The 288358-nt window shown below is 36.3% G+C and overlaps 1 protein-coding gene across 2 annotated transcripts; it reads right to left on the minus strand.

Annotated features, from left to right (window-relative positions):
- Positions 1-35809: 35809 nt before the first annotated feature.
- Positions 35810-154973, minus strand: GABRA2 (gamma-aminobutyric acid type A receptor subunit alpha2). Of its 2 annotated transcripts, XM_019928040.2 has the most exons (10): positions 154903-154973; positions 152254-152369; positions 106660-106727; positions 86343-86563; positions 84449-84531; positions 79591-79734; positions 78410-78562; positions 46195-46397; positions 40506-40685; positions 35810-36305 (listed from the first exon to the last, which is right to left on the minus strand). In XM_019928040.2, the coding sequence occupies exons 1-10, from the start codon at positions 154971-154973 to the stop codon at positions 36009-36011; spliced, it is 1536 nt and encodes a 511-aa protein (XP_019783599.1). In that variant the 3' UTR covers positions 35810-36008. The 2 variants fall into 2 exon arrangements, with proteins under 2 accessions (XP_019783599.1, XP_019783600.2); XM_019928041.2 differs by lacking the exon at positions 40506-40685.
- Between the last annotated feature and the right edge of the window lie 133385 nt (positions 154974-288358).

Raw genomic sequence — 288358 nt, forward strand, 5'->3', positions numbered from 1 at the left:
CCCATGAGGATAGATATCATTATTAACCCTATTTTGTAGAGGAGGAATCTGAGGAACAGAGAGGTTAATGAATTTGTTCAACATTAGACGACTTTAGCAGTAAGCGTAGATTCAAACCAAGAACTGTCTGAATAAAAGATCTAAATTACTATGGTAGATTGACAATTCCAAATTAGGGAAGTTTATAAAGGAAAAAAATACAATTTTAAAGAATGTCCCTCTTTTCTGTCTTTACTTTGACACACTTACTTGGGAATCCACAGCTTAGTTAAATCCAACCCTCCACCTGCTCTATTCCTTAGCTTGTGCAGCTGAACACATTCCTATCAACATATAAAATGATGAAATTTCTCCCATCATTTCCGATTAGTTGATGCCTCATTTATTGGTACTTTTTTTGAAACCAAACTCTGAAGATACTCTTTGTATCCAATTTCTTCTTTAATGTTTCTCTCTTAAATTTATTTATCCAGCTCTGACTTTTCCACTCTTCAGAAACTACTCTTATTCAGGTTGACCATGACCTTTACTTGGCTAAATTCAGTGGTAAAGTTCCAGTCGTCGCCATATTAGACCAATCTGTAGCATTTAAAAGAGAAAGGTACTCCTTTTCTACATGAATTTTCTATACAGACTTGGCTTTCAGGATACATCACACTCTTGATTTTTCTACTGCCCCCAACATTATTTCTTCTAATTCTCTTTTATTGTTTGTTCTCCTTCTTATCACTCACTTAATGGTTGAATGCCCCAGGGCTTAGTTTGGGAGCATTGTCTTTTCTATCTAAATTCAGTCCCTTGGATATCCCATCTAGCCTCATCATTTATATGCTGACAACACCCAACTTAATATTTCCAGTCTAGACCTCTCCCCTGGATGCCAGATCATATAAAACTTCATTATCTTTACTGAGATATCTCATGGCTTTTCAAACTCAACATACCTACAACTCAAAAACAGTGATACCTTCCTTAATTTCCATATCAGGTTAGAGGAATTATATCCTTCAGTTGCTCAGATAAAAAAATCTCAGGGTCGGGCTTCCCTGATGGTGCAGTGGTTGAGAGTCCGCCTGCTGATGCAGGGGACACAGGTTCGTGCCCTGGTCCGGGAAGATCCCACATGCCGTGGAGAGGCTGGGCCTGTGAGCCATGGCCACTGAGCCTGCGTGTCCGGAGCCTGTGCTCCGCAACAGGAGAGGCCACAGCAGTGAGAGGCCCGTGTACCGCAAAAAAAAAAAAAAAAAAAAAAAAATCTCAGGGTCAGATTAATTCCATTCTTTAAAAATTTCTTTGGTATTTGTTTTATTATGTTAAGAACACAACATAAGATTTACTCTGAGTGTATTTTATCAGTGTATTTATTGTTAACTATACTTACAATGTTGTGCAGCAAATGTCTGGAGCTCATTATGCTTAACTGAAACTTTATGCCTATTTATTAGTAATTTCCAATTTCCCTCTTCTCTCAGCCCCTAGAAACCTTCATTCTACTCTTTGATTCTATAAATTTAACTATTTTTGATACTTCATCTAACTGGAATAATGCCAGTATTTATTTCCTGTGACTAGCTTATTTCAATTAGCAAAACATCCTCAAAATTCATCCGGATTGTCAGTAATTGCAGAATCTCCTTTTTAAGGATGAATGTATACATTCCATTGTATGTAAATATCACATTTTCTTCATTCAGCTGTCGATGGACATTTAGGTTTTTTCCACATCTTGGATATTGTGAATAGTGCTGCAATGGCCATGGAAAAGTTAATATTTCTTTGAAATCTTGATTTTGATTCTTTTGTATAAAAACCCAGAAAGAAGTGGAATTGCTGGATCATATGGTCCTTAACTCCATTTCTCTCAAATCCCACAACCAACCTATCAGGAAATCTACTTTAGCTGTACCTTCAAAATATATCCTGAGATTTGGGACCTGTGAATTTACAATTTTCATCAAATTTGGAAAGTTTTCAGTCATTGTGTCTTCAGTTTTTTTTTCAGACCCTCTCTGTTTGAAGTTATCCCACAGCTCTTCTCTTTTAATTTTTAAATTCTTTTTTCTCTGTATGTTTTATTTTGCATAGTTTCTACTGCTATGTCTTTAATTTTGCTAAGCTTTTCTTCTGCCATGCCTAATTAATCCCTGTTATCCATTAATGCCCTTAATCCCATTCAGTGTATCTTTCATCTCAGTCATTGGAGTTTTTATATCTAGAAGTTTGATTTGGATTTTATTTATACCTTCTGTGTCCCTGTTTAACAATTTGACAGTATGTAACATAGTTATAATGTCCCTTTCTGCTGATCTAAAATTCATTTCAGTTTTTATTGGTTGATTATTCTCCTCATTGTAGGCTGTGTTTTATTGCCTTGAGTAATATTTGATTGAATGCCAGACTTTATGAAGTTGTTAATCAAAATTTCAGAATCAAAGACCTGATCAAAATAAAGAAGCATTTATTTGGGGTTTGTAAGGACTACAGCCTGGGAGACACGGATTCAAGAAACACTTGAATTATGTTCTGCTGGACTACAAAATGGAGAAAACTTATAAAGGCAAAAACCCTAAGGTCACACTTAGTTACTTGAGTTGTTTATAAAGAATTGTAATTGGAACTAGCAAGAAGTAAGAGTGCTTGTTAAGCAAGGATTGGTTGGGGCTTAAATGGTTGCATAGTTATAAGAAGCAACAACCTTGAGGCCACAAGGTCGAAGCTAGCAGATGTTCTTTTAAAAACGGTTGGTAGTGTCCTTGAGTTTGGTACAGTTCACAGAAAGTTGGAGTTCTCAGTGGTGCAGGGACATGTCTGAGACCAGATGCTCAACGGCCATCCAACTCCATTTTGTATGCCCGAACTATGATTACTCCATTATGATTTCAATCTGTCTAAATTTTACCTTGTAGAGTGCCGGATTTTTTTATATTCCTATAAATCTTAAGCTTTGTTCTGGGTTGTAGTTAATTTATTTGGAAACAGTTTAATCATTTCAGGTTTCGCTTCTATGATTTGTTAGGTAGGTCCTGAGCAGAGATCAGCCTATGGCTAATTATCCCCAAGTACTGAGCCAAGACCTTCCTGAGTTCTCTATTCAATGTTCTTTGAATTATGAGTTTCTCTAGTCCAGCTCCTGAGAATAGACATTGAGATCATCCCTGTGTGAAAGCTGGGAAGTGTTCCCTCTGTCTATTTGAATGGTTCTGTCCCTAGACTTGAGTAGATTCCTCATACATTTACTCTGATGAGTAATTCTCAGAATACACCAGACTACCCTCTGCAGATTTCCAGAATCCTCTCCCTCTGTGCAGCTCTCTCATTTCTGGTAGTCTATCCGATGAACTATAGTTAGCTTAGTTTCTCTGGAAGCTCAGCTCTTTCTCCTCAATTCACAGAATCCTCCAGGCTCAGCTTTAGTGGTGCCTCCTGTACTATGGCCTGTAAACTCTCTCAAAGCTATAGAGGTCACCTCATTTGCTTCCCGTTTCTCAGGGATTACCATCCTCCATTGCCTAATGTCTAATGTGTTTAAAAAAATGTTGCTTTATGTATTTTTGTCTGATTTTTTTTGGACCTTTCAGATATGGGAGCAAATCACATCCCTGCTACTCCAGTTTCAACAGAAGCAGAAGTTACCTTGTGACTTTTGTAAAAATAGAAAATAAAAAGAGGGATATAATATTTTCAAATATAGCCAAATAGCACATATATGTGTTTCTTCATACAATACTGACTTCTTATACATTTTTAAACTATTTCATATAGCTTCATTTTCAAATTTATTCTTGCAATGTTTATATTATTTAAATTTTGCTGAACTATATCAAAAAATTTACATTCTTTGAATAAGTTTAGTTAGAAATAAAAACAATTACATTTTCTTACCTTTATTGGATAGACCAATTACATTTGCTCCTTAAGGATAGAAAGGAAATATGATATCACTTGCAATCTGAGATATTTAGATAGAAATAGTTTTTGAGATAATTAAAATTAACCTTCATCAAGAAATGACTCTTGTCATCTAATCTAGCTATCTAAGATTGCATGGCATTTGGGCAATTTACCAAAATCATGCCCAATTTAAATTATTTCATCAAATCCCAGTTGATACTGATATGGACAAATATGAAAAAGGATTATTAATTTTAAATCAGCAACAATACTCCAATGTCTTCCTTCATTTGGCATGTTATTGACTCAGAAAAAAATTAAAAATGACTTCAGATAATTTCCTCATTCTTATGTAAGACTGTCTGAAAAATTATAAAAGAACTAAACAATACAGGCATTACAAACAATACAAGAAAATGAAAGTTAATTACCTACTTTGATTGGTGTTGTTCAAACAAATTAATATTTTATGAACTAAAAATGAAGTGCTTTCTGGAGATTCAGTGGGAAGTCCACTTAACTTGGAAGAGAAATATAAATTTGGGCACAGCATGTGTTTGAGCTTTGGCAGATTACTTAAATATTCTGAACATAAGTATCCTTATCTATAAAATCACATTAACTGTTTATACAAATTTGCTGTGAAGATTAAATGAGGTAATACATTTTGCAGAGCTTTACACATGCACATTGATATAATCATTTGTATTATTAAATATTTCAATATTTATATTATAAAACATTAATTAATCATACTATGAGTCATAGCAGCCTGAAAGTTTATCTTCTCAGTGAAAGATTCACTTTAAATTCAATTTCCCTAGTTAAAAACAATTCTTTATGATATGAAGATTCAAATGTCATTCTCACTGTCAATGAGTATTAAAGTACACGTTGTTCCAGTATTAAACTGTCATTCATAATTTAATAAGTAAGCAACCAATGTTCAATATTCTGCACTGTACACAGGAAGTTATTTATGTATATATACGATTTATACCACTATAGACTGTAATATATTTTAAGTTATTGTTGAATGTTTCTATATGCTAAGACTACAAACTTTGCTCAAATAGGAATAAGGACTTTAAAAAAGAAATCATTCACAAAAGACAACTAATTCAATATGGGACAAAGTTGCCTGGGAATATGATAGGCTAGGAAATCTGAAGGGAATCTTAATATAACTAGATCTTACATAAAATATTTTTTTAATGTGTGCCTGGGCTCCCAAGAGGGAAGAAAATCCCTATGTGACATCTTCCCTACTTGAAAAGCAAACACAAATAAACAAAAACCAGTAAGCTAAAAGGTGAGGTAGCCTAGAAGAAATACAAACTCAGAGATTCAACTTGAAGCTTAGTTAAAGTGATGACATTGAACCTATGTATCCTCTATTTAGCCTCTTTAATAGGACCAAGGTTATCGCAAGAAAGTAGTACACTTGGAGGCCTGCAGGACCAAATACAAATTTTCTCTGGAAAAAAGGATACCCAACATGGGTTCTCTGGATTTCCACAGATTAAAATGAAAATTGTTGAACTCATAAACAAGATCACCAAACATATAAGAGAACATGGAACTATCAGGGTCAGAGAAACAAATTGAAGGAATATGCCTAATTAATTTACATCTTCTATAACGCTTCAGATAACAGAATATAAAATAGGTAATAAAAATAATTATATAGAAAATATTTTAAAAATAAAAGATAAAAATCACACAAAAAGTAGGAAACTAGTAAGTATAAAAAATTCCCAGAGATATAAAAATGAAATGAGAATTTGAAAAACATAACCCATAAATATTGATATAAAAATATTAATAGGTGAGTTAAACTGATACAGTTGAAGAAGGATTTAGTGAACTGAAAGATCTGAGGAAATTACCCAGAATGCAATGCACAGAGGTTAAGAGAGGAAATTATGAAGGGAAAATAAAAGAATCAATATAAAGAATAGAGTGTTGTATTCTAATGTATATCTAATCAGCCTATTAGAAAGGAGAGTAGAGAAAATGGGAGAAATCTGATATTTAAAGAGAACATAACTGAGTAAACTCTACTGATGGTGAAGGATAAGAATCCACAGACATAGTGCAAGATATTCTAAACAGGGTGAAAAAAAAAACATAAAAAACCTGTATAAACTATAGAACATTAAGTACAAAGAGTTGATCCTGGAGAAATAAGTAATACTGAAGTCAGACTTCTTACCAGAAAGAGTGTAAGCCAGAGAACATAGGAAAGATTATAAAGGGTTTGAGAAACTTCTTTTAAGGAAAAAAAATATACTATTAGAGTAAAGGTGATATATGTATACTTTTGGGAAAGTTATACCAACAGAAATATATGAAAAGACATTCTACAAAATGTAGAAAAAGAGGAAATAAATTTGGAGGAGAAGATGGGAGATACATAGATAGAAAGGATAGATATCCACTAAAAGAATAAAAATAGAATGTGTAAGAAAATAAAAGGTATAACCTCTAAACATATAAAAAAGAAAAAATATATGAAAAAAGAAAACTTCAGGTATTGCCCCCAAAAAAGAAAAGGGCAGAAAAGAGAAAAGAAAGCATAAAAAGGGAAGGACAAATAGGAATCAAAAGAATTCACATAGAAATAACTCCAAATATATTTTTAAAACTCTCAATAAACAAAAATGAATTAAGTTTAATATTTAAGAACGAATTGACAAAACAGATTTAAAATATCCAGATACCTGCTGTTTAAAAGCAACTTATTTAAAACATAAGGATAGTTTAAAGTATAAAGTAAAAAGAAGAAAAAAGTTAAATCAGGAAAACTATTTACACAAAATTATATTAAATTCAGGTAACATATTTAAAAATAACCTTTATTAGGAATAAATAGGATCATTACAAAGCTATGTTTATTTTACCAAGAAGATACAATAATTCTAAATCCATGTGCCTCTAATAAAATAATCTCAATTACAGAGAGAAAAAATGATAAAACTAAAGGGAAAAATTGTAAATGCACAGTGATAATTTTCTCACTTATTCTTAGATCAGGCAGAGAAAATTTTTATAAATATTTATAAATTTTGAATAATACAAGTAACAGTTTTGTTTGAAAAGGTTGAACTCCCCACCCAGTATTTAAATAACAAACATTCTGCTTACACACTAAGTCATAAAGCAAGTATCAACAAATTTAAAAGAAATCTGTATTAAACATAATATATCTTTCCTTAACTTGTTAGAAACCATTCCCCATTATTTTGTAAATTTTTAAAAAGTATCCTTCTTAGTAATTATGAGTAAAGAAAGAAATCATCCTAAAGGAAATTTAAAATTAATTATAATGGAATAATAAAATTATTATACAGAAAATTTGTGGACTTCAGTAAAAGCGATATTTTTAAGGTAATATATGACCATCAATGTTTATATTAAAAGAGTGGAAAACCTTAAAATTAAAAAGTCCAGTGTTTAAATGAAGAAAGTAGCAAAAGAACAAAAGAATAAAACCTGAGAATCACTGGAAAAAATAATGAAGTTAATACAGAAATTAACAACAAAAAAAGAAATATTGTAGACCCTCCAGTTTCAGCAGATGTGGAACCCCAGATATGGAGGGACAACTGTAGGTATATGCATATAAAGAGATATCTTCTCCAAAACCAAAAGCTATTTGTTCTTATAAAATATTAATAAAATTAGAAAACTCCCAGTTAGATTTCTATCGTATTAGAATCCTCATTACTGGCTCGGGACTTGGTTGCCTAGAATAACTGCTACATTTTTCAACGTCTCTGGCAGCTAGTTTTGCCCATGTGATTAAGTTCTGAGCAATTAGACGAAAGCGGAATCTTCCTTATAAGGCACGAGCCACATCCTTTTTCTTTCTCCTTTTTGCCTTCCTTGGGCTGGATGGAAACTTGATGGCTGGGGATGAAGACTTCTTAGTCCGTGAAGTGCTTTTGGGAGTGGAGACAGAGGAGTGAATAATGAGCTAGAAGGGGATAATGCCTATAGACCTGGGGAGCAAAGCCCTTATATCTGTGCTGATCTACCTGCCTTCAGACCTAAACAGAAATAAATTAATATATTTCTATCTCACTTGAGCCACCTTTATTTCTAGTCATTGCTAATTTGCTGAAAAAGATAGAATTTTGCAGGAGGAAAAGACTCTCACATGAGATACCTTCTATTTCTTTTTCAATTAAAATAAGGTGAATCATTAATTGATAATTAATTGGGTTGGGAGGATGAAGTTGAAGTTGTGATCAGAGAGGATAAATAATCATTTCAGAAAGTAAACATATCAGGAAACAAGTTAGTATTGCCACCCTGATAGTGGTGACAGTGATTTAGAATTGTACCAATTTGCCAAGTAGTATAACTTTTCTCCAAGATGTTTCAAATGTTTGGGTTGAAGTACAGAGAAGGGTGATAGTTGGAAAGAACCAGTATGAGTGTTGCCAGGAAAGTATTAAGGCAAAAGGTTGAAGGTGTTTGACAGATATTTATTATAATAAATGGGGCACAGGACCTAGATTAGTCAAAAGGAAAAATAAGTGAAAAGTGAGGAAATGATGGATCTTAATGCATTTTAAGAATTTTGTAGATAACTCAGGAAGAGATATGGAAGTTTTGAAGCTCATTGTCTGAGAGTGAAATTATTTCACTCAAAATGTTCTAACTTCTCTCCAAATGTTCAGTTCAAAGACCTTTTTTCTCCACTGTAACTGGTAAAAACAGGACTGGATGAAAGTTGGGAAAAATTGCCTTATGCAGTTACAGGTAAAGGCAATGTTGTTTAATGAGAAAATTTTAAACATTAAAAAAAAAAAAAAAGAAAATGGTCTTCAGAGAACCCCATTTCCAATGGCTATATATAAGTTCTTCATGAGGTATAGAACCACTCGTGCCCTAAGAATTATCCTAGAAATTAGTATGAACATACAAAATGCTAATAAAAATATAGGCATTCTCATTATCCGAACTCTCATTAGGTGAACTAGATTTCAATGTACTTTTTCAGATTTTTGTGGAGAAAACCATATCCCTTACCATCTAAATTCTTACTACTTGAACTCTCCTTGATATTTGAAATGGGAAGCCAAATATATCCTCGTAGTAAGGGAATCCACTTAGGTATATATGTTACATTTGTCTTTCAATCTTAATCTTCAATCTAAAGTTTTTATTCCAAATATTTTGTACTGTATTATTAATAAACTTTATAAAAGATTTTAACATTGTTCTCCACAGTTTTTTGTCACCACTCCATTTCTTATACCTGATTAATTCAGTGATATCCTGCTGGCTTCAGTCTTAAAATTTTTCTACCTCCTCAAAAATTTTTAAGCCATTTCACTTATATCCTTCATTAGGGTTTTTTTAAAAAGGCAATCTTGAAAAAAAAACATTAAAAATACATAGAAAATCAGTTTCTGAAATTTTTTCATGCAAAACAGCTCATCAGATTTCAAATACCCACATATGTCAGAAGTCATATTCAAAGAGTGGTGTTCAACGTGCAGAGGTGGTCAGGCTTGGCTGAGTTGCTACTATTAACGGGTTTCTTTTGTATTTCCCAGGTGGGGTCCACTAGCATTACCAGTGATTTAAATTGGAAAGGTTATAATGAGCATAATTTCAGAGGGTTGAAAGTTGGCAAAGGAAGATCATAAATTGTAATATATGACTGTGGGAGTTAATTTCATTCCAAGTGGAATCAAGATTCTTGAAACAGACATAAGCTTTAACCTTGTGTTATTTCCATTAAAAAGAGAAGTTTAAAAAAAAGCCATATCAGTATAATGTATAGATCATGAAGAATTATGGATTTTAAGAATTTATTAAAGGCATGATTTAAAATGAGCTACAGAAATCACAGGCATCCATAGGCTCTTAGCCTCAGACACATTAGACAGAGCCTAAAATATAAACCACAGGCCATTATCACTGATGAACATAGATGCAAAAATCCTCAACAAAATACTAGCAAACAGAATCCAACAGCACATTAAAAGGATCATAACGCCATGATCAAGTGGAGTTTATCCCAGGAATGCAAAAGGATTCTTCAATATATGCAAATCAATCACTGTGGTATACCATATTAACAAACTGAAGGAGAAAAACCATATGATCATTTCAATAGATGCAGAAAAAGCTTTTGACAAAATTCAACACCCATTTATGATAAAAACCCTCCAGAAAGTAGGCATAGAGGGAACTTACCTCAACATAATAAAGGCCATATATAACAAACCCACAGCCAACATTGTTCTCCATGGTGAAAAACTGAAACAATTTCCATTAAGATCAGGAACAAGACAAGGTTGCCCACTCTCACCACCATTATTCAACATAGTTTTGGAAGTTTTAGCCACAGCAGTCAGAGAAGAAAAAGAAATAAAAGGAATCCAAATCAGGAAAGAAGAAGTAAAGCTGTCACTGTTTGCAGATGACATGATACTATACATAGAGAATCCTAAAGACTCTACCAGAAAACTACTAGAGCTAATCAATGAATTTGGTAAAGTAGCAGGATACAAAATGAATGCACAGAAATCTCTTGCATTCCTATACAGTAATGATGAAAAATCTGAAAGAGAAATTAAGGAAACACTCCCATTTACCACTGCAACAAAAAGAATAAAATACCTAGGAATAAACCTACCCTAGGAGACAAAAGACCTGTATGCAGAAAACTATAAGACACTGATGAAAGAAAATAAAGATGATACAAGCAGACGGAGAGATATACCATGTTCTTGGATTGGAAGATTCAACATTGTGAAAATGACTATACTACCCAAAGAAATCTACAGATTCAATGCAACTCCTATCAAACTACCAATGGCATTTTTCACAGAACTAGACCAAAACATTTCACAATTTGTATGGAAACACAAAAGACCCTGAATAGCCAAGGCAATCTTGAGAAAGAAAAGTGGAGCTGGAGGAATCAGCCTCCCTGTCTTCAGACTATACTGCAAAGCTAAAGTAATCAAGACAGTATGGTACTGGCACAAAAACAGAAATATAAATCAGTGGAACAGGATAGAAAGCCCAGAGATAAATCCATGCACATATGGTCACCTTATTTTTGATAAAGGAGACAAGAATACACAATGCAGAAAGACAGCCTCTTAAATAAGTAGTGCTGGGAAAACTGGACAGCTACATGTAAAAGAATGAAATTAGAACACACCGTAATACCATACACAAAAATAAACTCAAAATGGATTAAAGACCTAAATGTAAGGCCAGACACTATAAAACTTAGAGGAAAACATACACAGAACACTCTATGACATAAATCACAGCAAGATCCTTTTCGACCCACCCCCTAGAGAAATGGAAATAAAAACAAAAATAAACAAATGGGACCTAATGAAACTTAAAAGCTTTTGCACAGCAAAGGAAACCACAAACAAGACGAGAAGACAACCCTCAGAATGGGAGAAAATATTTGCAAATGAAGCAACTGACAAAGGATTAATCTCCAAAATCTACAAGCAGTTCATGCAGCTCAATACCAAAAAAAGAAACAACCCAATCCAAAAATGGGCAGAAGACTTAAATAGACATTTCTCCAAAGAAGATATATTGATAGCCAACAAACACATGAAGGAATGCCCAACATCACTAATCATTAGAGAAATGCAAATCAAAACTACAATGAGGTATCACCTCACAGTGATCAATAAGAATGGCCATCATCAAAACATCTACAAACAATAAATGCTGGAGAGGGTGTGGAGAAAAGGGAACCCTCTTGCACTGTTGGTGGGAATGTAAATTGATACAGCCACTATGGAGAACAGTTTGGAGATTCCTTAAAAAACTAAAAATAGAACTACCATATGACCCAGCAATCCCATTACTGGGCATATACCCTGAGAAAACCAGAATTCAAAAAGAGTCATGTACCACAATGTTCATTGCAGCTCTATTTACAATAGCCAGGACATGGAAGCAACCTAAGTGTCCACCAACAGATGAATGGATAAAGAAGATATGGCACATATATACAACGGAATATTACTTAGCCATAAAAGGAAACGAAATTGAGTTATTTGTAGTTAGGTGGATGGACTTACAGTCTGTCATACAGAGTGAAGTAAGTCAGAAACAGGAAAACAAATACCATATGCTATCACATATATGTGGAATCTAAAAAAACAAAAACAAATGGTTCTGGAGAACCTAGGGGCAGGACTTGAATAAAGATGCAGACATAGAGAATGGACTTGAGGATATGGGGAGGAGGCAGGGTAAGCTGTGACAAAGTGGGAGAGTGGCATGGACATATATACGTTACCAAACGTAAAATAGATAGCTAGTGGGCAGCAGCCACATAGCACAGGGAGATCAGCTCAGCGCTTTGTGACCACCTAGAGTGGTGGGATAGGGAGGGTGAAAGGGAGACGCAAGAGGGAGGCTATATGGGGATATATGTATATGTATAGCTGATTCACTTTGTTATAAAGAAGAAACTAACATACCATTGTAAAGCAATTTTACTCCAATAAAGATGTTTAAAAAAAAAAGGTAAACTGTATTCAGACACAAAATGAATATACTTCACATCAGTAGGCATAGTTCTATGCTTTTTAAACATAATGACATTTAATTTAAAGTTCTAATGAGACTCAAAGACAAAAGTAACTCTGGGAAAATGTAAAAATAATTCACAGAAGAGGCTACAGGCAAAACTGTGTCTTGAAGTCTGAAAAGGGTTTCAATAGGCATAGATGGATGGAAGATAGGGTGCGTGGCAGGGGAAAAGGAATCACATACAAAGTCGCAAAGAAGGAGTACATACAACCCATTTGGGGGTCAGGAAATACTCCACTACAGACAGAGGATAAAGTGCTTAAAGGAAAGAGCAAAGAAAAATAGTAAAAAAAAATAGGGTCTGTAATTTAGGATATGGTCATATTATGAAGGACCTTCTATGCTTTGAATTTTTCCTTGAAATGGTTAGCTACTGAACAGTACGCTGATGTCATTAGATTTGGATTTTGGAAAGAAACCTCTGCTGAGGAGATGGAGTGTGAATAGGAATGGAGAGAGACAAGGCATGAAATTTGTTCAAGAGACAAAGGAAGGCGAGGCCTAAGGGAAGGCAGCAGCATTAAGGGTGAAGAAAGGGGAAGGTCCAAGGGGCACTTCAGCAAAGAAGCAACAATTTCTTTCAACTGGACCCAGGGTATTTTTTGTTGACAAGAACTGATGAAGGTTTGAACATGAGGGTGGGGAAATAAAACAGAAACAACAGTGACTATAAGCATTCCCTTTTGACCAGTAGTGTGGGTGCGGCCTCCCAGACTGTCAGTAGATCAGTACCTCAGATACCTTTCTGAGTGGATGGGTGGTACCACACAGGTATTTGTATGGTGGTGAGTATAAGAATTTTCCTGGACGTGAAGGTGTTAATGCATATGTTTCCACAGAGGCTTTCAGATGCCATTCTCTTTGAAATGGCTTCTTAACAGATAACAAAATGAGACAAAACAGAACAATAAAACTAATTGGGGAGAAATAGAGTGAATACAAAAATCACTTTACGTTCACTGGCAAACCCTGGCAGTCAATCATATGTTGTTCAGGCAAATCTATTTTGTTAAATGGAGACATTGGCTATAAATATAGAGAACTTTAATATATATGATTTTCCCTCTAAACTCTACCACTATTACTTTATTAACAAAATTATTTCTAAAACACTCACCTGGATATAAAATATTGGGGATTGATCACATAAGTTATACAGACTACATCGTCCAGAGACTACTAAGGTGCATATACTTATGAAAGAACCAACAGCCTTCTGAAATGTTTCTCCTCAGTGAGTTTGGCACTATTCACCTGGCATTTATTAGTGACCATGCTGGAGGTGGACATTTTTGGGTTGATTTGTAAATAAGGTACCTCATGTAATCCATATCAAAGTTCACTAATCCAAAATCAAGATGTCAGATCAATTATTGCCACCATCTTCACAAAACCACAAATCAGCTCATTATTTTATGATCTTCACGCATTACGTGAACTCTGGAAATTACCAAAATGATAGTGCTACAGAGTAATGCAGATATCCCTTGAGAAGAAGATGTCTAATGGGTGAATCATACACCTCAAGGGAACCACAAATACCCTTAGCTTATTAGTCATTGCTTTATAAGCAATTGTGTCTCTGTAACTTAAAAATGATTTTTATTGTGTACTGGAAATTTTTCTCTCTTTATACTGTAAGATGATATTCATGAATATAAAACACAAAATTAGATCATCATATTTGCATTTGTTCCCAGGTTTCCTTAACCTCCATAAATGTGTGCAAATAAATCTTGAGAGTCTACTAAAATGCTTTTTCTAAGAGGAAAAGCATTTTAATAACATCACTACATTTTTTTTTTTTTTTTTTGCGGTACATGGGCCTCTCACTGTTGTGGCCTCTCCCGTTGCGGAGCACAGGCTCCAGATCACTACATTTTTAAAACAACTTCCAGTGTACAGCTAAATGAGTTAGTCCCATCAAACAGGAGCACTTTGTTAAATATTTATTAAAAAGGAAGACACAACAAAGATTATACATTGATCAGGAACTGAGGCAAATCAGTAAAAATCAGAATATTTTATATATTAAAATTATTCAATAAAGAATTTAGTACAATATGTGGTTGTAAGAATCTAGTATATTAAGTTGTGATTGAGTTTTAACTTGAAGTATTTATCCTGGTGTTTTCTGTACATCCTTCCTCTCAGGCATTTTCCCTTGTACCCTTTATATATTAGTAGAGTTTATGTATTCACTTCATATGCAGTCACAAAGATTGAAATCCATGTGTACAGAAATCTGTGTACAGAAAATAATCAGTCAGTGCTGCACGATGGTAGAGCTGGTGCTGAGGTCCCTTTACCTCTTCCTGGTCGTGTGACACTGGGAAGCTATTTAACTTCACTGTGCCTCAGGCTTCCTACTGGTAAAGTGGGCATAATATTACTACTTGCCTCATATTTTCTGTGATAATCAAATGAGTACATTCATGGAAAATTCTTTGTGTAAGTGACTGCCAGAGTGAATCTAGCTCAATAAATGTTAGCTACTGTTGATAAGTATTGAACTACAGAGAAAGGAAGAGAAAATGAGATAGCCTAAAAAGCAAATAATGGAATGGATAACTTCCTATTAGACCAGGAAGACCTCTCCATCAATACTACCTGAGAGCAGAAGAGGAAGTCTACTCAGGGCCAGTTGCTTGAGGAACTCATTACCAAACCAGAGCCTGGAAATCAGATCCTGTGGATAGCCAACCATGTGATGATGGAAGATACCCCCAAACACTTCTGATCAGTGCATGATCCTGGTAGAGGATCATGGTACATTGGATCAACTTCATCCTGTGATCGAAGTAGGACTAGAGATGAGCAGATAGAGATTTCCCTATGAGCATGAGCCAGGTCAGCAGTAGACGCCTCACTTCTGTTACACATGGTTGTGATTTGCATGGTCTGACACAGTTCTTCACTTTTCAATTTGGATATCAACACATTTACACACAGTACAAAATAAATAAATAAGTAAATTTTATCACAATACAAAAGAGTCTAACAATTAACCTGTTGCTATTCTTTAAAAGGCATTTTTGCTAATTGCAAGGATGATAGAACTTTATTTTAAAATAGAACATGGACCATTTATACAAGTCTGCCTGCCACCTGAAAGCAAGACCATTTTTTCCTCTACCACTGATATCTCCTCTGACTTAGAGATAGAAAGTCTATACTAATATTATCTGTCTGTAGAGGAACTCCCCAGAAAGTTGGTTGGAAACTGGGAAATGGAAATGACACTTGTACATTGCACCTTGAAAAACTTAATTCCCAAAACTTAACTGTTGTGGATGAAGAGAAAAAGACCTGTTGTAACTGTCCCTTCTGGTGATTGGATTTAAAATAATAACAATAACCATAACAATGCCAGTGATTTCTAACATTTATTGAGCAGTCAATATGTACTGGGCACTGTATGTTACCTAATTGAGGGAGTATATGGTAATGAATATAAACTGGATTAAATGTACTGAGGAAGTACAAGGAAGAAGTAATGGTATTGTGGTTAATCTCAACCTGGGAGAAAATAAATGTGTGACTGTTCTCTTCCTGATACAGTGATATAGAGGTGGGAGAAGTCCAGTGGGCTTTCCTCCAGAAAGGACTCAGAATTTCCACATACAAACTTTGTAATTTACCTATATCCAATGTCTGATTCAGAAATAAGACATTTCAGCAAATCATTGAAAGTTCTTCTCTTGGTGACAGACTCATAGTAATCTAAATGTGAAAGTGATTTATAAAATCAGAACAGCCATGATGCTAATCTGTAACAACAGAAACTATTTATAGAGACAAGAACATTCCTAGTCTATACACCCAGCACATTGTCTCACTGTAGGCAGACCTAAATGAGAAGCCAAATACTGATGAAGAGTTAGCTCAGTGTGTAAGTGTGATATTGTGATGTATAAGAAAAATATATGTTTGGTCTTCAGATGACCAAAATATATTTCTCACATATATTTGGTCTTTTCCTATGGTTCCTGACTCACAACCCAGAACCCTTAGAATTTCCTTAGTGCTGTGCGCGACAAATGTGTCTTTTGTTATGTTAATGAGGTGACCTAAGGATGGGGGCTGATTGCCAGGGGAGCCAACCCTGTGATTAGAGGGTTGGAACTTTCAGTCTTATCTCCCTGAGCTCCTGGAGGGGAAAGTGGGCCAGAGAGTGAATTGATTGCCAATGGCCAAAGCTGTAATCAGTAATGCCTGTATAATGAAGCCTCCAAAAAAACCCCAAAGGAGAAGGTTCAGAGAGCTTCAGGCTTGGTGAACACATGGAGATTTGGGGAGAGTGATGCCCTAGGAGAGCGCATGGAAGGTCCCTGCCCTTTCCTCATAACTTGCCTTGTGCATCTCTTATATCTGGATGTTCCTGAGTTATATTCCTTTATAATAAAACTGATAATCTAGTAAGTAAAATGTTTCTTTGAGTTCTTTGAGCTGTTCTAGCAAATTAATGGACTATGTGGAGGAGGTCATGGGAACCTCTGGTTTATAGTCAGTTGATCAGAAGTGCAGATAAAAAATGGACTTAGAACTGGCCTCTGAAGTCCAAGGAGGGGGTCATTGGAAACTCCAATCTATAGCTGGTCTGCCAGAAGTACAAGAGATAACCAGAGCTTGTGATTGGCATCTGAAATATGGGGACTGGGTGAGGGGGTAGTCTTGTAGGACTGAGCACTTAATCTGGGGAATCTGAAACTATCTCTGGGTAAATAGTGTCAGAATTGAGTTGAATTATAGGACACCGGCTGGTGTACCAAGTATTGCTTGAGGGTGTGTGGTGAAACCATGCCACCGCTAACATACAATTTGGAACTGGTACCAAAACACCCAATTTAGTAAATAATCAGAACAAAGGGATATGATAAATTGAATATTAACCTAAATTAGGCTTACTTTGCCTGATGCAACGATCTGACAGTAGGGATGATTTTGTCCATACTCAAGGACCAGGGTATTCTGATGCATTTGCTAAGTCTCTCTGTTCTGGGGCAGAACTAGGATGGACACTGTAGGTGCTTGCTTTAAGGATCTACTTTTGTTAGTCTTCTGTGGCCAGCCAACAGCACTCTGATTGACATTTGTTATTTTGAAATGTTAAAACTTGTAATCAAGTTATAATCTTGTCCATATGATCTGGAAGATATTTTGTCTGCTAAATATGAACTTGAAACTTCCTTTTTGACTTCAGGGTTTAACTCTCAGAGAGAAAATTTAATTCTCTGATTTCTAGTATCTAAGAAGTTGGCATACATACCTAATTGAGTTTTTAAATTTTTGATGCAAAAAAATCTGGACCTAAAATAGAATATTAAGTCACTCATCTAACTAGTAATATGCCTTTCAACTGAGAAGTTTATTGTGCCATATGTGAGTTTACTATGCAATTCTTAGAATAGCCTAAGAATAATAATTGCAATCACATAAAAAGTGAAAACACATGCAGCTGTGATCTGCTTCCTTAGAAGCTTAGCAAGACAAATCCCATTTATCTTGACTTTCAGTCTACAATTGTTATACCATAAATAACTTCTCTTTCTTTGTACATTAGCTTTAAATATGCATATCCATTCATCCCATTATTCTTAACCTGCATATGAACAGCTGGATTCATTACAAGAACAGAACTTTCTCTTTCTTCCACCCAGAATGAGATGAGAGAATAATTTTAAACATTTACAACAAGATTTGAATGAAATGGCAAATAGGCAGGATGCGGATGCCTTTCCGGGCTTTCTGTTCCAGTAGCTTCTTGTTTTCCAGTCGGCAGAGTGCTGTGCTCTTCTTAATGAAACCCAAGTGTTCTGTATTGCTTGCCCTATAATTTTCTGGACTGAGTGAGCTGTTGTCTGTGCCAAGAGAGAACTACACACTTCATTATCTTTTCAATAGACCTGAAAATTATTTGTTTAAAAATATTTCCCACTGTCATTTTTAGAGGTGTTTGCAAGAGTGATTGTTATAGAGGTCCCAATAATTATAATTTAAGAGTTGCTTCATATTTATTCTCTCCTATATTTCAATAAGAAACAACGTGAGATTTAAAAATCACCTGTCTTCCATGGCTTTGTTTCTTTTCCCAAGAGTTGTCCATTCTTTATTCATCAATATTTTGATTCACAACCTACTCCCTTCTCATGAATTCATTATTCCCTTTTCATTCTCATGAGAGCACTTCACAGTGCATCTTCTAAGGGACAGATTGTACCATGCCCTTGATTTCTCTCTTCACTACCCACAAAATCATCACGTAACAGTGCTGGAAATTTATCTTGTATGTACAGCATTTCATTGCTGATGTTTTTTGAGCTTTTTTCCCCACATTTTCCCAGTGTACTTTTCTAAAGTACTTCATAACTCAATTCTACAAACATGTCTACAATTTCAAGAGTTTTATAGAAATTCAACCATGGTCTGTGTATAGACAATTTATATTTTTTAAGAAAACTAGCCCAGAGCTCCCAATTCCCTCTTTATTCTAGATCTACATAACTGCTAATGACAAAGCCAATTTGAAATACTATTGATTCCTGACATTGTCATATTTTAATATCCAGTAAATTACTTTTTTTTCACCAGATAGATTCCACTTCCTGCTATTATCCTTTCTTTCCTAGTCTTTCCACACAGTGGCAGATAAAAGTTCTTGTCCCTGCCTTAAAGAATTAGCATACATCATCTCAAATCACTTTCTTTTTTATACCAGTTTACATTAAAGAGCTCAAAAGGCAATACCAAATTCACCCATCTGCATTAGGAGTAGCAGGAAGGCACCAGGAAATGAGTAGAGATGTAAGTGAAATCCTTTTTCTGCTGCTTAACAGCTTTTAATTAAAAAAAAGACCTATTTGCATGTAATTGTGATTTTTTTTGGTCTGTTTTGCGGTACGCGGGCCTCTCACTGTTGTGGCCTCTCCCGTTGTGGAGCACAGGCTCTGGACACGCAGGCTCAGCGGCCATGGCTCACGGGCCCAGCCACTCCGCGGCATGTGGGATCCTCCCGGACCGGGGCACGAACCCACATCCCCTGCATCGGCAGGCAGACTCTCAACCACTGCGCCACCAGGGAAGCCGCTGTGATTTTTTTAATGTCGTGTTTTATTTGGAGCAGACTTTATACTATATTAAAAATTAATGCTTTATCAAGAATTCGGTGTAATGGTTCTCAACAGCTACTCTACTATCTTCTGAGCATCTTCAATTTCAGACTCACCTGCAGCTAGAGTTGTAGATTTGATTTAGATTCAGACAAACAGATAAACTCACACAAGAATTGAAAAGTGAAAAACAAAAGAATGAAAGGCATCTTCTGGCTGTGAAGCACAGTCTAGGAGATGTGGAGTTTTCTACAGTAATATTAGCAGTAGTCCCACTCTTCCATCTCCACAGGACTTGAAAGCAGGGCACAGGTATTTTCCTGATAATGATAATGATAGTGATAATTAATGATAATGGCAGTTACTTGGTTATGATGGTTGATTGTGGCAGTGGTGTTAGTTCTGGCACCGGTAACTCTCTGATTATACAAGAGGTAACAACTCCCTTGACAGCTGTTCTGCAACACATCTTTGAGAGAATTTCCTAACCTAGAGCTTCTTTCTGCAGTCTTCCAATGAGTCTCTATACAATTCATATGCTATAAGAAATCCATTCTTGTTTTCTTTGGTCTGCATCTTAATGACGATTTTTAAAATAACTGATGGCAAGATTATTTGAAAGTAATGGATTCTTAAGAGAATGAAAAATTGGAGTTGATTAGGTGACCTGGTTTAGTTTTAAGTTGGCAATGTTTCTACTAACATGAGATGGGCTATGGGTAGTCTATGACATGCAATGTTAAATGGGTTACTTGAATTATGAGAGATAGTATATGAGATTGGTTGAGGTCATAGACTTTAGAGATTTATGGCTTACGATTGAATTCAGGTTCTACCATACAATTAGCCGTGTGGTCTTTCGCAAGTTATTTAATTTATCTGCATCAATTTTCTCATCTGTATGATAGTACTAACTTAAAACTTTGTATGAAGATTATATATATATATCTAAAGTGCCTAGAAAGATGTCTGAAAGGGAGTGCTTTTTTGTTATTTGTAAGTATTATCATTACTATCATTTTTGGTAGTTGTTATTTGTCAAGAACTGTGAAGTCTAAGATTATACCCTACATGTAAGCTAACAAGTTAGCCAGCCAGGTTTTCTGAATACTGGCAGGAGACATGAGATTCCTGGGTCAGAGACAGCTTTTTTACTCAAAGCCATAGCAATAGCCAGCATATCAGGATGTTTGCATATATTTCTTGAGCCCCAATTCCTACAGAACAACAAAAAGAGTTTCAAAGAACACCTGCTTGATGGGTTACATTATAAGAGAGGAACTTCAAGCTTAGAGAACCTGAATTTTTTATAATGGGCAATAAAACTCCCTGACTTATGCCTCAGTGAAAGACATTATCATTATCATACTGGATTGTAAACAACTAGACTTTGCTACTGTCTTTATCTTCCAAGGCTGTTTGTTATACAAATGTATTTGAAAAGAGTCTGGGACAAAGGCAGCCAGTGCCTCTGCTGATGAGATGTACAGAAATTTGAGCAACTCATGGAGAATTGTTTCAAAAAGATCTACCTCTTATTTCTACACCATCTTGGCTTCTGGTGAATTTTTCCATGAGTATATGCCACTTTATTGATTCTTCTAATAAATCTGACTGATCGAGGCTTGGATTATATCTGTTCAGCTTGTCTCGTACATCATTTAACTAGGGCTATCATCAATTCCTACTCCAAGACGGAGGATGAAACAAACTGCACTATTGACCATAACCATGGTCTCCGAGGTCCTCACGCATATCCAGCTGAACAAATCCCATAAAACACCAAGGCCTAACTTAAGAAGCCAGGAATTTTTCTCTGTAAATCTTTGTACTAACGTTTCCCCTTGTCCTGAGCCATTAATCTATGTAAAACAGAGTGTATTAACAATCACAGACAATGGCCTAGCCCTCAAGGAGGAAATCTAGGATGGTTCTATCATTCCTAACATCTCTGGCCAGTGAGTTAAAGATTATCTGAATGTCTTCATGGGTCAAGGCAGTGTCATTTACCATTTCAGATAAAGTCAGGAAAAAAATTTCCTACCACCCTTTCTAATTGGACTCCCATTATAGGGATAAACTGTCCTCAGGATATCTATAAATAATGAGTCAGTTATCCCTCCAGGAAGTCCCCCTGAATAATCAAGGATAACCTTATTTTGGAAAGAGCTCTATAATCTGAGGGCTAAATGATCTACTGGCAATGGTTCCTTAAATACTTGAAAGTCTCTAAAGTGCAATTCACCATGTTTCAAGCAGGAAAGGAAGTTAGTGTCTGGTTTCCATGCAAGAATTATAGTCCTGAAGCACATTTGTTCCCTTTGAAAAGAAAGTGTTATTTGCAATTATCAGGGCCCTCCAACTGGGACCTACATAAATTGAGGGGCACAGGTTGCAATGCTTCCACTGTGGCTGAGAAGAGGAAAAACATGAAATTGTTAGAGGAGGAGAAAAGATATAATTATGAAACATAGCTTCATCATCAGTTGGAAAACAAAGGACAGAAGTATTTACTCATAATTTCTCCCTTGCCCTATTATATATGGACTTTTTTGCTTTTTTTCTCTTCCTTTTGTCCATACTTCACATAGCCTATGGTTGTAGGCATAGGCTTTATGTCATCATAGAATGTCAACACAGAATTGTGATTATACTAATGAATATTGAGACTGAACACCTCCCAGAGAAAGATTCTATGACTGCTAGAATTTATTTTTGGTTTTTTTTTCCTTTTGGAGAGTTGCTGAAAATATTTTTACTGTTCAGTGATGGTTTAATTATGTTTAATATTAGCTTATTGTTATTTCTGTTGTGGGATTTTTTTTTTTTTTTGTAAATTTAAGTATGGAAAGAAGGGTGCTTGTGGAAATAGAGTAGTCAAATGGGTAAACTGACAGTAGGGTGACTTCCTATATTTTGGAAGTTTCAATTTCTGGCTGATTTATGTTTGACCAATCAGATGCTATTCTGTGAGATTTGAAGACTGATGCAATCTGAAGACTGTGCTTCTGTTGCTTCAGCAGTTTCTGCTGGTAAGGGTGGTAATGGCAATTGATTTTACTTTGGCAGCATTAGCAGATATTCCAGTCACTAACCTCATAGATATTAAGAAGAAGGACACAGCATGAATCTTCCATTAAAGACTGTATGTGGCACAATGTGGTTCGGGACCGAGGAACATCAAACTAGCTTCCTGATTGGGGGTCTTCTTTTTTTTTTTTTTAACATCTTTATTGGAGTATAATTGCTTTAAAATGGTGTGTTAGTTTCTTCTTTATAACAAAGTGAATCAACTATACATATATCCTCATATCTCCTCCCTCTTGCGTCTCCCTCCCACCCTCCCTATCCCACCCCTCTAGGTGGTCACAAAGCACTGGGCTGATCTCCATGTGGTTGTGGTGTTACAGATCTTGGACCAGTCATTCCTTAATTATAGAAGAGAACAGCCTTGCTGGCCTGGTCCACAGTGAAGATATTTTCCTGTAAATTCATCCCATATTCTATTTTATTAACCTTCCTAACAATTCTGTAGGCTCTTTTTAAAACTCTGTAATAAATTATTTCCTGCTTAACATGGGTATAGTGGGCTGTTTTCTGCAACTGAAATCTGATTGATATAGTACCATAGGTTTACTCTATAAAAATAATTATTTTTAATGAAGTAGACAGTTTTAATGCCCTATAAATTGTGAGCACAACTCATATAAGATAAATTCCTTCAAGTTCCTGTATATTTTCTTTTAAAGTAATCTGTAGTCATTCTAATTCCTTCAGACCTAAAATCAAAATCAATCCATTTACATTTGACTGCTTTGAGTTACTGTATTATTCAGGCACTGGATTTTTTTTTTAATAGTTTCTTATTTCAGAAGTGTGCACAATGTTTACAGAGACACTTGCAGTTTTTCCATAAGTAGTTAATTACAAATAATTTTTTTAATAGCAAATACTAATACGATGGCCACAGCTGCATCTTGATGTATGCAATCTTAAGATGTTTTCTAGGCACTTATCTCTTTAATAAGGTGATTCTGTTTTATTATTCAGTTGAATAATAGAAGATACAATTATCACGGACAATGATGGAAGATTGAATATTGTCACCACATTATCAAGATGAAGTCATTCCCCTTTGAGCTTTCAAGTAAAATTTGGCTGAAGTCAATTGCCAGATTTTCTTTTTAGAAACTCATTCAGTCAGGAAATCTGTTATACATGTATTGAACATTTAGTGTATACAGAGAACTGAAGTCTTCAATAGAGCACAGGAAAAGCAATTACCAGAACATTATTTTGAAATGGTGACACTCACTTGCCCATGCTGTTTTATATGACTGAGACCACATGCAGAAAATTAATCAAACAAAACCTCAGGGGTAGGATCTGAAGGCATCTACTCGACTTAGATTCCTGGGGTTCCTTCCCTACTGCTCTGCCACAGAGCATGGAGTTTCATCCTGGAACTTCCCAGTGGATTAACACGTGATTTTTGTAAAGTTTTACTAAATATCTAAGTAACTTATACTCATATTAATTCCTTTCAAGGCAAGATAATTATAGAATTTAATGAAAAGACTATGGAATTTGAAATTCAAAATATTATAAATACGGTTTTAGGAAAGTTATTTAGCCTTAGCCCAAAAGAAATTATCCAGAATGCAGCACAGAGAGTTAAAGGCATGGAAAACATAAAAGGGAGGCTAAAGAACATGGAGGATAAAGTGGGAAACTCTAACATATGTCTAATGGACGCTCCAGACCAAGAGGGGAAAGAGAATAGAAGAGAAAGAATGTTATTTAAAGAGAGAATGATTGAAAAGTTTTCAGCACTGATAAAAGAAACAATCCACAGATTTGACAAATCTCACTGAATTTCAGTCAAAGCTGTGACGGGCATAATCCCCATAAGTAAGAATATTATAGACTAAAGGGGAAAACAAATATTGAGTAATCCTGGGTCACATAGGAGCCCAGTGATGAGCACAGCACATGCAATCAGGTACAGGTTTTCCACAAAGGTGACTCGGATTTTCATTCAGAGTCTAGGTCGGTGGGAAGGATGTGGAAATAGTACTAGCTTCACCAGATAAAGAGTTGGGTATGAAACAGGACTTCTCTCCTCCAGTGCAATGCCTATTAGTGGGATAGCTGAGAAAGGCAAACAAGAAACGATGTGGAGCCTAATTTTGCTCAATATATGTTTACAAAGTGTTATCAAAGTTTGTCTATGCTTTGCTCAAATCAAATAATAAATTATTATCTAGTGTTCAGTTCTATTGTTATTACAAAATTAGCTATAACTCCATCAAATTTAAAGTACTGAAGTTCAATATTATAGAAATTATAATAATGTATGTTCAATAACAAGTCATTAATAGTGACATCCTGTATAAATAGAACTTCATTCTTCTGTGCAGAAAGTGAAATTATAAAATCATTCTTTCAGAAATTAGTACTGTACTACCTTGAAATATGCTAATCAGATAAATTAAGCTTATATTAAACATGTAGGATGTGATCACTATTCCTGTATCAAAATTTCTTATATGGTATAAAAAGCACCCTAATTATAATCTTTGAATAAAGAAGCAGTAATATACCAAATACACATTTAGCTGTAAAATTTATATTAAGGGTAAATGGCAAGTCCTAGTTTGTGGAAACAGGGAAGACCAAGTCTTCAAATCTTGATTGCTACTTATCTTTTCTCAAATTCCAACTTTATTTCATTTTTGTCTATTATACCTATCACTACTGTTACCCAGCATGCATTATGAGCATAATGGGTAATGAAGATAGGAAGATATTCTAGTTCCATTCTTGGTCATCAACAGGGACTTGATTTCCATCATTTATAACACATGTTCCAATTCCACATCAGTTCTGCTCATCTCTTCACCCTTTTGTTTTGATCTTGTTCCTACAATTTTGAATCTGTTGATTGTTTGTAATTGTCCTGGAATATTATTTGCCAGAATGATTTCTGTTTGACATTAATCCTCAGTCTCCTTCCAGTCCTGGATCATTTAAGATAGGAAACAGAGAAAGTAAAGCTTCTAACTCCATAGAACATCCTTTGAAACCTCAGTTCCTCCATTTCTGAATCTGTTAGAGCAAAGGTGATGTAAAAATTGTCTTATATTTGGAATCTAAAAAAAATAAAATAAAAATTTAAAAGCTGAACTTATGGTAATAGAGAATAGAATAGGGGTTACCAGAGGCTGGGACATGGTGGAAAAGGGGAGGTAAGACAAATAAGAGTGATGGTTGCCAGGGGTGAGGGGCAAGGGGTCATGGGGAGTTATTGTTTAATGGATCCAGAGTTTCAGTTTTGCAAGATGAAAGGAGTTCTGGAGATGGATGGTGGTGACGACTGCACAACAGTGTGAATATACTTAATACCACTCAACTGTACACTTAAAAGTGGTTAAGATAGTAAATTTTATGTTATGTATATTTTACGACAAAAAACGAGGAAAAAACGGACACTTATGGAATATTCCTCTCCTACATCTTGTGATAAAGACATACTTTGTTTTCACTTTTCTAATAAGAAGCACTTTTTCTATCAGAATATAAATTCTAATAAATTCCTTTGGTGATAAAAAAAACATTTTGTCCTCTAGGAGGACCCAACTTGTCAGTCATGACGCATTTACCTGAGCCACCAATCAAATTACCTCCATACTTATTGAGACACTGTGCTGATGAGGCAATTGCGAATGTAGTAAAGAAGATGGCCTGTCAGCTCAGTGTAAACTAGACATGAGTAACTTTGATGATAAAGATGTATATAGCAAAATATATGAAATACATGTGCTCTTTGGGCTTCTACATGTTAGTTTGTATTTTTATGTAATATACACTATGCAGACCTATAAATACTAACAGTTCAATTATAAATTATATCATCCTTTAGTAGTTGAATTCTATCAAGTGGAAAATACAGTCACTTACATGAGTATTGAGTGTGATAGTCTTTTTTCCCCTCTTTTTTATATATTTTTAAATTTTATTTTCATTTTTGGAGATTTTCAAAGTAAAAAAAAACAATTGCTTAAATGTAATAGCCAATGTTTTGAGGTATATGCTGAAGCTTTGCCTCTCTTCAATGGGCACAGCCTCTCTTCCTGCAGAGAGGTGGGCCCAGCAAATGTGCTTATTATCTTTTTTACTCTAGATCATATAACTGATTGAATGAAACTGATCCTATCAAATTATTTTACTCAAGAATTTGAATTAAACTACATAGGCAGTGAGTCTTGTTACTCCAGCACATTGGTAAAATCCAAAAGCCAGTCCTAACTTCCCTGAGTTCAGGGGCTTTATTGCTCACTATGGGACATCTTATATCCTTTCCCTGAGTTCCTTTTGTGCTCAGACTAGTTGGAAGTTGCTCGTGTTCTTAGTCAAAGAAATGGTGGCTAAGATACTGACTGTCAGTAAGCAAGATACGATTTTCAGTAAAATACTCTATCTGAACTTTGAAACTACCTAAACTTACCTAAAAAAAGTTCAATATAATTACGGGATAGGATACCAGAAAATGAAAAAGAGGAATGCAATGATCAGTATGAGGTAAAGTTTTTAAAAATTAGAGAATTATAAACATTTTTCTCCTCTGGTACAAATTCAGTTGTCTGGAATGGATTGGACTTTGAGAGAAGCCTTAGGGTGACCCTATACACACTCATTGTGAAATCTTCCTGTAAGCTGGTTTAGGGGACAAGCATAATGACTTTAAAATATTGATAAACTCTTTCATTTTTCTATTTATCTGGCATTCCATGTGTATTTTAGTTAGAAAGTAAAACTAGCTTTCAAACAGTAAGTTCAAGAGCTATTCAAAACTGATATGCTTCAATTATTAGTTTACATTTTTTCATTATTCTACATCTTAAGACATGATTTAGAAATTCTCCATAAGATTATTTTTATTGATTCATGGAAGAAATGTTATAACATTTCAAGCCACTTATGGAATAAGCTGTTCCACAGGAGTGAATTTTCCAGGTAAATGAACCCTAAGTAATTAAGCTCCAATTTTTAATTAAATTTTAAAAATACCCATTTCCCTGATTTCTTAAACCAGAACACTGGATATAATTCAACATTTTCTGAAGAGGCAATTGAGGGATTTAGTGCTATTTTTACTACTTGCATCTGGCTTCCCATTTTTCTAGTTTTCTATCTGTATCTGAGAACTTCCAAGAGTTAATATTGGCCCAAGAATATAAAACCTTTTCCATTTGGCAGTGCAACAGTCTTCAAGAATTACCATTTTTGAGTCTTGCTGCTTTCTCAGCAGTTTCTTTGGTTTTACAATTTAAAGATGAGGCAAAACTTCTAATGCCGTAGAAAACCATTTGAAACCTCCATTCCTCCCTTTCTGAATTCTTCAGAGCAAAGATGACATAAATGCTTCCATTTATAGAATGCTTTTATTTACATGAATTTGACAATGCCTGGAGTATAAATTGATATTGGGGAAACTAGCTGAATGATGTTGAAGAATGTGGCTTTGTGGCTATAATTTAACTGAGATGTGAATTTGAAGTGATAAATATTCACCTCATTATTTAAGTGGAATATACTTCCCTCCAGGCAAATAGTTTAAAAAATGTTAGAATACATAATTTTTTAAATATTTGATTAAAAAGTGTAGGCTGAAAATGACAATTAGAGTGTACATTTTTAATACATATACTCACATTGTTCATAATTAACTGCAGGTCTATGGGGTAAAAATTAAGAGTAAGAGTAACTTTAATTAATTGATTAAATAGTAAAATTTCAAGAATGCATACTTTATTACATAAATTTGATAGCTTCACTTAAATTCACTATATTTTGTAAAAAACTAAGTTGTTACATTCATTTAACTTTATGTTTGTTTCTTTTTTTCTTTACTAAGACTAAACTATAGACTAAACTAAGAGCTATAGGAAAAGCAAGCAGAAGTCTCCAAGAAAGAAACAGATTAGAGTCCATGATAGGTTTATAAAATGAAAACATGTTGGCACATGGCTGTAGAGTAGAATTATTGGGGGAGTTTAAAAAATTTCTCATAACCCCTCCTCTCTCAAGATTCTGACTGGGGTAGGACGAATGTTTTTTTTCTTTTTTTTTTGGACGAATGTTTTTGAAAAGTCCTTAGGTAATTATAAACTGTGGCTAGGGTTGAAAAATACTGTATGAGAACTTACCATGTTGATAAAAAATTGCCTTGTTATTATACCTTTTTGACATCCAAAAGCATTTAATTTCAGTGATATTAGCAATAATAGCAAAGGAACTCATGTCAACTATATTGCGTTAAATTAAGAGAATAGATCCAACAAGAAAACTGCAAGATTTCTGCTTAATAAATAGAATGATGAACTTGAGTCTATCTAAAAAAAAGAAAATCTTATTTATTTTATTTAGAAGTTTCATGTAAATGTGACCCTTTTTATGATAGAAGGGAGCTAATTTTCTGGGTGAACTTTAATATTTTCCATAGCACCACTCTCTTAAAGTGTTAAAGAGATCAACATTAACAATTTGTGATACCCCCCCTAAAATTTCAGGGTAGGTTTGGACTTTTCCTCTCACCCTATAACCTTTTTATTTTAAAAAGAAATTTAAGAAACCAATAAAATTTAAAATCACTATTATAAAATATTAGTGTTATATCCCAATATAAAAAAAGTCACATTTACAATAAATTCAATTCTTGTAAGCAAACACGTAATGAATGATTAGAGTATAAAAAACACAATTTTCAGATCAAATATATTTAAATTAATTTTAATAAGTACAAAAAGATAATGTTTAGCATTAATCTGCATGTGATTAATTAAGAATGTTTAAACAGCAAGCATACTGACACATTCAATAAGGGTCAAGTTATCTTACATACATAAAAAATGACTTTTCCCAATTACAGCAAGGTCACAAATTACAAATATAATTAGCTTCAGAATGATTTTTTCAAACAAGAAAACTTACCATACAAGCGTACTGTCACCCTGAAAATTTAAAATTAATGAATACTCAAAGTTTAGTTTTGGAGCTTTATCATGCATTATCTATGCATGTGATTGTATTATTAATGTGTAGCAAGAGGAAAACATTCCTTTCCTTTTTGTTTTTTACTTTTCTAATTTAGCAACAAGTATGAAGCTTTCTTAAGTTCCCATGCATGTGACCTCTAAAGGGAATATTTCATGAAAGGTCACATTCCTCTATTTGGAGCACCCTAAAACCTGAATTTGTATCTGCTCAAGAGAATCTTGAAAAAAATGAGATACCAATAAATCTGAAATCCATTATGGAGCAGGCACCCAAGATCAACAATCAAGGACTTATCCATGGATGGTAATGTTTAATTCATGAAAACTGTAACTCAAAGTTCAGTTTCATTTAGGCCTTTCCAATCATACATTAAACTTGTTCACATATTATGCTGGGTTTAAAACACAGCCAACTGCTTCAACTACTGTGTTGAATATTTAAAAATAAGTAATTGGGAACAAATCTTTAAGCCATTATCCCTAATGTAATTCTGTCTAACACTTTTGTTTTGCTTTCCTAATACCATTTGTTTTCATAAATCAATTTTGTTGGAGTTACACTTATCTATCCAATAATACAGGCTTGCATTTGGCAACTTGTTGTGGTAAAATAAGTCTTCTAAAACAAAGCATGAGAAACAAATTTTTATACCAACTAAGCTAATTTTTATACCAACTAAGCTAATTTAACACTTACAGTGCCAATACTGGTATTTATATGGTGTCAGATTAGACTTCTTTCTATAAACAGTAATTTGCAACAAACTAATGAAATCAATACATAATCCTTGAAGTTCATGTTTTAAAAGTTATAAAACCAACAATATGGCAAATAAAAACAAAATCTCTCCAACCCCTAACACAAAACTGTCAAAAATTTTTTTTAAAAAAGAAGAAAAATAAAATAAAGAGGGAAGTGCTTATTATTTTGTGTGCTTAATCAACTGTAATCATTTTTTATACATTATTATACCTATGGACCAAAGAAGAAAAATGTAATATATTCCCAGAAACTAAATTGTAAACAATATTAGTGAATAGCTAGTTTTACAAAAAGGGATTCTTTGTTGCTGTACAATTCAAAAAGATATAAAATTAACCAGAGACAAATACAGTAGATGACTTGGTATTTACAAGTGATCAACAGGATATTAAATTTAATGGAGGCTTTAACAAACCTCCATTGAGAAACTTGGAATTCAAAGATTTTTCTATCTTACCTTATCAGCACAATTGTGATATCATTTTGAATTTAATGGCTCAAAAGAGCCAACCAGAAATACATCAGAAAAATGTTGACACCCTTGTAGGAAGGATATTTTTTAAGAATATATAGGGCTCAAGACTAAATTCCAATGAATAAATTGGTTGGATCTATTGAAAAAAAACTATTCTATCGACTAAATTAATCACTAGTTTAATAAGAGCTATGTTTGGAATTAGATCCATTATAAAATAAATTGTTTAGATTTCATAAATTTCTCAAAATATTCTTTTATACCTGGAAAATACACACAGATACACACACACACACACACACACACACACCCCTACTTCTAATCAAAGCTAAGACCTTATTAAAGGTTCTTTGAAAGTATTACTTTAAACTGACACACAAACCTGTTCTTTGTTCTTCCCTACTGGCAATATTAACTGATATTATGTATTAACTTCAACGTAAAGTGGTTTGAAATGGGGTATATAATTACATGTATTAAAAAAAGTTCATCATAAAAACAGGCAAAAATACAATATTTTACCTAAATAAGGTTGAAAACTGTGGTCTAAATATGTTGGATAATTAAGAATTTTTGAGAAAAACGATATAAAATTCTTATAAGAAATAGATTTTCATTACCTTTCCCAAATGCCTTTCACATGAACTTAATCTATCTTAGTATTTTAATCATGATGCTTACCTTGATAGAATCATGACTGTTAAATATCTCTGTATATACTTATGTATGTATAATTTCTCACCTTTCTTAGAAATTAAAAAGGGGAAATGCCTCATTAGGTTTAACTAGCAACAGACATTTTTCAAGTGGGTTTTTCTCTTTGATTTTTTCCCCCGTTTTTGAAGTCTTGAATTTGTTTTTGAGTTTGATGAAAATATGAGTGCATAAATATTAATGGAAAAGATTAGTATCTTTCATATAAATGTTGATAACACAAGATTATGGATATTAAGAATTTTATTAAATGCTGAATTTCATTTCTTAAAGCATGAATTCAATAGAGAAAAATATCATAATTTGTCTTGTCCACACTGTTATGATTTTGATTCAGTGTCTCTGGTTCCTAAGCATGCAAGTGTTAAAAATAACCACACCCCACCCCAGTTTTAATTTTATGCTTCTGGATACTTTGGATTAAGAAAAGGTAAGCCCAAGGTTCCCATAAGACCTCAATTAAAAAGAAAATAAGTGCACTACAGGGTAGCAATCAGTCAACTCATAATTCTCTTGAAATTCTGAATCTTTTTATAGGAAAAAAATCTGAGAATTACTTCAAACATATGCAGATGGATATAGGAATGCCAGAAGACGAATAACAAGAACACCAGTATAATAAAGCTATTAATATGGTCCCAAATTTCAAAATAAGTCATAAAAATGTTGATGTTTCACAGGCATTGTCTGAGGGTAACAAATATGAAGCATTTGAAAAAAAATTCTTAATAGATAATGAAGAGCCATGACTTTGCAGAAGGTGGACCTGAGCTACTTCCCTTATCCTCCCATTGGGATGATGACAGGCTGTGTCAAAGTACAACATCCATAGGCTCCATAGAGCTTCTCTGCCCTTTTAGAACCTATGATATTATGGCAGAGTTGAGTTCCTTCAACCAGCAATATGAAAAGAGCCACATCATAAAAACTTTATATATATATATATATATATATATATATATATATATATATACACACACACATATATATGTATATATATATATATATACACACATATATATATGTATATATACCAAAAACTGTGAGTGAAGTAATAGCTTTTGTGCTCTTTTTAAACAAACTATGAACTATTCAAAAAAACTGGAAATGTGGCTCAGGGGGATCATTTATCCAAACCTGAGATAAATTCGAAATAGAGAGATCCCTGAAAAGACTGCTAAACATGAAGATTGGCACTTTAAAAATCACTGAAGTTTAAAAAAAATTATTAGATGGTTCTATATTAGTTCCATTTTATATTCAAACAAATAGAAACATAAATAGAAGAAAAGAGCAAAACAGTCACCATCTTACCACACTCGTGATCTCATAGCTCAATAAACAACTCTCAGTGCTAAATTAAGTTATATATTACATTTGGTCTTTTATTTAAAGTCTTTATAAGAATGAGATGCACTTTGATTTTCAACTGAATTCTGTGGATGTGATGTGAGTGGTAGTGACACCATCCAGATGGCATGGCTAATAGTAGGAGGTAAAAAATTTTTGTTGAACAAACATTACCTTAATCAGAGCAGTAACTATACAATAATGAGATTATATCTCTATATATGTACATGTATTTATCTACATTTTGTACATACCATAACTCTTTATCTCAATATACAGCTGCATAAAATAGTCATAATATTATGAGCCAAAGAGACAATTGTTAGTTTATTAAAAATGTTTCCCAAAAAATTAATCTTATTTTAATAAATCCATGTAACTTTTTTGTGTTTTTAAAATGATTTATGGAAGGGAGAATAATTGTAAAGACTCTGCTTCTATAATTTAAAATCCTTTTCCATGGAGCATCCTCCCTCTCTCCAGCAAGACTAAAAGCTCCTTTCAATTTATATAAACTTTAAAAGATTAAGAAGTGTGTAAGAAAAAATTCCACGAAAGTAAGAGAAATAATAGAAAATCCTGATCCACATTATTGGAATATCTCAACCGTCAGGATATCATTAGGCTCAAATTAGATTTTAACAGTTGGAAGTAAAAATAAAAATAACAATAATGATAACTTTTCTGGTCAATCTACCATAAATTTTAATAAAACAGGTACCATCAATGCAGGTGCAGCCTTTTGCCAAAGGTACAGATGAGTCTTTTCTGTTGTCCTACAGAAACTGCTATTCACAAATACTTTTACATATGTACATATTTATAAATTTATAATGTATAGTCACACATTAAGGGGGAAATGCAGAACTTATAAGAACAATATTTAAAGTGTCAAACAATACATACCATACAAAGCATTTTTTATTGCTTGTCTTCAGGCATTGTGTACTGTCTTAGACTACCATACCCTTCCCCAAACAGCCCAGAAGAGCTATGATATATTTAAATGTGTAAGAAAATAGGTTATCTTCCATTCCAGTGTATGAATAAAGTGCACTTTTAAAAACAATTTAGATGACAAAGAAGATGCTTTTGGAAGGGAATTAAAGAAATACATTAATTGGCTCATGTAACAAATTTATTTTATTAAGGATTATGGATTACTTTTCGTGAGGGAATTTTTAATGTCAAGGCTGTCTTCACCGCAAATTCTGTTAATAAGATGCATTTGTGACCTTGGTATTAATACAATCATGCAAAGCACATAACAGAATCACACTGAAACAAAAGAAAATGAAAAAAAATAAAATTTAAACGAGGCAAAGAAATAGCAGTTTTTGTTGTGATTTTGCTTATTTCCATAAGATACTCCTTTTATTGATTTTATGAACATACCTATTTATGCACTATACTGAAATACTGTACAAAACTGCAAGAAATGCCACTATTTGACTACTTACGTTTCTACAAAAACACCATCATATAGGTGTATCTATTAGTAAAAGTCAACTAATAACTGCTAATGTATATGTGAGTCAAAAGGATTTTAAGTTTGCCCAAAATGTTGAATCTAGGCATGAGACACAACTATTAATTTCTATTAACATATCTCAGGGACATAAAGAGTATTTTTTAAATACTGAAAGGAAAATGAATTTTACTCATTAATAATTAGTAATTATATAAAATTGAAAATTGTGGTTTCTAATTTAGCTACATGTTTGTGTGTGTATCCTAATTGAGCTAATTGTGTGTGTGCGTGTGTGTGTGTGTGTGTGTGTGTGTGTGTGTGTGTGATGTCTGTGCATGTGAACTAATCCGCAATCTGTTGGTGATGCTTTAAAGTTTCAGTTTAAAAATGTTCAACTCTTACCAAAACCTCTTCAGGTATACAAAGCTGCAAATTTGAGTCAGAGAAATTTAAAGTTGCAATTTACAAAAGCAGATTTACATTAATTCTTATCTGAAAGAGCTGCTTTCAAGACAGAAAAATGTGCCAATTAACTGCCCTTTCCTTTGTAATTAGTGGCTTCTGAGTCCTGATGAAAAGAAGCCTTAAGGCAGAATTTGCAGTAAACAGGAAAGGAGAGAATCATAGAAGTGCTTATATATATTCTGTGACTCCTATGAATTCTCATTGATGGGAGTTTTTGGCACAATTTTCTAATCCAGTATGAATGTTGTTCCACAGCAGCCAAACTGGATGTTTTTTCCAGTTTCCAGCACCAAGAAAATTTAGCTGATCAATTTCAATACAACACATACTGGAAAGAGTAAGACCTATTTATTGTCTTTTTCTTTTTAATTTAAGGTAGTTTCCAATGATTAAAATAATCTGTAGGATTTCAATTATTACTTTCAAATAAACTCTAATGCTAAAAATGTCATATCCACGACATTCCAATAGTTATTAAATTCTAGGCATAATGAACATCTTGTCAGGGTGACTCATAATTATTTGAATTTGTCATGCTGTAATATGTACATGGCTATGGACACTCTACAGGGTAATTAAAAGCTGATTTCAAATCTCTAGTTTCTCTTCTGATGTGTACTAAGCTTCCAATTATACTAGCAGGGATTCTGAGCACTTGGGAAGGGAACTGATGTTGCAGATATGAGGTTCTGTTATTTAGAGGAATTCATCTTGGAACGACAATGTTACCTTACGTTATAGTTAGGCAACAGTAGAAAATACTCCTATGTAAGACCTAAATCAAAAGGGTCCATAAAATGTGGTGTAGGATCTCCATTTTCATCGCTGTTAGGAAAAGAGAAAATAAATCAGGTCATCTGAAATCCACTTTAAACCAGTTCCTAGGGTAAATCTTTTCAAAAGGCAATGGCTTTTTGGGCATGGGGTGCTTTCTGCCTGCAGTACCACAAGTTAGCAAATGCGTGTCTCTATTAGAGGTCTATAAGCTATGTTGCTATATACATACTGTACATGTTGGTTCACAAATTAGCAGTTATTAGTCAGACTGTACATGGCAAAACAAACCAGGTTTAATGTTGCTATACATCCCAAAGACAACCTGTGTCTAGATTCAAGGACTGACCCCTAATACAGGTTCTCTGTTTAAGTATGTAGCCCAGTAAACTAAATTAAATGTACCAAACAAAACTGGGAAAACTATTCTAGACATTCTGTCAATTTTGCTAACACTGTTGAAGGTTTTCTTGGCTTCAGCTGGCTTGTTTTCCGGCTTCTTGTTGGGCTCTGGCGTGGTTGCACTCTTGGAGATGGTGGAGAGAACTGGGTCTTTTGAAAGATTCGGGGCATAATTGGCAACTGCCACTGCATAAGCATTGTTCTGTATCATGACAGAGGCTTTTTCTTTTTTCTATTGAAAAATACAAGAATTAACAGAAGGTGGGTTGAGACTGCTTCTTAATATTTTCCAAACTCCAGTTCAAATTCTGAAGAAAAGTATCTTGATAAGCATCATTATCCATTAGAAAGAAGGAATTTAGGGAAATAAATGTAGTTTATTAAGTCCTAAAACCATGAGGGAGAGGAAACCCCCAGAGTAAATCAATGATATCATTTTCCTGGAGAACCATTTTCTTGTTGTTTACATGGATCACTGACAATCAAAAATACAACTTTAACAAATGACACATTTTTGACTCTTACAAGTCACTCAAATATTTGTTGAATGAATGTGTGAATGAATAAATGAAATGTAGACATAATTTAACGTGAGAAATGATCATCTACAGTGAATGAGCTCAAATTTTGAATTAATAATTTAATTTCTTTAACTTGATAACAGGATTTCTCCCCTTCATGTCAAAATCATACAGTAATGTTTTACTCAGATGGTAGGAAATTGTATCCATATACAGATGTTAGTGTAATAAATACTAAGAACATAGAAGGAAGATGAAATACAAACTTTTGGATTTCTGCCTAGCTCATCCACATGTTTCTCCTCATACTTCCCAGTTCAGTTCTCACCCACTTTAGTCTGGGTCACAGTTTTCTCCTGCCTGGACCAAGCAGCATTCCTTTGTACTCTTCCACTTGGCTTGACCTCATCCAATCATTAGTCAAACTACAACCCCCATGGGGACTTTTTAAAGACATAAATTGGATGAGGTCACCTGTCTGCTTAAATCTCTTAAATACCATCTCATGAAACTTAGAATAAAATCAACACTTCCTGCCATGGTGTCTTTTTTTGTTCATTATATACCAGTCTCACTGAAATAACTTGCATTTGGAGGACTTCTTTGTTTGATGCCTTTGGCTATGCTATGTCCGATAGGGCCAGAGTAAAGGGACAAAGTAGGTAATTAAATAGTTAATCCCACTAGGGGACTGTAAGTAAAGAAAAAATTATGGGAGACTCCTGTAAGTTAATGGACACTCTAGAAAGTAGGTTTGCTTAGCCACAAAACCAAGCAGGCTTGCTTAGCAACAAAACCATGAAACAGAAGCACGAGACATGCCCCAAAACAATAAAACGATGGTGGCATGAGACCCACATCCTACCCAGTGAGCTCAGTAAATTAATGTTTCCTAGGACACGTTCCTATATGCACACTAAAAACAAAAATATACGGAAAGGTGACATACTAAAACCTGAGATGATTTCACATTTTTAGCACAAGTTACTGCCTTTTTGCTCATTTCCATTGAGGCATGACAGTCCCAGCTTGACCATGTAGGGACAAGAAAACTCCCCTGCCTGACATGGAGGAGGAATTGATGATAGAAGCATGACATCTACTCAAGAATGAGGAAGAAGGGGTTTTTTCCCCCTCCCACTGTTCCTTTGATTATAAAAATGTAGCCTGCTAAGTTCTTGGGGCACAGCACCCTCTGGCCTGCCTGCTTGTAATCCTCACAAGCATCCTATTCTAATACATCACGTCTTATCTATCTCTTTGTCTCTCACTTAATTCTTTCTGCATTGAGACATAAAGAACCGGAGCACGGAGTCCCCTGAAATGCCACCTAGTGTTTTCACTTCCTCATCCTGGAAAGGCTTCCCTGCATCCCATTTTCCACATGATCAATACCCTCTCATATTGTGGTCTTGGTTGAAGTGTCATTTCCTCAGAAAGTACTTCCTAACCACTCTATCTAATGTCATCCTGGCTCCCCATCTATACTCTTTTAGAGCACCCAGTTTACTTCCATCATGTCATTTTTCAAAATGAGTAAATTCTTTCTTTAGTTGTGTGATTATTTGACTGACATCTTCCTTTCCTATTAGAATCTAAGTTCAATGAAGGCTAGTGCTATTTCTGTCTTGTTCACCATTATAACCTTAGCATGATTCCTTCCATGAAGTAGGCAGGTAATATGTAACCAAATTAATGAAACCTGAAAATATTTACTCAACATTAAATAATAATATTTAATGAAACCTGGAAAACTATTTAACTGCACTTCTGTATTAATACAAACTCATTGCTAGTTATCTAAATGCAAACAAATTTGAGCAAGCAATGAATTATCCAAAATAGTGAATAGTGTAAATCAACAGATTTATAGGACCAACTGACCTAGAACAGAATTTCAAGTATCAGTATCTCACAATGTCCAAGTAAAATAAGATAACAAAGGGCCTCTGAAAGCCCAGGAGGATCTGTAAACAGGCCCACGTTTCCTGTCCTTCACTGACACTGGGTTTCTCCCTCACCTCTTTCCCTTGCTGATAAGGCATTCTTCCAGAACTGGCTGGAGGAAAAAAGGAAAAGGGGTAAGGGATTACCATTTGTAGCTTTATGAAAGCTATAAAACATCTTTTCTCATGTTACACATGGAGGGTAATCCTCAAGCATCTAACTGGTAGCGATGATAACTAACACCCTGTGAGCCCTAGGATGCGTCAGGTTGAGTGTTAAGCCTAAGGGTGTCATTGCTGACAAAATTCACTACTGGATAAGAAGTAAGTTCTATGTTGTAACCCCAAGTTACAAAATCAGAAACAGAAGCTAAAGAGCTTTTGTGACATGACCAGGTCTCCTGTCTACTAAGTGGCTAAAAAAGCACACAAACTCAAATGTGTGTGGCTTCCAAACCTCTGCTTGGAGCATGCCTCGTGACTACCTCTGAGGAAGCTTGTGAGTATCTTTTTCTCAAGATTTTCCAATTGAAGTTTATATTACTAGGTCAACCTTCTAAAAGGACTTTTTAACCCATAAAGTTCTGACATATAGTGTTTATATTGTTATTATTTCAATTATACCTAAACATCACTTAAACTGATATCGAATTGCAGAGATTGGTCAATGCAGAATTCCTAGCAAAGTTCCTGGCACAGGGCAGGCTCAAAAAATGTTTGCTTCATGATAAATGAATGACATCGACTAGAATGATTACTGTGATTTTATATATATATATATATATATATATATATATATATATATATATATATATAATGTATATAAGCATATAATGTATTTTATAGAATACAATAACCATTTATTAGATTAATAGAAATAGATTCTAATAGTGTGTTCTGCAATTCTATTATGTAATTATCCCAAAAGTCCTCAATTTCAGCATCTATAGATGTAGGAGACTGAGAAATAATAAAATAAGCTCAACTGAAAAACAATGCTGCGGAATTTCCACGTTTGTGGAAACTGTTTCACTTGTGATTGAGACATATAAGAAGGAAGTGGGAAAATATGACTATACACTAAAACAACAAATGATTTATTTTTATACATTATCTGGGGAAAAAAAGTAAATTATGCTGCTTTAGAATCAGTGGATGCTGTTACTTAAGTGGAATGAAAAGGGAAGATAACCCATACTAATGAAACTTGCTTTTTTTTTTTTTTTGCGGTACGTGGGCCTCTCACTGTTGTGGCCTCTCCTGTTGCGGAGCACAGGCTCCGGACGCGCAGGTTCAGCGGCCATGGCTCATGGGCCCAGCCACTCCGCGGCATGTGGGTTCCTCCCGGACTGGGGCACGAACCCGTGTCCCCTGCATTGCCAGGCGGACTCTCAACCACTGCGCCACCAGGGAAGCCCTAAACTTTCTATTTTTTAAATGACGTTTTATAAGAATCAGAATATTCTGAGGTTATTACTTTATTAGAGTGTCCAAATATATAATTAAAATGTTAAGTCTGGAAAATTCCTGATTACAGAAATCAAAACATCTTACATCATCGTGGCAAACCAGTTTTGGCTTTCTTGGAGTATTAGATAAAATGAAGTGTTAGTAAATTGAGCAAATGCTCTAGCTAAAATATAGACACCTAGTAGTGAAGTGACCTAGGATATAAATGAAAATAACAATCACATAGTTTCAGAGCTGGAAAGAATCTCAGAGACTGAATAAGGAAATGGAGCTTAGAATAAGGAAGTGGAGCTCTCATAAATACAACAGTCTTTGGAGAAAACCCCAGGTTTACAAAGTGGCAAATTTATGCTTTCTACATACCATGTTGCTTTTTTACAGTCATTGTGGCTACTAGAAAGCCCATTACTTGTAAAACAGCAACATGCTCTCTTGTCAGATAATGCTATTGTTAACTGTCTGCTAACCATCCTGACTGAGAAAAGTGATACTTACAGAAGATTGTTTGAAGGTTATACAGTCCATCCACTTCTCTAAGTACTCTAAAGTCTTTCCTTGGATTAAACTGGGCCATGAGAAAGCTATATACTTGGACCATATTAGCTTAGCTCCTTGAAGAATTGCCTTCACTGAGTTGTATATTAATGTAATGCCTTCAGCTTTTATTGAAGGGGACTACAAGAAACATCAATATAAAATTCATTACTGCTTTTACTGGGAAAATGTTGACATTACTTGCAATAGCATCCAACTTTCCCTAATATAAAACCCATATGATATTGTTTAAAAAAGAGATTTTTAGTATAGGACAATCGTTCTTTCTGAGGAAATTTATACATCCATTTTTTGGTTTAAGAAAGATAAGTTTCCCCCATGGTTTACTCTCATAGCCAAGAAGCTCAAGATTTGAATCTCAGCATAATCTAGCTATGAACTACAGTTAATGTTCTGGCCCAAATGGTGGACATATTTGCAGTCTATTTTCCTTCATCCTGATTTTCTACTTCTATTTATATCTTATTATAATAATTTAAGTAATGTATTCTTTTGGTAAACTGCCTGAAATGCTTTTGGAACAAGGCATGATGTTTAAAAATGCGTATAAATGAATAAAAACACCTGAAATACAATGTTTTCTATGAATTGCATGGAGTGAATCACAAAACAATGGCACATTTCATGTTAGTTTGGATATTATGGTACTATGCCTATATTTCAAGTAATTTAATATATAGTGTATTTCCAGAGAATATGCTTTTCTTGGCCAGTGTAGAACAACTGACTCAGATTTAGAAATAAAAACAATCTCGAGACAAAAGGTATTTTTAAAAATTTAATTCAAATAAACTATGTGCTAAATGCTATGTCAGGTATTGGCAGAGAAATAATGAATAAGACAAAACTATTATCCTCTTAGATCAGGTAACGTACTGTTAGAAACAGATTTGTTTATAATAAAAGTGTAATTTAATGAGGTTACATAAAAGAAATTCATGCCAGGTACTGTAGAAGGATAATGGGAGGATGGCAATTAGATACAATTGGATAGATTTGAAGGAATAAGTAGTTCATCAGTTAGAAAAGAAAGGAGAGGGCATTTTAGCAAGAGGGCTGAACATATCTAATGCCATGGAGATGTGTAGGGGCATGGAATTGGGAGATGTTTTTAATGGCTAGAGGAAGCATATGAGCATGGACTTTAGATTTGTGTTCAATCTTGGATTCACCACTTATTAGATGTGTGATCCTGAGCAAGTAACTTTACTTGACCAATCTTATATTTCCTCATTTCTAACATGGAGATATTCCCAGGCACATAGTAGTAGGTGCACAATAAATACCACACACACAAAATTTCTTATTATTCATCATGTAAACAAATATATGAGAAGGCTATATATTTAGACCATATTAGCTGAGCTGCTTGAAGAATTGCTTTCAAAAATTCATTAAAGAGCTGAAAAATTAAATGAACAGATTTCTGTTTTAGAAAGATAACTCTGGCACTACTATAGAGGATGGATTAAAGGGAGACATGATTTAGAGATAATGAGGAATAAAGAGTCTCAAAATAATGAGAGATGGCAAGGGCATGGTCTATGACATATAGGTAGGAGAATGGACACCATTCAATGACTGATTAGGTCTTAAGGGTAACTTCCAAGTTGTTGGTTTCTGAGATTAGGTTTTGCCATGAACTAAGGTATATATGAAAAAAAAATGTAGGCATTTAGGAGATTTTTTGTTTGTTGTTTCTTTCACCTTTTAAAAGAGATATGTAAAGACTGAAATGTCATATTCATGTAGAAATGCCTAAGGAACAGGCTGGATATATGAGCTTGGAAGTTAAAAGAAAGGTATGGAGTATAGCTGTAGATAATAACTGTGGAAGGTAAGATAAAGGTGTTGGCTGTAGTTGTGATTTGGTTATACTTCATTAATTCATACCATATTTATTGAGCAACTAATATATACTAGGCCCTGTGCGAAGGGACAAGGATAAATGATTTATTAAAATAAACATGGTCATTGTTATCATGATCAGTGAAGGAGGTGGTATATAAGCGTGCAGTTACAAACTGTGGTAAAGAATTAAATGCAAAAGAGCAGGATACTAAACACACTTATAAAGTGATCCAATTATTCAGGGGTGTGGGGAGCAACTGTTCAGAAATTTCCTGAGCATTGGTATATGTGCTGAAGATGAGTGGGTTTTACCTGTTTGGATATAATAAATAATGAACAGTGTTGCTGACATTCCTACAAGTATTGTCAGTAAAATCCTTAAAGTGAGAATCACGTATGAATAGTAAAAACAAAAACATAAAATAAATGTAAATGACTATCTTTGGGGATAAACAACAGCAGATGCTAAGGAGATTGGATCTACTCTGAACTCAGGCAAAGAATCTCAAAGAACAGAATGAATAGTGGTAGCTGCCAAGATTTGAGGAAGGAAGTTGATATTCTAAGGCCTGTTTTAAAGGCCTAACAGAAGAGAAAAAGTTGCTGACTTGGGCCTGAAATGGAATCTTGGACTATAACAGTATTCAATGGATTCAATGGGGATCCCTTAAGAATGGAAAATTATCTTATCTGAAAATGTAGAGGTCGTTGCTGTCCTTCAGTTATAGGACAATGAATGGAAAGAATTACAGTGAGCTGAGAATTAAACTAGAAGTGAGAACATACACATTATAAGCAATGTTTTCAAAAAGCTTGAATGGAGAAAAAGAGGGTGGAATCTGATAATGGGGGAATGGGTGACATACAATCTGGAGAGAGTTTTGGTTTTGCCTTTATGGTAAATTAAACATATTAAGCATCTTCAGAAACTTAAAGCAAGGAGACAGTTGAAAAGGAGAAGATAGCTTTGAAGAAGTGAGAGAAGAAAATAATAACTGATGCTTCAAGATTGAAAAAGGGACAAGAAGAAAAGAATCAAGAGATGGGGTGGAAGTCTTGAGGAAGTGGAAGAACACTGGGTGTAAGAGAAGGTTCCAGAAGAACTTGGGAGGTTGCATAAGTAGATATTTTCTTATATGGAAGGGCATAAATATTTGCCCTTCCATATAAGTTGGATTATTTGATCCACCACTACATTTTTAGAATGATAAAATTTTGTTGACTAATTTCACACCTGAGGCTAAAAGTATAGTGTACACACTTGTGCAAGATCACAGAGCAAGGTAGGCTTTGTCTTCTAACAGAGGGCTCAAATGTGTCTTGAATAGGAAGTGAGTGGATTTATTTGCAAAAACTAACTTTAAAGATCAACAGAGCACAACCTACATGAAAACTGTATGTTAAATACATATCTCTTTCTTTCAAACATATAATATTAATATGAATCTCTGAGTGATTATTCTTATGAGACAAATTAATACTTGCCAGTTAACAAACCTTTAATAACTTTTTATATACTCTTTGGATTGACAGATAATTTAAGTGCATTTACTCATGTTTACTGACTTCAAAAAAGAGGACTTCCTCCAGTCTGGTTAAACTGAAAGGATGCCAATTTGGCTGATGGATAAAAACTTTGTATTTCAGGAAAATTATTGTTCTCCACTTAATTAAATCTAAGGATAACTAAAGCAGAGGTAAATTGCACTGAAATATTTTTTTTAGGCATACGTGCTAGTTTGGGGCACTATACTAGATTTCCTTTTAGTTCTAAGGACCTGGTTACTTCCAAGGTAGGTTTAGGAAATACCTCCCCAGATTCATTTCAATCATGAAAATGGATTGAGTACCCACTGATAAATTCACCACTGTAAAGTTTTAAAAGTCCTCCCATGAAAGCAAAGAAGTCTTCTCATTGGTATTACATTGCCAGATTTAACATCAGAAACTTATTTATTCTTTTATTCAACGAAACTTTCTGAAGTGCCTACTAAGTGACAGGCACTGTGCTTGGCACTCTAGCTGTGGAAAAGTGATTAAGAACAAGCAAGGTGACTGATTCCCTTTAACTTATCCACTGAACTTGAACCACTTATTACTGAAATAATACAAATTTTTTAGTTGTTTTCCTGCAAATTAGGTTGGATCATTAATGATTTCAACCTAGATTTAGCTTCACTATGTGTGATCTGCTATGTGGGTGGAGTTAAATCCAGTATTCATCAGTAGTAGGATATTGCTTTTAGAATGCTTATCAAGAATGTGTTTTTCGCATTTATAGGTACTTCTCTTTTCCAAGTTCAGGGGGTGAGAAGGCATATTATTTGATATGCCAAATCACAATATCAATTTGATTGACACCCTCATCGCATTAAAAATAATATATCAGTATATTTCTACACAGGGCATTTACACTACAAACCACTATTTATCTTTTGTGACATATTTACAAAGCATTTTATCTTCAAAAAAAGTTAGTATGAAAGTGCATGTGTAACTAATATAAAAAGAAGTAATTGCATAGGTAGCAATGGAAAAGCAGTATATTTTATGGGGAATGAAAACATCAATCAACAGTAAAATGCAATGGAAATGGTAAAATAACCTAGAAGTTAAGCGTGGAAAATTAATCAGATTCCCTTTAATATTTACTCATTGGCTATTAGTATACAAAACATAGCTTATAAAATGAAATAAACCAGCAGTCTTATGAGAACTTTTACAGTTTACAAAATTAGGGAAAAAGAGCAAGACTTTTAAACTATAACGTCAACTGTTTGTATGCTTTAACTGCAATATTGTCATAGAAATTTGAAAAGAAAAATTTGTATTCAAAGAACTGAAAAGGAAAATCAGCAAGTATGTTATTCCAAATTTAATGGAAGGGTATTCAGGTAGATATTTTATTAAAAAGGAGCCCTCCAAGTAGAACTTTTTACTATTATTAAGACTACATTATATCTCATTGTGACATATACAAAACCTCCTCTTAAGACAGATGAATAATAATCTATAGACTAAGAAAGGAAATGGCTATTTATCAATGCACAAAACTCCCACTTCCTTCAGTACTTGAAACCTAAAAATAGACACCTGAAATAATTACCAAAGAAGTTAATCTTCAAAACAAATACTTTTTCTCTTATAGACTTCAGGAGCAACTTAAAATGTCTAGGCATTTCTACCTAGTTACTTATTCCATACAACATGGGAGAGATTACGATGCTGCCAGTCTTTTACATCCAAGCAACAGAGATGGGGGTAGGTGAAGAGTAACTCAGCCCACCTGATAGGGCCTAAAATTCTATAACTGGGAAAGTTAATGCCCACTTTTGTTTTCCAAATCTTTTTCCTATAAACCAGCGTGGTTAAGAGCATGAATTTAATGGTCAGGCAGATCTGGGTTTAAGTATACTTATTAACTTGTGTGAGCTTGAGCACGTAAATAACCTCACTAAGCCATCCATAGCTTCTTCATCAGAAAAAAATGAGAATTAAAAAGAAACCCTAGTTATAAAGTTGTAAAGATTACATGAGAGAACATATCTAAAAAACTTAGCACAGTGCCTGACACACAGAGCTCAAAAGATGCTAGGAAGTGGTTTTAACAGAAGTAATACTACCAGCACTCCTAAAGGATTTCAGGCAAGAGCGTACTTTGAAAGAAATCTTTTATGTTTGAATGTTCTTAATGTCAGTTTTGAGGAACAGTATCTGTTGCAAGCTAAATCTGTTGGAGGATTCTCTTAATCACGGTGAGAAGGAAGTTCTCACTTACCTTGTCATTTACTACACTCTTTCCATCCCAAGCCCATCCTCTTTTGGTGAAGTAATTAACAGTTGCAAATTCAATTAGAGCAGAGAACACAAATGCATAACAAACAGCAATAAACCAGTCCATGGCAGTTGCATAAGCCACTTTGGGGAGAGAATTCCGAGCACTGATGCTTAGAGTTGTCATTGTTAGAACAGTTGTTACTCCTGCAGAAAGATAGGAAGCAAAAACATCAACAAATACCAGCAGGACAGCATTGGAAATACTTTTTTTTTTCTTTCCCAAAGGTACTTTCAGTGCCACCTCTAGCCATTAAAAAAGCAAACAAAAATCTTCAGAAAGAAAACAGTGCAAAGTTAATTATTGTAAATGGTTATTATACTTTTTGAAGTGATGACTCTGAAATGCTTTCATTTTCCATTTTTGTTTGTATGAATCTCCTTTTTCTCTTAAATACCGTTGAGGTTAGAAAGATTGGTGAAACTGAAATAGAATTTCCTACGAGGAAAGAAGGACTTGAAATTGACCAATTGTCCATTAACATTAATTAAAAAAAAATCTTTCACAAAGCCTCACATTAATTTGTTCATCATTTATTTGAATCATTCTAAGCAGACGACCAATCATCCACACTAGTAGTCACAATAGAACTATGATTAAGAAGTTCTTCATTCTAAGTATAGCTACCTAAGGATGAAATTAATTCTGGATTGCCTAGCATTGTGAGGACATAATTTCTTTCATAATGCAGCTTAGAATCTTCAGAAAATAAAACAAGCAACTAAATCCCAAACCTTATAAAATTTAAATCACTAAAAAGGTATATTATATACTTTTGTTGGTTTAATAAGTAATTTCGTTCCTTGCATTATAAAGCTTTTCTGCCTATAGTCTGGGAAGTCACAGTGGTTAAGTAAAAAGAAAGCAATAACTCAGAAGCCAGTCACAGTATCAGCAGGTCAAAATGTCTACAATTACCTGGTTTATCAGAGATTCAAGAGAGGATTAATTATGTACATAGGGGATACATTAAATTAAAAGACAACTGAAATGTTAAAGAAATGTTCATTCATATACTGAAATTTTTTATATTTAATTTTTACTTTCCCTTAGGATAAATAAAACAGCCTTTTTTCTCACTTACCATAGAGTTAGAAGTTCAAAATAGCAATAATTCTATTTAATCATGAGTGAATGCATCTGGGAATATGATGGTAGTAGTAGGGATAAAAAGTAGAAAAATAAATTTATCTCACCTGCTGCTGAGTCAATATTAAAAAACACATTTACAGAAATACATTGTGTTTGCATGCATCAAACTGTGAAATGTTTTAGAAGGTGTCTTCTTTTGAGAATTTGGTAGAGGAGAATAATTAAATAGAACACATGCCAGATACACCTACACATACCCACAAACACAACCATATCCACCTGTACACACACACACACACACACACACACACACACACACACACACACACACACACATATATGGCAATGAAAATGATGAATCAATATATGAAACTATATTTAACTTCACCAGCAGTCAGGGAAAAAAAAAGCAATAATGAGATACCTTTTCAAAACAATATTATCAGCAAAATGTTAGCAAAACTTTAAAAGATTGATACTATCCTGGCATTGAAGAGGATGTGGGGCAATTGACATTCTCTTTAACAGGGGTTACAAATATCTGAGACTGTTGCCTAATCTGAGGTCATAAAGATTTAGGCCTATATTTCCTTTTGAGTTTTATAGTTTTAGTTCTTACATTTAGGTCTTTGGTCCTTTTTGAGGTGATTTTTGTGTATGGTAGATGTCCAAATTCATTCTTTCTCATGTGGATAGCCAGTGGACCCAGCAACATTTGCTGAAAAGACTTTTCTTTCCCCATTAAATGATCTTAGCACTGTTGATGAAATCAATTGATCATAGATATATGGGTTTACTCTGGACTTTCAATTCTATTTCATTAACCTACATGTCTGTCCTTATACAAACTTCACAGTTTTGATAACTTACAGCTTTAGAGTAAGTGCTGAAATTGGGAAGCAGGAGTTCTCCAAATTTCTTATTCTTTTTAAAGATTGTTTTAGCTTTTCAGGGTCCCTTACACTTTCCTATGATTTTATGGTCAGTTGCTCATTTTTTCAAAAATGATCACTGGAGTTTTGGTAGGTATTGCATTGAATCCCTTGTTTGGGGAAGTATTACCATCTTAACTACATTAAGTCTTCCAAGTCCCAAACATGGGATACATATCTATCCATTTTAATCACATATACATATAACATCTCCATTTATTTAGAACTTTAATTTCTTTCGGCAACAATTTTTTTTTTTTTTTTTTTTTTTTTTTTTTTTTTTTTGCGGTACACGGGCCTCTCACTGCGTGGCCTCTCCCGTTGCAGAGCACAGGCTCCGGACGCGCAGGCTCAGCGGCCATGGCTCACGGGCCCAGCCGCTCCGCGGCATGTGGGATCTTCCCGGACCGGGGCACAAACCCGTGTCCCCTGTATCGGCAGGCGGACTCTAAACCACTGCGCCACCAGGGAAGCCCTCGCAACATTTTATAGTTCTCAGTATACAAGTTTTTCATCTTTAAACTTAAATTTATTTATAGGCATTTTATTCATTTGGCTGTTACATAACTAAAAATAGCTTCTTCTTAATTTCCTTTTCAGATTGTTCATTGCTACTATATACAAACAAAACTGATTTTTTTAATGTTGAGCTTGTACCCCGAAACTTTGCTGAATGTATTAGCTCTAATAGTTTTTATGTGGCTTAATAAAAGTTTTCTATGTATAAGAACATGTGATCATGTGATCTGCAAATACAGTTTTACTTCTTCCTTTCCAAATTGGATGCCTTTTATTTGTTTTTCTTGCCTAACTGCCCTAACTAAAGCCTGAAGTATGATGTTGAATAGAATTAGTGAAAGCAGACATCCTTGTCTTGTTCCTGATGTTAGAGCAAAAACTTTTAATCTTTCACCTCTAAGTGTGATGTTAGCTTTTCTTTGATCCTCTTTGTTGGATTAAAAAGTCCTTTTCTAGTGCCAGTTTGTTGACTGTTTTTATCATGAAATGTGTTTCATTTTGTTTTTCAGAATCTACTGAGATGATTTTGTGTTTTTTCATATTTCATAAATATGTTTGGTATTACATTGATTGCTTTTTGTATGTTGAACCAACCTTACATTCCTGAGGTAAACTCTACTTGGTCACAGTGCACAATCCTCTGTATATGTGGCTGGTTTCAGTTTGTTAGTTTCTTGTTGAGGACATTAACATCTATATTCATAAGGGATGTTGATCTGCAGGGTTTTTTATTTCCCTTGTGATTTCTTTGTCTGGTTTTGGTATCTTGGCAAAATGACTCTATAGAATGAGTCAAGAAGTTCCCTCATCTATTTTTTCAAAGAGTTTGAGAAAGAATGGTGTTAGTTCTTTCAATATTTGGTAGAATTAACCAGGAAAGCCATCGACCTTAGGCTTTTATAGATTTTTTTGATTACCCACTTCATGGCTTTACTTGTTATAGATTTATTCAGACTCTTCAGTCAACTTTGGTAACTTTCTGATTTGAGGAATTCGTCCAGGTTATATAATTTTTTGGCATACAGTTGTTCACAGGTTCCCTTATAATTCTTTTTATTTCTACAAGGTCAGTTGTAATATGCCTTCTTATTTTCTGATTTTAAAATTTTGAGTCTTCTCTCTTTTTTATCTTGATCAGTCTAGCTAAAGTAAAGACAATTTTGTTGACATTTTCAAAAACCAACTTATGGTTCTATGTTGATATTCTCTATTATTTCCTTTCTCTATTCCATTTATCTCTGTTCTAATTTTTATTAATTCCCTCCTTCTTACTTTGGGTTGCATATGCACTTTTTTTTTTTTTTTAGTTTTTAAGGTGGAAAGTCAGAATATTAATTTGAGATCTAAAAAAAAATAATGTAGATGTTTACAACCATAAAATTCTCTTTGAGAAATGCCTTTGTTGTATCCCACAAGTTACAGTATGTTGTATTTTTATTTCCATCCATTCTAAAGTATTTTCTACCATCTCTTGTGATTTCTTCTTTGACCCAATGGTTATTTAGACGTTTCTTATTTAATTTCTACATATTTGTAAATTTTCAAATTTTTATCTATTATTGATTTCTAATTTCATTCCATTGTGGTCAGAGAACATGCATTGTATGATTTCAATCTTTAAATTTATTGAGAATTGTTTGTGGACTAATGCATTGTCTTCCTGAAGAATGTTCTATGTACACTTAAGAAGAATGTACATTCTGCTTTTTTTGGGTGGAGTATTCTATAGATGTCTGCTAGATATGGCTAGCTTATACTGACATTCAAGTCTTCTATCTTCTAGTTCTAGCCACTATTGAAAGTGGGGCATTGAACTCTTCAACTATCATTTTTGGACTGTTAATTTCTCCCTTCAATTTTGTCGTTATAGTCATGTATTTTTAGGCTTTTTTGTTGGGTCCATATACATTTATAATTGTTATAACTTCTTGATTGACTCTTTTATCATTATTTTATATTCTTATTTGCCTCTGGGAAAGTTTATTGTTTCAAAATCCATTTTGTCTGTTATCAGTGTGGACAGTCAAGCTCTTTTTTTGGTTATATACTATTTCCATCCTTTTATTTTACCCTTATTTGTATCTTTGAATTTATAGTTAGTCTCTTGTAGACAGCATATAGTAGGATCATGTTTTATTTTTTGTTTTCTATCCATTCAGCCAATTTCTGCATTTTAACTGATGGATTTAATCTATTCACATATAGCATAATTTCTGGTAAGAGAAAAGTTACTTCTGCCATTTTCTATTTATTTTCTATAGGTATTTTATATTTTTATTTCTTAGTTCCTTCATTACTTCCTTATCTTGTGTTAGATATTTTTTAATGTACCATTTTAATTCCCTTGCTATTTCTTTTACTATATGTGTTTGAGTTACTCTCTTAGTGTTTGCCCTTGGGGATTAAAATGTCTAATTTGAATTAATACCAGCTAAATATCAAGAGTATACTAAAAATTGCTCCTTTATAGCCCCATGCCCCTCTTTATGCTGTTATTATCACAAATTACATTTTTACATTGTGTGCCCATCAATATAGACGTACAATTCTTGCTTTGTGCAGTTGTCTTTCAAATCAGAAATAAGGACTTACAAACAAAAAAATACATATTTATACTGTCTTTTATATTCACCTGTTATTATCTATTTCTTTCTGTGGATTTGAGTTACTATCCTTTCATTTCAGCCTTAATGGTTTTCTTTAGCATTTCTTGTGTGACAGTTCTGCCATTGACAAAACTCACTCATTTTCTGTTTATCTGGGAATATCTTAATTTTTGAAGTGTAGTTTTGATGGATATAGAGTTCTTGTTTGAGAAACTTTTTCTTTTGACACTTTGAATATGATATCTTACTGTCTCCCAGCCTCCATGCTTTCTGATGATTCGTTAGCTGTTAATCATATTAAGAGTTCTCTTTACATGAGGCATCACTTTTCTCTAAGTGGTTTCAAGATTCTCTTTTTTTCCAGTTTGATTCTGATGTATCTATTCATGGGTCTCTTTAAATTTATTCTATTGCTGATTTACTGAGCTTCTTGAATGTGTTGATTTGTGTTTTTCATTAAATTTGAAAGTTTTTAGTCACTATTTCTTCAAATATTTTTAAAACCTTTATCTCTCTCCTTTCCTTCTGTGACTACCATTATACATATACTGACATGCTTGATAATATGCCTGAGGTGTCTTGGGCACTGATTATTTTTCCTCCTTTTTTTCCTTTCTGTTCCTCATACTTAAGAATCTTAATTGACCTATCTCTGAATTCAGTGATTCCTTCTTCTGACTGCTTAAATCTAATGTTAAGTTCTTCTAGTAAATTTTTCTTTTCAGTTATGGTACTTCTGAATTACAGAATTTCTACCTGTTTACTTTTTATAATTTCTATCTATTGATTTGATATTCTCTGGTGAGACATCATTATTATACTCTTCTTTCATTCTTTAGACATGGTTTCCTTTAGCTCTTCTATTTTAACTAATGTAGCTTATTTAAAGTCTTTGTCTACTTAGCCCAACACCTGGGCTTCCTTAGGTACAGTTTCTAATGAATCTTTTTTTTTGGTAAATGGGCTATACTTTTTTTTTTTAATTTGCAGAACTTATATTTTTGTTGTAAACTGGATTTCTTTTGTTTTTGTTTTTGTTTCCAGTACGTGGGCCTCTCACTGTTGTGGCCTCTCCCGTTGCGGAGCACAGGCTCCGGACGCGTAGAATCAGCGGCCATGGCTCACGGGCCCAGCCATTCCGCGGCATGTGGGATCTTCCCGGACCGGGGCACGAACCCGTGTCCCCTGCATCGGCAGGCGGACCCTCAACCACTGAGCCATCAGGGAAGCCCATAAACTGGACTTTGAATACTGTAATGTGGCAATTCTGGAAATCATATTCTTGCCCTCTCCAGGGTCTTTTGTCAATTGCTACTTGTTGTATTTATTGTCTCTGTTTGTTTAGTGACTTTTCTTAACTAATTCTGTAAAGTCTGTATTCTTTTCATTTGGGATCACTTAAGTCTCTGTTTTCTTAGCTTAGTAGTCATCTAATGATTGCATAGATTTTTGCTGAAACACTTGAAACCAAAAAAACTCTCAGTCTTTGTCAGGTGATTCTGTGTGCAGGTTGGGATATGTCTTCATCATTCAACCAGGCAGTTTACAACTCTGCCTTCGCATCCACTTCCTGCTTGTATAGAGGCTCAAGGTCAACAAGAGGGGAGAGCTTTGGGCTTCCTCAGTCTTTTTTTGTGTATTCACATAGCTCTATGTATGCATGTGGCCTTCTAGATTCCAGGAAATATGTCAGTGCTTTTCAAATCACTTATGTACAATTCATTCACCAGCTTTTCCTCTCAAACCTTTTGGTCAGCCCATTGTTTGCCCCAGATGTTATCCAATGCCTCAGGCAGAAGCAGCTAAAATATTTGCCTGGAAATGCTTTCAGTATGCATCCTTCAGGTGGTAGCTTTGGCACTGGGGGAATTCTGAGTCAAATGAAATAAAAACAAGCTTTTTGAGAAGATCTTCCAGGGAGGCATAATACAGATGAAGTAATGACAATTCTTTTTGGATGAGCTCCATTTTCCTCCTTCTGGTACCAGGAATTCAGGCTTTATTTTCAAGACTACCATTTAGGTAGGGAGTGGGTATGGGACTAGTGTAAGTTGCAACACCATAAAGATTACTATTCTTTACCAAGATTCTACCATTTTTCTTGAATACATGTACTCAGGGTTGCAAGCTGTTGGCTAGTTTCCAAAGTTCTGAAAAAGCTGATTTTAACAGTTTTACCAGTTTCTTATTGCTTTTATGAAGATGTGGGATTTTAGTATTTCTTATTCCACAGTTTTCGGTGATGTCACTTCTAACATTTTGAGGGTCTACCCTGAGACCTAGGAGTTATCTTTCTAGATAAGCCAGGGCAGTATAAAATACTGGATAACAGTATAGATATTTCCTCAGAAGGCCTTATCATCAGATGGCTTGGGTTTGAATTATGGCTCCATTACTTGCTGCCTGTGTGATTTTGAGCAAGTTTCTCAACTATTCTCATTATGTTCATCTTCAAAATAGAATTTTAGACTATATCTACTTCAGAAGAACGTTGTGAAGGTCAAGTATGCATTTACCACAAAGCCTGGAACATTGTATTAAATGTTACTTATTTTACTTCTCTTTTTCGTTGTTATTACTATTACGTCTATCAGAAATCTACTTTACTTAAATGATAGCAGAAAAATATTTAAAGGTAAATGATACACAAGGCCCTTTACATGAATACTGCTTATAAAAGTAAGAAAGTGGCAAAAGTGGCATAGTCAGTGTTTGGTAAATAGTTTAATAAATTGTTGAATACCTACATTAGTAATACCAATACAATATTGAAAAGAATAAAGTTGGGCTATACATTGATGGCAAAAAATCTACAATACATTTTGCTTAAAAATGTTTCATGATTCAAGATTCATGAAAATATACACAAATAGATTTGTGCATCAATATAGATATACTGCATGAACTTAGTAAAAAAAAAATCAGAAAAGACACTCATCTTAAGTTACCACTTTGGTAACTTTAGGAGAGAAGATAGCACATGGTTTGGAATGATGAAACAGAACTGGACTTGTGACTGATTTTTCATTCTTTTACTTTTTTTGGTATTTTATCAGGTAAATATAAAAGGACAAAATCTCTAAGGATACAATCTAAGACAATAATATTAGTTACTTTGGGGAATTAACATTGAAGGAAAGTCATTCTTAAAAATTTTTCCTGGAGTGAAACTGCTTTGCTTCTGTGATAAGAAAAAATACAAAATTTTTGATTTAAACAAGAGATACTTAATGACTTTTAATCTTTTCTAATTCAAGTGTGAATTTCTGGGAACGACTGATATATACATTAGTGTTGACTAACTTAAAGAAAATCTACAAAAAATGCATGTTCAAATTATGGCCAACTATAAATTTAACTATGATTCTAAGTCTATACTGCTAGCTTAAAATTAGATTTGAGTCTAGTCATTCAAGCCAATAAAATGTTATAGCAATTTCAATATGAATCTACTATGAGGCTCTTTTTCACCATATTCAAATCTTCCCTATATCTAAATTTTATTTTCTTTCGTCTGATTGTGGAAACTTGACATTAAAATTGTTAACATGGACTATAAGCTCCTTCCTCCTTCCCTCCCTTCCTTCCCTTTTTTCCTTTTACTGGAGGGGTAAGATTCTCATATGTCAGCTTTTCTGGCTGCTAGTTGAGTCTAGCCTGGTCCCATTACACTGTAGATAGAAGAGCTAAGAATTAAAGAGCTGCACTTAGCTAGAAAGAAACCTCACAAACCTTCCACAAGCCCATCTCCCAACAATGGGCATTCTTCTATACCTAGTAGGGCCTCTACAAATGAATGTTCCCACAACATTACTTTAACAGATTTGTGTCTTCCCTTATCACCTCTGTGTGACCACCAAATCCCAATGCTTCTTTGGGAAGCCTAAGTTGCTTTTTCAGTAAAATAAAAGGTAGGTATTTTAAAGTGCTTTCAGCCCTAAAATTCTATGCATATATGTGAAAACTATGCGACCATTTCCCATACACAGACAATATCTAATGTATAGCTATTTTATATTCTGATTTTATTCTGTGTAATATTTATTTCAAGGTGTAGGTGCCAAAAACCTCAACTCATAGTAGCTGAGAAAATGGTGTCAAAGTAAAGAAATGCTAAGTATTGAGTGAAAATATACATTGAAAGGAGAAAATCAAATCAGGGGAAATGATTTCAGCACAGAGACTGAGACTGTGGGCTCCAAGGCCAGATGCCTGAATTCTAATTTTGTGACCTTAGGGAAATTTCCTAGCCTCTTCGTTCCACAATTTCCTCATTTGTAAAGTGGGGATTAGGTATAGTGTTTTCCCATCCTGTTGTTATAGCAACCAAATGAGTTACTGCATGTAAAGCAATGCCTCTGTTATAAAAAAGACACCTCGGTGTGTGTGAGAAAAAAAACATCACTCTGAAAGCAAAGTCAGGACATATTTAAATCAGAAAATAAAATAAAATACTCCTTGAGACCTTTATCCCCATCAAATGCTTGTTTGTGGTTAGGGTGTGGGAAGTTAGGAAGTTAAGAAGAAGTGTCAGAAACCAAACAGGCACAAAAACTGCAATAGAACAGAAATGTCAGATTGTTTGATACCACCTGCTGGCTACTGCTAGAAATGGCAGAAACAACAGACATCCTGGAAACAAAATGGTGGATTCCCCACCCCACCCCTGCCTGCCCCTTCAGCCCAATGGACAAAGCAATAATCACCCCTTCCCCCGAAAAATGATAATAATAACATTTACAAATACAGTATAAGTGCAGTATGAAAGGTTGTAATTTTAGTTTATTTCTCAGGTTGAAATTTTAACGCATAACTGTACTACATCTGAATAACAGAAAAGTTGAAACTTCTATGTGTTAGAGACAGAAATTAGAACTTGGATACCATATCATTGCCCTAAAACCTAATTATCTCAAATTCCACTAATTTAAAATTTGTGAACTATTGATTATAATCTAGAAGAACATGATCGAAAGGTTAATTATAATGTAGACAACACTGTGAGGGATTACAAAGTTTTCTTTATGATTACCTGAATACATCATGGATTTAATAAATCAAAGCTCATATCTCTTTCCCCAAACCCTTTGTATCTTGATGTCCCTTTCTCAATGAAAGGCCTCTGCGATCAGAATGAACTCATTTTCATATTCTGTCAGTTTGGGCAACACATGGTTTCCTCTCCCTAGAATCTTTTCCTTGTCACACATCCTTCTTTTTTACCTAGTTAAATCCTATTTCTTCTCTTAAATTATTGAGTACCTACTTACTGCAGTACTTTTTGTAGGCACTGGGAACATACCAATGAACAAAATAGAAGAGATTCCTGCACCTAAAGAATGCACATTGGACTAATGCTGCAGTACACACAGCTCAACTTGTTCTTTCTGCAGGATTTCATCCATAAAGGAAAAAAAATAGGCACCTATGACCTGGTCCTATGCATACCTCCATAGGTCGTGTCCTTTTAAAATTTTCTGTTGGCTTACATGACTGTATATCCCCAATAAACTATATGGATTACAGTTTGTTTGTCTTCTTCTCCCCGAAATGTAAAAGTGTGCACAACAGAGGGTAGGAGAGCATTAAGTAGTTTTTAAATTAAATAGTTTTTAAATAAATAGTGCATAGCAGAGTGCAGGAGGTCGTTAAATAGTTTTTAAATGGAAACTACTCCCCCAATGATCTGTAATTGATAAGCCTTTATTTATTAAGATAATGGCAAGAAATCTCTTCCTTCTTTTATAAAGCAAGTAGGCATTGAGTTCCCGTTCTGTGCTGGGCTCTGTGGCGCTGTGAATGGAATGCGAGCCAAACCAAATCAGCTCTCTACGAGACATTTTCTCAAAAGAGCACAAAGTAACATAACATCACAAGTGGGCAGGGTCTATGATGAACTGTAACGGGGTGACCGACCTAGACGGGAATTTGGGTTAGACTTCCCCAAGGAAATGAAGGGATAAATTAAAATGGCCACCAGACAATGGAAGATAATACTAGACTGAGGAAAGAATATGCACAGGACCCAACCCAGAGACATGGGGAAACACGGCATTGCGAGGCATGGAGAGAATCCTGCAAGGTGGGAAGGCAGAAGAGAAGGGTTTCGTGAAGAAGAGAGAAGGGGAGGCAAGAGCCAGACTATCCAGGGCCTGTTTGATGGTGTTCAGGTGATATAAATTCTTTTCAAGAGCAATGGGAAAGCTTTACAGAGTCCATTTTGAACTGGTTAGTGACATGGTCAGTATTTCTTGTTTAAAATATTACTCTGGCTATTGTTCCTCTATAGTTAAGGTGGTTGCTATTTTCTTTATTTTTCTCCAGCATTTTCTGTTTGCCTTTTGTTTAATATAGTTTGAATACGATATGACTAGGTATGTTTATTGTTTGTTTTGATTTGTTTTGTATTTATCCTTCTTGGTGTTCTCTGAGCTTTTGGACCTATGGTTTGGTCATTAATATTTGGCAAGTTTCAGCCTGTTAATGTCAAATATTTCTTTTGTTCTTACTGTCTTCTTCTTCTGATATTCCAATTATGACTATGTTATACCTGTTAAAATGGTAGCACAGTTCCTGAATGCTTTGTTGTTTTGTTTTTGTTGTTGTTTATTCAATTTTCTTTTCCTGTTTGAATTTCAGTCTGTGAGGTTTCTAATGATCTACAGACAAGCTCAGCCTTATTGAGTTGATTGATGAGCCCAGTAAAGGCATTTCTGTTATTGTTTTTTTTTTTAAATTTCTATCATTCCTTTTGATTCTTAGAGTTTCCATCTCTCTAATTATATAACTGATTTCTTCTTGGATGTTGTTTCCTTTTTCCATTAGAGACAGTAACATATCAATCACAGTTATTTTAAATTCCTTGCCTAATAATTCCAACATCCCTGGCATGTCTGAGTCTGGCTCTGTTGTTTGCTTTTTCTTTTCCGACTGTGTTTTGTTTTTTATTTTTCCTTTTGGCATGCCTTCACAATTTTTCCCCAAGTTTTATTAAGATATAATTGGCATGCATCACTGATAAATTTTTGTTGATAACTGATCATGTTGATTTGGGTAATAGGAACGGAGATAAATAGACCTTAAGGGTAGGATTTATGTTAACTTGGCTAGAGGTTGGCTGTGTTTAATGTTTGCTGTCATTATAGGTGCTGCAGGATTCAAGGGTTTTTTTGTGTTCTTGCTTTGGCTTCCCCTTTTGACTTTGGACTTCCCTAGCTACTCCTCCTCCCAGGGAGTCTTTGTCTTCAGCTCTTTCTGCTGTAAGCTGCTGCTCTTCTACGGGCGTCACCTTGGCGTGGCGGTAAGGTGTACGGGAGGGAGACTGGTCTACAATCTTCTGATTAGATCTCAGGCTTTTAGGCAGCCCGTGTCTCAGACTGTAGCTTCGCAAGTGTTCCTCCACTTGTACAGCTTTCTTCCCCATTCTGCTTACTCCTTGCAGTGGCTGTAGCATGCCCAATCTATTTCCTTGATGCTCTGATCTCTGTTGATAGTATTTCATTTCCTCAAACCTCCTTAGGTGAGAGAGTAAGACTGGCCTTCTGTCAGCTGGGATGAGGCTCTGGCCAAGTCCCCTCCCCTGGACACAGGCTTTGGCTATGGAGAAGGCTCTGGGTATATTTCAAAAAGCTTCTTCTCCCTTACCCTTTCCTCTGCCATTGTCAAGAATGGCTATTTCTCAGATCTTTCCCTTGAGAATCTAGTGGGGTTCCGGGGAGGTAAAACCCATGAATATGTGGGAATCCCCCATAAGATTGTGGCCTTAGGAGTTTCTTACTTTCACATGAGTACACGCTCAGTTTCTAACAATTCATGACAATGACCATTCAAGTGCCTCTACCAGATGCTTAAGCAGCATCTCTTTCAGGTAAAAAGAAAATCTTAGCTGTGTCTCTCAGTGTGTCTGCCTCTTCACAATTTGGGATGGCAGTTTGCCTGTCACCTTGATTCTTGTACGAATGCAGTAAAAGCCCTTAATTTTCATTTGTTTAGCTTTTTCATATTGTAAGGATGGGAGGGACAGCTTGCAAGCTCTTCACATGTCAGTGCTGAAACCTGAAGCTCAGCGCCTTGATTTTAATACATGATTTTTTATAACTTCCCATGTTATTAGTCATACGTATATTTTTTCTCTTCTGGGTTTCTGGTTGTGTCTGGGTGGTTGAGTTTGACAGTTAATCAGAAAAGCTAGGTAATATTTAGCAAGGTAATGAATCAATATAATATAGACAACCTTCTGGAAGTAAAGAATGAACTGATATCAGCAGATGACTGGTAGTCAACAAGGCAAATTCCTGAATCTCTGCATTTGGCCAGCACAATTAAATTTGAAACAGATGCTCTAACAGTTCCCTGTGTTCCTGCTAACTGCATCTTAAAAGAAGAAATTTGAAGACATATAAAAATGAATTAAAACGAATTATAAGGTCAGAGTATTTTTATATCACTATATTGAGATCATTTAAAAATAACTTGTTAAAAACAGGAAAATTCAAGAAATCAACCAAATTTTTAATCATATGTACCTGATTTATTCAATCAGCTTGCCTAATATTTGTTCCCCCACTAACTGGCTTGATTATATTTTTGGCAAAAATATTACTTGTAAAATCTGGCCAAATTATTTAATGCTTCACTACAAACATAAGCAAAATCATATTTTAAGATTGAAAGGAAGAAGAAAATTCAAACAATAATGTTACTGACCCTAATTTAACATCTATGCACACTAGTTGTTAAATTAATAAGATATTTAGAAACTTCATGGGTACAGACTGCAATTTATTTGCAATCAGTGTATGTGAAAGTACATATACATACATGCATATGAATATTCAGGAACTCTGGGGCATCAGTGGTGGAGCCTCAAGCTATGAGGATCAATTAATATACCAAGTCTGTGTTGAGTGCCCCTTCCAGGTTATCAGAGAGCACCCTGAATATTCCCAGAACATAACATATCATAATATAAACCATTGTTTACCTTCCCTTCTCCTCAAACAGACTGTAACCTCTTTGAGTGTAGGAATAACATCTTTTTTGTTTACCTTGTGTTGCTAAGGTCTAGCAAAGTGTCTGGCACATATTTTCTAACTGAATGGATTAATAAATATAGTTTTGAAGCAAATACACCTATTTGTGTGGATATAGACATATATTATAAATGAGTGGGTATGTTTGTGTGTGTTTGGGGTTAAATACATAAATACACAGAAACAGTCTGATACTAGCTATTTTTTTCCCAGAATTCAATGACTAGGGAAGTGGATGCCTTGGAAGATTTGGGATTAAAAGATGTCCAATCATTTAAACAGTTTTAAGTAAATATTTTACGTGCTCCATAAGTCTAATCAAAATATTATATATGTAACATTATATATATATATATATATATATATACACACACACACACACACACACACAAAATAGTGTGTACATAGTATATGGTGTACTATATACTAATATATAATGTATATATATATATGACATATATAGTTATACATGTAATATATACATATGTAAAATTACATAAATATACTAATGTTATGGTTAGTTCTTAGAAAAGTTATTAAGCTAAGCACCAACTAAAGACTGTTCTCTGGAGTGAGCAAGTAGGAAAGCAGACAAGATAAAATGAAAGTACCACCTCATCCTCTCTCTCATTTAACAATTGTGGTGGAAGACATCCAAGGGTATGATTGTTGTGGTATCAGAGACCTAGGCTTCCTCTTTCTTGTTTCTCTGACATTTTTAAGGTAGTGCCCATGTCCTTGAGCTTGAAGAGGGCTTGCCAGCACTTGGCCTGCATTCCAGCAAACAAGAGGGGAGGGAGAAGGAGGGGCACATAAAATATTTAGGTTCTTAATATCTTATTAATTTAACAACTAGTGTGCATAGATGTTAAATTAGGGTCAGTAACATTATTGTATGAATTTTCTTCTTACTGTCAATCTTAAAATATGATTTTGCTTATACTTGTAGTGAAGCATTAAATAATTTGGCCAGATTTTACAAGTAATATTTTTGCCAAAAAATATAATCAAGCCAGTTAGTGGGGGAACAAATATTAGTCAAGCTGATTGAATAAATCAGGTACACATGTCTTTGAGAACTTAGTCGTATGGCCACATCTACCAGTAAAGGAGGCAGGGAAATGAGTGGGTGTGTACATCAAGTCAGTGTAGTGTTCACTTGATGTACACAGCTAGAATTGAGACTTCTAATGTTCTGTAAGTTATTAGGGAATAACTAATCACCTCTGACAGATGGAGGCCTGTGATGCTTTAGGCACAGACTATATAAATTATCTGAAAAATTGGGAAAGGAAGAAAGGAGTGTTTTATATTAACCCTCTAACGTATCAAATTACCTACTAAAGCAAAACTCTACATACCTATGTACACTGGCCTCCTGCAAGTTATTCCAATGGGCTTGCTTTGCAAATGCAGCTTTGAGACAGTCCCAAGGCCCACTTCCCAATAGTTTGGTCCTATCGAAATAGAGATTCTAGACCTACTATTTCCATGCACATTCTGTCTTTTGACCACTCTTCTTTAGTTCTCTCTGTAGGCCGTTCGTTACCACTCGTAGCTCGATTGTTCAGATTCCACAAGGTAACATAATTGCTCTTCTACTCCTCTAACTTTACTGTTCTCTCTGGGCAATATAATTTACTCTCATTTCCTAACCTGTTCCTACATGACAAATATCTTTAAGGATGTATCTTATGAACTCCAGTGCCAAATATCTCACTCTGGCCATCTTCTGGATATCTCTAATGGGCTCAATAAAAGTTTATTGAGCTTCCTATGTGACATTTTTTTTTTTTTTAGATTTTAAAAAATTAATTAATTAATTTATTTTTATCTTTGGCTGCGATGGGTCTTCATTGCTGTGCGTGGGCTTTCTCTAGTGCGGCAAGCAGGGGCTACTCTTTGCTGCGGTACGCAGGCTTCTCATTGCGGTGGCTTCTCTTGTTGCAGATCATGGGCTCTAAGCACACGGGCTTCAGTAGTTGTGGCATGCAGGCTCAATAGTTGTGGCTCACGGGCTCTAGAGTGCAGGCTCAGTAGTTGTGGCGCATGGGCTTAGTTGCTCCACGGCATGTGGGATCTTCCTGGACCAGGGCTCCAACCTGTGTCCCCTGCATTAGCAGGCGGATTCTTAATCACTGCACCACCAGGGAAGCCCGATATTAGTTTGTTTTTTTTTGCGGTACGCAGGCCTCTCACTGTTGTGGTGTCTCCCGTTGCGGAGCACAGGCTCCAGACGCACGGGCCCAGCCACTCCATGGTATGCAGGATCTTCCCAGACCGGGGTATGAACCTGTGTCCCCTGCGTTGGCAGGCGGACTCTCAACCACTACGCCACCAGGGAAACCCTAGTTTTTTAATTAAAAATCTATCCAATCTACTACATGTCTGCACTTTGTTATACATGAGTATACAAAAATATGAATTATATGCTCAGGGAGAATATAATCTACTGGAAGATGCAGATAATCAATAGGCAAATTTTGCAGATGGTGTAATAAATAACAGAGAAAATATGGGGTGCTCTGAAACTGCCTAAAAAGTACCTGTCCAAGATTTTGGGATCAGAGAAGGCTTCCTACAGGAAGTGATATATAAAAGGAAATTTGAAGAGTCTGAGGAATATGTTCAATGAAGAAAAAACATGTTCCTGGGTCTAATGTAAGTCAGTGTAGCAAAAGGTACCCTCACAACAGGTTAGGTTGGGGAGGCCCATGAAGGCCACATAAACATGGTAAGTGTTTCAGTCAATGGCTGTAATGTACAGTCATGGAAAAGTTTCATGCAGGAGAGGGTTATGTGACTAGATTTGAGTTTTAGAAAGATCACTCTTGCCACACTGTGTAGAATGGAATGAAGAATAGTAAGACTAAGGACAGAGAGATCAGAGAAACCTTTTATAATAATCCCACACTGTTAAGTCCCATAGAAATCTCAAGTTTTAAACCTTCACAACTGAATCTATAGTCTAAGCCAAAACCTACCACATCTCCCATAATTCTCTATTGTAGGGAATGACGTTACGTTTATCTAGTCACTCAAGTAGAAATCTAGGAGTATTCTGCAATGCCTAATTTCTCTCCCCTTCAGATTCACCATGTCCTGCATATTCTTCCTCCCTAGCTTCTCTCAGATCTATAACTCTTTCTCCACCAATATTCATTGTCCTATTCAGGCCTTCATTATTTCTCACCCAGATAATATCAATTGTCTCTTAACTAGTCACCCTCCATCACTAATACCATTTCAATCTATGTATACAATATTCCCCATAATAGTCTTCCCCTACACTCAAATGCCTCCAGTTTACTCCCTCAGTAAAATACCCTTCAAGCAGTTTCCATGGCTTTAGCGTGGAATGTACTGTACACGAACTGGCCTCTGTCTAACCATCCTTACAAACAAATGAATCCCATGCCTGAGATACACCGAGCAGTAATCTGCTGTTCTTCATATGCTCCATGTTGCTTTTGATAATTGCGCACCCTCTGCTTAGAATATGGCCTTTTCCATTATGCTAATTTGCAAGGCTTGAGTCGATTCTTCTTCCCTTGGGGTTTCTCTGACTTCCTCAGATTTAACTGCTTCCTTCTTTTTGCTCTTACCTTATTTTGGAATATTTCTCTCCCAGCCCCTATGATCCTCTATACCACTTATTTATTTACATGTCTCTCTCACTCCTCCATACTCTGAGCAGCCTATAGGCACGTGGAAATGCTACCACCTCATTCAGATTCTGGCAAGAGTAAATCCTTATTGTTTGTTGATTCATCAAATGAAATAATTAATTTAAAAATCTGTGAACAGTAACACTGGGAGACCATATTCACAAATTCTATAAGAAGGAACATACAGGTTAAGAAGCTAATAAGCTTTAGAATGAAACAGAGGTTTAATCACAACACTGTAATATAAATGGAATATAAAGATAGTGTAAATTGATGCCTTTTCCACTTAAATCGCATATTCTTACGTTACTCCAGATAGAATTAAAAAGTATCATTTAGGAGCACCTACTATATGCCACATCTTATTATAAGAACTTTTCATGTATTAATTTGTTTACTTCTCATAACAACCCTGTGAGTTCGGTATTATTATCATCCTCATTTACAGTTGAGGAAACTGAGGCTAAGTGAGGCTGACTACCTTACTAAAGATCGCACTGTTAGCAAGTAGTAGAGGTGGAATGCAAACCCAGGCAGTCTGCCTCAGAAGTCCACACTCTTCACTAAATTGTACTGCCTAGGGCTTCCCTGGTGGCGCAGTGGTTGAGAGTCTGCCTGCCGATGCAGGGGACATGGGTTCGTGCCCCGGTCCGGGAAGATCCCACGTGCCGCGGAGCAGCTGGGCCCGTGAGCCATGGCCGCTGAGCCTGTGCGTCCGGAGCCTGTGCTCCACAACGGGAGAGGCCACAGCAGTGAGAAGCCCGCGTACCACAAAAAAAAAAAAAAAAAAAAAAAAAAATTGTACTGCCTAGTCTATAAATGGTCTTCTCTTTCAAAGCCAATTATATGTCCATATAGTGTCTTTTTCAAAATCATGATTCTAACACTTCAGCCCCTAAGCTCTTTATACATTTTAAAGTTATATCGTGTATTAAAATGTTTCGATTGCTTGAGAAATGGCTTATACATAGAGACAATGTGCAGTAAAATCAGGCACAGATTTGGATTCTGCTTCTGCCACAGCAGCTCTGTGACCTTGCTAAGCTTCATTTCCATCTGTAAAATGTAAATGATTTTTTTTTGGTGGGAGGGGGACTGTTGAGAGGATAGAGTATGAGCATGTATGCCTGGTACGTAGAATTGTCCAACAAATGTTAAATTATCCTCCTTTCTCTCTCCCTCTCCCTGCCACCTTCTCTCTCTCAGCCTCAGTGACTTTATCTCTAAAATGGGAATTATGATATATTATAATATAGTATTTTATATACTTGAACATTAAATGAGACATGCAAATGTCCCATTTGGAACCTGTCAAATAAAAAGTGCTATAGCTTCCCTGTTATTTCTGAGTTGTTTAAGCCCCCAATATGTAGATAAAGCAGCTAAGAATCCAAACCAAGGATGCAAGAGCCCCATCTAGTGGTGGTTTAAGAAAAAAATCAAGACACCTAAGGATTATACTGCTTAAATGGTCGCCTAGGAAGCCTTGGGCTATTTTGTTTTATTCATTTCCCACCTTGAGAAATAATCTAATGTGGCTCACAGGGAAAGAGAAAGGAAAGCCTTGAACTGGATTCTCCTTTGTTCTTCCATTGTTCCAAGAATGTCCAAAATCTTTTCAGAATGGATCCACAGATTTCCGGTCTTGTTAAACTCATTATCTTCATTGCTGAACTACTCTATTCCTAGATTTCTAAAAGGATGTGATTCAGCTCCTCAGTTAGGCATGATTTGATAGCCTAATGCTATCTTATGGATTCAGCAGTGTCGTTATGACTTAAGACCAATCTCTCGCAAGAACACCCATCAGTCAAAATCTATTACATTTGAGAGGTGACTTCCAAGAAGTCTAGCATATGGTTTACATCTAATCTCAAATGATATCAGGAATGAGGTGGAAGTTCTGGTTAAGGTAAGGCTAGATCTAAAAGTGGTTGAAAACAGCCTTTCTGGGATCCCTGCACCTCTGCTCCATTACCCAGGGAAGTTCAATCCAGCATAACTGCTAAATACCACAGTGATTGTTATGAACTAACTGCATGTTTGTGTTCCCCCCAGATTCATATGTTGAAATCTAATCCTTGATGTGATGGAGGTGGCGACTTTGATAGGTCATGTGGTCATGAAGTTGGGGCCCTCATTAATGAGATTAAGGCCCTTATAAGAAGAGGCCAGAGAGTTAGCTCACTCTCTTTCTGCCACGTGAGGACACAAAGTCAGCAACCTATAATGAAGGAGAGGCCTCTCACCAGAACCCCACCATGCAGGTGTCCTGATATCCAACTTTCAGCCTCCAAAACTGTGAGAAAGAAATTTCTGTTGTCTATTAACCACTGAATCTATGATACTGTGTTAAAGTAGCTTAAACTAAAACAGTAATATTCTGATTTCATAAGTTTAAAAGAAAATAATATATTCAGTATGATGACAATAAGGCAATAAAAGAACAGACCACAGAAAACACTATCTTGTATGAACTCCCCACTGTTATCAAATCTTTTTATTATTTCAATCTTGTAATTGTATTGTCATAAAATACAAGGTGACTGTTCAAATATTAATAGTTTTGGTGGTATGGTGGTATCTTATAGCTCCCTGAGGTGATCTAACTAGGGAGATATTATGTTGTTTGTGATAAATAATGCATTATTAAATAATTTTTATCAGAAAAAAGTCACCCAAGTAGAAATCATTTCCTTGAAAGACTAGTAGGTATTTGAAAATAAACAATAGTTTTAATTTTTTTGAGAGTTTAAAAACTAAGAATAAGGCTTCCCTGGTGGCACAGTGGTTGAGAGTCCGCCTGCCGATGCAGGGGACGCGAGTTTGTGCCCCGGTCCGGGAAGATCCCACATGCCGCGAAGCGACTGGGCCCGTGAGACATGGCTGCTGAGCCTGTGCGTCCAGAGCCTGTGCTCCGCAACGGGAGAGGCCGCAGCAGTGAGAGGCCCGCGTACCGCAAAAACAAAAAACAAAAAACAAACAAAAAAAACACTAAGAATAAATATGCACTCAAAATTTTGCTATAGTGAAAATAAATATTTAATGATCTAAACCCGTTTAAATAGTAAAATAATCAGAGTAGAAAAATCTATTATTTTCCACTTTGTTATTTCAAGGCGTACGTGAAGAAAAAAGAAAACAACTAAAAAAAAAACTAAAAAAAAAAATCAAAATGAAACAACGACAGTAACAAAAAATCCTCCTCTTGAAACACCTAAAATCTCCCTTATATATTCTACAAGGTTATCAAGCTTTCACAGATGAGTTCCAAGACAAAGTACATTATAAGAAATGGTTTTACAGAATGCAGTCAAAAGCAGTCATAGAATTCTCCACCTCAGATTAAAATTAAACAGAAGTTTCTAATGACTAAGGTGAACCTATTATAAGTACCTATACTTTTAAAGACCTGGATTAACTAGGTTAATTTTGCTTAAAAATGCAGAATATGACACCAGGACAGAAGAGAACTTTGAAAAGTCATTTAATGCATTAGTTACTATACCATGATGTGACCGTATCAACTTCTGGGCAGGAAATAGGGCAAGCAATCTGAAATACTTCAATAAGCAGCTGCTAATGCCAAAAGTTAACTATTGTTCAAGTCTGAACATTCACCTCTAGTTCTGATCTATGTTTAGTAAGCCTGACTCTCAAACAGAAATTACCTATGTTTGAAGCAATCACCCAGGAGATTTCTGATTTCAAGCTCTAAAAGAAAAGAAAACAAAACCAAAAAGAAAGGGAAAAAGTAGTTTGATGGCATAATGGTGCCGTAGAAAAAGTGAAAAGATTAGAGTCAGAGAGTGTGAGGTCAAATTCTTTCTTTGTTACTGACCTGCTGTCTGATAATGGAGTAGTCTCTTGATACTTTTGGACTTCAAAATTCTTGTCTGAAAAGGGGAAATAATTACTTTCCTAACTGGGGATATATTTTTTTCAGAATTAAATAGTGATTAAATTTGAAGTTTCTAACACAGTATATAACCCATAGAGGTGCTCCGAAACACGCTTTAAATTTTTTTTCTCATCACTATGACCACATAGATTTCAGTGTAGGAAATGGGATTGGATAATCTGCCCTCATAACTTGAATGGTTATAACTGTATTGAAGTGACATTGGCATGTCCTGAAAAGAATCTAAAAAAAAAAAAAATCCACTGACAAAATAACAGCATACACTTTTAATTCTCTTCCTGGGCCCTTACTAATAATCCATTCTCCTCAGTCAAGCTTAAGCACCTATATTCCTGAAACAACTTCTAAACCTGCCCCTAGACTTGGACCAGCAAAGCTTTCTAATCTTCCTTGCCATGGCTTATTAACGTATCTTGCTTCAGTCACTTTCCTAATTGGCAGTGGCTGACTGGGATGAGTCTACCAGCAGGGAGGAGTGTGGCTGGTGGGCTGGCAGCTTGCTGATTAGCGTGTGCTGCCTTGTGCCAAAGTCAATTCTGGGATGCCAGGTGTGCAGCCTGTTAGCGCTCTGCAGCCCATGCCTTGTGGAAGACAGGGATTTGGAACGAGGTTTGCAGAGACTTTTTTTTGCCCTGCACAGGCTTTCTGTTCATTGCTTTCATATCCTGCTACCACCCAGACATTCTACTCCTGCTGGCACTTTCTCCATACTTTCCAATTAAAACCGTCCATGTCTCCTTCTAAGGCTGCCCCGATTCTTTCGCCTAGATAGGCTGAAGCTGTATCCAGGTGATTTTCTGATTTTCTCTCTCTTTTTAAAGTTCTTTTCAGCTTGATTGTGGTATAATTGGCAAATAAAATTGTAATATATTTAAAGTGTACAGTGTGATGAATTGATATACATTATGAAAGGATCCCCACCATAGAGTTACTTAACCTCATCTCACATATTTACCTTTTTTCTTTCTTTTTGGTGAAGACACAAGTTCTATTCCCTTAGCAAATTTCAATTACACAGTACAGCATTATCAACTATAGTTACCATGTTATACATTAGATCCTCAGACCTTATCCATCTTATAACTGAAAATTTGAACCCTTTTATCAGCCTCTCCCTAATGCCTCACACCCAGCCCCTGGCAACCGAGATTCTATTCTCTGTTTCTATGAGTTCAACTTTCTCTTTGCTTGGAGTTTTTGCTCAGTTCTTATGCAGTGCTCTTTCCTATCTCTTCATGCCTTCAGTCATAGACCACTTGGATTCACAGAACATTCTACAGTATCCTTGGTTCTCAGAAAATACTCAGGCTTGCTATTTGTTGAATATATAAGACAGTAAAAATGTATGTTTACTTTAAGATTTAATAAAACCTGTACACATATTGTTTCAGGGATCCTCTTAGCATCCCAATGAGGTAGACAGCATAAGTTTTACATCTATTCATAGTGGAGAAAATCTAGACTTTACAGAGGTTACATGCTTGCTTAATCTAGAGGTGGAATCAGAACCTAACAGAAGCTCTCTTCATTTTTGGTGCAATATTCTTTCAAACATGTAGTTAAGTGCTCAACATTATTTGCTGTTTTATTTAATAATTTTATTTATTATTATTAGTTGTTTTATTATTATTATATTTGTTACTTCAGATCTTGATTATCTCTTTATTAAACTACAATAACCTCATTATTAAGGGACTTTCTGCCCAGTAGGTGACTGGTTTCTCAAAAGTTGAAGTGGAATGTTCTTCTTATCTGCCATTTTTATGATCACCTATAGTATGTGTTTCATGTAACGGGTACACAGAGCCCACTTATTATATAGCTTTCCTGAACTAAATGAAGAAGCATGTTTTTCACTCACCAATTCCACTGTAAAAAAGATATTTCTAATATTAAATAACTTGTCGGACATGCTGGTGGAGGGGAGAAATGCTCCAGAGTAGGACTAATGTTGAGACCTATAGGGAACTAGACAATGATGAGGGCAACAGGATAAAGGGAAGGTAAGCATGAGGGAAGGGAGGAAGACTAGTGGCAATATTGAGAAAGGTATGAAGAAAGCGGATATATTGGTAACTCAAAATGATAGTCTAATAATTAGATATTTAATATTTGGTTTTATAATGTATACAGTTTACATAATATAGAATTTTAACCACACCCAAAGAGAGGTCAAGCCTTTGCTCTCAGCTTCTGGGATGTGATTTCTAGACCTGGAATGTCACACTTGATAAGAGTGGCTTTGCCTGGGGGCTTCGGTGCAGCTCAATAGTGACAGTTGAATTTAGGGTGGGAGTTTGGGAACATGCCATATCAGCTCTACCTCCTGAGCAGCTGGAAACTGAGATCAGCCACAAGACCAATCAACCATGCCCATGTGACAGAGCCCCAGTAAAGCCTCTGGACACCAAGATGCAGGTTAGTTTCCTGCTTGGCAATATGTGCTGTCACATATCAGTGCCAGGAAAGTACTGCTGTCCCTGACTCCATGGGGAGAGGCCAATGAAAGCTCTGCATTTGGTACTTTGCCTGGACTCGACTCTATGTGCTTCTTCCCGTGGCTGGCTTTAATCTGTATCTTTTCCCTGTAATAAACCATACCTGTGAGTGTAACAGCTTTCACTGTGTTCTGTGAGTTCTTTTAGTGAATTAACAACTCTGAAAGTGGTTTCGTGAACTCCCTGAACTTACAGTTAGTGTCAGAGTGACTGCAGCCCTCTGCCCTGTGTTCCTTCTAAACTTCACAGTTGGCTAACCTATTGCAATGAATAAGTTTTATTTGCTTATTGTTTTTCCCTGTATCCATACAACCTTCTTTTGGAAACAGCACTCTGATTCCCTAATTTTAAAAATTAGGAAAGTACCCCACTTGACACTTTTAGTCTCTATAATTTTGCTAACCTAACTCTCGTTGAACTCACAAATGTGCTTATCTATACTATCTATCTATCTATCTATCTATCATCTATCTAAAATCATTTTCCATTTACTTATTGCCTCAGTTTAACCTACTTAATTGGCCATCAGCTTAAAAAGAGGTAAAAATAACTGCCCTCTTGAAATTTAAATTCTTGTCGGGGAGGCAGATTAAACAAAAGTATATATTTTTTCTATAAAATATTGGAAGATGATATGTGCAATGGAAAAAAAAACATAGAATAGGGCCAGCGGGAGCAGAAGATTCAGGATTGGGAAGCAGTTCACGATTTTAAGTTAGGTTGTCAGGTAGGTCTCTTCAAGAAGATGACATTTTAGAAAAGCCTGAAGGAAATGAAGGAGTTAGCCACACAGATATCTGGGAAAAGAGAAACCCAAGCAAAGGGAAGAGACAAACCTTAGAGGTGAATGGCTAGTATATTCATGAAATAAGAAAGAGACCTGAGTGGATGCTAGGGGAAGGGAGGTCATAGGAGGGGTGTGAACCTGTCCATGATGATTGTATCAGGGATAAGAATGTGACCCATGTCTAACCAATAAGACTCAATTAGGGGACTTTGAGATGGGATGCACATCTAAGATGTTGTTTCTTATGGATATCTATACAAGCTCATGATTAATTAAGAATAAAATTAACAAAGAGGCTTAAGTCCGCTGGACTTGAGCTTCATTTGACATAACAAAGGAGACTCGATTAAAAACTGAACACACACTGGCGTATTTCACTTAAATACAGGAATATCAAAAATTCTGAAATTCCCTTCAAACAATTGAACACTGATGATATGAATATCAAAGAAGTTGGATAACTGCCCAGGTACGTCTTACCTAGAGGTGTATAGAGTTCATAACTCCCAAAATATGCCATCTTGGGATATCCAACCTAAACTAAAACAAGATCTGACCACTCTTTACCTATTTATTGATAAGAAGGAGAGAATTAAGTATTAGATAATAAATAGTAATAATAATAGCAAACGATTACATAGAATTTACTATGTGCCAGAATTGTTCTAAGTGTTCCATGTGTCTATGAATGTATGTGTGTGTGTTGATTCCCTAAAATACCTAATGAGGTAGATATTATAATCCCAGTTTTATTGAGGGATGAAACTAAGGTACAAAGAGGTTTAAAAAGACTTTCCATAGCTTACCTAATTTGATCATAGAAGAGCCAGATTTTGAACCAAGATACAAACATACCTTGGACATATTACAGGTTTGGCTCCAGACCAGCACAATAAAGTGAATATCACAATAAAGCAAGTCACATGGAATTTTTGGTTTCCCAGTGCATATAAAAGTTATGTTTACACTATACTATAGTGTATTAAGTGAGAAATAGTATTGTCTTAATTAAAAAATACTTTAGTGCTTAAAAAATGCTAAGCATCATCTGAGCCCTCAGTAAATTGTAATCCTTTTATAATAGTAACATCAAAGGTCACTAGTCACAGATCACCAAAACAAATATAATAATAATAAAAAAGTTTGAAATATGGTGAGAATTACCAAAATGTGACACAGAGACATGAAGTGAGCAAATGCTGTTGGAAAAATGTCACCAATAGACTTGCTTGATGCAAGGTTGCCACAAACCTTCAATTTGTAAAAAATGCAACATCTGCAAAGTGCAATAAAGTACAGTAAAACGAGGTATGTCTGTGCTCTGATTCCAGAATATGTGTTCCTAATCATTTCATGACCTTCATAGCAAACTGCTATTTTTTCTTTTTTTTTTTCTTATTGTAGTAGAAACCACTAGCTCCCAATCCAATATTTAGTCAATCATAATATTGGAACACTGAATTTATTCAGGGTGGCAATTTCTCAGACTCTCCGGTTATGAGACCAAGTTAGGCTAATAATATATAAATAGAGATTGCTTGAAGGGACTTCTGGGAAAGTTCATTAATGGCAAACACAGAGCTGGAACAGGTCTTTTGCCCTTTTGCTTACTCCTTCCTGTTCCTGGATATGAATGTGATGCCTGGAGCACCAACAGCCATTTTGGACAATGAAGCAAAACTCCATGCTAGGGATATAAAAGAAGAAAGATGAAAAGAGACAGACTGCCTGATGCCCATGATATTATCATATTAGTCTTGGAGGATTTACTTGAGGATTTTTTTCACATGAGAAAAAAGAAACACCTCATATAATCAAGCCACTATCTTTTGGATTCCCTAACATAAGCAGTCAAACTGAATCATGGAAATCTGTGATCTAAGTAGAAAAATGAGCAATCCAAAAATATCCCTTATGGAGTTTTAGTTACTCCAAAAATATAAGACAAGCAGGTAAGTCACTTGCAAATGCAATGTACTTTGTATGTACAAACTTTGCAGTATAAGGCATTTGAACTCCCTGTACTCTTTTACCAGACAAACATACACCCTAACAGACGTTTGTTACTTGGTTTTAGTTCTTAATAGAAAAAAACTCTCTATTCCATAATGAATATAATATTAAGACAGAAATACCAGTACATATTTCTTATATATAAACTTTATTCATATACTCATATGTTCATATATTAATGTGTAGTAATATATTCATAGATAAACTTACTCCTAAATTTGAAAAATGATTTGGCTTCAAATATACAAACAATAATTGGCAAACTCGTTATCACTATTCTTATTTATAGGAAGTTCTGAAGGATGTTAAGCAACTAAAAAAACCATAAGCCACAATTTCACAAAATAAGCTATATGTTTATACAAACACAAAATGAGGTTTGTACATTGCAAATACATTGTTTAGTCACAGGAGGCTTGAAAGCATAAAACCTGAAGTTTAAGGTTAGAAGTTTCCCAAGTGCTTTCTTGTACCGTTGGCAACAGAGAGCAACTACCTCATCGTAAGGGTGTTTGGTTTTATTCAAGGACATACCCCAAGTATCTAGAACCATGTGATAAGTAGGTGCTCAGTAAGTATTTGTTGGTGTTGAATGAACTGGATGTGAGCACTCAGAGAAAGTCAAAGGAGGTTTTCCTCATCTATCATTGCAAGATACGTAGGCAGCCCCTTTGAAGATATATCTTTGAAATATCAAGCTGCCCCTACAACCACAAAATAAATGCAATATAAAAAAAACTGAATAGATAAAACCTAACACAATGGAACAAAGTTTCTAATATCAAAAGGGTGCACATTCTAATTTCAACTCCTCTGCCTGCTGTCTTATTTGCTCTGTTTTCTTATTCTATTGACAGCATAAAGTCAGACCTCAAACGCTGAGAAATTTGGCATCTGTGTCCCAGGGCATATTAATTTCTTAACTGTAATAGTTGTTGTTGTTGTTGTTTTAACTTGGGGGGTTACCCACCACAGAAAGCCTCTGAGGCAGGAGGAGGGCAGATGATTTAATGATATATTGTAGACCTGATTTAATGGTAAACAGCTTGTAGACCTGACTGTGGATTCAGGGAGAGAAGTTTGGAGAGGGTAGACACTTTGCTTAGGTAACTGCTGTGCATCGGTCAGAGAATGATGTTGAGGAGGCAGAAAACAGTGAAAGATAGAATGGGGGTGGAGAATAAAGAGGCTGGGCAGGTTTCAAATCTCATTCCACACGGGATGTAGGATTTTTAGCTTTTACTTTCACACACATATACACATACACTCACATGGAATTATATTTATTACAAACGTTACACAGAATAACTTGTAGAGATAATACTAAGAATGGCTTTACCACCTAACTGTTTATATTTACATGACAATATGACTTTTGGGTCCTTAAACCTGTACTGAGAATCATTCATACACAAATGAATTTACACATCCACATATAGCCTGGATTTTTAACTTTGTATGTGTTATTTTTATAATCAGTCTTTAGAAACTTTTGTACATTTGTTATAGTTGAACCTAGCAGCCTAGATACTAACACATTCTGTTGATTCACTGTTAAATATTTATCCATCTATTTATCTCTCCTTATACTTAGGTAGTCTTCTATTGGTTTTTTTTGAAAATATATTCCTCTCTATGATTTATGCTATAAAATCTGTCTTTATTTACCTCAATGCAATATTTTGTTTTCCTTACAACCTTTATTAAGCAAATACTTCATCATTTAATTTTATCTGATATGCTATATATTTATATATAAATTTAGATCTTTCTGGAATATCAACTCTGTCCCAATCATTTCCTTTCTGTTATTAATTATTATGTACTTTTCCCTGAAACTTTATTTTCTGTATTATTTGTGCTCTGAAAATCATGTAACCTTATTTTTCAAGTCATTTGAGTGGAAGTTTTGTCATATTTTTAGCCATGTCCGTTTTTTTTGTCTTTGATTCAATAACTTGAAAATTTTGAAATAGATATCTAAGAAGATTCCTAAATCCTGGGAAATCCTTGGTGTGCTCATCAATTTTTTTTTTAAACTCGTGACTTAAAAATTATTTTACGGAGATGAAATTCACATAATATGCAATGAATTATTTTAAAGTGTACAATTCAGTGGCATTTATGCATTCACAGTGTTCTGCAACCATCATCTCTCTCTAGTTTCAAAACATTTTTATCACCCTAAAACACCCTGTTCTTACTACAAAATCACTTCCCATTTTCCCCCGCATCCATCTACTGGCAACCACTAAACTGCTGCCTGTCTCTCTGGATTTGCCTATTCTGGATAATTCATATGAAAGGAATCATACAATATGTGACCATTTTCATCTGCCTTCTTTTACTTAGAATGACGTTTTCAAGATTCATACATGTTGTAGCATGTTATCAGTATTTAATCCTTTCTATAGATGAATAATATTCTACTGTAAGTATATACTACATTTTGGTTATCCATTCATCCACAGAAGGATATTTGGGTTGTTTCCATCTTTTGACTATTAGAAATAGTCAAAATTGTTTCCATGTAAACATGTGTTTTCATTAATCTTAGGTAATACCTAGAAATGGAATTGTTGGATGATATGGTAATTCTATGTTTAACCTTTTGAGGAACTGCTGAACTGGTGTCCACAGAAGCTGTACCATTTTATATTCCCCCAGCAATATGAATGTTTCTATTTCTCCACATTCTCACCAATATTTATGTCCTTTTGTTTTGTTAATTATTTTGGCCATCCTAGTATGCATAAAATGTACTTTATTGTGGTTTTGATTTGTGTTTCCTTAATGTACAATGATATACATCATTTCTTGTGCTTGTTGCTATTTGTATATTTTCTTTAGAAAAAAGTCCATTCAAGTTCTTTGCCCATTTTTTAAAATCAGGTTTTTGGTCTTTTTGTCTTTGAGTTTTAAGAGTTCTTTATTTATTCAGGATATTAAACCCTTATCAGATATATAATTTGCAAATATATTCTCCCATGCGTAAGTTGTCTTTTGACATTATTGATAATGTTATTTGAGATACAAAAGTTTTCATTTTAGTGAAATCCAATTTATCTATTTTTTCCTTGTTACTCATGCTTTTGATGTCAAACCTAAGAATACATGGCTAGATCCAAAATCATAAAGATTTATCCTATATTTTCTTCTAATAGTTTTATACTTCTAGATTTTACATTAATGCTTTGTATCCATTTGAGTTAATTGTGGTATCTGGAGTGAGGTAGGGGTCCAGCTTCATTCCTTTGCACATGGTGGTCATAGAGTTGTCCCAGCACCATTTGGTGAAGAGACTACTATTTCCCCACAGAATGGTCTTGGCACCCTTGTTGAAAATCCATTAGCCATAGTTGTTTGTTTGTTTGTGGACTCTCAACTTTATTCCATTGGTCTATATGTCCATTCTTATGCCACTACCACACTGTTTTGAATAATGTAGCTTTGTACTAGGTTTTGAAGCTGGAAAGTATGAGTCCAGCGAATTTTTTTTTTCTTTTTCAATATTGTTTTGGCTATTTGGAGCCCCTTGCAATTTCATATGAATTTGAGGATTGGAATTTCTGCAAAAAAAATAAAAAGCCACTGGATTTTTTACAGGTATTGAATTCAATCTATAGATTGCTTTGGGGATAATTCTATCTTAACAGTATTGTCTTCCTCTCAAAAAACATGAGATATCTTTCCATTTAATTAGGTCTTCTTTAATTTCTTTCAACAAAGTTTTATAGATTTTAGTGGACAAGTCTTTCACCTATGTGGTCAAATTTGTTTCTAGGTATTTTATTATCTTGGATACCATTATAAATGAAATTATTTTTTAAATTTCTTTTCGAATCATTCTTTGCTAGTATTGAGAATAAAATTGAGTTTTTTCCATTGATAATAAGAATAACCAACAGTTATATAGCACATATTAAATGCCAGGCATTGTTCTAAGAGCTTACACATGTCTATGGTCTCAAAACACTATAGTCTATAAGATAAAGGTACACTATCTTAGCATGGCCTACAAGGACTTCCCATTAGGCCTCAAGCTATACTTCTATCTGTATGTATATCAACTGACACTGAAACAGCTCACTGTCACTGAATACACTATGTTCTTTCATCCTTCAATGTCACTGCACACTTTATCCTTTTTTGGCTAGGATTCTTGTCCCATATCATCTGTCTGGGAAACTCCTACTTATCCTTCAAGAATTAGCTCGAATGTTGACTCAGCTACTTAATCAGTCCTTTTAGGGAGGATCCATGCTCCTGTCTTTTTTAATGGTTTATATGTGCCTCTTTTATAATGATTTCATCTTGTGTTGCCATTATCTTTCCTGCTTATTATGATGCCCTCCACTGTACAGAGATAGTTGAATGCACCTTTTAGTTGCACCTTTAGGGCCTGATGCCATATCCAACTTAGTAGATTCTCAATAAAGCTTTCCTAGATGAATGAGTGGACCAAATACGCAAAGGTGATCTACTTTGTCACAAAATGTACTCATCCTAGTTCATATATCCAAAAAGCAGTAACCAAATTCCCCTGCATGGTTTAAATCAAGAAAATTAACTTTGTTATTAAACACACTACTGGTAGCGAATGAGGGAGTCTTTTTCTCCCTCTCTTTCCCTTCCTCCCTTATTCTCTCTCACTTAAAGTATTAAGGTCATTTTTGTTCATCTAAAAACCAAACAAAAAAATGAAATGAAATGAAATGAAATGAAATAAAATAAAATAAAATAAACATAGCTTAGAAATATGGTAATGTTATACTTTACATTAAAACCTCTAAGAATATTCTCCTTATACTAACATGAAAGAAACGTTGATAAGCAAAATGATTTAACAGAAAGAAGACAATGTAATTCAGAAGATTTGAGAACTTCTTATATTCCTTTTTAAGAGTGTGATACTGACTCTGTATTGTACCTCTCTGAGCCTCAGTTTCCTCATCTATAAGGCAAAACGAATACTCCCTGCTCTGCATACCAGAAACTACTGGGGTGAAGATCAAGAGAGATAATGCTTTTGAAAGAAAGCCATGAAACAAAATGCGCTGCACAGCAAAGTATGTAGTTATTCACTCACCAAACACAGTTCTTGCAGGCACAGATTCTCTATTAAGCCAGAATGACACTTGGGAGAGAATGACAGTCATGATGCAAGGCAGATATGTCTGAATCACAAAATACCCAATTTTTCTTTTCAAGTGGAAATGAGCTGTCATTACGGTATATTCACCTAGAAGAAAAATTTAAGAAGCTTAAGAAACTGTAATAGTCAATAGTTTGAACATTTTGGAAATGGAAGGGATTAGGCAAAGAACAGTCCCTGATTTAAAAAAGGAAAGAATTTGCCCCATATATGACATGGAAAGTATATAACATTAAAATGCCCACTTAGCATAGCAAGAGTATTTAAAAGAAAATTTTCATATGACCAAAAAATTTGAATGGCATGTGTATCGTGTGGAATTTGTTTTTCTCTCTAGGTCATGCTTACTGACCAAGGGATAGAGGATTCATAAATGCTCTGACCATGGATTATCTTACTTGCTCAGGTTCTCATCCCCTTTGGTCCCAACCTCAAGCCTCTGTTTTGACTGTTTCCAGTCCAGTCCTCTCCGGCTCTTTAAAGTATTGATCTCTGGCCACATCTCCAAGACGATCTCCTGGCCCAGATTTTCTACTTTTAATCTTGTCACCAATTCTGAATTTATGTGTTAATGTCTGCTCTAATATAGTGGAGTCAGTTCTATCTGATACTCATAGCTACCTTCCTTTCTGCTCTCTGGGTTTTTATCTGCCAGATGTGAGATCATTCGTTCATACAGCTCCTTTTTCTTCGAAAGGGCTTTAGCTTTCCCACACAGACCAATAGTAATTATCCATAATCAAGAGTTGAATAGTCATAGCTTATCCAGAATAGGGGGAAAAGAATTAGAAAGTGAGGGGAATTGTAACACTGTGTGAAGGTAAAATTGGCTTCTCTCAAAAGACACACATGTTTTGAATTGGGAGCATAAGTTAGACTACTGTTTTTTAAATTTTAACGCACACCTTGGTATCTCCTTGAAATCTTGTTAAAATGCAGATTCTGACTTAGTAAGGAGTCAGGCCTGAGATTCTGAATTTCTAAAAAGCTCCCAAGCACAGTCTGCTGCTCCTTCTTAGGGCACAAAAGGTTTTAAGCAAACTGACACATTTCCAATGACATTCACCCATTAATCTTCTCAGGAACTAGCTTTTCTTTAGACTCATTTTACTAACCTGTACTGGATTTAATTGTCTCCTTCCCAATTGATTGGCCCAGCAGATCATACTGATTTAACCTAGAGCCATCAGGAGCAACTTGTACAGAATCAGATGCATTGTATGTCCAAATGTAAGTGACCTCCGAGGTTGTATACGCATCTGTAGGAAATCAGGAAAAAAATCTTTTTAAGCATTTTAGTAAGAACTATCAATAACATCCAGCATCAAAGGTCACATATTTCATAGAATTATTGTTTACTATAAAAATTGATATTTTTTAGGGCAAAAAAGTGCCTTTGAAATTTACAACTTCAGTATGAAGGGTGTGAAGCAGACCAAGAGAGACAACCATGACCACAAGAGTATTTTCACTGTAACCACTTTGAGAGATGAAGAGCAAATTTCTCTTTAGAGCCTGCGAAAATCACTGGGCCCTGAGATGGTTAAAACATCCTCCATATTCGCAAGGTAGTAGATGACGGCATTGCAGTAAACAGGTTATGAATGCCCAAGGCCCATTTAACCAGTTAATTTAGAAATAATAATCACTCACGAAAAACTTATGTCCATGTGAGAATAATGATGACGTGTTTATTTTAGGTATTATTTTTGTAGTTTTGTAGGTTTTTCTTCAAAACATTCACCTAGTTAAGAATTAAGTGACTTGGGCTTCCCTGGTGGCGCAGTGGTTGAGAGTCCGCCTGCCGATGCAGGGGACACGGGTTCGTGCCCCGGTCCGGGAAGATCCCACATGCCGCGGAGCGGCTGGGCCCGTGAGCCATGGCCGCTGAGCCTGCGCGTCTGGAGCCTGTGCTCCGCAAAGGGAGAGGCCACAGCAGTGAGAGGCCCGCGTACCACAACAACAACAAAAAGAATTAAGTGACTTAACTATCATAGTACAATGCATTTCATTAGAAGAATGAGAATTTTGCAGAATATGCAAAATAATTCAGAATGCTATAGTTTCGCAAGTTGAAAACACTTTTTAAAACCTGTTCATTTTAAAATTAATTAATGCACACAGATCTCACTGAACTATACTTGCATAGCATCCTAATTAAGCTATGGATTGGCAGGAGGAGACAAATCACATACAGACCAAGTATAATTTTCTGATTTATTTGTCCAAGGATACAGAACTAAGCAGAAGTGAGATGACTCTAACGCTGGAAGGCAGGCAGCCTATCTTGTCTCAGTACTTCTCTGGCCCTGGCATTTCCCTTGTGCCTGTAGGGGGAACAGCTGACCTCTCCATGCGGGCAGAGTCTTTCCACAGTTGAATAACCAGACAATTCCAGCTGTACTACTGACCTTTCAAAGAACTTCTTCGCACTTTTGCTCAAGGGAATGTTTAGAAATATTAGTTACTCCTGGTCCTTGAGCAAAACTCAGTATCACAGTCACATTTTCAGTTGAGGGAGAGAAAGAACCAGCAATATCTCTGCCTCTAGCTCTCCAGGACACTGGAAAAGCTCATTTACCTGCCATCTAATAGGTTTTTCTAGGTTAATACCATTGTTCCGGGGTGGTTCTGGTACTTACCTTGATCTAAAGTCTGTGATCACAAATCCATTCCCACTTAAGCATTAGTTACAATAAAGTGAATGCTGTGTCTTATTCACTGTGTGATCTTTTAATGACATACTACAGCGTTGTCTGGTTTTCAGAATGTTACTAGTAAATGTTAATATCAGTGAAATACATGTATACACCTACATCCACAAATAATTATATTATGTGAAACAATTTTTGAAATAGCATTCTAAAAAAGGATGTATGTATGTATATCATTATACATACTTTATATCATTATATGTATATATATATATGTATTTGTTTTAATAGCAGATCTATTCCTACAGCTTGCATATGAATGAATTCAGTTACCCTAAGGTCTAAATTTTTATTAATTAATTTCAATTAGTTAATCATTGATGATTCTGCTGTTACGTATAAATAAGTAACATTAGTAATGTGTATAACTAGCAATGCATTTGCAGATCATCAAGTGGCCTTCTCTTCAATAAAATTTCAAATGACACGGAATTTAATAAACCAAAAAGACATCACACGCTCCAGTTCATATTAGAAGGCCTCAGAGTACTCAGTAGTTGTGGATCTTAATAAATTATGAGGTTTTATTTTAAGCAATTATAATAATTCTACTTTTGAATTTTGACTTTTACCTATAAACATAAATAAGAGAAGATGAAACTCTACAAACATAGGTGACATTTTAAAGAAACTAGTAAGAGACTAATGGGAGGGACTCTATCTTACTCATATCTATACGTCTTGCACCTGGCACAATGCCTGTCACGAGGAAAATGTTCTCACTTCATTCTTGCTAGATTAATCAATAAACTCATAATATTTTAATTCTGTTATTTACTGTTATGAAAGATGGAAATCTGGATAGAAGCCTAAGAATATGTTAAAGAAAATGACTGATCCTGCCCATGTCTTTTATAAAAAAGCAATTATTTATTTTCATTTTTTAGGCAGGAATGATTTTTAGATTGGGGGTCTGATGAGAGAAGAGAGAGCAGAAAGTTATGTAATGCAGATTAGAGGCATTTCCTGGCCTACCAACACACATATAAACTTGGAGACCATTGTGATTTTTCAGTGAAGTATAAAAGGAGAGACAGACAAATTTCTTTATAAATTCCATATCTAGATTAGGTTTCCATTAAATAATTTTATTTAATTTTATGCAGTAATCCATTTTGAGTCCTAATCTGCATTAAACATCAAATGCATACTGACCGATTCTTAATATTTGATAACCAAAACGATCCCCAAATCATTTTTATCCAAAAAGAAAATTTATAATTTCTTTTGGGGTAATGTCCAGAATACTCTTAGATTTCCATTCAGGAAGTTTTAAATCAAATTAAATAGCAAGGAATTATATAAAGATGTGAGGCAACGGGAATAACGCAAAACGAAACTGAATTCAAAATTTAAATTAGTAGAAAAGATGCTTCTTTTATTTGAGAACAATGATAAAAAGTTCCAGAAATTCTATCATTTGTGGGGACACAAGGGAGTTTTTTAAATAAGTGAGGAGAAAATGACTAGAAGAAAAAGTCATGTCTGCTTCCGCTAAAATTTGTTATGCCAGCATTTTAAGTTTTAGATTGGCTTGTTAGTCTATACACCATGCTCGTGTCCATACTATTAACACTATGTCTCAAGTACCTACTATTGGCAAGGATAAATAAAAGAATATACAACTTTTTTACTCAATGTGTCAGAAAATAAATATGGAGAAAACTAAAAATAATTACTTCAATAGAAAATGTCTAACAGTAAGCTCTGTGTGTTGCCTGCAACACTTCTAGATACAGAAAACCATATTCTCAAATGTACAATATTACACTACTCTGAAGATGCACTCTAAGGGATTTTAAAATTTCATTTAAAATATTTTCAGGTGTATTTATTTCAAATTCAGAATTGAGACATCATACGTCATTTATATTTGGTATCTTAATGGCACTAACTTGTCCACTGAAAAATGCCTTTCCTTCTTAGACCATAACTGCATCTTGAATAAATCCTTTCTTTGGTGTGAAGTCTTCTCAGTTTTCTATTTAATGCCATTTATGCAATGCAAATGAGTTTTTATGTGCTGCATCTGCTGCAGTTTTTCCAGCATCATGTTTACTTTGTATAACAAGATTGACTATCTTAAATAATCTTCGAAAAAGTGCCAGTATTGAAGTGATGGTTTCCGTGAAAAGAAAAAAGGGTTTATTGTTAAACAAAGGGGAGATTCTCAAAGAAAATAGAGAGCTGACACCTTTCGTAAGATTGAACAGAGCAAACAAGATTGAACTCATTCCACAAAACTATGGCCATCAATAAAATTAGAGGGTTTTGCATTCATATTAGCCACCATTCTTCTCTTTTCTTTCACTTGATACAGTCTGTGGGGAGAAGGCATATTATTCAGTCATACATATTTGTATCAGGTGAGAGAACTGCATTTCTATGCAAGAGACTGAAAAGTCAAAACTGCCCAGAATGGACAAAGATGGAGGTGCCAGAAAGAGCAAAGGTTTCTGAAAAGGTCAGGCTATGGAACACACTCACAAAAGAGAGAAGCTGCTTAGCTGTGTCCATGAATTTATCCTGAACCTGCCCTGAATGCCTTGTGGGCCTAGGGAGATGATTTGACCTTCCCTCTTTTCAATTATTCTGGGAGAGCTAATGCTTCTGCTTGACATATAAGATACAACCTCAGTGACCTAAAGAACAGCCAAACGCACAGAGCCTTTTCTGAAATATTTTATGTACACAGAAAGTGCCCACATGTAGCAATCGAGTTACATCATCTCCTTCAAATTTATTTTAGAAAGAAACTTTCCTTCCATTATTAGAGAGTAGAAAGGTAATTAGAGATCCAGCTTTTTTTTTTTACCTATTCTCTGTTGCCATTTGCAACAGGTTGATCACTACTTTAACAAATAGAATCTATCCTTAACATTTCATTCTTAGTTGAAAAAAAAGCCATTTATTTAGCATTTTTAATGGGTTAGCACTTGAAAAAGAAGGTAAATGACATAGTCCTGACCTTCAAGGAGCTCCCAGTCTACTTTTTCACATTGATAAAAACACAGGGTGTTCTTTATTAGCAGTAAAGCAAATGACAATTAAACACAATGATTAAGATATGATATTTGAGAGTACAATAGGGCTAGCCAATTGATTACTTGAGGGAAATCAGTATGTTTTTTATTTCTGCATCTTATTGGGCAAGTATTAAGCATCCCATCATATGAGAAGAAAGTATATAATTAAGTTGTGCTGCTGCCTATCCCTGATTTTATTGACCCAAAACATGTACCTTCATCCCCATACTTACAGCTGCCAAATTTCAGAGGACATGAGTGGGCATCCATTGGAAAATCCTCCAAGTGCATTGGACACTCAGCTTGAACTGTAAGCCTAAAAGTCAAAATTCCACTCTTTGTTTACGTAAATTTGCAAGTCAAGATAAATCACTGCTTATTGTGGTCAACAGAATTAATGATGAGGTAGGACCCTCATTAGGGCATCTGATTAGGCTAATTCACATTTAAATATGCTTTTGTTCTTTCCCATTTAGGCGATCCTTCAGAAGACATTTGCACCTACACAATCTGAGCTCAAGTAACAATATTTATTTAAAAATATACTTTAAGCATTTTGTACTATATGGTTAGTTAAGAAGAAGTTATGTACACATTTTTGAAGGTTATTTTCCCATTAACTTCAGCATTAACATTTGAAATCTTGAAGAAAAAAATGAAAAACAAACCTCTGTCATAAAAAGAATGCTATTTTCTCCCAACATTCCATCAATAACCATATAGCAAAATTGATATAGGAATTCAATAATGCCTCAGAGTAGCACCCTTCAAAATTATGTAAATTGTAAATGAATATCATATACTGTATATAGACACATATATATAAATATAGACATAGTTACATATGTAGATATATCTCCTATAAATATCTTGTTGAGACTAGACTATTGAAATTACAGACACAGGTTATGAATGTTAAAGAAATATTTTTTTGTATATACGTGATCACATTAAAGAGTAATCATAGCAAATTTGTTTTAAAGAAAATTATCTACTATTCCATTTCAGACAAAGGTAAATTATATAAAATAGGGAGTAAAGTGAACTTACAGAAGAATCTCTGACAATGAGCAAAACAAATGTAACCAACAATTTAATTATAGCTTATATACTTCCAAGAGAGTATTTAAGTAGAACCCTACACAATATTTTTCCAAACCCCAAATTTCCAATCATTGTCTTAATTCACAGGACTAATTAGCGTGTAAAATCAAGGGGGATACGGCATCAATATTGCAAGATTCAGAGAGAGAAGCAGAAAGAATAGCTAACTTCCATTTTAGGCAATGGTCATTTAGCAATGAGAACTTAAGAGTTTTCTTCTTTAAAGATCAAGACTGTATTATTGTCCCTTCTTAAATAACTTTCACAACTGAAATCCAACACTTAACATTTCATATGAAATAATACATCAAATGCTTCGAATACACATCTGTCTATATACAATGCTGATGAAAGTTATCTATGTTTTAAAGTCTTTATCAAACATTTACCTTTTAGATTATACACCATTTTATTAGATTTGTGATTGTTTTCTTTGTTACATAATATAAGTAACTTATTTTAAAAAGAGTAATTCATGAAAAGAGTTCAAATGGAACAGTGATTAGAGTCAACAACTGTATATTTCTTTTGATAATTTTTTAAGATTGAATCATCTGAACTTGATGTCACATGATATCACTGAGGTTATAAAAGTATTTTTCTCCCTTCATAAGAAGGATTAAAATATTAAATTAAGTGAAACTTGCTTAAAAATCACTTAAAAATTTGATGGGATATTTCATGAGATATTAAAAATAAAATTATGTGCTTGTATAAAGAAAAATTTAAATCATACTATTAAAGTTGTATGTAACTAAAATATAGTATGAAAAGTAAACTGCCAAAAAAAAATCAATTCTTAACAGCTAAGGCAATTTTTAAGCCTTAACACTCTAAGATGAGTGTCAAACTCATAACCTTTATTTTTTAAATATCAAAGCATTTATAAAGTATATTCTGGTTACCTCAATAATCTGTTATGAAAATGTTCAACTTGCTAATACTTGACAGCTAAGTTGGCTGGTTGGTTAATACACAGATTCCTCAGTATTTAATGGCAACATATCAAACCTGAACACATACCTCATTGTGTATAGCAGAGTCCCATCATCCTGGATTCGAAGAAGCTTGTTTGGCATTGTCATATTATGTGCTACTGATTTTTTCCCGTTGTGGAAGAAGGTATCTGGTGTCCAGATTTTGCTGGCCATTAAATTGTTAAGTCGAAGGATGTTCATAGGACCTTTAAATTTTAACCGTTCATCTTTCCATTTTTGTCGAAAGAAAACATCTATTGTATATTCCTGAAATACAAAATAGAATTATTTTGAAAATAATAAATGTTTTAAATACAAAGACACTATAAAATTTCAACAAAAGTAATAATATAAATAGTTTAAAAAGAGAGAAAGCTATTTTGAGAAGTGAATTTTGAAAGATCATTCCTTTATCTTATCAATAAATGTTGCCACTTACAATGGGATAAAGCATGTGTATTTGCACAATTAGCTACATATTATTATGAAAAGAAAATAATAAATTTACTTTCTCTGGTGTCTTTCAGTTGAACAAGGTCTTAGGCAAACTGCTTTACTACATTGTATAGTTTAGAACCACTCGGAAAGGGGGCATGCTTTGGCCGGGTCTGGGTGGATTGTCCCAAATCATTCATCTCAAGAATGAGTAAGGAGGCAAGCAGGCAGCCTGATTCTCAGTAGAAAAAAAAGAAGAAAGGAAAAGAAACAACTATTAAATACACACACTGTGGGATCTATATGACATCTCCTGTTGCCAAAGAAACTATAAAAAAAAATCTTATTGCTTTCTTAATCCTAAAAAAATGGTGAGATGTCATACTGTTAACAAGAATGTATTGGGGAAGATGATTTCAATAAAGTTTATTTAATGAAATTGTAATAAAATACTTTGAAAAGGTATTAGAATACTTAAAATATGAATATTTTGCAAACAAACACCCTCAGGTTAAAATGTACTTTTAAATATTCATACAGACCAGCTAGTGATCAATTCCCCTATTATCATCCTCCAATACGTTAAAAGTTGGTTTATTCAATCTCTCTGTCTCTCACCCTCTCTCTCTCTCTTTTCTCGTTCCCCACCTCCCCTCTTTTTTCATTTTCTCTCTGTCTTAGGATAAGAGGATGTATACATTTTAGATGAGATATCCAATTCACAATTATGATCGATACTGACAATTTTTCAGTATTAAAAATTTTGGTCAGTGTATGTTTGTGCAGACATTTCCATGATAAATAACTAAAATGTTCATTTATGCACCTGAGATTGGAAATTCAGAAACTGTCCTTTGTGCATAAAGCCATAACCATCACATGTTTGAAAATAAACAACTTAGCAACTGGCAATTTCACTCAACTAAAATTATGTGTTTAAAAAAGGACATTAAAAAGGCCACATACTTATGACAATAACAAATCATTTATACAAACCTTACTCAAGTAAATGAAAGTAAAAGATTCCCAGGGATCGCTCAAAAGTTGAATGGATGAAGATAACAAGAAATGGCCACAGGTAATGACATATGGACAGGAAGTAAAGAGTGGCTCTGGGCTCCTAACCCTTAGAAGAAAATATCATCGTCTAATCCACCCTCACTCTCTGTGGTTTAGTCATTGTTTTTAAGTTCAATTCTATATAAGTGTAACTCAATTTTTAAAAAGAAGCTGGATTAAGAGATGAGTTTTTGCTATCTGACAAATTTTTATGCAAATGTTTCTTCCAACTGTGGTTCTCCCAAATCCAAGCCTGATGTGAACACATTGGACATTTGCTTGTTCAGGCACACTGAATATATTTTACAACTTTCTGTAAAACTTCAAATTCAATTTTTCCATTTCTATAAAATTATGAGATGTTTTATCTGTTTTCAAAAGCTCTTGCTATAGGAGCAAATATTTCAAAAGCTCTTGCTATAGGAGCAAATATTTCATTGTGCATTATTTTACTTAGTCTTCAGAGACATAAGAGAGTGTAAAGAATACTACAAACACTTTGTAACCATCACCAGCAAGAATCACAAATATTATTGAAGCATTCTCTCTCCTGTGTATCCCTCCTCAATCACATTCCCCTACTCTATGAGGAAGTAATCATCTTGAATTTGGTGTTTATCATTCCCATACATGGGCTTATGTATTTACTATATAAATGTATGTGTTCTGTGTCACATTTTTAACATTTCTATAAATGAGATCATACTGTGTATACTTTTCTGACAGATTTTTTTTAGTTACATTGTTGAGATTTATTCATAGCAATATGTGTAGTACTTTGGTTCATTTTCATTGCTACCTAGCATTACCTTGTAAGAACGTTTTACAGTATTCCTCCTTTTTCCATGTTCTTTAATATTTTTTCTATTTCCTTTGTCACTATTGTAAGCAATACTGTTATGAACATTATCAAACAATGCTTTCAGGTGTAAGAGTTACTTTAGACCAGAGGTCGGCAAACTTTTTCCATCAGGGGCCAGTTAGTAAGTGTTCTAGGCTTTGCTGGCCATATGGTCAGTATCACAACTACTCAACTCTTCTATTGTAGTCTGACACAGATAACATTTCAATGAGTCAGAGTGGCTATACTGCAATAAATCTGTGTTTACAAGGAAAGGCGGTCAACAGGATTTTGCCCGTGGATCATGGTATATCCATCACTGCTCTAGAGTAAATGGACAAGTGGGGATACAAAATTTATTATATGTGCAATCAATAACAAGATATTGTCAAAATGAAATTGTAAGAGGTGTATACATTGCAATAAATAACAAGATACTGTCAAATCTTCAAAAATAACAAGATATTGTCAAGTTGAAATCCTAAGGGATGTATACATTTATATCCCCACTAGGTTCTCTACAACTTGGTATAGACAGAATATTTCATTTTAACCATTATGGTTGGCGTGAAATGGTTCACAGTGCTGCGATTTGGCTTTTTCTATTAACTAGTAAAATTTAACACATTTTCATATGTTTATTAAATGCTCTACTTTTTTATGGATTGTTTGCTCATGTCATTTTCTCAGTTTCCTTTTGGGTTGTCCTTTTCTTATTGAGTTATAGAAATTCTTCATATTTTCTATATACAAATATTTTAGAAAAATACAGAACTCACTAAGAATTATAATAAAGATCATAAAGGTATACAAAAGATCATAAATATACCCCTGTATGTTTCTCTTAAACATGTCAAAGTTCTGCTTTTAACATTTAGGTCCTGGAATTACTGTGTATCATATGAGGCACAGATCCAAATTTTTTTTTCAAATGGAAAACAACTTTCTGGTACCATTTATTGACTGGCTTATCTTTCCCCACAGCTCAGCAATGGCATTTCTTTCATGTATCTAGTGCTTATATAGGCAGGGATCTGTTTCTGTTTATATTTCAGTCGAAGACATTTTATACTTCCTATTACGGCTTTTTTTTTCTTTATGTGGGAGATATTGTGAAGTATGTTTTTATGATTCCAAATATATCGGTTTCTTTTACTTGTATTTTTGTCACTGATGTTTAATTTTACTGCTTTATGATAAGAGATTATGCTCTGAAGATAGCAATAATTTTCAATGTACTTAAAATAGCTTAAGAAAAATTTTTGTTGAACCTGACCATTTCCATCTTTTAATGGTAAGGCAATTCAGTCCATTTGCATTTAATGTGATTACTAATATATTGGATATGTCCCCAGGCTATATTGTTTTTAGCAGTGACAAAATGATGAGGATAGATGGGATAACTTATTTAGATGTTTCATGATTAACTGATTAAAATAAATAAGAACTCTAGAAAATTATGGAAGAGGAATCATAAAAGAACACAGATACATGCACACATACACAATGAGTAGAGGGAGAGAAAAGTATCAAACTAAGAGAAAAGAAATTTTAAAAAGTATATAGAGATTAACAGTGTCAAATAGTGGTGAAAGATCTTGAACGCTTAGTGGAAAAAAAGAGTTCAGAAACCAAAATGCAATGGGTTGAGGAGTGAACAGAGCATACAAGTGGGAAAAAGTAAAGTATAAGGTACTCTTTGCCACTCCTGATTTTGTAAAAGCCATTAAGGGAAATCAGAGTTTAACCAGTAAAATCTAGAGACTAACTTATACCATTTAGCTATTGCCGTGTTAAAAGACACCTAAAATGCAGTAGTTTAAAATAGCAACCATTTATTATTAGCTCATAAGACTGAAGGTCAGCTGATCTCACCTGGGCTCAGTTGATCTCAGCTGTTCTTGTTCATGCATCTGTGGGTTAGGCGGCCATTGGCTGACCTGAGCTGTTATTGTGTAGAGACACTGGGGCAACTCAGCTCTGCTCCAAGTGTCTCTCATCCTACTCCAGGGACCACTGGTCTACCCTGCGCTTACATTTCTCATGATGATGGCAGAAGTACAAAAGAACAACCCCCAATGCACAAGCCCATTTCAAGCCATTGCTTGTGTGATGTCTGTTAACAACCCATTGGCCGGAGAAAGTCACATAACTGAGTTGAGTGACAAATACTTTAGCAGGTCACCTCACTCTCAGTGGGAGGGCATTACGAAGTTAATGAAAAAACATGTTGATATTGAAAGGGGTGAAGAATGGGTGCCAGCACTGCAGCCTATCACACTAGCCCTCTGTGAGAGAAAAATAAAAGATTTTTGTGAATGAAATGAGATGTTTGAGAACATCTGAAACTTCATCATGTGACGCCAATGAAAGTTACATGGGTCTAATATCGGGGGGCAGGTTGGTTATAAGTTAGTAAGTATAACTGTAATCAACTGTACTGTACCTCAATTAAGTGTGGGCCCGTGAGCAGAAGCAAGATTATCAGCTTAGAGCAGTAGCTTACAAAGTGGGGTATGTACATCCATTTGGGTGTAGGAAGAAAATATTAGAATCTTTATGTTTATATAGAATTCTTATCTAAATATAAGAAGTAAATTAAGCTTTACTAATAATATATGGAATGATATGGGCACTCTCACTATGTCCATAAGTAGTAGATGATGGTCATGCATGAAAGGCATGCTATGGGAAGAGAAGAAGCCACAACAGGGAATGGTCAAGTGATGCTGAATTCATTTGCATTCAGTGTACTGTGATTTGTACTCAGGTGAATTTTCAAGTTATAATAACTAGTTTTGATTAAACTAACTAGTGAAAATAGCCAATTGGCTTAAAAATTATTGCTAAATGACACCATGGATCGAAGAAAACACTAATAATTACACAAGCACAAGTGAAAAATAAGAAAAGGGGATATCACTTCTATGCCTAATATGAGTTCTTCATTAGCCACATAAAGAATGATGAACTAATAAACTCTACAAAGAAATATGCAAAAGCAAATTCATAATTTTCAATAAGGCTACTTAAAATATGGGTTTATACCCACTACATTTAATGATGAGCTTCATCTGAAGCACGTGTTGTGCCATGAAATACTGGTTAATGATAGCATAAGGACTATAAATAGTAAGTTGTTTTGAAAGTAAGTTGTAAATAGTAAGTTGTTTTGAAAACCAAATATCCAGAACATGAAGATGAACAGCTAAACTTGGTAGATGGGTTTTTTAAAAATTGGCATGATGGTTCAGTAATCCGTAGCCAATGATGCACTTCTTAAATTTACATATCTTTTTCATCCATGGCAATTATTAAGACAAGTATTAAAATAATATAAATTTAGAACAGACTTTTTTTTTTTTTTTTTTTGCGGTACGCGGGCCTCTCACTGTTGTGGCCTCTCCCGTTGCAGAGCACAGGCTCCGGACATGCAGGCTCAGCGGCCATGGCTCATGGGCCCAGCCGCTCCACGGTAGAATCAGACTTTTGATTGCTATATTATAAAATATTAAAGAAACATATTTAGAAATAATAAAGCACAATTTAAACATATTAAATGCTAAAATATTCTCAGGAATAGAAATCTTAAGTATGAGTAAAACTAAATCTATTTTAATAATGACACAATAATTATTCCTGAAAATAATATGTATTTTAACTTTATCTCATTCCAATTTCTGCTTTTGTGCTTCTCAGAATACCTCAATATATTAGTACAAAAGCATATAGATACAGATATATAGATACATAAACAAATAAATAAACAAATAAATAAACAAACAAATAAATACAGCTGATTCACTAGTTTTTATGGTTTTGCTTTCAAGATTAAAATAACAGGGAAAGGAGACATTTCAATCAAATAATATTCATGTTATATCCGCTAAGTTACTACAGGATTTCCAGACAGATTATTTGCATGTGATTCTTTTAAATGCATATATAACACACATTCTCAGTACTTGAAAAGAATATTTTTGAAAGGTTTCTTAAAATAAAACTCAAGTCTGTCATGAGTATATACTAATATAGTAATTATTTGATTTGTGTATTACAAGAAAATTGCCAGAAAGTACAAAACAATGCAACTTCTTCATACAAATAAGACCTAGTCCCTTGAACCAAGGTTCTAAAAGAAATAATACCAAGATCAACTACAAAATCGCTCAGAGAATACACAAACAACTAAGGAGCACAATTAGAAAGAAACAAAAAAAATTCATAAGGACCTATCAGCATGCAGCTATCCTCTGGCCTGTGTATAGGACGCATGAGGCTGTTAACTGAGACTGAAAAGTTGAAGAATCCGTACACTTCAAGATTTGAAAAACTCTTTATGGGAAATTTAATCCAACTTCTTCTTATAGATGGGATTATAGATAAATGTAGTGACTGCCCTGTTTCCAAGCTTGTAAGGGGCAGAACCCAGACAAGGATGTGATTTCCAGCCTAATGTCTTTACTACCACTAAGTGTTATTTCCATGAAATGTATTGCTAACAGGGAAATCACTCTCTATTGCACAGTTTATTGAATAAACATGATTTCAAGGACACATTAATTTAGTGAAGACAGCATATTTTTTAGTGCCTGGCTACATTAATTATAAGTCAGTGCTTGTAGCCAATTTCTGAAGAATTAGATCTACTCACTAAAACATAACCAAATTGCAGGACGGCTCTTGGAGTGATTTCTCATTTACTTTGATTTACTGAGTGTATTTTTTTTAATTTTTAATTTAATTTAATTTAATTTTGACTGTGCCATGCGGCCTGTGGGATCTTAGTTCCCCGACCAGGGATTGAACCAGAGCCCTCAGCAGTGAAAGCACAGAGCCCTCACCACTGGACTGCCAGGGAATTCCCTCCTGAGTGTATTTTAAAGTACCAGAATTTATTTCATTATACCCTTTTGCTATTAAAGGTTAGTCTCCTCTGAGTAAGTTCCTATCAGTGTGTTTCTTCAATAACGAAGAAAAATGTGGTTTATGAAGCATGTATGTAGCAACTGAAGAAATAACACCCTGAGACTATACAAGAATGGGTAAGATCTAACACTTTCAGTTGGTACTCAAAGGGGTGTGAACCAGGAATTTAGCCCAGTATTAGCATTGCAAAAATTGCAAAAACTGAAAAGCTTAAGAACAGATCAGCAAAAAAAAAAAAAAAAAAAAAAAAACAACAAAAAACAGATCAGCAGTGTCAGTAAACCCAATTAGTGCAGTTCATAAAATTTTATTATGCAAAGACACTCACACAAACAGACTGCAGACCACCACATCAACTGCATGTTCCTGACTATTGTGCAGGCGAGATGCCTGGGCTTTCTCTTTGGAACTAGATGCCTGGCAGGTTTACAAACAAATTAGAAACTGATACTAAAGGTTCAGATTCTAACAGTAAATTATTAAAATATATCTAATCAAAATACTTAAGATGATTAATAGAATATGTTAATTGCAATTCACTTTGATACAATTTATTATTTAAAATTCATAATAACCTTATTAAATATAGAGAACTATTCCCATTTCACATATTCATTTAAAAAAAGAGGGCTTCCCTGGTGGCGCAGTGGTTGAGGGTCCGCCTGCCGATGCAGGGGATACGGGTTCGTGCCCCGGTCCGGGAAGATCCCACATGCCGCGAAGCAGCTGGGCCCGTGAGCCATGGCCGCTGAGCCTGTGCGTCTGGAGCCTGTGCTCCACAGCGGGAGAGGCCGCAGCAGTGAGAGGCCCGCGTACCGCAAAAAAAAATAAGAGAGAAAGCCAAAATTTGAACTCAAACCTTATGTTTCCCAACATCATGTTCTTTCACTGTACCATATGTAAAAACAATCCTTGGAGGTGGGACATTAAAGGGAAATTTCCTTCTTTATAGACTAAAAAATAGACACTAGTCATGTATTATGGAAAGTTGCAGGCTGAGACTGAAGTTTTGGAATCTCTGTCAAAGTCTTCTTTCCACATTTAAAACTGACTCAAACACAAGATTGAAGGATAACAGCAATAATAATAAGTTGAGTAATGTGAAATAGATGTTAAGTGCATTCAATCTTAAGTCAGATAGAATAGGGTACTGGACCTTTAGCAGGTCACTTAATCTCTCTTTATTTCAGCTGACATATCTGTAAAATGGTGATAATTATACAACTTACTTCCTTAAGGATGAAGTGGTATAATACATGTAAAGTTCTTAGAAACAATTTGGACATCAAAGAAGGTAGCCTGGTATGAATCATCCTCAAAGTGTCCTTCTCCCCCCATTTCCCATACTCAAGAAGGTGGCCTGGCAAGAGAGGGACACCCAGAAGCAAAAGGGCACAAAGTAAAGTGCCAGGGGCAGGAGCTAAGTAGGATGCCACAAGAGGTCCATGAAAGAATAAGCCAGCTGTGCGTCTGGTGTTTTGGATAATAAAGAGGTCTTTGAGAAGAAATCACAAGTGTGCCCCATGAGAGGTCCTGTATTTATCTACCGGCCATTCAAATGTCATTGATTGCCAGGAGAGAACCACCAACAGAATAAGCTAAGTAAAAAGGAATTTCCCCCCCTTTTTATAATCTCCCTTTTTCTTGCTTCAACTCTGGAAGACCCAGAAAGAGGAGAAGAAGCGTAGATCATGGCCTCTCACCAACTGTGCACCCCTTACCTGTGACCACGGCTAAGAAAAGGAGAGAAGCTCTAAATGGCATACGAGATTGAAGTTAAAGTTGGACTGTACTGGGCTCTTTGATGTGTGAAAGTGAACAGAAAGCTACAAGATGCACCCCAGATATTGCCATGATATGGCAAAAGAAGATCCAAAGAGTGAAGTGCTGCTGAGTTTGATCAGTTGAGTTTCTAAAGCCTTGGAATGAAGCCCAAATGCTTTCTCACAGCCTCCAAAGCCCTGCAATGACCCCTCCCTCCCTTACTTCTCTAGTCTCATGCTTAGCAATTCTCCATGTATGTTGCCTATAGCAATAGTGATACTGCAGGGCCTCTGACGTGTCATGCTTCACCTTACTACCCAAACTCATTGATCTCCCTTGCAGTCTCTCTTCCCTGTCAACCCCTACATTTGGCAACTTTTACTCCACATTGAGAACAAGTACAAAGACCACCTTCTTCAATGTATCAACAGTATCTATCTGCCCAGAACATAGGAAAGAAGCAATAATTAGTCCATGAATAAACAAATGAGAGGAGCCACTGGAAATTAAATAGAGTAACAAGGATTCTGGGCCATAACAGCTCAAATGGTGCACAAGGAGAAAGGCATCAGCAGAGGCAGATGGTAGAAAAGCTCTCAGATATCTTATCTCAGTCCCCTGCATGCAATACCCTAATCCTTAAATTCACAAGTGTGAAGTGTGTATGTTTATGTGTGTGTGCGTCTGTGTAACTATATTAAACTAATCACAGTAGGGTTTTCTTTTATATGATATTTACTTTTTAAAATATATTGACACATATAAAAAAGTCAGGCTATAATAAGATCTATGGTAACAGAAATCTATGTTTTAAGTTTTATTTGGAGATGCTTTTATGGTGTTTTGGGGCATTTGGCTACAATGATCTGATCTGATTCATGATCTGATTCTAAGTTATTTTCTAGCTTCATCTGATTCATGATCTGATTCTAAGTTATTTTCTAGCTTCATCTCCCCCAAAACCTCTAAGAGTATTCTGGGCTGCAGTCACACTGAACTTTTACATTTTACTAAATTCAACAAGCTCTTTCACTTTGTGCTAAAACACTTTTCCCATTACATAGCCAGCCAGTCCTTGTTTGTCCTCCACTATCTTCTTTTCCTAGAAACCTTCTCAGATATAGATATCCTCTACCCACATCTCCTCTGCCACCATATTAATTCATAAATACTTCAATAAAAACATGACCACACTGTTTTAAAGTGGATTTTTTTTTTTATCTTAGCTGTTCCCCACTACACTGTGAACAACATGAGGGCAGCAACTGGGTTATACTTAAGTATTTCAGCTCCTAACACTGTGACAGACAGAGTATGTACTTAGCAAATCTGGTTGAAAAGAACAAACACAACGCATGCCTTCTAGTAGCTCAGACGGCAGTAAAGAAGAAAAACACGTTCAGATTTTTATAATCTAGCGTGCAAAGTCATAAAAACATGTGGTGGAGCACAGGTACAAGAAGGACTGACTCTACTTGGAGTAGCCTAGAAAAACATCAGGGAAGATGAAATGGAGCTTGGCTTTGAATAAATGAAAGCTCTCCAGTTGGCCAAGGAGGAGGGTAGGCATAACAAGAACAGGCAAAAACATCTGCAAGGCCAGAGAGTTGTTAAAGATGATGGCAGGTTCCCAGAACAGTGAGAAGTTCAACGCAATCTTTAAAAATAAAAGCCTGTCTGATAGTTATAATGCCTTGCAGCTACTGCCCCCCGCCTTGCCTTCTCTCCCCGACCACGCTGCTTAAAAATGTTGCCTCCACTCTTTCTCCATTTCCTCACCTCCCACATGCCTCAGCCCACTGCAATCTGGTTGCTTTTACCACGATCAACAAATATCTCCTTGTTCTAATCTAATGACACATTTAAATCCTTTTCTTGGCTTTACCATAATATATGACACCGTTGTTTTCTCCCTACTTTTGTAATGCTCTCCTGCATTGGCACTAAAACCACAGTCTCCTGGTGTTGTAGTTAACTCTCAGGAAAATGCTCATCATGGGACCTGAGACCTCCTGTGTCTGACAATAATCTACACGTAATGGTATCTCCTGGAGAATGTATGGGAGTAACACCGGTGGTTGGTTTCTATTATTCCTCCTCAAGACATACAAGTTCTGCATAGTTTTCCCCAAAAGACGGTCCCACCCTTGTAACCTGGGGAAAGAACTTGCAACTTCTGCAATTTTTATTTTAAAAAATCACTTCATGTTCAGAAATCCTAGCTGTTTTTTATTTAGTTTTTACAAAAGAATGGAGGAGTGGTAAGGAATGCCCTCCCCTGAGGCAGCCAAGTGAGCTATGACTAGATATATGTAATTCCTACAAGCCTCCCTCCTGCAGAAAGGTAATGGATCGAGTCAAACTAGTTCAACTACCTTTATCTGCACTCTTTTATGGAACTATTACCCCACTCCCTGGGTGAGATTTCACTGTGGGCAAAACCTATGGGTTCATCCCATTACTAAATGAATCATACTTCCTTCAGGATACAGAATCCTTCCTGGACAGAGGGCCATAAATTATACAGACACCTGACTACTGAACATTGTTGCATCTGATAAGGAGGGAAAGGCAGTGATCTCTGATGTTTGTTCTTAAGGATCAGAGCACAGTCTAGTCAGAGAAGGGAATGCACCTCCATTTGGACAGACATCCATGGTTGCTCCTTCTCAGATTCCTCTGCAATCTTTTTTATCCTCTTCTAGTCTAGAGCTTCTGTCAGGGTATGATTACCATCTCATCCTAATCTCTTTCCTTGCACAAGTTCATGTATGCCTTCAACTACCATCAGATGGCTCCCAAGCCATCTGCACTCTAAGTTCTCTTGAGCTCCAGGTCTATTCCTGCTACCTAGACATCTCCAATTAAATCTCTCACAAAGACCCCCAACTCAATACATCCAAAATGTAAATACTCATCCCCTAGACACCAAAACAAAAGCAAACAAAACTTTTCTTCCTGTGTTCCATATCCCAGTGAATGGTACCACCATCCACCCAATGCCCCCAAGCCTTCATCCTATACATCTCCTTCAACCTCTACTTCCAACAGATCACAAAGGCTTATCATTTCTGTCACATCTCTTAAATCTTTTCAGTTCTTTCTTTCAGGGTAGTAGTCCCTCTACCCTGACCCAGTCTACAATCATTTCTTAGCTGGCATATATCAGCTTTCAAACAATTTTTTCCTTTCCTTGTCCTCTAATACAAATTATTGGATTGCAGAAAATCTGACTCTTCACATTCCTTCTGTATTACCCCAGTCCTCCACCTATCCTATGATGGTTTTTGGCTGCCCTCAGCATAAAGTCAAATACCTCAACCCTGTTAAAAGGCAGACTGTCATGCCCCACAACAAGCAATTATGATTCCACAGATCGTAGAAGGAACCTAGAAAACCACTTTTTAAATAAATACTCCAACTGATCCCAACACAAGTGTCTATGATTCTCATTTTGAGGAACATTATTAAAAATTCTAGGAGGGTGCTGAAAAATATTTGTTGAATATTAGCTAAGTCTAATTCCTATCCTTCCAAAATATCAATAACTGTCCAGTAATCAACTTCTACATTCTGACTTGAAAGTGAGGAAACATTAACAGATGGCAAGTTCTGATAAGTGTTGACAGCTTAAACCCAGTGTTAATTTTCGGCCAAATATCAAGATCTAATAATTCTCTAAAGCTCTCTATGATGTTAACTACTGAACTACATAATATCCCAATAGCTTCTGGGGTTTCTAAGAGTTAATGCACTCTGTGTTTTCATAAGATAGACAAGTACTAACTAAGGGGATTGATATGATCAATAAACCAAGGTCACCACTTACCTGGCTGCCTGTTTCTTAATAGCCTAATGGTAAACTCTAGATCAGAAATCTTGAGATGACTTCAAAGTGTTCATCATTCAAGATCTAACCCTAACACTTAGCAGTGCAAGAGGTAACCATTTGGGCTGAGTTCTTAGTCTAGGTTTCAGTGCGATAGTTGGTGGCTATACCACTTATATCTGAAGAATATGCTCACACAGTGAAAATGCTTACCAGAATGGGAAAAGACCCCCTATATAGACCAAATAAAAAAGTAAAAACTACACACAGAAGAGCTATAAATTGCTTAAATGTGCAGTCAGCTACTACCAACTTTGTCAATTAGCTGCTAGTACATCCCCAAGTTTACCTTCTTACTCATGAATTTTTTTAAATCTTGAAATTAAAAAAAAAACTGTACTTAATTGCTTAAAAAATTTTTTTAAAAAACTGTACTTAATTTGGCTGTAATTACAATCTTTAATTATAATTTAGATCTGCAACTTTCTTTGGACAATTTCACTAGATAATGATTCTGAGACAGCAGTGTGTGTGTGTGTGTGTGTGTGTGTGTGTGTGTGTGTGTGTGTGTGTCTGTGTGTGTGTTTGCTCTTTTGCTTCTTAATTCTTTTTGCTAGGCTGCTTTTTCCTCTCAGGCTAATGTCATAGCAAATCTACATCACTGACCTGCACAGGAGGACTTAGGAGTTTAAGTCTTGCTACTGAGTATGCACACTGCATAGAAATAAGGGTATTAGCTAAGCTACCAAAAGTGAAATTAAATTTATTCTTTACTGTTTTCCCATTAACGAATTTCTTCTGTAAGACATGAATTAGATATCTTCATATCCACTTTTATGTATAGGTAATAATAATGTGGGTATCTTGTACCTCTGCGTCATACTAAATTTCTTTCTCTTTCGAGTCGCACATATAAGTTTCATTTCTTGACCTGGCCATCCATACTAACATATATCAAACTTGTCCTCATTATTTGTTTTGCTTTCCAACAAAAGTAATATCAAGATTGGAAATCACTCCATGTGAGCACCGTGAGGTCCAAGTCATTTCTCTTCACAAAATGTATACATGTTTTTAAATTGAGCTCTGTCTTCCCTGATATATTTATAATATGAGTAAGTGTGTGTGTTTGTGTGTGTCTGTGTTACATGTGTAAATGAATTACTCAGCTTTCATTTTCTCCTCTAGATTTGGACACGTATCAAACAGCAGCTGTTGCATGGTCAAACTACCTCTTGACTCTCCCTCAAAATCCTCCTCATATCACACATTATTATGTACACCTATTATTAGTGAATTGCCTCTCAGCTCCAAGTCCACCCTCCTTTCCCCTTCTTTGTGACACAGGAGAAGGGCTCTGTAAACAGTGCTCCTTCACCAGTTCACACAATATTAGGCTTTGCCATCAGAAGGTGCCGGAGGGATACTGCCATGTCATAGCAAGGGAAGAGGGCTTTTCCTTCTGGTTCTCTTCCTGGTTCAGGCGCACTGTCATTCTCTGACACAGCTTCAAAGGACTGCCGAGCTGTGAGCTGTCAGCCAGCAGGCAGGCTATTCCTCTGACCAGATTCAGCATGTACCCTCATATGTTTCTTCACCAGCAGGAGGTGCATACTCCTCTAACCACAAAGTCCTCTCCAGTGAGCTCTAAGTCTTGGCCTTAGGGGAAGGACTCCTTTACAAGTCCTGAGTTCCTTCCTTGTTCATGATGCTTCACCCCAGAAGCAGATGCTGCCCTCTGCATCTGCTAAATCTATATTGCTTAGAGTCTTCTTTTACATTTTTATTTAACCATCTTGTACTAATCTATAATTCATTCTATGAGATTTTCCCTGTTCTGATTACCGTTATGGATCCTTTCCTCTAACTGGGCTCTGATGATAGAGTAAGTAACCCAGTTAGTGGTCTTGAAACTAATTAGACTCCCCCCAACCCAACTATTGGTAAGACTGAGTAAACAAGGTGCATAAAGATGGAAACAAAGTAGAAAATTTGACATGACCAAAGACAATTATATAGGACTATGTTAGGCTAGGTGATTCAAAGAAAATGTGTATTAGGAAAAAACGTCTAGGGCCTTCAAGCGTCTCAAGAGCCTAAGAGATGTTAAATATGTATTTCATTTTAGGGAATTTCTCAGTATACAAGTGCATGTGCTCACATACATACACACACATAATCCAAAATACATAAAGAAAACTAAAAAAATAGAAATAAGTGATTTTTTAATATTTAAATGTTGTCAAACACAATTCTACTCAAGTTAATTCAACCTATATGGCTTGGAATATGAGTGCATTTTCATATTTAATATAATGTCTGGTAGTGTCCCCCAAAATAAGAAAGCCTAACTTGAGCTTGTTAAAATTTCTTTAAATTCTTGGGCTAAAGTCACTGAAGACACCAACATTCTGAATTCAGTTCACAGATGAGTTTAAATTTGCTCTATTGCCAACGACTATACGCCTAACATGAGCTCCCACCTTTTTATTTTTATATATTTATTTTTGCATATAGCTTATTAATATTTATTTCAAATTTATTTCAAAATGACAGCAGCAGACAGGACACACAACTGCTAGACACATTATTACCTGATCATGACTGCTTCACTCAGACACGGTCCTGTCCCAGTTCTGGGACTTGTTGTCCTTAACCTTGAGTGTTCAGCTTCACACATCAGCATTCCCTGCTCTGGGCTGCAACTTGACATCCGTGGATTCCTTATGCTAAGCTTTAATTCTTGCAGGAGAATTATAATGCTTTTTCCCATTTTCTTATTTGATTTTTCCCAGAATTTAGGATTTGTAAAAATATATAAATTTCCCATCAAATGCCTGGAAGAAATTCCTACATGGAAACACTAACTAAACGATCACAGTTTCTTTTTATTTTCCTTTTTTTTAAAAAAAATTCAGCTTTATTGAAGTATAATTGACGAAAAAATTTAAGGTATTTGAAACAATCATAGTGGTGATTTGATATACATAGTGAAAGGATTCCCTCTGTCTAGTTAATTAACATATCGCCTCATATCTATTTATTTATTATTTTGTTTGTTTTTAGCAAGAACATTTAAGTTCTACTCTCTTAGTGAATTTCAATTATACAATACAGGGTTATCAACTATAGTCACCATGCCTTACATTAGATCCTCAGACCTTATTCATCTTGTAGCTGAAAGTTTATACCCTTTCACCGACCTTTCCCTATTTTCCCCACCCTTCAGCAGCTGGCAACCACTTATCTAACATCTCTTTATGACTTTTTTATTCCACATGTCAGTGATACAATGCAATATTTGTCTGGTTTATTCACTTAACATAATACCCTTGAGGTCCATCCATGTTGTCAAAAATGCCGGGATTTCACTCTTTCTCATGTGATATATATATATCACATCATATTTCCATATCTTGGCATTGTGGAAAATGGTGAATAAAAAAAGGAGTGCAGGGAATTCCCTGGCGGTCCAGTGGTTAGGACTCGGTGCTTTCACTTCATGGGTCCAGGTTCAGTCTCTTGTGTGGGGGAACTAAAGATCCCACAAGCTATGCAGCACAGCCAAAAACAACAAAAAAAAACAGTAGTGCAGATTTCTCTTGGGGATCCTATTTTCATTTTGAATATATATACCAGAAGTGGATTACTGAATAATATGATAGTTCTATTTTTAATTTTTTGAGAAACCTCCATACTGTTTTCTATACTGATTACACCAATTTACATGGCTGCTAACTGCACAAAGGTCCCCTTTTCTCCACATCATTGACAACATTTATCTCTTGCCTTTTTTTAAAACTATTTTTATTGAGGTGTAGTTGATGTACAATATTATATATTTCAGGTACACAACATACTGATTCACAGTTTTAAAGGTATACTCCATTTATAGTTATTATAAAATATTGGCTATAATCCCTGTGATGTGCTCTACGATATATCCTTGTAGTTTATTTATTTTACACATAGTAGTTTGTACTTCTTAATCTTGTACCACTATCTTGCCCCTCCTCCCTTCCCTCTCCCCACCAGTAACAACTAGTTTGTTCGCTCTGTCTCTGAGTCTGTTTCTTTTTTGTTATATTCACTAGTTTATTTTATTTTCTAGATTTCACATATAAGTGGATAAGTGATATCATATAGAATATCTTGTCTTTTTGTTGATAGCCATTCTAACAGGTGTGAGGAGAGATCTCATTGTGATTTTGATTTACTTTTCTGTTATGATTTTTGATGTTGAGTATATTTTCATGTACCTCTTGGTCATTTGTATGTTTTCTTTCAAGAAATGTCTATTCAGTTTTTATTCCTTATTTAAATTGGATTGTGGTTTTTGTTTTTTTTTTAATATTGAGTTGTACCAGTTCTTTATATATTTTGGTTGCTATCCCCTTATCAGATACATAATTTGCAAATATTTTTTTCCCATTCTGTAGATTGCCTTTTCATTTTATTGATGGTTTTTTGCTGTGCAGAAGCTTTCAGTTTGATATAGTCAGTCCTACTGGTTTATTTTTGCTTTTGGTGTCAAATTTTAAAAAATCATCGCCAAGACCAATGTCAAAGAGCTTACTCCCTATATTTTCTTCTATGAGTTTTATGGTTTCAAGTGTTACATTCAAGTCTTTAATCCATTTTGAGTTGAAGCTACCAGCTTTCTAAATTTTTCAGTGATCCCAAAGAATGGTTAGAACAAAGAAGAGGAGGATTAGTTTAATCCATTATCACCAGTGGAAAAAAGTCTCTTCATATATTTTGTAAAAAATATAACTGTTTGTCTAAAACCCTCAAATAACAAACAATTGCATGTCTAGAAAAAGCATATATGAAGATTTGTTTACTTCTGATTTTTTCAGGTAAAAGAACTCACTCTGCAAAATGAACAAACAAAAAAACTTTAGTATAGTAACTGTTAGTATTAATATTCACTACACAAAATCTAAAACATTGAAAACTTTGATATTTTGGGGTCCTATATCATTTGCCTTTCTGTTTTGGCTGGTGATAAAACACCATAGCTTACCATATAAGAACCATAATTTATATAATATTCTGCTAATTTTTCAATGTAGTGCTAGACAAAATTCTGACTCTCTGCACTTGACTCCACATAGAGGTTAGGTGCTCATTCTCATGGTCTCTAAGATAGAGAGCATTTATTAAGACAAGCTTCACAGAAATATTATCTTTACTGCCAACCAATAATGTTTGGGATACACACTCTTACTAAAAATATGTATCTGTGATCTTTTCAAGTTTGTGTACACTGAAATTAACCTATGGAAAGAGGAGGATTAATATTTCACGTCATGATATAGGATACTGCAAGGGAGGAGGAGAGTTATGTTGAAAAGTGGGATTTTTCCTGTTGTTGCAGAATTGTAGCTAATGCCTGAAGTTGGGGAACAAAAGCACTTAAATCTTCACATTCTAATTTGAAAGAACTTCAAAGATCAGCAGTGTTTGGTATCAACCACCTCCCCAACATTGGGGGTCATCACCCCTCTTCCACTTTACATCTTCAGCCATCCAAGTTAATGTAAAAAAGAACTATGAGGCCAGAGAAATGGCTCTGGGTGGAAGAAAAACTGATTTTTTAGTGATAAAAGCAGCATATCTGCTCCCTAAAGGAAAGGTAGGGAGGTCCCAATAAAATGGATAATTATGGGAATGTAAATTGGTACAGCCACTAATGAAAACAACATGGAGGTGCTTCAAAAAACTAAAAATAGAGTTGCCATATGATACAGCCATCCCATTCCTGGGTGTATAACTGGAAAAAACAAAAACTCTAATTTTAAAAGACACATGCACTCCAGTGTTCATAGTAGCATTATTTAGAATAGCCAAGACATGGAAACAACTCAAGTGCCTGTCAATAGAAAATTGTCTTAAGAAGATGTGGTATATAAGTATATGATGGAATATTACTCAGCTGTGAAAAAGAATAAAATATTGCCATTTACAGCAACATGGATGGACCTAGAGAATTTTATACTTAGTGAAGTAACTGAAACAGAGAAAAACAAATAATGTATGATATTACTTACATATGGAATCTAAAAAATAGTACAAATGAATCTATATACAAAACAGATATAGACTCACAGACATAGAAAACAAACTTAAGGTCACCAAAGGCGGGGGGGGGCGGGCAGGGGAGGAGAGGTAAATTAGGAATATGGGATTAACAGATACAAACTACTATACATAAAATAGATAAGCTATAAAGATTTACTGTATAGTACAGGGAACAGTATTCAATATCTTGTAATAACCTATAATGGAAAATAATCTGAAAACAAAATAACTGAATCACTATGCTGTACACTTGAAACTAATACAATATTATAAATCAACTATACTTCAATAAAAAATAATTGGCTAATATTGTTAATGAGCCTCTGCAAAAAAGGAAAACCTTTAGTTTTGTGTGTTTATCCAGGTGGAAAACCTGCACACTTATCCTTCCCCTTGGGGTATCAGATAAAGGGAAGAAATTGGGAAGAGATGACATGATGGAGAAAGGCCAGGCAAAGCAGGGACAAGGGCATCTCCTCTAATTCTCATTCCCTGACCATAAGGAAGGTGGATGAAAAATAATTTTTACAAAAAAACTTCTATAATAGAGCACTGTAGATAGCAGTAGAAGTGGAAGATGGATTACTAAAATTCTTATGCTTAACCAAGGATTTATCGATGATGTATCTAGTCCACTGATTTCTAACCCAACAGACTAATTTCCGTCTTCTACTGATCTCATTTTAAAGAAAAATAAAGACCAGTTCCATAGAATTCAAGAATGTTAAGATTCTAGTTTTCTTTAGATTAATTTATATGTATGAATGTATGTAGTGTATTTATGTAACTAGGATGACAAGAAATCCACCTTACTCAATGTTAATAGAAGGTTTCCATTTGTAACACCGACTGTAACCACAACCTGTAAGAAGCAGTTATCTATGAAACTGCCCCAGACGTATGGAAGTCAAGTAGGGGCCTTAATTGTACAAAGTGGTTTGGGCTTCCCTGGTGGCGCAGTGATTGAGAGTCCGCCTGGCAATGCAGGGGACACGGGTTCGTGCCCCGGTCCAGGAGGAACCCACATGCCACGGAGCGGCTGGGCCCATGAGCCATGGCCACTGAACCTGCGCGTCCGGAGCCTGTGCTCCGCAACAGGAGAGGCCACAACGGTGAGAGGCCCACGTACCGGGTTCTCAGTAATATCATTATTTTTATTTAAACAATTGTTTGCCACACTGCAGCTGGGTAGAAAATTTTGAAGATAATATAAAATATGAAGGGTTAATCTGAACACTCAAGTTAGAATGGTGCACACAGATATAAGCAGATTAACAGCCTTAACTCTCCATGTATTTGGGCAGACTAAATAGGCATGAGACAGATCCAGAATCTATAACACTAAAAATACGTGTTTATTCTAAAGTACCCCCCAAACTTCCCATTATATGAAGTAAAAATACTGTTTAATGAAAAACTCACCATATCTGTATCTGAGACGGGGCCAAAACTGGTCACATAGATGTTAGTGAAGACTTCAGTAATACTGTCTGGTGTAAGAAAAAGAGATTGAATATAGACATTATATAATGAGAACCACAGGAGAGAGAAGGGGTCAAGTACATGGCATGGTTAGAAAGTTCTGTGATATTTGGGAATATTTCGGTTTTGCTTTCTTTTCAACGTTCACAACCAACAAAAATAGCTGTATTACTTAATTACTTCATAGGGTGTAACAATCCTAAATGCTTAGAAGGATTATGACATTCTTATTTGGAAACTATACCTGACTAGAGCATTTTGTTTTCAGCACACTGCTCAGAATGAATAGTTTCTCAGAAACTATCTTAAATGTACCACCAGTATGGAAAATAAAGTAGAGTTGGTATGGTTACTGTTTGATACAGTCCTGTAATTGACCATTAAACCAAATATTTCAAATGGTATTTCATTCTGGTAGAGATTTAGTTTGTAAATTAGTGTATCTTCTCAATAAAGCACAAACACATTGTTAATCATTATAAATAAACATAATTCATATTTTATAAAAAGCTTTATCATTCAGTAACATAAAAATAAAGCAAATAACATTCATTAATCACAAGGATTACTTCCAAACAAACTTGCCTTTACATGTATCTAAGAATGCCTAAACCGCAAAGATTAAATCGAATTAGATTTGAAATTTATGTAACTTATAAAGTGTAGCACAATTAACTGGATTGCTTTATTAACCAGGTGATTTAGATCTTTGATTTTAAATAAGCCAAATGGCAATGGGGGGAAAGCTCAAAGGAAAAATTTAAAACTAAAACCCTTTCAGTGTTCTTATAAGAAAAAAGTACATCATTAATTTCTACCATCATGAACTTAATGCCTTAACTGCTAAGTGTCAAATGTGTAATTCTACACAAACAATATCATGAAATATTTTAATATTATACTGAACATTAATTCACAACCATGAAAGAGACAGTAAACTGAGTCTGGAATATTGTATCCACTAAAGCAAAAATAAAAAGTAAAAGGATTTTGAAATAACAGAGTCGACTGAATGCTTACTCTTAAAAGGACTTGAAATGTAATAATCTACATGAGAAATCTATGAGATAGATTCTCTCTTATCATCCCAATATATCTGTACACTGATGTACGGGAAGTTAAGGAAGTGTGCCCCATGACCCACACTCTGTTGGGTGGACAGAGCCAGGTTTTAGGAACTAAGCACTCTGGCTCCTGAGCCCTCAGGGTAAACAAAGCCCTGTACCACAGTCAAGAATAAATTTAAAACTAAAAGTATTTTCTTATCAACTACATATTTCTATTTACCACAATACTCTGTGCCAAAAGCACACTTACGGTGTTCCAAATAAATATATTCCTTCAACATTGTTATTTTATATACTATTTTATTCCAAAAAAATGGTATTTGTGAAATTTTGTTGTAAAACTCATTTGAAACTCATTTCTAAAGTTAATTCTCAGCTGCCACCTGCCCCCAAACACTTGCACAGGGTCTACTTCATAGCTATACAATTTGTGCAGTCACATAGGTCCCTGTGCTCAGAAAAGTCCCATGCCTGGTCTAATGTTCTGTTTTTGCTTCCTTGAAATTCTTCATTATGTTTTGCATAAAGGGCCGTGCATTTTCATCCTGGACTGGGCCTCACAAATTATGTAGCTGGTCCTGGCACATTTATTCAATAAACAATTGAATAAAACGTTAGTCACTATAGATATTGGTTTAAAATGTTCCAAGAGAGAGAAATTAAAATGTTCTGGTAGTCTTCACCCAAATAGAGGCAAATGGAATTTATTCTCCTTAATCTGGAGTTGTAAAGTTAGAAAAGAGAGTTGATACAAATACATGAATATATTCATGCTAAGGACATGAAGAATATCCACTTACACACCAAATGGCAAGTAAAGAGTAAAGGAGAATGTGATCATCCTAGTGGCTGCCATGAGGTGCCAACTAAGAATCTAAAGGGAGAAAAATAAAATTACCCTCAAAGCTCTAAACAGTAAGAGCAACACCTCAAGACAGAACAGAGATAGGCAAAGTTACCTTAAAGAAAATAATTTCAAAGTTTAAGGACATCATAAACACAGTTAAAGAATGTATGCATTTCAAGGAATACTCTCCTGCTATGCATGTTCAGAAAAAGTAGAGGAAAATAAAGTGTCCCTAAAGCTAGAGATTATAGTGTTACAAAGGCAGCTTACACCACTGCGAAGAAGTGAGTTGCGTACGGTCACTGCTGCTGAGAGATCCAGTAATCTGAAGTCTGGAACATTTACTGAATTTAGAGACCTGGGAGCCACTAGTAAAGTAATGTGTGCAGAGGCCAGCTTGAAGTGAGGGAAGTGAGAGAAGAGGAAGAGCCTAGAGTGATTTTAAACAACCTTTGAGAAGTTCGACTGTGAAGGGAAACAGGACTCCAGCAACAAGGGAAGGTGGGGGAAAAGAGACAGTTTTTGTTTGCTTGTTTAAGGTGGAAGATAGTTAAGGATCTGGCAATGCAGATGGAAGGGACTAAGGGAGCCGCTGAATATTCAGGAGACAAGATCAGTGAAAGAGGAATATTCCTGAGTAAGCAGGTAGTGCATTCATTAAAAGAGATTGACATTATATACATGGAGGGAAGAAGGAGGAGGGAATATCCTTAATTATATCAGGGTGAGAAGACAGAATGTTGAAATAAATGGAAGTAGGTTTTTAGGTCTAGTGGCAGGAAAGTTCCTGGAGAGGAGAGAAATTCTGAGTTACGTGCAAAATATCTGTGGATTATTTTTATTATAATAGATGATGATTCCAAGTAAAAAATTTGATAGTATAATTATATTAATAACATTTACAATAGTATACATCCATAGAAGACCAATGTAGCATCTGCTGCCAGTTCTTTGTCCATAGCCCCTTGACAATCATGATTCCTCTACATCAGGGGTCCCCAACCCCCGGGCTGTGGACTGGTACCGGTCTGCAGCCTGTTAGGAACCGGGCCGCACAGCAGGAGTTGAACGGCGGGTGAGCGAGCAAAGCTTCATCTGCCGCTCCCCATTGCTCCCCATTGCTCGCATTACCTCCTGAACCAACCCCTCACCAGTCCATGGAAAAACTGTCTTCCATGAAACCAGTCCCTGGTGCCAAAAAGGTTGGGGACCGCTGCTCTACATGCTGGGATGTTCTGCTGCAAGCTCCTGTGATTCTCTGCCTGAGGGCTTTTCCTGGCTGTGCAGGGCAGAGTGTAATTGCAGAAAAGTTTGTGTTCCTGGGAACAGCCATCAACCAACGATGGATGAGAGTTGGAGGAACTCAGCTTTCTCTCCCTCTCAGTGGAGACAACTCTAAGGCATGCTCTACACCATTTCCCAGATGACTTCAGGGAGGAAACTACAACTGTCCTCAGCAGTAACCTGCTCACCATGGTACCCTGCTTTGGCTGTCCTCCCTTCCCTGTATCACTTTGACCTCCCTCAGCTAGTGCCGCCTGATATCCCTTCCCAGATGATTGTGTATCTTAGAGTCTGCTTCTGTGAGAAGCCAAAGCCAACTACAAACATCATTCACATACTCTAAGAAGAAAAAAAAGATAATAATTAAGGAGTCAGGAAAGATATTAATTGTATTAAAAGACATTAATTAATTGCAGCTAACCATCCAAGCAATAAGCTATATCCTCTTCACCCCTGTAATTTAGATATAACACTAATACTAATAAGGACACACACTCATAAGATGGAGAGTAAAATCAAACTGTAAATGACATCCCTTCAAGAAGATGAGGATGCTAATAATTTTGCTCACCATGTATCATAAATAGGATGTCGTGCACATATTTTAAGACAAGTTAGCCATTGCTGTTTTGCTTTACTCTCTCAGCAGCAACAAAGACATTTTGCTTCCTGGGATGATTTCTGTTAACAGCTACATGTGCCATTTGTCATCAGTCCAGTTCAGTAAAGTCAACAAATACTTAACCGACTTTTGTGTATATGGCGCTTAGTGTTCCCTATTAAAAGTTGAAAACTTGGAATCTGATCATATAATTTGTCACCATTCCACCACAAAAGATTGCTGCTGCTTATCCAATATCTTCCTCCCAGTAGACACTTAACACATGTTTGATAAATATAGTGCCCATAAAATCAGGAAGAGTTAAGACCAATAATAAAACCAATATGAATTGTGTTTTCTTACAATCATTTTTCATGATAGTTCTAAGTTTTGGACTTTGATTCTTTACAATGATTTGGAAACATGAAATATAAACGTATATTGAATACATGAAATTTCCTCTCAGTGTGGCTCCTGGTGCTTTTAAATTTTTGAATCTTTGTATATTGTTTGTTCTTGTAGTTTTGTTTATTTATTTTGATTTTTTTCCTACTAATGAAAATGCATTGATTTAAAAAGTATAGCACATTTGGGGATCCGAAACAAGAATCACGATGGCTGTATGTTTATGGACAGGACACAAAGTCCTCAAAGGATAAACTAAACATACCCCATCATGACAGTCACTGATTATGGGTTACAAATGAATGTGACTTTGAAATCACTGGAGGGTCTATCTATCCCCCAATAAGGTTTGGGACTGTTCTGGCCCTTAGAACCATCACCAGGTAGAAGATTTGTAGTGCCTTCTCTTTCTTTGAAATGTCTTTCTTCAGTACCTAATGATTCAGCGTGCTCTGGTGAGGAAGCTGAAGACACACCTCTCTCCCCAAAGCACTAGTAAAGGAAATCAACTAGGAAAGGGAAGAGGAGACTGAATGCACATTGATTCCCATGGATTTAGTGGGACCGTTTGGTTCAATTAACAAATAGCTGCTAAGAGTTTATTAAGTATTGTCCAGAGACGTCCCCTGCCTGACCGACAAGGGAGAGAATGTTTTCAAAGGGAAGCTGTTAGTGGTGCCAGAAGCAATTGATGTTCCTCAAGGTAATGTTTCATCAAGACTTTGCTACATGCTCAGTGTGGGACTCTGACAGGGGAAAGAATGAAGATGTTCTCAAAGATCTCACTTTTACTATCACAGGTTAGATTCTCTTTTGAGGAGATTCTAGTGACCCCATCCCATTTCAAGTTGTTAAAGATGGAATCCAGAGCACATGGGATACCCTAGAACACTAAGAGTTCAAAGTTTAGTCTGAGCACAGGCTATTACATATCTAGTATCCCTGGGTTAGTTAGAAACTTGGAGCTTATTAATCACCAACCTGAAATCCTATGCTGTTGTCTAAGTACTGATAGAAACCAGCTTAACAACTAAGTTATGAGAATTTAAAAATAAAAACTATGCTGATATAAATTTACATTTTGCTCCCCAAATACATATTAATAAAAAATGATTCTTATGTCCAATATATATAATGATAAGCTTTTACCTTTTTAAGATAGTGAATTATTTTATAAATCAACATAAATTGAGCATTCTTAATGCGCTAAGAACTACAATTCACATATATATGTGTGTGTGTGCATATATATTACTAATACAAAGGATTGAAAAAATTCCACTGTATTAATTTTCTTTCTTATAAAAAAGGTGCATAAGTTAAAGCTTGCTAATTGACTCTTTCTTTTATGACCTTTTCACCATCCTCACAAAATACTGCTGTGGACAGCAATATTTCCGTTTACTTTGCAAAATAATTTTTCAATTCTTTCTTTTCTATTTTGTAAAAGGAAAGCATTTAAATGTAATAGAAGCATAGACATTGAAAACACTAAATTTCAAAAGCTCATATAGGCCATGGGTTCAAATATTCAAATTTCTGCCTCCTCTATTTCTAGTCTTGGTAAAAGCCACCATCATTTTGTCAGTTGTCAAACTTTTAGTCTCAGGCTGAACTTCTTACTCATATCCAGCATTTTAATTGTTGACTGGGTTCTGTTGATTATATTTCCTACATCGTTCTTGACTTTCCCTTCTCTCTCAATCCTCACTGGCAATGACCTCTGGAATGGCCTCTTTTAGTTTTCCTGTTTCTAGTCTCACCAACTCCTATATACCCTCCATGACACTGCTAATAATAAATCATGTGATGTCTCTTCTCTGATCAAATTTTTCTCAATGACTCTCCTTTGCCTAAAGATCAAGTTCAAAGATCACAGCATAGCACATCAGACCCTTCATGATCTTTGTCTGCTTTCCATCCTGATCCAGCACTGTCCCACACTGTATACCTTAGCCATACCCAACTCCATGTTATTCTCCTTCATTCTTTTTCAGGTGGGGGGGGGGCGGTGCTTTCTCTTTCCTCTACATAAAATGCCCTCTCATTTAATCCTTGTTCTTAAAAAATAAGTTCAAATAACACTTCCTCTTTGAAGTTGTCCTTGCCATCCCTGAGTATTTAATTAGTCTTTCTGTTGGTTCCAGAAATGTTTACTTCTTCAAATGAAATAATCAAATCATATTGTAACTTCTAATGCATGAGGAGTTGTTAAATGGTTGTGTGTTTCCCCACTCTACTCACCACTCAACAGTGCCCAGGACTTTGTCCTATGTGCATAATATGGAACGACATAGATTATCACAGAAGATTATGGTCAAGGATAAGGCCCTACCAATCCTGTCACACTCAAATATGAGATAAAGTATTATCTTTACACCTATGGATAACCTGCAATAAATTACATGTAGAAAAAGTATTATGATGGTAAATTGCTGAATTACATTAAACATATAGGGAAAAAATTTAAGGCATGGTTTTAGATTCAGATGCTAAAAGCATAAGATCATTTGCCTTTATTTCTAATAGAGTTCAGTTCTCATATTCAACAATCCAACATTTTTCATCTACAGCATCCTAAAGGTAAATGCATGAAGAGCCTTGTTGGCAATATTACAAACCTTTGCTATCTTTCCCTGAATCTCTTGGATCAGCTTCAAAAAGAAATTCTGTACTTACAAAATGGAGCTAACTGATATTCTAATTTGATAATAGTATCAATTTCTTCTTAAAAATAAATTTGGCCCAAATTAGTATAAAAGGAAAAAAGAAATCTCCTAAAGTAATTAACTTTATCACCCACCACTGGATGCTGTTTCCTGACAGTGTGTATATTGGAAAATGTTATGATTATTTTACACCTAACATGTAATTAGGAACTTTTAGAAACTTTATGTAGCAACCCTTAAATACTTGTCTTATCTGTTGAATTCCCATTGTGTGATAGTAAAAGGAACTTATTACCTATTAAGCATTTACTATATGCATGGACTGGGTTAAATTTTTATATATAATTTCATGATCACCCTGTGAACTGTGCATAATTATATTCATTTTATCTCATCCAAATTCAACAGCTACTTAGAGAGCTGTACTGAAACATTTTTTGTTACTTAAAAATCCCATGCTAATAACTATTTCAATAATAAAATGTCATTCAAAAACACAACCATTGGAAGAATTTTTCATTTAGTTTAAGATTATTTGGTATCTTTAGTGCCAGTATAGTCACATCATATATATATTTATTACACACTTGCCATGCACCAGTCTAAAGTTATATATTTGAGGAGATAAAATAATGTAGAAATAATAATAAAGAAATCTACAGTCCAGTTAAATAGTTGGTGCTGGTTTTATAAAACATGATGCCATTTCAACTTTTCATTCCATCATATACCTGATGTAATATGTATATGTTACATATTAGTATGTATTAGATATACCTAAATATATATATATGTATGTGTGTATATGGTTTGTTTATATATGTATTATATATTGTTGTGTGTGTATACATATATATAATAATATGTGAATTATATGTATATATTTGTGTGTATGTGTATACACATACCAATATATAAATTTTGGTGTTGAACTGTCCCATATTTAAATCAAAAGCCTTGGGCTTCCCTGGTGGTGCAGTGGTTGAGAGTCCGCCTGTCGATGCAGGGGACACGGGTTCGTGCCCCGGTCCGGGAGGATCCCACGTGCTGCGGAGCGGCTGGGCCCATGAGTCATGGCTGCTGAGCCTGCGCGTCCGGAGCCTGTGCTCCGCAACGGGAGAGGCCACAACAGTGAGAGGCCCACGTACCGCAAAAAACAAAACAAAAAAAAATCAAAAGCCTTATATCAGTCTATCTTAAATCTGGAACTTCTGAAGAGGGCTACATGTAGAAAGATACTGATAAATGGATAAATAAATTTTCTTTCTTTCCTCCTTTCTTTCCTCTTGTTTTTCTTCCTTCAAAAAAATGATAATTGAGGGACTGTTACACTACATCATACACTTAGATAAAAGACAAATAAAGAACATAGTATGTAGCCATCATGGTCTTTGAGGGGAAAGAAACAAGTAAATAGATGACTGTCTACAAAGCATGTGTAAATGGTAAAAATAATCAATCATGCTAAGCGGTGATGCCAGGAGGTAGGAGGTGGCTGATGGTAAGAAGAGGAGTGACTCTGAACCAAAACTGGGGTGTCAGAGAAGGCTTCTCAAGCCATCCTTTAATGCATGCTTCTTTTTAAATATTTTAAAATTTTAAAAGTTGTCTTAGTTTGCTCTCAGAACCTTTCCCTTCTATCAATTCGACTCATTTGATTACATGGTCTCATAGTTGAAAGAAAGAAGGAAAGAAAGAGAGAGAGGGAGGGAGGGAGGGAGGAAGGGAGAAGGAGCTAGCTAGCCATTAACAGTAATGATTATTAATTCTTATGATAGGCTCCCCCCCTTTTTTTTTTATTTTTTTTTGCGGTACGCGGGCCCCTCACTGTTGCGGCCTCTCCCGCTGCGGAGCACAGGCTCGGGACGCACAGGCTCAGCAGCCATGGCTCACGGGCCCAGCCGCTCCGCGGCACGTGGGATCCCCCTGGACCGGGGCACGAACCCGTGTCCCCTGCATCGGCAGGCGGACTCTCAACCACTGCGCCACCAGGGACGCCCCTGATAGGCCCCTTTGATGCAATTTTAGGAGACCTAGACTTCTAATTAGGGAGAAATCTTAAGAAAGTCGATTACAGCATAGGGTTTGGACCTCAAAGTGAGGGCAGAAACACAGCAGAAGGAACTTAGAAAAGATGCACTAGATGCAGGAGATAAATGAAAGGTTGAAAAAAAAAAAGATAACTGTGAAATTAAAGTGATAGTAGAATTCTTTGGTGGTCTTTTAAAATTGTTTTGGATGCTACACCTAGATCTGGTCAGAAAACTCAGTTTAATGCAAGTTCCCAAACTCAGTCTCCTTTGTGATTCATAACATTATTTTACTTTGTTCTAGATCTGTCCCTGAATCCTAATTATGTCTATATATTTTTCAGAACATTAAAATATTTTTATTTTAGACATTTACTACTATATAAGAAGTAGAGATATGAGGAAAAAACGTTTACAGTCAAAATTTTTAGTCAGAATATTTGAAAAGATATATATATATATATATATATATATATATATATATATGTAATAACATTAAAGACTCATGCATGAAAAAACTGTCCTTTCAAGGATAGTGATTACAGACCGTATTTGAAATAAAAAATTAAATTTACTCTTTTTTAACACCTTTATTATAGCATAATTGCTTTATAATGGTGTTAAATTTACTCTTTATTAATCTATAGTATACTTTTAATTTCTCAGCTCTGATTGTATATCTTCCATAAAATATATCAATGCAAATAATCACGTTGCTTCATTCCTTTTTTGATTTGCATTTAAATTTTATCCTTTTTCCTTCTCTGCTCTAATACAGTGTTATGAGCATTTGATTTTTCCCCACTGTCCTAAATTCAGTTTCCAGCACCACGTCCTATAACAGTATTCGTTATATAAACTTGTAGGTTGATACATTTGGGGTTTTACCAGAAAATGATTCCCACTTTGTCCACCCTTACTTGTTCCTGCCATTCCTGGTAGTCTCTTAAACTGCTGTTTCAGCTCTCCAGGCAGTTTTAAAAGGCAGCTGTTGTACAACCCCAGCTAATAGATCAAAGAGATTCACCCCATGTTTGCCTTCACTGAGCTCAGAACGTAGAACTCTCAGCCTTTTGCTATAAGGGCAGAGAAACGTTGATAAATGAGCCTTTATACCTCATGCAAGAAAAACACATCCAGTTTATAGTCACAGGGACAGTTATAGCTAAATCAAGGTATTTCACTTGTGCCCAATACGTCTCACCCCCAGCTCTCCTGTTTGTAGGGAGCTGACACTATGTGTCTGAACTGTTGGGTCTCGGTAGTTTGCTTTTATTTGTGACTCACCGATTATGATGAAAAAACAGAAATAGTAAGTAAGCTACGTAATTGATTTTTCCTTTAGTCCTCCCAGAAATAATAATGTTTGCTTCTTTTCTCAGTGTGGATGTCTTTATGAATCCCATCTGTAAATGTTCACAAGAATGTAAACCTAATACAGAAATGAAATACATCATTTCCAGAAAATATTGTGGCCGCTCTCTTTAGTTCCTTAAGAATATATCACCACAGAAAGAGAAGAACTGAGACTGCCTTTTGCCCATGTAAGAAAAATTCTAGACAGACTTTTTAGACTTATTTAGTCAGGTAATTTCATCCATTGTCCATTTCCATTGACCGTACAGTACTTGTCTCTGTGTGGCCAGAGAACAATGAAGCCAGATCACTACTAAGGCTCCCTAACAAGGGAGACAATTTTCTGCAATCAAGAAGGCTGTGGGCATCCATACTGATTTTGGAGAATGTCTGGAGCAGAGTGCCTGGATCAGACAATTGAATGGGGAATGCATAGGCAGAGCCAGACCTAGATCAAGCTGTAAAGTAAAAGAAGTTTCTCTCTGAAAGGTCATATTATCTTTTCATGCCTTACTATTTTCTTTGACCAGTAGAGTTGTCCCCATAGCCCTCAAAGGTTCAACAATCACTTATTCAGCACCAGCTGGGTGCATATCATTTTCACAGTGCTGTGGAGGTTACAAGGAAGTATAAGGGAGTTCACTGTTCTTTTTTAAGTGCATAAAACAAAAAGCCACAAATTGTAAAATAATAATACTCATTACATTTATTACAATGCTTGCTGGTGCTCAGGCTAAAACCTTGTAATTATCTTTGTCTTTTCTCTTTCACACCCACATCCAATCCATACGGAAAACTGTTGGTTCTATAATATATCCAAAATCCTGCTACCTGTCAAGATCTTTGCTGCTGCCACCTTGGTCTAAGCCACCACCATCTCTCACCTGGATAACAATGGTCTCCCAGCTTCCACCTCTGCCCTCATACAGTCTGTTTTCATTATATCACTGAGAGTGGGTCTTATAAAACATGAGAAAACGGAATCATGCCATACCACCACTTGGAATTCTGAAAAAACTCCCCATTTCACTCAGAGTAAAACTAAAGCTCCTATAATGGCCAACAACGCCTTAAGTGATGTAAGCCATCCTCTCTATTATATATCTCACTTCATCTCTCTCTATCAACTTGGCCTCCTTTTTCTAGACATACTCCCACCTTAAAGCCGTTGAACTAACTGCATCCCTCCCCATCCTAGAATGCTATTTTCCCAGCCATCCATATATGTGACTCCTTCTTTAAATCCTCATAGAAATGTCAACATCTCATCTTGCCTTCAGTTTTCCCAATACTCACTTCCCTGCTCTACTTTTATTTATTTATTTTTATTTTCTCCATAGCATTCATCACTTACCGTCATACTACATAATGTATTTCACTATGTGTATTTATTTTTGCTCTGTTCACAAAGATGTAAACTTAGGGGCAAGAATCTGTTTTGTACACTTATAATATTCCAACGGATTAGAACTATTGTTGACACATACTTGGCATTCAATGAATGCTTATTAAAAAATAAATACATTTAGGAAAGAATGAATAAAAACAGCTTTTACCACGTGTATACTACATGCCAGGACTTTGCTATGTGTTTTGCATATATTATCTTATCTTCTCTCATAAAACACTGTGAGCTAGGTATTACGCCAAATGCAGAAGCTGACATTTGGAAAAAAATGTGTTACTTGTCCAAGGTTAAAAAACAGTTAAGTGACAGAGCCCGGATAGAAACTCATGTCCAGCTAAAACTTGGAATATTAACCACCATGACATGTTGCAAGTAAACTCTTGTTTCACTACACAGTTCTGCATAATCCTAAATTCTGTTGTGTGTAGGAAAGGATTTAAGCTTCCTAGATTGGCAAGCAGAAAGTAATTGTCAAGAGCTTTGTTATTCCAGAGTCTAATCCTAATTAAGAAAAATTTTCAAAGATACTGGTTCATAATTTCTATAGAAAAAGGAAAGAAAAACAGAGAGAACGTGTGAATTTTAATGTGTTCTTTTATTTCATCTCATCATATCCTGATTCTCAATTCTTCCTGGGAATTACTCCTAAGTTTCTCTAATGCTTGAACTCTCTTCTGGACCTTCGATTAACACAATACCCAAACCATTTGGTAAATTCAGCATTTTCAAATAAACTAGATGACTTTTTAAAAATCATTCCAACTGCTTGTTTGGAATAATGCAAAGCAACCAACCGGTGGAACCGCAGCTGCTCTCAGTGGTTTCTCTTGAATTCAGTTATGGCCTCAAGAATGAAGACACTTGGTCCCACCTTGGTGAAGCACGGTAATCCTTTAACTTCCCTCACTCATGGCACCAGTGTATACTCTTGTGCACATTATCTTATTTCAGATATGAATCTGTCATCTAGTCTTGCCCCATGTATGTCAGACTTGGCACCACCTGTACCTCAGATTCCAAAATTCTTTGGGATGAGGCCTGGATATAATTATACACACTAACTCATTTTATACACACCGTACAGGCAGCCACGAACTGACTAGACTCCTAATATGCACATTCTGATAAAAATATCCTAGTCTACTCCCTTCCGAGGCACCCTCCACCCACACCGACACTTCACTTTCTCATTTGCCTGGTGAGTCATATCAGTGCTGGGAATTTATATTAAATGCTTCAATCCCAATTTCTTATTTTGTTTTTTGCCAGGATTCTCTTAACCTGAATAGTCCTTATAAATGCAATTGTTCGCTTCTTACAGTATAAACATGGGGGAATGTGTAGTAATCAATAGAGTCTTAGCATTTCGATGTGCTGAACAATATTTTTTAGAATTAAACATCCATCATGCTTTAAAAATACTCCAACAGATTGTTTTTCTAAATGGTGCCTTAAACAGCAGTTGTCCCTCTCTCCGCAAGCTCAGTGAAGATAATATATCCTTTGGGGTCAGGTGATGCTCCATTTTTCCCCCCAGTAGACCTTTTAACTGCAAATAACTTTTCTTAAATGGATTCTCAAATTTCTTATTATTAAATCAAAGAAAACAAGAGAAGAATTTTTATATGCACAAAGCATTCACTTTAGCACTTCCTGCAGGATAGCTCATTTAAACGTGTAGGATTCCTGATACTCTCATTGCCCAAGATTCCCCCCAGGGCACAAGAACCTTCAAATAATCAGGACTGTGTTAGGCACAGCACTACCAGAGCATGATTGGAAGAAAATACATTACAGTCTAATATGCTACACGTTTTCTGTCTTGTTTTTATTTATTTATATTTTTCTGCATTACTTTCAAATACGACTAGGTCAGTTAGAATGGAAGTTCAGTTGTAAGACTCTTTCAAGCTCTTTCTAAATCTACACTTCATCAGCTTATTAGACCACTGGAGCTAAATGTGGTTAAAATAGTTTTGTTTACATTCCTCGTCTGTTATTCTCATAATGGTGATGTATTATTACCTGTTCCAAGAGTCAAGAGCCCTCATCTCTGTATTCATTGAATCTGCTGAAATGTGACATCTCTTGCTTCACATCAGGGACCAAGATCATATCCCTGTTAATTGTTAGCTGGATCAGGGCACTCAATGCTCCCGCCCACATCATGCCTCGTGAAAGAACACCATTTCCCTCAAATTCATCCTTTAAACTCCAAAAATCGCTTCTTCAACCACTGCTCTACTGTGTGCCTCAGAAAACCTTAATAATTCTGGAGTTCTCAGAAAATCAAAATCAGCTTTCTACTGATCCGCTTGTAATCTCTTCTCCCAAGACTTCTAATTTTATTCTCCTGTCCAGTCCCTCTCTATGGATTCGCCAAAGTCAATCTACTTGTTGATTTTTTGACTTTCTGGAAATCTCCCGTTCAAGAACCCACTTGCCACCACCTCTTCACACTCTGGCCCAGGCACGAATCAGAGTGGCAATTACTTAGGAGGTGAGGCGAACTCACTGAGCAGAAAGTGGCCACTGCTTTCCAGCTTCCCAAATTTATGGCATCTAACAGCTCCTCTCCTTGAAGTTTATCAAGCAGTTACAGGATTCATGGCAGCCACAAGTAAGTAAGTCTTTGAGGAGTCTAGAGTCTGCATATCAAAATCACTTCTGAGACTCACATAAGCCCTGGGTCTGCAGAGATTGTCACAGGACAATGAGGAACAAATTTAATGGTTTCAGAGTTAGCGTATTCTATTTTCCTAGGGAGGCAAAAGGAACTGCCGCCCTGTGGAGGTTTGATCTAGTGTTAGGGGGAACCCTTATTCCCCAGTCCTCACATTTTCCTGAGAACAGTATTGAAATAACACTTCCAGCCCCATTCCCCACTCATTCATGCCTCCCCTGAAAGAGAACTGTGGCAAGTGAGATTCGGAGAAGGAACTGAACACTTTGTTGGGTTAAGATCTACCTGCCCCAGGAGTGCTGTGTCCTGTGTTCTTGCTTCCTGTGATAAGCATGCAATATCAAAGCTTTTCATCCAGAGACAGAGCTGAAAGTGTCCCTTTCTGGCTACACTACTGGGGTTCCATACATATGAAACAGTGACTACGAGTTTGTGTGTCTATCTACAGGCCCCAATATTCCTGGGGTGAAGTATTAGGAAGCCTGACCATGATCACACGTGTAAGCCACGTTCTCCAATCCAGCTTGGTCAGAAATAAAACTGATATTCTAATCACCGTAGGTCTGCTTCCTGTGTCTATGTTTTCTGTGAGTTTAGGAGAGAAATAAAGGAGTCTTATTACTGGCCTCATAGACCTTCAACAGCTAAAGAGAAGGAATTACACGTCTTTCACCCAAAATGTTGAGTTTCAGTTGATTAGGACTGTGTGAAGTTTAAAGCCCTAAATTTGAATCTGAATTCTGTCATTTACTATCTTTATAATATGAGGCAAGTTATTTAATCTCTCAGTGCCTCAGTTTCCTCGGTTGTGGATTCAACTAAGATTTTTTTTTTTTTTTTTTTTTTGCGGTACACGGGCCTCTCATTCCTGTGGCCTCTCCCTTTGCGGAGCACAGGCTCCGGACGCGCAGGCTCAGCGGCCATGGCTCACGGGCTCAGCCGCTGTACGGCATGTGGGATCTTCCCGGACTGGGGCACGAACCCGCGTTCCCTGCATCGGCAGGCGGACTCTCAACCACTGCGCCACCAGGGAAGCCCTCAACTAAGATTAAATGAACACATGGTCTGTGCCAGATACTATTCTAGGATCTGAGGACACACAATGTGCTCACACACAAACAGAATAAAATGCATTCATGGAGCTTTCATTCTGTAAAATTGAAAGAGTTCTACAACATGAGGTCAGTATAAGGATTAAACGAGTTGGTATATAAAATGTACTTACAGTGGTACCCAGAGCATAGTAAGCACTCATCAATTAGCAAGCACTCAATAAGTGATGGTGATGATATTGATGGTGATGATCTTTGCTGCATTTAGGGAAGCAAAGCCAACTCTAAATCTTGCTATTAATGCAGTTCTTTCTCTGTGATTGTCTCTGAGCTTCATTCAAGATACCCCATGATGCACTGATGATTCTCACCAAAAAAATTGTCACAAATTCTGATTTCTAAACTCCACTCTCAAACCCTACACTTAGCTCCTTAGAGGATACTGTTATTTAATATGCTATGCTATGTCAGGAGGAACTGAATTTTTCTGACTTTGAAAGTACAGGGGTTTCATTTTTGTCTGTGTTTTGTTTCACAACGTTCAACTAAAACATGCTTTGCATATCATACTTTCAACTTGATTGTGGTAGACAACACTGAAAACATTGTCTTATGGCCTTCAATGTGGCAGTAGGACACTGCTAAATAAATACATCTGTGAGGTCGACGAGAATGTGGACAAAACAGAACTGCCATTGCTTTAAGAATATTCTAACCATTTCTCGGTTTCACACACTGGCTAATTAGGAATTCCAGGTGTGCATGCTTGCCGGCTTGGTTCTAGTATAGATGTGGCTACAGTAGCACGCTCCTGCCCCTACGTCCATGCGTAACCACCTTCTGCAACGCAACTGATCTAGATTCAACTCAGAGGGAACTCTCTACACACTCTTCTAACAGAACCCTTTCATCTGCATGCCATGCCAGTTACGAGGATCTTATGCACTAGCTTGGTTACTTGTTAGAATTGTCCATTTTAATTCCTACCTAAAAATACGTGACAGATCCATTTATCTTAGCCACATTAATGTTCTCTACATAAGGACTGATGATGAATTGTTTTCACAGGTAATGGATAACTCTCAAACACAGCTCCTTGTCTTAATACATTCATTCAACTATCAAAAAACATGTCTCTTATTTACAAATGCTGTGATCTGCAATTCTGTCTTCATTTTGAAACAGGAAATGAAAGTCTGGAGAATTTAAATATAGTGTACATGGGGTCATAAAGATAATAATGAGTAAAGGCATTAACTAAAATATTTTCCTCCTGACAAAGTCTATCAAACTATAGACACTGGTTTGCAAAAGTTGACCAAAATTTGCCCATTTTTGTTGTAAAGTCTAATAAAAGTCACTCACTGCAAATTTAAGGAGATATTCTGAAACAAAATCCTTATGGGATTTGACATTCTCAGGCATATTCTCTCTACTACTGTTGTAAAATCTAATGCAAACCACTCACTCCAAATTTAAAGAGATAATCTTAAAATAAATCTTAATTGGACTTAACATTCTCTAACAATTTAGGGCTCACCTTCAATTGTGGACGCTCATGATATCCATGACAATCACTGTAGAAATGGCACTGTCAGCCCCATCAATTATCAGATGATTGAAAGGTGTCATACCTTTCTTTCCTCAGTAATGTGTTGCTAAAACAACACATCTACAATTGCCTGTTTCTAATATATTTTTAATGTACCAAGTAATATTTTAAAAAATTTTGGTAAGTTCTCTAATTGTTTAGAACTCTATTTTTTTAAAAAAATAATTACTTTCAACAAGGAATGACCCCTCATATAGTGATTTTTATTTTTGTATTACAATACAATGATAAATGAGAGCATGAAAGATCTATAAGAGCAGTGGGAGCTTCCCTCACATCCCTGAAAAGAGAGGGGCAGAAAGAAGAACATCAATGTTCTGATGAAAAGAAGATTCCCTTCTCCTGTCCTACTAGCTCTGGGAGCAGTGAAACCAGATAAAATGCCTTATGGTTCCTTGGGAATCTGATTTTTTCAGGAACTCCAAAAATAATAAAGACAACACTCCTTAAAGCTTGAAAAAAGAAACTTCATTAAAAAAAAAAACACTGCTTTGCATGGTACAGGTTAACTTACATTCCATCCAACAAGAAAAGCACAGTTTGGAAACAGAACTAGAATTTTTTTAAAATGTAGATGAAATCATTATAATAAACCATAAAACTCTACTAAGTAAAAGATTTAGAATTGTCTCTAAAATTTTAATGATTGGTTGTAAGCATCTGCCATATAGTTGCTGGTCATTATTAAGAGGAGAGAATATAAGCCTTAGCAGACTTACATGCAGTAAAGCAATGGTTTGCAAAAGGACAAAAGATGATAAAGTTAAACTGGTTTATTTGATTATTAAACATTTACTGAGTGGCACTCTATGCAGGACGCTGTGTTAAGTGCTGTGCAGATTAAACAATCAAGATGACTTAGTTCCTATATTCAAGAAATTCATAATCTACTCAGGAAGCTAAGGCATGTACAGAAGTCACGGTAATTCAGATCATCCCTATTTAAGTAAAATGAAGCAGTTTTTACCCATTTGCCTAAGTCAAAAACCTTTGAGATATCCCTGATTTTTCGTCTTCTCTCACCTCATCTGGTCTAACAAGTTTTATTTCCACTACCTGCAAGACATATCAAAAAACAGATGTTTTTTAAAAATGAATAAAGCTGCAATAGATAAGGCAGATGATAAGGGATGGATAATAAATGTAGGGAATGAAAAGTAAAGTATTTCAACAAGACAGAGAGGAGATAAGTGGCAGGGGGAGTATTAAGAAGTAGTGGATACACACTATTATATATAAAATAGATAAACAACAAGGACCTACTGTATAGCACAGGGAACTATACTCAATATCTTACAATAACCTATAATTGAAAAGAATCTGAAAAAGAATATATATATATACTTATGTATAACTTTGTTGTACACTTGAAACTAATACAACATTGTAAATTAACTATATTTCACTTAAAAAAGAAGAATTAGTGGAGATAACTAATCAGTAAGCATTAATGGACAGAGCTAGGAGATGTTTACACCTGCAGAGGTAGAGCGGGCATGAGGTCTCTAATCTAAGAAAAGACTTTAGAAAAATGCACACAAGGGCAGCTGAACTCCTGGGGAAAGATGAGACTGCCATCAGGAATGAAAATGTAAGCAAGAAATATTTCCGTGTATTAAAGGAGAAAGAAAAGAGGTCATCAGAGGGAAAAGAGGTAGAAACACACTAATACTAACTAAAAAATATGACAAGATAATGGCCTATTTGAGAATATATAATGACATAAAACTAATTTAAAGAACAATTTAGCAATGGAAGGTTAAAGAAAAAATTAACTTTATTATATAGAATTTCTAATGTGTAATAGTTTAGCCTTTCAGCTATAAAGTTAGTATTCTGAGAATACTTCATAAGACATTTAATAAAGATATCAAGAACATTAACAACCCTAAAATGGTTTTAAAAGACATCTATTCAATATAGGCAAGGGTGATAAAAATAAAATTAAATGTTATGAAAGTATTAATAATGCACTTTAAAAGTCAGTCATTTTAGAATGTATAATTTTATTTATATTAATGGCAATTTTGAGCCATAACTGACATCTAAAATGCATTGTTGGATATAATTCAACTTTTCCAAGACAACTGTAAGGGAAAAAAATGCGTTCACATACAATGGTTTAAAACTACAACACCCACAGCTGGTAATCTTGTCACATAAAAACTAAAATGAAATTTCTTTATCCCTTGCTAAGGGTTCATAAGATATTCTGTAGCTCAAGCGTCACATCAATGTCATATCATCCTGTAGATGGCTTGTCATCACCTCCGTGAAATGTTCATTCCTACCCAATTAAGGGGCATGTAAGATGCCAAAACTTGGAATTAGAGAAATCTAAATTCAAATCTGAGTTATATACCAATAATCTTGTAGCCCTGTGCACACATCTTAAATTGTGCTGCAGTTTTCTTACGGATGGGGCTCAGAATGCTCATCTGACGACGTTCTTGTAAAATGAAATGAAATGATGTCTGTAAAGTGCACTGTGCTTGGCACAGGCTAAATAGTAAAAAAAAAAAAAATGGGTATATTTTAAGTTGGTAATAGAAATTATATTAGTTTTATATTGTTTAACAAATTATTACAAACTTAACAGCTTGAAACAGCATCCATTTAAGAAGTCCAGTTTGTCATATGTGGGTTCTCTGCTCAGGGTCTGAGGCAGAAATCACGGTGTCAGCTGGGCTGTGTTCCCTTCTGGAGACTCTGGGGAAGGATCAGCTTCCAAGCGTGTTCAAACTGTTGACCTTGCAGCTGTAAAACTAAGGTCCCCATTTCCTGCTGGCTGCCCTGTCTCATCTCCTTGAGGCTGTCAACATTCCTTGCTACATGGCCCTCTCCAGCAGTGGAGAATCTCCAGGTCAAATCCCTTTCCTGTTTCAAATCTCCCTGAATTCTCTATTTCTGACCATCTCCGACCTCCAGAACCAGATTTAAAGGGCTCATATAATTATGTCAGTCTCTCCTGGATAACTTCCTTTCCTTAAGGCAAAGTGCCATATAACAAAAACCTAATCGTGGGATTGATGCATTCACAGTCCCAGGGATTACACAGCAGGAATCATGGGAGATATCTTAGAATTCTATCTACCACAGCATGTGGCAACAGTCTTAATAATTGTCTACTGTATAACACTTTCAATCATTTTAAAAACTTATCTTTTTTAAAGTTTGAAGAAATCATAAGTAATTATGATTAGAAACCTCATATAATCCCTAAAGTTGTTATATCATTAATGTTTAACTATATTTACACACAGGAGATACAACATATTTATGGGAGTTTGAATTGCTAAAGAAAATCTAGAAGAAAGTAGATTATCATTTACTTGCCTACTCATGCTTTCTCAGAGACACCTTATTCCCCTGTTTTGTTCTGTACTTCAATAAATGTAACGTTGAAAACCAGAAATTCCCTTTCATTTAATTCCAATGTGTGACAAAAAAACACCATGCAATTCACAGATTCTGACAAACTTCTGAAGTTTGATTCTGCAACAAGCTTCTACTGGAAAGGCACCCACGAAAGGAAAAGTTTAATCATAGTTAACCCTAGGGTAAGTAGTTAAAGATCATCCAATTCCATGAATTCTCTTAGAAAAAAATAACTATTCATGTCCTGTTTTTAAAGGAACTCTCATTTAAACTCATTATTTCCTAAACTGTGAACAAATCTCCACATTATGACATATTGGCAAGAATCAAAGGGCAATTGGGAAGCTGGCTACTAATAAACATCTACCATATGCCAGGTACTTTTATGGTTACATTACACACATAATTTCAGTTAATCTTTTTAATGTTCTTAAGAATGTTGGTTATTTTATACCTATTTTACCTATGAAGAACCTGAGGCTCAGGGAAGGTAACTAATACGTGCAAAAGCCATATAACTAGAACGTGTTAACGCCAGAATACAAACCTAGGTGTAACAGACTCCAAAGCCTAATCTCTTTCCTGGGTACACTATACTACCTGGTAAGATTAACATGGGTCAAATGGGCACAAAGGAAAATGCACCTAGGAGACAGGGTTCTTGCATTTAATATTCCTTCATTTCTTTGGTTATTATTGACTTATCCTTCTTTCATGTACCATGTTCTTCAAATGTGATTTACAACAAGCCAACCAAAGCTGAAATTTATAAGACTGATTGCATCATTGCATTATTAATTCCACAAATAATCTAAGTACTAATAAAGTAATGCTGAAATGATCTACCTAAATGACATGGTCTTCTTGTGTCTTTCTCATTAGCTATTCTTGAGCATAATAACAGCAAAAGCTGTGATTCACATCAAGTAAGGAGTAAAACCAGCAGACTGAGAGGCAAAGATTCTGGCTTTAATTCAGCAATACCCTAAGAGATTGTACTACTAATCAATGTCCTTTCTGTCCCTTCATATCTGAACCCAGATCCAAGTCCAGGGTATATGTCAAAGTCAAGGCTGACCAAGAAATGTGATAAGGAGACCCCCTAATCAGATAAATGAGCGGGATTGCAAACAATCCTTCACCTTCCAGAGGTACTTACCCAGAGGCCCCTAGAGCAGGGATATAATCATTGCTATCCACTATCTCTGTTGCATTTGGGGGTTCTTAATTCCTGATTTATCAAACAAAAGCTCTGGAGAAACATGCATGGGTCAGAATGCACATTTTATCACAACATAATTATGTGATAAAGGGCAAATAAGTGGTCTCTTGCTCTCATATTCTTAAAGAGAGAAGAAAGTGGAGATCATCAAATTACTACCTTGTGGGACTGATAATGAGTATTAAATCATAGGTAAACTGCTTAGCATATTACCTGACACTCAAAACATGTTGGATATTATTATTATTAATTTATTATGATCAGCATCATTTTATAATGTAGCCTCTGCAGGATGACTGCAAGGCCTCTGTAGATTTATAAGAGAGCCTCTGCAAGACAACTGAAAATTTTCAATCATCCATATGAAACTAATAATTGTTCTGCATAATTTCAACATGGAAAAACATTTAGACTTATGCTACTCGGTTTTTTGAAATATATTTTTGTAGTTTTGTTTTTGTTTCTATCACATGAAACTAGTGGCTCTTCCAGTGCTTCTGTTTTGGAGTTAGAATGCGGTGCTGAGTGCCCTGCAGACAACAGAACCCATGGGGCCTTTGGTTCTCAATCATCACTCATATGGTTCGCCCAATGCAGCAACAGTGAAGGCCACAGAATTAGTTCTTCTACTATATTAAATCCAAGCTCATCCTAATAGTTCTAATTCTACGTGCTATTGAATTTAAGGTCCAGCACAGCAACTGAACCTATATGTCAATCAACAGTGTTTCTAAGAAGAGTGACCCATTGGAAGAAATGCTGGAGGTCAAAATCACTAATATTTAAAGATAAAACTCGAGATAGCCTTATCCACCAGAGGGTAGACAGCAGAAGCAAGAAGAACTACAATCCTTCAGCCTGTGGAACAAAAACCACATTAACAGAAAGATAGACAAGATGAAAAGGCAGAGGGCTATGTACCAGATGAAGGAACAAGATAAAACCACAGAAAAACAACTAAATGAAGTGGAGATAGGCAAGCTTCCAGAAAAAGAATTCAGAATAATGATAGTGAAGATGATCCAGGACCTCGGAAAAAGAATGGAGGCAGAGATCGAGAAGATGCAAGAAATGTTTAACAAAGACCTAGAAGAATTAAAGAACAAACAAACAGAGATAAACAATACAATAACTGAAATGAAAACTACACTAGAAGGAATCAATAGCAGATAACTGAGGCAGAAGAACGGATAAGTGACCTGGAAGACAGAATGGTGGAATTCACTGCTGTGGAACAGAATAAAGAAAAAAGAATGAAAAGAAACAAAGACAGCCTAAGAGACCTCTGGGACAACATTAAACATAACAACATTCACATTATAGAGGTCCCAAAAGGAGAAGAGAGAGACAAAGGACCAGAGAAAATGTCTGAAGAGATTGGAGTCGAAAACTTCCCTAACATGGAAAGGAAATAGCCACCCAAGTCCAGGAAGTGCAGTGAGTCCCATACAGGATAAACCCAAGGAGAAACATGTCAAGACGTGTAATCAAATTGGCAAAAATCAAAGACAAAGAAAAATTATTGAAAGCAGCAAGGGAAAAACGACAAATAACATACAAGGGAACTCCCATAAGGTTAACAGCTGATTTCTCAGCAGAAACTCTACAAGGCAGAAAGGAGTGGCATGATATACTTAAAGTGATGAAAGGGAAGAACCTACAATGAAGACTACTCTACCCAGCAAGGATCTCATTCAGATTCAACAGAGAAATCAAAAGTATTACAGACAAGCAAAAGCTAAGAGAAATCAGCACCACCAAACCAGCTCTACAACAAACGCTAAAGGAGCTTCTCTAAGTGGGAAACACAGAGAAGAAAAGGACCTACAAAAACAAACCCATTACAGTTAAGAAAATGGTAATAAGAACAAACATATTGATAATTACCTTAAACATGAATGGATTAAACATTCCAACCAAAAGACACAGGCTTGCTGAATGGATACAAAAACAAGACCCATATATATTCTGTCTACAAGAGACCCACTGCAAACCTAGGGCCACATACAGACTGAAAGTGAGGGGATGGAAAAACATATTCCATGCAAATGGAAATCAAAAGAAAGCTGGAGTAGCAATACTCATATCAGATAAAATCGACTTTAAAATAAAGAATGTTACAAGAGACAAGGAAGGACACTATATAATAATCAAGGGATCAAACCAAGAGAAGATATAACAATTATAAATATATATGCACCCAACATAGGAGCACCCCAATACATAAGGCAACTGGTAACAGCTATAAAAGAGGAAATAGACAGTAATACAATAATAGTGGGGGACTTTACACCTCACTTACACCAATGGACAGATCATCCAAAATGAAAATAAATAAGGAAACAGAAGCTTTAAATGACACAATAGACCAGATAGATTTAATTGATATTTATAGGATATTCCATCCAAAAACAGCAGATTACACTTTCTTCTCAAGTGCACACGGAACATTCTCCAGGATAGATCACATCTTGGGTCACAAATCAAGCCTCAGTAAATTTTAGAAAATTGAAATCATATCAAGCATCTTTTCTGACCACAATGCTACGAGATTAGAAATGAATTACAGAGAAAAAAATGTAAAAAACACAAACACATGGAGGCTAAACAGTACGTTACTAAATAACCAGATATTTATTTGAATAAATCAAAGAGGATATCAAAAATTACCTAAAGACAAATGACAATGAAAATACGACAATCCAAAACCTATGGGATGCAGCAAAAGCAGTTCTAAGAGGGAAGTTTATAGCTATAAAAACCTACCTCAAGAATAAGAAAAATCTCAAATAAACAATCTAACCTTACACCTAAAGGAATAGGAGAAAGAAGAACAAAAAACCCCCCAAAGTTAGCAGAAGGAAAGAAATCATGAAGATCAGAGCAGAAATAAATGAAATAGAAACAAAGAAAACAATAGCAAAGATCAATAAAACTAAAAGCTGGTTATTTGAGAAGATAAACAAAATTGATAAACCATTAGCCAGACATATCAAGAAAAAGAGGGAGAGGACTCAAATCAATAAAATTAGAAATGAAAAAGGAGAAGTCACAACAGACACCGCAGAAATACAAAGCATCCTAAGAGACTACTACAAGCAACTCTATGCCAATAAAATGGACAACCTGGAAGAAATGGACAAATTCTTAGAAAGGTATAACCTTCCAAGACTGAACCAGGAAGAAATAGAAAATATGAACAGACCAATCACAAGGAATGAAATTGAAACTGTGATTAAAAATCTTCCAACAAACAAAAGTCCAGGACCAGATGGCTTCATAGGTGAATTCTATCAAACATTTGGAGACGAGCTAACACCCATCCTTCTCAAACTCTTCCAAAAAATTGCGGAGGAAGGAACATTCCCAAACTCATTCTATGAGGCCACCATCACCCTGATACCAAAACCAGACAAAGATACTAGAAAAAAAGAAAATTACAGACCAATATCACTGTTGAATATAGATGCAAAAATCCTCAACAAAACACTAGCAAACAGAATCCAACAGCACATTAAAAGGATCATACACCATGATCAAGTGGGATTTATCCCAGGGATGCAAGGATTCTTCAGTATACGCAAATCAATCAATGTGATACACCATATTAACAAATTGAAGAATAAAAACCATATGACATCTCAATAGATGCAGAAAAAACTTTTGACAAAATTCAACACCCATTTATGATAAAAACTCTCCAGAAAGTGGGAATAGAGGGAACCTACCTCAACCTAATAAAGGCCATATATGACAAACCCACAGCAAACATCATTCTCAATGGTGAAAAATTGAAAGCCTTTCCTCTAAGACCAGGAACAAGACAAGGACGTCCACTCTCACCACTATTACTCAACACAGTTTTGGAAGTCCTAGCCATGGCAATCAGAGAAGAAAAAGAAATAAAAGGAATACAAACTGCAAAAGAAGAAGTAAAACTGTCACTGTTTGCAGATGACATTATACTATACATAGAGAACCCTAAAGATGCCACCAGAAAACTACTAGAGCTAATCAATGAATTTGGTAAAGTTGCAGGATACAAAATTAATGCACAGAAATCTCTTGCATTCCTGTACACTAATGATGAAAAATCTGAAAAAGAAATTAAGGAAACACTCCCATTTACCACTGCAACAAAAAGAATAAAATACCTAGGAATAAACCTACCTAAGGAGACAAAAGACCTGTATGCAGAAAACCATAAGATACTGATGAAAGGAATTAAAGATGATACCAACAGATGGAGAGATATACCATGTTCTTGGATTGGAAGAATCAATATTGTGAAAATGACTCTACTACCCAAAGGAATCTACAGATTCAGTGTAATCCCTATCAAATTACCAATGGCATTTTTACAGAACTAGAACAAAAAATCTTAAAATTTGTACGGAGACACAAAAGACCCCGAAAAGCCAAAGCAGCCTTGAGGGGGAAAAAACGGAGCTGGAGGAATAAGACTCCCTGACTTCAGACTATACTACAAAGCTACAGTAATCAAGACAATATGGTACTGGCACAAAAACAGAAATATAGATCAATGGAACAAGATAGAAAGCCCAGAGGTAAACCCACGCACCTATGGTCAAGTAATCTATGACAAAGGAGGCAAGAATATACAATGGAGAAAAGACAGTCTCTTTCAATAAGTGGTGCTGGGAAAACTGGACAGGTACATGTAAAAGACTGAAATTGGAACACTCGCTAACACCATACACAAAAATAAACTCAAAATGGATTAGAGACCTAAATGTAAGACTGGACACTATGAAACTCTTAGAGGATAACATAGGAAGAACACTCTTTGACATAAATCACAGCAAGATCTTATTTGATCCACTTCCTAGAGTAATGGAAATAAAAACAAAAATAAACAAATGGGACCTAATGAAACTTAAAAGCTTTTGCACAGCAAAGGAAACCATAAACAAGATGAAAAGACAACCCTCAGAATGGGAGAAATATTTGCAAATGAATCAACAGACAAAGGATTAATCTCCAAAATATATAAACAGCTCATGCAGCTCAATATTAAAAAAACAAACAACCGAATCCAAAAATCGGCAGAAGACCTAAATAGACATTTCTCCAAAGAAGACATACAGATGGCCAAGAAGCACATGAAAAGCTGCTCAACATCACTAATCATTAGAGAAATGCAAATCAAAACTACAATGAGGTATCACCTCACACCAGTTAGCATGGGAACCATCATAAAATCTACAAACAGTAAATGCTGGAGAGGGTGTGGAGAAAAGGGAACCCTCTTGCACTGTTGCTGGGAATGTAAATTGATACAGCCACTGTGGAGAACAGCATGGAGGTTCCTTAAAAGCTAAAAATAGATTTACCATATGACCCAGCAATCCCTACTGGGCATATACCCAGAGAGATAACCACAATTCAAAAAGCCACATGCACCCCAGTGTTCATTGCAGCACTATTTACAATAGCTAGGTCATGGAAGCAACCTGAATGCCCATCGACAGATGAATGGATAAAGAAGATGTAGTACATCTATACAATGGAATATTACTCAGCCATAAAAAGGAATGAAATTGGGTAATTTGTTGAGATGTGGATGGATCTAGAGACTGTCATACAGAGTGAAGTAAGTCAGAAACAGAAGAATAAATATCGTATATTAACACATATATATGGAACCTAGAAAAATGGTACAGATGAACCAGTTTGCAGGGCAGCAATTGAGACACAAGTAGAGAACAAACATATGGACCACAAGGGTGGAAAGCGGCAGGGGGTGGAGATGATGGTGTGATGAATTGAGAGATTGGGATTGACATGTATACACTGATGTATATAAAATTGATGACTAATAAGAACCTGCTGTATAAAAAAATAAATAAAATAAAATTCAAAAATTAAAAAAAAAACTACCTCCAATCACACTATTTAATATTAAGGCTAATTATCAATTATTTGAAATCTTTAAATCATTGATAAAAAAATAAAGGTAAAACTCATTGTTAAATGCCTCAAATGTATATGAGAAGCCCAAATAAGGAGCTACCCAAAGTACCAACAAGTCTATGTATTTTTATGTATATGGGCATTGGATTCACATACATAGTCAATTGACAGATAATGAATTCTATTTATTCTGCCAGGCACTGAGGACACAGTAGCAAACTAGAAAGACATGGCCTCTGCTCCTCATGCATTTAATTCCACTGTCCCTGGCAATTACTGTCACAGAGGTTTGAGATTGCAGGCTAGCACTTCAGACTATCTCCTCTTAAATCCCTGCAATTTGAGCTCTGGCTTCCCAGCCCAAACGGCAAAGCTCTTTATGCCTCGGAGCTGGGGAAGAAGGTTTTGATGGTGTATCATATCAATTTGTCAAAAAAGCATAACAATGAACTTGTAAACACACTAAGCATGTTACCCACAAAACATAGTTCCTGAATTATATCTTGAAATAAGATATGACTGTATCACCAAGCAGTGCATATTATTTGTCACTACTGAAGATGAGTTACACCCTGAGAAATGGGTACTTCCTGCTAGGAATGGTAGTCATTACGCTGCCAAATATCTCCAATTCTTCTACTCCTGAGTTAATGGTAGAGTTGTACTTCTCTGCCCCCTTGAAGTTAAGCATGTCTATATGCCTTCCTTTGAGCAAAGAATCTGAGCAGTGACATTGTGTCACATGTGGGCAGAACTTTAAGTGACAATTGCTCCTGATCACATGTCTTTTCCCTGACCCGGTGACCAGCGATACTTTAGATGGTGGAGGTCCATCAGCCTGAGACCCTAAGGGATGATGAGGGGTAGGCGAGCCCAACCCTTACATACCCGTCGCACCTCAGTGGACAGTGTTGTGTCATGAACAAGATAAATAAGGGAGAAATAAAACATATTTTAAACTGAGAGTTGTTACTGCAGCATAAGCTAGTTAATTCAGACTAATACCTTAGTAAGGAAACGTAGGTCTCTGACCCTATAAAATTGACAGCCATCTCAGAACAGTGGTGCACAAAAGCTCCTCTTTGAAGTTATTGAGGCAAATGCTAGCCAGACTCATCTGGTGACAGACTGATCTTACTATACACATTTAATTTTCCTTTTTAATTAAAAGGTTACAAATAAAGTCCTATGAGAGAAAAGAGGAAAACACCATCATTTTTAACCAGAAACTTATAAATAATTCAGTCCAGCACTGGGACCTCCTGCATCAGAATCAAGAACATTTGATGAAATGCAGATTTCTGGGCTCAAACCAAAACTGACTGAATTTTTGAGACTGTGTTAAATTTGCATTTAACAAATTCTCCAACTGACTCCTTCACACCCTTCATGAGAAATCTTGGTTTAGGACTAGGGCCTGCAAACTAATAATACTCAGGTGTGTGTTGTTTGCGTTACACAAGATTTTGTTTTGATTAGCATTAGAATTGGTTGGTCTTTAAAATTAAGAAACTTCCCATGAAAACTGATATTTCCAACAACTTGTGAAAAATAATTGGAGTATCTAGCAACTCTAATCTCAAACACTTATACAGCAATAATCAGATAAAACTTAACCCTCTTTAAACAAGGAATGTACCTGCTCCAGTTCTTCAGTTGTCATAATGTCAACCCATTTTTTACCTGACCTGCCCAAGAAAAGCATTAGGGTTTGGGTCCCCTTATTCTGGTTTCTGGAAGCTATGTTATACAGACTGGAGGTTATGCTCTGGAAAGTGGGGAAAAAAGAAAGCCATTGGAGAGCATTGAGCAAAAGAATTACACAACCAAATCTAGTTAAAAAGTAAAAATCAATATAGAGAACAGGGTAGGGCTAGATTTATATACACAAGTGTTTTGGGGGACAGCACATTATTTACTTGCAAGGTAGGTAACTTAACTGAGTGACATGAGCTGAATGAGATCTCTGGCTAAAGGTGGAGGACACACCTCCTGTAACAGGGAAAGCCATTACTTAGTTTCAATTGCTGTCATCAACTCAATTTCAATTTCTGGCATCAAGAATTTTGGCCTAGGATCACCAAATATGCCATTTTTGAAAGAGAAAGAAATCCACGCTTTTATTGGAAATTTCCTAATTTTTAAATATTTTAAGCTAATTATTTATTTAAAAACAAAAATAAGTTAAACAATCAGGTTAATATCTGTATATTTGAGGATCGCAGAATTGGAGTCAGGAGACTAGAAAAGAGTAAAGAGAATTTGAAAACTCATTCTCAGATGGATTTTTAGCTCTTGTAGCTTGACAAATGTAGATTACCATTAGCCATGAAAGAGAACCACAGGAAGAAAAGAAGTTTCGGGTAGAAAATTATGAATTCAGTTTCTAGAAGTTTGAGAAATGTATATATGAAAAGGCATAGTTCATCAGTAGTCTATTCAACAATATTAATATTATTAATTCATCTATTACAACAAATATTATGATTACTATCTACCTTCTAGAAGCATTACACATAGAACAGGGGCTAGAACAACAGACAAGGAGTCATAAATCTCTGACTTTAGGAGACCTCAGATGCCAATAGGTAAAATGGGAGTTACAAGAAAGTATGTTAATTTTATTCCAAGTATAGTAATGGGTGATTTGTTCAACAGAGATGTGTGTGTGAGGGGATGATAGTCATGTAAGGTTACTAGAAAGTATGACGTCTAAGCTGGAACCTAAAGAAAGGCGAATGTGTTCCCAGTAGACTCAACAGCCTGTATAAAGGCCCTCAGGCTAGAGAAAGCCAAATGCCTTAAAAACTGAAACAAGGTCAGTGAATCTAAGCCACTTCATGCAAGATAGCGATAAATAGTGAGCAATGAGGCCAGAAAAGTGAACAGAGGCCAGAGACTGTAAAGTCTGCTACGTTAAATGCTCTGGACTTGATCCTAAAAGTAGTGCGTGGTCATAAAGAGAGTTCATCTGGGCAATAACGAGCAAATTTACATCAGAAAACAGCGGCAGGATGAGAGAGAATCTACATATAGGTTAACATTTGAGGCTATGGAATTGAATGAAATTCTTCTGGGAAAATCATGAAAGTGAAAAGCAATAAGAGTTAAAAGGACAGGATCTTGGAGAGCACCCATATTCAAGAAGAGAGAAAATAAAGAGGGACCAAGGACTGAAACAGATGAAGAAATGTGGAGAGACCAAGAGTCAGGAAAGAGGTGGTAGATCTATGTTACCAAACAGAGCAGAGAAGCTAAAGAGGGTGAGCTTCGAAGAGATGTAGCCATTTACATCACAGAGAGAGAGAGAGAGAGAGAGAGAGAGTGTCCAGCAATGTCTAGAACACGGGCAATTATAATTTGGCACATTTATCACTACCTCACTGGTACCAACCACTTCCTAATCAACCTTGCTCGGTTTTAAGAGAAGCTCTTAATTGGCATTTTTGTGCACTAGGAGTATCTACTTTTGTACAAACTCCTAATTGCTAGGAGTTGGAAGACCAAACAGCCTTTATTCTCTTAGCTGGCCATACTTTATAGAGGCCTAGCAGCCTTATTCTGCTAGCTTGTATTCAGGCCCATACTCTATTTTTCTACAATGAAGAAAAAATTGGCTTCAGATTTCTGTTCCAAGAACCTTATTTTCTACTCTATTTGCCTTGAAACAAGTCACAAAAGGATGGGAGAAATTTTAGATGGAAAGGGCATTGCAAGTCATTGCTACAGTCTCCTTACCTTCATGTTTTGGAAACTGAGGCACAGAGATAATAATTGGCCTTTTATAAAAAGAAAGGGCTTTTTCATAGATAAACTAGTGTTTTTTTTAATGCTCTCATACACTGCTTTGCCCTCACAGCCTCTTCTGATCAAAGCAAAGGCCCTTTCCCCTCTTCGTGTCTTTAAAATAAAAATTTAATCAGTTATTTAAGAACTTGGATCCTCCGGGTTTATAATCTGGTCTCTGTCAGGCACTCTCATACAAACCATGTATAATATTTTTAAAAGGAAATTACAATTTTCATCTGTCCAAAAAGAAAATTTTGGAGCAACTTAAATAGAGCATAAAATAATTTAAAGAGAGAGCTCCATTATTTTTCTGCCCTCAAGATTACATATGTGGTAAAATTTTATTTACCACAATACAATATTCAGAATTAAATCAGTTTTATAATCAATTATTTTATAATTTTATAATCAATTAATCAAATTGTATAATCAATTATCTATACTGGATGAATTCACAAGCTCCATGTCAATATTTTCTTTCCCACAACTAGCTAACTGTAATATCCAACAAATCTTTTGAAGCAGAGTTCAAATATCATCATGGTGTTATCACAACATAGCTCTAATTTTTTAAATATATATAGAGATAGGGATATGTTCTTATTTATATAGAATGTGACAGAATTAGAGTGTACTGATAGCTGGATAGAGAAATTGTATTTAACATACACCATAGACTTTCACGGTCAATCTAGTATTTACTGGCAATTTTGTGAAAGTGTATCATAAGGAATAAATTTATCTATGATTATACTCTGATAAAAATAAGATTTATCACTGCAACCTTTAGAAACATAAATTATGAATTCCTAATTATCAGAGTAAACCAGAGGCAGTAATGATAATAATAATAAGTGAACACTTAGCCCTTCTTGTCATTGCATTATATTCTGTATGAATGCTCCCTGAGGTTGTACAGCATGGCAGCCCTAGCTGAGTACTTTCTTGCTACTGAAAATGTGACCCAAAGACCAGCAGCACTGGCATCACTTGAGGGCCTGTTAGAAACCCAACATCTTGAGATCCACAGAGATATATTGAATCAAAATCTGCATTTTAACAGTCACCATCCAGGTTATTCATATGCAAATTAAAGTTTTAAGTACTTTAGGTATATTGACCCATCATTGGAATTAATATTTTCTATTTTACAGAATAGAAAATTGAGGCACAAAACGATTAAGTAACTTTTATTAGCATTAGTAAATGTGGCAGGCATTGCCAGTAGCCTACTGAATAGCCAACACATCTTCCTTCTTTCTAATAAATCCTCAGTTTTATAAGGGCAGAAATGTGCCCAACCCCAGGTAGGGCACTCATTTTCCCAGATACTCTCCTAGCTTGAAATAACTATGAGATAAATATAGAAATCGGCTGCAAGTGCTAGAAAGGATTATTTTTCTGATAAAGGGAACTAATGGAACTGGCACCATCCCTTCATTTCATTCCAGCCTTAACCATGGATATGATAGCTGGAGCTGCAGCAGCCATCTTGGGATCAGAAGGTAACAACATAAAGGACTGAAGTCACACTAAGGAACAGGAAGTGGATAAATAAAAAAAGTCTCAGTTCTTGATGTTCTTGATGCCATCACTTAAGAACTCAGTACTAGGAGCCACCTACCTCTAGACTTCTTGTGAGAAAAACTGATTCCCCACTGAAGTCACTGCAGATGGATTTTTCTGTTGCTTTCAGACAAACGCATCCTTAACTGATAAAAGCTACCATGAGGGGGCTTCCCTGGTGGCTCAGTGGTTGAGAATCTGCCTGCCTAATGCAGGGGACACGGGTTCGAGCCCTGGTCTGGAAAGATCCCACATGCCGCGGAGCAACTGGGCCCATGAGCCACAATTACTGAGCCTGCGCGTCTGGAGCCTGTGCTCCGCAACAAGAGAGGCCGCGATAGTGAGAGGCCGGCGCACCGCGATGCAGAGTGGGCCCCGCTTGCCACAATTAGAGAAAGCCCTCGCACAGAAACGAAGACCCAACACAGCCATAAATAAATTAATTAATTAATTTAAAAAAATTTTTTTTAAAAAGCTACCATGATATTCTTCTTTCATCTATGTTTTATTATTTTATTCCAATGTTATGTTGTTCCAACTGGCATTAAATTTGCACTATAAAAAGCCACTGGGGATTATGATATCCTCTGCTAATGTCTTCTTCAGACAGAAGTATGTAAAGTGTCACATCACCCTCTCTGAGCGGGTGGGGGAAATTACAGAAATGACAGGCTGCAAAACAGTTCCCTAAAGGGAAAGGATTTGATGAAGAGTCACTTTCCGCCCCACTAACCTTCGTATCCACTCACTTAAACATGAACCTGAGTACTTTTCCTTATCTGCTGATAGATTTTGCTTAACCTCCCAGCTGTTCCAAAGCGGCGGCAACAGTGGCAAAGATTGCAGCTGCCCCTACAAATGGTCGCAGTCAGATACCTGAGAGTGAAATGCTTGTATTAGAAGCTGTCACCAGAAATGACAAAGACTAAATTGGGTGTGGCAGCAGCTAAAGGAGAGTGACAAAGGCAGGCAACATCCGTGTAACAAGCAGACCTCCATCTACACATAAATAGCTCCATCCTGAATCAGCAACTGGGCCCCACGTGACTTCTCATCAGCCCCGTATTTCACAGATAATAATGGAAATGCTCAACGACCCTCCCTGCTAATGCTATGAGTCAGATCATCAGTTTGGTGGCAGCCAAAAACACCTCCAGGAGTTCTGCAGATTATCTGGGGATCTTGAAAGAATGAGAGTGGAAAGGAATTCTGCTACAGAGATATTCTCCTCACTACTTCATCTGCCTGGTGTTCTCCTTTAAGAATTCAGACACTATTATTCAGATTTATATGTTTTAACAAGTCAATTTTTTTTTTTTTTTTTTTTTGCGGTACGGGGGCCTCTCAGTGTTGTGGCCTCTCCCGTTGTGGAGCACAGGCTCTGGATGCGCAGGCTCAGCGGCCATGGCTCACGGGCCCAGCCGCTCCACGGCATATGGGATCTTCCCGGACCGGGGCATGAACCCGTGTCCCCTGCATCGGCAGGCGGACTTTCAAAAACTGCGCCACCAGGGAAGCCCTTAACAAGTCAATTTTTGATATTTAATCTATTTTAAATGGCTACATACTGTAATATAAGCACTACTGATCATAGAGCTCAGTGTATAGCTTTCCTGTTAGTTCTCTTTGATCCTGTAATTTTGTAATCATTGCTAAAGCAAAAGCTACTCAGAATGATAAACGGATACTCAGTTTTAGTTTTTAGTTATCAAGGGACTTTGTTCTCTTAGTAATGCTCTAATGGCAACTCCCTTTAAAATCGCTGGACACTCACCCCCATTCCATTATAACATTTTCACCACCTAAACCCACCCATTCACTCTCTTAAGACTCTAGAGTTTCTCTTCCTCTAATAGCTGTTGGATGATTCCTTTGCTATTCTCCAAAGCACAGTCATCAGCTTCACATTTTTTGCTTCGATGATTATCCTCTCACATGCCCTAGATAACTAATTAAATCTACCCTCCCATATTCCCCTCTACCTGACCTGAACACCAGCCACACAATTCCATTTTCTTTTAATTAAGACTTCCTCTCTCTTGGTATCCAAAACTTTAATCTTCCTTGTAAACCTGGCTAGCATTTTAGCTCACTATTTCCTTTCTTGAGAAATTGCAGAGTTTATGCAATCATGCAGCAAAAATGAATTTGTTCCATTTACCCTAATTCTCTGCCTATGGCTGATTTGCTTATTTCTCTCGTAAAGGCTTCAAAAAATTCATATAATTGAAAAACTGTGGACCCTCCAGCCTATATATATGAGTAGTAACTCATCATTTTTAAAGCTTCAAAATCTAAAATCTTCTCACCAGTAAATAGGAGTAAAACGGAAGCCTCTCATCTTTTTCTAAAACATTCCATGACGTTTGTCTTCCTCCTCCAAACCACTCCTCCAGTTTAAGTCTGGAGCTCTCTTCGTCCAGGGAAGTTTTTAACACACACACACACACACACACACACACACGCACGCACACACGCACACACACACACGCACGCATGCACGCACGCACACACACACACACATACAGCATTCTAAAAGCAGCTGATCCTTTTACGTTCTTAATGGAAGTCAAATGCCTTCCCAGTACTTACTAAAATATTTATGTACCACTACAAAACATAACCTAAACAATGGGTTTGGGAATGCTCTTAGGAGGCATTTATAATTTTTATCCTCTCTTCAACCTTCCTTAACTTTGTGGCATAACTCTATTCCTCTGCTCAATAGACAAGATCCAATTGTACTACTCAATATATGATATTCCTCAAATATTCACAGAATTTATGAATTATTAACCATCTCCACAAAATAGCTGAAGATAGCAGTATCTTCTTTTTGACATATTTTTCCTCTGGATACTATATCAGAAGAAGAAAATCTTACCTTTTCTTTTATTATGTTTTAAATCAACTTAGTAATATTGCGACTGAACATGTCCTCTTAAGAATCCTGCAATACTTTAATACAGAAAGAATAATGCCACACATACTACTGGGACAATCTTTGTGCTACATTTTGCATTTATTCCCCTAAAAAGGAGCTACCATCCTGAATCTTAACAAAGATATTTATAAAAAGAATGCTCTTATAACAGAGTACTGTATTTTTGAATTTTGTGCAAAACCATTTTTTATGTTCTCAATGTGCATGTTTTAAATATTAAAACAAACAAAAATTAAAAAAATAAAAATTGACATAACTTAATTCATATTAAATTAAGATGGAGATGGAGTCATACTTTTCCATATGCTAGTTTTTTCATTTGTTAAAAGGTATAATAATAACATACAGAGACATCAAATCTACCTTAATGTAAGTTACTTAAAATGCAAAAACCCAATGGAGAATTTGAAGGGATTATATGTACCTTATAAGTTGATATCCTTAATTTGATGAGTTTCTATATGAAATCCCTTTAGATTTAAACATTAATTTTATTCTTATGGTAACTTACTCCTAAATGAGAAGATCTAAACCTTGAGGAATGAGGGTATTTCAAATTAGAAACAAGTTTTCAGAATTCTGTGTTGGGTCAGAAACATTAAAAGTCAAAGGAAATACACTAAATCCTCATGATATTACAACTCATATCATTAATTTTTTTATTCCACAGTTCATGTCTAGTTATTATCTAACTCATCTGTAGCTCAAAACAAATTAAGATGAGGCAGAAAATAAGTTTTCCTTAGAAAGAGAACTGAGGAGTATCCAGAAGTTTCGACTGGAATAAACACTTCCCTTTCTACCTCTAGGAATGCCACTCTTACCATAAATACTTTCAACACCCCTGCTACAGACACAGAAAGACATGCCCTCTGGATGTTATACTCTTCTGTAGATATCACAGTTCTCAGCCTGACAGTAAGTATATCAGAAATCTCTCTTCTTTTTATGAGAAAAGACTTACACTTCAATAAAGAAAAACATACAATAATTATAGTTGAAAGGCAGAAAGAGCCAAAATATGATATGATATGAATCTCTGCAAAGACTCAGTCCTGTTCGGCATAGTATTTGCAGCATTTACAGCAGGACCCAGCAAATCCTTGGCCCTTAGAAAGAAACAATGGAATGAATGAACTAGGCTTATAGAGACAGAAATTGGCTAACTCCAGTTGTATGATGCAAGTAAAAGTGATTTCTTTTCTTTATTTCAATAGCATGTTCTTATAATGGAACACGTGTTGTACTGTTTCGAGTCATTTTGAGAATCACAGTGTACCTACCTTATCTGCCCTCCAAGGGGCCTCATCCCCTGGAGACCAACACTACACCTTGTACATCTTTATATCCTGCAGAGTGTCTGGCATGTCATAAGTCTTCAATACACATGTGTTAGGGAACAAACTACTAGAATAACTTCATTTGACTCTTTTCAGGTTAACACATCAAAAAGTAATGAATTGCTGGCTGGCCAAGCTGTTCACTTGGCCATCTCCACTACCAATATAGATTTCTACAATATGATTGGAGATGTATCAATCAAAAAATAACACTAACACAAATGGATCCGTCATGCCTATGGTCCAATTTATCCACTGTGTATTAAGGAGTGAAAAAAAGAAAAATGTTCATTGCACCTGAGCTTAAAAGCTGGCAGGAAAACAACAGAGTGAGTGGGGTGTGCTTGTGCCCGAAAAGAGCAAAAATAACAATCCCTCAAAAGTATGACTAAGGGCAATACCTCTCTAGCAGCAATGGTTGAGAGAAGAAGCCGCTATTTATCAAAACTGTTTTAAGGTGAGAAAAAAAAAAGCCTTAGCGTTAGTTCATTGAAACATGGGTAGTATTCTCTGGGTCACTCACTTCAGTGATGCTCCCTTGAATTTTGCAGGAGATGCTGTTTGGGAAGAAAATGCCACCATCCAGTCTAACGCAACCCATTGCTGCCGTGTACGCACTCGGTCTGCCTTTCCTATAAAATAATCACAAGCTATATATATAGTTAAAACATCAAACTGAGAAAGAGTTCTGCAAAACCTCACTCTAACCATTTCTGAAGAAGCCGGTCTTAGCACCATTCCCTAAGAGGGTAGGCAAGCAACACACAGCTTTAGAGTGAGGGTGTACAGAAACGCTAAGATGTTTCTTAGTCGGCTTGTAATACTAAAAAGAATCCAAAAGTCTGCACATAACATGACTGTGTTTCTCGTTTTAGCTAGCATGCACTGTGAGGAAGCCCGTACTATGAAGGAAGCCCATGTCCAGAGTTTCCAGCTTCCCAAACAGCAACCCACTTCAGGCACCTAGTACCTTTCCGTGTTCTGTTTCATGCCTCCCACAAAATAATTTTCAATAAAGAGGAAATGAAAAAACCTTGATATCCATTATTTACATATTTACCCAAAGCTAATTACACACTTCTGTGAAGTCATCCCAATTTATTTTTATTTTCTCGCTCATGAAATAATCAAACTCGGTGTTTCCTGTGACCTTTTCGCAAATGCAAGTGGGTGGAGAAGATCTGGTGGCAGAGAGTGAAAAAGGCTCTGAAATCTTCTTATGCCTAAGAAGGTTATCCCACTCCAGGCACACTGGGGGACCTCAGAAGACCTAGTCAGGAGGGAAGGGAGAGTAGATTCTCTGCTGCCTCCTGCCTCTTCAGGAGCATCAGCCCCAATCACAGCTGCTGAATGAGGAGAATGCCGAACATCAGAGCTGTTAAGCGGAGGACCAGTACCTGAAGTTTACCCCGCCTCCACCTGAGACAAGAACTTCTTAAGGGCTCAGCCGCTTCCTTTCTGCTCAGCTCGCAACCCACTTGTCCCCTGCCCCTTTCAGTTCCGTATAGAGATTTCAGATCATTCTCAGTGTGTTATCTCCTTCCTGATGCCTATACCACCCCTCACCTCATAAGATGTTGTCAAGCATCAGGCACACACCCGGTAGCTGCAAGACCCAGAGCTCGTGCCATTCAAGTTCCTGGCACATCCCAGGCTAGGATGGTGGACACGCTCAGTTTCATGTCCCTAAAATCATCATCTGCATCTCATAGTGAGGTTTTCATTCTGTAAATATGATTTTGTTCTTATAGGCAAATTCAGTATCATGAACTGATGATGCCCAATTGTTATATGTTACAATAATCTGACATATTTCTTTTGTGATTGGCTTTGTTTCCAGAGATTCTGTACATATACAAAAGTGTACTACAAAATGAAACTAATAGCATGAGAAACATACAAATATATCTTTTCTCTGTGCCACACATTTATCCTTTTCTAGAAGTCACAGCTTTTACAAATTAAAGAAAACATTGAGTGATGGACTCTATTGCATTCATAGTAGAAGTAGTAGTAGAATCGACAATAACAGCAATAATGTCTACAAGTATTGAGTTCCTACTCTGTTTGCCGGACGCTCCAAAAATTTTTTTTTAAATTAAATACTTAACAAACCAATAAGTCACATACTTCTAGCCCCCCGTTTTACAAATAAAGAAACCAAAGCAAGGAGAGGTTGAGTGAAAAGTTTGTACTTCATATAGTATGGCAACAGAATTCAAATTCAAAGATGCTGGTATTCAGAGGCACTGATCTTAACCACTTCTTTATAAAATAATACGATGCTATTTTGAGGTCAGACTCCCTCTTAGGTTCTGGGAGAGACCAGATTTTTTGTACTAATTTTTGCCCACCGAATATCCTATATTTTATTTTTATAAAATTGAGAGTAGTAAAATTCATAGAAACATGTTATCATCCATCTCTCTACAGCCTGAGGAGAAATATCCAAGAGTGAAGTTGGAAAATGACCCTCAGACCCTAAGTCTATAACCTGACATCATGTTTTTCATGGTTTTAAGCATACAGCTGCTTCAAGTTTTAGAGGACAAAACAAGAGCACTATGTACCAATTCTATCTAGACAAGCTCCTTGAAACAGCTTTTCAAAACGCAGTTAAGCACAGTACTCTATCTAGATTTTCCAGACTGAATCTATAATTTAGATACCAAGCCTTGTCATGTCTAATAGTTGTCATTGTTGAGCACTGTGAATGTTAGCTGTTATAAATATACGAGGCCTGTCTACACTTTCCTTTTCTTCAACGACTTTCTAAACACAGTCCGCAATGCAAATGTGGCTCCTTTTATTCAGTTAACAATTTGAAAGCCTCTTATGGAACACCAAAATCCATAGGTGGTACCTGAGTTGTTAGCTCCAATGACTGAAAGGAAGACTAAAGGAAAAATTGATTCAGTTATAAGTTCTAGCTAAGCTGAACATATGGTCTTGGTAGATACATTTCCAGACTTACAAGGGACTAAGCCAACCAAATGCACAAGACCTACCAGTATTTTCTTGGCATGTTTTCAAGGATACTACCTTATGATGTTCTCCTTGAAGTAGTCTCCTCTGCTATTCCTAATGGTCCTAATACCTATCAATGCATGCCACATTATGCTTTCTTATTTGAACCATACCATATTATTGTGAGACAGACAGGGTAAGTAGAACCTCCCCTCCAATTTCACAGGTAAGTAAATGACATCACAGATGGGATAAATGAATCGCCCCAAATCCCCCAAATCACACAGTTAGTTCAAGGCAGAATCACATCTAACATAAGCCAGGAGTTGGAATAATCGTAGTGATTGTTTCCATTCACCAAGAAGTCAGCCTAATACGCTGGTGCTAACAGTGAAAGGCCAGTACAGTAATTAAATGATAATTGCTCTGATGATTTTAAGGATAAGGTAAGTTCTATAGCCGATTCTTTTCATGGGAGCATACTAAGTAACATAAAATAAAATAAACGAATAAAATAAAATTCATTCAAGAAATATTTAATTCCATGCTTACTATGTGCCAGGCACTGTTCTAGATGCTTGAGAACCAGACAACAAAACAGACAAAAATCCCTAACCTCAATTAGCCTGCATTCTAGCAAAAGAGACAAAAGTAAGCAATTGACCTAATGATTTAAAAATTATCTTGTATATTAAAAAATAGTAAGTGCTAAGTAAAAACAGAAAATAAGGCATAAGAAGGAGCAGTATTGTTAAAGGATGAACACATAACATTTATCACATTGGTCAGGGTAGGCCTCGTTGAGAAGGTGAGCTCAATGGGTATCCAGGGAAGAGGGAACAGTTGGGGAAAAGCTCCAAGGAGTGTGTGTGTATCGTGGTGTCTTCATGGAACAGAAAAGAAGCCAATGTGACTGTAGCGGTCTTAGCAAGAAGGAGAGTTGTGTGAGGTGAGGCCAAAGAAGAATAGGAAAACAGATTATGCAGGACTTTGGAGACCATCGAAAGAAATCTGTGTTTTATTCTGACTGAAGTAGAAACCATTGCAGGATTTTGAGCAGTTGAGTAATGTGATCGGGCCCTCAGTTTAAAGAGGGCCCATAGGTCTGTACACCTTAAATGTTTACAGTGCTATATGTCAATTTACCTTAATAAAACTGGAAGAAAAAAAAGAAAACCCATAATTAATTATTAAATACCTTAAAATTTTATCATTCGACCTATTGTACAATCCTTTTCATGTATAGAAGTCCCAATTTATCCTCCTCCTCTCAGAATAAAATGCTAATATTCCCATTTTCCCTAAGAAGATATCAAGGCTTAGAATGTCTAAGTAACTTGTCTGGGATAAGAGCTAGTAAGTTGAAGAGCCAGGTGAAAAGAATAATTTTTCTAACTCTTAATACAAAACTGATTGCTCTTTCCTATGTACTCATCTATACTAACGTTACAAAGGAGAAATAATAATAATTGAGATTAATTATTCAGATTATCCATCAATAGAGATGTTCAGTTTGATATATTAAATTGAATCAAACCCATTTTTCCCCTTATTATTAATTTCTGGGATATAATGATACAAATAATTTCCCTGAACTTTCTATTTGAAATGACATATGAACATTCAGGCTGAGAATTTTGGACAGAGAAGAAACCGTAATAATAACTGAAACTTACAACAGTGTATTTACAAAGGTTTTCAAAGTCTTCTAGTCATTGTTATGTATTAACTCTCTACTATATGCCAGTCACTGTGCTAAATCCTTTGCATATATCACTGTATTTAATATTCATCAAAAACCCTAAGAATAGTAATAGTAATCCATGACAGACGTAGCCCCAGAGAGGTAAAGTACTGAAAGGCCACAAGACTGCTCAGTACTCCATCTAGAATTTTACCTAAATCACCACAGTCTAAAGTTAGGTTCTCTTCACTCAGCCACACCACCTTCCTGCAGCAGGATGCACAAAGTATCACCTCAACATTCCCAACTAAGAGGTCAGCCAGATGTGAGTAGCTCCATTTTCCAGCTGATTAACTGGTCATAGAAAAGTTAATCAAGTAATTAATATATTTTTTTAGAGTCACCATATGCAAATCAATATTTAGTTAGTGACAGTACAGAGCATTTAAGATACAATACCTTGCCTCAATAAGTTTACGATCTTGTTAAGGTAACAAGAGACACATAAAAGGGTAATAAATAATCCAAGATAGCACATAATACGTACCAAATGAGATACAAAGCCAACAACAGCCAAAGAAATTCAACAGAGGGAAAATTGAATCTGGGTGCTTCAATTCAGTTAAGAAAGGTTATTACTGAAAAGGATCCACATTGAGGTGGTCTTCACAGGAAAAGAGAGAATGAGGAAGAATAATTCCAGTGAGAGGGGAATATTTTCCCCTCAAAGGCCAAGGGAGAAGATGTGAATGGATTATCAAGAGAAAATGAATAGATGTGTTTGAAGTACAGGATAGATGGGTGGCAAAGTAAAAATTAAGCCAGAGAAGTAAATTGTAAAAACCTTGATTGTCATGTTCGGAACCTATGGGAGGAGGGAAGGAATTGATTGTGTTTAACTGCTAGTATGTTGCGTGTACACTGTAGTTTATGTAATCCTCTCAACAACACTATAAAGTAGAAATACATCATGGCCATTTAATTTATTTATTTTTTTAATTTTGGGAAGGTATAGTTGATTTACAGTGTTGTGTTGGTTTCAGGTGTACAGCAAAGTGAATCTGTTGTACATATAGGTATATCCACTCTTTTTTAGATTCTTTTCCCATATAGACTATTAGAGAGTACTGAGTAGAGTTCCCTGTGCTATACAGTAGGTCCTTTTTAGTTATCTATTTTATATATGGTAGTGTGTATATGTCAATTCCAATTTATCCCCCATTTACCCCCTGGTAACCGTAAGTTTATTTTCTATATCTGTAACTCTACTTCTGTTTTGTAGATAAGTTCATTTGTACCCTCCTACATGGGAAAGGAAATAGTCACCCAAGTCCAGGAAGCACAAGAGTCCCATACAGGATAAACCCAAGGAGAAACATGCTGAGACACATATTAACTGAACTAACAAAAATTAAATACAAAGAAAAAATATTAAAAGCAGCAAGGGAAAAGCAACAAATAACACACAAGGGAATCCCCATCATGACCATTTTAAATGAAAGGAAACAGCGATTACCTGGCCAAGACACAGTTTTGGGTGTGTAGATGGAGAAGAAATTCTAGTCTAGATCCATCTGCATGCAAGGCCTATATTCCTTCCCCCCACCCCCTCATCACCATCTACAGAAAGCAATGGGGAGCTATCAAAGGTATTTGATCAAGACAAGAGAGTAATATATGAAAAGTATTGACTACAAGAAGACCAATCTGACTGTGAAATATTAGCACATGTCCACTATCAGAGAAGGATTGGGGAAGGAAGACACTAGGCAAGAAGAGCCACTTTGTCTATTGCATTAACCTACAGAATGAGTGACAAGGATCTATATTCGAATGCTGATGACCAAAGTAAAAAGAATGGAAGAGATATTTTTAAAGAAATATGAAGAGATAAATGGTAATATCCATGTCCTTTAACAGGTAGTTTTTACTTCCCAACTATACACCCACAGTGTAAACATTTCTCTTAAAATCTCATACACAAAATCCAAGATCTAGCTTAAATATCTTAAGTCTTTTTGACAGCACATGATTTATTAAAAAATAATAAAATCTAAGCCTTGGGAAAATATCTGCTTTAGTGCAATCTACCTCTCAAATCACCATCATGAATTATGACAGCCTCATGCTAGGCATACTTCTGTTGTATGAGTTTGACATTAGCTCCTTGCTATATATGCTAACATGGACAGTAATGCCTTCTATTCATGGTCATTAGAAATGTTAATTACTAAGAAAATATTCTTTTCCTTTAGTTTTTCCTTATTTTAACTTTTCTTTTAACTTTTTATTTTATATTGGAGTAAAGAACTTATTTACAAAATGGAAACAGACTCACAAACTTGAGAGTTTTTCTTTTAGTAGACTAAGTGTATATTAAACAATTGAATTATCTCTGAGAGATACAATGCATCATACTTCTGAACATTATTCTTCCCCATCACTTCTCTCTTGAAATGCAAGGTACCACTCAGGATTCAAGTCCAAAACCACTATCAATTAAATGGCATATTATTTAAAAACAAGTTGGGTCTTTTCCAACCTTTTCTGACTCCTGGGCAATGCAAACCATACAATTGGCAAATATGTATAGAATTAACAAGCAGCTACATTTTTCAAAGACAGTATTGACATAAACATCCAGGCGTTTAGTCACTACACATCTTTTCAAGCAATTTAATATTGCAAAGTTGCCAACCTGGTAATAATCAGGCTAACTATATAAACCTTCATTCAGTACCAAGCATTCAACTAATTCATCTTAACTTTGAATTAGTTATTAAACTGAACATCCTAATTAGTATAACATACATTTGATAAATGTGTGCATGCAGATATATACATATATATATATATATATATATACATCTCATGTTAGAATTAATGAGTAACAATATTTTGACTCAGAATCCTTTCAGGAATTACACACCTATCTTACTTGTACATAATCTCCTTAGTATCACCCATCTATGCTAAAGGATAATTAAAATTTAACACATTAACCAAGCCTAGTTTCCTTTACCTTTATGGATAAAAATAGATCTGTTTTTCTGAGTTGAGAATGAATGTTTAAATTTGAAATCAAACTGTGCCACAGGTCAATAAATTAGGCCTACAGCTGAAGTATACCCAAAATGTCTTTGAAAGTTTCAAGAATGCCAAACCGGTGCTATATTTTAGAAACGTCACATGCACGTGTAAAGATATATCATCACGAATCCTGTGATGATTGCTAAAATTTATCTGGTTGCTAAAATTCAACCCAGATACTCTTTTATATTTTTATGTTTCCCATTTCTATATATCTGTACTAGTGTGAAAGTAGGCATCTGCAAAATTCAATGAAGGAAACGAAAGATACTATACAAGCATATCTGCCCAATAATGTCACGCTTTCACATAGTCTAAGTTTGATAAACTTAGCCATTATAAATAAACTAATTTAAAAACTATTCATGCACAAAGTCTGGGCTCTATATGACTTCAGGTAGTCTATAAAAGGTATGGTAAATACATTATATCTGTATAAAAGGAATCAGAGAGAATGTTTATTTCATATACCTTATTTTCTATTACCTATGTTTTTTAATATGTGACAATGCATTCATGTGTAAAATGTATTAAAATATAAATATTACCCTTAACTTTTAAAGGCATTATTTTGTGAGCATTTAAGAAAAGGAAAACTATTTTTACCTCCCAGTCCTGGTCTAAGCCGATTATCGTAACCATCCAGAAGTCTGTCTAGAATTCTTGTAAAGATGGTAATGTTATTTTTAGCCTCATCTTCTTGGATGTTAGCCAGCACCAACCTAAACAGATAATTTTACAAGCTGATATATATACATACGTGTGTTTTGCAAGTGCCAACATGCTCTTCCTCCTTGATTTGAATTTTAAGGCTCCCTGAGCTATTAGTGTCACCCGTTTTCCTCCTTTTTTTTTTTTCCACTCCTTTAAATGCCAGTATGTCTATAGGGAAGGTAAACATGCTGTTGGAAATAGATAATAAATACTAGCTTATCAGAAAGTTTGATGCCAAAATTATTTCAGATTTCTATCACTTCGCATTTTGTGTGACCTATTCAATTTTTCTAAAATGCACTCCCTAGAATATATTATGATGGTAGATTATCACATGCAGATAGTATTAGTAATGTTGTTCTGCATTTGGAAAAGTACAAAAACCAAAGGGACTACTGAAAGAATTCTTCAGTGATTTGAATATTAATTGGAAAATAAATTGCCTCCTTGGAGGCACAGAATTTTTCCATCTTTCTCAGAAATGTCTTTTCTTTTTATGTCTTTTTCTCTTTTAAGCCAAGATGATTTTCTAACTTTGGGTATACCTCCACCCAATGGCCAAGTGCAATATAGACATCAGGGAAACTCCGCTGGCTGGCTGTGTTCCAGACTCCAATGAAGTCAGGAGGTGGAGGTGGGCTCTGAAAGCATCAGCAGCACACACACAGCTGCAGAGAGCCTTGGAGGAGTACCTCTCCTGACTGGTCTCTGAGGAGAGCAATAGAGGTCATCCAAAGATTAAAATGCCCAGCTACTTTGTGTGTGTGTGTGTGTGTGTGTGTGTGTGTGTGTGTGATAAATTTGCGGAAAGAATAAGTGGTCTTAAAATATCACCAGAAGAGGGTTAGAAACACTGATTTTCTCCATTATTTCTCCATCAGAAAGCCAGACACCTGGTTTTGTGACATCCAGCAATTTGGTGCAGAAGCAACTGGATGTATAAAACAGAATGTCCCTTTTCGCTGCCATTTTTTCCCCCAGAATGATTCAGAGATTTAAATTACTGGTCCAGAAAAAGAATCATTTATATAATAGAATAAAATACTGACATGAGCATTACTGGTCAAATATAGAACAGAAAACTAGTAGAAGAAAATATGGTTAAGTACTGAGGATTTTCAATGATTATTAATGGACCACAGTTTGTTCACTCCTCTAAAATCAAAGATTATATGTAATTGCATTCTGATCAAGGTGTACTGTGTGAAATATCATTGACAGAATTCATTTGCATTTAAATGATTACACAGCTAGTAGCTAAAAATAGTCATAATACATCGAAAAATCAGTAACCAACTTCAAGCAAATATCCTCTTGGGAGAAGAGAAAATACTAAAATATTGATATAGAGATAAACATTAAAAAAATTATGTAAGCAAATTAGTTCATACCTCAAGCCTCAAAAGTTTTTATGTTGCCTTAAGCTAACTTTAAATCCAATCACTAAGATCGTCATGAAGTTCCACTTAGAGATTTTCACTGGAAAGCGTTTTTTAGTCACATATCACATTTTCTTTCTAAACTCAATATTAAGATATTAAATGAGGAGCTATTTTCCAATTAAAAATAAGACTTCATAAAGAGATTTCTTCTCAGTTCTAGAAAGTATTTTCAAACTTTGACAATTACTGAGACAGGAAAATGAAAATTTTAAAGGGAAATAAAGGTATCATAAAATCAAAAACACTAATTTTTTTAAAAGAATAATTACATGGACATTATTATGAATCATATTTTAAGTTCTCTGGCATTTTGAAAACCATACCCTAAATTTAGGCAATTAATAAAAGCTGCCCATTGATGATAAAAAAAAGTCAGAAAAGACTACAATTAAGATGATGCTATTGAAAACAACAGAAATTAAATTTGATATTTGTAGAATACAGGCAAAACAGAATTTGTTATATTTTCAAAGTAAGTACTTTTTATGACAGTACCATTTTAGAAGTAAAAATTTCTAAATCAATAATATGAAAAGTTGATTAATAAATCAAGCTTTTGTTTTATTTGTTTGTGATTGTGAAATTGTATAGTACCTCCACCTAGAGGTTTCAGATCCACACATCATTTAGGTTTTCTATGTTGACTGAAAGAGCCAAGACCAAAAGGAAAGAAAGACAGAAAGAAAAAGAAAAGAAAAAAATTAACACTCAAATCATTTTAGCTTATGCTTTTCTGTTGGGTTTAAAGGAAAACTGATGGTTTCTTTACTGAACTTTGGTGTTATTATAATCGCATATAACAACCACTTCAATTCTTTGCAAAAATATGCCATCTAAAGGGCACTCTTTTCTTCCGTGATTTATTTTTTTAGAAAATGTTTGTATTCACTTTTATATTTTATCGCTAAAACAAGAAGCAGCGAACTTTTAATAGTCTCTGTCATTTAATAGTTCTGTTTCTTGGTACAATATGTTTTCATTAGAAATGATCCTTCAAAATACTTCAGCTTCTGAAAAGCCACCTCTGCATTGATAACATTCAAGAAACACACCTTCACCCTGAATTTAAAATGGCAAATACAGTAAATAATTGTCTCACCTGGCTGGGTCCCACACCAAGAAAACAAGAAGCAGCAACTGCATGTTGCAGATGTGCAGTTTCATCTTCATCACCACTCTTTGTAAAGTCATGGAAGAAAAACAAAATACACTTAAAATTACATTCAGTCCCACCATCCAAATAGCCCAAAAGAATGTCATTTCAACTGGGAATTGGAGTTAAAGATATAGAGATTATTCCAGTGGAGTGTGTGTAGGGTGTGATGACTGGAGGAGGGTCTTTTCTTTTCTTTTCTTCTTTTTTTTTTTTTCTCTTAACAGAATGATGACCAAATAATCAGACTTTGCTCTGCCAGGAACTTCCCTCAGCCACATCGTCAGCAAACACTGTTTTGTGGACACACACACGTATTAAGAACACACGGGACCCTGCACTGACATTTGAGCTAGAGATAAGAATGGGTTGGAGGGGAGAGTGAAAAAGGGGAGGAGAAACGGGTATTTCGTGCCACATCCCCTCAACCAAGACCGCCTCCGCGACCACAGCGGGAAAAGCAAGGGGCAGCCAGCCCACTTTTTTCGATTATTCTTCTTTCATTACAATGAACTGCAGTCCTCACGTCTTCACTACTTCAGTCCTTTTAAAATAAAATAAAATCACCTCCCTCCCTGCCCAACCACAGTTGCCCAAGACCACGTCTTGGAGGCAGCCGGGTTCGGATTAACTGCTGCGAAACAACGCGTTTGACAGCTGTTCCGGAGCCGAGGACCGCAATCCGAGCCGGAGCGTGAGGCTCCGGGATCCAGCGGAGGCAGGCAGGCAGCGGCGATCACAGCGTGCAAAGTTAAAAGACTATAAAAGAGCCAGGCTAACGTGCTGCCGGGCGGGCGTCTCGGATCTAATTGTAGTTGCAAATAGGCTTCTGGTGAGGAGTATCGAAATTATTTTTTAAACATGCTGGGGAGGAGGGGGCGACCTGAGCCGCTTCGGTTTCCAGGGACCATCGGAGAGTGAATGGGGGGAGATGAGCCATGCACGGGAGGCAAAGGTAAATGGGAAAGCAAGGGTCCCTGTTGGGACCAACGTGTGCGACCTTACCTGAAACGGCAAGCAGAATTGGGTGTTTTCCTCCCTTTGCCCTGATCTAGAGGAGATAGGAAACTTGAGAGAGAGAGACAGACAGACAGACAGACTGCAGCAGCCCGGCGAGCGGGGAGCGATGGGCTGGTAGCAGCCGAAGGAGAGCGCGAGGAGTGGCGGCGGCGCGAGGAGTAGAAGGAGGCGAAGGCGTCCGTAGTGGCGGTGATGGGCGGAGGAGGAGGAAGAGGAGGAGGGGGAAGCGTTGGCAGGAGCTGGCTGGGTGCGGGGGGGACGCGAGCAGAGGCGCGGTGCGCGCAGGCAGCGGCGGGCACGAGCCCCACGCCTGGAGGAGGAGGAGCCAGGCCCGAAAGGAGGGCTAACGAGGTTCTCGGCAACGCAGGGACGCCCCCCACCCCCTCCCAGATACCGGGTAACCGCCCACCGCCCGCCGCCCGCCGGGCACCTGCCAGGGCACATCCCCAAGCGGCGGCGAGCGCCTCTCCCGGCGCCCACGCCGCGCCGGAGGAGCGGAGCCCACTCGCCGCCCGGGACTGCGCCCCGCGGCCGCCCTCAGGGACTCCCTGGAGGCCCCGAGGTTCCAGGGGGCTGCTGGTGGGTGCTGGTGCGGCTTCGGGGACGCGGTGTGTTTGTGCGGCCCTAGATCCCCGGGACCTCGCCCTGCCGCCCGCCCCCCAGCGTGCCCTGGCTCCGGAGCGACGTGGCTGCCGAGGAGAGGTACAGCTCCCGCTGGAAGGCGAGGGGACTCATCACGCCTGTACTTGGTCATCAGCGCATCCACGCAGGACCAAGTTCGAGGCATGTTGCGTGGAATCAGACAGCAGGAAGTTTCTCTGATTTCCTGAGCCCTTCTGCTGTACCACTCATTCCTTCACACTCCTGCAATCAGGACCAATTTCCCTTCAAAGCTCTGAGGGCTGGAGACTTCCCTGGAGCTGGTCAGTCAAGTCATCTGCAAATTATTGGGAAACCCGCTCACTCTCAGCAATTCTTTTCCCCCATATCTTTTCACAAACGTCCTCCCTACCTGGAGGACAAACTCAATCAACCGCTCCAAAAAAGTTTACGTACTCCCCACCCTACCCACCTCCACCCCCAGCAAAAAGGAACCTGCTGTGCTTCTACTACCTCTGCAAATTCTTTCCGCAGCGGGGCGGGGTATGTAACATGTTTTGAGGTTTTCCCCCTTTAGGGGTTTTTGCTGGTGCAGAGACCTGTTGTAATTTCAGTCCCATCGTACACTTTCAGCCTTGTGCTTAATTTGTCTCATTTCTCTTCTACTTTATCTGAGGCGATAAAATACAAACGTGCAACTTGAACAACAACAAAAAGAGAGACATTTTCCTCTTCGTACTGCAGGTAAGACAGAACGTTATGCACATCCTTCTAAAGCAAAGCAGAACGGGTGTTTGTCTCTTCAAGAAGTTGTAATAAATGGTAGACATTTTAAACGAAAAAACAAAAAGTATGCTGATATGTTTCTGTCCCTTTGCATTCAGAGTCAATATATGCCAAACACTTCAATTTTGTTAGATATGAACCCAAAATTGAGATATTTTTCCTAGATGGTACAGTTTTCATAACAACAGGCACTTCTAATCGCCGGTAAATTTTAGCTTTGCTTTGAAGATTATGTGAGGACAATAAAACCTTTACATTGCAAATTTTTCAAGCTGTTCTTTTTAACCTATTAATCACCACTTTCTAAATGAGCATTTAATAAGCTACAACCTAAACAAACATTTGCTCTACTTAGCTGCCTCTGTGAAGAATGGAACACCACCCAGCTTTCTCCTCCATCATTAATATTCCCTTCCTGACTTGCCCACTGCAGAGTCTAATTGAAATTCACAAAGATAAAGGCATGCCATTTAAAACCTTGCAACTAGGGAATCTAACCATCTTCTACTTAGTGTGAACACTTCACTTCCTACTGTATTTTCCTATTTTCCATTTCTATGAGTCAATCTTTATTAAGATCTCTATCACTTCACCATTTATATTACTACTAAGTTGTTTATATTTTGATAATGAAAGTTGAACAGCCCATGGTTTCTTCCCAACCTTAATTGCTATGCTACAAAATTTCTCCTTCATGGATGTACAATTTTTGTAAATATCTTCATAGATTATTTTCTTACCACTATAGTCTTTTCCTTGGGTGCTAATGACGAATTATGGATTGTAGCTTTAATTGTTTTATCTCAAAATTTGTATTTATTGGAATTTGTTCTCAAAAAAAAACCTCTACCATTAGCACCCTTAATAAATTTGTAATCTCACTGCCATATGACCCGTTTATGTGGAAGTTCACAAAGTTCAAGCTGTTTTGGATGATTTTCACCGTTTGCTTTTTAAAAAACTATGTTAGAACAATCTATAGATTTGGATATACACTTACTTGAGAGAGACTCAGTAAAAGCTAGATTCAAAAAATTCATTATAAAACCATGATTTTTAGTTCTTCCCCACAAAATGCTTTGCAATTTTATTGAAGCCGGATAGCTGTGATTTAAACTTCAAAGTACATTAAAGGAAATGGAAATCAGAAAAGCCGATTGCAAGCACCGGACCTCTACTTTTATTGCTATATCTTCACTGATATTTCACTGTGTTACTAGTCCAGTCAAATTTCTTCTAGGATTGTCCAGCTTCCACAAATATCTGAAAAATCCAGCCTGATATCCTTCTTTCCTCTCTGTGATGGAGTGCAGCGAACTGCCTGTGATTTGAGAGCCAGCCTGCGTAGGTCATGACTAAGCTCTTCCTACCCACTCCTTGTGGAGCAGGTCCTAAGGCAACCAATCCTGTAGAAGAACTAACAACTAGTCGGTTACCAGTAAATCCAATCCCGCCCAGGCTAAAGCAGTGCAAAACCTTCTGTTTGAACATGTTTGAATTACTCTCCCACAAATTGGATTTAGGGGGGGGCGTCACTTCTTATATAGTTCCCATCCCTAAAAACCAAGTCCCTAAGGAGATTTCCACATGAGGACCAAGAAAAAAAGAAAATGAAGAATTGGGAGATCATGATTTTGTCTCCTGATATCTCACAATATTGTATAGTTTTAAAATTCATTTAAAATTTAAAATTCACAAAACTGTTCGTGTTTTTTAGCAGATATTTTGTAGAGCTTCCTTTTTTAGGGCTCAGTTATATTGAGACTTGGCACTACTGCTCCAGGGAACTACTACTCCATAATCTATATATAGGGGACCTAATGAATCTTTAGGTTCTATAAGATGTGTATATAGGTATATATAATATATGTACATATATATTATATACATACATACATGCATACAGATATACAGATATTTATCTGTAGAAAGACAGATACCTGAACTAATAAAATAGGCATAAGGATTTTAATAAGAATAGCACTTATATAATACATTTCTACAAAATGCTTTCAGTCTCACTGTCTTAGTGAGTCCAGTCATCACTGGTCTTAGTGATGTTTATATACCTTGAAGAGAAGTACCAGAATTACTTCAACAAGAATAGCATCTCACCATATTTACAAATTTTTAAATATCGGCATATATTTCATATAATAAATTTATATACACTTTACATTCTTATGAGTCATTCATTCAAATGAGAATATATATTTGTGAAAAAATAGAAACTAAAGCATAGATTATCCTGTTTTCACAGAATGAAATATTATTCTGTACTTTTCCCCAGAATACTTTACTAATTTCAAAGTATGCTTGGAGTGCAAGTCTGTTCTCACATATTCACCACATTACCATTCAAAAGAAGAAAAAAACTGGAGCAAATACCCATTTGTTAATTCTCAAGTGGAAACCATGGCTTGGTGAAGCTCCATTTTTCCCTGTAAGTTGAATTTAGATAGATAGTTCTAATATGTCCACTAGACTCCAAGATTTTGCAAGAAGAGACAGCTGGAAAGTGGGAGTAACTAGCCTTATAAACAAATAATTCCAAAACTACTCTGTTACATTAATGTATCTAGGTCACATTTCATTACAGCTAAATATATCACATACACTAACTTGGATACACTAATGCACATTACCTTCTTCAAACAGAATAACTCTCTGTTTATAAAATAATTTTACAAACCCTTATCCAACTTGCAAATCAAATATATCATGCATTCTAGTGCATTTCTAAGATATTAAAAGCTTAAAAACTAAAATCCTAGTGATTTCTAAGATTTTAAAAACTACTTACATCAAACACAGATACAAAGTAATTTGAAAGGAAATCCTTTTGCTATCCTACTTCGTGAAATTATAGGCAGAATATTTTCACGTTATCCATTTGCTTCCTAAAACAAAGAGAACATTTCAGTAATGCAAACCAAAAACTCCCTCATTGCAAAATACGCTGTGCATTTCATTGAAGGATAAGCTGCTACATGATTGGCAGCTTTTGCCTGTGAGGCACGTTCCCTAAATAATAATCATTGTAATGAAAATAATAAATGTAAACCTATAATGTCTTCATTAGTATAAAAGCTTAGACCCCATTCTAAATACTTTGCACAAATTTATTTAATTAATCTTCACAAGCAAGAGGTTATTATTATTCCTATTTCGCTGATGCAAAACTTGAGGCACAGAAAGGTTAAGCTAGCTCAGGTATTCCAGTTGGGGAGCCAGGAGTAGAGCCCAAGCGATATGGTTCCACAGTCTCCATGTTTAATTATTATTCTGTATTACCTCTACATTATTCCTTGACAGCCAAAATTTTAGCTTCTCATGTGTAGTCTCACCATTGAAACTTTGGACAAAACATTTAACTGTTGAAGTCTTGGTGTCGTCTGAGTAGTGTAAGTCTGTTAATAACAGCCGTATATTCATTTAACAAGTCTTATTTAGTGTCTGCTGTGTATGTACAAGACCCCATTAGATACCACTACTCAGGATATAATTATGACTAAGGCATGGCCCCTACCCTCATGGGAGCTTATATCAAATTGAAAAGGCATAAAATAATGTATGCTGTTAATTATAAACAAATTAACGACTGAAGCCTATACATGTACTCTAAAAACTTTGTTTGTAAAACAATACTACTTTTACTAAGGGTAACATACAGCATAAGAAAAAGAATGCGACATAGGGAGTGTTTCCTTTAATAATTTACAAATCTAGATGTTACCATGTAACAATTAATAAATGGATTCTTATTATTAAGAACATGATTAAGTACCTTCTATGAAACAAAAAAAAAAGCCCCTAGGCCCAGGAAAATTTTATATCCAGAATAAAAAATAATCTATTTTATGGGGATATTTTCTGAATAATAGCACCTCATCAGGAAAAATCATGCAGAAGAAACCACTAACAATAACAACAACAAAATCAGAGGACAGAGGAAGTCCAGGACCTAATTTGAGCCTATGTACATACATCTCAGGTAGGATAATATTGGTCTCAACGAAGGATTATTCCAATATCATTATTTTTAGCATCAAAGCTCTTCCATCGTGAGAGGAAGAGAGAATATACATATTGTGAAGAAATAAGTGAAATACAATCAGGCTATGATTATTTCATGGTCAGTCAGAGAGACATGAAAGAGAAAATAGAAACCAATTATTTCAAAGAAAAATATGAATAATACCATGGCAAATTAAATATGGATACCAAATAATTTTAAATAATAATATGTAGACCATTTCTACTTTCTAGAGACCTCTTTTATTTGCCAGAGTGACCTGCTCATAGATGCCCAGTAAATAAATGCTGATTTCTTTGTAGAGTTAAGCACTTTGGAACACAAAGTGGGAGCCTTGGTTCCAGAGTTTAAAATGTCATGACCTTTGGCAGTACAGCTGTGATATATGGTAACTCTTGAAGCTCTCACCATCTCTCACCGCTCCCTATACATCACTGGAAGTCACCTTCTTTCCTCAAAAGGTCTCTTCTCTGGTGTCCTCTATCTTACCACCATCCTCCCACCAAAATTCTGAAAAATGGATTCCCCGAACACACACACATTTACTGTTGCTGAGAACATACCTCCTATCTACCCCCATCATCTGACCCATTCTACCCATTACCAGTCCCATCTCCTGAGCTCTGTCCTCATTTGGACTACTGCAATGCCAATACGTAGTAGCCAACTGGTTTCTTTACCTCCAATCTCAGTTTTTTTCAGTTTGTTTTCTACAGGACCAAGAAAAGAGTCTTCCAAAACCAATTCGATAGTGTCTGTCAATCATTTAAAATCTTTTGTTGATAAAAGTATAAGGTGCAAACTTTTACACATCACATATGATCCCTGTTTATATCTCCAGCCTCAACTGTGATCTTTCCACAGACACCTTGTCACACACATGCACATGCCGGCACACACACACACACACACACACACACACACACACACACATATCCATAATTAGCATTCATTTCTCAACATCATCCCGTTCTCTACACTCCCTACAAAGGAAAGTGTTTACATTTCTGTTTCTCTCAACAGCCAGTAGTTTCATGTCGCTATGCTTTTGGTTATCATTGCCCCTTCAACTGGAATGCCATCTTCACATCATCTCCCTGGTGAGCACGTCACGCCTCAGCCCTATAAACTATTTCTTACCCGTCTAGATACAATTGTTCATATTGTCCTTTTGTGTGCCTGCTGAACTTAGCACAGGCATTTAACACGAAACCTGGAATATCCCATTTAACTTATTTATTAACTTTTCTATCTCACACCTGTGAGCCTCATCGTAATCATCTTTACCTTCCTGGTACCTAGCATAAAACCAGGCATATCTAATCTTTCAGGAAATTCTTGAGGAATTTATGAAAGAATGAATCAGTGAATGAATGAACAACCTGGTGAATAAATAAAAGAACACATGAGCGTCTGTGCCTTCATATGTATATGAGAGACAATATTTCTTCAGAGGAAATGAGATGCAAGAGAGTAGTGGTTAAGCGCTCAGACTCTGGTGCTAAGCCTTTCGGTTCAAATCCTAGTTCTACGGCGTAATCACTATGCAACCATGAACAAATCCCTTAGCCTCACTGTGCTTTAGTTTTCTTACCTATAGAATAAGGAGAATTGTAAAACCAACTTCACAGGTCTTGTGTGAGTGCTCTGAGTTGACACACGTGCACAGAATAGCAACTGGATCACAGACAACACTGCAGTGTTTGCTGGTATCACTGACATGTTTGAAAGCCCTTAGTTCACTGCCTCGGCATTTAGTAGGTGAGATGAAGTTACACTCCTCACCCTTGAATTTATTGCATTTTTTAGTCTTATCTTTCCACTGTATGTTCCCATCCACTTTTTCTCACTAACATTCAGGTTCCCACCTTCACAGAATAATCAGGCAGAGCCCTCCTCATATACCTACATTCTCTTATGTTGCCTTATTTTTGTTCTTATGAATACATGGTTTCCCTCATTCTCTTTCTTTTTTTTCTGCTCTTTTTTCCCTGTCCTCCTTTTAGTACACCATGCCCTCCTTTTTATTCCAGCTCGGCCTGCATTTCCATCTTTTGTTAGTTCCCTAATGTCCCCTTTTCCTCCCTCTTTCTTGATATTTATATATAGCATAAGTCTGCTTTTGTGCACACACTTGTCTAACATATGGATGAAGGTGTGTTTATAAGAGTGCATACAGGCAGGGAAGTGTCTATTTTGTCCAGTGGGAATGTGAGTGTCTCTGCTACAAAGGTACGGGCAACCCTGTCTGTGTTTCTGTCTGTCGGTCTCTCTATAAACCATGCTATTAAATTATTCAAGTGCATTGTGTGATTCATTATAGGAACTGAATAGAAAAGTCAAGTGACTTTCTCTTTGGAACTGGCTACTGGTTTTCCTGCAATAAAGAGATTGCCACATGTTGGATCATTTGTTTAAAAGAGGCCCATATCTGTAACATCCAGAGAGCCAAAGACACTAATCAATGTAGAAGTTTTCAGCCACTCTGCCAGCCATGCCCTAGATTAAAATATGATTACAAGTTGCTATTCCTTTTTTGTGACTTCCAGGTCTCTAATATTCCCATGCTACTCAGCTGGAAGAGAAAAAAGTAAGAGACATTTTTGTGTTAGGAGTTAGGCGTTAACAAATTATCTTTAAAGAATATTTTTTTGGGGAAGCTATTGTAAAAGTGGCTTATGACAGACATTAATGCTGTCTGGCAAATAGGGCCAGTTTCCAGCCTAGATGTATGAATAGACAGAATTTCATTACTTTCCTTGAAATTAGAGGTGACAATGGAACTTTCTCTGACCAATGAAAGTTGAGCAGAAGGGACACAGGCCATTTCCAGATGGAGGCTGGGTGAGCCTGTGTTCATTCACCCTGCTGTCTCCTCCATCATCTGGTCGTAGCCAGAGATGCTCCAAATGGTACCTTAGTGGTTCCTTGAGGAGGGCATCCTCTGAGCTAAGATCAGAGCTCCTAGCTGACCTGCGATGGACATACAGAATGAAATAGAAATAAATATTTGTTGTTTTAAGCCTCTAAAATTTAGGATGGTGTTTAACTTGGCCTCTCCTGACCACTGAAGGATGAAGAGAAAAGGAAGTTTTGTTGTGTTTTCTTTTTCTTTTAATTTTTATTGGAGTATAGTTGATTTACAATGTTGTGTTAGTTTCAGGTGTACAGCAAAGTGAATCAGTTGTACATAGACATATATCCACTCTTTTTTTTAGATCCTTTTCCCATATAGGCCGTTACAGAGTATTGAGTAGAGTTCCTTGTGCCATACAGCAGGTTCTTACTAGTTATCTATTTTATATACAGTAGTGTGTATATGTCAATTCCAATCTCTCAATCTATCCCTCCCCCACCTTATCCCCTGGTAACCATAAGTTTGTTTTTTACATCTGTGACTACTTCCATTTTGTAAATAAGTTCATTTGTACCTTTTTTTTTAAATTCCACATATAAGCGATATCATGTGACATTTGTCTTTCTGTGTCTGACTTCCTTCACTCAGTATGACAATCTCTAGGTCCATCCATGTTGCTGCAAATGGCATTATTTTGTTCTTTGTTATGGCTGAGTAATATTCCATTGTATATATGTACTTTATCCATTCCTCTGTTTATGGACATTTAGGTTGCTTCCATGTCCTGGCTACTGTAAATAGTGCTGCAATGAACATTGGGGTGCATGTATCTTTTCAAATCATGGTTTCCTCCAGATATATGCCCAGGAGTCGGTTGCTGGGTCATATGGTGGTTTTTTAAGGAACCTCCATACTGTTCTCCATAGTGGCTGTACCGATTTACATTCCTATCAACAGTGTGAGGGTTTGTTGTGTTTTCTTTTTAATATGAAATATTGAATGATGGAGTGGCATACAAAATATTTTCTGGCAGGGAGACTTTCTTAAACATCCTGAAATCACAGCATATAAATAGTTGCTTACCGAAGTCTGAACCAATGGATTTCTTTGATTTGGGGTAACACTTGTTCTTTATTTCCATCTCTTAACGGTTCTTCGCTTTCTTTCTCCACCTAAACACTCAGAGGGGTTGAGACAAAGTCTAAGGTGGTTCCTGACAAACAGTTTCTCTGAACCTCTGCTTCGTCCTGCCCCACAGCAGCACAGACACTGGATGTGGTGCATACAGACACTGGATGTGGTGCTGATGAGGACAGAGCATGGTATTCAGTGAGTGCCAGCAGGAGCTCTGATAACCGAAACATCTGTCAGGTTCCAGAAATGGGATGGAAAAATGACAAAAAGAGAAGGGATAAGAAAAAGAGGATGACTGGGACAACAACTGTTAGATGTTAAAGTGAATGAGAGGTGGATAGGAAAACTGGTCCTGATGAGGAATTCATGTTAGGAATATGTCTCTGTGTCTACTACATAAAGAATCAACAAAAGAAATTGACTCTGACCTAAATATAGGGAGAAAATTTTAAAGCCATTTGCAGAGATTTCCAACCAGGTAGAAAAGGCAAGTTAGTCACGATCTTTAATTCTATTGTTGTCATTATACAATTCACAGGAGCAAACATTTCTAGATTCAAATTTCTTTTAGCCAATCAACTTCATTCAAGTACAAACCATTGCAACAATGTAACATGAGAAGAAAAATATACTTGTCTTGAATAAGCTCTTGAAAGACCCAGAAACTATGATTTATCTCTCTTCTTATCACTCACTGTAGTTCTCATATTGTAGATGCTCTGTAAGTGTTAATAGAAGAATGTAAGGCTGTGTCAAGGAGTTCATATATGTTGTTCACTGTAGCTCATCTGTTCTCCCCTGATCCATTTTGACCCTCACTAGCCTGGTCTCCATGCAGTAGTCTGAGTTGTCTGTCCAAAATACAGATCTGTTCATGTCACTGCCTAACTTAAATTCCTTCACATATTTCCTATTTCTCATAAGGTCAGGACCAAAATCCTTATCATGGCCAAAGTTAGTCCCAGATGCCTTGAGGCCTGCCTGGCCTTGAACCATTGTTTCCTTTGCTTCATCAACCACAGCCTTCTTCAGTTCTTGGAATGTACCAGGCTTCCTACTGCTATTTCTCCTCCTGCCATAGGTCACTGTAGTACCTATCTCCTCTGCTGGAAAGTTCTTACCCCTTCCACTCACCTGATTTGCACCAATTCATATTCATATAAAAAAAATAGGAAGCTTTTCCTCAAGAAGCCTTCTCTGACATAGCCTCCCCACTTGTCTCTGTTAGGTTCCTTTGTTATATGTGCTTTCTCTTAGAGAACTTGTCTCAGTTTTTTTATTGATATATGATTGTGTGTCACTATTTGGTTAAAATCTATTAAGCAATCATGCTGTATATTCCATGAGCTCAGGAGCCATGCTTATTTTTACTTAACGTTGTACCCCCTGCAATTAGTACACTGCCTGACAGAGATAGTTGTTGAAACAAATAAAGGGATAAACAGATGTGTAACAAACACAGGTTTAGATGTATAAATGTTGCTTTCAAAACTAGCATCTCATATCCTTATACATAAATCTGCAGTTCAGTAACTTGGATTGTTGCCACATTCATAAAGAGTCTATGGAGAACTAATAGCTGAACTTCAGGTCACAGCCTCTCTGCATTTATGAAAAATGAGAAGGGACACAGTGTTGGGACTGAGAGGGGAAGCGGAGTGGCTGGGAGAATTAATTCAACCAAGGCAGGCCAGCAAGAGGAAACGATAAGAAAGATAATGGTGTATTGGTTCACAATGAGGAAAGCTGTTTCTCCTCATCCAGTAGCATTTGGTAATGGTGGAAGCCAGTGGATTCCTTACGTCAAAGAATAAGACATCAAAGAATGTGGAATACCTAGGTTCCAGTCTTTAAGAATTCATCATCCCAGCTTATCTGGCCTTAGTATATTCTGCCTGGAATGGGGTGATTTATCCTTATTTAGTTTGAATGCAGGACTAATTAGCAGCCCCATATGAACTATCTGGATGTGGGATCTATAAGTATTCTAAAAGGATTTTTGCCATATAGGAGTTGTAGTGGATGGAATAAAAGATACCTTTTATTTCTTATATATTCTTATATCTTGAAAACTCTGCTTATCTACTAACAGAATAATTTCCCTAGGAATTTTATTACAAATGGGAATTTTCTTTTTGTATCAGTTATTCCTAACTCTTAAGTCAAATGAACTGTTTATCTGTCCCATATCCCTATAAATCCAAGTGTATGCTCAGAGAAATGTATTTTACATATTATAAATATAAAATGAAATTAATATTTGCACATATATATATATATATTTATAGCACAATCTGAACTAATCAATTAAGACTCAGGGGTCAGTAAATTAATCAGCTGCTGCACAAATCTGCCCTGCCACCTGTTTTCATATATAAAAGTTTACTGGGTCATAGCCATGCCCATTTGTTTAGGTATTGTCTAAGAGCTGCTTTTGTGCTTCAGTGGCAGATGGAGTAGTTCAACAGAGTCTATGTGGTCTGCAAAACTTAAAACATTTCTATCTGACCCTTTAAGACAAAAAGTTTTCCAACCTCTGAATTAAGTCAGAGTTGCACATAGGATCTGAGCAGCAATTTAGAAAAATTGGGCCATATAACAGGATGGTTCTTACATCCCTTCCTTAAACAATTTCTATTTGGGAGGCACCTTTCTAGCTCCTATGGGAATATGTTCAATTAGTATCAAAAAATGCCTTGGTGAATCAAATAGTTATATTTTTTTCTGAAAGAATTGAAAGATATTTTAATATACAATTTATAGAATGTAAAGCACTACCCTTGGTCCTATTTAAAATTAAAACCAGAAAAAAGCGGGACTTCCCTGGTGGCGCAGTGGTTAAGAATCTGCCTGCCAATGCAGGGGACACGGGTTCAAGCCCTGGTCTGGGAAGATCCAACGTGCCGTGGAGCAACTAAGCCCATGCGCCACAACTACTGAGACTGCGTGCCACAACTCCTGAAGCCCGCACACCTAGAGCCTGTGCTCTGCCACAAGAGAAGCCACCGCAATGAGAAGCCTGCGCACCACAACGAAGAGTAGCCCCCTCTCATCACAACTAGAGAAAGCCTACGTGCAGCAACGAAGACCCAATGCAGCCAAAAATAAATTAATTAATTAAAAAAACAGATTCTTAAAAAAAAAACAGAAAAGAACAATGTGAACACCTTCAAGAAACAGTTTGATAAAAGACCATGAGATCTGCACCAAAAATCTAAAATAAGAGGTCTTGTGTGCATCTTCCATTTTGGTGAGTGTTCTTCCCCTGTGCTCCCATACCATCCTCTGCTTGCCCACACTATACTACAAAAATATGTTCACCTATCTCCACAAGAGGAATGTGAACTCCTTGAGGATAGGAGCTAATGATGTATTTCTGTACCTCCTTCTGGGTAGTACAGTAATGAGTTCTCAATAAAAATTTGTTGAAAGAAATGATAAAATGAAATATGGATAGATGGCTAGGTCAAATAAACATCGTTATTCTGCATGATTATACCAGTGATTCGTCATAAGATACTGAAGCAGGTTGAGCTGGAGAGATGAAAATGTGTTTTGTGGAGATAAACACCTTCTTACTGATGATTCTGTGAACACGCATGTTGATGTTACCTGTTCTTGTTACTTAGCAGAGGAATTTCCCAGTGTATCAGCACAGTTTATGTCTCAGGATTGTCCTAAACATTTCTACTATTTAACTCACAAAATGTACTGAACTAAACAACCACAGATAACAACCACAACTTACATCCATTGACGTTTTATCAAAGTACCTGAAAGCAGAGAGAAAATGAAATTGAATTTAATTAAGAAGAGATTGGATTCTTTATTCAGGTATCATTGCCTACCAATGATCAAGCAATTAATTGTCTATGAAATCAAATTCTAACATATTGGTCTCTCTGCAGATGATTGTGAACTCTTGGGCATTGACTTTTGTACTGTTACTTGGTAGAAATTATGGGTATCCGAAAAAAACATGGAGGTGGCTCTGGAAGAGAGAGAGATCTCCTTTAAATGTACAGTAGGAACATTGATTTACTGCGTGAAAATATCAGTGCAATGACTTAACTATTCTTAACACTAGTTAAGAATTAACAAAACTTTGGAGGAAAATAAAGCAAGACGGTGCCATTTTGTTCCTGTAATATTTTTCGTCGGTTATAACTGCTCCCAAGGATGGATCCCACCCTAAACTCTGAAAATAACTAGAACAAAATAATGTAGAGTCTCCTGGAACCAGTTTAATTACAAGACCTCAAGTCAGTCTTGCTGGGGTTCCATTCTGTCTGTCTTTGTAGTTGTAGTAACAGAGTCCTTTGGTTGAGATTAAGTTCCAACCAATTCTTGGTTTTGGTAAGTGGCATGGCACTTAATTCTTCCACACCTGACTCCTGCTCTGATTCCATCTTTAATATCCCCTCTCTTTAAATAATCAGTTACTGTTTCATTTCTCCTAGTCTTCCTGGGACCTCAATCACAGTTGTGAACTCTGTGTCCCTCTAGCTCTGTTCTCATTTCCTTGTTTATTCTCTTCCTTTACATTTTCTTAGGGTTTTATCTAACAGTGAAAAAGGACCTGGCCCTTTAAACAGCACTATCCTGGAGAAGGCTGACAAAGTTTAATGGATAAAGAAGTGTTCGGACTTTAGAGAATCATAGACTCAAGTGTTCACAAGGGACCTTAAATGCCCTCTAAACCTATCCTCCCATCCCCTTCTACCTAGGACCATGACTGATCTATAAGGCTGAATAACTTCAAGATCCTATTGATTTTATTTATTAAGTCATCTAGGAAATCAGGGAAGAATCTTCTCATTACCACCACCCCAGAAGCTGGTTCGTTCATTATATTTTCTGGTTGTAATTAACTTTAAATGTTTCGGTATCAGTGGTATGACATATGTGTATGGACAAGTTAAATTTAACTAACATTCTAGAAGAAGTTAATTACCCTAAGAAATGTCTCAATATGAAGCAACCCCTTTGGGTTATTGATTTGCATAAGCCTTAGGAAAAATAACGTTTGTTGATGATAGCAATGGGATTTGAGATATGTGAAAAGTTAAGAGGAGTTTAAGAGGATCCAATGTCCTTGCATGAACAAGATGCAAGAAGTTCAGCAGCAACCAGTGTCCATGGTGCAGCAGGCCATGTCTAAATTCTTTGACCTGGAGACACCTCGCCACTGGATCCACTTACAAATACTGCAGATCCTGCCATCAGAACTTCCTGTGTCCCCTTCAGAGCAAGTGTTTTTCATGGATGATGCTGGTCTGTGAACCTGTGGGCAAAAGAATAAACCTCTCTGAATTGAACTAAAAGGAGTTCTATGACTGTGCCTGCTTATTAATAAATACCTTTTATTTGGGGCAGATTTTGGCTTAAGAATTACTTTCATTGTAACTTAACATCTGATAGAGAGGTTGCAGGGTAGGGGCTGCCTCTAACCAGGGGTGGTTACTGATGTTTGCCGGAAGAACCTGACTTTACTAAAGGACCAAACTGGTTCTGGCACAGTTGGGTGATTTGAAACTGTTCACAGGAACTGTAGAGTTTGAAGATGAGAAAACAAGGAGTGAGCAGCTGATATTTAAAAAAATGTTGCCAGGGCTTTATACTTGGCGTAGGGTTAAAGGTAGCAATAGTGACACAGTTTGGCTGGAATGGGTACAGAAAGCTTACTCACATCTGAGCCTAGGCTCTTGAACTTGGACAAGGCCTCCCTGGGAAAAGAAACTTATAGTATAGGTAGGAGAGCTTGGGGCAGAAAAAATGCCTTATTTCTAGAACACTTACTGATAGTGGAAAGCAACTCTTGAACATGGTTGTTGGTATATAAATCAGAGCCAGAGATATTTTAGGTCTTAGCTTCCTTCCCCAAAGAAAGCACACCATGCTAGCATGGGTACGACTGGAATTGAAAGATTACCAATTTATAGCCATGGATCAGAGCTCAAGAGAAAGATGAAAGTTTAGCACGTCTAAAACTAGCCAAAAAAGTCATTAGATTCTATTAGATTCTCTACTAGGAGGAGGGCATGATTAATGAGTTAATAACCAGGGTTGGGAAGGCTAGAACATTGCAAGAACAGGAAACCAAGCACAGCCTTACACCATCTGGCCTTGGGAAGGTCTATACTGCCCCCACTCACAGATTGACACTTATATCAGAGCCTATTTGGAGAAAATTAACGTCCAGTCCCCTCTCTCCCCTCATTCCCCATCTTCTCTTTCTTAAAAAGCAGCAGATTAAAAAAAGAAATGCTTCTACTTCTTTCTTTTGGGCTGAAACCCTGCCTGCAACCACTGGGTGCCAGGGAAGGGGAGCTACCATGACAGACTTTATTTTCTTTAGTCAATTACTTTTCATAAGAGTTCTATCACATTTAATATGGTAGAAGTAAAGAGTTGATAAACAGTCTTTTTTCAAGTTAAAATAAGTAGTCTATAGTCACATTTAAAGAATTTGGGGGAAAATGTAATTTTTCACTCATTTATAAATCATCCAAATTAAAAAAAAAATGTAAATGGACACCTAGTCCTTGTAGTACATGGGCTCTGCATAAGCGAAGGAACCTGGCTGTATAGCCCAAGATATTTCCATTTAATGGCTAAATAATTAAAATAAGCAGTTAATTTATTACATTATCAACTATCTTTACAAAGAACTTTTCTTACTGCATTTGACAAACTCTCAATCAGCTTCATGCAGTAGCCATGTAGCGAGCATTGTTAAAAGAAAGTGAAAGAAAATGCGAGAGCGAGATCCTTAGTTCATTTTAGCTGCAGTAATGGAAGCAAGTTCTCCATTTTTAGTAAAACTTAATAATAACTCACATTTATCAAACCTCTACACTGTGCATGACACTACTCAGAGAACTTCAGATACAGCATCTCACCAGTCTTTCATAACAGCCCTTTCAGATATTAGCTCTGCTTCAAAGATTAGGAGAATCAGGTTCAACCTGGCTAAGTTATTCATTCAAGGTGACAGGGCCACTCAGAGCTGTGTCATGGCTTTCAGAAGCACTAGACATTTTTTCCTTTGTGGGCCCCTTTGTAAAAAAAAAAAAAATTCAAATAATAATAATAAATTAAAATAAAAGAATATTTTGTTAATTGAATAAGTATAAAGATGATTATTACCCAGGCTGGATTCACTGTTACATGTTCATTATTCTTATATTAAGTTGTTTCTTTCTGATTTTAAGAGAATTTAAAATTAAAATAGACACCATGCCTACTGTGCCTAAGAAGTAAGTTGGCCCTGCAGACAGAGGATTCAAACTCATATCTATGGAGTAAGTTAAAAAAACTACATCCTAAATCACCAACGTCACCTACTTTTCCACTTCTCCCAAACTTTAAAAAAAATGTATATTAATGTAACAGGCTTAGGCTAAATTCTATGAGTTTGTAGAATTCCAGTTTCTTTTCTTCCAAGATAAAACACTCCAGAATTAGTTCGGGAATGTACAAAGAAAATTGTCACCACATTTGTAATGCTGCAAAGTGAAAGGAAATGTTTTGTTCATAATCATATGAACTCTTCAAGCCATAAAGAACAAAGATGCTTAACCTATCTTTAACATTCATTTCTGTGTTATTGAACCAAAACTGCCTGCAGGTGCATGTGGCTATTTAAAGGGAATTGTAAATCGCTTTCATATCTTACTAATGTAGTGAGGATGTATAAATAGTTGCACATGGCAGATAATTAGTTTATGCCAACACATTATTGTGCTTATGAGCATCTGGATATCAACTACTTGGCAAACCATCCAAAGGAAGTTATTGCTAACAAAATACTATGAAGTCATTTGCAAAATGCTGAGGGGTGAATATTCAAGTGACAAAAGGAATATGCTAAACTTGTGCTAATGTATATTAAGATTTAATTTAAATAAGGAAATTCAGAGAAAAAGTATGCTTCACAATCAGGAAATGGTGTACTTAATATTTCTTGGGACCTGTTTTCCTTTTATTACTTTCTTGTTAAATAAGAAGAGAACAAATGCATACATAAAAATACACATATTATATAAATTGCACTTTTTCTACTTTACAGAAAACACTTAGAAAAACATTGGAAATCTTTATTCCTAGAAAAATATATATATACATACATATATGTGTTTATGTTTATTATGCCATACTCTTTAAAAATTCTAGAAGAAATTCTAGGATACATTGTCATTCTTTCTCTTGTCAGGCAGTCTGAAATCTGTCCACCCACAGAGAAGGCTAAATTGCCTAGAGCCCTTGTAAACTGTGGGCATTGTTTTCTCTTATACCCCATGTACCACTCAGCTTGGAGGTGGCTAGGGCTCCTATTTGGTACTCATTGCAACATCCAGACCATTCTCTTCCCTACTATCAAAAAAACCCAGCTTCTTTGAAGCCACTGTCTTCAGTATGTAGCCTCTTATCCACTTTTGCTGCTAATATTTTCTACCTTTCACCGCTTTTTATTATCACCTCAATTCCCATCATTCTGTAGGTAGGTAAGACCTATTGACACTGGAACCGTTTCACCGAACACACTCTTGACTTTTCTTACCTGACTCAGATTCCGTGATGCACCATCTTATTCATTGCCCTACCTAGACCCCTTCACTTACCCCTCTCTTACTTTGTTGAACTAATTTGGGAAAACCCCAATCCTCTTTGAATCCAACTCTCGACAGACTTACTTGGTGCCGGCAACTGAGTAGCTGCATGTGCCTATAGAGAAACACAAAATGTCATGATCAAAACCCTCAAGTGGACCCATAGTGCACCAGGGTAATCCTATTGTATTTCTTTAGACAGCTTTCTCTCACTCTGCTGCATGATTATTTCATACCTTTTTTTCAAAATTTTTATTGGAGTATAGTTGTTTTACAATGTTATGTTAGCTTCTACTGTGCAGCAAAGTTAATCAGCTATACGTATACATATATTCCCTCTTTTTTTGGATTTCCTTCCCATTTAGGTCACCACAGAGCACTGAGTAGAGTTCCCTGTGCTATACAGTAGTTTCTCATTAGTTACCTATTTTATATATAGTATCAATAATGTATATGTCTCAATCCACATCTCCCAATTCATCCCACCCCCTCTTCCCCCTGGGTATCCATACATTTGTTCTCTATGTCTGTGTCTCTATTTCTGCTTTGCAAATAAGATCATCTATACCTTTTTTTTAGATTCTACATATATGCATTTATATACAATATTTGTTTTTCTCTTTGTGACTTACTTCACTGTGTATGAAAGTCTCTAAGTCCATCCATGTCTCTACAAATAACCCAATTTTGCTCCTTTTTATTGCTGAGTAATATTCCATTATATTTATGTACCATATCTTCTTTTTTTCTTTTTTATTTTCTTTTATTATTTTTTTAACATCTGTATTGGAGTATAATTGCTTTACAATGGTGTGTTAGCTTCTGCTTTATAACAAAGTGAATCAGTTATACATATACATATGTTCCCATATCTGTAAGATATCTTCTTTATCCATTCATCTATCAATGGACATTTAGGTTGCTTCCATATCCTGGCTATCGTAAATAGTGCTGCAGTGAACATTGGGGTGTGTGTGTCTTTTTGAATTATGGTTTTCTCTGGGTACATGCCCAGTAATGGGATTGTGTGGTCATACAGTATTTCTATTTTTAGCTTTTTAAGGAACCTCCATACTGTTCTCCATAGTGGTTGTATCAATTTACGTTCTCACGAACAGTGCAAAAGGGTTCCCTTTTCTCAACACCCTCTCCAACATTTATTGTTTGTAGACTTTTTGATGATGGCCATTTTGACCAGTGTGAGGTGATACCTCATGGTAGTTTTGATTTGCATTTCTCTAATAATTTGTGATGTTGAGCATCTCTTCATGTGCCTCTTGGCCATATGTACGTCTTCTTTGGAGAAATGTCTATGTAGGTCTTCTGCCCATTTTTGGATTGGGTTCTTTGTTTTTTTAATATTGAGCTGCATGAACTGTTTATATATTTTGGAGATTAATCCTTTATCAGTTGCTTCATTTGCAAATATTTTCTCCTATTCTGAGGGCTACCTTTTCATCTTGTTTATGGTTTCCTAAAAGGAATCCAAATTGGAAAAGAAGTAAATCTGTCACTGTTTGCAGATGACATGATATTATACATAGAAAGTCCTAAAGATGCCGCCAGGAAACTACTAGAGCTAATCGATGAATTTAGTAAAGTTGCAGGATACAAAATTAATACACAGAAATCTCTTGAATTCCTATACACTAACAATGAAAGATCAGAAAAAGAAATTAAAGAAACAATTCCATTCACCATTGCAACAAAAAGAACAAAATACCTAGGAATAAATCTACCTAAGGAGGCAAAAGACCTGTATGTAGAAAACTATAAGACATTGATGAAAGAAATCAAAGACGACACAAACAGATGGAGAGATATACCATATTCTTGGATTGGAAGAATCAATATTGTGAAAATGACTATACTACCCAAAGCAATCTACAGATTCAGTGCAATCCCTATCAAATTACGAATGGCATTTTTCACAGAACTAGACCAAAAAAATTTACAATTTGTATGGAGACACAAAAGACCCCAAATAGCCAAAACAGTCTTGAGAAAGAAAAATGAAGCTGGAAGAATCAGGCTCCCTGACTTCAGACTATACTGCAAAGCTACAGTAATCAAAACAGTATGGTACTGGCACAAAAACAGAAATATAGCTCAATGGAACAGGATAGAAAGCCCAAAGATAAGCCCATGCACCTCTGGTCACCTAATCTATGACAAAGGGGGCAAGAATACACAATGGAGAAAAGACAGACTTCAATAAGTGTTGCTGGGAAAACTGGACAGCTACATGTAAGAAATGAAATTAGAACACTCCTTAACACCATACACAAAAATAAATTCAAAATGGATTAAAGACCTAAATATAAGACTGGACACTATAAAACTCTTAGAAGAAAACATAGGCAGAACACTCTTTGACATAAATCACAGCAAGATCTTTTTGACCCACCTCCTAGAGAAATGAAAATAAAACCAAAAATAAACAAATGGGACCTAATTAAACTTAAAAGCTTTTGCACAGCAAAAGAAATCATATTTCATACCTTTTTGTCTCTCCTCAGACACCCACAACTCCTTCCTGCCTTTCTCTCTGCTGATTATTTTGCTTCTCAGGGAAAATAGAAGCAAAAAGATAACAGGGAGATTTTACATGCTCCCACCAACAAATCTAAAATGCTATGTGTACTCATGTCTTCTACTTGTACACTGGCCTCTGTTCCATCCTGTCTCCCCAAGAGCACAACTTCACTCATTTTCCCAATTTGATTCACAGCATGAATTTTTCCATGACTACAGGCTCATTCCCATTAGCAGACAAACATACTATAATATACTTCATTAAAAATAAACAAACAATAGCCAAAATCCTTCTCTTGAACCTGTATTCTCCTATAGCTACTGCCTAAAGAATTTGCTTCTCTTTTAGCAATATTCCTCAGAAAAATTCTATATTCAAATTTTCCACTATTTGTCTTCCAGTTTTTTTTTCTTGGACTCATTTTGGCCCCAGTTATGAAAAGCTCATGTTAATGACACCAATGGCCTGCATGTCACCATTTGTAAGGATCACTTACTTCTCAGAATTCACTTCCTTCCTCAACAGCATTTGAAATAGTGGCTCACAACCGTCTCCTTGAAATACTACCTTTACTTGACCTCTTGGACACCACTTTGTCTACTTATTCTCCTACTTCCTTGGCCATCACTTCTTTGTCTCCTTTGCTGAATGCTTCTCATCTTCTCTACCTTCAAACTTCAGAGTTGACAAGACTCCATCCTCAGATTGTATTTCCTTGCTCTCTGTGCTCACTCTGTAGGTAACCTCATCCATTCATGGCTTTAAATACCATCTATACATACACTGAACCTCCAGTCTATGTCTCTACCTTAGAACAATTCCTGAATTCCAGACTCATATATCTATGTGGTTACTTAACATTTCCGTTTGGATATTTAGTTGATCATGGCATTAAAGACCTAAATGTAAGGTCTTTACATTACATGAAAAGTTGATCGCATCCAAAACTGAACTCCTGGTATTCATCCCCCAAATATGTTCTTCACATAGTCCTCTCCAGCTTCATAAATGGCAAGTTCATTCTTTACATTGTTCAGATCCAAACTGCAGAGTCCTTTATGCCTCCTCTCTTTTACCCATCTATCTGCAAAACTTCTATTCTTACCCTGAAGATATCTAGAATTCTTCCCATGCTCACTAGCTCTACTGTTTAGTCCAAACTAAACTCTGTTACTCGGACTATGAAAATTGCTGATAAGTGTTCTCTCTACATCTATCCTGGCCTCTCTACAGCCTATTCCCTACACAGCCACATCTCTGTGTAAGAGGTGCTTCGGCTTTCCTCCCAGCCACTTGGAAGCTAAGCTAATTGTACAACTAGCCCTCAGGGGATAAGGAGTGGACCCCAGATCTCTCTCTCTATATATATATCATTCTGACCAGTTTTCAGCATTTTTCATTTTTTCTAAAGTCACTCAAAATAAATGGTATTTCCAGCCAGAGTAATATATACATATTTAAAACTCCAATATTAAAGAGATCTGTACTGAAAATTTAAACTCTGCTTCTCACCCCTAAGTTGCTCCATCTCAAAGGCAAAAATGTTTAACCCTTTAACTGATTTCTCTCTCTCTCTATATATATATATATAATATTCCTCTATATACAGGTAAAATGCATAGATTCGTATTTTCTGGTTATTTGATTTCAAATATTATCTACAGAGTTCCTGCTCTGACGATTTTAGGTCTCTTAAAACTCAACCCAACTTTCTATCTCACTGGTCCTATTTAGGTTTTTTTTTTTTTTTTTTTTGGTCCTATTTAGTTTTATCACTATTTCTAGTTGAATGAATAAATATTGCATATGTGATTATGCCTAGGTAAATATTTTGCCCTAGAGAGCCAAGTAGAGTAATTCTTATTCCATTTTATTTCTTTTACAGTATTTTCTTTTTCCCTAAAGTTTTAATTATCTTACATGTTCTTGACTATATCCTGAAACGTTTTTTCAATCACTCATGGTGTCAGAAATTCTAGTGAAGTCATCTCTCTCTTTACTTTTTTTTTTTTTTTTTTTTGCGGTACGCGGGCTTCTCACTGTTGTGGCCTCTCCCGTTGCGGAGCACAGGCTCCGGACGTGCAGGCTCAGCGGCCATGGCTCACGGGCCCAGCCACTCCACGGCATGTGGGATCTTCCCGGACGGGGGCACAAACCCGTGTCCCCTGCATCGGCAGGCGGACTCTCAACCACTGCGCCACCAGGGAAGCCCCTACTTCTTTTTTCTTTTTTTAAAAAAATTTTAGGTGTTTCCAGTTTTACTGAGAAGTAACACACATCACTGTATAAGTTTAAGATGGACAGCATGATGGTTTGATTTACATGTATTGTGAAATGATTGCCATAATAAATTTATTAAACATCCATCATCTCATATAGATACAGTAAAAAGAAGAGAAACAAGTTTCTCCTTGTGATGAGAGCTCTTAGTATCTACTCTCTTAATAACTTTCTTATAATATCATACGGTGGTGTTAACTGTAGTTGTCATGTTGTACATTACATCCCTAGTACTTATTTACCTTATAACTGGAAGTTTGAACCTTTTGACCATTTTCCTGTAATCTCCCCTCCCCTTAAAACTTTTTTTCTCCTAAAGACCTCCCTGCTGGAGTCCTTATTCTCCTCATCAGTTCTACACTGATTGATAGGATTTTTGACAAAAATATTTATTTAAGTTTCATTTCATCACCTGTAACAAAGAGTTAGGACAATTTTCTACATATCATGCTGGGTTATTATGAGGATTAAATGAGCTATATAAGAAAATACTCTATCAACTACATAGAGCTAAAAATGCATGATAACATTACTACTATCATTATTAAAATTGCCATTCTCATGTTGAGTTATCAAACCAGCTTCACAAATACAAGATACTAAATTCAAGACTTCAGAGAGAAGAAGCTCTTCCATCAATAACTGCCTGGCCAACCCAGGTTAGTATCTGGTTGGTAGGCAGCATAGCGTTTAAAGGAACACAGTTTGTTATGAAAAGACATGGATTTGAAACTTGGATTTTTCACTAACTGACATTAGTTAAGTCATACATTAGCTGTTGTAACAAACCCAGGAACATAATAAAAGTTCACCTCTAAATATTGTTTTTATTTTCTCTTGTGATTTGACTTGAATTTTAGATTGAAAAGCTCTGATTTTTTTTTTTTCCAGCTAAGTATCTTGAAAAACTTTCTCATTTAGGACACTGTGGGAAACTAGAAGAAACACCATCTTTTGACATTGTGAAATCAGGCACCCAGGATGGGAATTTGAACATTTTCTTTTTTTTTTAATGAGTTATTTAATATATTTCTTATCTCTCTCCTACCTTCTTCTAGCCCCTCTGTTTGCTGAGATATCAAGTCAAAGCTAGCATGTTATGTTTGAAAAAAAATTATGAAGATTTACTTTATTAGTGAGTTTCTTGAAGGATCTGCTCTGGACAAATGTCTTAAGTCTCTTCTCAGGAAACACTTACATCCTATTGCTGCTCACACTGGTTGCCCTAAAACTCACTCCTGGGGTCCCCCATCTTCAGTGCTGCTCAGTAAAATGTCAGTTTTAATTACCCCTAAGACACTTCTATCCGGCCATTCATTTTAACTTCTAATCCCTGGTGTTTTTTTGCTGCCAATAAAATCAAGAACTATTGAGTTCAGTGACAAATTTAAAAAACTAATTTATTCAACATTATTGAAAAAGACACTAAATTTTTGTTATCTCTCACTCAGGAGTTTTTTTTCTATAGAAACCCAGGTTTTGTTTTTGTATGTTTGTTTTCAGGAATGTTATATGAATTTCCTCAAAGAGGCCACACTTTAATAAAACCAGGCATGTATTCAAATGTATTTTCAAAATAGTGTACCTACCTTTTACCTAATAAACAGTAAAATGACTCTCTGAAGTGTTTTTTGTTTTGTTTTGTTTTTGCGGCACGCGGGCCTCTCACTGCCGTGGCCTCTCCCGCTGCGGAGCACAGGCTCCGGACGCGCAGGCTCAGTGGCCATGGCTCACGGGCCCAGCTGCTCCGTGGCATGTGGGATCCTCCCGGACTGGGACACGAACCCGTGTGCCCTGAATCGGCAGGCGGACTCTCAACCACTGTGCCACCAGTGAAGCCCTGCAGTGTTCATTTTATCATTTCTTTTCATCAGGAATTTCTCCTGAACTTAGGAGGGAGAAGAAACAGCCATGCTTTCTGGCAGCTGGTCACTGGCCCCTGTTAATATCTGATTTGGGACTTATGCAACCTCTAGCTCTTCCCTTTTACAAAAGAAAGTTGTTAAGAAAGTTAATCTGATAATTCTCTGACCCACAGATAAGCAGCAGAAAAATGCATGTCACCTTGTTCAGCCCAATGGAACCCTTGCTGGTAGCATGGGCCATGACAAGACAGGACAGACTGGAGCCACTGGCCAGGACTGAAGGCTGAACACAACTCCATTTCTCCAGGACAAGCTCCTCTACTCAGTGTTTCTACAACTCTTCTCCAACTTTTTTTGAAAACTGATAATAACAATAAACACTACCTGACATTTGCAAAGAACCAGAACTTTTTTTTGTTTCATTTTTCATTTCATTTGACCTACTCTAGGGAAGACAGATAAATTTACTCCCAGTTTACAGAGGAAGAAATTGAGACATGAAAAGATGTAGTGAGACAGTGCAGGATATCTACCTGGAAGGATTGATAGGAGGATGAAATGGGATTAGTATAGTGCCTATAGAGTAAATATTCAAAAATGCTAACTATTTTACAGGAGACTCATGATAAAGCTCAGCTTAGAGCTGAACTACTCTCTTTTCACTAAATCACATAAAAGTTCGCTAACAGATTTTCAAATTAAAAAAAAACTCCTCTACATGACTAGACACAAATACGTTTCATTTTGAGAATTTGAAAATGAAACAGGGGCCATTTATTTTTCTTTGTAGTTCTTTCTGCTGTTTCTCTCTTCTTCTGAGTAGATTTTCTCCCTCTCTTTTTTTTTTTTTTTTAAACTTAGCGGTTTCATTTTGTGTTTACCAAATAAGCACTTTAAATTAAATTATTTATATTATGTTTTTCAAAATTAAAATAAGAAACATACATATTATTGATTTTATACTGTTAAAGCCAAATTTGTAAAGTGTACCATACATATTTTAAAACTTTAGTTAAAAAAATATATAATGACAAGAATAGGATGAAAGGTTTGGAAAGATACAGGTAACGGATTTTTTAACTCTTTCATCATAATAAGCTATTTTTGCCTGGGTTGTTTTGCAGCAACATTGCCCTTTTAAAATAAAAAATAATCAGTTATTGTAAACCACAAATATATACATACACAGAAACACCACTATAATAAGAAAATCAGTAGTAGATATAAAAGTCAGTTTTATAGTGCATCTAATAAAAAAGATACATACAATTCTTAAACATTTTAACTTAAAAAAATACATGTGCATTTGCTTGCCAATATTTTGATATAGAGAGGCTGATGTGGCATTTTCTTTGAATTTAAAGTTTTATATTATACCTCTAACATGAATCATATCCCAGATACACCATTTACAGTTCCAACTTATTTCTTTTTAATTTATTTATTTTTCTTTCTTTACGGATTTCATTTTGCATCCCTTCCTACTTCCCTCTTTTCCTTCCTCCCAATATAATGAGAGCTTGAAGAGGCAGGTAAAGCAATTGGATTCAAAACTTGATTACCATTCAGGACTTGGGTATAATCCTTCATTAATCTTTATATTTTCACCCTAGTTTTTAGTTATCTTGTTAATGAACTGAATTTGGTCTGCTTGCCTGTGCACAGCAAAGCCAATCTACTGACACCAATCTACTGGTTTTGGTGAAGGAAAGTACAGTGTTTATTGCAGGGTGCCAAGAAAGGAGAATGTGTAATTAATGCTCAGAAGACCTGAACTCCCCAGTGGCTTTCAGGGAAAGATTTTTAAAGATAACATTTGGAGTGAGAGTTACAGCTCATAGACTTTCTTCTCATTGGTTGGTGGTGAGGTAACAGGGTAATGTTTTGAGATCTTAATCATCAACCTTCTTGTTCCAACCAGTCTGGAGTCTACATGCTCATGGTCAGCATGTAGTCACCATCCTCCAACTGGGTGGGAGTCTTGGTTTCTGCAGAGCAACTCAAAGATATGTATCAGATTATGTCTATCCCTTGAAGAGAAACTAGGACTCTGTTTTATCCCTGAACTATTGTTTAAGCTATCATTACTTCACTTCCCGAATTAGTAACTGCTTGAAACTGCTCTTTGGAACTCAGGGAAGGTCTAGGAGAGTAAAGCCTTTTTCTACAAGAAACGGGGGACACAGAGGGATCTTTGTACCTGAGAGAGCCCAGCAAGGTCCTGTTCAGTTTCAATCCTCTCTTTTCTTTGATACTCCTCAATCCTAATGGGAACAGGGGTGAGACAAGAAAGGGAATAAAGTTTTGGGTAGAGAGGTTAATCATAAACTCGGCAAAGGAGCTCAGTCTGGGGGGACTAGGTTTCAATCTCTTCAACATCAAATTATCAGAATTATTTTCGCAACCCACATTCATCAACACTTAGCAATGCAGTATATTCTGTTTTCATACGATATCAATTTACAAATATTTCAAGTTAGCTATTGCCCTGATAAATACAATTGGCACATACAGGTTGAGAACAAATGCTATTTTGAGAAGCATCTTAATCCAAGAAGGAGCAGAAGGGCACAGACATTATAAAGAGAAGACTATGGCCGGGAGCAATTGCTGACGAGGGTCATGAGTCAGTGCATTTTAAGGAGAGAATGGGAAACATTCAAGCCAGTTGTCAAGAGGCCAGATAAGAAGGAATTTTCTGTAATTACTTTCAAAGCATTTATAAATTTTTAGCAAAATTGACCTTAATAGGTAAAATATTCTTCAGAGACTGGGTTTGAATAAAGCTAACACACACAGTCCAAACATCTGGGCCATCCACGGTATAGCTCCTTACCTATGTCGTAAGGTAAGCTAAGTGTGGGTAAGTTAGCTAACTTCCCTGGTGGCACAGTGGTTGAGAGTCCCCCTGCCGATGCAGGGGACACGGGTTCGTGTCCCGGTCCGGGAGGATCCCACATGCCGCAGAGCCGCTGGGCCCGTGAGCCATGGCCGCTGAGCCTGCGCGTCCGGAGCCTGTGCTCCGCAACAGGAGAAGCCACAACAGTGAGAGGCCAACATAACGCAAAAAAAAAAAAAAAAAAAAGAAATGCTTCCTGAGTTCCAAAGGTTTGTTGTTGAGGAAAATATACTGTGGTAAGTAAAATAGTAGAAATATAGCCCTATAAATGTTTCGTAAGAGTCCAAATTGGGAAGGGCTTATACTGAGCCAGTTACAGCTGAGTTGGAGAAGACTTCACAAAGGATTCTTGTACTAAATTAGTCTGTTAGCTAAAACTCTATATAAAGTATGTCTTTTAACTTCTCAAAAGAGTGACTTGATGAAGAATCATAATTTATTTTTAGAAATTATAAATTATTCTGTTGAAAACTTTACCCTAATTAGTATTCCTTCTCCTTGACAGATTAGAGACAGATAGTTTTTCATGTTGGTCTATCCAAGGGAAATGTAGGAAAAGAATAATGTAATTAGTGAAGCACAATACGTGTCAGAAATCTGACATATTCTGGGTTAAAATTTTTTTTAATGTTTGCACAAAACTCATTAGGCATCTGAATAGTTCAGGGAATTTGGATGTTGTATGTGTAGCACTCGGCTCAATTAAGCAGATGGTATAGGTTGAAAGAGATTTTAAGAAGGAAAAAATGAAGAGTGAAAATATTTTGGTGACATTACCTTTCTATAATCTTTGAGAAACTATTTTTGAGAAGCAGTCTATCACAAACAAAATTATTTCCAAGTAGCATTAGAACACCATCCTGTGTTCTTGTTCGTATATATTCACCTTAATTACTTTGTCTATGCATTTGAAGGAAAACTATAAACTGATGGATGGAGATAGTATATATAAACCTAATTAGGATCACAATATAAAACATGCATTTTGAACTGTTTCTTCCAGTCCACCTCTCTCTTTCTCCCTCTCTCTCTCTCTCTCTCTCTCTCTCTCTCTCTCTCAAACCCACACACACACATACACACACACAAATATTTTACCTGGTTAATTAAAATGTTTGCAATAGCTTTAATGTTATATTGAGTAGTTTAGTGTGCCAGAAAACTGCTAAAATCTCAAGTTCTTGTACACGCTATCTTAACTGATAACTACAATTTTGACATGTAAAACCAGAAATGCTTCTTTCTACCATTAGAAATTAATTTTTCATTCATATATTCCAGGTAGAGGAACACATGTTCAAACTCACCCTCCAGCATAGCTGACTGGCATTAGAACACTTCTAAGAGCAGGTTTTGACAAGCTTTGGGCCTCTGGAAGGTTTGAAGTCAGCTGGGTAGGTGAAAAAAAGGAACAACAGGAAGAGGTGAGGATAACTGTGCATAAGATCTCTCTGTTTTATCAATTGGCTAAGGAAGGCATCTAGTCTAAAATTTATTACTTTAAAAAGGTGCCCTAGAGAAACCTCAGGGCTTAGTCATAGCCAATATTGTAATGCAAACAATATATATAATTTATGGTCATTAAGACTATTAAAATGTTCTGGCAGAGGAGTCCAACCACTAATGAGCTGGTTGGTATCCCCCAGAGTCAGAAAGTGCATTAGCCTATTTGATCCTTTGAAAATGTATAAGAGAGATAGGTGCGTTGTGGCCTCTCCCGTTGAGGAGCACAGGCTCCGGACGCGCAGGCTCAGCGGCCATGGCTCACGGGCCCAGCCGCTCCACGGCACGTGGGATCCTCCCAGACCGGGGCACGAACCTGTGTTCCCTGAATCGGCAGGCGGACTCTCAACCACTGCGCCACCAGGGAAGCCCCATTGCTTACCTTTTTGAGAGGGGTCATTGCTAATATTGTGTTTGGATCTAAGACCAAAGATTGTTTCTTTGGCTAGCAGACATTTTCACTTTGAACATACTGAAAAGCCTCAGTCTTGTTCTGCTATCCATCCGTTCATCTCATTTGACCAGAATTCTTCTGGAACCAAGATAAATGTAGTAATATTATCCTTTCTTCCATTTATCGCTTTAGAGGCGGGCATGTAATCCAGTTTCAACTAATAAGACACAAGAAGAAATCTGCTAGGGGCTTCTGGAAAAGACTTCTTCACTCCCAAATAGAGTCACCAAAGAAGAAATGATTCTGTTTCTCCCACTGAACACTTGTGGTATCTCCAACAAAGAGATGAATCTTTAACAGCCATTTTGCAATTAAAAAGAGACTCAGTCTGAGGGAATTACACTAGTATAGTAGAAGGCATGAGAACAGAAAGATAGAAGAAATTTTGCCCCAGATAACATCCTGATTTACAAATTTAACTAAATCTGAAACCATTCTATCTCTGAACTTTTCCTTTTTTTTTTTTCTTTTGGTATGATTGTTTCCTTATTATTGAAGCCATTTTTGTTACTTGCACCCAAAATCATGTTATCTGTATAGAATCAAAGGGAAGAATCATGCACAGCAATAGTTCTAAAAGTGCATTATTAAATTACAAGGCGCAAAACCCAAGTTTATTCACTACACTCAAACTGAGATTTCTTTATTCCTAATTCTCACACCCAGATAAGGAAATGCATTGCAAACATGTTGCAGCTGCTGAATGACTCAGCCTGGCACATTTCCTGTCTGGAATTATGTGCTGCTCTGAGTACCTCTCATCAAACATTCACCCCAGGAGCATAAGTATGTGCATTCGACAGATATTTATTAGACACTCATTATTGAAACTAGCGATGATACGGAATATAGCAGAAGTTTAAGACATGGTCTTTGCTCTCATGATGCTGACCATCGAGTTAAGAGAAGAAGGCATGAATAAGTAAAAAAAAAAAAAAAGACAAGAAAAGGATGTCACAGATAGTATAAAACCAAATGTTAAATAAATGGTATCAAAAATAAATCCCACAAACTGAAAAGGGAAAATTAACATAATCTGGAGCACTCAGTAGAGTCGATGGAGTTTATATTAGGCCTATTAGACAAGTAGAGTAGGGAGATTCAGGAAGGAAGAGGAAATATTTTTCACCGTTATTCTTTGTGCATGGTACCTTATTGGATTGAGCAAGGTATGTCTAGAGAACATGAAACAGAAAGGTGCTGTAAGAGAAGAGTCAGAAATAAGAGAAGCAAGTTTGGACACACTCTGGAAGCCTTGAACATCAGGCTAAGAAATCTGACCTTGACCCTGTTGGTGAGAAAATCATTGGAGGTTTTAGCAGGGAAGTACCACGGTGAAAACATTCTTCTTGAAAGAGAAGTCTGGTGTCTGGGTAAAGGATTGGAAGTGAAGAATTGAGAGCAGAATGTCAGCAAATAGGCCATTGCAAAAGTCTCTTCTTATGAGGAAAAGCTATACTCATAATTCAAATCCTTAGGCAACGTTGTCACTTAGAACTAAATTGCCTTGAATGAGATTGACAATTCAATCTCAAGGAAACCTGGAGCAAGGTATTTGATACTATGGAGGTTAATAACAAGATATTGAACGAATTTGTCTCTTTTGGAAACTATCATTATTTTGATAGAGCTTCATGTTCAATGTAGGAGTTTCCAGTTGATACAAAATGAGAAATGGAGATCAGTGGCATATTGTCCCTCATTCCATTGTTGCTGTTAATTCGTGATTGTAGGATCTGCCCAGAGTAGTCAAGGGAAATGTAGCTCCATTGTTCCATAAACAACAGAAATAACCTTCATTAGCCAAGTTGGAAAACAAGGATGTCACTTCTTCCTAACAAGATTTTTGTTACACTTACAGTCTTTAATTATGAGATTCATTTATTCAGCCTTTGATTATACAGTCTTTAATTATGAGATTCATTTATTCATCCAAGCATTTATTCATTCATTTATACTTGTATTCCACAAATATTTATTGAGCGCCTCTTCTGTGCTAGCTGTTCAGTGCTCATTACTAGAGATATTTAAAACGTAAACAAGATATAGCCTCATCCCCCTTTACAGGCTGTAGTCTAGTTGGAGAAGGTTCCCATGAACTATAAAGTACTATAACCTACAACTGTAAGCTTTATGATGTGATCAATACAGGCTTCTTTGAAAGCACACAGGAAAGGAAATGAACGTATCCTAGAAGTCACAGCAAAGATGATATCTCTGTTCTATTTCTAACACTTAACAGCTGTGTCATCTTGGGCAAATTAATTAACCTCTCTACATCACTGTCTTCATCTGTACAATTGTACATCATTTATGGGGCTATTGAAAGAGTAAATTTCATTCATATACGTGTGTGTATGTGTGTGTGTGTGTGTGTGTGTGTGTTTATAAAGACTGCCACCTAATAAATCAAACACTCAATGAATGTTAGCAATTATTATCATATTATTGTTATTGTCATCATAATTATCATAACTATTATGCTGAGTCATGAAAAATGAGTAAGGCTCACCTAGGAAAATGAAGCATAAGGAAGGGAGGTTATTGTGAAATGGAGCAAGGCCCTATGGTCCTTTTCCCCCAAGTCCCCCGCCTGCCTTTTGCCTGTGGAAAAACTTGAGCCAAAGCATAAGTTTAATCAGAGAAGTGAGAAAATGCAGAAGCAAAGAAAAGCAGTCAAACAGGACAAAACAATAATAGTTTAGTCATTAAGCAAAGTTAAGGACATTTAGCTCCTCTTCATGGACTACAGCCATATCCTGTGAGCTACCCTGTAGATACTGAAACCCCACACCAGATGGAAGAAGTTAACTGCATGATGACCAGACTGCAGTCATGACATAAGCTGCCACAATTTCGAGAGGTGGGCTCAAAGAAATGGGAACAAACCGACCCTGGAACTGAAAATTAATTGTACTTAAAACAATCAAGATGGCACTGGTCAGACCACTGCATGACCAATTTCAAAATGACAGTCAAAGCTGACTGTGCTGTTTCTGCATGTAGCCCCCCCCTCTGTCTATAAAAGCTCTTGCCCCCTGGTTGTCAATAGGGGACAGTTGACCTTTGGACAGAAGTCTGCCCCCAACCCCCCACCCCACTGCTGGCATCCAAAATAAAGCAAACTTTCCTTTCCACCAACTTTGCCTCTTTTTTGGCTTTTGAGCAGTGAGCAGCAGAACCTCCACTTTCCATTACAATTGCATGCAGATGTACAGAGGCTCTAACTGTGGGCTGGAGATGGGGGAATTTAAGAGGCAAGGCTATGGAGGGAGGACAGTTCTTTCCAAGGAATCTGTTCATTATTTGTGTTGCAGCAGTATTTTCTCTCAGTTTGCAAGGGCTTGCTGCTTTCTCCCCGTTTGTCTCTGTGTTTCCTGTTCCCCAAGCAACAACCTCTGTGTCTCACCAAGCCCCGGCAACCAAAGGCATGCTTCATGGTGTTCACCATATAATGAATGAGAAAGTGATTATGGTTCAAGGTTAAAACAAACTCCCATTGGGTATAAATCTGAATGCTCAAAGCCTTCCTATGTATTACTTTTTTGGAAAACTGAAATGTATTAACATATATTCATTTCAGATGTACAACGTAATGCTTCACTATTTGTATATTTGTGAAATGATCACCACAATAAACCTAACGAACATCCACAGCCACACATAGTTACAATTTTTTTCTTGTAATGAAAAATTTTAAGATCTAGTCTCTTGTTATGTATTAATTTTAATCAGACTACCTCCAACTTAAACCACAAACATCCCAAAATTATATGCAAATATCTGTCTATATCCACCTTTTAAACTTTTTCTCAAGAAGAATAAGTATTTTTCATCAGATTTTCAAAGGAGTCTTGACCCCTAAAAATTTGCTATAAAAGTTAATGATAACCCTGGGCCATCTTTTACTATAACTATGGATAAAGCATAATTTTCCAGCAACTTTAAAATGATTTACATGTCTTTTATACCTATTTAGGTTTTCAGCTTATGGTATCTTCTGGGACATTGAATTCCACAAGGATACTCTCCATTATAGAAAGTAATTATTTCTATTTTCTTGTACTAAAAAATCCTTCAAGTACCAAGCTACATCCACAAGTTCTAGCATTACAGAATCTTGGGAACAAGTCCCCAGTGAGAATCACTTTATGGCATTGCTTCTCAAATTATCAGTAAGAAAAGATCTTTTTTTTCTTCTTCCCTCTGATCTGTTGCAGAGGTACACTGTTGTAAAATAAAATTTTTAAGTGCAGCAATGTCATATTTCTGTAAAAACGTCTAAGTGCATACTCTCAATTTTTATACTTACTCGAAATAAGTAAAAATAGTTCAGAGACTTGCAGCAGTTTTTGGACCACACTTTGAGAATCATATTATAGGATCCCAGAGATAGAATGCATTCTCTTCTATGGGCATTTTGTTTTATAAGGGAGTTGGTGAAGATTGAAAGGCCCACATGTTTCAGAGAAGCTATTTTTTTATTGTGGTAAAAAACACATAACAGGGGCTTCCCTGGTGGCTCAGTGGTTGAGAGTCTGCCTGCCTATGCAGGGGACACAGGTTCGTGCCCCAGTCCGGGAAGATCCCACATGCCGCGGAGCAGCTGGGCCCATGAGCCATGGCCGCTGAGCCTGCGCGTCCGGAGCCTGTGCTCCACAACGGGAGAGGCCACAACAGTGAGAGGCCCGCATACCGCAAAAAATAAACAAAACAAAAAAAAACACATAACATGAGATGTACCCTCTGAACACATTTTTAAGTGCACAGTACAGTATTGTTATATATAAGCCCAGTGCGGTACAACAGATCTCTAGAACTTTTCCATCTTGTGTGAATGAAACTCTATACCCATTGAACAGAAATTTCCCCATCTTCCCTCCCCTCCGAAACAAATTATTTTTAATGGTAAAAATTCAATTTACGAAGGAGATAGGAACAACGGGCAAATTCCCAGCCCCACCTTAATGTGTTTATAGAATGATTAAATCAGGTAGTACATGTAATCAGATGACAGACCTCAACAAGAATAATGAATGCAATAAAGTGAATTCTCTTTCTCTTCCCTTAGCAGGTCTGAAAATACCACGATGATGGGAGTTGCTGTGTTTTTTGTTCACTTAAAAGATCAGGTATTACCTTATATATAGCCTTCATTTTTATAAACTTTCTTATTAAGATATGCATATGGCACAAAAGGCGCATGAAAGGTTGCTCAATATCACTAAGCATTAGAGAAATGCAAATCAAAACTACAATGAGGTACCTCCTCACATTGGTCAGATGGCCATCATTAAAACGTCTACAGATAACAAATGCTGGAGGGGGTGGGGAGAAAAGGGAACCCTTCTACACTGTTGGTGGGAATGTAACTTGGTACAGACACTATGGAAAACAGTATGGAGATTCCTTAAAACACTAAAAATAGAACTATCATATGAGCCAGCAATCCCACTACTGGGCACATACACAGAGAGAACCATACTTCAAAACAACACATGCACTCCAATGTTCATTGCAGCACTATTTACAATAGCCAGGACATGGAAGCAACCTAAGTGTCCATCAACACATGAATCGCCATAGTTTCCTTAAAAAACTAAAAATAGAGTTGCCATAAGCTCTATTTTTAAAATCAGATCTTAATGCAACTCTGCTTCAAATACATTTCTTTTCATCCTTATCTTATGATCAATACTTATACAAGAATGCCTGAAAAGTGAAGTCAAATTTCAAGGTGATTGCTGTGCAGCCAGACGGGAAAGTTAAAATAAATCCAACACGAGGCATTGTAGGACCAGCATCTTATGAGGCACATAGAAAATAAAAATTAAAGATGTTAAAGGGAAGAAGAAACACTTTTTTCCTAAGGGTTGGGATGAAGGTTAATGTAAATAACTTTTTATTTGTGTTGCTTCATTATTGAGTTATCTTCTGCATTTTAATCTTTGGGGAAAATAATTTATTATTTTTTATTATGAGACACATTATGCATGTGTGTCTCATAATAAAAAGTGCACATGTTATGTGTGTGAAATGCACATGTTATGCATTTCATTGCATAATATGATTCAGAAATTATAGACCAGATATGTTAAGAGTAGAAGCAATGAGATTGAAGATGTTAAAATGAAAAGATAACTAGAGGACCAGATCTTGGAGTTGTTCTGGAACGGCACATTTTCAAAACATGTACCTTATAAATGGACAGAAGAGAAAATCTTAAAGTGAGTTTATCTTAAAGCAGGGTAAAGATTGGAGATGAGAGAGATCACACCAATTTTCTTAAATAAAACAGGCAAGATTGAGAAATCCACTTTAATTTCCAAAGGAAAAGGCAATGTGATAATCTGAAAGAGACAGGTAAAGGAATAGAATGGGGAGGTGGATGAAAAGACAACATTTTAGAATAATTGTTACAGTGAATGTGTTGCCAAATTAACAAGACATGAATAATGTAATTTTCATTGAGAACCCAGCTAGAGCCAAATAGCACAGTTCAGCTCTGGTAGTCATCAACACTGGGGAAATTCCCTGAACTGATTATGGGGAGATTCCCTGAGTCATCTTTAGTGTTACTAAGGTAACTGAAACATTTTTCTACAGTTGAAAATGCACAAAATTATGCCTGCATTTCTCTTCTGAATAAACATACAATATGATTATATAAGTGAAGGAAATGACTCAGAGTCTGTATGCATGAGATTGAAAGTCTTGGTTGTGAAATGGTTTATCTCTTTGATTAGATTTTATTAAAGATACACTTAGATTTCTGTATGATCATAATGATCAGTTTCATGAAACCTATCCACTGGATAAAAATCAAAAGCAAAATTAAAAGTAGTTATCTGATCAGATCTTGTCATAGTCTAACTATTTATAACATGGTGAGTTGGCAGCTTCCTCCTAAGCACTAAGGGCACAGCTCTGCCTACTGAATAAGTGCTACCTGGACATCCCGTCAACCCTTCAAATAAAAGAACAAAGCATTAGTTTATTATCTTCCCTTCTCCAGCTTTTCTGCTTCCTGTATTCTCAAATTCTGTTGATATCATTTGTATTCCAGGCATTCAAGCTGGAAGTCTCAGAATGATTTTCTATTCTTTCTTTTGTCTTGACATTCATAGCCAATATGCTGTCAAATTCATTTGATTTTGCAATAATAATAATGAAATGGGCAATCTTTCTTGAGCGCTGACTATGAGCCAGGCTCTATGCTAAAACTTTGTATGCATTGTTTCATCAAATTCTTATCCTCATACCAATCTATAAGCAGTAGTTTTGTTATACTCATTTGTAAAATGATGTAAAGTGTGGAGCAATCGAGCAACTTGTCCAAATCCATGCACCTGGTAAGCAGGGGAGCTAGGATATGAATTTATGCTCTTACTAATATGCTGTCTCCTTCACCTCCTTTCCACACAAATACATTCTCCTCATTCAGTATTTTAGCACTTTTCTATTCCTTCTGAAGTTTCTCATATACCACTGCCTAGCTGATCTTTCTACAGCACTTGCTTCCTAAAATATCGTAAATATATTTCCATTGCTTAATAAAAGCAACACAAATTTGACAGCAAAATGGTCAAAACTTTCATTCTTTGGATCCAATTCATCCCTCCAGCCCCATCTTCCCCCATTTCCAGCCATACAACCAATATTCCAGCTGAATTATCTCTTTTCCTCAGGGGACTATGCACAGGCAAAATCTGGAAAGAGTTGAGTGTTTGAGGAAAGGAGAAGTCTTTCCTGCAGGGTAATAGAGACTAGGCTAGAAACATGGTGGTGGCCAGACTGCAAGGGAATTTGAGTCTCATGCAATTAAGTTTGACTTTTGGCCTGGAGTCAAATGAGCTTGACTGTTGGTAGAGGTGGGGGTGGGTGGAAGGAGTATAAATTTGGGGGCACAGTGTCTGTTCTTACAAGGTTTTGATGATATTCTCTGAAGAAACAGCTATCTCTATTTTTGGTTTACATCAGCATGGTTAAGGATATTAGAACGTATAGCAAGATCAGTTAGTTTAGTTTGCTTCTAATAGCTCTACAGTTGATGTGCGCTGTGAGACTGTCTTGAACCAAAGTATTTGATTTTTTCAAGATTTGAAGAAGTAGCAGGGTGAGGGAAATGTCAAAAGAACTTTAAACAAAAGCTAGCAATACGTAATTATGTACAAAAGATAAAAGTAAGAAATAAAGATTAACCTAGAAGTAGTTGCTTTGATGAAATCTAATAGCTAAACCAACCTATTATAGGGCACACAACATGATAGTGGATAATTAGCAGATAGTTTCATTAAACAATTTGGAAATATAACTTAAAAAGTTCTTATCATTCAAAAATGTTTTTGATCAATCTGATCAAAATCTTCGCTCAACTTTCTTAGAAATCTTCACTCTCTTAGAAAAATCCAAACATAAGAGGTCTATCTTTGCACATACGTGTTATTATACAGGATATGAAATCAAACAAAAGATCATGTTAGACCTGCGCGGTCTCCTAGGAGTTTCGACTCGCCCAGGAAACAACAAGAGTCGGAAGTCGATGCAAAACGCAAGAGGTTTATTGAAGGCCGGTGCACCGGGGTTCCTTGGTCCTCACGCAGGAGGTCGAAGAAGGAACCCTTTTGGGCGCGAATATGTCAGTTTTATAGGTTCCCACTTCCCCGTATGTAAATTATAGATTTGGTTGTGTTTTCCTGCTGATTGGTCCCGGCTTAGGCTCGGACCAGAGAGGGAACTTGTCCCCAGCTGTCTGATTGGTCTTTGACAGACACCTATTTTGTTTATCTCCCTCCTTCTCCCCAGCTGCCTGATTGGTCTTTGACAGACACCTTTTTTACATTTTGTTATCTCCCTCCTTCTCGGAAGGGGGCCGGACATCCTGGAAATTCACCCATTGTCTAAGCAGCCCCTATTGTCTGGAGAGTTCTTAATCATTAGCTGGAACAATGTCCCTCGAGTCCCACATTCCCCCCTTTTTCTTGTGACTATTGATTCCAATCATGGAATCTCAACCTTCTGTTCGTAAACTTTGGTACTGTTGTCTTAACATTAGAACTTGTACAGTACTGATACGTTCTCTAATAAATGCTATCAAGCGATTTAGAACACATGGTCCAAAAGTTAAAATCAACAATAAAACAATAAGAGGTCCCAACAGCGATGCCGTCCACTTTTATGGCCGTTGGGGTGGTGAGGAGGACGGTGTATGGTCCTTTCCATCGAGGTTCCAACGTCTGGGTTCGATGCCGACGGACGTATACGGAGTCTCCGACTTGGAAAGGATGAGTTTCTCCCGGTGTTCCCGGTTGGTAGGCCTTGGCGAGTTGGGACCATATTTCTTTCTGGACCAATTGGAGTCCCAGTAGCCTAGCATATAAGTCAGTGTTATTTTGACAATCAGGTTTTATTTCTTTTCCTAAAGTGAGGAGGGGAGGCGGGGCACCATATAATATTTCAAAAGGAGTAAGATGGTATCAGGAAGGTGTATTTCTAACCCGGAATAGGGCCAAAGGAAGGAGCACCGTCCAATCGGTACCGCCAGTCTCCAAGGACAATTTAGTTAGGGTCTCTTTTAGAGTCCTATTCATTCTTTCTACCTGACCTAAACTTTGGGGTCTATAGGCACAATGTAATTTCCAATCAGTCCCCAAATATCTGGCCACATCCTGACTTACCTGGGCGACGAAGGCTGGACCATTATCAGACCCTATTACCTTTGATGCTCCAAATCGAGGAAAAATTTCTTCTAAAATCTTCTTGGCTACTACAGCAGCTGTTTCTTTCTTTGTTGGGAAAGCCTCTATCCATCCTGAAAAAGTGTCTACAAAAACTAAAAGGTATTTATTACCGTACCTTCCAGGACGCACTTCGGTAAAGTCCACTTCCCAGTAAGTTCCTGGGCGGTCCCCCCTGAGTCTCTTTCCAGTTTCAAGTTTCCCTTTGTGAGCATTTACCTGTTGACATGGGACGCATTCCTGCACAATTTGTTCAGCTAATTTTGTCATTCCAGGGGTTTCGTACCCGGCTTTTTGTAACAAGGCTACCATCTTTTTAGTCCCCAAATGTGTCCATCTGTGCATCTGTTGTAACATGGATTCTGCTTGCTGAGGGGACAAAGTTCCTTTTGTTGTGGCCGGGATGATTTCTTCATCGCGGCCTGGTTTTTCAGGAACTTTATCTGACAGTCCTAAAATGACTTCTCCCGATGCTATTTCTCGGGCCACTTGGTCAGCCATATTATTTCCCCTAATTATTGGGGTATTTCCTTTTTGATGTCCAGGGCAGTGGATGATACTGACTTTAGTAGGAAGCATGAGTGCAGTCAACAAAGCCACGATTTCATCTTTGTTTTTAATTTCTTTGCCACCTGAAGTTAGTAGCCCTCTGTTGGTAAATGGCACCGTGGATATGAGCGGTAGCAAACGCATATCTACTGTCTGTGTAGATGTTTACTTTTTTATTCTCTGCCATCTCTAATGCCCTCGTCAGGGCAATTAATTCAGCTCGTTGGGCTGAGGTCCCTTGTGGTAGTGCCGCTGCCCATATGACTTGTTTTCCGTCTACCACGGCTGCCCCAGTTCGACGCTTACCTTCCTCCAGGAAACTGCTCCCATCCGTGAACCAGGTGAAATCAGCATCAGGGAGGGGCAGGTCCATCAGATCTGGCCTACTGCCATGTGCTGCGGCTAGTACTTCCTGACAATCATGTATGATGGTGGAGCCTTCCAAGTCAGGATCAGGTAGCAAGGTGGCTGGATTGAGTCCTGTGGCTGGAGCAAACTTGATGCGGTCTGAGTTTAGCAACAGGGTTTGGTAATGGGTCATCCTGGCATTAGTTAGCCACCTATCCGGTGGTTGACGGACTACATTTTCCAGGGCATGAGGAGCTGTTATCGTTAGATTTTGTCCTAAAGTTAGTTTGTCAGCATCTTTGACTAGAACGGCCACTGCAGCGATTATCTTTAAACAGGTGGGCCATCCTGATGCCACAGGGTCCAATTTTTTTTGACAAATAAACAACTGGGCGATTCCAGGGACCCAATTTCTGAGTCAATACTCCTTTTGCAATGCCCTTATTTTCGGCCACATATAAATGAAAAGGTTTGGTTACATCTGGCAGTCCTAGGGCTGGAGCTGAAAGTAAAGCTCGTTTGATTTGGTCAAAAGCCCGTTGTTCCTTATCGCCCCAAACGAAAGGAGTGCTGTTTTTGGTTAGGGGGTACAATGGGGCTGCCAGCTCAGCAAACCCTGGAATCCATAGTCTACAGAATCCAGCCGTCCCCAAAAATTCTCTAACCTGCCTGGCGTTTTTGGGAGCCGGCATTTGGGCCACCGTATCCTTTCTGCTCTCCGTGAGCCATCTTTGCCCCCCTTTTTCTTTACAGTAGGCACATTGGTCCTTGTCTAATGGCCGCCTTCTGTCTGCCGTTCGCCCTTCCTGCCTATTTCTATCCCCTATATTTCTTCCTCCAACCACAGTGGCCAGTATCTTACTTAAATTCCTCTCCTGTCTCTTATCCCGTCTTATTTCACGGGCTTCCTGCTCTTTCTGCTTTCTTTCTTCCTTCTCTTCCTCTGTTTCTCTTTTGTTATATACTTTATCTGCCTCTTTTACTAACTCCTGAAGCGAAAATCCCTGCAAGCCATCTAGCCTCTGTAATTTCTTCTTAATATCAGGGGCCGCTTGATTTATGAAAGCCATTGCTATAGTAGCCCTATGTCCCTCCGAAGTTGGATCATAAGGGGTAAAGCGTCTAAAGGCTTCCATTAAACGTTCCAGGAACACAGTTGGCGATTCCTGGGGCCCCTGAGTTACTTCCCTTACCTTAGCCAAATTAGTGGGCCGTCTGGCCGCTCCATGGAGACCCGCCACCAGAGCCTGGCGATACATTTTCAGGCGCTCCCTACCTTCCGGGGCATTGAAATCCCAGTTTGGCCTGACGAGTGGGAAACCAGCATCAATCTCGTTAGGCAGCTGGGTAGGTTGCCCATTGGCGCCTAATACATTTTTTTTTTGGCTTCTAAAAGAACCCGTTGCCTCTCCTCAGTCGTTAGGAGAGTCTGGAGCAGCTGCTGACAATCATCCCATGTGGGCTGGTGGGAGAAAACAAGAGATTCTATTAAAGCGGTAAGGGCCTGTGGATTTTCGGAAAAAGTTGGGTTATGCATTTTTCAATTATAAAGATCTGCAGAGGAAAAGGGCCAATATTGGAGAGGTCTATTCCCTTGGCCATCGGGGGGGCCATATTCTCTAAGAGGTAGGGCAGTGGAGTCCGGGGAGATTGCCCTCCGGCTCCTAGTGCCCACTGAGGGACCCCTTTCTTCTTCCATCATGGATGGTTCCCTTGGTGCCGAGGGCAGTGGAGCTGGGGGTCCTCTAGGTGGTAGGGGATTCGGGGCCGGAGGATAAGGGGGTGGGGAATCCAAAAGAAGCAAATCGGACTGCGGGTCAGGATAAATCGCCTTCGGTAGATCCGGGGCGTCGTGTAGCTTCTCCGTGTTGGGGTTTTTCTTTAAGGCTAATATCTCCGACGCTGCTGATGTATGCGCGGACGTACCTGTTGAGGAAACAAAGGGCCGGACCCACGGAGGTGGGGAGAGAATTAAATCTTCCCAGACCAAGACATATGGTACTTGGTCTGGATGTCCGTGGGGATCTATATTAAATATCTTAGACTTCAGCAGCTTAATCTTGTCTAATAAAAAGGATCCTTCGGGGGGCCATCCTATCTGAAATGTTGGCCATTCAGAGGCACACAAAGTCTGCCACTTTCCTTTTTTTACCTCTACCGAAAAATTATGGGCTCTGGCCCGAACTTTGGTCCAATGGCTTAGGGTAAGGGAAAGAGGAGTCGTCACAGTTTGTCCCATTGTCGTCCGTCAAAGAAGAAGAAGAAATAGACCACAAATCAGAAACACTTAAAACTCCACAAAACACATATACGTATGGGCCACCGCGAGCTCGCTTCAAAACCGAAACTTCTTCAGATGGCAGTTACCACCAAGGGAACTGCCGAAACCGAGTGAAGGGGAGACAGAGTTTGCCTCTCCTTCCAGATGAGCCACCAGGGCGTCCCCTAGGGCTCATGGACGCTGGCTATTAGCACGTCTGCCTAGCCAGAGGTCCGATACAGATTCCATAATAAGCCGATTCTTACGGCTTTCCTCCGATAATGGCCCACAGAGAACAAGGGACAAACAGACAATCAAGCTCGAGCTTACCTGGTACCTCCAACTCCCGATGTTCTTGTGGTCCGGGGCGAGTGGAATCCCGGACGAGCCCCCAAATGTTAGACCTGCGCGGTCTCCTAGGAGTTTCTACTCGCCCAGGAAACAACAAGAGTCGGAAGTCGATGCAAAACGCAAGAGGTTTATTGAAGGCCGGTGCACCGGGGTTCCTTGGTCCTCACGCAGGAGGTCGAAGAAGGAACCCTTTTGGGCGCGAATATGTCAGTTTTATAGGTTCCCACTTCCCCGTATGTAAATTATAGATTTGGTTGTGTTTTCCTGCTGATTGGTCCCGGCTTAGGCTCGGACCAGAGAGGGAACTTGTCCCCAGCTGTCTGATTGGTCTTTGACAGACACCTATTTTGTTTATCTCCCTCCTTCTCCCCAGCTGCCTGATTGGTCTTTGACAGACACCTTTTTTACATTTTGTTATCTCCCTCCTTCTCGGAAGGGGGCCGGACATCCTGGAAATTCACCCATTGTCTAAGCAGCCCCTATTGTCTGGAGAGTTCTTAATCATTAGCTGGAACAATGTCCCTCGAGTCCCACAATCAAAATATCTCAATAGGCAGCCTCACATTTTATATTCTAAAAAATGACTATTTTTCTTTTAGGTTTTATAAAAACAATCTATTAAAATATTATAAACACAATAGTAGGTTTTGTTGACTTTACAAAAGCAAAAGAGCCAGTTATTTTGCCAACAAAATGAGTTCTTTTCAGGAATAGCAGAGAAATTTCAATTTGGGACAAGCAAACTATAGGTAAGCATAGACAAGTCCAGGGAACAGAGGAAAGGGTCTTGCTTTTACAGAGGGAAGGAGGAAATTGTGGAGGGCTATGGTGGTTCTTCATTGGTTGCAGGCAGTCGGCAGCTTGCTGTTGGGTCAGAGCAGTCTTTTCTTCCTGCTGGGGTCTGTTAGCTGCGGTGAAGGATACAGCCCTGAGAGCTCCCCCTTCAGGGGCTTCCCGACTCCATTTTAAATGAGGCTTCCTTTACTCATTTTCACAGTTTCATTAAAAGAACGCTTTCAAAGCACCAAATAGCTTCTATTGGGCAATTAAAAAATAACTTATATACATCAGAATAGTAGTCCCTCTCTTGCATTCCATGCATGTGAGAAAGAAGTCTGAAGCCCAGAAGTGCATGTAGTTGGGAGACCGAGCATTTGATGGGCATGACATTTTCTAGCCAGATAAAAATACACATGCATATGTCTGTATGACTCATTCCACACAACTCAAAATTGCTAGAGAGTGGGTGTAGCTATGAATATTACTGCACAATGTAGTTTTCAAAGAAAAAAAAAACAAATTTGGCAGCTTCCAATCTTCCTGAGTAACTTTAGATTAATTGAAATTTTAATTAATAAAATGCCCAACTAAAAATGCATCAAAGGCGTGTCAAGTGCTAAAGAACAAATGAAGAAGATGAATAATACAAACCCAAGGTGGTAATTGTTCCATAAATGCACATCTTTTTTTTGTCTGTCTATCTGACTGCATCTTAACTAAGTTAGGCCATGTCTCAGCCAGTAAATTGAAATAAGCAGTTGATTTTCTTTTACCAGTACTTCAGTTTCATTGTATTTCATATCCAGATTGAAAGATCTGAATTGTCCAAATAACTTTTTTCAATTTCAAACATCGCTTTGTAAACTGTGACTTGATTATTTGTTGTGAATAAGCTAGGTTTAATAGATAAGAAAAATAATAGCAATAGCCTTGATAGCTATCATTTTCCCTTATATGTTTCCATAAGTGTTTCCAGTCACTCTGGAAAGTGACTTTACATGCATTATCTCTTTTAAACCTAAAAGAAAAACATATGAACTTCTTATTATGATTATCCTTTTTTTTGCAGGTGAAAAAACAAATAAATAGTATAGCATATTCTACACAACTAGTAAATAACATAGTCAGGATTCAGTCCCAGGTTTGTTTGATGCCAGATTCCTTCCTAAACTAGCATGATACTGAGCATCTCTAAAAGAGGAGTGCTTCAAGTTAACAAAGGTTACGGGCCATTAATAGAAATTAAAATATAGGTGAAAGTGATGGTATAAAAGCATGTCCACAGAGGTTTAAACATGTATGTGAAGATCAATGTATAAACAATTATATATTTACATAAATGCAGCTTATTCGCTGCATATTCTCATTTTATATAAATTGTCTAAATAATTTACTCCACTCTAATGTAGCAAAACCAATACTATTTAATTTTTTACACAAAGGCATATACAGACATAGTAGTGTACAAAAGTTGTGTAGGAAGCTTGCTGTTAAAAAGTTTATAAATGGACTAAATTTTATCCATAACAGAGTCCAGTGCACAGATTTTTGTCTTGGTAAATCACTTCATAGAAATTTTTAAAAACTAGATGGTTATGACAAATTCAGTCCAACCAGACCAATAGTGAATGAACCTACTTCATGAGGCCACAGCTGTGTGGAGGAGAGAAAATAGGACCAAGGTATAGAAAACTGCCTTCCTGGTTCAGTTCAACACATCTTAATAGTCAATGCCAGTCAATGCTATTGATTATGAAATTGGCATTGTGAACCCTAAAGGCTTCGCTTGCTGTCCTGACATCCATTTTATTGACTTAGGCATAAGTGAGCTTCAATCAGCAGATATTTGCTTTGTGCATGTTGAATAAAGCAAAAAGCAAACAAGAAAGAAGCATGACTTTTCTCTAACATTGTCTGTGCTTTTTTAACCTAGCCTCATAGGCTTCATTCACAACTTCACAACTGTCTATAGGTTTGCGATCTGCAAAATAGTTCACATTGATCTCACCTCTCCTGATTTCATATAGCCAAGTTAATCTAAATAATACGTTTAGCTTTTACTATTAGTCAGATTCGAATTTTCCAGTTGTTTCACAGTTGTTCTTCTTTCCACAGATAGTAAATCCTCCCCAGATGGTAAATATAAGCTTATTAAGGGCAGAATGTGTCATATTAATTCATTTACTCATGCATATAGGCATTATTTTATTCATACAAAAGGATTTATTATCATAAAATTATTCAGCATTAGCACATCCTTTTCCTGTTTTAAGCTAGAAAGAGTTACTCAACCATGCTGAGCATACGTTTTCTCATCTCTAAAATGTGGATAATCAAAGTGAATTATAATGATAGTGAAAATTAAATGAGAAAATTTCTGGAAAGTGCCTCAAACATGGTCTGGAAGGGGGTCAGCACATGGTGGTTCCTGTATTTCCTTGAGTAAGGTCTTGGTGCATGCTAAACTGGATGCTAACATCTAATTTCATCAAAATAGTCAAATTAATTTTCGGTCTAGACATAGCCATTTATTTCTCTAACTCCTTCATAAAATTGGAGTTTAAAAATGAAAATAAATTTTGGTCACTTGATATAGTCAGGAAAATATATCAAATGCATTGTAGAAGATACTTTTGGAAAAGGAGAGAAGGAAGTGAATGAGGTTCAAGGGTGGAGGGAGTATAAAACGGGTGGGACCTTGCACTGACCAGTGATAACTCTGCACCACAGCCTGAGAATTATGATTTAATTAACGTCTCATTCCTGAGAAATTGGGAGGGGAGAGGGAAAATAAACAAACAACAAAAATACATTCAACTTGTTTGTAGGCACCAATAAAAATAAATAAATATAACATATCCATATGTGAGTAAAGACAGTAAGTACCATTGACCCTTGAACAAAAAGAGTTTGAAATATATGGGTCCATTTATATGCAAATTATTTCCAATAGTAAATATTACAGTACTACACGATTGGTGGTTGGTTGAACCCGTAGACATGGAAGAATGGTGGAGAGTGGACTATAAGTTATACACAGATTTCTGACTCCTTGAGGGTTAGCGCCGCAACCCTCACACTGTTCAAGGGGCAACTGTACATGTTTTTATAGAGTATATATAGTTTCTCTCTCTCTCTCTTTCTGGCTATTCACGTTACTGCTAGGTGTGAGTGATACAGGACAGTTAAAGTATGTTCTTCTTTAATTTGCACAGCTATTTTAGTCACATTGGCACTTATCTTCTACTTTTCCCTAGACTGCATATACAGAAGATAGACTAGCAACTATTACTTCAGCCTCCTCTAAACAATGATGTACATCAATTTTATTGAGAAAAGAAAAGTGATGTCTTCTAACATGGAATTTAAACTAAAGAGTGAAATGTATAGATTCCATCATAAAGGATCATTTACACTTAGATAAAATATTTTGAAATCCCACCAAAGCTTTAAGATGGAAATACTTCCCTTTAACTCAGAAGTTTTAGTGGCATTCCATTATTTATAATGGGGAAAGCAAGATATCTTGGCAATCAGATTGGTGTGGGGATTGATTTAAGATTATTTTGAACAAAAAAGAATGCATTTTATGTAAAATATAATAATGATGCTATTTTTATATCTCTATGAAGAGATTTTTAAAGCCAAACATCCATGATCTACATTCTCCTATTGATAAAATTACCTCATTTATTACATTTATAGAAATAAACCTCCTAGATTTCTACTTTACTTAACATTATATAAGGTATGTTCTTTAGCAGAAAAGGACTATGTATACAGGCAGAGTAGTAGAATATTTCTGAGAAGAGTTTCCATCATAGCTTTTTTCTATGCTGTCTTGTTATCACAGAACATCTAGGAGACAAAACCTTAGAACAATGAGCAATGCTCACTGGTTTTCACATGTTAGTCAAAACGAAAGCTTAAATACCCTCTTTCGGAGTGTAGGGAGATCACTCACTGTCCACAGAACATACCTTGAATAATATTCCTTTAAAAACATATTTAAAATTTAGAATTTTATATTGTGCCAACTCATTTTCAGGGAAGAAAGAAATTTAAACCAATGTCTTGATAAATATATAAAATCTAAGGCATCGAGGCAAAGTTGTATGTGTTTTAATCCTTAGGTTATTAATCTTTTATTATCTCCTTTCTTAAAATCAAAAACAGACTTGCTAATAGGCCTCTGAATAATTTCAGTGAAATTATTCACTAAATAAAGAGAATGGATTTATACAGTGAACATATTGATTTGCATGGATTTGGGATTTACTTAAGTATAAAAATTATAAAGAAGTTATTATACCACTAGATTAATAATAAGGAATAAAGTATTCCCTATAAAATTATGATTTATAATTTCAGAATTATGCTCTAAATAGCAGAGCTTTCTATTTTTAATATTTGATAATAAATTGGATAGGAAATTTTGCATCAATTTGTCTATGGAGTAGTGAGTTTTTATATAGTTGCCTGTAGTAAGGCAAGTTAGAAGGTGACATGTACTCAATGGTCTAGGGACAATGTTCCTTCACGTGAATATGGGGCACAGATGCTTGGGATTCATGCATGAAGACCCCCATTCACCAGACCTAAATGCAGGACCCTCACCCAGATGATTCTGGCGACTACACTTAGAGAAACTGCTTTAGAGTCTGACTCATCCTCACAGACTGAGAAAGCTGAAAATATTTAAGTACAAGTATGGATCTATCAGTCTGGATCAGATGTTTGTCACCCAAGTGGACAGAAAGCAATATATATAACAAGCGGTACACTTAGGCTACTAAAGCAGGCAATTATAATCAGAAAGCTGCTTAGAAAATATAGACTCGAAGCAAGATAATCTATGAGATTCAAATAAAATGACATCAAGGTACAAATTGTTATTGATTGCACAAAAAATCCTGTAAGTTATGCAGAATTGTTTTTGCCATTTCCATTTTTATGAAAAATATGAATAGATAGAAACTTATAGAGGACACAATAATCCTTCACATTTCCATCACTCAGAATTACCAAATGTTAAAATTTAGTGTATTTCATTCTTAAATACTTGAATTCCTTGATACTTAGTTTTACATAATTTATGTTATACATATGATAAATGCATATATTGTCCCTTAGCCTATTTAACATTATAAAGTCGTTGGTGAAAACCCTTTAGTCCCTACTCTCATTTATAGTATACTGCAAGTTGTTTTCTTGAGTCACGCATGAGCTGTCAGAAATAGCGTTCATCCATACAAAAGTCCTGAGTGTCTGTTGCCATACTGTCACTGTCAGCTGTTGACTCACTATGCTGCTACTGTCCATTTAAAATGCATCCAGGGATATTGACAGCATGCTTACTCAGTACAGCAGTCAGAAGGATATGTTATGTTTGTAGATACAAACCAACAATATATGAGGAAAATATCACATAAAGATATTACAACTACTAAGTCATTCCAAACACATAAACAGTAAGAATTAAGCAAATAAAGAATTAGAAATGTCACACCCCCAAAAGAAGTTTACATTTTAAACAGAAAAAAAAAGATTGACATATAAGAGGATATAAACTTAAATGGAAGAATAAAAAGTTTGCATGTCTACTATGGTTCTAAAATAAAAACATAATAGCCTAAAATAGAGATAATTAAGAAAGGCTTTCTGGGAGAGTGGGATTTTGACCCAAATCACAGTGATCATGGGCAAAAATTGGTGAAGAAAAAAATGGAGATATTCTTTGCTGATCCCCTCCAAAATAATAAACTATTCTACTTGGGCACTGCTACCTACTCTATGCCCTCATGGCAAATTACAGTTTTACCATATTGTAGTTCTATGGGGTTGTGTAGCAAAGAAATGTCTCCATATTTGTTCACTTAAGACACTGAACTCTTTTTCAGATGATTCATTTTTTTTTTTTTGGTTTGGTAAAATTTGCAAAAGTTGGTGGGAATGTGTACAGATTCGTGAACAAGTTTGCATCATGGTAAAAATCATCCTTCAGAATCTGGAAACTGGTGGAGGAAATGTGTGGAGGTGGAGAGGGGAAAAGGGAATTGTATCAGGAAATTGGCAGGGTGGCCAGTGCCCTAGTGCAGGTGTGAGGCAACAAGGATGAGACCCTCATGGTACAGAGGAAATAAGAAAAAGTGCAATCTGTGATACAAGGAGGCAAAGGAAAAGAACATATTGATTGCTTGGATATAAAGTAATGAACAAAAGAGAGGGACAAAAACTGGCCCTTGTTAGTAAAATCTTACTAGCTTTTTCTCTTAATTATCTTTAAAAAGCAGAAAGGGATTAAGAAGTCAGTGGGGGCAAAAATAAAGTTCTATGAGTGAATATATAGGTGTTATGCAGAATAAAAGTAGAATAAATAAATTCAAAGAAAGTGGAATTTAGTTAAATAGGAAATTAATCAAGAAGATCCATGAAAGTTGGGTCATCCATTATATATATATATTTATGCACTATTTACATATATCTAAGTTCACCTTATCTGTATTTTATATATGTATGTATACATATATATGTAGTATATACAGTCAACTTTCTATAGCCAAGTATTCTGCATATGCAGATTCAACCAACCACAGATCAAAAACATTCAGGAAAAAAATTACCAGAAAGTTTCAAAAAACAAAGCTTAAATTTTCCAGGTGTCCTGCAACTATTTACAAATCATTTGCATTGTGTTAGGTTTTATAAGTAATAGAGATCATTCAAAGCATACGGGAGTCTATGTGTTGGTTATATGCAAATACTATGCCATTTTATATAAGGGACTTGAGTATCCCCAAATTTTAGTATCCTTGGGGTGGGGTTGTCCTGGAACTAATTCCCCATGGATACAAAGCGATGATTGTATACACACATATATTAATAGTATGTTTAACAATATTTTTATGTTTTTGAACTGTAAGGACTGGAACTCAAAGGAGATTGTAATGTTGAGTTAAAGGACATATAAACAGAAAAATATACAAAAAATAAATATGGGAAACATATACTAAAATTTATAATTCATGAGTTCGTGTTCATAGGAGAAAATGACGTTACAATTAGTTTTTCTTAAAGCCTGTGATGCAACAAAACGAAAGGAAAAAATAGATTCTCTATCCACTGCCTATACTGGCGTCCTGTGGAATGACACAGTAAGAGAAGTCAGGCAATAGTAATTTCAATCACTTTCAAGATTGATTTATTTTCAGTTGCAAGTTCAGTCTGGTGAAAGGTGTTATAATGGCAGCTTGAGATTCTGGAAGTAAAGTAGAACATGAGAAGCAGTAATTTAAAGTGTTCTACACGTAGTCCTCTACCTTGACCGAGAGAATCACTGCAGGCATTCAATTATTGGACTCTATTTTTGTTTACACTAATGCTACTTAACTTGAATTTTGTCTGTAGAGTGAAGGGTCCTTTATGTAATTTTTATCTATGCCTTTGGTAGATAAAATATACAGTGTCTTGTTCTCCAGTTACAATAATGTGACACTGGGCCACTGTAATTATGGCACTAGGAAATGTGAGGTATTTATGTAGATGACATTATCACCAATATGTAAAGAATTTTACCACTTTAAAAAGTTCTCCACGTTGTTATCTCATTTGATGTTTAACAATAACATTATGTTTAAAATTACAAAAAATTGACGGAGTGCTTTCTCATTACTGGGCCAAGAGCTATGTAGCTATTTTCTTTACAGCAGGATTTTTCAACCTTGGATCAAGTGTAGCATCTTGTGTCTGTAAGTTTATACAGTACTATCTAAAAGTTTTTCTATGCCATTTTGTTAATAAACAATATACCTCTTCTGAATTATCTGAATGATCATCTTATAATTGAATACTGATACATTTCAGGTCCTGCTTTGGAATTTAAATTTGCAGTCACACGTTATTTACTAAGTGAGACCCTAAAGTAATAACATTTAATATTAAATGCAATACTTCTCACTGAAGTCCAAAACTGAGACATCTGTAGATATATTCTTGGAATGCTGAATACTTGGGGTTCAGGTTTCAGTTTCAGAGAGCAGAATACCCTGAATCTCGTTTAAGCAGGAAACAATGTAGTATAGAGAATCATCAAATGATTTTCAGAATCCCTAGGAAGTCAAAAGAAATATGGTCCTGCAGGAATGATTCCCAAAGATGCTATAGAAATAGGAAGTCAAAGGGCATGCTGCTACTTCACCATAAAAGTGCTGCCTGCAGAGCCAGCAAACTGATACTACATCTCCTGGCTTGAGAAGAACACAGCCTTAGCTATAAGACACACAAGCACTTAAGTGTATTGTATCAGTGTATTGACAGTATCTTGGTGTGTCTAGACAGAGTTTAGCATGAGGGAGATAATCGACTAATAGTTATTGAAGCGATGAATGGGTATTTTTTTTCTCCTCTATTATACTACTCAAAGTCCATTTGGGCAAATGGCTACAGCAATTCAGAAAGTTAAATATGGCCATGGAGAAAAGCTGGACAGCAGTATTGTTAGACATATTGTTGCAGACTTTTTATATTATTTAATGTAATTAGCCACAATGATAAAACATAATTCCTGAAACTTCAGTGACTTAAGAGAAAGGTGGTCTATTTGTTATACTCAGGTGAACTTTACAGGCGGTGGGAGGAATGAGAACTACCCTGCTTGATAGCTCGTTCACGGACCAGAGACACTGGGAGCAATGCATTGAAGATAGCTAAACCTGCAGCCTGGATCAACAACCAGTTGGTGTCTGGAAAGGTGAAGGTGTCAATGGTCCAGGCCTTGAAGTGGCCGCATAACTTTCATTCACCTCCCATTGACAAACAGTCATCCATCTCCATCTGAGTACAGTGAAGACAGGGAGTACAGCACGATTGTTTATTTTATCTCCAGGAGGAATAGAAAATAGGGTTTTGATGGAAATGACTGACTTTGTGACAGCGTTGGAAGGGAAACCATAGCATTTGGTTTATAAAAATCATTATGTTAAATTGTATCATGAATGCCATTTTTGAGAGACATTCATGAATATTATAGACAAAAACATTTTATCTGTAAAAGCAGTAAAGATAGGACTTTAAATATCTCTCTGTGACCACACAGTTGAGAGTTAATACATCTTTGGACAGCCAATAACAGTTTGTGAGGGGAATTCCCTGGCAGTCCAGTGGTTAGGACTCTGTGCTTCCGCTGCAGGGCTCATGGGTTTGATCCATGGTCAGGGAACTAAGATCCCACATGCTGCAAGGTGTGGCCAAAAATAAAAAACAGTTTTTGAGATATTTTTTTTCCACATAACAGACCAAGGTCATTCCCATTGCACCAAGCATCTAAACATTTTTCAAGGGAAGCAAGTCACAGTTGCTGCCTCTCCTTAAATAAGGTATTTTTTGCTTCTTGACAAGTAGTGTATTCCTCCTCCACCAATTATTTGTGTTTCATGCAAGTGTTATTTAACTGACACTGATACAAAATTGTTATCTCTAAGTTGGACCCTTAAAAGAGAGTTATGCTGAATCTAAGTGATTGTATGCAAAAAACAGAAATAATAAATAAGAATGGTGAAGAGTTGCAAGAAATGCAAGGGCATGTGACAGATGAAGACTTTTAGAAAAGGGGCAAAATTCTGTAGCTGACCTGAACAATACAGAATTTGCATCCTTCTATATATTCTCATTTTTCTCAATGTCTCAAATCTAGTAAAATAATTTCTGACCATAGCTGGTTTTATATATTTTTTAAATGTCATGTAAAAAAAATAGTATAGAAAAAAATACACAGGAGTCAGAGACAATATTCCCAAAACTATAACTTGAGAAAGAAAATCAGATCTTACTCCTTAGGAATAATGCGTTATAGGAAACTTACTCTTTGATGAAGACATGGAATCTTATCTGTGCTCCTCCTAAAAGTAAAGAAAGTTCAGAAATGCCATAGGCAAAAGGTTAAGTTGCAAAAACTTAATTTTAGTTTGGCTTCAAGAATATGTAATTTTCTCCCATTAGCAGTTAAGAATTGAGAATATTGTACACCTGAAACTAACACATTGTAAATCAACTACAGTCCAATATAAAGTAAAAATTAAAAAATATAAATAAAGATCACACTTTTTAAAAAAAAAACCACAGGCTGCAGAAGGACGACCCCACCCCAGACAGAGCGGAGATCAGGATTGGAAAGAATCCTGAAGACCTCATGGAATAGATTTCATGTGCTTTGGTTGAGGCAGGTACAAGTACGTTATAAATGCCCATGGGAGCACTATGGAGCTGTAAGATAAATGGGATCATGAGTGGAGAAAAAAAAGGAATTGAGCATATCATTCTCATAACATAAGATATTTCAATATCTTAAATGTATGTTGACAACAAATGTTATCTCTGTAACAGTTATGTTTACATGTCTTTCTCCCTCATTTTCTAAAGATTTCTTGAAAACAGTAACATTTTCATTTATCTTTGCACAAATTAGATGTCTAATGAATGTGTGTTGTTGGTACTGATTAGGCATAAGCACATATATTTTGTCCTTCTATCATCGGTATGTTGTCAGAAAAACGGCATTACAAGTACACCCACAAATCATATGATTTTGCAAGGAAATTCTTAATTATTTTCACTATATTTGCTTAGTGTGCCACATTTACCTTCAATCAGCAATAAATCATGTCAGTTGTAAGAACCACTAACTTTTTTATTGTCACTGGCACAGTTAGACTAAAAATTCAAGTGTCGATAGATGACTAACATAAACTTAGGGATTTTGCTGAGCTAGAGAGACTTTCTCCAGCAGAAAGATTTGGCTTTTCATTGGGATTGTGTAAGATGTCAATGTGTATATAGCATTACACATTAATGTTATAATCAAAATGATTTTTATTCATTCAGTGTGTGTGTGTGTATATACACACACACACACACACACACAAATCTTTCACCATCGTTTCATCTTTAGCAACAATTCTCTGGTCTCGTGCTAGGTTGGAGGCCTCCAGAGAGAAAGCACTTATCTGGAACTAATGATGTAAGACTATTCTTAGGTATTCTACATATGAGTTATTTTTATTTTTATTAATTTTCCACAAATATGGCTATCATATCTATTCGTTTAGAAATTTTAAAAATACAAGAAAGTATAAAAGCTAAAAATGATCTTAAATCCCAAACCTACAATTAACTACTATGACGGTTTTAGTTTTAGTTTTAGTTTTCCTAGTTATTTAGAGTAGAAATAAAAGTTTAAAACTTTTTTCATAAAGACTTAAAGAGTAAATATTTTAGGCTTTGTGAGTCATATGATTCCCGTCATGACTACTCAGCTCTGCTGTTGTATCTGAAATCAGCCAAAGACAAATGTAAATGAAGAATCATGACTGTGTCTTCAATACAGTTTTATTTATGGATGCTTAAATTTGAATTTCATACAATTTTCATGTGTCAACAAATATTGTTCAACCTTGTAAATATTCTAAAGAGCATTTTTAGCTGGCTGGTTGTTCAAAAAACAGGCAGCCGGCCAGATTTGACGAGGGCCATATTAAGCTAGCCCTTAGTTTAGACACATAGATGTAGATACAGCTATATCCATCTGTCTACATATATATGCATGGAATAAACAACTAATTTTAAAAACCAGGACCAAAAGATATTACCTGTTTTAGAAACTTTTAATTCTCACTAATTTTTGTCTTATTCTATGGCAGGCGAAAGGAATACATTTTCCACCTCTTTAGCAGTTACCCAGAACCATATGGCTAGTTGAGTTTACTGGGTGAGGTATTGAAAATTGGGGGTAAACCCTGATGTCTCAGACTGAGCTGGCAGGGCCACCACATAAAAGTAGATGAGGCCTTGGTTCACCGCTTGCACAGCAGATGTTGCATGAATGAGAAATGAATCTTTATACTTTAAGCCGCTGAGCTTTTTTGCAGCAGGTCCTAATCTAATGCAATGTTAATTGTATCTAACTTTTAGCCTTTAATAATATATTCTGAAAAAACATCTTTGAAAACAGCATGTTTATGGAAATATAATGGTTCATTACATGGGTCCACTATAATGTGCATAACCAATCCTTTAATCACTTTTCAGACTTGAGTTCTTTTCTGATTTTTGCCCAATATGAACTCAGCTGTAGTAAAAAAAGATTTGTAGGTAAATATTTATATTTTATTCTTATTTATTTACAAATTCTGGAAATGTAGTCATTGAGATAAAGTACTGAATATTTTAAGGACCACTGATATATAGTCACAAATTATTCATCATACAATTTGTGACATTTTAAACTCTTGCTGGCCATATATGTTCTACAATCATTTTATTACCATTGGTCAGTATGGTTTTTTACATCTTGCTTGATTAGATAAGGAAATAGTATTTCTTCATACTAGTTTGCATTTCTTAACTAGTAAGGTTGACTTCTTTCCATATTTTTATTGGTCTCTTGAGTTCCCTTTTTTTTTTTTTTTTTTTTTTTTTTTTTGCGGTACGCGGGCCTCTCGCTGCTGTGGCCTCTCCCGCTGCGGAGCACAGGCTCCGGACGCGCAGGCCCAGCGGCCATGGCTCACGGGCCCAGCCGCTCCGCCGCATGTGGGATCCTCCCAGTCTGGGACATGAACCCGTGTCCCCTGCATCGGCAGGCGGACTCCCAACCACTGCACCACCAGGGAAGCCCCGACTTTCCTTTTTTATTAAAAGTTTATTCAGGTCCTTTCCTCCTTCTTCTACCAAGGTATTCATCTGTTTCTTACTTATTGATAATGTTATTTTTTAATCAACAATGATATTTTATTTACCCTTTGCCGTATCTGCTGCAACTATTATTCTAGGTTTTCATTTGCCTGTTACTTTACTTAATGTGGTATATTGTCCCCATGTATATAGATTTTAAAACTTGGTTTAAGACTGTAAGTCTCTTTATGATTTCTTCATTCACTTTTATGCTTACAATATTCTTCCCCATCTGAAAACAGATTCATATCTGCTAGTATTGTTTCTTGTTCTTTTGTAGTTTTATTTTTACCATTTGTGGGAGATAGAATACGGCCTCTTAAAGTTGTCCATGTCTTAATCCACAAACCTGTGAACGTGTTATCTTAGATGGCAAAAGGGACTTTGCAGATGTGAAGAAGTGAAGAATATTGAGATGGGGAGATTATTTGGGTTATCCAGATGGGACCAATGTAATCACAAAGGTCCTCATAAGAGGGAGACAGTAGATGCAGAGTATGAGAAAGAGATGTGCTGATGGAAACAGAGGTCATAGTGATGTGGCCACTAGTCAAAGAATATAGGCAGCCTCCAGAAGCTGGAAAAGGCAAGGAACAAATTCTTCTCTAGAGCCTGTAGAAGGATGCAGCTCTACTCACAACTCAGTTTTCTCCTTCGAAGGTCTATTTCAGACTTCTAACCTCCAGAACTGCAAGATAATAAATCTGTGTTGTTTTCAGCCACTAAGTTGGTGGTAACTTATTACAGCAGCAGTAGGAAACTAATACAGCGTTTGATCCACTTGGAAGTTATAGATACAAAAATGAGAGTTATTTTTATAAGAGCAAGAAAACAAGAAGGGTCTCAGAAATAGCTTATGTACATATGAAAAACAAAGAGCTCTCTAAAAAGCTATGAGTGTCTGTTAAAGTATGTTTTTAGTAAGAAATACAGTGAGAATTTTGAGGGTCTGGGGTGTCTATACCCTGTAACCCAGTTAGACTGGTTCAGGGACTTTAGTCACAGTGATATGTTACAAAGAAAGAGAGAGGTGCCTAGGGAACCCCTGCCAGGTAAATTCAAGTCTCTACTTGCTCCCAACAGAAGTTCTACTTCAGGATAAAGTACTCTCAACTGGGGCTGCTATGAAGGTGACCTGCCCTCTGAAATCCTCGCCCTCTGAAATCCTTCCTTTATCCTTCTGACTACCGGTTATATATTTCTACCAAAGGTTACCTACAAAAGGATCTAGAAACACTAGCTAAAAACAGAGAATTTTAGAAATATGTTTCAAAGCTCAATTTTATTATTTTGTGATATCCAATAACAACATCGGAAGTTGCAGAGGTTACTGTTATTGGTTTTGGTGTCTGTACTTTTCAACTTTCTTAACTATTTGAACGTGGTATTTCTCCCTTCCGTTTTGGGGGGTGTGTGTGTGTGTGTGTGTGTGTGTGTGTGTGTGGTGTGTTTTGTGCCCATTCTTTTCTTACCTATGGTCCTCAATTAATTGAAATACTCTTCCTCAGCAAAGGAGCTGTTTGCAGTGGTTGAGTGGAGTTTTCGAGTCAGACTGCCTGGTTTGAATCTTCCTCTATCACTTAGTCTGTGACATTAGCAATATACTGACCCACTCTGAACCTCAATTTCCTCTCCTATAAAATGGAGACCATAATAGGAACTACCTCATAATTTGAAAACAAAATAATTTGAAAATAATAAGTGGGAAATATTTGGGCATTGTCAAATGCAAAGTTCCCACCCAAAGAATTTTGATTATTTATTCTTCCTTTCTCCTCATAACCACTTCAAACCTTATCTACCCTTCAATGCCCAAACTAACCATAATTCAAAATTTACTTCTGGCCACCACACATCATAACCCTCTTTCACTCCTTGGAACTTGTATAAACTACTGTATTAAAAGTCAGATATTTTTACCTCATTGGATTCATAATAATATACCACTTAATTTAAAAATTTTTTTTACATCTTTTTATTTAACAAATGTATGTTCAATAGCAAGCAATTGTTGGGATTTCTGTTTCTCAGTGTCCTACTATATAAAGTGGGGATATTAATATTGGGTTGGCCAAAAAGTTCATTCGGGTTTTTCCATTATATGGTACAGAAAAACCCAAATGAACTTTTTGGCTACCCCAATAGTATTTACAGGCTTATTGTGAAAACTAAATGAGTTTATGCATGTAAAGTGCTCAGAACAAAGCCGGGCACATGGGAAAGGCTAAATAAATGTCAATTTTTACTAGAATTATTACACGCAAACCACTATAAAATTATTTAACGTTATAAAAAGATACTTCTTAAAAAGCCGTCTTGCCTATGCCTTCTTTATAGTACATTGTAAGTTTTCAATAGATATCAAGTCAATGAATGTGAAATGCAAAGATGAATTGTGGAAAATTAATATTTGGGTATAGAGTCATTTCAGAGAAATTTTGAGGTGTGATTGGACACATGAATGTATATATATATATATATATATATATATATTTCAAAAGGAAAAAGAAAGAATGAGGAATGTAGAAACACCCTGTTTTTATCTGCATACAACCAACTGAGAGGATTTTGGCTGCCTGCCCATAAAGGTGATAGGGATGAGGGCAATAAGAGCGACAACAACTGATCTATACAAGAGATAGCTAGAAATGATCTGAAATGGCACAGGATTGCAGGGTGTTTATTTGCACGCCCATGCTAACACTCTGCAACAAATTCAATAAAAAAGATGTGACAGAGCTGATAGGATTTGTGTGTAAGAAGGAATTTAGCTTGTAAAATATGAAAGAAGATCCCTTTTCTTACAATGTCATAGAAAAGCAGAAATTTCTCATAAACTGAGAAATTTGGCAGAAGTATAATTTGGGAAGAGGCCAGAAAGGAAGTTTTGTGCGATAACAAAGGATATCACTCAAGTGCATGCTAATTATCAGTGCCCAGCTATTTTTAGGTGAAGTTTCCTCTGGAAATTCTATCCCTTCTATCCCTTTCTAGATATATCTGATATATCTAGATATATCAGATATATATATATATCTAGATATATCTAGATATATCTAGATATATCAGAAGGGGGGGGAAAAAATAAGAAGAGAGCAATCCAGCCTCTGGGAAGTTCCCATTCTTACATATTGCAGTATATATACATTCTCTTGCGGTGTGAGACTATTCATCTGAGTATATTATCTTCAAAATCATTCATTCTTTCATTAGTTCAACAAACATTTATTCAACAAGCATTGACTGAGCACTCTTTTATGACAGCATTGTGCTAGATATCCTGGGAATGTGTTTGTGACTAATAATAATAGTTATTATAGTATACTTTATAGAAAACTTACAGTGTATTTACTGTGAGTCACGCTGGGGATTGTTCTCAGCATCTGATTCTCACCAACAAAAAACTACAAAACAAGTAGTAATAATATCCATGATTTACAGATGAATAAATGAGGCACAGAGAGGTGAGCGACTCTCCCTAGTCCATAAGCTTGTAAATGTCACAGCTGGCATGACTCCAGTCTGTCCCCTTAGCCACCATGCTGAAGATGCTTCTGAGATGACCTGGTGCTCTCAGAAAACTTATAGACTGGCGTATTGTTAATATAAACAATGTATAATTATAAATAGTTATAATAAAGTGTGACCAGAGCTGTACAGGTGTACTTATAAAGTATTGTGAGAGCACATAGGAGAAGTGTCCAACCCAGGGAATCAGAGCAGGGAAGAGCTCATGTAAACTGAAGCCTGATGCAGAAAGTGAACTAATTGGATGTTGGGAGGTCCACATGTTCCAGGGAAAGGAAACAGTATGAAGTCCCTAAGGTGAGGGAGGATAAGATCTGGTCCATTTGAGAAATGAAGTAAACTTCACTAGACCTGGAGGAAAGGGTGATGAGAATGAGCCAGTGATTTCAGAAAACAGTCAAGATGCTAGAGCTGCAGGTTTCATCCCGTTCATTTAGGTCTTGCCAAAGAGATGATGTCTGACTCACCTTCCAAAGCTGCACTTGTAATAAAATGTGCATGCATGTTTGGGTGGCCTACTACTTTGTCAGGCAGGACCATTCCAGGCAGATTTAATGGGAAGCCTGATTCTCTGCCTCAGCCCTTGGCCTTCTGGCATATTCTCCTGACTGACTTCTCTTAGAATCAATAGCAGACAATCTTTGCTTTGAAAAGAGTCTATAAAGGTTTTTGTAGGATGATTTTAGAGCTAGAGGAATTAACTTATAATGGTGAGTAGAGGATGAGATGTTAGAACAGGGAGAACTTATAGGAGGATTGATTAAGAGAGTGAAGTGTAGATGCCCTTTTATGATGTCAGAGAGTGATTGGAAAGCTAAAAGTGACGTGAAGAATGATTTTAAAAGGTTCTGAATAAAAACAAGGCTTTCAAGAAGAAAGTCAATATTCCATAGGGCTACAGAAACATTTGGTGGAGAGAGCAAGAGTATTAAAAAAATAAGCATAAATTAAAGCTAAAATAGCAAGATTCAAAATATAGGTGAGAGAAATTGTCTATCCCATCAAAGTAAAAAGCATAAATAAAATATCAGACAAGAGCAAACTGTCAGATAGAAAACAGAATATAAAAAGAAAAGAAGGTTCAGATTGGTTTTAAGGTATTAAAAAGAGACAATAAGATGATACAGAAAGAGAAATTAGGAATCAAGGAAATGTCCTTTAAGACAAAATATTAGAAGTCACATAAAAGAAAAGTAATGTGTGCCAATACCGAGGAATTAGAGGTTAAAAATTACTCTACAGCAAACAAATCAACTCAAAAACTGTGCAGAGTGATTAAGGCAGAATTTGATATTTCTCTTGGGTTTGATATTTGATGGTTTTCTGCTGAGTTTTACAGCCCTTTAAAAAGGAAATCCAAAAAAGCTTTGTATTAAAGGTATATGAATAAAAAGTGCAAAGGCCAGTACAAAGGAAATTACCAATAATAATTATTAGGGAGAGAGGAAAAGCATTAGAATCTAGAGACCACTAACCTTGATCAGTAGATCACAAGACTTATGTAGACATCTTGCTGCAAGGGTTGGCCAGCTTAGCAGAAGGCAGGACTCACAGGGCAAATGGTATGCCAGACATCCAGAAACAGCTGATTGTGAATTTCAGAGGCAATCTGAAAAAGGCCAAAAATAGAGAGGTGGGAAAATTATTAATTAGTTTATTAAAAATATGGCTCTGATGGTTAACTATAATTCTTTTTCTAAATTTAGATCCAAAATAGCGTTTGCCAGGTTAGCTGCTGAAATAAGTGAGGATGTTATGTATCAAAGTGATCCACATTCAATGCTCAATGGGTGGGGAAAGAAACAAATTAGTGTGACAAGAAGAGCGAGGCAAGTGTACCCACATGGTCCTATATTTTCATGTGTGCTCTGTAGACCCTCTCAAAAGACAACAGAAATAAACTGGAGAAAAGACAAATGAAAATGATTTAAAAGAGAGATGCTATCCTAGGTTAATAAGCCTAGGTACCTTATGCAGATAGCACCCTCTTGACAATGCAGATAAACCAAAGATGAGAATATTTAAAATCTATAAAGGGTATTCCCAGAAAGCTGAAGCAAGAGGCACAGTGCTATAAAATGAGGCCAAGAGAGACATGATAATATTGAAGATATCAAAGTGCTGGCGGGGCCACTGGCAATGCTTAATTTGCTTTGGACAGGTGGAAGATGCAAAATGACATTAGGGCAATAAAAATAACAGCACAGAAGATTAAAAATAAACATAGGGGATTTGAAAAGTATTAGAATTCAGGATACATATAATTAAGCTTTGCCAAGTGCCAAATCGTATTTGCACATTACAGCTCCCACGAAATGCATGCAGCTCCTTCATTGATGAGTCATTTTAACGTCCTTATAGAACAAGGGCAAAAAAAACTTGACAGGAGGCTCTTTATTTCTCACGAGAGGATGAAATGATCAATGTCAAAGTATTTTATCAGTCAATATTTTTGTCTTTCAAATACATGAAGACAGAAGGTGGCAAAAACTGGGAGAGATGACGAAGCACAAGCACAGCACAGCGGGGAAAGCACCAGCTTTGGCAGGCTCGGAGCTCTTTGACATCAGGCTTTTAAATCATCAGCTGTAAGGCTGGACCAGTTACCCAAATGGAGTCTGTTTTCTTTTCACATGTAAAATGAGTAAAACAGTTGTTTATCAGTATTCCAAGGTTATGGTGGAAATTAAATGGAGTCATTATGTAAAATGCTTAACACATAGGCACTCAAATACTGTGGTAGATTTTAGTAGAGGTAGCAGTTTTAGATCTAAAGGCTCAGGGTGGTGGTGGAGGGACAACACTGAAATACAATAGGTCTTCTACATCGCGGGTCTGCACTTGTGGATTCAACCAACCTTATATCCGCCATTGGTTGAATTCGCAGCTGTGGACCTGTGGACAGCGAAGGCTGACTGTACTACGCCATTTTATTTAAGGGACTTGAGCATCCCTGGATTTTGGTGTCCGAGGGGGGTTCTGGAACCAATCCCCTGTGGATACCAAGGGAGACTGTAATGAAACAAATTTGAAGAATTGGAAAAGGAGAGTTTTAGAAATGTTTCTATGTAGCTACCTGAAATCATTGTGATAAGGAATGTTTTGCAAAAAGAAAAAAAAACGAAAAAACATCTCCTAAGCATGAGAAATGTGAGAAGAGGAGAAAAAACAACACAATGTGAGGGAAGGTATTTGGAGCCCCTCGGCTATGGAGGAGGAGAGAGACAGGATGACATCCAGTCAGAGCTACAGTGTTTATGGGACATTATTAAAAGCAAATAGCAAAGAGAACGAACAAAGGTGGGAAATGCTCTCAAGGGGGAGAAGAAAGAGTGGAATATTATTCATTCATTCATTTATTTATAGATTTGACAAATATTTACTGTGCTAGGCATTAAGAAATCGTTAAAAGAAGAACCAACAGGGAAAAGAAATTACACAGAAAAAATAAATTGCCTAGAAAAAGAGATTGATGAGCACCACACACTTTTGTTAGCCTTATATTAAATGATGATATGCTTGATGGTGATTGCGGCAGGATAAAAATCTACAGCAAGACAATTTGGGCACTACAGATCTGTTACAGCCTCACGTGAAAAACGCCTGATGTGAGTTTCACAAATTTGAGAGGAGGGTTTTCAAGAGTCTGACTCAACCCATAAGTTGCACTTGGGGAATAGAGGGAGGGAGGTGGGCTTCACAAATCTTTCTCTAATAGAAACATTAAGAAAATTTTCTCAAAATTAAAAAAAAATTGATTGGACAAAATAATAACTTGTCAGCCAGACAGCATAGTTGAGCTAATCAAGTTACAGGCCACTTTAAAGATTTCTTCCCACTGCAGCAAAACTAAACAAGAAAAAAATAAAACAAATATTACCATATTTTAAAAATATTCACAATGTCACATATAGTTTCTGTAGTTATAACATTGCTATCACTCAGCGAGTGGCTGAATAAATTAGAAACAGAGCACAGTATTATCCATTTTTTAAAAATAACCCAACACAAAAGGTTGCCAAGATACTGAGCTTTTATCATCTCTAAAGCTTGTTCTCCTGGTTACTTTTGTTCTGTCTACTTTATGTGACAATGTTTGTTGCTATAGTTAAATCCAATTTTCATTTTTAGTGCTGTTGCATGCTGCTAAGATGCACAAAAGGTTAACAACACTGTCTTTAGGCAAAATTTCTCTATCAGGGTGCAACTGAAGTTTATTTCCCATAGTAATTTTTAAAAGTCTAAATGCCATCAGGATTGCTTAGCTTGTGCTAAGATTTTTCCAGATAAAATATATTCTCACTTTTCTGGCAATTGTGTTATGGGTAGAATTCTCCTTTGCATCCTCAGGTATTTTTATATAATGTGAAATACTGACTGCATGTTGAAGTGCTGCCTGGTAGGATTTAATACTTAAAGGATCTTACCTTCACAGGCTTCATCCTTTATCATGGGTTTTATAAGCTTGATATAAAAGTGTTTTGAAACACTGATATTACCTTACATATTCAAGGAACTTACAACATAAAGGGGGAAGGGCACAGACAAATAAATTGTGATGATTATGTCTCAGAAGTGGAAATGGCAGGGAAAAAGGGAAAATTTTTTATTATTTATATATACTTATATATAGTGCATTGTTAGATAAATATATATGTAATTCTGTGACATAAGTATATAGATAGATCGATAGGTAGATAATTAAGATCAAACATGCTTTTCTATGCTTCCAAAATTTTCTCTAATAAATTGCTTTTTTGTTCCAGAAAAAAAAAAATACATGTCAAAAACTACAGTTTGAAACTGGTATAATTGTGGTCTAAGCTGCTCTGAAGATAAATCCACCAATATTGAAAGAGAGAGTGCAAGGAATATTTCTCAAAGAAAGTAATATCTCAGCTAAAATCTGACTTACCGTAACTCAGTGCTTTGCATCCTTCTAACCTGCATGCCTTTTGCTAATTCCTATCTCCATGCGTTTCTTTCTTCCATCCTGCCATTAGAAAATATTCACTTTGTATTATTACAGTGTTCATTATCTTTCAAGCTTCAGTTCACAAGACACATGTCCATCACTGTTTCATGAGTCAACTGGAAATGCCTTTTTTTTTTTGGAAGACTATCCTGAGTATTCGCATCCTATTATTAAATTCTGCACTTAGTTTTAAAAAGAATCAACTGCAAAAATTTCAGGTCAGAGAAAACCCAGATTCCTATCAGTATTTGTGTGTCAAAATTGTAATGCACCTGTCAAAAAGTAATGCATCTGTGGGCTACTTCTTAGGTCAACTTCATAGAATTGTAGGGCCTAGACCAAGGAAGATAATGGTGTCATTGGGCCCAAGATTTTATGATTACTTTTGAAGTATTATAACTAAGTGTCACAACTAAGTATTATAACTAAGTGTTAAGCATTCATATAAGAGGGACCAAAATAATAATAATATGGAACTCTGAAGAAAATGAAAATATTTAACCCGAAGAAAAGAAAATTGAGGGCTTCCCTGGTGGCGCAGTGGTTGGGAGTCTGCCTGCCGATGCAGGGGACACAGGTTCGTGCCCCAGTCCGGGAAGATCCCACATGCTGTGGAGCGGCTGGGCCCGTGAGCCATGGCCGCTGAGCCTGCGCGTCTGGAGCCTGTGCTCTGCAAAGGGAGAGGCCACAACAGTGACCTCTGTAGGTTTGTGTAGTAGGTTTGTGACAGAGCAGAAAATAGGGAAAGTCCACTGATTCATGGGTCTGAAATCATGCTTGTTTATTATTTTGTAATGGTCTAATCCATAACCCAAACATCTTATTGACTAGTTTTCCTTTAACAGTATTTTTTACGCTTGCACAAAGAAGTGTAGTTGTTGCCTAATACATCCAGTACAAAGACTGCTTGACTTTCACGATCCTAGGAAGTCTGGTCTTTAACTGTCCTCATAGAGGATGAATTTTGTTCAATGTCAGGAAAAAAAGTAATCTGACTGAAAGATTTTTCCAACTAAGGCATTAACCCCTTAATTGGTCCAGGATATTTGCATTTTAAAAGAGACATGCAAATCCAAATGAAACTGGAAGAGGAGTATCTGTTGGTAAGACTTTGCTATCTAAGTGAAAGGAGCTATTTGGGGATAGAAGCAAAATGAAATAGCTCATCTTCCTGCATACACTCAAGTTATAGATCCAGAAACCTAAGAACCACATGCACCACGTTTTCTCTTCACAGCTGGCTCTAGGTAGACTGAGATAATTCCAGATTTTATAAGCTTTTCTCAATGTCAGCTCTACCTAGATTATTTTATTCTCCCGGGGGTTATGCTATGCAGGTATGGACTGTTTGGGGTTCCAATCAACTGTTTCAATAGGATGCTGCTAGAGTTTCATATTCCATCTCCTGGGAAGTGAGCTAAAGTCTGGAGAACTGGACTATGGTCAGAGCAGACCTCTGTACAAGATGCTAAGCCTCATCTGCTTATGGATGTTTGCTTTTATATATTGCTAATCATGAAACCCAAACATCCAGGTTCAATTAAACAAACTAAGACTGCTTTTTCAATGTGAATTGTGGTCATTTATGAAGCTAAATTATTTAGCTAGTCTTAGGGAAAAGAAAACCACTAATAACAATGGCAATGAATTTCATTTTTTTGTTTTTTTTTCCTAATAATTTATCTTGTTTTGACCAAAATCCAAACATTTGGTGGTAATTTCACAGTGCTGGACTGAAGTAAACAAAAATAATTTGTAAAGTGCCTACTTGAAGAATGGGACCTAAAATGTTATTTTTAATTATAGCTTGATTTATTCCTAATAACTTAAGGAAGAACAAGAACAATACTGAAGAAGCTTTTACAACATTGTGACAAAAGTTTACAAGTTGGGCTTTGTTAAAATATGTGACTCATAGGAACATGGGATAAATTATGCCCTTCCAGCCCCAGCGATGCTCAATTTCAAAGCTAAAATAGTACTTTGTATTTTGGATGAAATGATGAAAGGGCTACACAGGCACTTCTTTACTGCCTCAAGGAAATGTTTCTCAAAAGTAATAGAGAAAGAAGCCTGAAGCATCCCTTATGAACAAACTATCAATACTTCTGTGTTCAAGGCAATAAGTGGACTTTGGGTAGGAATAAGGAAGTCAGGAAGCCAGTCCAGGTTGGAGAGTTAGATTTATCTGATTCCTATATTATGCTCTCTTCAGGAATAATTAGAGAAACTTAAAGGACTTTATCAAATGCTATGCATGTATATATGTTGTTATTTACAAAAGAGTATATGTGCTTGGTAAAAGATCAGTTAAGAAAGTGGCAAGAACACTGAGTTTGGAGAAAAAGGATAGACCTGGCTTTGAACTTCAGGCCTGTCATATTCTAACAGGGCACCTTTGATAAATTTAACATCTTCTTCCTCTACTCCTTAGTTTTTGTCATCTGTAAGAAAGAAAGAGAGAGACAGAAAGAAGGAAGGAAGAAAGAAAGAAAGAAAGAAAGAAAGAAAGAAAGAAAGAAAGAAAGAAAGGAAGGAAGGAAGGAAGGAAGAAAGGAAGGAAGGAAAGAAGGAAGGAAGGAAGGAAGGAAGGAAGGAAGAGAGAGAGAGAAAGGAAGGAAGGAAGGAAGGAAGGAAGGATGGGGAAAGGAAAGAAAGAAAACCAATATTACTTATTATGTAATTTCCTGTAAGAATCAAATGAGATACTACAGGTGAATCATAATTTATGAAGAGTTATGCTAAATCAGTTACTGGATTTTTTAAGTATTTATTTTATTCTGAAATGTCCTAGTATTTGAAATAGTAGGTAATAGAACAGATATATGTATTTAGTGACATTTTTAAAAGCCTGCTATTCTCCTCAATCTGCTTGTTGTAATGGCCATACCTAGTTTTCCTTGTTTCAAATTCAACTCATATCACTTTCATCCCAAATATAGTGGTTTAGGGTACTGGTTCTGAATCTAAACTTATGAGTTTGACTCTCAATTCTGCTACTTATTAATGATCTATGTTAATTCATTTTACTTTTCACTGCCTTTGGGGTTTTTTTCCCTATAAATGGGAATAATGATAACACTTCTTAACCAATAAGGTTATTTGGAGGATTAAATGACATAGTATATGTCAAGTTCTCAGTTCAGTGCTTCACACATAACCAGGACTCAATCTATGTGGCTATTTTTATTATTTTCACCCCAGCCCACAGAGTCAAATAAAGTAGAAACACTTATCTCACCTACAGATCCCTTTACTTGTATCTAATTCCATCTACTTCTGGTTTGTGAATGACCTTGTTTCTTTTTACACTTATTCCCCCCCCCCCACTTTTTTTTTCCTTGAAAATCTTTGATTTCCATTGCTTACTGTGTGCCATGTATAAACCTCACAAATCTTCTCAATTCTCTTTATCACTAAATGACTCTTTAGACAGACCCTAAGAATGGATACATCGAATGAACTTTTTCCATCCTCCCTATTCTTGCTCTCTCTCATACCTCAGATAATTCTAAAGGAGCTATCTTTGGGGAAAAATATCAATTTAGTAATAATACATATGTCTAGTGTATATGCATATCTACATGATTCTATAGCTACCTGCATCCTTCTGACCCCTTAACCATGGCTTCTTTCTTAAATTTCTTTCATTTTCACTGTATGTTTTGTCTCAGAGGATGCATTCATTTTCTTGGCTTTAGTGATAACCCCAGTTCAGATGACTCACAAATTTCTATCATGCGATCTGATCTCTGATCCAGGCAGGAAACCTCTAACTTTTCACTGAATGGCTCATGTCAAGTATAAAAAACTAACATAACTACTCCAAACATAAACTTTTCACTCAAAATTAGCCCTCCCTTCTAGTTTACCTACCTCTGTCCATGGTATTTCCATTGCCCCAGCTCTTCAGATTTGGAACTGCACAGTCTTCTTTGACTCATTCCTCTCCTTTATTCCCTATATTCTGTAAATGATCTATACCTCCATATTTTTACTTGTAAAGAATTATTTTGTTCTTAACCTTCTTCTGATCTCCACCATTATGGACCACATTTCCCTCACAATTAAATGACTATTACAGCACTTTCTTTAGCTTTTCCAGAATTGCTGTTCCTTCCTCACTCAATTAATTTTTCTGACTTATAACAGGCAAATTAGTTATCATTACATGTATTTTCATCTTGTGACTCCCTACCTAAAAGCCTAAATGTTCACCAATGTTACTACATCAAGTCTAAACTCCTATGACTAGTGTTCAGACTTTCCATCACCAAAGAAAAGAACGACATACAAATGTTCATACCGCACTTCTTTGTAATACTTATGTTCTGTTCAGGGCTGCCTTTCACTGGTACTCAAAAACATCTTGCATCTTTTCTTTACTTTACTTTCTTTACTCACATCTGCTATTGTTATATGAGGATGTGTCTCTCCTGCCACCAATACAGATCCTACCAGTCTGTATCAGTCTACAGATTCTTGTTGTAGAGGGCAAAAAAATCAACATGGTAGAGGCTATTAAAGCTTTTTCTCAGAATTGTAACATTTCACATCTGTTCACATTTCACTAGACAAAGTAGGTCACTTGGTGAAGCTTGATGTCAGTCGGGTGGGGATGAATCTTTTCCTCAGATGGAGAGGCACAGAAAATCCCATGGCTAAGCCTGATGCCAACAGAACCGGGACATATAATACGTCCATAAAGGAGCAGCTTATATTTTGAAAATTTATGAAGTCTACTACAGTCCACTCTCTGTCACAAATATTTACTTTCCTCCCTTCTGCCTGTAAAGTATACTCATTCCCTCTCCAAGGGAAACAACTCAGCACACAGCATATGAGACCAAAAACTGACCTGATGATATTCTATATCTATATCAGGTCAGGATATAATTCCTCTTGAGTTATATATTTATGAACTAAAAAGACAAATTAAAAGCCCACAACATACCCAACCAACAAACCTAGCAAATTTTCACATTCAGAAAGGACAAGGATAGCTGGCACATGGCAGTGATGGGTTGACAGTCATGCTCTAAAGTTGCTAGAGGGACTTCTGAGGCATGTTACCCCGGAGAGGAAGTGTGTTCTTAATCAGACCCTGAATCTACTCCTTCAAAGCAGCTTCCTAGTCCACTGTTCTCCTATCTTTTCCAAAGCATACTGACTTTCCTCTTTTATGAAATAATTATTTCAAACTACCATTTTATGAATTCATGGAGTACTAATATTTTTATATATTTATTTTAGACATTCTGATATTATTTTATGTATTTAACATTATCTCTCCAAAGAATTTGTAAACTTCTTGATTTAGGGAGACTGAATATTATCAGTGTTTCCAAAAAATGCATTATTATGCATGTAACAGCAATTGGGACAAATTATTAAAAATACATGAATAAGGACGGTTTGATTCAGGCTAACACTTTACAAGGATAAGCAGGTCCACCAAAGGTGTTGCAGTAACAACTTTATAAGAATTTTAAAATTATGAAAAATTATGAATTATGAAGAGTATGAGGGTTCATCCAATACGTTGACATTCACAGTTACTTAAATGCAGCCATGACCATATGGATGGTTCCTTGACTTCATGCGTCTTTTATAGGCTTAGACTTTGTTTGTGTATTTATTATGGAAACATTACTGGCCCAGGGAAGTCCTTGGAGCATTCAGTAAAACACCAACAGACAGTTGTCCTGGTACCTGTCTGGCCTTCACCCTATTATGAGACTTTGAAACCTGTAATAACTTTATCTAGGGCTCTATTTGTAGATCAGAAAAAATATGCTCTGCCCTTCACTGTTCCAAGGTGTCATGAGAATACCTGAGGTGACATGATCAACTGTTTTGAGTTTGTAGTAAAGAAAACTTCATTGCAATTATTAAAGTCATGCATAGATAAAGCCATGAAGTAAGCAAGTGTGCCTTGAAGTTCTTCTGTCTCTCTGCCCTTGCATGAAGTTAGAAAAGAGAGAAGACTGTAGAAGTAATTATCTTTGGTTTTGTTGGTTAGAGAGATGCTTTTGGACAAGGGGGATTGATGACTTCCTCGAGAAGTCACTTATTGCCATGTAGATAGCAAAGAAAAATATCTCCCCACACAATCCTGTGTGATATAGATGTTAAGCATTATTAATAGTGAGTGCGAAGACCTAATATTGACAGTTGGTGTCACACTATTCAATAGAATTTAGAGTGAAATGCACTGAAAGGCAGTTGGATTGTGACTCTAAATTTTATCCCTCTTCTTCATTCCAACTTGGAATCTTCATAAAGCTCATGTTTCCTACAGTTTTGTTATCTCTTAATGACATTCCTTAGTTTTATTCTGCTCTCTACTATATATATATATATATATATATATATATATATATATATATATATACACATACATACATATATATAATGCCTTCTACTATGTTCTGGGTATTGCCACATTTTAAGAGATGGTCTGGGGACTTTCTAGTTTAGCATCTGATGTGGACAAGGCATATGAGAAGTGAAAAAGTTATCACACTGGTCTAGAACTGAAGAGTTTTTGTGTGTGCATATTACACATTGGGAAAATACATACGGACTTTAAATATTATGAGATGCCAGGCAGTCTGGGAAGATTGCGGGCTGTAAATTAATTGCTAGTACTTTAGATTCTGAAATGTTAATAAAAAAATAACACTCCCCAAGGGTTCAACATTAAAAGTCAGCCTTTTGGTTAAGGACTCTTGCTGTATCTTCTAAAATTGATACTAATGATAGCTAACATTTGTTGAAGGTTTCCCATGTGTCAGGACCAATTCTCAGCACATTGCGTGCATTAACCCATTTAATCCTTATAATAGCACTATGAGGGATGTATTGTTATTATTCTTTTGAGATGAGAGACTGAAGCACAGAAAGATTAAGTAATCCAGTCAGGGTTATTCAGCCAGGATCCAATCCAAGCAGTTTGGTTTTATAGTCTGTGCATTGACCGCTATGCAAAATGGCTTTCCAAGGGATAAGAATTATTTTAAAAATAGGAGCAGAGTAACTGCTGGGAGCCTGGATACATATTGTAATGGTGGCCTGAAGCTCACTGTTATCTTAATGAAAATCTGACTCTTCAGTCAGACCTGAATCCACAGCCAGCCTGTTTGCAGGGGGCTCCAGGATTCATGGGACATGTAAAATTTCCCAGAGGTCTGTAAGCCAGACTGTCTTCTCTGTGTATCACTGGAAGCCATAGTACAATAAGGAGGCTGAATTTATGTGGAAAAAGTAGCTTATTATTAGATGAATTAACATTTCATTTGTTGAGACTTCATCATCTGAAATGTGTAACACTAAAAAATCTGTAGTTTTTTATTGTATACATAGATGGTGAAAACTCTGCAAGGCAAATGAATAGTGTAAATAAGTTTTTAATGTGAATATTTAACACTTAGAACAGTAATATACACATAGGAATTAGGGAGGCTAATGTTAGTTATAGGCTGGCTAAAATCTTATTCTTGCCTCTCCAGATATTATCACTATTACCTGATCCCTTAGCCAATGTTCGTCCCAGACTTTTCATTTCATCATTCTAGACTCATCTAGCCAACCTCTCACTGTGCTCTGCTCACTCAATTTATATATGTTGCTATCTGGTAACCTGTCATCCATCTTCTTTGTATCTCTGAAATATATACCTGCTCTCATTATGTTATGTCTATAACCCATCTCTTCTCTTGTTATCTATTAGTTTATACTTTGCAGCCAGATTTTGCTTCTCCAGCTCCTTCCCTTAAAAAATTCATTGGGAATGCCGAATGATGTGATGCCCCTCAGCCATTTTCATATCAAGGGACACATAGGAAAAGATAATCTTCGTATATTCTAGGATCATTTAATGAGACTGCTTGTGTCAGAGGCAATAAGCCAGGGATTCCAGTTGCCTCAGGCCATGTCGGCTGACTACAGGACTGAGAGAATCAGTATAACATTTCACCTTTAATGTATTCTTGCACTTATTAGGAAGCGCTGATTTAGGGGAAAGAGTATGTTGTTGTAACCAGATAAGCCAGGGTCTGCATTTTGACTTTGCTATTCCGTAGCTCTATGCTCTTGATAAAATAACAATAGCCTATCTTCTGCCTTCTAAGCTATAAAATAGGAGTAGTAATATTGAGAGGGAAAGGACACTTCTGAACCTTCTCCCATTAGTCCTAGTCTGCCTGTTCCTTTTCCAATTCTTTTCCGGAAGAGAAGTTGGCAGTTCAACTGGTGAGACTTTTAAGATGCTCACTGGATCACATTAATAGCAGTTGAAGGGAAAGGAGGGAAGAGAGGGGTAAATTAGGAGTTTGCGATTAACAGATACACACTATTATATATAAAATAGACAAACAACAAGGGTCTACTGATAGCACAGGGAACTATATTCAATATCTTGTAAACACCTATAATGGAAAAGAATCTGAAAAAAAATATATATATGTATAACTGAATCACTTTGCTGTACACCTGAAACTAACACATTGTAAATCAACCATACTTCAATTAAAAAAATTTTTATTTAAATAGTAGTTGAGGTCAAAGGGCAGGAACACATCCTCTGCTTCCTGCCTTCCAATCTGTCTCCACCATGAAGTCAGGCTAGAACTTAGAAAGCTGTTCATGGGAGGAGAAAGAAACCAACTCAGAGGTCTCTTCCCCTTAAAAGCTTGCCTGAAAATTGCATTGGATTTGTTAAGAGATTACTCCTTTAAATGCCTTCTATGTTGTAGACATGATTTAAATCATGGCGGATTAAAAATAATGAAATTCAGCTCTGTTCACAATGAGCTTAGCGTACAGCAAACAAGAACAATCACTGAAATAAAACTTTAAGTGCTGTGATCTAAGTGTGGGCAGGAAACCAGATTGGCAATGTTAGAAAAGGCATTCTAGGAAAGGAAGGCTACAACACCATTAAGATGGCCTAGCATGAGATTTTAATCTCTCCCCCCATTGATGTCTGTACCATATTCCAGGGTAGGAGATATTTCTGCTGCTCCCTCCAAAAATCTGAAATGAATAGAATTCTGTGAGGCTTAATGCCACCACTGATGCTCTCCTGGTACAGTGTCCTATTTCGCCAAGGACTTTACTCCAAGTTTACCTTTATCCTCAGCTATACCTTGGAAGGTGAGGAACACATTTCCTTCAGTTCCAGATTCTTCAACCTTATTTAGAGTTTTCTTGTGCTCCCACAGCGGGGAGGAAGGGTACAGGACCCCTTCTGAGAGTCATACACCCGCAGCTCCCCATCTCGCTAATGTTTCCACTTCCAATTTCAGGCAGCTTGGCCAGTGTTATCTTGTCCCTCTGCTATCACTGTTCATGGCATGCACCTTGTACTCTGATTCCTAAAAACTTAATGATTGGCAAACAAAAGGAAAATTTCAGAATTTGAGGTACTTTCAATTCTAAAAGCCTAATTCTCGCAAATCAAAAAGCCGTGCTTTTTAAATGTCATTTTTGAAACTCAGAAGCATTCCTGTTATAAAGACATGAATTCTTCTTGAGATGTTGGAATTGGGGAAGGTATCATGTTCCAGGGAAATGTGGAAGGTGAGTTTGAGAGAGAACTTTGGTTGATATTCAAGCATCTTCTCTCAGACCCAAAATATACAAAATAGCAGAATTTACTGCTGACTCCCAGGAAGGCCAAGCCATGCTGAGCTTGACAAGTAAGTTTTTAAGAACTGGGAGGAAAAATCAATACAAGTGATTTTTATGGAAACCAAGGTAGAAGTAAGTTTCAAGGAGATAGTGTTCAGCAGAAAGAAAAAAAAAAAAAAGAAAGACAAAGGACATAAACAGTCTATTCACAAGAGAAGAAATGCAAAAGGCTAATAATCATATGAAAAAATATTCATCTTCAGTAATAATGAAAGATCTCAATAAAAATAATAATCAGGAATAACTTTTCCTCATCACTTTAACATTGTTTTTAAAACATGGCATTATTCAGAGCTGTGAAATAGGTATTCCTATTCATTGTTGATGAAAAAATATAGAAATACAGCTGCTTGGGAAAGTAACCTGGGTAAAATATGTCCAGCCTTAAAATGTATTTAACCTTTAATCTAATGTCTCTACTTTTAAATATTTGTAAGAATAAAATGACATGTTAAAAAAGGATTTCTGCATGAACACATTTATTTTTGTGACTTTTTATAACACTTGAAAAAAGCTATCATGTTAAAGTAAAAAAATCAATCATTTATATACACTTATATCAATTTCTATAATTTGCTTTATACACAACAGTTTAATGTATATTATATATTGCATAATGCATATCATATGAGTATAATATATACCATATAAAGCATTACGTGCTTATTATATTAATCACATATACCATGTACATATGTATAATGCACACTATGTGTGTATACAAAAGTTAATTAATTACTCCTATATGGTGTTTTTTAAACCAATTCCTTTATTTTCATCTTTAAGAACAATTTGTGTATTCCCCACATTTTCTAAAATGACCAAATCTTATTTCTACAATTAAAAGTCATTACAGGGCTTCCCTGGTGGCACAGTGGTTGGGAGTCCGCCTGCTGGTGCAGGGGACACGGGTTCGTGCTCCGGTCCGGGAAGATCCCACATGCCGCAGAGTGGCTGGGCCCGTGAGCCATGGCCGCTGAGCCTGCGCGTCCGGAGCCTGTGCTCCGCAACAGGAGAGGCCACAACAGTGAGAGGCCCGCATAACGCAAAAAAAAAAAAAAAAAAAAAAGTCATTACAAAGAAAGAGAAAATGATGAACACAAGTTTTTATATGTTGGAGGAGATGGAAATAAGGGTTAAAAGTGTTGATTATATTTGACATTTAGAACATAACTGATGACTTTTTCCAAAGCAATTTCAAGATTCTGGCTAAATTTCATTGTTAATTCAGTCGAGGTGAGATGAGTTCATGTAAATCTCATTTTCAGTTTATTCATCTTTTAGGGTGCACTTTTAATAGGTACTTGAGTCCAATATCATGGAGTGGTGATTCTTACTTTTTTTCAATATCGATGGCTTTATATCCCCAGATTTTACCCCCCAACTCATGGTTTATTTCATTTAGCAATGTAAAATGCAATGTAAATAGATGAGGCACAACACGGCAACGGTTTATGTACAGACTGTCTATAGAAGTAGGCATGGCATGCTACAGTGCCACGTAGTAGATTAGCAAATTCTTTTGGAAGAACAAAACCCAGAGGAAGAAGATCAATGCCACTTTTCCAGGCAAACTGTTTAAAGGGAAAGAGAGAAGACCATGGTGTGAGGAAAAGAAAAACATAGTTAATTTTTAATATTTTTGCCTAGGCAATTCATGTGTTAGGTAACTTAAAGTAAAAATGAAGAAAAAAGTATCTAAGATTTTGTCCCCTTTTTTCTTAGATTTTTTTCTGACGGAATTCATGTGTTTCAGAGGAATCAAGAATACAGGCCAGAAATTTCAGATATCAATACCTAAAAGATAGGAATTCAAGTGATCCACTTATGTCTCTGTTGGATTAGAAGAAAAGAAAACTTAAGCAGGGCATAAGAAGGAAACTGGCACATCTGCACCTGTGATGAGCAAAATGAAGAAAATTTAAAATGCTGGAAATTATTTGTGTAGAAAAGGGACTCAGATTCATATGTCAGCTGATGGTTTAATGCTCTTATACATTTTAAAAATAAGGTTCTTAATGCTATGCATTTGGCTAAGAATTGTACCTGATTTCATTCATTCAGCAAATACTTTTTAAGCATCTGCTTAAAAAAATCTGCCTGTCTACCAGGTACTCTTCCAGCAAAAGAGTACATCATTTGCACAAGAAAATCCCATCCCTCTTTTAATTTAATCCTTTAAGTGAGACATAATTGTTCTTCAAAAGTACCCACCCTTTCATTAACGTCAGTTTGTCCACTGTACACATTAAGTCTGCCACCCAATCTGGGGCTATGAAACAGGTAGCAAATACCACAAATTGCCTCAGTATCATGAAGTCGCTACTTTTGTCCAATTCATTTCTGACTTCGATGCTGCCACTCACAACTCTTGAGCCTTAGTGTGTGTCTGATCAAGTTCCTGAAGCCAACACAGCATCATCCCATGGCTGGTCAAGAATAAGTGGCTGTCATCTATGCTGGTAGAGTTATCTTGACAAACTGGAGTCTGGCAAGACCCCAGTATTTGAGAACACTTTCTTGACTCATGCTGTCTGCCAACACCCAGTGCAGTTGAACTTGAACTGAAGGAAAGATTTCAGAAGGATCAGATGCAAAGCTGAAAGAGATTGTAACAAACCTGAGTTGAAATTTCAGCTCACATGGATTCACATTAAATACCAGTTTGTTTTGCCATTGTTTCTTGTAATCAGTTCCATTTGTAAAAAGGATTACTCTCTTACTTCTGGTGTACAGAGACCATGTTAAGAATAAACATATTTCACATTGCTTGGTGAAAACTATATATAAATATATATATATATATATATATACATACAAACATATAATGTCATGTTGTAATATGCCCTGAGGAAAACCAAGAACAATGTAGCAGAACAGATGTGACGTTAGGGAAGGTGGCTATTATTTTAGATTGGATAAGTCAAGAAGAATAGCCTCCTGAAAAGGTGAACATTTAAATAAATCCTTGGATGGAGTAGAGGACAGGAATTAAGAAATAATTCAATAAATAATAGCATAACAATAAGGAGAATAATCAAAGGTGATAATCTGAGATTTATGCACCTATATTCTGGCATGTAATTTAAAAAGTCTTGCTGTTTCATGATAAAAATGCTTCTATTGCAAGGAGAATAGAGGTTGGTGGTGAAAATTGTCCAAGAGTGTCAAGTGAGAAGAATGTGGACAAGTCAATCCATGGAAGTCCATTATTTTTAAATTTCAACATTTTTATATTGAAATAAAAATGTATATAGAGACACAGATCCTCCTTCCACTCTCTGAATGTCTTTTGTAGGCTACCTACTATGGGAGGAGAAGCAAGAACACCAAGAGAAACCTACCCCTGAGGTCACACAGAGACTACCTAAGACAACAGTGAACTACCCCAACATCAGTTAGACAAGAACAAAGTACCAGCCATAAGAGTCTAACATTAGAGGAGGGACAGGTGTGGTATAAGGAATTTCAGGCTTCCAATCAGGGCTGAAACTGGGAGTGGAACACGGACTTTGAGAAAAATCCTCCACCAGTGACCCGTTGTTGTTCCAACCACAGAATAATAGCACTGCCATAGAAATATTTTTTATTAAGGTAAAATTCACATAGCATAAAATTCACCATTTTAAATATTTTACAGTATTCAATTCAGTGGCTTTTTATTATATTCGTAATATTGTGCAGCTATAACCACTAGCTCATTCTAGAACATTTTCATCACACCAAAACGATACTCTATACCCAATAAACAGTCACCCCACTTCTCCCAGCCCCTGGCACCTATTCATCTGTTTTTTACCTTTACAGATTGCATATTCTAGATATTTTATATAATGGAATCATACAATATGTGGCCTTTATGTTTTTCTTTCACCTACATATAGAGACCCAAAGGTCAACAAGAGATGAGAGCTTTGGTCCTTCCCAGGTCTTGCCTCAGCGTACATCCAGTCATGAGTATGTGCGTGGCCTTCTAGATTTCCAGGAATATGTCAGAGTTTTTCAAGGCCCTAGGGCCCAAAACATCTCAATCACCTTCCTTTCCTTCCAAATTTTGGTTAGTCCATTGTTTGCTCCAACCGTCATCCATTTCCCAAGGCAACAGCAATTAATATAATTCCCTGTAAATGTTTTTCACAAATGTCCCCTGGGTAGCTGCCTCAGCACTGTAGGAATTCTAAGTTAGGTGAGTTAATGAGTTTAATTCTAAGTTAAAAGTAAGCCCTTTGAACTGCTCCTTCAGGAAACCACCAGACAAGTCAACACAACAGCAACAACAAGAGAAACAAAAACTAAACACATTTCTTTGCAAATGTGGTCTATTCTACTTCCTCCAGCACCATAACTTATGGTTGTTTTCTTTAGGGCCACTTCTGAGTTAGGGAGCAGGGGATGGGGCCAGAGTATGCTAAAACACCACAAAGCTCACTGTTCTTAACTGAGATTGAGCTGGGTTTTCTTGATAAAACGTTTCACCGGGAACTACTGGCTTTTGATTAGTTTCCAAAGGTCTGAAAATATTTTTAGTATTTTATTGAAAATAAAACCATACTATATCCACATTTATTTAATATGGCTAATAAATTTAAAAATTATACTATTAAAAGCTGGTATTATAAGTTTCAAAACAATGATATTAACTTCCACCTTAAACTGGAATGAGAAGAGCAAACGAAAGTCAAGCCAAACAAAAGGAAGATAATATTAAGACAAAAGTAGAAACAATGAAGTTGAAAACAGAAAAGCAACATATAAAATTAATGAAACCAAATGCTGATTATTTTTAGACATTAGACACATTGCTTAAGAAAAAAAGAATGCAAAAATATACAGTATTAGCAAGAAAGAGGGTGATATTCCTACAGGTCACCCTAATATCAATAAATTAGTAAGGGAATATTATGAATGATTTTATGACAATAAATTCTGAAATTTAGATAAAATAGACAAATTTAGTAAATGATACAATCTACCAAAGATTACTTAAGAACACATATGTTACCAGAAGACATACATTACCAGAATAATCCGGTATTTATTAAAGAAATTGAACTGTTAGTTAATAATTTTCTACCACAACTGCCAACAACAACAACAAAACAAGCAGAAATGATTTTAGGCCCAGTGGATTATACCAAACATTTAAGAAACATAACATCTACATTATAAACTACTCCAGAAAGTAGAGGCGTAGAGAAAAAGTCTCAATGCATTTTATAAGTACATGACTACACTGATACATAAGCCAAAGATATTGCAAGAAAAGAAAACTACAGACCAACATCCCTCATGAATATAGACATAAAAAGCTTTTGAAAATACTACAAATCAAATCCAGAAGTATATTAACATCGTAAGTGGGCATTATCTCAGGAATTCAGGGCTCTTCCACATTCAAAAATATGTAAGTCAATTAAATTTGTCCTTTAATAAAGTGAAGAAGAAAAACATATAACCATGTCGATAATATAAGATAATATCTTTGATATACTTCAAGAATTCATTTCTGATAAAAATATCTTCACAAACTAAGAAAGCAACTCTCTCAACCTGATAACAGGCAACTATAAAAACAAAAACAAACAACAACAAAAACAACAAACCACCGCTAAATCATACTTCATGGTAAATGCGTAAGGGCTTCCCCTCTTACATCAGGACCAAAGCAAGTGTGTCTTCTCTTACCACTTCTAATCATCATATTAGTGGTCCTAGCCAGTGCAATAATGCAAAATATATAAAGAAGAAAGAGAAAGAAAGAAGGAAGCAAGGAAGGAAGGAGGGGAAGGAAGAAGAGAGGGAAAGAAAGAAAAAGAAAAGTGACTATATTTACATACAACATGGCAGTCTACATAGAAATATCTCATAAAGACTACAAAAAAGCTGCAACTAGTGCCAATAAGTGAATTCAGGTATAACAAGGTATAGTGGCAATATGCAAAAATTGATTTTATTTCACATATAAATAATGGGAATTAAAAATTGAAATAGCAATTATCATTTACAATGGCACCAGAATCACTTAGATGTATCTTTCACATCTAAATATATTTATGCAATATATTCAAGACTTGAGTACTAAAACCTTGAAAACGTTGAAGAGAAATCAAAGACATAGATAAATGGAGAAATGTACTGTATTCATAAATTGAAAGATTCATTGCTGTTAATGTTTCAGTTCTCCCCAAATTTATTTACACAATTCAATACAATTCTAAATGAAACACAAGCAAAAGTTTTGTTTGATTGGTTGGTTTGGAGAAATCAATTAAGCTAACATTAAAATGTATATGGAGAAGCAAAGGAACTAGAATAGCCAGAAGAAGGAGGAGGAGAAAAAGGAGAGGGGGAGAAGAAGAAAGAAGATGGGGAGGAGAAGAAAAACAAAGTTGAAGGAAGAATCACACTACCTAACTTTAAGACTAACTATAAGTAAGGGAGTATAGTACTGGCAAAAGCATAGACTCATAAATCAAAAGAACAGGAGAGTCCAAAAAATAGATACTCACATATATGGTCAATTAACTTTTGATAAAAATGCCAAGGCAAGTAAATGGAGAAAAGATGGTATTTTCAACAAATGGTGCTGGACCAATTGGACATCAGTAGCAAAACAACCCACTTCAACTCATACCTTGTACCACATACAAAAATTAACATAAATTGGAAAACAGACATAAAAGTAAAAGGTAAAAATCTAAGGTTTCTTGCGAAATATTGAGAAAAATTTTTTCAACCTTGGGTTAAGCAAAGATTTCCTAGATAGGACACCACAGGCATGAATCATAAAGAAAAAAATGATAAATTAGACTTCATCAAAGCTAACGTTCCTGCCCTTCAAAACGCACTATTAAGAAAATAAAAAGATGAACTATAGACTGGAAGAAAATATTTGCAAAACACATCTCTTATAGAGGATTGGTGTCCAAAATATATACAGAATCTCTTAATTCAACAATAAGAAAACAAGGTCACAACTGAAAAATAGGCAAAAGGTTCAGACAGATGTGTCACAAAAGAAGATATATGGATGATAAAAAAGCACATGCAAAGATGCTCAACATTACTACCAACAGGGAAAGAAAGCTAAAACCATGATAAGGTACCACTACACATCTATAAGAATGGATAATAAAAAAAATTTTAATGCAGTATCAGTTGTTGTGAGGGTACAGAAAAACTGCAGTTTTCATACATTGCTGATGGGAATGCAGCACAGTACAGTCACACTGGAAAACAAATTGGTAGTTCTTGTAAAATTAAGTATACATTTACTATCCAACCCAATGATCCTGCTCCTAAGTATTTATCTGAGACAACGAAAACAGTGTGCACTCGATGATTTGTATGGAAGAGTTATAGCGGCTGTAATCATAATTACCCAAAACACAAATTCCCTTTAGTTGGTGAATGGTGAACTGTGGTACCACTATACAGTGGAATACTGCTTAGCAAAAAGATCAATAAAAAGCAACAAACTACTGATCCATGCAATATAGACAAATCTTAAATGCATTATACAAAGAGAAAGAAGCCAGACTCAAAAAGTTGCATACTGTAAAATTTCATTTCTATGAAATTTAGCTAAGTAGTTGTCAGCTTCTGACTTTAGGCAGAGGAAAGTGACTACAAAAGGGCATAAAGACATTTTGTGGGTGATGGATATATTCTATATCTTGATGATGTTGGTGGGCAAATTTATACAACTGTATACCTAAAAAGGATATATTTTCCTGTAAGTAAATTATACCTCCATAATCCTGATTTAAAACAAGCAAACAGAACAAAGAAACTTATTGGAAGAGAGCATGGAGAAACCCGTGAGAGTCAAGCTAAAGTATGGTATGTTCCTTGACAACTTCAGAATACAGTTTTTATTGGTCGAAAGTGTGGAATAGTAAAACTGGGGCTTCACGTAGCTAATCTATACAGAGTTATGGTAATCATAAAAGTCAGGCTTCACTTACCAAAATCCAAGTTCAGTCATTTATTTGTCCTACTGTATCCCAATTTCTAGTGTCATTTTAAGTCTTGCCTTTCTTGAGGCATCCTTATTTATACCTGGTTTAATTATTAATAGCATCCTGTTTTCCTCTCCAAAGTGTCCATATTTTGGCAATAAATCACATGGTCACCCTACTTAAATATGTAGCCTGTTAGGCAACTGAAAGACAGGTAGAAAAATGACTTTCTCTGCATGGAGTTTCTGGGAAGAGGTTCACACTGAGTGCTCTTGAAAGAAAATGCTCTGTGAGACTAAAGTTTAATATTATCATTACAAAAAAGGAAATGTGCAGGGTTATGTACTCAGCATCTTTCATATGCTATCACACATCAATTAAAAGTTTGCTGAATATACTACAAATCTTGGTCAGCACTTTTTTTTTTTTTTTTTAGCAATTTGGTTACTTTTTTAAATAGGGAAATTAAGCCATTAGTGAAAATGAAGTCTAAAAACATACTTAATGCTGGCACCTCTCTACTCTTATCCACAGAGCATCAGCAGAGAGCCAAAAAAACAAAAAAAGAAGAAGAAAGATGAAGTCAATGATGAGCTCTTCTCCAGGATTTAATTAGATCAAGTTACAGATTCTTCCCTGTTCTTAGGTCATTCCTCCAAGGGTGGAAAGAAAATTCAAATTAGTGTGGTATTTAAACTATCTGTTAAAAATTCCATTGAGAGAGAGGCATGGCCCCATTTTATATTTTACTCTATGTCTTAAAGAAATAAAATGAACTTGGAACAATTACTGAATTCAAATGAAGCTGTTCTGAGATTCACAGGGATGACAGAGCTGGTGTTTTCTCCCCACCACTAAACAGGTCCCAAAGACAAACACCAATGAATTAGACATTACTCTTCTGGTGAGTGGAAGCTAGATAAGGCAAATTGAACTATTGAGAAAATTACATTTCTTGGATGGATCCAAAAATGGATCAAAGCACATTTTTAATGACTATTATAAGAAGTTTCTGTGTAAATATAAAGATACTCATTCCCTTTCCCTTCTTTGAGTTTTACTAAACCACACATGATAATTCACTTATTTCCTTTTCTAGGACATAGCAAATCATATTAGCATGAAAAATTAATTCTCCAAATTCCTGTGAAACATCTGAATCTTTCTACCTGTGGATCTAAAATAGCCAGAACTCAAACTGCAATTTAAAGAATTAAACAACCATTAGTAGAACAGTTAATACTCAGGAAGAGCTGGCATAATTCCAAAGCAATGTTCAAGTTGAAAGCTCCATTTGGGATATTTTACTCATTGTTCAGCTATTCTCAGCTGTGAAGTAAGAAAGGCAATATAATTTACCCCAAGAAATAGGTGAGTCATTTTAAGTAGAGCAGATATAGTAGTAGAGTGTTCCAGAAAAAGTTTTGAGGAAGCAGGATCTTGGAAGAAAAATATAATAGAAGCTAGATGGCTAAAATATGTGCTACTTCTATGAGAAAGCAGCCTTTTTTCATCACTTAGACTCTGATACCTACTTGCAATCTAACCTTGTGGGAAAAAAATTGGGTTCTCTATTCTATAGGAAAATGCAGGGAATAAACCAGTAGTTTTTTGCCATGTCAGTTAAGGAATATGACAGCACTGAAAAGAGAATCAACATTCTTTCAGTAAATAAACCTTGGCCTTAAATAAGTTCTCCAAATACCAAATATTCCATTTTAACATAAAGTTCTTCCTAAAATGCCACCACAGGATTCAGTTAAAATATCATTTCATTCTTTAAATAACAACACAATATCAACATATTGGCTAGACTCTTTCACATACCGTACATTTGTATCATTTGAATTTGTATAGATGGCATTGTATTATTTCATTTTGGATTTTATTATTCTGTTTTATATGCATCTTAAATTTTGTACTCTATTGATATATACTCTATTAAGCCCATCTTTGTAAGATATAGATTTTTTTGTATTCAGTCAAAAAGAAAAAAACAATAAAACATTGAAAAATATTTGAATAAAATAAAACATGAGCAATATTTGTGCTAATTTTATAATCCCATCTATTAACTAACTAGGTCACCAAGTGAGTCTTTTTTTCCCCTCAGCTGATTAAATTACTACTGTAGTATTCATTTGATCAATATACAGCCATAATAATGAGGTGTCAGACTGTGTGTCAGTATATTCAAAGTGTATCAAAGCATCAGGTGATTCAAAAATCTTCTTAAAATACAAGATTTTGACAACTCGACTTCAGTTCAATGTTAGTTCTTTAACAAGTGACTGTGAGTATATGTGTGTATTTGTGTTGTGTGACTTGTGATTGAATGTTTTTCTAGACCTTGCAATTTTCTGTATCAGGTAAGTATTATCTTCTTAATCCAATCAAAATAAACAAACATAAAATGACATGGGCTCTGCATGTTGGAACCTGGGCTCAGTGATGAAAGGAACAAAATTAACTTCCCCAAGTCCGTAAAAAAGTTTCAAGCAAGCTTCCAGCAGTAAATAAAGGCAGAGAAATCAGGCAGTATGGTGGAATATAAAAGCAGCCTACCAAGAGCTTAGTGTCCAAAGAGTGCAGCAGAAATCACGGACACAACACCAAGAACAGGTCTCCGAGATGACTCCATTTCTCAGAGGGAGGGAGGACTAGGTAAGCAGGTCCCTTGTCTCAAGAATTACCTCAGAATACCATACCCCAATCAAGACAGAAAAAATAAAATCAGACAGTAATAGGAGCTGGGCATGGAGAAGGAGAAGAACATTTATAAATTCCAAGTTGTTAGAGATAGACAAATCCCAAATCACCAAATGGCAGAATCATGTTCTAACTGAGCATATTCGAATCTCTACAGAAAAGACAAGTAACGTTAGTTCCATATACCTTTGTAGAAAAACCCTGGAAGTGATGAGAAAACTGGCACTTATATGGAAGGATATTATTTGCTCCACTTAAACAATTTCCACTAGACCTATTCACTAATCTTGGTCTTAGAACTCACTTCTCTGAAATAAGAAGAGGTTATTCTCAAGTTTAGATCAGTGGACCTTGACAAGCATTAAATGCCCCCATCCTAGTACTACGGAGATTTTCAAGGTCTTTATTTCACACTGTAAAGATTGTGTGAAGTTATGAGAGAGAACTTCATGAATCAATCCAGAAGGGGTCCCAAGGGATATATAATATCAAGAAAAGGAGGACCTAAGACGATAATATCTGTTAAGCATTCAAAGAAATAAATTGGTCCCAGATCTTAGAGTAGGAGTTAATTTCTAGGTAGGGAGTAAATTGTTTCATCAGGGATAATTGGAACTCATTCATTCTTAAAATTATTAAGTCATTAATGAACAGGTATGTAAATGAAGCTAGGCTAGTTGGAAGGCTATTGCAGTAGTTCAGAAGATACATGAGAAAGGTGGAAATGGGGAGACATGATGACTTGCAGTGAGTGATAAGAGAAGTAAAAGAGATGAGACATAATAATGTTGTTTGGGGAATTAGTATCAAGAAAGACTTCCATAATTCTGACTTGAGGACCTGTTTGGAGGTAACAGGAGAATGTGGAAAGCAAGAAGCATTAAGTTCAGTTTTGGCCATGTGAAACTTGAAACGTTTCTGAAAAATCCAAGCATAAATGCCAAGTAAGCAAATAATTGTATGGATCTATAACTCAGAAAAAAGTCTTGACTGGATATATAAATATAAAAATGTTCAGCGTGTGGATATTGACTAAAGTCCTGGAAACCGATGTGATCATATGAGGCTGCTAGGCTGAGAAGAGAAGAGGAAAATACTTAGGTCTTGAAGGAAAAAAGCCAAGAGACAAGGCTGAGTAGAAAAGAAATGTAAGAAGAAAACCAAGAGGAGTGTATTATAAAGCAAAGGCTCATATACTGTTGAAAAATTAACTTAGTGAATTGAGATCCCATAGGTTTCCTTGGGCAGCATAATTTTACAGAAGTGGCTCTGGCACTTTCAATTCATTAAATTGGACTGGAGTGGGTTAAAGAATCAGGAAATATGAAGAAAATGGAAGCTCTAAGCAGCTCTAGAGAAAAAAATTTTCCTCTATTTTAAACATGGGAAAAAGGAGCATGGCTGAGCATTCAGGGAGGTATTTATGTTTAGTGGTGGGAGGTTGAAGGAGTTCCAAAATACTGACTTTTATTTTCTATAGGAAGTAAGAGACTTCTGAAACTCTGCTGATTGTGGTGAAGCAGAAGAGGCTGGAAGTCTGGGTGGAATAGAAAGATCTGAATTTGTTATTGTGGAAAGTAAGACAATTTGCTGAATAGGAAAATGTCCTTTGATATTTAAGCAGTGTTTATATTGTTGAAAAAAAATTGACAATAGTATCATTCCAATCTGAGTGTGTAGATTCCTTTGGCAATGCTCACTTGCCCAAGTGGAGATGCAGAGAGTGGCTGGGATCATTATGATGTAGGCAGAGTTTCAGGTTTGGAAAAGATTGACTGAGATAGAGGAAAGGGCAATCTAAAACAGAAGGCAGTGAAGAGTGAAGAAAGGAGGTAATGATGGGCAATAAGAAAGATGAGAAATCAGAGTTTAAACTTCCAATAGGGTCAAAGAAAGAAAAGTTGTTATGGAAATGGTTAAACAAATAGTCTGGAAGCACAAGCAGTAGGGGCTGGACAATGGGAAGTTTCAATGAATAATTTTGGAAATGGGTGAGTTGGGGTGACTGCAAGGCCCACAGTGTGACTGTATGAGGGTATGATTAGATGGATGAGTGATACTGGAGAAGATGCAGTAGGAATGGAAGATCCTGGGGACCAGGCACCAAAGTCTGCACTGAATGTGTATTCCACAAGATGAGTTAATACTATCCAAAAGGAGGACTCTCAGGTCGTAGAGCTAGGAAAATAGAAAAAGGTTTCACAATCTCACAGGTGAGAATTAGTCTGAAGTGGAGTCTGTGTTTTGTAAATAATTTGCTTAATGGGACTGCACGGGAAGCAGTGTCCACAGGAGAGCAAAGGGGAGGAAATAGAGAAACATAATGACTACTAAAATTGAGGCTGACCTCAAAGAGTTAGATGATTGTGTTGTAGTCACAGGAAGTAGAATGTTCAACCTAAAGCATCTGAGTTTAATTTGCTATATTTAGCATTTGTTTATTTATACATTCAGAATATAGAATAACAGAGCCAAAATCTGTATAACTGTCAGAGACAAAGTAATCATGCAAATTTATGGAATCCCCTAATGAATGAATAAAAAGGATTTAAGTTTCAGGCAAAAATAATAATGAAAATTTAAAAAAAAAACAAAAAGGCACGTGGAATTTAGAAGAAGAAGAAGGATAAAAAGAAAGAGAATGAAGCCCAGTTACCACGATTTCCTGTGACATTTCCTTCAAAACTAATAAGAATTCATTTCAAAAATTATACACATGCATTAACTTGACTTCTTTACCAGAATATATCTTTTTGATGTTTTACACACGTGTTTTCATTTCCAAGAGTGTAAGTCCTCGCTTTATTTCAGTAACACATTAAATGTACTAGTTGTAAAGGCAGGGTCTAATTGTTCTATTAACTCTGTTTCTTCAAGTGCAAATTCTACTTGTTGAATTTGTTATTCTTTCATAAATGTGGATTTTCTTAAATATATGGTGATTAAGTTTATTGCAACATATTTTTGCAGCATCTTCTACAGTTTTTGAACTGCAGCTTTCTGAAGCAGCACCAGGTGACATCAGCTACCTGTATTGGTTGTCTTTTTCTAATGGTAGTCAAGAAGTACAGACGCTACTTCTCTTCTACTTTATCTTTTTGCCAGAGATTCATTTCAGTTTCTTGTTTATTGATACTTCCCTTGTCTTACTTTCAGTGTAATACATAATTATTTTTATAATAGCTCTATTGTTTCTGAGTTTGAAAGATATGGGGGGTGGGGAGGAATGCAACATGAATGCTGTCTACTACTTTGGAATTAGAAATTTTAAGAAAACTATACCTACACCTGGAAATGATTCATTAAATATGATGAGAACCAGAGCTTCATAAATGCTACCTTTATTCATAATGAGATAAAGAAAATTATCACTGCCCAATTAAAATTTTTATATTATATTATTTCCAATTTTCTATAATGGAAAACACGGTATGTACTTATTGGTTCTAAACTTCTGCTACTTATTTTTAAAATTCTAAGATCTTATTAGATTTTCTTTAAAGATTTGTTTTCCCCTTGAATTATACATTTGGTTTCTCTCCAAATCCATTTAATTGAATAGAATGTCTGGAATCACACTCTATTATAAAATAAAATAAAAGCAGCCTAAACTCTAGAGGAAAAACAACTTAATTAATTCATGAATATTAAAAAAGGATATTGCATCTGAACTTACTGGGTTGTGTGCAAACCAAAGAACCAAGCAAGTGAGTTTGTGTATACTAACACAAACAATATAAATCTAGGCCATAAAGTGATAATCTATGTTTGAAATTCTGAAGTGAAGATAGCATTTCAGTTATATTGATCTATTCAGGATTTGTCTTTTTCTTGTCATCATGATATTATATTTGTTTCAATAAAAATGCCATTCTAGGAAGAATCACACAACACCATATCCTTCTTGAAAGATGCGAGACAGTATAACATTAAAATATTGGGATCATCTGGATTCTTTTATATTTCATATTTGAAATTCTGTTGTCGTGACAGAAGGGAAGCATAAATGCTGAGTGTAGATCATCGCCCAAAGTTTATTAAAACTAAAATTCATAACGTGTACTGAATTCTTCCCATATGACAGGCATTTTGCTCACAGCATACATTGTCTTAGGAATATGTGCTAAATGGTCAAGTTCAGGGGTCAGGCCCTAATCTAACAGTTAGAATAAAATCTCACTGGGTGTCCCCTGCACCTCAGTCCCAGGTAGGCTGATGCAGCGACATAGCTATTGGTTGAAAGTCACATGTTCCAGGATAGCAGGTGTGAGGTGACTGCACCCAAGAAATTGGAAAGTATCTGCTTGAGCAAACTTATCCCATGCATTGTCGAAGTTCTCAGTTATTGTCAAGAGAGTGTTTTGCTTATTTATTTTGGTTTTTTTGCACATATTATGGCATTCCCCTAGGTTCTGAGGCATGTTGAAGAAGTTTAAGATCACATTCAACTCCTTGAAGAGCTTAGATAAATGGTCTGGTGGCGGGAACAAAACTCATTAAAAAATTACCAGCTGGGCTTCCCTGGTGGCGCAGTGGTTGGGAGTCCGCCTGCCGATGCAGGGCACGCCGGTTCGTGCCCCGGTCCGGGAGGATCCCACGTGCCGCGGAGCGGCTGGGCCCATGAGCCATGGCCGCTGAGCCTGCGCGTCTGGAGCCTGTGCTCCACAGTGGGAGAGGCCGCGGCAGTGAGAGGCCCGCCTACCGCAAAAAAAAAAAAAAAAAAAAAAAAAAAAATTACCAGCTATAGAGACCACCAAAATACACTAGAAGTTTATATAGAACCAGGTAGAGACACAATGCTGAGAGGATTAATTTAAAGAAAGATGTTTTGGTCATGTTGATTTGAAATAAGATTTGAGATGGACCTTGAAAAAGTTGAAAATTTAGCCTGGCAGGTATGAGAGTACCTACTTCCCTGGTGATTGGAAAGGCATAAATGATGTCTCCAGAATGAAATAAACAGGAAATGTTCATAGAATGTTAGCATACTTCAGTGTAGAGATGATATTAGACAGTATTTACAAATTTGTGTAAAGGATAAAATGTGAGTTAGCCATTTGAAGAACTGGATTATCAAACTGATGTATTTAAAATGTGATCGATTGTACTGAGTAGTTTTCTTATATAATGAAAGGGGGGGAAGAAAAAAAGGAAAATGCTATTTTTATTTACTTTTCTGTATCAGACACTGTGCTAGGCTTATCTGCTGCATTCATCTCAACAAATCTGAAAAGGTAGGCAATAATGTGAACTGACAGACAACTACTGGGACTTAGAAATGGATAAATTGCCCAAGGTTAAAGAGTGGGTAATGGTAGAGCCAGGATTCAAAGCCAGGTGTGCTTGCCTATAACATCTTTTCTTCCCCTATAGCACGGAGCGCACAGTGGCCAAGTGTTTAGAATATTTCTGACTTAGGTTTTATATTTTAATAACAAGTACACAGAGACATATATATATTTACTCCTGTGCATATATCTATATACGCCTCTCTGTATATCAATATATATGTATATACCCTCCTGGGAGTATATGTATAATTATAACTCTTCCTGTGAAAATATATACGTACATAGATATATGTATGCATGTGTATATATTGGGTTGGCCATAAAGTTCGTTCGGGTTTTTGGTACACCCCTATGAAAACCCGAATGAACTTTTTGGCCAACCCAATACATTTATTCATTTAACAAATACATATTGAATAACTCATATGTGTAAGCAACTTGAGTGACTTGCAAATGTAAATTTAGCCCTATCCTTTCTGTTAGCTCAAAATTTTTATCAAAAATTGGGGCCAACAAATCTCAATGCTAATCTTATGTGTAAGGGAAATCTCTGTTTATGCAAAGGAATTAAACATTAATATAGACCTAAATGTTTTAAGTTTTTGTTTTATATGTGTATCTTATTATAATTCTTATTTTACCTTTCTTCCAGGTATTTTTGTTTAGAATTAAAAGCAACACAACTTTTTTTTTTACCATAAAATGTTTTATTGCTAACCCTCAATTAAAACTTATAAAAGAGAATAAAAAGAAAAACAATGTCAGAGATCCTTTAGAAGTCCATTCATGTACTATACCCAATTCTCCCCAATTATTACCATTTGCCTTCTTGCACAGAACATCCTGCAATATTTGCCAAGTACCTTTTAGAATCACAATCAAAGAATAAAAGTGAGCCTCAGTGATTTTTGGCTCGTGTAGATACTGTGTTCGGTAGCAGCTTGCGGCATTGATTTGCCCCAATGGAATGTTGTTTCCGGAAAGAGGGTGAATGAATCACTTTTATGGGCATAGAGTCTTTCTCTGCACGTAATCTTGCATTATTAATGGCTGATTCAATTTTGCTGGCTAGAATTAGAGTTCTTTCTAGGGTAAGGTTAAATTTAAGTAGCTGTCTTGTGATTTCCTGTATGACCAACCATTAGTATTATTTAGATCCAGAATATTACATTTTTCTTTTCCATATATTTGAATATGTTCTTAATTTCTATGTTAACTTCTGAAAATACTTTTAGCATTTGTAATGCAATACTTTAAGACATGGACTTTGGAGTCAGACACACCTGGATTTGATTCCTGGATCTATCATTTAAGCTTCATAATCTTGACAGTATTACTATTGCTAAGGCACATCTTCTTTGTTTCAGAAATAAGGGATGAAGTGACCTATCTAGTTAGAGTTATTGTAAGGATGAGAGAAGATAATAAAAGTCCCTAGTAGGCTTCTTGGCATTTAGTAAGCCCATAATAATTTGCCAGACACTGTTACATTAAGCAATCAACAATAAACATGGCAACTCTTCAAAAATACCAACACAGGTCTAAATTATCATTGCATAAGGATTTATTTTCTTGCTCTTTCAAGTTCACAGTTACATTTTTATATTTAGTGAACAGTTATTAATTGGACAACTGCTATATGTGTGGCAATATGCTAAATATTTGGGTGCATTGCAATTCCTATCATTAAGGGATTTGCATCTATCTGAAAGGGAAAGATCAGAAAACATGAAGGTGTGAATAATGCAAATCATAGATATACACATGTTGCATTGTGTGGTAGAGAGAATGAATGTACCAGAACTAAAGAAGAAGAAAATGGATAAAGATGAAAATTTAATATAGTCAGGAAAGGCTTAATAAAGGGCTTAGGAACTCAATTATGATCTTGAAAGGTAGTTACAATTTCTATAAACAGCTGGGAAAATGTACATTTGTATAATTTATGAAGGAATAAAGACATTTGTGTCTGACTCACAGAGACTTGGAGTTAAGGATATATACATACACAATTCCCCGCCCCACCCCAGTACAGAGACCCAGAAAGTTTATGTTGCTTGCTCAGGTACTTAACAATTAGTCAGTGGTAAATCTCAAATTGTTGTCTAGGTCTCCTGCTCCTGTTTCAGTACTTTTTTACTGCAATGTGTTGGGTGAGTAAGCCTTCAAAAGCTTCTTGAATTATTCATATAAAATATGGACAATCCTGTCTTATTGCATAAGGCCATTTCCATTTATAGATATTAAGAGTTGTCTTGTATTCAGCCTCTCAATGACTAATTCCTGTGCCATCAATTTCAGTACTGTGCTGGAGCTGGATCCCACAAGTTCATGAAAGTCAATTATGTGCATTGCTTCCCAAGTCCATGTTCAGTAATGTCACACTGGTAGTTTGAAAACAGCCATGGTGGGAGTATTTGCACCATGGAAACGAGCAAATGTTACAAATTATGGGGTTTTTTTTTTCCTTCCGGGGAGTCGGTTGATAAACATTTACCAGCACATCACTACATAGTAAATTCTATACAATTCCACTATTAATGTAGCTAAAAATATAAAATTATGTTTTTAATTTTAAACAAATGGACTTTAGAGTGAGATGTTGAAAGGTCAAAGAAATAATAGTATTTGAATGAAAGTAGCAAAAATAGACGAATTATTAGGTTCTACCAGAAGATTCACTCATAATTAAAGAGGAACAGTGTTTTGGCATATAATCCATATGGAATGTGCAATTGTAAATTTTAAGTATCTATGTAAATTTACATAAACTAAATAGAAATAACCTACCAAGAATAGATAAATTCTATCCCAGAAACTCAAAGCCATTTCTGTTTCAGAAAATCTATAAATCAACTCTGGTATTAATTAGTTGGTAGAATATAAAAATAATGATTATTTCAATAAATGAAGATAAAGCATTTGATTATAAAATCTTAGTGATTAGGTATAATAGGATAATGTCATATGCAAGCTACATATAGAAAAATACATGCTTTCTTTTATAAAGTACATAATAATTGCAAAATATATTCATTACATATGCTCAACAAAAATATGCTATTTTATATATGTAGACATAGACCTGGAAAATTATACTGAAAGCATCAACCAGATATCACATTGTGTGTGATTTTTCCTTCTTTAGAATTGCCCTATTTTTAAAATTTCTCCACAGTGAAACATTTAGACTACGTAGATGGTGAAAATTATGCAAATAAAATATAGAGATGAGACATTGCTCACAACAGCAACAAAAACTTAAAGTATCCAAGAGTAGTTTAAATGAGAAAAAAAAGTTAAAATTAGATAAATCCTAAATGTATAAGAATAAAAAGGAGGAGGAGGAAAAGAAGGAGAAAAGAATAATCAGAGTAACAAGTATTTTATTAGTGTTGACATGGGAAAAAAAACTAGAAATAAATAAAAATACTTTTAACAGTAGTATCTTAGTGGTATGATTATATGTGTTTGGTTTTCATTCTATATACTTAAAAATTAATTTCCAATTTTTTGCAGCATACATGAATTATTTATTTTTAACATTTAATAGGAAAAGATGTTACATAGTTTACTTCTTCAAGTCTCTCAAGGCCGCTAGCAGGAATGCTCTCCAACCACATTGCAACCCCCAAACTTTTTGTACATGACTGATCTCCCCCATTATTCAGGTTTTGGAGGTGATCCTTGACTGTCCTACTTCATATGAACCAATCACAGTAGATACTTCAGCATTTTGTCTGTCCTACCACAATGATAAGTACATATTTATTTACTTACATACATGTCAGTGGTCTCTTTCTTCTTCACTTACCATAAACTCCAAGAGAGAAGTGATTGTTTCTGTTTTATTCACAAATATGTAGTCATTTCTTAGCACAATGACTGGCACACTAGGTTAAGCACTCAATAAATATTTTTGAATAAATACATAAACCAGGAAAATGAAATTGTAACATAGGTTGAGGGTACAATTGAAAATCTATAGGTGTAAAATAAAAAGCGATTTGCAGGGACAAAACACAAATATGATTGCAAATTCTATCATCATGAAATGGGTCACTGGTGTCCAGATATTTTTTTTCTTTTTACCACTTTTTACTATTTTTTATTGAGATTTGCTATTCTCAAACCTGAAATATAGCCATATCACATAAGAAAAGAATACATAAATGTTTTTGAAATAATGCTGGCACCAGAAACAGCACTTGGGTGAGGTGAATGAGGTATCTAGGGCACACAGCGTAAGAAGACACTCAGTCCCAGGCTGGTGCAAACTCCAAACCTGAACCCGCATGACGCTGGGAATGAATGCATCCTTGAATTTTCTACTCCAGGGGTGTCACTTGTCTCGCCCTAGTGGCTCTCGTGATTGATCTATTTATTTTTTCTATAAACCTATCTTCGAAGGAGCAAAGGGGGCCTCTCTAGGTTCTCAGCTTGTTAACCATATTCATCATGAAGGCCCCTCCCTCTGTATACAGATTCCTTTCCCTCTCTTGATCTCCTGCCAAACCCACAGAACAAAACTTCTATGTTAGCTAGAGCTATCTGTTTCCTTTCCTCCAATATTTCCTCCAATATTGCTAAATATGGCCAAGTTTTTTGGCTACACTGTAGGTTTCTGCTATCCAGCCTTAGCTGGCCCATAATGAGACTGTTGCTTATTCTTTTTAAATATTTTCCTCACTAACTGTCAGACTAGAGATTGAGAACTAGAGGTCTTGGGTCTTAATTCAATGCATAGGCATTTTTCTTTTCTTTTATGGTGCTTAATTTTTAAGTACTTCCCAACATTAAAAAAAATGTCAATTTACATAAAAATTCAGATGCATGAAATCTCAAAAAGCAAAACCAAAACCAAACCATAAAAGGAAAATCTGGCAAGAGTACATTCTCTTAATGCATGGCTATAATAAGCTGGAACTTTCTTACCACTCTACTAAAATGCCTTTCTTAGCTGCCAATGAGCTTACTACTGACAAAAACAAAGGTTTCTTCCCAGTTTTCAATTAATTTCAGACATCTGCAGTATTTTCCAATGATACTCAGTTTCTATGCATTAAAACTCTTGTGGAATTTTCACAATGGGACATGGAGACCTCCCTCTTCTTTTTACCAAATATAAGTTACTGCTCAACTCATTCCAGGAAACACGAGATACCAAACCCTTCCACATTATGACTGTAGATACATTTTAATGCTGACAAAGTGTCCCTCCAACATGAGTCACCCCTAGCACTAGTATTATTATTTTTATAATCCTGTAACTTCTCCTAAAAACTTCACATGTCCTATCTTCCAAAATCTGTTGGTAAGTTCCCATGTATGCATCCCATAGAATTAGATATTTATGCATTCTGTGAATAACAAAGTATGATACTTAAATAAATTTGAGAAGATTTTAAACAAAAGTGAAACGATTTCAAAAGAACTTATCAAAGTCTTTAAAATACGAATTATGGGAGACTTGGAGTTAAGGACTCAAACTCTAGACCTGGGATTGCTACGTTCAAATTCCAGTGCCACTCTTTCCTATCTTTGTGGCCAAGAGTCATACTCATTATCTTTTCACCAAAGGATTTTTTCAGCCACATCCTTGATGTTTTCTCCAGAACGTGGTTTCTAGCATTTTTAAATATGGATAGGCTGAGAATTTTCTGAATATTCATATTCTGTTTCCTTTAGGCTGAACAATTCCTTCTTCAATTCATCTCTCTCATCTTGCATTTACTATAAACAATAAGGAGAACCCAAGCCTGCATGTTCAACACTTAGAAATTTCCTCAGGTAATTATCCCAGTTCATCTCAAACAGGTTCTACTTTCCACAAAACACTGAAATGCAATTCATCCAAGGACTTTGTCACTTTATAACAAGGATCAACTTTTCTCCAGTTTCCAAAAACATATTTCTTATTTCCACTTGAGACCTCATAAGAGAATCACCTTTAAATTTTTATTTTTCTACCAATAATCTCTTCAAGGTAATCTAGGCTTTTTCTAACATGCACCTCCAAACTCTTCCAGCCTTTGCCCATTATCCATTTTTCCACAAAGTCACTTTCACACTTTTAGGTGTTGGTTACAGCAGCACCCACTTCTAGATACCAAAATCTGTATTAGTTTCCTAGGGTTGCCATAACAAAATGCGACAGACTGAGTGGCTTAAAAAAAAGAAATTTATTTTCTCATAGTTCTGGATGCTGGAAGTCTAAGATCAAGGTGTCAGCAGGTTGGATTTCACCTGACGCCTTTCTTCCTGGTTTGCAGATGGAAGTTTCTTGCTGTGTCCTCACATGGCCTTGTTCTGTGTATGTATATCCTTGGTGTCTCAACCTCTTTTTATTTTTATTCTTTTTTAACATCTTTATTGGAGTATAATTGCTTTACAATGGTGTGTTAGTTGCTGCTGTATAACAAAGTGAATCAGCTATACATACATCCCATTATCTCCTCCCTCTTGTGTCTCCCTCCCACCCTCCCTATCCCACCCCTCTAGGTGGTCACAAAGCACCAGATGATCTCCCTGTGCTATGCGGCTGCTTCCCACTACCTATCTATTTTACATTTGGTAGTGTATATATGTCCATGCCACTCTCTCACTTCGTCCAAGCTTACCCTTCCCCCTCCCGTGTCCTCAAGTCCATTCTCTGTGTCTACGTTTTTATTCCTGTCCTGCCCCTAGGTTCTTCAGAACCTTTTTTTTCTTTTTTTTTTTAGATTCCATATATATGTGTTAGCATATGGTATCTGTTTTTCCTCTTTCTGACTCACCTCACTCTGTATGACAGACTCTAGGTCCATCCACCTCACTACAAATAACTCAATTTCATTTCTTTTTATGGCTGAGTAATAGTCCATTGTATATATGTGCCACATCTTCTTTATCCATTCATCCAATGATGGATGCTTCCATGTCCTGCCTATTGTAAATAGAGCTGCAATGAACATTGTGGTGCATGACTCTTTTTGAATTACGGTTTTCTCAGGGTATATGACAAGCAGTGGGATTGCTGGGTCCTATGGTACTTCTATTTTTAGTTTTTTAAGGAACCTCCAAACTGTTCTCATAGTGGCTGTATCAATTTACATTCCCACCAACAGTACAAGAGGGTTCCCTTTTCTCCACACCCTCTCCAGCATTTACTCTTTGTAGAAATTTGATGATGGCCATTCTGACTGGTGTGAGGTGATACCGCATTGTAGTTTTTGTTTGCATTTCTCTAATGATTAGTGATGTTGAGCATCCTTTCATGTGTTTGTTGGCAATCTGTATATCTTCTTTGGAGAAATGTCTGTTTAGGTCTTCAGCCCATTTTTGGATTGGATTCTTTGTTTGTTTGATATTGAGCAGCATGAGTTGCTTGTATATTTTGGGGATTAATCCTTTGTCAGTTGCTTCATTTGCAAATATTTTCTCCCATTCTGAGGGTTGTCTTTCTGTCTTGTTTGTGGTTTCCTTTGTTGTGCAAAAGCTTTTAAGTTTCATTAGGTCCCATTTGTTTATTTTTGTTTTTATTTCCATTTCTCTAGGAGGTGGGTCAAAAAGGATCTTGCTGTGATTTATGTCATAGAGTGTTCTGCCTATGTTTTCCTCTAAGAGTTTTATAGTGTCTGGCCATACATTGAGGTCTTTAATCCCTTTTGAGTTTATTTTTGTGTATGGTGTTAGGGAGTGTTCTAATTTCATTCTCTTACATATAGCTGTCCAGTTTTCCCAGCACCACTTATTGAAGAGGCTGTCTTTTCTCCATTGTATATCTTGCCTCCTTTATCAACGATAAGGTGACCATATATGCATGGGTTTAACTCTGGGCTTTCTATACTGTTGCATTGATCTATATTTATGTTTTTGTGCCAGTACCATACTGTCTTTATTACTGTAGCTTTGTGGTATAGCCTGAAGTCAGGGAGCCTGATTCCTCCAGCTCCGTTTTTCTTTCTCAAGGTTGCTTTGGCTATTTGGGGTCTTTTGTGTTTCCCTACACATTGTGAAATTTTTTGTTCTAGTTCTGTGAAAAATGCCATTGGTAGTTTCATAGGGATTGCATTGAATCTGTAGATTGCTTTGGGTAGTATGGTCATTTTCACAATGTTGATTATTCCAGTCCAAGAACATGGTATATCTCTCCATATGTTTGTATAATTTTTAATTTCTTTCATCAATGTCTTATAGTTTTCTGCATATGGGTCTTTTGTCTCCTGAGGTAGGTGTATTCTTAGGTATTTTATTCTTTTTGTTGCAGTGGTAAATGGGAGTATTTCCTTAATTTCTCTTTCAGGTTTTTCATCATTAGTGTATAGGAATGCAAGAGATTTCTGTGCATTATTTTTGTATCCTGCTACTTTACCAGATTAATTGATTAGTTCTAGTAGTTTTCTGGTAGCCTCTTTAGGATTCTCTATGTTTATTATCATGTCATCTGCAAACAGTGATAGTTTTACTTCTTCTTTTCTACTTTGTATTCCTTTTATTCCTTTTTCTTCTCTGATTGCTGTGGCTAAAACTTCCAAAACTATGCTGAATAAAATGGTGAGAGTGGGCAACCTTGTCTTGTTCCTGATCTTAGTGGAAATGCTTTCAGTTTTTCACCATTGAGAAAGATGTTGGCTGTGGGTTTGTCATATATGGGCTTTATTATGTTGAGGTAAGTTCCGTCTATGACCACTTTCTGGCCGGTTCTTATCATAAATAGGTGTTGAACTTTGTCAAAAGCTTTTTCTGCATTTGTTGTGATGATAATATGGTTTTTCTCCTTCAATTTGTTAACATGGTTTATCACACTGATTGAATTGCGTATATTGAAGAACCTTGCATTCCTGGGATAAACCTCACTTGATCGTGGTGTTCGATCCTTTTAATGTGTTGTTGGATTCTGTTTGCTGGTATTTTCTTGAGGATTTTTACATCTATGTTCATCAGTGATATTGGTCTATAGTTTTCTTTTTTTGTGACATCTTTGTCTGGTTTTGGTATCAGGGTGATGGTGGCCTCATTGAATGAGTTTGGGAATATTCCTCCCTTTGTTATATTTTGGAAGAGTTTGAGAAGGATGGGTGTTAGCTCTTCTCTGAATGTTTGATAGAATTTGCCTGTGAAGCCCTCTGGTCCTGGGCTTTTGTTTGTTGGAAGATTTTTTTTTTTTTTTTTTTTTTGCAGTACACAGGCCTCTCACTGTTGTGGCCTCTCCCGTTGTGGAGCACAGGCTCCAGACACACAGACTCAGCAGCCATGGCTCATGGGCCCAGCCGCTCCACGGCTTGTGGGATCTTCCTGGACCGGGGCACGAACCCGTGTCCCCTGCATCGGCAGGCGGACTCTCAACCACTGCACCACCAGGGAAGCCCTGTTGGAAGATTTTTAATCACACTTTCAATTTCAGTGCTTGTGATTGGTCTGTTTATATTTTCTATTTCTTCCTGGTTCAGTCTCAGAAGGTTGTGCTTTTCTAAGAGTTTGTCCATTTTTTCCAGCTTGTCCATTTTATTGACATATAGTTGCTTGTAGTAATCTCTCATGATCCTTTGTATTTCTGCAGTGTCAGTTGTTACTTCTTTTTCATTTCTAATTCTATTGATTTGAGTCTTCTCCCTTTTTTTCTTGATGAGTCTGGCTAGTGTTTTATCAATTTTGTTTATCTTCTCAAAGAACCAGCTTTCAGTTTTATTGACCTTTGCTATTGTTTCCTTCATTTCATTCTGATCTGATCTTTATGATTTCTTTCCTTTGCTAACGTTGGGGTTTTTTTTGTTCTTCTCTCTGTAATTGCTTTAGGTGTAAGGTTAGGATGTTTATTTGAGATGTTTTTTTTTCTTGAGGTAGGATTGTGTTGCTATAAACTTCCCTCTTAGAACTGCTTTGCTGCATCCCATAGGTTTTGGTTCATCATGTTTTCATTGTCATTTGTTTTGGTATTTTTGATTTCCTCTTCAATTTCTTCAGTGATCTCTTGGTTATTTAGTAGTGTATTGTTTAGCCTCCATATGTTTGTATTCTTTACAGATTTTTTCCTGTAATTGATATCTAGTCTCATAGTATTGTGGTCAGAAAAGATACTTGATATGATTTCAATTTTCTTAAATTTACCAAGGCTTGATTTGTGACCCAGGATGTGATCTATTCTGGAGAATGTTCCATGAGCACTTGAGAAGAAAGTGTAATCTGATGTTTTTGGACGGAATGTCCTATAAATATCAGTTAAGTCCATCTTGTTTAATGTATCATTTAAAGCTTGTGTTTCCTTGTTTATTTTCATTTTGGATGATCTGTCCATTGGTGAAAGTAGGGTGTTAAAGTCCCCTACTATGATTGTGTTACAGTTGATTTCCCCTTTTATGGCTGTAGCGTTTTCCTTATGTATTGAGGTGCTCCTATGTTGGGTGCATAAATAATTACAATTGTTATATCTTCTTCTTGGATTAATCCTTTGATCATTATGTAGTGTTCTTCTTTGCCCCCTGTAATAGTCTTTATTTTATAGTATATTTTGTCTGATATGAGAATTGCTACCCCAGCTTTCTTTTGATTTCCATTTGCATGGAATATCTTTTTCCATACCCTCACTTTCAGTCTGTATGTGTCCTTAGGTCTGAAGTGGGTCTGTTGTATACAGCATATGTATGGGTCTTGTTTTTTTCATCCATTCAGCCAGTCTATGTATTTAGCTTAGATCATTTAATCCATTTACATTTAAGGTAGTTATCAATATGTATGTTCCTATTACCATTTTCTTAATTGTTTTGGGTTTGTTATTGTAAGTCTTTTCCTTCTCTTGTGTTTCCTACCTAGAGAAGTTCCTTTAGCATTTGTTTTAGAGCTGGTTTGGTGCTGCTGAATTCTCTTAGCTTTTGCTTATCTGTAAAGGTTTTAATTTCTCTGTCGAATCTTAATGAGATCCTTGCTGGGTAGACTAATCTTGGTTGTAGGTTCTTCCCTTTCATCACTTTAAATATGTCCTGCCACTTCCTTCTGGCTTGCAGGGTTTCTGCTGAAAGATCAGCTAACGTTATGGGGATTCCCTTGTATGTTAATTGTTCCTTTTCCCTTGCTGCTTTTAATATTGTTTCTTTGCATTTAATTTTTCATAGTTTGACTAATATGTGTCTTGGCATGTTTCTCCTCGGATATTTCATGTATGGGACTCTCTGCACTTCCTGGTCTTGTTTGATTATTTCCTTTCCCATATTAGGGAAGTTTTCAACTATAATCTCTTCAAATATTTTCTCAGTCCCTTTTTTTTCCTCTTCTTCTTCTGGGACCCCTATAATTCGAATGTTGGTGTGTTCAATGTTGTCCCAGAGGTCTCTGAGATTGTCCTCAATTCTTTTCATTCTTTTATCCTTATTCTGCTCTGCAGTAGTTATTTCCACCATTTTATCATCCAGGTCACTTATCCTTTTTTCTGTCTCAGTTATTCTGCTATTGATTCCTTCTAGAGAATTTTTAATTCCATCTATTGTGTTGTTCATCATTGTTTGTTTCCTCTTTAGTTCTTCTAGATCCCTTTTAATCATTTCTTGTATTTTCTACCTTCTATTTCCAAGATTTTGGATCATCTTACTATCATTACTGTGAATTCTTTTTCAGGTAGAATGCCTATTTCCTCTTCTTTTGTTTGGTCTGGTGTGTTTTTACCTTACTCCTTCATCTGCTGCGTATTTCTCTGTCTTCTCATTTTGCTTAACTTACAGTGTTTGGGGTCTCCCTTTTGCAGGCTGCAGGGTCTTAGTTCCCATTGTTTTGGTGTCTGCTCCCAGTGGGTAAGTTTTGTTCAGTGGGTTGTGTAAGCGTCCTGGTGGAGGGGACTGGTGCCTGTGTTTTGGTGTATGAGGCTGGATCTTGTCATTCTGGTGGGCAGGACCATGTCCAGTGGTGTGTTTTGGGGTGTCTGTGAACTTATTATGATTTTAGGCAGCCTCTCTGCTAATGGGTGGGGTGGTGTTCCTTTCTTGCTAGTTGTTTGGCATAGGGTGTCCTGCACTGTAGCTTGCTGGTTGTTGAGTGGAGCTGTGGTTTAGCATTGAGATGGAGATCTCTGGGAGAGCTTTCACTGTTTGATGTTACGTGGGGCTGGGAGGTCTCTGGTGGTCAAATGTCCTGAACTCGTCTCTCCCACCTCAGAGGCACAGCCCTGACACCTGGCTGGAGCACCAAGAACCTGTCAGCCACACGGCACTACCTCAGGATCTCAGCACAAAGAAACAGGTATCTTTGCAACAGCAAGGAACCAACACCAACACCAAAGCTGGGTTACTCTGGCAACAGAGCTCCCAGCAATTTCATTCTTGGTACTGAATCTCCAGCTGAATGACCTGGTACGGGTTTCTTAACATCTCTGCAGCTCTGCTTTCTCACCTTCCCTGCATGGTTGAAGACAGCAGCAGAAGAGCCTTCACTTTTCTCCCTGCACTGGGTCCTTGGAGAACCAATAAGAAGGCCCATCTTATTGGATTAGGGCCCCACCCTTAAGACCACATTTAACCTTAATTACCCCTTTAAAGGCTCTATCTCCAAACACAGTCACATTTTGAGATACACTTGAGGTTAGGTCTTCAACATATGACTTTTAGGGGACATAATTTTGTCCTCAACACCTGCTATTCTTTCATGTAATTTTGAAAGCTCCCAGGAAAATGAGGCATCTGTTTACAAACAAAGCTACTCAAGTTCTTGTGTTCCACAGTGAGCACTACATCTAAAGAGGCACTTGAGAGCCACATACCACCAGTGTCATTGACACTGCTGTTGCCCAACGTGGCCAGCTCACAGTGGTGCCACCCAAATAGCTCCACAACAGATAAAAAACTTCTCATGCACAAAAGAGCACTATAGTCCTCCAGCCCTTACTGAGGAATGAATCCTGTGAAATTTGTCAAAAATTGGGGAAAATTTTCTCCTTTCATAAGATTCAGATCAGTCCACAAGGCTGGCCCAGGAAATTTGTGCCCCCACTTCATCTTGTCCCTGTGATAGATTGAACTACTGTTGTCATTTCTTCACTAGCCTATATCTATACCCATCTACTCTATACTACATCTAAATCCATCTCCTGGTGGACAGAGTATATTTCCTATCCTGATGACATTAGGCTTGGCCACTTGACTTGCATTGACCAATGTGATATTGGCATAGGTAGCAGCGGCAGAAGACTTAAATGACCTTGCATGGTTTGGCTTGTCTGTTTTGCTCTGGGAATTTGCCATGAGAAGATTTTTTCCTAGTAACATGTCCCATCAACCTGTTCCCTAGAACAAACCACATGGAATAGATCTGAGCCCAACTGATAACCTGGAGGTGGGCTCAGCTTATCCACAGCCTGAAGTACACCACCCAATGGAGAAGCTTAGATCAGTTCAGACTGCATTCAATCTCTTAACCTGTGGGCATATGAATAAATGTTTATTATTGTAAGTCACTGTATTTTGGGATTTTATTATATGGGGTTATTGTTGATAATGGCCAACTGAGACAGTATGTAGGGAAGGTGCATAAAATTTTCCTCCTTGAGGTCCCTTCCATTATTCATGTAACATAAATGAAGTCAATAAACACTTAGGGACATCTCACCAGTTCTTCAGACACACTCAGATTCAGGATTCCAGGGTAGCAGACTTCAAATCACAGTCTCAGCAAGGAACACTGCTTCATGTACTTTCACTATTAAAGGTGGATTTCTTATTTTTCACAAATTCATACGTCTTATTAAGGCTAGAAGTCACAGTAAAGATCATACTGTAACTCTTCCCAATAGATGAAATATCAGAGGCCCAGGGAGGAAAATTATTTACATGAGACCACATTACAAGACAATGGCAGCTCCAGGACTGGGTCTCTTGTCTCCTAACCCAGGATTCTTCTGTTGTGACTATCATGATTTCTCAGCTTTATGAAAACTATCCTGTGAAACATTTTTCTTGAAAGCTTTCATAATGGCAACCAACTTAGGAATTCCCTGATTAGATCATGTCAATTATTTTTATGGTTTTCTTCAAGGTCAATCTTGGATAATTTTGACCCAGATTTTGATGTCAAACTTAACTAAAAGGAGTATTTTAGTAAAAGAGAGTAAGATCCATTAAATGTAATGAAGCAGGCCAAATATTGAGATCTATAAAGTGCCTGGGAACCTCTGAATGGTCATTTACTTAAATTTGCTCATTCTCCTTGCTAAAGAGTAATCTAGAAAGATGCATTAAAAGGAACATTATTAATAATATTTCCTTGCTTTCCAGTATTCAGATTTTCAATTACTAAGGAAAAATGTTAGAATTCTGAGGGGAAATATCGCTTATATTATTTGAAGGGAAAACTTAACAATACTTAAAAGCAAAATATGCATCCATGTGACAGGATCGTTTGCTGTTATATTGCATTTTTCTACAAATTCTGAGCTTAAGTTTCTTGAAAACTCATAATAGGATAAAAAAGTGAAATTTTTAAGAAATATCTTTGTCTTTATAGGCAATATGACAGTTACAGTTTTGCATATCAGTTTTTGTTTTCCTCAGTGTAGGCACTTTTGCACGGTATTTTTTGAGCTCAGATTTTGTAATCATACTATCTGCATTTGACTCTAAGTTCTGTCAGTTATTAATTGAAAAATAAGTGAAAATTGCTTACTTCTTTGTGCATCAGTTTTCTCACTTGCAAGCTAAAGATAATAATAATAATACCGATCACAGAGAGTTGTTTTAAGACATTAATTCATTCCATGAGTAATTTTTGTTGAGTGCCTACTATCTTCCAGACATTGTTTCTCTAGGTACTTGAGCTACATGAATGAATGAAACTGACAAAAATCTATGCTGTTGTGGAGCTTATATTCTAGAGCATAGCTAGACAATAAAAAAGAAGCCTAATAAATGAATAACATTTGGTATACTCAGCCATAAGTATTATGGCAACAAACAAAAGTTGAGCAGGGTAAATAGAATCAAGAGTGTTAAAGGAAGGGGTGGGTTGCAATTTAAAATAAATTAGTGGGATAGACTTCATTGAGAAAGTGTCTTTTGAGCAATGCCTTGAAGAAGGTGACTGCAAAGTCATGCATATATCTGAGGAAATCTTTTATGGCTGAGGGAACAACTTCAGGGGCCAATTCTCCTCAGATGGGAGCAGGAGTTAATACGAGTGTGGAAACAGAAGCTCAAGAACATTAAGTGGAGAGAGCAGACAGCACAAGCAGGAAGAACAACAATCCTGCAGCCTGTGGAACAAAAACCACATTCACAGAAAGATGGACAAGATGAAAAAGCAGAGGGCTATGCACCAGAAGAAGGAACAAGATAAAGCTGAGAAAAACAACTAAATGAAGTAGAGATAGGAAACCTTCCAGAAAAAGAATTCAGAATAATTATAGTGAAGATGATCAAGGACCTCAGAAAAAGAATGGAGGCAAAGATCGAGAAGATGCAAGAAATGTTTAACCAAAGATCTAGAAGGGGCTTCCCTGGTGGCGCAGTGGTTGAGAGTCCGCCTGCCAATGCAGGGGACGCGGGTTCGTGCCCTGGTCCGGGAAGATCCCACATGCCGCGGAGCGGCTGGGCCCATAAGCCATGGCCGCTGAGCCAGCATGTCCGGAGCCTGTGCTCCGCAACGAGAGAGGCCACGACAGTGAGAGGCCCACATAACGCAAAAAAAAAAAAAAAAAAAAAAAAGATCTAGAAGAATTGAAGAACAAACAAACAGAGATAAACAACACAGTAACTAAAATGAAAAATACACTAGAGAGAATCAATAGCAGAATAACTGAGGCAGAAGAATGGATAAGTGACCTGGAAGACAGAATGGTGGAATTCACTGCTGCGGAACAGAATAAAGAAAAAAGAATGAAAAGAAATGAACACAGCCTAAGAGACCTCTGGGGCAACATTACACGCAACATTTGCATTATAGGGGGTCCCAGAAGGAGAAGAGAGAGAGAAAGGACCTGAGAAAATATTTGAAGAGATTATAGTCAAAAACTTCCCTAACATGGGAAAGGAAATAGCCACCCAAGTCCAGGAAGTGCAGAGAATCCCATACAGGATAAACCCAAGGAGAAACATGCCGAGACACATAGTAATCAAATTGGCAAAAATTAAAGACAAAGAAAAATTATTGGAAGCAGCAAGGGAAAAAGGACAAATAACATACAAGGGAACACCCATAAGGTTAACAGCTGATTTCTCAACAGAAACCGTACAAGCCAGAAGGGAGTGGCATGATATATTTAAAGTAATGAAAGGGAAGAACCGACAACAAAGGTCACTCTACTAGCAAAGATCTCATTCAGATCTGATGGGGAAATGAAAAGGTATACAGACAAGCAAAAGTTAAGAGAGTTCAGCACCACCAAACCAGCTCTACAACAAATGCTAAAGGAACTTCTCTAAGTGGGAAACACGAGAGAAGAAAAGGACCTACAAAAACAAACCTAAAACAATTAAGAAAATGGTCATAGGAACATACATATCAATAATTACCTTAAACGTGAATGGAATAAATGATCCAACCAAAAGACACAGGCTTGCTGAATGGATACAAAAACAATACCCATATATATCCTGTCTCCAAGAGACCCACTTCAGACTTAGGGACACATTCAGACTGAAAGTGAGGGGATGGAAAAAGATATTCCATACAAATGGAAATCCAAAGAAAGCTGGTGTAGCAATACTCATATCAGATAAAATAGACTTTAAAATAAAGAATGTTATAAGAATCAAGGAAGGACATTACATAATGATCAAGGGATCAATCCAAGAAGAAGATATAACAATTATAAATATATATGCACCCAACATAGGAGTACCTCAATACATAAGGCAACTGCTAACAGCTATAAAAGAGGAAATCAACAGTAACACAATAATAGTGGGGGACTTTAACACCTCACTTAAGCAAGTGGACATATCACCCAAAGAGAAAATTAATAAGGAAACACAAGCTTTAAATGACACAATAGGCCAGATAGATTTAACTGATATTTATAGGGCATGACATAAAAAACAGCAGATTATACTTTCTTCTCAAGTGCACACGGAACATTCTCCAGGATAGATCACATCTTGGGTCACAAATCAAGCCTCAGTAAATTTAAGAAAATTGAAATCATATCAAGCATCTTTTCTGACCACAACGCTATGAGATGAGAAATCAATTACAGGGAAACAAACTTAAAAAACACAAACACATGGAGGCTAAACAATATGTTACTAAATAACCAAGGCATCACTGAAGAAATCAAAGAGGAAATTAAAAAGTACCTAGAGACAAATGATAATGAAAACTCGATGATCCAAAACCTATGGGATACATCAAAAGCAGTTCTAAAAGGGAAGTTTATAGCTATACAAGCCTACCTCAAGAAACAACAAAAAATCTCAAATAAAAAATCTAACCTTAGGCCTAAAGGAACTAGAGAAAGAAGAACAAACAAAACCCAAAGCTAGCAGAAGGAAAGAAATCATGAAGATCAGGGCAGATAAATGAAACAGAAGCAAAAAAAAAATAGCAAAGATCAATAAAACTAAAAGCTGCTTCTTTGAGAAATAAACAAAATTGATAAACCATTAGCCAGACTCATCAAGAAAAAGAGGGAGAGAACTCAAATCAATAAAATTAGAAATGAAAAAGGAGAAATTACAACAGATACTGCAGAAATACAAAGCATCCTAAGAGACTACTACAAGCTACTCTATGCCAATAAAATGGACAACCTGGAAGAAATGGACAAATTCTTAGAAAGGTATAGCCTTCCAAGACTGAACCATGAAGAAATAGAAAATATGAACAGGCCAATCACAAGTAATGAAATTGAAACTGTGATAAAAAATCTTCCAAAAAACAAAAGTCCACGACCAGATGGCTTCACAGGTGAATTCTATCTAACATGTAGAGAAGAGCTAACACCCATCCTTCTCGAACTCTTCTAAAAAATTGCAGAGGAAGGAACACTCCCAAACTCATTCTATGAGGCCACCATCACCCTGATACCAAAACCACACAAAGATACTAAAAAAAAAGAAAATTACAGACCAATATCACGGATGAATGTAGATGCAAAAATCCTCAACAACATATTAGCAAACAGAATCCAACAACACATTAAAAGGATCATACACCATAATCAAGTGGGGTTTATCCCAGGGATGCAAGGATTCTTCAATATATGCAAATCAATCAATGTGATACACCATATTAACAAATTGAAGAATAAAACCATATGATCATCTCAATAGATGCAGAAAAAGCTTTTGACAAAATTCAACAACCATGTATGATAAAATCTGTCCAGAAAGTGGGAATAGAGGGAACCTACCTCAACCTAATAAAGGCCATATATGCCAAACCCACAGCCAACATCTTTCTCAATGGTGAAAAACTGAAAGCCTTTCCTCTAAGACCAGGAAAAAGACAACGATGTCAAATCTCACCACTATTATTCAACATAGTTTTGGAAGTCCTAGCCATGGCAATCAGAGAAGAAAAAGAAATAAAAGGAATACAAATTGGAAAAGAAGAGGTAAAACTGTCACTGTTTGCAGATGTCATGGTACTATACACAGAGAATCCTAAAGATGCTACCAGAAAACTACTAGAGCTAATCAATGGGGATTGATTTTGTCAATCAGATGCCACCAGAAAACTACTAGAGCTAATCAATGATTAGCCACCAGAAAACTACTAGAGCTAATCAATGAATTTGGTAAAGTTGCAGGATAGAAAATTAATGCACAGAAATTTCTTGCATTCCTATACACTAATGATGAACAATCTGAAACAGAAATTAAGGAAACACTCCCATTTACCATTGTAACAAAAAGAATAAAATACCTAGGAATAAACCTACCTAGGGAGACAAAACACCAGTATGCAGAAAACTATAAGACACTGTGAAAGAAATTAAAGATGATATCAACAGATGGAGAGATATACCATGTTCTTGGATTGGAAGAATCAATATTGTGAAAATGACTCTACTACCCAAAGCAATCTACAGATTCAGTGTAATCCCTATCAAATTACAAATTGCATTTTTTACAGAACTAGAACAAAAAATCTTAAAATTTGTATGGAGACACAAAAGACCCTGAATAGCCAAAGCAGCCTTAAGGGAAAAACACGGAGCTGGAGGAATCAGACTGCCTGACTTCAGACTATACTACAAAGTTACAGTAATCAAGACAATATGGTACTGGCACAAAAACAGAAATATAGATCAATGGAACAGGATAGAAAGCCCAGAGTTAAACCCACACATATATGGTCAACTAATCTATGACAAAGGGGGCAAGGGTATACAATGGAGGAAAGACAGTATCTTCAATAAGTGATGCTGGGAAAACTGGACAGGTACATGTAAAATAATGAAATTAGAACACTCCCTAACACCATACACAAAAATAAACTCAAAATGGATTAGAGACCTAAATGTAAGATAGGACACAATAAAACTCTTAGAGGAACACATAGGAAGAACACTCTTTGACATAAATCACAGCAAGATCTTTTTTGACCCACCTCCTAGAGTAATGGAAATAAAAACAAAAATAAACAAATGGGACCTAATGAAATTTAAAAGCTTTTGGAAAGCAAAGGAAACTACAAGCAAGACGAAAAGACAACCCTCAGAATGGGAAAAAATATTTGCAAATGAATCAACGGACAAAGGAGTAATCCAAAATATGTAAACAGCTAATTCAGCTCAATACTAAGAAAACAAACAACCAAGTCCAAAAATCGGCAGGAGACCTAAATAGACATTTCTCCAAAGAGGACCTACAGATGGCCAAGAAGCACATGAAAAACTGCTCAACATCACTAATTATTAGAGAAATGCAAATCAAAATTACAATAAGGTATCACTTCACACCAGTTAGAATGGGCAACATCAGAAAATCTACAAACAACAAATGCTAGAGAGGGTGTGGAGAAAAGGAATCCTCTTGCACTGTTTGTGGGAATGTAAATTGATACAGCCACTATGGAAAACAGTATGGAGGTTCCTTAAAAAACTAACAATAGAATTACCATATGACCCAGCAATCCAAGTACTGGGCATATACCCAGAGAAAACCATAATTCAAAAAGACACATGCACCCCAATGTTCATTGCAGCACTATTTACAATAGCCAGGTCATGGAAGCAACCTAAATGCCCATTGACAGATGAATGGATAAAGAAGATGTGGAACATATATACAATGGAATATTACTCAGCCATAAAAAGGAATGAAATTCATTCATTTGTAGAGATGTGGATGAATCTAGAGACTTTCATACAGATTGAAGTAAGTCAGAAAGAGAAAAACAAATATCATATATTAACGCATATATGTGGACTCTAGAAAAATGGTACAGATGAACCTGTTTCCAGAGCAGAAATTGAGACACAGGTGTAGAGAACAAACGTATGGGCACCAAGGGTGGAAAACAGTGGCGGGTGGCGGTGCTGGTGGGATGAATTGGGCAATTGGGATTGACATGTATACACTGATGTGTATAAAATGGCTGACTAATAAGAACCTGCTGTATAAAAAAATAAGTAAAATAAAATTCAAAAAAGAATCATCTCTGTTGAGACATTATTGATGGTTAGCTTCAGAGAGGACATGTTTTCAGGTGACTTCATCTTAAAATTGCTTGTGTTTCTGATAACATGGCCCAAACAAAAGCATTTAAAAAAAAAAAAGGAACATTGAGTGAGGGACTCAAGTTTGGATGAATCTAAGTGAAAGAGTATTTTGCATGCTGGAAAAAATATGTTCAATCTTTAGCAAACAGACATACTCGGTGTCTCCCAACTTATATATATATGAATGAACTAGTCCTACTCAGGAATGTTTAAAATAATTTGAGATCATGAACACCTCTATGTTTAAATTTCTCAATTTTTAAGTCTTCTAGGACAGAACCCAAATGCTCATGTATATAAATGTTCAGCAGCCCTTTGGGTCCAATAAATAGAGCCTCCAACTGTAGCAGAAAGATTCTAAGATGGCCCCAACTATCCCCACCTCCTGATACTCATGCCCTCCTGTATCCCTCCCCTTGAGTATGAGTGGGACCTGTGACTTGCTTCTGACCAGAATACAACAAAGATGATGGAATATGTGTGATTATATGTACATCATTACTTTATATAAGATTGTAACATCCATCTTGCTGTAAGAATTTCTTGCTTGCTAACTTTGAAAAGGTGAGCTGACTTCTTGAGAGCTGCCTTGTAGAAAAAGGCACAAAGAAGGACCTGAGGGTATAGTCTCCAGTCAACAGCCAGCAAGAAAATGAAGCTTTCACCTTGACAACCTGTAAGAATTTGGATTCTTCCAACAACCATATGAACTTGGAAGCAGGTCCTTCCCCATTTGAGCCTCAGGTGAGAACCCAGTCCAAGTCAACACTTGGATTGCAGCCTTGCAGATGATCAAAGTAAGTTGTGCACAGACTCTTAACGCACTGAAACTATGAGATAATAACTATATGCTGTTTTAAGCAACTGTTTGTGGTAATTTGTTACACAACAATAGACAACTAATTGACTTACCCACCTTACTATAGTCCTATTTGAAGTAAGTTATATAGAAGGGAACTGGGGCTGTCATAGGAGGGTACGACTCAGATCTGCTTAAAAAGAGATCTGCTGCAAGGAGTGTAGTTAACCAAAAGCCTGCAGCTGCCACACTTTTGGGATCCACTGCGTTGCTCTCACTACTCTTCTGTTTCCCATCTCCCCCCACACACCCCCACTTCCCCAGCCCCTGCCACCCCAGGCTGTTCTCAGCTAATGGCTGAATAATGCCTGGTAATATTAGAGCTGAGCCATTTCTGCGCAATATGGGACTCCTCTAATGGTTAATCTTTGCTCTAAGGTACTCCATCAACCTGATTGCCATTTTCCCAGAAATGGCAATCAGAGTCTCTTCCTCCTTTTCCCCTCTCTCCTTCACAGTGTCAGACTGACACTGTGATCCAAACAACACCCCCCTCATTTATTCTTATTCATTCTTCACGGCACCTCCCCTCAAAAATCCCATGCCCTTTTCATTGTGTCTTGGCATCAGCTTTCCAGAGAACTAAAATTGACACAGGGACAGTTTTCCTTGTCTGGGACTTCAGCCTCAAGCTAGGCCAGGGAGGCAGTCTCACATACAGAGAAACACATGAATGGTCAGTAGAGCTGCTTGCAGCCACAACTCTGCAGCTACCAATAATCCATGTTGACTCCGAGCCTGTCACTGCCTCCCTGGGGCTGCTTTGTTTTTGTTAAAATTAGAGTGTTGAATTAGATGATCTTTAATATTTTCCTTTTTCTTTCTACCTTCACTAAGTGTAAAAGGAGAGCAGGTACTAAAAATGACTTAAGACTAAACAAAAATAGTGAGGGGTTTAGAAAAGAGAGAGGGGATGGAGAAAATAAAACCAATGGAAGGACCCAAGAGAAAAGAATCATAATCACATTTTGGCCATTGCAAACAGTTTCTTGTTTACATCCTGGTATTTTTCATTTTTAAAATTTTGGATCGTCTTGATTTAGCTGGCATAGTTAACAGCAGGTTTGCTATCACCTTTCTAGGGATTTCAGATTGTAAAATCCCCTGGGCCACATCTAAGGTGAAGGCCAGTTTCCTGTGCTTTTCTTTTCCCCCGTGTAGTCTCTGTGGACCCAGACTGCTTTTTTTTTTTTTTCCTCTTTAGCAGCTGATGCTACACAGCCTTTCTCTTGGGGCTCCTTTCCTTCCCACATTTGCCTCCTCAGTGGTTTATCTTTTCTCCAGTTCAATGTTTTCTTGGTATGTTCAAGGACAAATACTTGCCTATTTGGTTTTAAGATTCTTACTTCAAATCCTTCTGGGGAAACAGTCAGAAGAACATAACAACAAACACAGAGACATTCAAAGTTTTAAGAAATCTTATGGCACTCTTAGAGTCACTGCTCCTGGTCTATATTGCCTGCTGCTGTGACATTTATGATACCAGAAGGCACGTTAGACTCCAACTTTCTTCTTTGGTATTTCGTCCAGTAACAGTTTCCCTCAGATGCATCTTCTTCTCTAAATATGAAGACCCTCTTCTCCACAAGGCATCTTCTTCCTGGTGAAGAAGGTGAGATCCCAGGCAGAAATACAGAAATAAGACCTATCCATTTAGATGTCCCCTGGAATCAAATATGTGCTTGCATATAAATAGGAAAGGTTGACAGATAATATTTTCCAAGGTAACTATAACATCTCCCAATCCACATGGTTGTCTACATTAATAATTAATGCTGCCACCCTACCTTTGAGAAATGGAGTCTTTATCTTTTCCCCTTGAATCTGAATGACCTTGTGACTAACTCAATCAATAGAATATGGCAGAGATGATGTTATATGACTCCTAGGTCATATACTACTAGGTCCCAAAAAGCAGTGAAACTTCTCCCTTCTTCCTTGAGACATATGTTATGACATCTTGAGTGGCCACATAAAAATTCTGACCACCCTGAGGCCATGATGGAGAGAACTCGTGAAGATGCTTCAGTTGACAAGCCCAGCTGAGGTCCCAGCCTACAGCTGACAGCAACTGTCATCTGAGAACAAAGGTACCTGCCAATAATTTCAGCACCCAGATATAGAGTGCCTCAACCTATTGTTAAGACTTTCCAGCTAGGGTCTCAATGTTAGGGCCTCTGTCTGGATTCCTGACATGCAGACTCCATAAGCATGATAAAATGTTTTTCAAGCTCTTAAGCACTGGCACACTTTTTAATGAAAACATAATAACCAGAACATGGTTGGAGCCCATTCAATTCAAATGAGATGCTCAGAGGTGACTGTCCCATGGAAGCAACTTAAATGTCCATCAACAGAGAAATGGATAAAGAAGATGTGGTACATATGTACAATGGAATATTACTCAGCCATAGAAAGGACTGAAAGTAGGTCATTTGTAGAGACATGGATGAACCTAGAGAGTGTCATACAGAGTGAAGGAAGTCAGAAAGAGAAAAACAAATATCATATATTAACACATATATGTGAAATCTAGAAAAATGGCATAGATGACCTTATTTGCAAAGCAGAAATAGAGGTACAGATGTAGAGAACAAATATATGGATACCAAGGGGGAAGGAGGGGGTGAGAGAAATTGGGAGGTTGGGATTGACACATATATACTATTGATACTATGTATAAAATAGATAACTAATGAGAACATACTGTATAGCACAGGGAATTCTACTCAATGCACTGTGGTGACCTAAATGGGAAGGAAATCCAAAAAAGAGGTCAAGCCTATTATTTGGCCATACATGAGAAAACTGAGTCACAGTGGGGTTAAACAACTAGCCAAAACTCACATAATAAGTTGTGGAGAGAGAGTCAATTCCAGGAAAACTGAGACCAAAATTCACATACTTAACAATATATACTATGTTCTCTTACAAAGGATATAATCAGACAGGTGAATAAGTTATATGGAGAGAACAGATAGACACGTAGACAGATTGATAGATAGATAGTTGAGCTAGAAGTATATAGATGTTCATTGCTGTGTTGTTTATAGTAATCCAAAATTGGGAAAAAACAGCCTCACTATAGAGGATTAGACAAATACATTATACTATCCTCATTAAAGGCCTACTATGCAATCAGCAAAAATGATGACATAAAATGATTTGTTGACATAAAATATCCTTAATGTATTTCTACAAGGAAAATTAAAAATTATAAACTTTTTACATCTTATTAACTTATTTTTATAAATATATGCCAAAAAAATAAAAGAGTCCTGGAGTCTTAGAAGCTGTTTACCATCAGAACTATCAAGATCTCTGGGTGTCTAGGTGGGAAGATCATTTATTTTCTTAGTTCTTTGTTGATTTTTATTTTTCTGCTGTGGGAATTGCCATTGTCAAAAACTCAATTACTGACTTTCTTAAAATAATTAAAACAAAAATACTGAATTGCAATATTTTTGAGACATGGTAAAATTTATATTTAGAACCTAATTTTGTGCCTTAACATTTTTGAAGAATATAATTAATAATTCAACACAAGATGTTAGAAGAAAAAATATTTTTTAAGAAAAAATGAGTAAGAAAATTATAAACATGAAAGGAAAAATCAATACATTTGAAAATAACATAAAGCAAACAAAACATAAGCAAACAAAAAGTATAGAATGTATAATTTCAGTTGTAAAATGTAAACATAAACCTGGTTTTAAGAAAGAAAATACTACAACAAAAGACATTTGAAGGAAAACATAAAACAAGAGGTATACAGTATGGTGGTTAAGTGTCGACATGGGTGCCAATTATGTAGGTTTCCATTTAGTTTCAATTTATACAAAGAATGTGATCTGGGGTAATTTTCTTAACCTAATTTTTCTTCAACTATATAACAGGGATAATAATAATACCTCCCTGATGAGGTTGTTTTGAGGATAAATTGAGATAATATGAATAATATTATCATCTATGCAAATAACTTGGCAAATCTTGATGAAATAATTGATTTTCTGGAAGAAAACATCAAGAAACAAATAACCTACTTTTCAAAGATCAATTTATTCCCCACCTTCTTGATAAACCCTTCCCTTAGCAACTTGCCCACATGATCTCTCTTCTTTCTCTGAATCTTAATTTAAGTTTTAGATTTTAAACTACTTTTTCAGTAGTTATGGTAGGCAGAATAATGGCCCCCAAAGATGTCCATGAACTAACCCCCAAAACCTGTGAATATGTCACCATACACAGCAAAAGGGACTTTACAATTATAATAAATGTTAAAAACATTGAGAAAGATTACTTTGGATTATCCAGGTGAGCCCAATTTTACCACATGAGTCCTTAAAAGTGAAGAACCTTTCTCCTCTGATGGCAGATGGAGATGCAATGAAGGAGGAAGGATGAGAGAGAAATCCAACGTTGTAAACTTTGAAGATAGAGTAACGTTGCTCCCAGCAGATGAATATGGACAGCTTTGGAAACTGGAAAAAGCAAGGAAACAAATTCTACCCTAGAACTTCCAAAAATGAATGCAGCCTTGGGGATTTCTTGATTTTAGCCTGTTGAGACTTCAAAGCTACAGACCTGTAAGATAATATATTAGTGTTGTTTTAAGCCACTGTTGGTGGCAATTTGTCACAGCAGCATTAGAAAACTAATACAGCATTATACTGTGATGTTCAATTAAAAAAACATATGCATAGTCTTGCCTCCTTGCTAATACAGGCCCTCTGAGGTCAGGCAGAGCTTTCAATATCTCTGTCTATAACCAATAGCATCTGGTATGTTGCTTTGTGTATAGTGAGAAGGGTTCAGTATTTATTTGATTGATCCGATGATCTTCTTACAGTATCATACTCTACCCATTCTCCTTCTTCTCTCTATATTCAATGAGTCTCAAGTAGTCTGTAGGAAAAGTCATTCAGGTTCATACTGGATAAATATAGTCTGGATTTTAGTTATGGGGTTTGGGATTAGCATATGCATCTAAAAGACGGAGTCTTTCCAGAAATAGCTTCCTTTCAGACAGATTCTGCCACCTGAAATATTAATACAACAAACATCTTTTATTCTAGTCACAAGCATTTCCTCCTAATAACCCATGATTACACTAGCTGCTTGCTTTAATTACCACATATACACTATGCACCACAAAGAGACAATAGGCATTGCACATAGACTACATCATTTCCTTCAGAGAAATGCACTGGTGATTGATGTCAGAGAGCCATTATTAGATACCATATTGGCTGGACTCAAAAGATGGACTATTTATAGAAAAACAAATTACATATATTTTGAAAGAGAAATGTAAGTGGCAAATAGAGACACTAGACATAGAGCTTTGTGGTGTCTTTATATTCATCTTGAAAAAGGTTTGACAGTCATTTTCACGTTAACATTACATATTTTTGAATAAAATAGTCACTATTATAAAAATATTTTGAATGTTTTAAGATTATTTTTAAGTTGTTTTTAAATAATAAGACAATTTGAAGATAGTTATAACATTGCACAGTAGTGAACTTGGAAGGTAATTTTGAAGTAATTCCATACAACCATTCAGCTAATACAGAAATTCATTTTTTAATATCTTGACCCATTGACTTAAGTTATTTATTTTTAGTTTGTTTAGTTTTACAAAATTCCAAAAACTTGGAAATATGAACAATCCTTAGTCGTTCAGACTGAACACAGGGATTGAAGAAGTTCAAAAATAATTGTTGTTTTTTCACTTTCAAGAAATTTTGTTAGGAAATATAGGGAGGGGAGAACATAGTAACTAGACATGAACTAAGAGTTAAAGAAGGGCTGGGGAAGGTGTGAGACACTTGAGAACACTTATAGCAGGCAGGAGAGTTTGAGGTCCATCTCTGTTACTTATTTGCTGTGTGACATGGGGAAGTCACTTATCTTCCCTTAGTTATGAAGTTAGAAAAAAATTAATAATGGAAGTAAAATAACTTTATAAACACAATTCATCTAAATTGGAGTAATTTCTCCAAGATCTTTTCTCAGTTGTTAGGGTATAAGATTTACCTTTCTTCAAGTCACATTGGTTTAAACTATTTGGTTTCTTTCTGAGTGATAAAAAATACTTTGCAGTAATTACACTAAAAGTCTACATTTCTTTTCAAGGAAACATAATTTTAGATTCAGCATTTAGAAATCCTATATGTGATTTCCTAGAGCTTTTCTGGAAAAGAATTAGTGAAATAAACCTTTATAATTTATTCTTTGTTTAGTTTTTAATTGTTTGGTAGGGCTACTACATTTGTGAATGAAGAGGTTTCCATTAAAAAATAATCTATAGAATTTTAAATTGATGACAATAGTTATAGTAAATTCAAGGCATTCAGAATATTAGCTACCTTAAAAAATGATCAAAACTTTATCAAAATATGGTGGTAAAGGTGAACCCACTTGTTCATATCTACATTCTCGTAAAGGAGAATGAGAAAATTTGGAACAAAAAAATAATCTGTTTGGTGATACCAAAGAGTTCCCAAGGTAGAGAGGAATTGCAAGGCCAAGATCTAGGAGAGAAGAAAAGGAAGTACCATGGAGATAAGCCCAGATTATGGGGCTATATATTTCCCAGGGGCAAATGACAATTAGAGAGGAGATTACTGAGAGACTGAGAAGCCAAGCAGAGCATTTGACAGGTTCATGTACAGCAAGGACAAAACTTGGACTCCAGAGCCCACTAAGGATGAAAGGCTGTGGTAGGCGCTCCAGGATTTAGTTCAGGATCCAAAAGGACTACACTTTAGGAATGAGAGAGAAAAGGAAATAGACCTTCTGACATTAAAAAGAGAACTTAAAAGAACATAGAGGAAAAATACTAATGATAAGATACATTAATAAGATAGAAAATAAAGATGCATTGGAGATGGATTTATAATGCCAAGATTCTACAAATACAACATTGAGCAAAAGAAGACAGGGCCCAAATAGTGCATAATAGATGATTCCATCTCTACATATTTTTTAAATGGACAGATCCAATCTATGATTTTAGAAGTCAGGATAGTAGTCCCTTTGGGAGGAGGGAAGGCATATGATTGGGAGAGGTCACAAATGGAGTTTCTGAAAGTAATGGAAATAGTTTATTTCCTGACCTAGATAATAGCTATGCAGCTTTATTCACCTTGTGACAATTCGTTAAACTATACGTTTTGATTTATGCACTTTTCTGTGTGTATGCTACAGTCAATAAAACTGAAAGAAAAAAAAAAAACCTTGAACATCAGAGCAAATGACAATAATATATACAAAATTCTACTTAAAAATAACACGAATGTCCTTCTAAAGGGCCAGTGATGAATTTGTCTTTAACTTCAGAATTGTAGAGACCTAATTTATACAGAGTACAATCTATCCTACACAACAAAAATGTTCTTTTTTTAAACACAAACCAGATCTTTCCATACCCTACTCAAAACTCCCCATGACTTCTTGTCACTCTTAGAAGAAAATCCACAGTGTGCAAGGCTGTTCGTAATCTGGCCCCTGGTCATTACTCTGACTTCATTTCTTATTTCTTGTTTTGCCCTAGCACTCCAGATTCCTCCCAGAACCTTAAATACACTTAGTAGGTTTCTCTTCAAGGTGTTTGTGGGTTCTTTTTAGTCTGGAATGTTCACAACCCAGAGATGTGCTCCTTTACTCCTTTGCCTTATTCATGATGTTACTCAAGTGCTACTTCCTCAGCCAGGCCATCTCTGAACACCTTATTTCACTTTTTATTTTTCTTTTTAAAATTTTTTACTTGAAGTATAGCTGACTTACAATGTTGTGTTAGTTTCAGGTGTACAGCAATGTGAATTAGCTATATATGTATAAAATATATATATATATATATATATATATATATATATATATATATATACACATTCTTTTTCAGATTTTTTTCCATTATAGGAGATTACAACATATTGAATGTAGTTCCATGTGCTATACAGTAGGTCCTTGTTGTTTATCTATTTTATATATAGTAGTTGTGTATCTGTTAATTCCAAACTCCTAATTTATCCTCCCTCCCTTTCTTCTTTGGTAACCATAAGATTGTTTTCTATGTCTGAGAGTCTGTTTCTGTTTTGTAAATAAGTGAACACCATATTTTAAAACACACTCCCAACTTCTAGATGCCCTCTCTTTCTTTTCCCAGCTTTTTTCATTCTCTTATCACTTATAACTGATAAAATATGTCATGTTTATTTGTTGATGCGTTTTCCAGCACAAGGAATTTGCCTATTTGCACATCCCTTCCTTGTTAACATGTAAAACATGTCTGGCATGGAGTAGGCATTCCACATGTTGTTCTGAAATGACTAAGTGAATGAATAGATGAATTAATGTAAGAATGCAATGTATTCCAAAAACAGTTGGCAAGAAGATTTGAAGACTGTAATACAACTCACCAACGTCAGGACACTTTTATACCCTGGGACCACCAGTCTTAACGTTTAGTAATGTGAAGACAGTTTGTTTTCACAAGGGAAAAAAAGATGTGAAATTTCTTTCTAATTGGATTGCTATGAACTACAAAGCACAGCAGGCTTTGTTTTCAATGCTACAGACTGACTGATCACATTTGTAGGTGTAGCTCACAGCATTCCCAGGGAAAAAAACAAAGAAAGCCTTGCTAAGGCAGGATTCTGCACAGGTTGTTGTTTACTCAACTTTATCTTCTCTGGGCATCAAAATCTTTATCCCCTAACTTAAGTGTATTAGTCAGAGTTCTCCAGAGGAACAGAACCAAGAGGAGTTTTATATATATATATATATACATACACACACACACACACACACACACACACACACACACACACACACACACCCCAATAGTAGATAAAAGATAGACAGATAGATAGATGCCAGATAGATACGTTTATTATGAGGAATTGGCTCACATGATTATGGTAGCTTAGAAGTCCCATGATCTGCAGTCTGTGGGCTGGAGCCCCAGGAAATCCAAAGCCCTAGGAAAGCTGATGGTGTATTCCAGTCTAAGTCCAACAACCTGAGAACCAGGGATGCTGATAATGTAATGCTCACAGTATAAGAGCAGAAGATAAGATGAGATGTCTCACTCCAGCAGTGAGGCAGGAAAATAAAAGAGTGAATTCCTTCTTCCTCTACCTTTTGTTCTATTCAAGCCATCAAGGGATTTGATGATTCCTATCAACATTGGGGAAGACAATTTACTTTACTGAGTTCATTGATTCAAAGGCTAATCTTAGGGAAACACCTTCACAGACACACCAGAAAAAAAAATGTTTAATCTGGGCATCCCAGGACATATCAAGCTACACATAAAATCAACCATCACAGTGTCCTTATATGATAATATCTGGTAGGTCTCTTTTAACTCAGGAATCCATAAAGATAATTTTTTGGAGAATGACTGAACCTAAATTGAGACACACTATAATTGAGTAAGTCTAATTGAGGCATATTATACATACATACAATTAGTGAAGGAGGATATACAATAATTCTTGATTCTTGATAGAGGTCTCCAATGCCACATTATTAAGAAATAAATTTTGTCCCATCTGACTTCTCTCTGGGATGCACAGTTTTGCTGCTGACCATCACAGTTCATGCTAAAAAAAACTGTGTCTTGCTTTAGGGATCATCCAGGTTAGTAATTATGAACATGGGATTTGGAGTTGGTCAGAACTGTCTTCAAGTCTGTCGAATGAAATCAAAACTCACAACCTGAGAGCTGTGAGTTTCAGTTTTATCTGGGGCCTTACTGAGGACAATAGCCCAGTAGACAGCCTCTCAGATAACTCTGAGGAAATGCTGCAAAGAGTTAAGGTGGGGGTGGTCAGCATATATGTGATTTTGGAGAAGGGGGTACATTCAATCAAGCACACATGTCGGTAGAAGCTTACGGCCAGTCACAAGGAACAGATATCTAAGTTCATGGTTTTAATGTTTTTCTAAGTATGGGGAGATGCAAGAAATTGGGTTCATAAAATTTCCTCCCGAAAATATCTTACTATCTGAAGGCCTGTTCTGCCAGTTTCCACAGAGCACAGAGTGCCTCATTCCTGGTCTCCACCCTGAACTAACTTCAGGGTGCGTGGAAGGTCAGCAGCTGAAGTGGCTAATGACTCAATCCTTGTAGAGCCAATGGTGAATGACATTCTTTAGCTGGAAAATCTCAGTCTTGAAATTAGTAGTCGTATGATCTTGAGCCATTTGCTTAACTTTTCTAAGCTCTGGTTTCCTGTTTTTAAAAAATACGGTTGATAGTTGTACATATTTCCTATGATTTTCAATAAGGCTTAAAAGCAATAACATTGTGAAGTATTCAGTGCAGTACTTGGCATATAGTAATCACTCAATAACTGTAACCTAGTAAAAAAACCAACATGAACAATTATACAATGAGTGAAATGATCTCATGTATAACTTTCTGTGCTTTCTCAACCTATGACTTTATAATTCCTAAGGGAGACTTTATTTTCTCTAGTATACTCTGCAACTTTCTGTCTTTTACCAGATTGCTTTATGTCTATCTCCAGCCATTCTGTAGGAACAAAGTTCTTTATACAGTCAATAATAAGAGAGAGTTTTAATCCCCTTCAAGAAAGAAGAGTCCTTTTGTGTTTGGCAAAGGGCTTTCCCAAGGTTCAGAGGCATTGCCACCATGGTACTGCCTGTGCAACACCACTAAACTTTCCCCAAGAAATCATGTCAGGGAGTACCTATTCCGTCCCTTCATGCTCCTTGTCTGGGCTGCATAGGCTCCTATACACATTAAACGTACTGTCTTCCACTTGGTATTTAGTCCTGGATTGCCACAGGCTGTTGCTACTGCATCAGGTTTGCCCAAAGTCTGTTACGCCTCATGTATTTTGAGACTTGGAAATGGAATGTCAGTTCTTCAATGCCAAAGGCACCACCTGAGGCTGTTGTGTGATTCAAGCATTTTCATCTCCTCCTGCTCTTTTGCTTTGAAATCAGTAAGGTTATGCATAATCAAAGAACAAATATGATCACTCAAAGGAATTAGTGGCTGGTAAATTTAGAACTAACCCCTCATATGAGACTTCACACAGAGATTGTTTTTCATCTTTCTCTGCATGTCACAGAGCTCATCTAAATGAGAAGCACAAATGTTTTCAAAGGCAATTCCACACACAGCTCAAAAGTATAAAAATAATGGTGAAAAAGAAGACTTGGGTGTATTATCAGCTCCACCCACCTGACTTTTTATTGCACTCAAGATATATTAATAATGTGACTGGCTTTTTAATGATTTTTTTAATTAATTGGACAAGGTTACATCATTTAGGAAAGAATATTGAACATTCCTAATATTTAAATGGTAAGCATGAAGAATCAAGGACAAGTTAATTAACATAATATTAGTGGAATATCTATCACATGAAAAGTGTTGTGATAGGTTTGGGGGGAATATAAGAATGATGTCTTAGTCACCTCGGGCTGCTGTAACAGAATACCATAAACTGGTAGCTTATCAACAATAGAAATGTATTTCTCTAGTTCTGGAAGCTGTAGGACAGATCTGGGTGCTAGAAGGTTCTGGTGAGAGCCCTCTTGCAGATGGCTAATTTCTCATTGCATTCTCACGTACTGGGAAGACAGCTAGCTAGCTTTTTGACCTCTTCCTATAAGTGCACTAATCTTATTTATGAGGGCTCTACCCTCGTGACCTAATTACCTCCCAAAGGCCCCACCTCCAAATACCATCACATTGGGATTAGGGTTCAACATTTGAATTTTGGAAGGACACAAATATTTGGTCCATAGTAGATGACTAAAAACAGTTGCTGATCTCAAGAATTTCACTATCAAGCTGTCAACAAGTAAGGCATAACTCTATGGAATCCTACTGATTTTTCTGAAACTGAGCCTGCAGTATTCAGTGTGTCTGAGGAATATGCCATATGTACCTTTTTGCAAATGGTCTCAACATAAGGTGGAAGAAAGTTTAGGAGAAAAAAAAATTCAGAAATCAACTTAAGAGATTATATGTGCAAACTGAAAGTCCTGCTAAATCTCAATGTTTTACATATTCATTCCTGATACTTACAGTCTCTGGGGACAGAGACCCTTTCAACTAGCCCTGCTTCCAGGGCTATTAGTGCACTTGTATCCCTATTACTTTGCTAGATTCTCACTGAGGCTCAATCCTTGTCTCTCTGGGAGCCATTATAGATGCCATTCCCTTCATACATTCTCAGCTCTGTGCTCTGCTCTCATGAGTGCTGCCTTTACAGGAAGTTTACATCTTATCTAGAACATACTTTTATTCTTTTCCTTTGTCTCTTTTCCTGCATTTTTAATATTTTCTTCTCTTCTTTCCCCTTTGCTGCCCTAGTGAAAAATGTAAAGCTCATAACCACATGAAGCTATAGAAAATGCCTTTTTGGAGCTATTACTCATGACATAACAGTCGGCTTATAGCCGTGGACCTTATTTGCAGACTAATATACATAGGAAGAAACCAATAAGCCCCAATTTACACAAATTAAAATAGAACAGTATTTGAGAGAGAGTTCTATAGGTATCATAAGAATGTGCCTGGGGCATTTGCAAGTGATCGATTTTGATAATAACTAGAAGTGGCATAAGTTTAGAAAAGAAAGACACATCTGTGTCTGGATTGGACTAGAACTGTCTCGTGGGTTGTAAAGAACCTCAGTTAGTTTCTGAAGATAGATAGGATTTAAAAAGTGAAAATGATTGGGAGTTGTCCTAGATGAGCGAAATCTGTGATTGATGGTGGGTGCATAAATGTAAGGTGAACTCCACTGAGAATAGTGGGGTATATGCAGCTGAGGTCTAATTCCATCAAAATTCTGGGTCTAGATCTGATTCCTTCTTCTTTTGTTTGCCAAGCAAACCACTTGGTATACAGAAAATGTATGTGTGTGTGTGTGTGTGTGTGTGTGTGTGTGTGTGCGTTTGTGTCTGAACACCAATAAGTTTCTTCATGAGGTAGTCAAGGTACCATTTCCTTGTGTGCCTCTCTGCTGACTGTGGGGATTGGATCCAGTTGCAAAGTAATAACACTGTAGAGAAAAGGATGTTACTGTATTAAAGGATAAGCTTTCAAATATATTCCAACGAACACTGTTAGGGGCTTAAGGGAAATCTCATTTCACTTGCTAACTTTTCTAATGCAGGTCAGGTATATAACCTGTCTCCTAAGAGGATAGAAAAAGATATGTTGAATAAGGCTGCGTGAGAACAGCCAACACCGAGGAGAAAATGATGACCCTTCTCTTACCTTTTTGTATTTAGCAACGATGTGAAGGCTAAATAGTGAGGTGTTTGTTGATATCATTAGCACTGCAAATATAAATATTAAATGATGTGCTTGCCCAGATTATCATTTCTAGTTATTTTTATGGATATATAGCAACTAAGGGCTACTGGTGCTGTATTTTACTGGGTGTTTTTCAGTACTTTATATTGATATAATTGATTTATAACTTTGCTGTGGCCAGATTTCTCTTCTACCTAATACCTAGGCATTCTAGCTCTGCTTCCCCTATCAACTACTTTTCAGGTAACATTTTTCCTCAGTTGCTTTCTCTTTATTCCATTCTACAGTCTCAGATTTATTCATTGCTTCATTCATTATTTAGTCCTGGAGAAAAAATGAGAGAAGACATCTTAGAGAGGGAAAAGATAGTACAATCAGGAGAAAAAAGATGGGAAAGAAAGATGGCAATGCTATAAATATCTCCCTAACCCCTTTATTGGGCTCTAGAATTTTTTAAAATCTTATGCTTTCTGCAGGGCCTTCTAGAAAATAAGTTTGATGAAAACTCAAAGTGGATTAAAGATCTAAATGTAAGGCCAGAAACTATCAAACTCTTAGAGGAAAACATAGGCAGAACACTGTATGACATAAACCACAGCAAGACACTTTTTGACCCATCTCCTAGAGAAATGGAAATAAAAACAAAAATAAACAAATGGGACCTGATGAAACTTCAAAGCTTTTGCACAGCAAAGGAAACCATAAACAAGACCAAAAGACAACCCTCAGAATGGGAGAAAATATTTGCAAATGAAGCAACTGACAAAGGATTAATCTCCAAAATTTACAAGCATCTCATGCAGCTCAATATCAAACAAACAAACAACCTAATCCAACAATGGGCAGAAGAACTAAATAGACATTTCTCCAAAGAAGATATACAGATTGCCAGCAAACACATGAAAGAATGCTCAACATCATTAATCATTAGAGAAATGCAAATCAAAACTACAATACGATATCATCTCACACCGGTCAGAATGGTCATCATCAAAAAATCTACAAACAATAAATGCTGGAGAGGGTGTAAAGAAAAGGGAACCCTCTTGCACTGTTGGTGGGAATGTAAATTGATACAGCCACTATGTAGAACAGTATGGAGGTTCCTTAAAAAACTAAAAATAGAACTACCATACAACCCAGCAATCCCAATACTGGGCATATACCCTGGCAAAACCATAATTCAAAAACAGCCATGTACCACAGTGTTCACTGCAGCTCTATTTACAACAGCCAGGACATGGAAGCAACCTAAGTGTCCACTGACAGATGAATGGATAAGGAAGATGTGGTACATATATACAATGGAATATTACACAGCCATAAAAAGAAACAAAATTGAGCTATTTGTAGTGAGCTGGATGGACCTAGAGTCTGTCATACAGAGTGAAGTAAGTTAGAAAGAGAAAAACAAATACTGTATGCCAACACATATATATGGAATCTAATAATAATAATAATAATAATAAATTGGTCATGAAGAACCTAGGGGCAAGATGGGAATAAAGACACAGACCTACTAGAAAATGGACTTGAGGACACAGAGAGGGGGAAGGGTAAGCTGGGACAAAGTGAGAGAGTGGTAGTGTATATATGGACATATATACACTACCAAAATGTAAAATAGATAGCTAGTGGGAAGCAGCCGCATAGCACAGGGAGATCAGCTCGGTGCTTTGTGACCACCTAGAGGGGTGGGATAGGGAGGGTGGGAGGGAGGCAGACGCAAAAGGGAAGAGATACGGGGATATATGTATATGTATAACTGCTTCACTTTGTTATAAAGCAGAAACTAACACACCATTGTAAAGCAATTATACTCCAATAAAAATGTTAAAAAAAAAAAACAAAAAAGAAACAAACAAACTACTAATCACATTCCAGCAAAAATGTCCTTATTGTTCCCTTACATTAAACAGATAAAAAACATTTAGAGGCCAAGCATCAAAGATGGTGAGTAAAAGAAGCAGATTCAATACCATGAGGGACGAGTTCTTTGCAAGAGGGCTTTCCTCTCTCTCTAAGGATTGCAGTCTTCCTGTCTCTATTGCTACTGGTGCAATAGTGTACAGAATTAAAACTTTCCACAACCAGAACTCTGTCTCTTCACATGAATAATTGAAAGCCCACATCATTCTTTTGTCTTGTTCTCAATGACCCTTCAGATAATTGTCATTATGGCCATTATATCTTTCTATAATAATCAGGTTAAGCCATAGTTGCAATTCTTTTTTTTTTAATTTAATTTAATTTTTTTTATACAGCAGGTTCTTATTAGTTATCTATTTTATACATATTAGTGTATACATGTCAATCCCAATCTCCCAATTCATACCACCACCACCACCACCACCCCGCTTTTCCCCTTTGGTGTCCACACATTTGTTCAGTACATCTGTGTCTCTATTTCTGCCTTGCAAACCGGTTCACCTGTACCATTTTTCTAGATTCCACATATATGCGTTAATATATGATATTAGCTGCAATTCTGCCTGTAAGTGGCACAAACAAAAAAAGCAGTAATCATAGGTGAATGACATTATCTTTCATGATTCTGTAAATTGTGAGTTAGAAACACCAACCAACGGCAGCAGTGGTCCATGTGTGCGGGTCATAGCAGAGACACTCAAGTGCATCAAATGAATCTGCTTCTAACTCCATGTCATAAGCCAGCAAAACAGGACGCTAAGAGATAAAATTCTATGACTTAACTTCACAGGTTTCTTCCTGATTGCTGAACTGAGACTTGAATCCAAGACCCTACCTTTCTATGATGAGTACTTTAAATAATAAGAATTTTATTCACCAGTGAGAAATATCTCTCAGTTTTGAGGTTTTTAAAATATAAATGCATCTTGATTTCACATCTGGTGTTTCATAAATTGTTCACTTTCTACAAGAAGATCTGAAAACGAGAAAGAAGTAGAAGGGCATTTTACCTAGCAGCAATGATGCAAATGATTATTTATTATTGTACAAATTTTTGGTACTTTTTATTTACACTAAAATCTTCAGTCACTTTACTATGGAAGAGTCTTAGATAGGAGTGTCCCAGAAAATAGATACCACATTTGCTCTTTGAGCAGAATGTACTGTAGTCCTAGACTTTTTGGTTATCTTAATGATGTAATGCAAAATTTATGCAAATAAGTTGAAATAATGTATTGCCTTTCTAGAAGAAACACAAAAAATATGCACCGATGAGTCCTTATGGAAATGTTGAACAACCACTTCACAATTTAACTTTCCAGAGAACCTTTTTTTTAATTTATTAATTTATTTATGGCTGTGTTGGGTCTTAGTTGCTGCGTGGGGGCTTTTACTAATTGCAGCAAGCAGGGGCTACTCTTCGTTGCAGTGGGCAGGCTTCTTATTTCAGTGGCTTCTCTTGTTGGGGAGCAAGGGCTCTAGGTGTGGGGCTTCAGTAGTTGTGGTACGCGGGCTCAGTAGTTGTGGCTCATGGGCTCTAGAGCGCAGGCTCAGTAGTTGTGGCACTCGGGCTTAGTTGCTCCATGGCACGTGATATCTTCCCGGACCAGGGCTCGAACACGTGTCCCCCGCAATGGCAGGTGGATTCTTAACCACTGTGCCACCAGGGAAGTCCATAACTTTCCAGAGAACTTTGAGGAATGTGTTATTTGAGGACACACTTCATCTCCATCAGAGCTGGACATTAATCAGGTCTGTAGAGTTCAACTGATCCATGTGGGTCCCTCCTGGCCTGAAGCCTGTATCATGAAACAAACACTAACCTAGAAGTCATAACAGTCTAGGTTCAAGACATGCTGTTTCTTAATTGTATGACCCTGGAAAGTCACTTACACCTTTTAATTCTGTTTTCACCACTGACAAAGATGATAATAACACTTTTCTCATAGGGTGACATGAAATTTAATGAAATGGATGTGTGCGAACACCCTTTTAAAATTCTTAGGCATTATTATTACAAGATCACTATTTTAATATATTTTTAGAAATTTAAAGTTGATATAATTTGGAAAACTTTAAAATTAGTGACTCCTAAAATAACCCTTGAATAAGGAATACTCTAATTGCAAATAATTTCAACGATTTTAAGACACTTGATTATGTTGCCCAAACCCCAGTGAATTGATTTTAATTATTAGTCAATGATATGAGCAAAAATACATAATAAAAATTTAAATGGATAATTCTGCCTTTCAACTTAAAATTTGCCAGTGTTTTTCTCTTAGCACACTCTGGCCTTTCACCCCTTCTTTATTCCCTCCACCCTAGTGGAAGTAAAGTGACATAACCAATTAGTTACTTTGGGAAGAAGAACTGCATGCTTGGTTTAGTTTCACTCTTTTCTCTTGTGCTCATGAGCCTGTCCTCAAAGAACACACATTTTCCTCCATTTCTCTATGTTGCCCATGATGGGAGGGTAAATCTGCTTATTTCTGAAGTTTGAGATTAGCAGGAGTATTTAGCTAACCAATCGAGAGCCATACCTGCCAACCTGGTCTCTGGTATTTTGGGGGCCTCCATTTTGAAGACGTGATTTTTTTCTCAACTTCCTTAGATCACACCAGGGTGAGGAGGGACAACAGTGATTGTGTGGTGGCTCTGTCAGTATTCTGACATTAAATGCATCAACCAGAAATAATGAAAATTAAAACTAAAATGGTGGAATCTGGGGGCCTGGGTTGGGCAGCAAAGTATATACATGGAGAAGCGTTGGGGATCTAAGGATGTGTGGTCTGGGCCTTGGTGTTCTGACCTTGGTGACATGAAGAAGCCAATTTTAGTCCCAGAGGAGTTTTTAATACATTCCGTGACTGAATAAATTGAAATATTTTAACCCAACTTCATGGTTTTGGGCTGTGGTTCATAACTGTAGCTAGTGGTCTTTTTGTCTAAAAGCAAAAGCTGTTTTCCTGGAAGCAAAGATTTAAACAAAGGCTCCTGGGCTTCAGGAAACGTTCTCAAGGAGGGACGTCAATGAGAGGGGAACTGTGAGTGATTATTTGAGATGACGAGCAGAATGCAGCGACCTCAGCAAAACAGAATGAAGTCACTCAGCTCTCAGCAGATGTGTAGAGTTTGGCAAAGACTCAAAGCTCTGGGGCCTAGAAAGCACAGAGATCCAGATTCAGAAAACTGCACCCTCCTCTGAAGGCACAGCTTTTTCTAAGGAGATATGGCTGAGGCAAACCTTCCACTGCAAGGAAGTGAGTACAGGCCTCTAGATCTTAGCGGGCAAAACAGTATTGGCTGCTTTATATTGCCAGGTAGTGAAATCCTACATAAGCTTCTGAGCACTGGTGAGGTTTAGCTGTAGATCACTCTTGCCAGACACCTCTGGACGGGATGTGCTCAATTCCATTCTGTGTGTGGAGTCAAGGAAATAAGTGTGGGAGAGCCCATCATGAAGATTGTCTACAAACTCAAAATCATTTCCCACGTCATAGTTTCAGGGTGGTAGTGGATTGGTTAATTCTAGGTTGAGGGAGAGAAGTTCGCAGGCAAGTTTCTTGGCAAGAGGCCCTGGAACAATCCACAATGGCTCAGAACTGAAAACGTATTATTTCCAGGAGAGTGAGTCCCTGGGGCCTGAGCCGCCACCTCTGCAAACTTCTAAACTTTGCAAGCAGGCTGGGTGTCAGTCTCAAGAGACAGGAGGCTAAGTGCCTAACTGGATTCTCCCCTCAGACACGTGATTGCAGAGCACCAAAATTAACTTCTTGCTAGAAGAGTTCTCACAACTGAGTTTAAATTCACACGTCTTGGGTTTAGAACACCTGGAACAGACTGAGTGGTGCCCTGGCCAGGTTGCCATCGAGAACTTTTTCTTCTTCTCTCAAAAGGATTTTCTGTTCTGGTCTTTGGTGTCATTAAATATCAGGTTCTGGGAGTATTATTTTTTCTGGAATAACTGTTTTTAGAAGTGAGGATTGGCTTAACTTGAAATTCCTTAATTTGAAGAATATGATCATTTTTGTGTCTTATTAATTTTTTGAACTTCTTAAAAAGGGAGACTCTACAAATTGTGGTTGAACTAACACAGCTTCTCAGACCATTAAAAGAATTTGACTTGTTCTAGAAGGAAACAGTGCAAGGTGTAGCCGCTGATAGAACCCAGGTCTACCGAAGCAGGAAGAATCATTCTAGCTAGGACTGGACTGAAGAAGTTGGAGAGGATGAATTTTGCACTTTTATTCCTTTAATTTTTTATTAAAAGGGAAACAGAGCTTAATTTCTTGAGTATGAAAGTGGATTATATGTTTAGCTTTAATTTCTTTCTGAGAAGTCAATAGTTTGCATTCAAATGTTAGCATCTGGACGTTGGCATCTTGGAATATCTTAATTCATTTAATCTCACTTAAGAATCTCTAACACATTACGTTATGTGACTAAGCATATTATTGGATAAGAAATCAATACGAAGTGAACATGGGCTTTGGGGACTGAGTGGCCTTGGGTTAATTAATACATGATTTTCATCCATTTCAGAACTTTGAAGGCAAAATGCCTATTGTCCACATTGATTCTAAGAAAATGCTCAAAGCGAAGTAGTTAGTATATAGGAGTGACATATTGAAAATGGAAGACTGTCCAAATACACTGCTGATCACTTCTCTTGGGAGACAATAGACAAACCCCCATTTTGTTAAACCCTACATGTTTATAGGAATAAAAAGTGGGACAACTCTTTTCCCCATTCCTGATTTCTATGAGGAGGGATTTCCCTTGAACATGTCTCACCTCTTGCGCTCCTTCCCTCCCCTCATCCCTTCTCACAAAGAAGGAATAAGAGTCGTACTACCTGTGTTCAAGTTCTGCCAACCCCTCTTAGTAACAAGAGTTTGAACAAGGCAGGTTGATTAACTTCCCTGTGACTCCCATTTCTCATTATAAAATGTGGCCATTAATAGTCTCCAATTTATGAAGTCAATGTGTAGATTAAACCAAATACCATAGGTAAAGTGTTGAGAAAAATGCCTGTCCACACAAAGCGTTATGTTTAAGTGTTAGCTATTATTTGTCAAATCTGTTTTCAGTTTTTTTAAATGATGCTTGTTCAAACCTTTGAAGATTTCTCTGCTTTGAAACTATGGAAAAAGAGAGACTATTTTTTCTCATTTTTGTACACATCAATT

The sequence above is a fragment of the Tursiops truncatus genome, chromosome 5 (genome assembly GCF_011762595.2).
Source record: "Tursiops truncatus isolate mTurTru1 chromosome 5, mTurTru1.mat.Y, whole genome shotgun sequence".
Taxonomy (NCBI): Eukaryota; Metazoa; Chordata; class Mammalia; order Artiodactyla; family Delphinidae; genus Tursiops; species Tursiops truncatus.

What these genes read in the sequence shown, in the direction of transcription:
- GABRA2 (XM_019928040.2), bottom strand. Translation starts at nt 154,973, where the DNA reads ATGAAGATGAAACTGCACATCTGCAACATGCAGTTGCTGCTTCTTGTT. An exon ending in CCGTCTCAGATACAGATATG is followed by an intron (nt 86,564 to 106,659) that starts GTGAGTTTTTCA and finishes TTTGTATTTCAG; the next exon opens with GAATATACAATAGATGTTTT. An exon ending in TAACCTTCAAACAATCTTCT is followed by an intron (nt 36,306 to 40,505) that starts GTAAGTATCACT and finishes ATTTTTCAATAG; the next exon opens with AAAAAAGAAAAAGCCTCTGT.